Below are 243,793 nucleotides of genomic sequence, written 5' to 3'. Positions count from 1 at the left end.
ATGAATACTTCATCTTTGTTGAAAGCGACAAGCTGCTAATCCCCTATACTCTTCAGAAACTAAATGAGTGTAAATGGAGGACTTTAAATCATCAAGGTTTGTCACTCTCCACCCCCTTTCATGAGCACTAATTTCACATGATAGTGTTTAAAAAATAAAAACATTTTCAACATACAGTAAAAGTCTTCTAATCGGTCTTAAAACTGAAATAAGAACTAAATCAGCCTGATTAAAGATATTTCCTTTTAGTGACTGGAAGTTAGTCTGCCCCTGGAGCCTGAATGAAAAGCACCACATTTATTTCTTGTAGAACTTTAATCTGTGGTAATTTAAATAATTCACTAGTTTCCATTTATACTCACAATATTTGTATTACACTATTAAAAATAAAACCACCCAGGAATATAATCAAATAGCTATAATAACTCTCTCTCAGCACCCACAGCAGCCAGACATCCTGTCATCCCAACACTAACAACAGTCCAGCATAGCCAGCTGCCCCTATCACCATAATTCAGTTTCAGGGGCAGTACTTCAAACCAGAGATTTACGTTGTTTAATCCGGTACCAAAAACTAAGTGTGAAGGTGACCCAATACCTTTCTCTCCGACTCAAATCTTAGAAGGTATCAAAATGGGCCGTCAGTGGGTCAGTCATTCATTATCCCTATCACACCAAACACCATATCAATTTCACCCATCCTGTCTGCCACCACCCACACCATACCCCTCCAAAATTACAGTAACCACGCACTTGTCACACTCCTTGTTTTTTTGTGGGTGCCAATCTCCCCACTCCGACTCTCACAAGCGTCCCTCCTCATGCTCCCCAGCACCTCCATAGGCCTCTCAGACTTTCCATCCCCCACAACAGCGAGACTCACTAATGCTCTCCATAGCCATTGCCCCCTTTGGACTTGCCATCACCCTCTTTGAATTTGCCAGCACCTACGACAGCCAAGTGCCCCCGTCATCCTAGCACCCACAACAGCCATACGCCCCTCATCAGCCCAGCACCACAAGTCAGACATCCTGTCACCCCAGCACCCACAACAGCCATAGGCCTCCGTTATCCCAGCACGCCCAACAACCAAACGGGAACGTGCCTGTCGCCAGGGCCGTGGCGCTGTGCAGAGGCAGGCCCGGCTCTGTTTACCCGCCTCTCCTAGTAACCGGCGGCGGCCCGTCACCATAGCAACCGCGCTGGCAACTGCAGCCGGCAGAGAGGCCGCGGCCGGGGCCGGGGGCAGGTACCGGGCCGCAGAGCGCGTGGAGGGGACGCGGTGGTCCTGTCGCTGCTACCGCGAGCGGTGCGCAGGGTCATTCCCCACGGGAGTGAGGGGCCCGCCTGGCCCCAGAATGAGGCAGCCCCTGACTGGTGGTGAGTGAGGCAGCGCGGGCTGATCTCTGCCCCAGAATTTGGGGGTGGAGGTGGGGGGAGGGGAAGAGGCAGGGCGCGTGTACTCCCCCGTCCACAAGGAGTGGGACTCCGCCCCGTGAATGAGAAGTCTTGGAAACAGGCTGCTGTCCATGCCCCAGAAGGTAGGGGCCTTCCTCTCCCGTGAAGACACGTTGCCCTTTATTTACTCATATGGCTCCCTTCTCCAAGTAGGTGAGGGAGAGGGGATGCAGCTATTCTCTCAGTTCTACATTTAAATTAAATGAAGAGTTGAACTGGCTGTTTCACTGCCCAGTGCGATCCTTTCGTTTGCATATGTTTCCTAGTATTAGCTGTAAGTAGGGCGGTCACCTGCCTACATTTTCCCAGCATCATCCCTTTTTGAGGTGGCTGTCCTAGAAAATGTCTACTCACTACATGTTGTGAGCTGTCCAGTTTTATGGGCTCAGGCTCAGGCTCATTCTGGACGTTCTGTAGGGTTTTACACACACACACCCCTGTGATGTGGCAGCCCCAGTTGTAAAATCACTAAGCACCTTCATTTTCAATTTAAACTTCCTTCCCTCTGTCGTCCCCAAGATTCCTGACTTTTACAAAAAAAAAATTCCTTTTTTCTAGATTTTTCTCTCTACTTTTGTATCATTCTGATATATAGAAAATAATTTATTTTGTTAGGGAAATACAATATACTGTTGAAGTAAGGCTATGTATTAGTCAAGAAGACACACACAATAAACAGACGCCTGCACTCATTCTCTGAAATCTGTGCACATCTGAATGCAGTGATGAATCTCATGCCCACAACATACACATTTCAAGCTGTTATCTCATAACAGTAAAGATTTGACACGTAAAATGAGAAGAAAACAAATATATGTATCAGAATACATTTCAAAATACAAAGGCATGTTCAAACGTTATGAATAAAAACAGAAGAAAAGGCTGAAGTTGAGTGTATGATCTGCACATGGTATAGCCCAATTATTAAATGTAATGTGCCAGAGTTCTACCTGTGCTGCTTTTCTGTCAGATCGCATTCAGCCTCAGAGGCTCACTGTAACTCTCCACACAGCCTCTTCATTTTCCAGAGGCAAGGGCCACAGTTAACTGAGCCATACTGGGAAGGAGTACTAACCATGCTCTCACACAGGGCCGAAGACCATGTATCTGACATGATCTTTTCTATCCCGGGTGCCCCCCAAAAAGATGACTATGAGCAAGGCTTGATACAGCTTTCTGGTGCTTTTGAGGTACCATTAGCTGCTGTACATCTTCCCCAGTACTGTTGCAACTTGGTACAAGAGATCTTTATTGTGAAGTGGGGTCTGGACCCCTGGGTCTTCCCTTCCACTGGGATGCCATCTATTTCTGTCACTTCCTTCCTTATGTTGTCATACCTGGGGTTTTTGGCTGATCCTGTCTGAAATTTTCTTTCCCGGGGCTAATCTGCCTGAGCTCTGAGGTCTCTACATCTGTCCTTTCGGTTGATCCAATGGGATTGGAGTCAGCACTGGCTTCTGGACCTTCCAGCATCTCAAGGTCCTCTGTTTCTAGTGCCTCAGGGCCCTCTCCTACTCACGTTTGAGGATTTTCCCTTACTGTTGACTATGTTCATCTCCCTACACAGCTGGCCCTCTGTGCCTGCATCAAAATGTGTGTACCCAAGGCTTTTGCTACCTTTCTCTGTTTCTTGGTCTTGCTACTCCTCCCAGGGGTGGAGAACAGATCCTGGGGTATTTCTGCAAATGTGGAGGCCTCTCTCAACTCCAGGGGCCCCTCTTCCTCCTGCCCCTCTGGGGGGGAACAAGCTATCAAACTCAGGAAAGTCCTTTCCAATGAGCACAGGACACAGAAGATGAGGAACTACTCCTGCTTGTACCCAGGTGATGTTTCCATTTATTTCTATTTTAACTGCTATGCTGGGGTGGTAACTAACTGTCCCATGAACTCAGGTGATCCCTGTGCATTTAGCCAATCTTAGCTGGCTGGGCTTTACCAGCTTCCTTAAAATCAGGGTGACAGTGCTCCCTGAATCCACAAGTGCCATGGTGTCGAGCCCATCCACTTTCACCATCTTTGTATTGTTATGCGGGGTAATGGCAACTCCCACCAAGTTGAGTAGGGAGCATGGGTTGCCCCAAACCCTGAGGCTATGTCTACACTGCAGGCTTCTTGCACAAGAACTGTTTTGCACAAGAGTTCTTGCACAAGAGCGCATCCACACTGCCATGTGCTTTTGCGCAAGTGATGTGCTTTTGCGCAAGAGCGTCCATGGCAGCATGGACGCTCTCTTGCGCAAGAAAGTCTGATGGCCATTTTAGCCTGTTGCCTGTCCACACTGCCTTCTTGCGCAAGACCTCTTGCACAAGAGGGTTTATTCCTCGTGGGGAGAGGAATAACTCTTGCACAAGAAGCCCTCCGTTTCAACGTGTTACTGTGAATTTACTTGCGCAAGAACATGGGTGCAGTGTAGATAGTCTGCAAGTGTAGACGTAGCCTGAGAGTGCACTGCATGGGCTCTCGATGTTGCGGCATTGAGCGGTTATGTGTCCGCACTCCTAACACCTATAGTTTCCCTTTGGCTTCATGGAGAAAGGGGTTTTGCCCCAGAGACAGCCTCCCCTGAACAATTCCCATCTTTCCAAGAGCGCCCCCTCCCCTTTCTTCCATCGAGGACTTCCTGGGCATTTGAAGACTGGTATACCTGGGGCTGGCATTGACAGCCTACCTCACATGGGGCTTTCCCTAGGCAGATAGGTCAATACCCTAGCCATTAGCCATCTCTCCACTAACACAATCATCCCATTGTAAGTGGTTGGGTCATGCTGACCTACCCAAGCGCAAAGTCCCAGTGACAATTTTCTTATGAACTGGTCAATGACCAGTGTCTCCCAAACCTTCACTAAGCTGTGCGCTTCAGGATGCAGCCATTTCTGTGCAAGGTGAATCACATTGAATAGTTGGGACCTTGGTGACTTACCCTCTTGGTACTTCCATTTGTGATATGCCTGGGACTACACAGCTATTGTTACCCTTAAATGGTCCAGGATTTCTTCCTTCAGGCAGGGGTACTTGGCTCATTGCTTCTCTGGCCATGCCTCTCGCTGGGCAGTCCTCTCAAATGGAAGGAGATACAACTCTACGTCATCCTCAGATGCTATCTTTGGCAGATAGCCTGTGACCCTCAGGGTTTTCATCCCTTCAGGCTGGGGAGCCCCAGCAGTTAAGGTCTTCAGCTGGATCACCACCTCTTTAAGGAGGGCTCTATCAGAGGCCACTTGATTCATTAACAGCTGGTTGGTTTCCTGCTGTAGCTGTGTAGCCTCCTGTAATGCCAACCCCTGGGTGGCCTCCTATTGAGCTGCTATGGCCTGCACTAGTGCTTTCACTGAGTTCTCTATTATGGTGAGAGCCTCTAACCCAATTAAGCAAGAGAAGAGGAAAACAGCAGCTTGGTGCACATTTTTCCCCTCTATTTTTTCCCCTCATTTTCCCTTCTTCACCCTACTTCCATTGCTGTGGTGTGAATGACCCTACTCATGACCCCAATTGTGGCAGAACTCTGGCTGTGCCTGTGGGTCCTGCACTTCTGGCAGACAGCATTCAGCCTCAGAGGTTCACTATGACCCTCCACTCAGCTGCTTTTTTCCCCAGAGGCAAGGGTTACAGCCTACTGAGTCATAATCATCACAGGCTGGTCCATAGTATGGAGTGAAATCCCTTTATAGTCTTGGTCTCCCTATCCAGGGACAGACTCTGTAGTGGTATGGGAATGGTTGGGGGGAACCTGGGCACGCCCACTACTCTGGGTTCCAACCATAGGGACCCTAAAGCAGCAGCAACAGACATGGTTCGTTCTACTCTTTGTCTGGAAACTACTTTCTTGGGCCACTTCCCCAAAAGATCCCTCCTACTGCTTTTCCTCTGGTACCTGAGCATCCTATCCTGCTCCTCTACAGCACTCTGCCTTTCTTGCAGACCCCAACTCTCACTCTCAGATCTTTGGCACCTTCCCTCCTCCAATCTCTTTGGCTATGTCTACACTAGCGGGTTCTTGCACAGAAACAGTCGTTTTTCTGCAGAGCGTCCACACTGCCCGCCCACTCTAGTGCAAGAAGATTTACAGTAAAGCGTGGTAAGAGAGGGCTTCTTGCACAAGAGCTACGCTCTTTTCTAACGGGTGTAAGCCCTCTTGCGCAAGAGCTCTTGTGCAAAAAGGCAATGTGGACGCAGGGCAGGGGTTTCTTGTGCAAGAAAGCCCTATGGCTGAAATGACCATCAGAGCTTTCTTGCGTAAGAGATCATCCACACTGACATGGATGCTCTTGTGCAAAAGCACATGGCAGTGTGGATGTGTTCTTGCACAAGAACCCTTGCGCAAGATGTTCTTGTGCAAGAACCCGCCAGTGTAGACATAGCCTTTGCGTTTCTCTGAACTAACAGGAGCCCTTGTAAACCAGTCTCAACTGGTTCTTGATTGATTGTAGTTGATCTGATAAGCCTGACTCCCTTGCGTTTGGAAGGCTGCTAATTGACTCCAGCTGTTCCAACTGGCTTGATTGTCCAGCCTGATTCTGGAAAGTTCCTGCTGGTTCTAGGCCAGCCCCTTCCAGTTTTTCCAGGGAACAGAGATCTACTTAATCTAGAGCTAACATACTTCCAGCACTCTTCTGTCCCCCTCTGGCTTGAGCCTGTCACAAGAAAAATAGCTAATAGTGTTAAATTTATAACAGTAGAATTTATTCAAGTGAAAGATATTTAGGGATTAGAGATATATTGTTTTCTTCAACTCAGAAGTGGTATTTTGGTTTGAGTTCTGCTTTAGTTCTGCACAGACCAAACAGAATTCTGTTAATCAGAACATTAATCTACTGAATATTCTTTTCCTTCTGTTCTTCTATCTGCCAGTTATGGGTCAACCCAGCACTGCGGTGCCTCCTACTGGTAGCCCTGGGAAATTAGTCCTTCCCTCAGCTGGGCACCTCCTTCTGGCTGGTGTCTCACCTGTCACCCCACTCTGTCCCCATTCAGACTCTGGACCTGTTGTTTCCAGACCGCCCTGTCCTCTTTGGGACACTGCCCTCTAGCAATGCCTACTCCAGTAGTCTCTCATCCTCCTTCTGGGGGTTTATCAGCAGTCCTGTGGTTTTGCTGCCGCCCCTCTTTCATAGGGGCAAGCCACAGTTTGTATGGGCCACATCTTGGTAGCAAGGTGTGATGCAAGGTGAAAGGGAGGGACCCAGGTCCATCCACTACTCTGGGCCCCATCCCAGGGACCCTCTGGCAGAAGCCTGGACTCCCCTTCTCTGCCATCTGTTCCACAGGCCACTTACCCTGTGACCCTTTGCACCCTCCTGGCCCTTATAGCAAGGCCAACAACCTGTCAAGTATCAGGCAGGAGCCTCCCTTTCCAACACCCCTGAGCCTACCCAATGCTGCTCTATCAAAGGTGCTTCTCCAGGAACCAGGTCCTGCACTTAGGGCTGCCCCAGCAAGCCACACCCTAATTGGCTACTAAAAAACCTCTCCCCCATAGGTCAGGGCTCTGCGCAGGCTCCCTCCAACCTCTGTGGGGCAGTTGTCCCACCACACCATCATAATAAACTCCATCATTTACTCAGAAAATTATATTAATAGTTTTTGCATCAATTTTCACTTGTTTTTATTTTTGTAGTAATATAAAACAACAAATTCATAGGAAAAATAAAATAAAAACTGAGAACAAAGGGACCTAAAGATGGGAAAACATTTCTTAATCCCATTGCAGACAAAACACAATTTTGCTTTGCACTTTTTGACATGTTATTGGTATGGCTAATTAACAGAAATATAAATTGCATTTTCCCCAGGTAGCCTCATTGTTTTTAATATAATATTAGCAATTCTATTCCCCCTATTGCTGGTGTAATGCCACTGAATTAATTGAATCAGGCCCAACTATGCTTATTGTTAACTATTAAGTCTACAGATATAGTCTCTTAACAGTCTGGGATCATAAACATTTTTAAAGAATTAAACTATTCATTTCCTAAGGCATACATCGTTGATATTAGCTGAAACCATGGGAGTGGCACTGACAAGAGCAGCTCAATGGACCTCTGCTGGTTCTGGAACTGGCACACTAGAAATCACCCCTTTGAATGAATCTCTTCTAAATGACATAATTAAGTTTGTGGAGAGCTTCAGCTCTAGACATCCTCAAGAAGCAGCATTCGTCTTCAGAGACCCACTTGAATGGAAAACACAATTGGATTATTCAGTATTTGAATCAGGTTATGAAATTAGGTAGGTCTGAATGGGATTTGTTTTCTTCTAGTTTTTTACATTGGAAATTTTGTGTTCTGATTTCTAATTTTTCCCAAATATTTGTAGCTCCTGGATTGTAACTTCACAACTGTGTATTGAAACCCTCTGAAGTTTCTTACTAAAGTGGGGTGTGTATATTTTGCCCTTGTCTATTCTAGAGATTTTCACAGGCTATGTCTATGCTGCTGGGGTTTTTTTGGAAAAAGGCATGCAAATTGCAAACCAATTCTTTTTTCAGAACAGGCTTTTCTGACATTTGGCCCATCTACTTGGGCCAAATGTTGGAAAAACCTCTTCTTTCAGAAGAGCTCTTACTCCTCATAAAATGAGGAACACAGGGCTTCCGAAAGAGTGCATCTGCTCTTCCGAATTTTTTTTTGGAAGAGCAGACGTGTTCCCTGGAAGTGGCAGAGTTTTTCCTGGGATACCTATAGTATCCCAGAAAAACTCCATAGTGTAGACATAGCCTCACTGTATTGCTAGCATTGGTGCAGATCTGCTAGTGCCAGCAAGGAAGGAGTCATTAGGATTGGCCAAGCAAGGTATTTTTCCCATTGTGGGTATGTGTACACAGCAACTACAAATCTGCAACTGATACATCATTTCCATATTGGAGCACATAAAAAAATTCATTTTGCACATGTATGATCTGTGTTGGGGCTGGGAGTGAGGGGTTTGGAGTATGGGAGAGGACATAGGGTTGGGTAGCATCTGGGCTCTGGCAGGGGTGCTGCCTCTGGGGTAGATCCGGGGGTGTTGAGAGCCATTGAACCAAACTGTAAATCCTGGATATAATGGAAATCACTTCAAGCCAGAGGGTGCTGCAGGACTTCCTGCACCGCTAGTTCCAGCACTTATGGATGGGGCTGAGGAGGAGGTTTTTGGGGTTAAGGAGGAAGCTCCAGGCTAGGGTGAAAGTGTTTGGAGTGGGCTCATGGCAGGAGGTTGGAGTGGGGATGTAGGATTCAGGAGGAAGTTAGGGTGCAGGAAGGAGCTCAGGGCTTGGACAGAGGATTGGGATGCAGGGTGCTTAGCAGGAGTAGCTCCCTGTGTGGGAGGAATGAGTGGCTCCATGTGGCCTGTGCTCCCCACACTCATCTGCAGGCACTGCCTCCCACTGCTCCCATTGATTGAGATTGCCAGCCAATGGGAGCTGTGGGGGCAGAGCTTCCAGGTGAAGATAATGCAGGGACAGAGCTTTCCAGTGCTTGCACCAATGTGGTTCCAGCTGAAGGGGGAAGGAATAGCAGCACGTGGAGCCACTTCTCCCTGCTCAAGAACACAGGGTATGTCTACACTACAAAGTTAGTTCGAACTAACAGACGTTAGTTCGAACTAACTTTCATAGGCGCTACACTAGCACTCCGTTAGTTCGAATTTAATTCGAACTAATGGAGCGCTTAGTTCGAACTAGGTAATCCTCATTCCACGAGGATTAAGCCTAGTTCGAACTAGCTAGTTCGAATTAAGGGGTGTGTAGCCCCTTAATTCGAACTAGTGGGAGGCTAGCCCTCCCCAGGTTTCCCTGGTGGCCACTCTGGCCAACACCAGGGAAACTCTACTGCCCCCCTCCCGGCCCCGGACCCCTTAAAGGGGCACGGGCTGGCTACGGTGCCCGTGCCAGGTGCAAGCCTGCCAGCACCCAGCCAGCAGACCCTGCACCTGGCACGGATCGAGCCACCCACCCGATGTCCCCCAGCCCTCCCCCTCTTCCCAGGACCAGGCTGGCGGCTCCCGGGAGCTTGCCCGGGACCGCAAGAGGCGGGCACCCGCCTGGGCTAGTGCGGACATCGTGGACCTTGTCCACGATCTCCACACTAGGCACAGGAAAGTGGCTGGCTTGGGCAGGATAGCTGCCAGCCTGGCCACCCAGGAGCAGGTGTGCAAGAGAATCAAGGGGGTCCACTAAGACCCCCGACCCTGAGCCCTGAGCTTACAATGGCCGTCCTGGGTCAGACCAAAGGTCCATCTAGCCCAGTAGCCTGTCTGCCGACAGCGGCCAACCCTAGAGACCCTGGAGGGGATGGACCGAAGACAGTGACCAAGCCATTTGTCTCGTGCCATCCCTCTCCAGCCTTCCACAAACCTTGGGCAGGGACACCACTCCTACCCCCTGGCTAATACCACTCCATGGACCCAGCCTCCATGACTTGATCTCACTTCCCTTTAAACTCTGTTCCAGTTCTAACCTTCACAGCCTCCTGCAGCAAGGAGTTCCACAGGTTGACTCTTCGCTTTGTGAAGAACAACTTTCTGTTACAAGTTTGAAGCCTGCTACCCATTCCTTTCCTTTGGTGTCCTCTAGTCCTTCTTTATGGGAACTAATGAAGAACTTTTCTGTATGCACCCTCTCCACCCAACTCCTGCTTTTAGAGACCTCTATCCTGTCCCCCCTCCGTCTCCTCTTTTCTAAGCTGAAAAGTCCCAGTCTCTTTAGCCTCTCTTCATATGGGACCTGTTCCCAACCCCTGATCATTTTAGTTGCCCTCCCCTCTCCCAGCCTCTCTCTTCCCCTCTCCCACCTCCTTTTCCTAGTCTCCCCCAGTTTTGTTCAATAAAGACAGATTCCATTTTGGAAGACACGTTATCTTTATTTTGTACATCAAGAAGAGGGGCTAGGGAAGGGTAAGTGGAAGGAGGTGAGGGAGGAATGGGGCATGAGCCCCCGATGGGGAGGACTGGGCTGGCTCTGCGGGCTTCTGGGGGTGGAAGCTCTCCTGCAGCCCCCCAATTGCCTCCTCTCCCCAGATGGCAGCCTGCGGCAAGTGCAGCCGGGCTGATGGCCGAGTGCTGTGATGTGCCCAGTGTGGGCACTCAGGGCACTCCAAGCCAGGACTGCTTTGCAAGCAGGGCACCCCTGAGAACTGTCTGTCCGGGGTGGGGGTCGGGATCCTTTAAGCACAGCCCTCGGCTAGCCTGAGACAGCATCTCCACGCTCTAAGTCCTTCTCTGATGCCCTTCCGGCACTGCTTCCGGCCATCCTTAAGCCTGGTTCAGGATCCACTTAATGTGTACGCGCTAGTTCGAATTAGCAAAATGCTAATTCAAACTAGTTTTTAGTTCTAGATGCGTTAGTTCAAATTAGCTTAGTTCGAATTAACTAATTCAAACTAAGTTCGAATTAACGTTGTAGTGTAGACGTACCCACAGGGATTTTAGGGGCTATAGCCTAAAGCCCCTTTCTTAATCTGACTCTGCTGCTATGACCAGAGGAGCATACCTTGGCTGGGTCACAACAGCATCCTGCTGAGGCCAGATGAACATGCTGCTCTTTTGGCGTCAGCAGTTACCTTCTGGATAAAGACCCAGTGAGTCTTAGGTCCTTTTAACATTATAACTGTATTTGTGCATCCAGTTTCAACATAATTGAGGTAAGCCATATTAAGAGAATTACAGCTTTGAAAAGAGAAGGGCACTTTTTGGAATAAACTAACAAATTAAATAGTAATATGTCACCCGGACCAAATTATATTAATCCAAGATATCTGAAGGAACTTAAATATGAAATTGCAGAGCTATTATAAATCAGCCTCTGTACCAAATGACAAAAGGGTAGCTAATATGATTCCGATTTTTAGAAAAGGCTCTAGAAGTAATTCTGACAATTACAGACTGGCAAGCTTAACTTATGCATTAGGCTAATTAGTTGAAACTGTAGTAAAGAACAAAATTATCAAATACAGAGAAATTAAAATCATTCCCCACCAATCTGAGAATTTTCTGAGTGGGTCAACAAGCATGTGGAAAAGGGTGATGTAGTGGACTTGTACTTTCAGAAAGTTTTTGACGATGTTTCTCACCAAAAGCTCTTAAAAAAAACTAACCAGTCTATGGGCTAAATGGAAGTTCTTTTTATTGATCAGTAATTGGTTAAAAGATAGGAAACAAATGGGAGGAATAAATGTTCAGTTTCTACAACGGATAGAGGTGAGTAGTGTGATTCCCCCCAAAGAGCTATATTAGGACTTATGCTGTTCAATGTATTTATAAACAGTCTCAAAGGGGTAGCCCTGTTAATCTGTCACTTTAAAAACAACAAGCAGTCCTGTGGCACCTTAGAAACTAACATATATATATATATATATATATATATATATATATAATCATGAGCTTTTGTGAGTAAAACCCGCTTCATCACATCTATATTTGTTAGTCTCTAAGGGTATGTCTACACTACAAAGTTAATTCGAACTAACAGCTGTTAGTTCGAATTAACTTTGATAGGCGCTACACACACGAACCACTAGTTCGAACTTAATTTGAACTAGCGGAGCGCTTAAGTAAACCTCATTCCACGAGGACTAACGCCTAGTTCGAATTAAGTAGTTCGAATTAAGGGCTGTGTGCCACTTAATTCGAACTAGTGGGAGGCTAGCCCTTCCCAGCTTGCCCTGGTGGCCACTCTGGCCAACACCCAGGGAAACTCTTCTGCCCCCCTCCCGGCCCCGGAGCCCTTAAAGGACACGGTCTGGCTACAGTGTTTGTGCCAGTTGCAAGTCTGCCAGCAACCAGCCAACAGACCCTGCACCTGCCACCTGATGAGCCAGCCACCCGTTGCCACCCAGCCCTTCCCCTCTTCCCGGGACCAGGCTGGCGGCTCATAGGAGCCTGCCCGGGCCCGCTTGGTCAAGTGCGGAGATCGTGGACCTCATCGAGGTTTGGGGGAAAGCCTCCAATGTCCACGATCTCCGCACTAGCCACAGGAACATGGCCGTGTACAGCCGCATGGCTGACAGCCTGGCTGCCAGAGGCCACCAGCGGAGCCGGGATCAGGTCCGCTGTAAAATTAAGGACCTGCAGCAATCCTACTCACGGGCCTGCCAGCCAGGGGCCTACCTGGAGGCCTGCCCCCACTTTGAGGCCCTGGACTGTATCCTGGGGGCTCACGCTGTCCATGTCCCCTGGGTGGTGATCGACCCCGGGGCAGAGGGACCCGTCCCAGACACGGAGGAGGAGGAGCAGGAGGATGCCGAGAGCCAGGAGCCTGCTGGGAGCCTGCCCAGGACCCAGGACCCCCGAGGCACCCCACAGCACAACGCCTGTGTCGTCCGAGGCCGGGGAGGCCTCCACATGTGAGTACCATCATGCTCCCCTTATGTGTACCGGGAGTTGTGGGGGGAGAGGGAGCCCAGGGACCGTGCGCCTGGGCTTTGCCCGCCATGGCGCAGCAGCTGGGTGTCATGCAGGGGCCCTGGCCTTGCAGGGGGGGGGCTGGGTTTCACCCACCTTGTCCCCAGGGAGAATTGACCGCTGCTCTTGTTTCACCACAGCCGCAGCACCTGGGACTGCAGGGCGCACCACCCGCCTGCAACAGCCACCCGCACCCAGGCCAGCAGGCATGCCAGGAACGAGGAGGAGTACCAGCGGCGGCACCTGCGGTTCCTGGATCACCAGCTCCGCACCCAGGACCACTGGGTCCGGGAGGACCTTCGGCTGCGCCAGCGGAGCTTGGAGGTGCTGGAGGAGCAGGGCCGTGCCCTCAGAGGCCACGTCCAGACCCTGGTGGACAGGTTCCTGCCTCCTCCTGCTCCAGCTCCTGCGGCTGTCCCAGCTCTCGCTCCTCCTCCCATCCCTGCTCCCCCTGCTCCTGCTGCCCCAGCTCCTCCTGCCCCTGCTGTCCCTGTTCCCCCTCCCGCTTCCTCCGCACCCCCCATCCCTCCTGCCCCACCCTCCACACCCATTCCTCCCCAACGCCCCCACACCCGCAGTGCTGCAAGATGGGAGAGCCAGCCGGACCCCCAAGCCTGAGCTTTCCCTTCCCTTCCTCCCCTTCCAGCTCCCTCCTCCCAGGTTTCCCCCTCCCCTCTCCCACCCTCATTCCTCCCTCCCCCCCATCCCATTTATGTAAAATAAAAAGAGAATTTTGTTGGCAAAAAAGGTGTCTTTATTTGACATTAGGAAGGGGGGCTAGGGAGGGGAAGGGGGGGAGGGTGGAAGAAGGCCCCAGTGGGGCATGCAGGGAGAGTTCAGTTCAGTCCTCCTCCTCCACATGGAAGCTCTCCCGCAGGGCTTCCCGGATCCGGACAACCCCCCGCTGGGCTTCCTGGACGGCAGCGGTGCGGGGCTGAGCGTAGTGTCCAGCCATGCGCTCAGCCTCAGCTATCCAGGCTGGCAGGAAAGCCTCCCCCTTTCTTTCACACAAATTGTGCAGCACACAACATGCTGCCACCACGGGAGGGATATTGTGCTCTGCGAGGTCGAGACGGGTGAGGAGGCATCTAAATCGGGCTTTCAGTCACCCGAAGGCCCCCTCAATGATGATGCGGGCCCTGGTCAGCCTGGCATTGAAGGCCTGGCGGGATGGGTTGAGGTGCCCCGTGTAGGGCTTCATGAGCCAGGGCTGTAAGGGTTAGGCCGCATCCCCCACCAGGCACACGGGCATGTCCACGTCCCTGACCCTGATTTGGCGGTCGGGGAAGAAGGTCCTGGCCTGCAGCCTCTGGCACACGGAGGAGTTCCGGTACACCCTGGCGTGGTGTGCCTTGCCGGACCAGCCCACATTAATGTCCGTGAACTGTCTCTGGTGGTCACACATGGCCTGCAGGAGCATGGAGAAGTACCCCTTTCAGTTCACGTACTGGGAGGCCTGGTGTTCCAGGGCATGGATGGGGATGTGCGTCCCGTCGATGCCCCCCCCCCCCGCAGTTGGGGAAGCCGAGGGCGCCGAAGCCCCGGATGACGGCGTCCGGGTCGGCGAGGTGGACCACCCTGCGGAGCAGCATCCGGTTGATGGCCTTGACCACCTGTGGAAAGACACAGCAAAGCGCGAATCACGGGGGCGCCCGGGTGGCTGGGAGTGTTCGTGCCCTGGCAGTGCCCCGTGCCCCACTCCCGGAAGCAACCTCCCCGGGTGGCATATATTACGGCCGGGACAGACCAACCCCTCCGGAGCGGGGCACTTTTGCCTCCTCCCCCCTACTCTCCCCATTTTCCCTGGGGCGGCCCATCCCCTCCTTGCAACCCCCCTCCCTCCCGGCCCAGTGGCCGGCGAGTGCCGTACCTGCATGAGCACTGCTCCGACGGTGGATCTCCCCATGCCGAACTGGTTCCTGACGGATCGGTAGCTGTCCGGCGTGGAGAGCTTCCAGAGGGCGATGGCCACACGCTTCTGGAGGGGGATGGCGGGCCTCATGCGAGTGTCCCTTCTCCACAGAGCAGGGGCGAGCCACTCGCAGAGCTCCAGGAAGGTGTCCCTCTTCATCCTGAAGTTCTGGGTCCACTGCCTGTCTCCCCAGCTCTCCAGGATGATGCGGTCCCACTAGTCAGTGCTGGTGTCCAGACGCTAGATGTGGCGGCGCACGCCGGCGTCCGGGTGCCGTTGCGGCTCCTCCACAGCCCCCAGGGAGGCCAGGCGGAGAGGCAGGGGGCTGACGTGCACCAGGTGGTGCCAGGCAGCCTCCAGCCATTGCTGGCAGGCTTGCAGCAGCAAGTCCACAAACTGCACCCGAAACTGCAGGGCGGGCTCTGGCTCCATGTTGCCACTTGTGGCGGCATCCCCAAAGGGAACCACCGACACAGACGGGCGCAGAGAAAAATGCTTTGCTGTCCCTCGGCGAGGTAGGCAAGCAAGTGGAAAAGCTGAGAACCGGCTGTCCAGGGGGGTCCCTTTAAGCACGAGCCTCAGATAGCCTCAGACAGCAGCCACACAAAGCAACTACTGACCTGATGCCCTGCCAGAACCGGTTTCAGCTGCCCTTAAGTGCGCCCCAGCGTCCAATCAGTGTGGATGCGCTAGTTTGAATTAGCAAAACGCTAATTTGAACTAGTTTTTAAGTCTAGCTGCACTAATTCGAATTAGCTTAGTTTGAATTAACTAATTTGAACTAAGTTAGTTCGAATTAGCGCTGTAGTGTAGACATACCCTAAGGTGCCACAGGACTGCTTGTTATATTTATAAGCAGTCAGGAAAAGAGGGTGAACAATGAGGTAGCAAAATTTGCAGACGTTACAAAATTACCTAAGAGAGTTAAGTCTAAAGCTGACAGGGAAGAATTACAAAGGGATCTCACAAAACTGAGTGAGGAGACAACAAAATGGACAATGAAATTCAATGTTGCTAAATGCAAAGTTGTGCACACTGAAAAAAATAATCCCTACTATACATACATAATGATGGGACTAAAGCTGTTACCACTCAAGAAAGAGAGCTAGGAGTCATTATGGATTTTTTTTAAAACGTTCATTCAATATGTAGTGCCAGACAGAATTTTAGGAACTATTCGGAAGAGAATAGATAATAAAACAGAAAGTTTAATAATATCACTATATAAATCTGTGGTATGTCCATCCTTTGAATACTCATGCAGTTTGGGTTGCCTTGTCTGAAAAAGCGACAAGGAGTCCTGTAGCACCTTATAGACTAACAGATGTTTTAGAGCATAAGCTTTCGTGGGCAAAGACCCACTTTGTCAGATGCATGTAGTGGAAATATCTAGGGGCAGGTATAAATATGCAGGCCAGAATCAGGCTAGAGATAACAAGGTTAATTCAATCAGGGAGGATGAGGCCCACTTCTAGCAGCTGATCTGGGGGTGTGAATATCAAGAGAGGAGAAGCTGCTTTTATAGTTAGCTAGCCATTCACAGTCTTTGTTTAATCCTGAGCTGATGGTGTCAAACTTGCAGATGAACTGTAGCTCAGCAGTTTCTCTTTGAAGTCTGTTCTTGAAGTTTTTTTGCGGCAGGATGGCTACCTTTAGATCTGCTATTGTGTGTCCAGGGAGATTGAAGTATTCTCCTACAGGTTTTTGTATGTTGCCAATTCTAATATCTGATTTGTGTCCATTTATTCTTTTACGTAGGGACTGTCCAGTTTGGCTGATGTATATAGCAGAGGGGCATTGTTGGCACATGATGGCTATATTACTTTGGTAGAAGTGCAGGTGAATGAACCAGTGATGGTGTAGCTGATCTGGTTAGGTCCTGTGATGGTGTTGGTGGTGTAGATATGTGAACAGAGTTGGCACCGAGGTTTGTTGCATGGATTGGTTCCTGAGTTAGAATTACTATGGTGTGGTGTATAGTTGCTGGTGAGAATATGCTTCAGGTTGGTGGGTTGTTGGTGCACGAGGACTTGCCTGCCTCCCAAGGCCTGTGAAAGTGAGGGATCATTGTCCAGGATGGGTTGTAGATCACTGATGATGCATTGGAGAGGTTTTAGCTGAGGACTGTAGGTGATGGCCAGTGGTGTTCTGTTGGTTTCTTTCCTGGGCTTGTCCCACAGCAGGAGTATACGTCTGGCTCTGTTAATCTGTTTCCTTACTTTCTCGTGTGGGTATCACAGTTTCAAGAATGCGTGGTGAAGATCTTGTAGGTGTTGGTCTCTGTATGAGGGATTGGAGCAAATGCGGCTGTACCTCAGTGCTTGGCTGTAGACAATGGATCATGTGGTGTGTCCGGGATGGAAGCTGGAGGTATGAAGGTAGGCATAGCGGTCAGTAGGTTTTTGGTATAGGGTGGTGTTTATGTGACCCTCAATTATTTGCACTGTGGTGTCCAGGAAGTGGAACCTTACGCTCCATATGCCCAATCACCACTCGCTGGTTCCCTGTAGCCAGCTTCCCCTTAAAGGCACAGGCAGCCAGCGGAGCCGTGTGCCACGTGCAGCCCTTGGAGCTGCCAAAGGGAGCGATGGCCGCTGCTGAGCAACAGCCAGGTCCCTCAGACCCCACCCGGGAGCCACCCCAGAGCACCCAGCAGGCCCACAGGGGCGCAAAGCAGAGGGCTCCATGCTGGGGTAATGCCGAGGTCCAGGCCCTCCTGGACCTGTGGGAGGAGGAGGTGGCCCTCCATAATCCCAAATCCAGGAGGCGAAATGTGGATATATTTGCCCGCATGGCCCAGGTGCTGGCCACACAGGGACACTCTGGAACAGGTCCGGGCCAAGGTGAAAGACCTGCGGCTCAGCTACGTGCAGGCCAGTGAGAGTGGGGGTGGTGGAGCCACTGCTTGTCCCCACTACCACCGCCTGCACAGTATCCTGGCCAACCAGGGGGCTGAAACCCTGGAGGCCATGGTGGACTCAGCCCTGGCTACCTCAGTGGTCCGGCCAACAGATGCGGAGGAGGAGGAGGGCAAACGGTCCACCGAGGAGGTGGAGGAGAAGGAGGGCAGCCAGAGCCCACCAGCCCAACACAGCAACCACCATATGTTCCTGGCCTCCTCGGAGATTGGCAAGGGATCATCTGGTGAGTGTCGCAGCTGCCACTCACAAGTGTGCAGGAGTCAGGGGGGCCATGGGGTGGGGGAGAGGGTGCAGCACATGGCACAGCCTGGCCAGATGCTGCACAGCAGCACGCAGCATGTGCAACCTTGTGCAGCCAGACCAAGTGGCACATGAACACGGCTGCCAGCCCCAGCACATGCCTAGGACCCCAGGGGTCATGCACACCCAGCCTGGTGGCAGGGGGGAGGTCCAGCAGGGAGTAGGCCAGCTGCAAGGGCACAGGGTGGACACCACGCAGCCCAAGAGTACTGCACACAGCACTAATCCATGGCCACCTATGAGACACAGTAGCTGCCCCAAGGGAAGGCACAACAGGCTCCCCACTACCACGTGTGGCCCTCCCAGGATCCCCCGGCCCATCTCAGGCCCCCCTGCTGCCCCTAGGGGAATCCCCCCACACCAGTCTTACCTATCTCCAGGCGTTGTGCATGTGTGGTGGCATGAGGAGGGCATGGGGCGCCCGGAACACCATGGGGCGGTGGGTCACTGATGACCTTGCTCTCATCTGCTTCCTCTGCAGTGGGACCCCCTGCCAGTGAGAGACCTTCCAGCCCCATCCTGCTGGCACTGAGGAGCCAGGGCCCATCGCAGCACACCTGAGACCGCCACCACCTTCTCTGCTGCCACGTTTATGCCATCAAGCACATGGAGCGCTCACTCAGGAACAAAATCCATGCTGATGAGGAGTGGTGGGGAGTGGGTATGGGGCCAGTACATTGAGTGCTGTGACCGCATGTATGCCCTCCTGGGAACCATTGCAGAGCGCATGGGCTCTGTGCTGCAGCACAGCGTGGCCAAGCCCCCTCTTGTTGCCCCCCCGACTTGCCCAGCCTGCCCCCTGCTTCCCCCCCTGACATGCCCAGTCCTCCCCCCACTTTGCCCCCTGACGTGCCCGTGCCCTGTCGCCCCCCAACACCGGCACCTCCTGGTGCAGCCTGCCCCGACCCAGCACAAGGGGCAGAGGTGCCCCTGCACCCATGGGGGTGGGAGAGGCCTCCCTTCACACCCATGAGGCCCTCTCAGTTAAGGGCCCCCTCCCCCCTCCTCCTCCCAGTTCAGGGCCCCCTCCTCCCGCCTTCCCACAGTGCACCCCCTTCCCCGTGTAAATAAAAGTGCCTTATATAAAGCAAGTGCATTTTATTTATTGGGAGGTGAGGGAAGGGTGGCAGGAAGGGGTGGTGGTGGGAAGTGGGGGCACGGGGACGTCCCTACGGTCAGAGGTGTAAGGGTGGCCTATTGTGGGGCCTGGTCCAGCATCACCTGGAGGGCTTCCTGGACCTGCACCCCATGGCGGTTGGTCTGCCGGGTGGCGGCTGTTTGGGGCTGCTGGTAGGCCTGGCCCTCACCTGCCATCCACCCCCTTCCCCTCAATAATATTATGAAGCATGCAGCATGCCGAGATGACCTCCGGGATGTGCTGCACCCCCATGTTCAGGCGGGTCAGGAAGCACCTGAACCGTGCCTTCAGACACCCAAAGGCGCACTCCACGGGATTGCGGGCCCAGTCCAGGTGGGTGTTGAAGGTGGCCTGGCTGTGGTCCAGTTGGCCGGTGTATGGCTGCATCAGCCAGGCCACGGGGATGGCAGGGCGCAGGCAGATGTCCTGCCTCTGGAGCACAGGGGTGAGCCAGGTGCAGAGCTCATGAAATGTCCGCCCTGCGCATCTTAAAGTTCTGCACCCAGTGCTGGTCATCCCATTGTTCCAGCACCAGGCGCTCCCACCAGTCCCCAATGGTGTCGTGGCTCCACAGGTGCCTGTTGGTGGTAGGGTGGGGGTGCCCGAGTGCAGCTGTTGCATGCATCTGATCAATCGTGTTGCCCGGTCTCCAGTTCCTCAATTATGGACATGATGGGACATTGTTGAGTGGGGTCCTCCTCTGGCTCCATGTCTGTGAGCAAGGCAGCGATGATGCCCAGGGGCACTTGCTCAGAGGCTGAGTTGGAGTACACGGCTGTGTGTCTGGATGCCTCAATGAGGTGCCTCTGCACACAGCCGCAGGAAAAGGGCTGTCCAGGGGTCCTTTTAAGCACGATACCCAGCAGGGGTCTGGCATATGCCCACAGACGCCACTGGTGACCTTTTGACATGGCCGAAGTGGTTCCGGGGCCAAGTTATTGAGTAACGGCATCCTGCCAGTGTGTACACTTTCTTGCGCAAGAGTTCAGCATTCTTGCGCTGCGTTCTGGCCTGTGCGGACTGTCTCTTGCACAAGAGATCTTGCGCAATAACCTGCCAGTGTAGACATAGCCCTTGTCGCTTTCGCAGATCCAGACTAACACGGCTACCCCTCTGATACTTGTCTGAAAAAAGATATAGTAGAATTGGAAAAGTTGCAGGAGCAGTGAAAATAATTAGGGGTATGAAACAGTTTATATGAGATGTGATTTTAAAAAGACTGGAACTCTTCAGGGTAAGGAAAGAGGCTACGGGAAAATATGATAGTGGTCTATGAAATCATGAATAGTATGGGAAAGAATAGGGAAGTATAATTTACTCCTTCACATAATACCAAGATCTAGGGCACGGGTCGGCAATAATTTTTGACAGGGAGTCATGCCAAGATTTTGGAAAGTGGTCAAGGGCCTCACTTTTCTGTGGAGGAGGTGCGGGGTCTAGGGTGGAGGTTGGGTGCAGAAAGATGCATGGGGTAAAGGCCTGAGGTGCAGGAGATGGTGTGAGATCTGAGAGGGCATTTGGGTGAAGGAGAGGGTTGTGACCTGGGTCAGGGGATTGGGGTGTAGGCAGGGGCAGATGACTGTTTTGTGGGGCCCCGGGCAGCATAATTTCGCGGGGCCCCCCCCCTTTGCCACAGCACATGCGCCATGGCGCATGCGTGGGGCTTTTTGAAGCGCGGGGCCCTGCCTTATATCCGCCCCTGGGTGTAGGGTCAGAGAGGGAGTATGGGTGCAGGAGAGTATTCTGACCTGCTGGATGGGCTCTAGGAGGAGGTGCAAAGTCTGGGAAGGAGCTGTGACCTGGGAGAAGGAGAAAAGGGGATATAGACTGCAGACAATTTAGGTGGTGATTTGGGGCAGGGGAATGGGGTGCAGAGTCTGGGAGGGAGTATGGGTGCAGGAGAGGATCCTGGCCTGGTGGAGGGGAGTAGTAGAGTGTACAGAGTCTGGGAGAGAGTTGTGACCTTGGGCAAGAGGATACAGAGGGTTTGGATGGTGACCTGGGGGAGGGAGTTGTTGTTTCATAAAAGCTTTTGTCAGAGCTATTACTCGATTTTACACATGGATTTTTCTGGAAATACACTAAACTGTAAGGTCCTGCCAACACATGACTTAGAGACTGACAGAAACCTCCTGCTGACTGCCACTTAGGCAGTTGTCTAAGTCACTTCATTACTGATTATTTGTAAATGATTCACTGAAGCTTTGTAATTGTTTCAGCTGCATTGCCTTTTAAACTGTGCAACTCTGTAATCTTTGTAAAACCTTGCAACTTTGTAACTCAGCAACTTTGCTTTATAAGTTCAGAAACCTACTGTAAGCTTTGGTAATTGTTGAGCCTTGCAATTTTGTAATCTTTTTGTAATTTCCATCCACTCTGCTTGTAATTTGCTCTAAACTGCATTCTCCCCTGAGATATGAATGTGTGTGTGTGTGAGAGGAGACTTGAGTGTTTGGGATTAGAAATTGGAAGGCTGAGCAGGTGGAGCCAGGTGATGAGTCATCAGACCAATTAAGGAGACTGCTGCTCTGCTGGATCAAGAAGTCTGGGCGTGCTCACTGGTGATGAATGTGAATGAGTCACAGGGGTTCTACAGAGGCAATAAAAGGAGAGAGCAATGGTAGAAATCCTTTTTCTCTTTTTGAGAAGCTCCTTTTTCTGTAGCCAGTTTCTTTCCTGACCAGCTCCCCAGCCATGACCAGCAGACAGACCCTTCAGAATATCTTTGCTCCTTCTGCAACCAAATGTCTGTGTAAGTGTTGAGTGCCTGAGGGCAGAAGGTGAGAGAGAGTGAGAGAGATGGCTGGTTCCCCTTTAGTTTAAACCTTTATTGGCAGTTTTATCCTCTTTAGTTTAACCATGTAGTGGAGTGTTAATGCCTCAATCAATAAATCCATACTAGTGTACCCCTGGGTGGTCTCCAGTGGGATTTTTTGGGGGTAACAGACTCTACCTAAAAAAATAATAATAAAAGTTCTCTCTTTTTGTCATACCATTTTATTTTTCCAGTGCAACAACTGTTCAGTCAGATGAAAGAGATAAAGATGATCAACCATTGCTCCTACTCACTGCCTCAACTATCAGAGTACGCAGTTTTGGCCAGCTGTCTCGTTTGTTACATATAGCTATGGAAAAAAAGTTAAAGGAAGCACAGGCATGCCTTGAAGGTTGGGGGTTTTTTTTTTTTTTTTTTTTTTTGCTCTTGAATTTTAAGATTAAAAAAAATGAGAGAATGATATAGGTGACATTTCTTTTTGTACACATTTTGGCTTGTGAGGAATTGCTGGAAAACAATGATTTGATGAATCAACAAGTGTCTATTTTTATTTTTTATTGAAGTCAGTAATGTAGAAGTTGGGAATAATGTCAACATTGAATTTCATTCATATAAAGATACATGTATGCTGACTGGTACCTCAACAATTATAACACATATATTCAAATCTCGGCATACTGAATGTGTCCTCAGAAGTGCTGCTAATTTTTCTGTACTTTTAACTTGAACGTCCTTTTAGAATGTTAATTTATTAAAAACAACCAACCAAAATATGTTATGCTTAGGAAGTTCATGGCTAACCTTTCTGATGAAGACTTTTAGAAAACATGTACTAATACAGTTATTGGGTCATATGCAGTTCTTTGTGTCCAAACCTGTCAATAAAAACATAACTGGGCTAAATTAGACATCCACTGAGTGGAAGCTTTGAGAAACGTTCACTTACGACATTGGTAGAAAACGAGCTAGCTACAATACTGATGCAGCCACAAATGGATCAGACCTGATTTGTAAAATGCTCACACACTAAAGGCACACACAGTGATCATGAGCTAGCAACTGCTATGCACCTGTGTAAGAAAACTGTCACTCATTGGGACACTGGGAACAAGAGGAATCTCTAAAAATCAGCTGACACACAATTGTCACTGGTCATTGTAGAGGACAGCTGGCAATCCTGAGTAAATGATAGCTGGACCTTTTATGGAATCATTACGTTGGTTGCCAGCAAATCTTTTAAGACATTGTTTTATACTAAATCAGACTTCTGTAATGTTTGGGCCATTGTCCTATTTTATTATCCCTGAAGGTATACTGACTTAAAAGAGAGTTTGATATTTACTTCTTGATTCAATAAATATTTGTTTATTACACAAGAAGTCAGCTCATATTTATTATTTAAAGCTTGTTTTATCCAAAAGTGATATGAAATAATTTATTCCTATAAGATAAAACAGGAACATTTTAAGGAACAACAGCACCCATTATCTATCTTTTAAAGTTAAATATATATTCATATTATAAGTTAACATTGTTACACTATTTTGGCACTTAAGGATTTTAAAAATCCTTTAAGATAATTTTTGAAGCATCATTAGCTTTATATTTATAATGTTTCTCCTTTACAGCCAATAGAGATCCTATAGTGAAAATTCTTGGCCCTGGATATGGGACAATTGAAGGAGAAGACATGTCTATGCTACGCTTGCTAGACAGAGTGAGAAAAGGTGGTGATCCTGATACAGAAATTAAAATGAAGATTGCTCTTCTTCTTCAACAGCTGGATATGCAATTACTTAACAGTTCTTTAAAACATATTTCACAGTAAGTGCATTTCAAAATAAACTGTTCTTTTTTTGGTTTTCTCTCTACATATTAAAAAACCCTTTTCCTGCAGGACGACAGAGTGACATCATGTCATTCTGCATCCTGCCTTCCTCCACCCATCCACCCTTCCTTTTCCCCAGTGCTCAGCTTCCATGTGGGGCTTGGGGAGGTCCCAGAGTAGCTCTTCTACCCCCAGGTGCTGGGTGGGGTAGAAGCCACAAGCTGCGTGGCCTCTCACTTGCCCCCCCCTCCGGCGATCCAGAGGGCCTCCCCTTCTCTGAGGCTTTCCCCTCTCTGGTGATCCATGGGGGCGGGAGCCGTGTTCCTGCCTTGCATCCCATCCCCCTCACACATGCTGTAGATATGGGGGGAAACTAGGCCAGCCTTTCCTCTGCATCCGTCCATGGCAGCTGGGGGGGAGGTAAGAGTTAGGGGGCCAGTGTGTGTGTGGTGGGGGGGGGAGGAGCTGAGGGGGAGGCAGAGCCAGGGCTGGTAGGTGGGGGGGAAGAAGAGGCTAGGGGGAGCAAGACCTCAGACCCTAGAGAGTGGGAGGGAAGGGGGAGAACCTCGACCCGGGCAAACCCTCGGGTTGAGCCAAGGCTGGCCCATCTTTCTCTCCAGCCACCAACACCCCCGCAGCCGGAGGGAGAGAGCCAGGTCAGCCTGGCCTGGCCTGACAGTCTCCTCCCCCCCACCCCCAGCAGCTGGGAAGAGGGAAAGCTGGTGCTGGCCTGGCCTCAGGGGGCCCAGCGCCTGGGGGAAGAGAGCCAGGGTGGGCAACGGCTGCCCCTCCTCAGCCTGGCGGCTGGGGGGGAGCCAAGTCTGCCTACTCTCATGGGGGGGGGGGGGGGTTGGCGAGCATAGCAAGGAGGGGCACCTCTCCCTAGTGTTTTTAATTTAAATGAATTTGAATCCAAAATATGTACTTTTGGTGTGATATGAAGAAAGCACTCAGTAAAAGGTATGAAAGTAGTTATCTTTATTGATTTATGAAACCCAGAAAAAGTTGCTGAAATTAAAGATATTTTCTGGGGGTTTAACAGTATGGCTGTGTCTACATTGGCACCCCATTCCGGAAAAGGGATGCTAATGAGACCAGTCAGAATTGCAAATGCCGCGGGGGATTTAAATATCCCCCGCGACATTTGCATGAACATGGCTGCCGCTTTTTTCCGGCTCGGGGTTTTGCCGGAGAAAAGCGCCAGTCTAGACGGGATCTTGCGGAAAATAAGCCCTTTTCTGGAAGATCCCTTATTCTTCGAGTGGTTGCTCATGTCCATTCGAAGTAGGTGTGCGCGCCGCGTGCACCACGTCTTCCGGAGCGTTTTCCCTAGTGGTACCCGTAGCGCTGGCGGGGCGCCCCTTGGAGTGGTGCCGCCATGGTGAGGCATAAGTACCCCTGCCGGCGCTGCCCCACCTCAGTTCCTTCTTACAGCCGTGTCGGTCGTTGGAGCGTCTCTCTCTCTCTCTCTGTCTGTTTAGGCTTAGATAGTTAATGGTTCCCGTTTCTCACTTTGTAAATAGTTGTGTAGTTAGATAGTTAGGTTTTTTGTTTTGCTCCTTCCCCCCTTGGGAGTAAGGAATGCCAGGGCCGCAAGGCTTCAAGGCGTGCGCTGACTGCGGGAAGTTTATGCCCAGGGGCGACCCACATGACAGCTGCCTTAAGTGTCTGGGTGAGGCTCATCTGGCAATTGCCTGCAAAATCTGCAAGTCTTTCAAGCCCCGTATGAGGAAAGAAAGAGTTTCCCGCTTGAAGCTTCTCCTTATGGAGACGGCGCTTCAACCGGTGCCGCTGGACCAGCCTGCGGTGCGCAGCGCACCGGCCTCCACGCGCAAGACCGCACACCGGCACCAGGCATTGACGTCAAGATCCCGGCACCGGTCTCACTCTCCACCGCCTAAGAGGGTGAAGAAGTCCTGGGGCAGGTCACCGTCTAAAAAGCCTACGTCGACTGGGCACCGCAGCGGCAGTTCACCGGTGCGTGTTTCCCCTCCGGTGCACCGTCGGCACCGAGGGGACCTGGTTAGCCCTGGTCGCCTGCCCTCTCACCGCCCGTCCATGCTGGACACATTTGAAGCGGCCCAGGACCTAATTAGTCTCACGACCTCCCCGCCGTCGTCGGTCGACTCGGATGGGTCGAGGTCGCTCCCATTGGAGACTCGGAGGGCACCGTCGTCGCCCCTGCATGGCCCAGGTCGGCATGTTATCGTGGCTTATGCGTCGGGACCACCCCCGGTGGGGTTGGCTCTCACTACTACGGCACCCTTCACGACGCCGAACCGTCATTCTCAGGGAGCTTCGAGCCATGGCAGATCGCTGCTTTCCACTGTGCCAGAGCCCCGCTTGGCGGTACCGGTGCCGTACCCCCGTGGCCATGTGGCCTCCCAGGAGTCGGTGTCCGTCTCCCAGTGGTCTACCCCAGCACTGGGCCTGGGCACCTCTGTGCCGCAGATAGTGGCGTCACAAACGGCACCAGGCTTGGGTACCCCGGGGCCGCAGCTACTGATGACGCAACCGGCACCGGGCCTCGGCACCCCGATGCCACAGCTGGCTGTTTCGCACTCGACAGAATCTGCCGCACTGGGTCTGGGTCTTCCGCATCCTCGCCGTACTCATGCGGGCAAACCTGAGTCGATGGCCAAGTTTGCACCACACTCCTCGTCGGCTCCGCCTTGGCTGGAGTCCGATTACTCTTCGGACTCGGACGCGGTGTCAGTTTGGTCGGGGTCCTCGGGAGCATCCTCGAGTCACAGGTACAGATCCAGACACCGGAGGGACCACAACCAGCAGATGTGGCCACCTCACCCGCAGTGGCCTTTTTGGACTCCCTGGGCCTATCATCAGTGGAAGGGCCAGCCGCCACCATCTATGGGGTTGGAGGCTTCAGGGCACCGTTCCTGCCCATCGGCGTCCCTGTCTAGGGCGCCTCCCTCCCCCCTTTCAGTGCCACAACGGGATCCTGCGGCACCGCAACCACCGGTACCGGAGGCAGGCCCCCCGGAGGCTCAGGCAGTCCAACCGGCCCCAAAGTTGGTCACAACCGCTCCCGTGTTGCTTCAGGAGTCGTTGTCATTGTCCTCCCCCGATGAGGCACTGGCGGACCCAGCGCCTGGGCTGCCATCAATGGATGCCAGGGCACATCAGGACCTCCTGCGGCGCATGGCTTCCAACCTGGCTGTTCCGGTGGAGCCCATAATTGAGGACACCGATCCAATGGTAGACATCCTCAGGAGGACACTCCTACGCGGTTTGCTTTACCGCTCAATAAAACTGTTTCAAAAATTACTAATGCCCTGTGGCAAACGCCAGCAACTCTGACCCCTACCCAGCCCATCCAGGGATCCTTGGTCGTACAGGCTGTGGCCCAAAAAGAAAGGCTTCCCCAGCCCAGGCCTTCTCCAAAGGCAAGGGAGCCTAAAAAGCTGGACTTGTTGGGCCGTAAGGTATACGCTACAGGTGCTCTACAGCTCCGCATCGCTAACCAGCAGGCGATGCTGAGCAGGTATGCTTTTAACACCTGGCAGGTGGCTGAAAAATTTAGAGACCGGCTCCCGATGGAAGACCGCCAAGAGTTTGCGGCTATGTCTGCCGAAGGTAAAGTCATTACACGAACTGCCCTCCATGCGGCATTGGACACTGTGGACTCGGCAGCCCGTACCATGGCGACTGGTGTCGTTATGTGTCACGGGGCGTGGCTCCATGTCTCGGGGATTCCCTTGGATGTGCAGCACACCATTCAGGACTTGCCTTTTGAAGGAAAGGCTTTGGTCTCAGAGCACACCGATTCCAGGCTCCATACCCTAAAGGACACTAGGTCAACTCTGAAGTCCTTGGGCATACATTCGCCGGCCATGCAGCAGCAACAAGCTGCCATATAGGCAGCAGGGTAGAGTGCAGCCCCAGGTCCCCTGTGGGGATTTCTGGAGGCGCCTCTCCCGGGCCTCCGGTGGAGGTTCCGGGGCAGCTGCGCACCCTCAGGGGCCTAGGGGTCGATGTTGTTGCCCTAGGTCAGATCCCCAGCGGGCAGGTCCCCATGGCCCCCCCAATCAGGGCAAGCCCCAGTTTTGACACGGTATTCGAGAGTCCCGTACCAGTCTGCCACCCTGGCCCCCCGTTTGGGGTCCAGCTATCCCATTTTGCCCAGGCATGGGCCCTGATAACATCAGATGCCTGGATCCTGAACATTGTAAATATGGGCTATTCTATCCCGTTCCTGGGCCCACCGCCTTCAAAACCCCCTACCCTGTCCCTAATAAGGGACACCCCTCATGAACACATCCTGTTTCAGGAAGTGGTGGCGCTCCTCAAAAAAGGATCAATAGAAAGGGTCCCTCGGCATCTGCGGGGCAGGGGTTTTTACTCCCGTTATTTTGTTGTTCCGAAACCAAAAGGGGGAGTTCGTCCTATCCTGGACCTTCGATACTTAAACAAGGCGGTTGTAAAACACAAGTTCAGAATGGTGACTTTGGCCTCGGTCATCCCAGTGCTACAACTGGGCGACTGGTACACGACTCTAGACCTAAAGGACGCCTACTTCCATGTGGCTATCAGGCCCAGTCACAGGAGGTTCCTCCGGTTTATGGTGGGCCGTTACCATTTTCAGTTTACGGTACTCCCCTTTGGGTTATGTATTGCACCAAGGGTTTTTACAAAATGTATGGCTGTGGTTGCCACCTTTCTGCGCAATCGAGGGGTACATGTGTTCCCGTACCTCGACGATTGGCTAATCCGAGGTCGCTTGTACGAGCAGGTAGAAGCTCACGTAACACTCATAAGAGCTCTCTTCTTAAGGTTAGGGCTCATGATAAATGTCGAGAAGTCATCCCTGACCCCCTCCCAGAGGATAGAATTTGTGGGAGCCGTCCTCGATGCGAAGGTGGCAAGAGCGTTCCTGCCCCACAGCAGGTTCCTCTTCATAGTGGAGCTGATCTCAGGGCTAATTCGGTCCCCCATCATGACACTGCGGGTCTGCTCCAGGCTCCTGGGCCACGTGGCGGCATGCACTTACACGGTGCAACATGCCAGGATGAGGAAGAGTCCTCTGCAGGCGTGGTTGGCGAAGGTCTTCTGCCAGTGCAAGGGTCTATGGGACTCCATAGTCACAGTGCCCCCGGACATTCTGGACTCTCTACTCTGGTGGACCCAGGAATCCGTGGTGCGCAGCGGGGTTCCCTTCAATGCCCCTGCCCCCTCACTGACGCTGGTCACCGATGCATCCGACCTGGGATGGGGAGCACACCTTGGGTGCCACAGAACTCAGGGCCTCTGGTCCCTTTCCGAACGGACCCTGCACATCAACATCCGGGAATTACGGGCGGTGAGGAAGGCTTGCGAAGCATTCCTGCCGAAGCTTTCCCACCGCTCCATCCTGGTGCGTATGGACAACACTGCAACGGTTTTCTACCTCAGCAAGCAGGGTGGGTCGCGTTCGCCACCCCTATGCAAGGAGGCCCTGCGTCTCTGGCACCTGTGTGTCACGCACAATATCACATCTCAGGCGGAGTACCTCCCCGGGTGCAAAAACCTACTTGCAGACACACCGAGCAGATCCTTTGGAGCCCACGAGTGGTCGCTCAAGAACTCTGTCCTCAGTCAGATTTTCCGCAGGTGGGGCTATCCCCACCTAGACCTGTTCGCCTCGGCACACAATGCCAAGTGCAGGAACTACTGTTCCCTGCTGGGGCTGCGGAAATTCTCCAAGGGAGACGCCCTAACGACCACGTGGCCAAAGGGCGTTCTCTATGCTTTTCCCCCATTTCCCCTAATTTCCAGGGTGTTGACCAGAGCAAGAACTTTCAGGTCCTCGATCATCCTCATAGCCCCCAGGTGGCCCAGACAGTTCTGGTTCCCCATCCTGGTGGACATGCTGACCCAAGACCCTATAGCACTCCCTCCAGTTCGGGACCTGCTAACCCTACCTTGGGACGGGGGGGTAATGGTACACCCGGATATCCGGTCTCTTCACCTAACGGCATGGTTTATCCTTGGTTGAACCAACCAGAAAGGGAATGTTCCCAACAAGTACAGATGGTGCTCCTTAGCAGCAGGAAGCCCTCTACTAGACGGTCGTACGCTGCCAAGTGGCGGCGCTTCTCGTCTTGGGCGTCCCAGAGAGGAGTACACCCGTCTTCGGCCCCTATTCCAACTATTCTCAACTATCTCTTTCAACTCCGATCTAGTGGCCTGTCCTTTTCTTCTATTAAAGTCCATGTGGCCTCTCTCTCCGCCTTCCATGTTGGTACGGCAGGAGCCTCGCTTTTTTTTCTAACCAGGTGGTTAAAAGGTTTCTTACTGGTTTGGAGAAATTGTACCCCTTGGTGAGGGCTCCGCACCCTGCCTGGAACCTCAACCTAGTCCTACACAGGCTTATGTTCCCTCCTTTCGAGCCATTGGCTACATGTTCATTGAAGCACCTTTCATTGAAGGTTGCTTTCATAGTAGCCATTACGTCTGCTAGAAGGATATCAGAGCTAAGGGCGCTGACTATAGAACCGCCCTACCTTGTTTTTTCGCATGATAACGTAAGGCTACGGTCTCATCCGGACTTCCTCCCGAAGGTGGTTTTACCTTTTCACCTGTTCCAGGAGATTTATCTACCTGTGTTCTTCCCTAAACCACATGCCTCCCCTAAGGAGCGCGTTCTACACTCCCTGGATGCCAAGCGAGCGCTGGCATTCTATATTGATCGAACCAAGCCCTTCCGTAAATCCCAACAATTGTTCGTTGCGTTTGGGGATAAGGGGAAAGTTTCACCTATTTCTACGCAAAGGTTATCAAGATGGGTGTTGCAGTGTATAGCGGAGTGTTATCAACTGGCTGGTAAAACCCCTCCCAGGGTGAAGGCACACTCTACCAGGGCACAGGTGTCCTTGGTAGCCTTTGGTGCCCAGGTACCAATCACAGAAATTTGCAGGGCAGCCACCTGGTCTTCCCTTCACACGTTTGCAACACTCTATGCGCTACCTCAACAAGCCAGGGAGGATGCAAGGGTGGGCTCTGCAGTCCTCGAATCTGTGATGTAAATATATATATATATATATATATATATATATATATATATATATATATATATATATATATAATTTGGTTGTCTTTGTTCTTGGTTGGTGCCTCGTCAGTGTTGAATTGTTCAAATAAATCTGTTTATTGTTCACCTTCCTTTATGACTCTGGTGCTATGACTGTTCCGACCCCTCCTCCATGGGGTTAGTTTGGTAGTCACCTACTTCGAATGGACATGAGCAACCACTCGAAGAAGAAAAGAACTGTTACTTACCTGTAACTGTTGTTCTTCGAGATGTGTTGATTGTGTCCATTCAACTCCCACCCTACCTCCCCTTCGTCGGAGTATCCGGCAAGAAGGAACTGAGGTGGGGCGGCGCCGGCAGGGGTACTTATGCCCCGCCATGGCGGCGCCACTCCAGGGGGCGCCCTGCCAGCGCTACGGGTACCGCTAGGGAAAACGCTCCAGAAGACGTGGTGCACGCGGCGCGCACACCTACTTCAAATGGACATGAGCAACACATCTCGAAGAACAACAGTTACAGGTAAGTAACCATTCTTTTCCTACTTGAAGGTAGGAAAATAAGCCATTTTCCGCAAGATCCCTTATTCCTACTTGAAATTAGGAATAAGGAATCTTCCGGAAAAGGGCTTATTTTCCGCAAGATCCCGTCTAGACTGGCGCTTTTCTCCGGCAAAACCCCGAGCCGGAAAAAAGAGGCAGCCATGTCCATGCAAATGCCGCGGGGGATATTTAAATCCCTCACAGCATTTGCAATTCTGACTGGTCTCATTAGCATCCCTTTTCTGGAAAGGGGTGCCAATGCAGACAAAGCCTATGAGTATAAATGTGTGTGTGTGTGTGTGTATATATGCATGCGGTGTGTGTGTGTGTGTGTGTGTGTGTATATATGCATGCGGTGAATATGTTCTGTACTTTGAAAATAACTTAATATAATGTACACTATAATATAATACATTAGCAACTAAAACATTTAAGAGTTGTTCATTTAATCATTTAAAATTGAGTCATACAGAGATGTTGAGCTATTCTGATGTTAGTATTTAAATGTTAATAACAAAAATTATACTGAATTTGTCAGTTATAACAATTTTATTTTAGTTGTGAAACTAACATTTCACTCAGCCTTTTGCCTACTTGTTTTTCCCACTACTCTGAAACTAGTAGACAGAAAAGCAATATCCATTTATACAGTCTTCTGATTCTTTTTTGAAAATATATTTATTATTAGATTTTACATCCTTTTCTGTTAATTACAGAGAGGTGAGATTAACTCCAGCTGCAGTAAAAAATGAAGTGGATCTACTCAAACATTTCTCTGGAGAAGGAGAAAATACTGTGCTGGAATCTCTTGAATATACATCAGGTTAAAAGTTTACCTTTTATGTTTTTGTTTGATCATGTTTTACATTTACACATACACATTAAATATAATAATTTTTTTGAATTATTTCTTAATGATTTAAAACACTTATTTCTATTTTTAAATATTGAAATACAATAACATGCACCTACAAACATGGAGCTCAGTTCTTCAACTTTGAGATACGTGTGTTTGTGTGTGTAATCCCTATTTATGTCACATTGAGTTCTGTGGGGCTAATTAGGGGCTTGGTCCTGAGAAGTGCTGCACATATGTTTAAGAGGTTTATTGGATCAGGCTAGAATGCTCTGCGTCTTTCAGGATCAAGTTTTGAATTATTTTGGATTATTGATGTAAGTAAGAGTTGCAGGGTTAGGACCTTTATTTGTATGAATTTTATAATTTTAAAAAAATCTATTCACATCTTATTAGAAATGGCAATATATTTTTTTAAAAATGACAAAACTATTGTTTCAGATTATGAATTCTCCAATGGATGTCGAGCCCCACCTTGGAGACAAGTCCATGGGGAAATTTGTTATTTGATCGTTAAACCACATGATACTGATCCTTTGTACATCACTTGCAGCACAGCAGGAGTGTTTTTAAATGGTGTAAGTAATAATAAAAACACAAATTTGAGGTAATAGGAATTTGAGTATATAAAAATGTGTGAGTCCTGTCTAGGGATGTAAGTGACTAGTTGACTATCCGATAAGCATAGGCTTATCGAGTAGTCGAGTCACTATTCAACTAGTTGCTTCCCCCCTCCCACCTTGTATCAGAGGTAGCAAGGGCAGGAGCAGGAGCTTGTGCTGGGGGGAGCTGGCTTAAAAACCAGTTCCCCTCAGCACTGTTTCCATGGGGTGGTGGTGGTAGAGGTGCAGTGGGAAATGGCGCAAGTGGAGACTCAAGCAGTCTATTCTTGTGCCAGTCTGACTGCTGTGCCCCTGCCTTTTAAATGTAGCAAGAGTGCCGCGGGGCTCTTGCTACATTTAAAAGGTAGAGGCAGTGCAGTGGGGAACCCCGGGCAATCAAGGATTGCTTGAGTCCCCGCTTACCCAGGGTCCTGATTGCACCTCTGCCTTTTAAATGTAGTAAGAGCTGTGGATGGCCCTTACTACATTTATAAGGTGGAGGCACAGCTGGGATAGCAAGCACCCTGCCCTGCCCCTTATCGACTAATCAATGGAAATTCCATCAACTACTCGATTAGTTGATTGATCAAAATTTAACATCCCTAGTCCTGTCTGAGGAATTAAGATAGTTGTATTCAATCAATAGCTGAAGAGTTACTTTAATGGCACTCATAGAAAGAGCAAAAAAATCATGACACAATGCTTTATATTTTTTACATTTTGACCTAGCATATTATTTTTCTGCTTTTGCCTGAATAGTAAATCCAATGGTTTCTGCTCTACTTACACATTTTCTGTTACCACATGTGTGAAGCAGCACAGAATTTGCTTGTTTTGCACATTCCTTTCACTATATCTGGCTGAGTAAGCTTAGTATGAAACAGACTTGTTAATTAATGCTGAAGAAGAGCAAGATGAGTACCATTACTTTCTTTCTGGATTATATCATATTATCTGTAATCAACATTTTCATTTTTAAAAACCTTTGTGTTGTATATTGGGTTGTAGATATAGATCTTGTTGTTATGGTAACTGAGTAGGTCACTGGGGTCAGCCCAGCTAGTCTGGGCTTGTTCTAGTGAGTTCTGTGCTATGCAATAAAATGGACACTTGCACCTACTCCAGCTCTCTGCCTTTCCACTGATTTCTTCCTATGCTGTGAAACTCCCCACAACATAACAAGTGGCGACGAGGATGGGATACCTGTGCTGCCTCCAGCAACAAAAGAAGTAGAAGTCAATGTAAGAAAACAAACTTTTTGGCTGTTCTGGAAGGTGGGGGTAAGAACTGACTGCTACACTGTGCAAACTGAAACTAAGATCAAGGAGCCCAGAGACTGGAAAAGAAAAAAAAAGCGGGGGAGTGCAGCAGCCATGGCTACACTTACAGGGCCACTGGGACCTTTTGAGGAGACTTTAGAGCAATGGCAGGTATATACTGAGTGTTTTGAACTTTTTGTTATTGCAAATGACATTAAAGAAGAGAAGAAGGTGCCAATATTTTTAAGTGTTGTAGGGGCTAAGACCTATTCTCTGCTACGCAGCTTGCTGCTCCCTGTTAAGCCAGAGACCAAATCTTACAGTGACATTGTGGAAATCCTGGGGTCACATTATGCTCCAAAACCACTGGTAATTGCAGAAAGGTACAGGTTCCATAGCAGAGACCAAAAAGAAAGTGAAACAATTGTACAATTTGTAGCCAATTTGAAAAAGCTTGCTGAACACTGGAATTTAAGGAGATGTTAAATGATGCCATACGTGACAGGTTAGTGTGTGGCCTGCACAGTGAAGCTATACAGAGGCGTCTGTTAACAGAAGCTCAGCTCACCCTACAGAAGGCCATTGATATTGCGGTCTCCATGGAACTGGCCACACAGGAGGCACAATACCTTAGTGCACCCCCTGGGGTGCATAAAATGTCCCAAGAACCTACTCACAAAACAGTGGGGAGCCAGAAATGTTACCGCTGTGGTAAGACAGGTCACCATGCATCAGAATGCTGGTGTAAGAACCTAGTGTGTCGATAGTGTGGAAAAAAAGGACACATTGAGCGTGCCTGTAAACAAAAGAAAAAGAGGCCTGTGGTCTGGCGGAACAAAAACGAAAATCTGCATACCATCGAGCAGATAGATGCCTGATGATCAAAGTGACACCTTGTCTGAAGAAGTGCCATGCTATGTTTTGTCTTTGAAAGGGGGCTCCCATGAATACTGGGTAACCCCACTTTTGGATGGCAAATCAGTACGCATGGAAGTGGACACTGGTGCAGCAGTTTCATTGGTCTCAGACTCGGTGTATAAGGAAAAGTTGAAGCATCTTCCACTTAAGGCAACAAAGATCATTCTGAAGACACATACAGGAGAAGCAGTACCCCTATTGGGCACTACTGATGTTAAGGTGGAACTAAATGGACGGACTGCAGAATTACCACTGTTAGTGGTGAAAGGCCATTACTCAGCCTTAATGGGGAGATCATGGCTTAGGAAGATCCCACTGGACTGGGCAGAAGTGCACAGGATGACTCAAGAAGAAACAGGTCTGACTGATATATTAAAGAGACATGCTGCTGTTTTTGGAGAGGATCTGGGAAGTATGAGGGGAATCACCGTGAAACTGAACATTAAACCTGGTAGCCAACCAAAATATCTGAAGGCCAGAACTGTGCCGTATGTTATCAGGCCAAAAGTTGAAGCAGACCTGGAGCGCCTAGTCAAAAATGGAGTCCTAATACCAGTTACCCATAGTCCATGGGCAACTCCAATAGTTCCAATATTGAAGAAAGATGGTTCTATTCGGATTTGTGGGGATTTTAAGGTCACTGTTAACCCTGTTTTATGTGCAGAGCAATACCCCCTGCCTCGCATCGATGACATCTTTGCGGGCCTGGCTGGGGGACAAAAGTTCAGCAAGATTGATCTGAGTCAAGCATATTTACAGATACAAGTTGATGAGGAATCCCAAGAGCTGTTGACTACTGTGACTCATAAAGGGCTTTATCGTTACTGTCGCTTACCCTTCGGAATAACTTCTACCCCAGCCTTGTTCCAGAGAGCTATGGACCAGATCTTGTGTGGCTTGCCAGGAGTTCAGTGCTATCTTGACGACATCCTGGTCACAGGTGGGAATGAGGAGGATCACCTTAAGAACTTAGAGGCTACCCTACAAAGACTGGAAGAGTATGGCCTACGAGTCCGTAAAGATAAGTGTGCATTCTTTCAGCCCTCTGTTGAATATTTGGGACACATCATTGATGTTACTGGTCTTCATAAGTCCCTTTCAAAAGTTAAGGCTATTGTGGAAGCTCCACCCCTTCAAAATGTTAGTCAACTTCGTTCATTTCTAGGACTATTGAACTATTATGGAAGGTTTATTTCACAGCTAGCCACACTATTAAAACCACTTCACGAGCTCTTTGGCCAGAACAAGGTCTGGAAGTGGACTGACGCCTATGATGTTGCATTTAACCAGGCTAAATGTGCATTGCTAAATGCAGAGGTCCCGACGCATTTTGACCCATCCTTACCTTTACAGTTGGCTTGTGATGCCTTCCCATATGGAGTGGGAGAGGAGAAACCAATTGCTTTTGCTTCATGCACCTTAAGCACAGCTGAAACTAACTATGCGCAAATTGAACGTGAAGCATTGGGAATCGTTTTTGGAATTCAGAAATTTCACCAGTACCTGTTTGGACGGAAGTTTACACTTCTCACTGACCATCGACCTCTGACTGCAATTTTTGGTCCACACTCAGGTATTCCACCAATGGCTGCTAGTTGTATGCAACGATGGGCATTGTGGCTTTCAGGACACACATATGAGATCAGATATCGGAAAGCCACTCTACATGGCAATGCAGATGGTCTCTCTAGGCTGCCTTTGCCAGTCAAACATCAAGATAGTGGCCGGAAGGAAATCTTTTACTTTGAACAGGTAGAGAACAGGCTCATCACTGCTGCACAAGTTAAGAGAGCAACTCGTGTTGACCCAGTACTCTCCCAAGTAATGGAACTAGTGATGCGTGGAACATCTCTATGGAACTCTCAGGTCTCATCTGATCTTGTCCCTTACATGTCCAGGAGAATGGAGTTATCAACCCATTCGGGGTGCTTGTTGTGGGGAATGTGTGTCATTATTCCAAAAATACTGAGACCACAGATGTTAGAGCAACTGCATTCAGGTCACTGTGGAATGGTGCGCATGAAAGAAATTGCACAAAGCTATTTTTAGTGGCCTGGTTTGGACAGTGACATTGAAGAGAAGGCAAGAGCTTGTATTTCTTGCCAGGGTGTGAGGAATGCACCTCAGTTGGCACCTCTGCACCCATGGGACTGGCCTGAAAAACCATGGCAACGTATTCATGTTGATTTTGCTGGCCCATTTGAAGGTAGCATGTTTTTGGTGGTGGTGGATGCTCATTCCAAATGGCCAGAAGTCTGTATAATGCCTTCCACTACTGCTGAGAGTACTATCCAAAAATTACGGGGAATCTTCTTTCATTTGGGTATTCCTGAACAACTTGTGAGTGACAATGGTCCACAGTTTGTCTCTCAGGAGTTTGGAAATTTTATCAAAGCAAATGGGATCTATCACATTCCTACTTGAAAATAGGAATAAAAGATCCTCCGGAAAAGGGCTTATTTTCCGGAGAATCACGTCTAGACTGGCGCTTTTCTCCGGCTTATCCCCAAGCCGGAAAAAAGCGGCAGCCATGTTAATGCAAATACCGCGGGGGATATTTAAATCCCCCGCGGATTTTGCTATTCCAAAGTGTCTAATCTGCATCCCTTTTCTGGAAAAGGGGTGCAGTGTAGACACAGCCTTTGTGTTTGCTAAGAAAAACATTGTAATACAAATGGATATCTTGTTTAACCATTTCAATAATAATTTCAGAAACAATCTAATATACTTAACAATATGGTTAGGGTGTTACTCAACTTGAGTTCATCATTATCATCATAAATGAAAAATTAGAAGTGAAAGACCCAATACAATGTCAACTTTTGACTTTCCCCAAATTTTGTGTCTTCTGTCTTTTAGACCCAACCCTGCAAAAACACACATTTATAATGTGCATGTGAGTAGTCCCATTGCATTCAGTTCTGTGATATTTCTTACCTATGTAAACATCCCAATTAGCCATAAGTAAATATCACCCAAAATTATCTCAGCATCTCTGTATGACTCATTCTGATGTTAGTATTTAAATATGTTAATAACCTTTAAAAGAAGAGTCTAATCCAGGAGTGGGAACCTTTTTTAGGTTGGGCTGACTCACAGAAAAATCAGTTGGGGGGCTGATGACTTGGCCCCCGACTAAGAGAGAAAAAGACACTCCCCACATTCCCCTCACACACCAGAACTTGGGGGTGGGAAGGCTGGGCTAATAGATTTTGTGGGTTCCAGCCACCATGAGGGGATGTTGGGGGGGGGGGGAGGGGAGGGCCTTGAATGCCTCAAGCCTCAGGGGCCGGATCCAGGTCAGCCAGGGACTGCATCCGGGCCTTAGGCTCCCCACCCCTAGTCTAATCACTTTAAACTTGAAAAATGACTTTTATGGCCACTTAAACAATATGAATGTGCTTAAATTTAAGCATGCCAGCATTTCCATTGAAGTGACTGGGTGTGAAGTGTCTATAAGGTAGAAAAAAAGTCACTGATTCTTTGAACTCTGAGGAACAGTGCTATGTTTAAGGTGTCAACATTCAGGAATTCCTTGTACAAAATTATTTATCTCAGCCACAAACCTCACTGCTTTTGAGCCTGATATTCCTTTGTGGATTTTAGATAAGTGGCAAAGATGTGATTAAAAAAATTAATCTTGATTTAAGAAGTGGGTCTGCTCCACGAAAGCTCATCTCCTAATAAACTATCTTGTTAGTCTTTAAAGTGCTATATGGCTGCTTTTTTTGGTTTTAGTAGAATAACAAAGTAGTTGTGGCTGAAACAGAAAGGGGCATACCAATGTTGAGCATATCTAGCATGTAAATACCTTGTAAGTTTCATGGGGCTGGAGTCTGCCATTTCTGTAGAGGTACTGTAAATGTTATTAAACAATAGGAAAAAATCTTCCCAAAATATTTACCTTCAATAGTGGAAGAAATTTAGTCATTGGTGAGAACTTCAGTGACTCACACCAGAATCTTCCCTATTCTTGTTATCTTGAATTACATTTTTTTTCAGTTGCAGTAGGATTATCAGCTCAATCTAGGTTTACTTTGCCACCCTAACAGTCTTTCATTTTCCAGTGGAAATGTCTATTTGCTCATCAATCAACCTGAAAAATTTGGAGGATTAAGGAATATTTTCCCTCAGTTGAAAAACCCCATTTCTTCTTGGGATCTCAGTCAAGTTTTCAAGATGTTTTAAAGGACCTCTCTATGAACCAGTCTGTGATGACAGGCCTTTTTGATAGCACTTATATCAACCCAAAGAGTCAGCGACATTGGGGCCTTAATGGCAGACCCTCTTTTCATTGTGGTGTTCATGGACAAACTTTTCTTATATCAGTTCCCTAAATTCCTACCAAGGTGTCATCTTGGTGTCCTCTTAATCAGACCCCCAAAACCACATAATTCCTAATAGCAGGCTTCCTTCCATACTTTAGGTATCAGAAGAGCAATGGCCTTCTATCTAGACAGAACCAACCTATTTCAGAGGTCTCCTACGCTATTTATTTCCATTGCAGAGAGATCTAAAGGATCTAAAGTCTCCTCCCAAAGACAATCAAGATGGATCTTTGGGTATATTAATATGTGTGACTGTCACCAGGTTTCAGTCTCCTTTTACAGTACAGTATTAGCAGTCTCTATTAGATCACAACTAACATCTGTAGCATTACTTACAGATGTTCCATCTGTAGAAGCACTACATGGTCTTCAATACATACCTTCTCTAAGCACTATGCTTTGGTCTATGCCTCTAGATTTGGTGTGGCAGTTGGCTAAGTGGTTCCATCTTCATTTCTGGATCTGATTCTGTAGCTCCCTCCTTCCTGTGGGTGTACCGCTCTCTCGAGTCATCTGAAGTAGAGCAACCATAGGCACACTATTCAAAGAAGATATTACCAACCCTGTGCTGTACCTGTATTTCTCTGAGATGTATGTGTCTATGGATGTTCTACTATCTGCTCTTCTTCCCTTGCATTTCAGAGCTTCCTTATAGAACTTTGTGGTAGAGAAGGAACTGAGAATATAACCCTGTGCAGTCCCATATAGCCCTGATGTGTGGCACAGGGACATGTAGGACACATGCACAGGCTGAACAGCCATAGCTAATGAAAATCTATTTGAAGCCATGGGGGAGGGAGGCACACTATCTAAAGTAGTGCCCCGTAGGGGGATACATCTCGAAGAACAACAATTACTGCACAAGTTACTATACTCTCTCCTTCCCGTGTCCCAGTTCCAAACTATTTATATTTCTGCTTATGATGACTGCTTGTATACAAATATAAGTGTTTGGGACAAATAGAGCAAAGAATAACACCTGTATAAAATTTCACAGATTTTGAAGGAAAAAAATCATAATTTTTTTTTGCCCCTGGTTATAAATAAAGGCATGATCTTCTAAACACATTCAACTGAACAAAGTGCTTTATGAGTCCTATTGAAATAACAGATTAATAGATTTTTGAGACCAGAGGGGGCCATTACCCATCTAATCTGATCTGCATAACACAAATCATAAATATCACCTAGTAATGCCTTCAAGTCCATAATTTCTGGCTAAGCTACTGCAGATTTTTTTTGAAAGACTTTCATTCTTGATTTTAACTGATGTGAAGAATCAGTCATATCCCTATAATTAAGTTGTTTCAGTGGTTAATTATCCTTCCTGTCAAAAATGTGTGCCTTATTTCTAGTCTGAATTTTTCTATCTTTACCTTCCAGCCATTATCCCTTGTTATTCATATGGCTTCTAAATTAAAGAGCACTCTATTGTCAGAAATCTTCTCTCCATGTAGGAAGTTGCAGAGTATTGTTAAATTACCTCTTAATCTTGTTTTACAACTATTAATTGATTGAGCTTCTTTCTGTCGTGTCTCACTGTAAGGCAGGACTACTCAACTTTGGAAGCCCGAGGGGCCACAATGATGCTCACAGCACATGCCGAGGGCCGGAACTTAAGTCTGGTTGCGTATGCATGCAAATATATGCAAATAGCTTCTTTCACACTGAGGGGCATGAATACAAAGCAATTCCTACAATGCCCCAGCGCTCATGGCACCTTCTCCCTAGGGACTAGAAACGCCGGCACCCAGTACCCGTCTGTTCCAGCCAGCCTGTCTGCTTGTGCCTTTCAAATCTCACCCCGCCTGGGAGACACCTCACCGTTGTGGAGCGTCTTCCCAATGGAGGCCATCTTCAAAGCATCCCACCTGCAGGCCATGTGTTGAGCCCCACACAGGGCTGGCCTTAGGCCGATTTGACCAATTTGGTCAAATCGGGCCCCGCGCCTAAGGGGGCCCTGCGCCCCTGAACCCGGAAGTGCCGGCTGGTGAGTTACAGAGCCGGGGGCCCTGCTCCACCAATATGTGCGCGTCTTCCCATCCCATCCCTAGAACGTCCCCCTTGGCCCCTGCCATGCGCGGCTCCTTCTCGCTGCTTGCTGCTGCCCATGTGCGGCGCTGCACGTAGGCGGAGAGGAAGCACGGGCTATGATGTGGTGTCACGGCCTGGGATTTTAAAAGTCCTGGGAGGCCATGTTGCGGGGCCTCTCTGGTTCTGGCTTTGGCCTCTGGGGCCTGAGCACAGGCCCCGGCCCCGGCCCCGGCCCCGGCCCCGCAACCTGGAAGGCAGAAGGTGGGGAACGGACTTCTGCGGGGGGAAGGGAAGGGGCTTGGGCTTAGACGGAGGTGGGAGGCTTGGGCGGCGAAGGAGGGGAGGGGCGGGTGTGGGGTGAGGGTGGGGGGGAAGGGGCTTGGGCAGAGGCAGAGGGGTGGAGGGGGAGGGGTAGAAGAAGGGGCTTGGGTGGGGGGAGGGGAAGGCACCAAGAGTCACATCTAACTGAAAGTCACAAAAGATGGAAACAGGTTTTATTTCTGGTGGTGTAGAGTCTATTTGGGAGTCCTCAATTATATCTGACACTTTACATCCAGTGTTTAAAGGCAGAGCTGACTAGAATCAATTGAGAGTCTTTGTCTTGTCTCAGTGATCGCTTGAGCAAAAATCATTGATAAAATCTTGTCTAGACAGATCTTGGGCTCAACATGCAGGCAGTGTGTTGAAGAGCAGCGCAAAGGAGGCAATGGTGGTGAGGTATCATATTACCTAGTGAAATCATTGGTGCTGAAATCACTAAGGCCTGGAATTTGACCACGGAACTGACACTTTCTTAAGACTCAATTTTTGCTATTTAAAAAGTAAATCGATGTAACAGAAAAATGCAACGCTCTGTAGTAACTTTTTTAAAAAAAACTTTAAACTTTATTGAAAAAATTGGATAGTTTGCAATTGAAAATATTTGACCTACACTTAAGGCAACTGATTTAATTTTGTGTAAAATTTTGCATAATAAAGGATGGCATTTTTTTTTTGAAAATGTTCAACTACATTTTGACCAGATCTACTTCTGATGTGATATTTGTTGTGGGTATGTTTTTGTTTTGTTTTGTTTTTTTTGCTCAACAAAAAATCCCTGTGAGGGGGCCCTGCCAAAGTGGTTCGAATTGGGCCCCGCACTTCCTAAAGCCGGCCCTGGCCCCACATAAACCCAAACCACAGCATGGGCTGCAAACAAACATGCCATGGGCAGCATGTGGCCCATGGGCCGCATGTTGAGAGGCCCTATTGTAAGGAATTAGGGATGTTAAATTGTGAGTAATTTACTAATCGAATAGTTGATGAATTTTACATCGACTATTTGATTAGTCAGTAGGGTACCTCTGCCTTTGAAGTTCAAAGGTGAAAGTGTCACATGGAGCCTGGCGTCAGCTGGGGACTCCCCCACTGACCTTGCTCCCTGCAGTGCTGCCGCTTTGAAATGCCAACGGGGAGCCTAGAGTGAAGCTCCTTGCATCATTTCAAAGCAGCTGTGCCGTGTGTAGCCCAGAATCAGTTGGGGTCTTCCGTGCTGATACTAGGCTCCCTGTGGCACTGCTGCTTTGAAATGCCGCAAGGAGCCCGGAGTCAGGCTTCTTGTGGCATTTTAAAGCGGCAGCACCACATGGAGCATGGGATCAACTGGGGACTCCCGCGCTGACCTGGGGCTCCCTGCAGTGCTGCCACTTTGCAATGCTGTAGGGAGCCCGACATTAGGCACTTTGCAGCATTTCAAAGTGGCAGCGTGGCATGGAGCCCAGGGTTAATGGGGGAGTCCTCAGCTGATCCCAGGCTCTGTGTGGTGCTGCCACTTTGAAATGCCATGTGCAGCCTGGGGACACCCGAGGTGGCCCTGGATTGCATGTGGCGTTTCAAAGTGGCAGCACCGCATGGAGCCCAGAATCTGGCCCCAGGTACCACGCTGCGCTGCTGCTTTGAAGTACCCCCTTCTCTTCCTCTCCCCTTGCCTTTTTCTGATAGAGGCAGCAAGGGGGGAAAGCAACTAGTCAGCTCGACTATCTGATAAGCATTTGCTTATAGTTGACTAGTCCTTCACGTCCCTTGTAAGGCAGGCTTTCCAGATCTCAAATTAGTGTTGTCATACTTTTCTATATCCTTTCCAATTTGTCACCATCTCTTTGGAAATAGGAACACCAGAACTAGACACAGTTTTTCCAATAATGGTCTTGCTAATGCCATATACAGTTGTAATATCCTCTTCCTATTTCTAATTGCTATTCCCCTAAACATATATCTTAGCTTTCTTAGCCACTGTATCATACTAGAGGCTCATATTCATTTGATTTCCTCCCCATGACTTCTAAGTCTCTTTCCATGGGATTATTCTCCATGCATAATAGTAGTTACTTGCAGGACTGAATATAAGATGCTGATCTTGCAATGAGCTCCATGTGAGTGGACCCTGGGTCCATGTTAAATGCCATTGATATTCACTGGGGTCCTCTGCTGGCACAGTGGTCAGTTGTGTGGAGATCATTGCAAATTTGGGAACTATGTTCCTTAATGGTATTTACTTTAGAGATGGAAACCATTTTTAAAAGGAAATCGTAATAATTTAAAATTTTGTTTGTTGTTTTTTTTTCAGGGTAGAGGAAAGGAGAAAGATGATATTGATTATGAGAGAAAAAGTGATGTATATAAAGATCTTATCACGTTTTTAAGGGAAAGATCAGCAAAATTTGTCGAAAACATTGTTAAACAGGTATGTATATTGTGATGTTATTTTACATACTGTACTGTGATATAGTCTGCTCCCATAGTGGTAGTGGTATCTAGCAGTCAGCTTATCCTCATCATGTGACATGGCCTTTTAAGATTTTGAGAGGCTATGATGTATGCAATAGATCTAGGAAATAAGAGGTATTGGTGGAAATGAAGCAGTTTGTGGAACATGTAATGATAAGGAGAAAATCAGTTACATTTTGTTTAAGAGGCTGGGACCAAGAGTTTTGTAGAGTGAATGGGGCAAGTCTCCCCTGTCTTTCCAAAAAATAGGAATGAGCTAAAAGAAAAGGACTGTATAAATTCATCCTCTTCGCTCATAACAGAGAGATACACAAACAAGAGAAGGTTATTAGCTGAATCCTCTGAAGCTGGAGAATATTTGGAGCCAGCTGAATAAAACTGATTGAAAGCCACAACTGGCCTGAGGTAATGAGCACACCTGAGAAAGGAGAGCAAGTAATAGCTACAGTTGTATAGATTAAGCTATCATTTAAGTCATCACTAACTATAAGCTTCCTATCAGAAAAGCTATGGTATGGCACAATGTTTATTTCATGTATCTGACAAAGTAGGCTCTAGCTCACGAAAGCTTAGGTCCAAATAAATTTTAAAAAATGAGTGGTCCTGTGATACCTTAGAGACTAACCAAAATATATAGAATCATGAGCTTTCGTAGGCAAAACCCACTTCATCAAATGATTTGGAATGCAAATAACAGAAGCAGAAGTAGTACATATCAATTGTTAGTGAGGCTAATTAAGTGGGCTGGGCTAATACATAACATCTGCATTTCCACATTAAAAGCTATTGGCAGAAGAAATTGGCGTTGTAATGTGCTAATCAGTTAGTCATTGTTTAGGCCCAAGGTAACAGTGTCAAATCTGTAGATAAATTCCAGTTCTGCAAACTCTCTCTCTACTTGGTTAGTGAAATTCCTTTGTATATTGGCCAGTCCAGACAGTCCCTATGACAAAGGATAGATGGATACAAGTCAAACATCAGAAATGGTAACACACATACACCTCCAAGGGAATGTTTTAATCTGTCTGGTTACTCGGTCATGGATTTAAAAGTAGCCAGTCTTCTACAAAAGAATTTCACTAGCCAATTACAGAACTGCAGAATTGGAATTTATCTACAGATTTGATATTGTTTAGGCCCAGGGCAACCATAACTTTAACTGGTTACTGCATTAGAAAGCCAGTTTCTCCTTCCATTAACATCTGCATTTCCACATCAAAAACTATGTATGGGACACATCCAGCCCCACTTCTTCTGCATGATGTCTGACTGTTTGTAAAGAATGTCATCTACTGAATCACCAGTATCACTTCCTAAAGCACTTTGGTTTACCTTGCCATTTAAAAGTCTAACTCAAACCTGGCATCTTGAGGCAGGGAATATATTTCCATTACATTTTGCATACCATAAAGCACATTTATAGTGTTTAGTAAATAACTGTCAACCACATTTTGCTTATTGAGATGTGACTCTATATGAGAAAACCCTACACCACAAGTTTCATTCTTTCTTAGCTTTTCTTAGCAGACATTTAGCATTTGAACTAATAGAGACTAAGCTGTACACACCCAATAATAATTTCTCTATCTCTTGACTGAAATCATTTATGGAATAAGATAGAGAATCTTGCATTGTTACTGCCTTTGCTGTATCTGTTTTTTTGGTTAATGGCTACAATTTCCTGTGTAGTCAATCTGGCACATTTCACAAGCACTAACAAACTTAAAAAGCATATTGCATATGTAGGGGGAGAATTATTAGAAGGGAAAAGATTTTGGTGCAGTGAGTAACTGTTCTTTTTTGTAACTGATTTTAAGTGGTTAGAAAGAAATACATGGCATTTATCAATACAGAAACAGAATCTACAGTATATGAGGTCTGGAAAAAGTTTGCTTTGTGACAAACTGAAAGAACTGTCTCCAAATGTTCTCCTACTAATGTTCTTGAGGAGCAACGGGGGGAAAAAAGTGTGAGGGATATTTGCGTTAGTCTGATTCAGCAAAAATAACAGAGTCCTTTGGCACCTTAAAGACTTTGGGCATAAGCTTTCATGGGCTGGAATCCACTTCATCAGATACATGAAGAGGGAACTTCAGTTTGGTAAGTATATATACACATGAAAAAATTGGAGTGATACATTATTATGCAGAGAACCAGTGCTAACTAGATCCATTCAATCAGGGCGTATGTGGTCCATTTCCAACAGCAGACGAGAAGATGTGAATACCAAAAGAGGGAATATCACTTTTTGTAATGAGCTAGCTACTCCCAGTCCTTAGTCAGACCTAGTCTGATAGTGTCCAATTTGCATATGAATTCCAGCTCTGCAGTTTCACGCTGAAGTTTGGCAATTTTCTTACTGAGTCTCTAGGGAGACTGAAGTGCTCTCCTATTGATTTTTGAATGTCACCATTCTTGATGTCTGATTTGTGTCCATTCTTTCGTGTTGGGAGAGTTTGGTTTGGCCAATATGCATGGCAAAGGGTCATTGCTGGCATATGATGAAATATATCACATTAGTAGATGTGCAGCCGAACAAGCCCCTGATTGTGTCACCTTAGCCCCAGAAGAAGAGATACTACTTTTGGCCTAAAATCTCACCCTGACTAAATGTCATTAAGCTGCAGCTTAAGTTGTTATGATTGTTTTTCTGAGATAAAATAAATCATTCTTTAGAGGACATGATAGATTTAAAAAAGGAGGAATAGCTTCAAAGAGTTCATTACCTTACTTATATATTGCAAAGTTAATCAGCTTTTATATTGTCTGTCTAATTAACATTTAAAGGAATGATGTTAGTCTATGTGGATATGTCTACACTACAGCACTAATTCATAGAATCATAGGACTGGAAGGGACCTCAAGAGGTCATCGAGTCCAGCCCCCCGCCCTCAAGGCAGGACCAAGCTCCGTCTACACCATCCCTGACAGATGTCTATCTAACCTGTTCTTAAATATCTCCAGAGATGGAGATTCCACCACCTCCCTTGGCAATTTATTCCAATATTTGACCACCCTGACAGTTAGGAATTTTTTCCTAATGTCGAATCTAAACCTCCCCTGCTGCACTTTAAGCCCATTACTCCTTGTCCTGTCCTCAGAAACCAAGAGGAACAAATTTTCGCCTTCCTCCTTGTGGCACCCTTTTAGATATTTGAAAACCGCTATCATGTCCCCCCTTAATCTTCTTTTTTCCAAACTAAACAAGCCCAGTTCATGAAGCCTGGCTTCATAGGTCATGTTCTCTAAACCTTTAATCATTCTTGTCGCTCTTCTCGGTACCCTTTCCAATTTCTCCACATCTTTCTTGAAATGTGGCGCCCAGAACTGGACACAGTATTCCAGCTGAGGCCTAACTAGTGCAGAGTAGAGCGGCAGAATGACTTCACGAGTTTTGCTTACAACACACCTGTTGATACAACCTAGAATCATATTTGCTTTTTTTGCAACAGCATCACACTGTTGACTCATATTCAACTTGTGGTCCACTATGACCCCTAGATCCCTTTCCGCCATGCTCCTTCCTAGACAGTTGCTTCCCATCTTGTATGTATGGAACTGATTGTTCCTTCCTAAGTGGAGCACTTTGCATTTCTCTTTATTAAACCTCATCCTGTTTACCTCTGACCATTTCTCTAACTTGCTAAGGTCATTTTGAATTATGTCCCTATCCTCCAAAGAAGTTGCAACCCCACCCAGTTTGGTATCATCTGCAAACTTAATAAGAGTACTCTCTATCCCAATATCTACATCATTGATGAAGATATTGAACAGTACGGGTCCCAAAACAGACCCTTGAGGAACTCCACTTGTTATCCCTTTCCAGCAGGATTTAGCACCGTTAACAACAACTCTCTGACTACGGTTATCCAGCCAATTATGCACCCACCTTATCGTGGCCCTTTCTAAGTTATATTTGCCTAGTTTATCAATAAGAATATCATGCGAGACCGTATCAAATGCCTTACTAAAGTCTAGGTATATGACATCCACCGCTTCTCCCTTATCCACAAGGCTCGTTATCCTATCAAAGAAAGCTATCAGATTAGTTTGGCATGACTTGTTCTTCACAAACCCATGCTGGCTATTCCCTATCACTTTATTACCTTCCAAGTGTTTACATACGATTTCCTTAATTACCTGCTCCATTATCTTCCCTGGGACAGACGTTAAACTGACCGGTCTGTAGTTTCCTGGGTTGTTCTTATTCCCCTTTTTATAGATGGGCACAATATTTGCCCTTTTCCAGTCTTCTGGAATCTCCCCTGTCTGCCATGATTTTTCAAAAATCATAGCTAAAGTTTCAGATACTTCCTCTATCAGCTCCTTGAGTATCCTGGGATGCATTTCATCAGGACCTGGTGACTTGCTGACATCTAACTTTCCTAAGTGATTTTTAACTTGTTCTTTGTGTATCCTATCTTCTAAACTTACCCTCTCTCTGCTTGTATTCACTACGTTAGGCACACCTCCAGACTTCTCGGTGAAGACCGAAACAAAGAAGTCATTAAGCATCTCTGCCATTTCCAAGTTTCCTGTTACTGCTTCTCCCTCCTCACTAAGCAGTGGGCCTACCTTGTCCTTGGTCTTCCTCTTGCTTTTAATGTATTTATAAAAGGTCTTCTTGTTTCCCTTTATGCCTGTAGCTAGTTTGATCTCATGTTGTGCCTTTGCCTTTCTAATCTTGCCCCTGCATTCCCATGTTGCTTGCCTATATTCATCCTTTGTTGTTTGTCCTAGTTTCCATTTTTTATATGACTCCTTTTTTATTTTGAGATCATGCAAGATCTCCTTGTTAAGCCAAGCTGGTCTTTTGCCATATTTTCTATCTTTCCTACACAGCGTAATTGTTTGCTTTTGGGCCCTTAACAACGTCCCTTTGAAATACTTCCAACTCTCCTCAGTTGTTTTTCCCTTCCATTTTGCTTCCCATGGGACCTTACCTACAAGTTCTCTGAGCTTATCAAAATCTGCCTTCCTGAAATCCATTACCTCAATTGTGCTGGTCTCCCTTCTACCTTTCCTTAAGATCATGAACTCTATTATTTCATGATCACTGTCCCCTATACTGTCTTCCACTTTCAAGTTCTCAACTAGTTCCTCCCTATTTGTTAAAACCACATCCAGAACAGCTTCTCCTCTGGTAGCTTTTTCAACCTTCTGAAACAGAAAGTTGTCTCCAATGCAGTCCAGAAACGTATTGGATAGCCTGTGCCCCGCTGTGTTAGTTTCCCAACATATGTCTGGATAGCTGAAGTCCCCCATCACCACCAAATCTTGGGCTTTGGATAGTTTTGTTAATTGTTTAAAAAAGGCCTCATCCACCTCTTCCACCTTGCTAGGTGGCCTGTAGTAGACTCCTAGCATGATATCACCCTCGTTTTTTACCCCTTTTAGCTTAACCCAGAGACTCTCTACACAGCTATCTCCTACGTTCATCTCCACTTCAGTCCAAGTGCGTTCATTTTTAATATACAAGGCAACCCCTCCTCCCTTTTTTCCCTGTCTGTCCTTCCTGAGCAAGCCGTACCCTTCCATACCAACATTCCAATCATGCGTCCCCTCCCACCAGGTTTCTGTAATACCAATGATATCATAGTTGTATTTATTGGTTAGCAATTCCAGTTCTTCCTGCTTATTAGTTAATTCGAACTAAGCTAATTCGTACTAATGCATCTAGAAATAAAAACTAGTTTGAATTAGTGTTTTGCTAATTCGAACTAGCATGTCCACATTAAGTGGACCCTGAACTGGGGTTAAGGATGTCCGGAAGTAGTGCCGGCAGGGCATCAGATGAGAATTTAGAGCGTGGAGCTGCTGTCTCAGGCTAGCTGAGGGATGTGCTTAAAGGGACCCGACCCCCACCCCGGACAGACAGTTCTCAGGGGTGCCCCGCTTGCAAAGCAGTCCTGGCTTGGAGTGCCCTGAGTGCCCACACTGGGCACATTACAGCACTTGGCCATCAGACTGGCTGCACTTGCCGCAGGCTGCCATCTGGGGAGAGGGGGCAATTGGGGGGCTGCAGGAGAGCTTCCACCCCCAGAAGCCTGCAGAGCCAGCCCAGTCCTCCCCATCGGGGGCTCATGCCCCATTCCTCCCTCACCTTCTTCCACTTACCCTTCCCTAGCCCCCCTTCCTGATGTACAAAATAAAGAAAATGTGTGGTCAAAAATAGAATCTCTCTTTATTGAACAAAACTGGGGGAGACTGGGAAAAGGAGGTGGGAGAGGGGAAGAGAGAGGCTGGGAGAGGGGAGGGCAACTAAAATGATCAGAGATTTGGAAGAGGTCCCATATGAAGAGAGGCTAAAGAGACTGGGACTTTTCAGCTTAGAAAAGAGGAGATGGAGGGGGGATAGGATAGAGGTCTATAAAAGCATGAGTGGGGTGGAGAGGGTGCATAAAGAAAAGTTCTTCATTAGTTCCCATAAAGAAGGACTAGAGGACACCAAAGGAAATGCATGGGTAGCAGGCTTCAAACTAGTAACAGAAAGTTGTTCTTCACAAAGCAAAGAGTCAACCTGTGGAACTCCTTGCTGCAGGAGGCTGTGAAGGCTAGAACTAGAACAGAGTTTAAAGAGAAATGAGATAAAGTGATGGAGGTTGGGTCCATGGAGTGGTATTAGCCAGGGGGTAGGAGTGGTGTCCCTGCCCAAAGTTTGTGGAAGGCTGGAGAGGGATGGCACGAGACAAATGGCTTGGTCACTGTCATCGGTCCATCCCCTCCAGGGTCCCTAGGGTTGGCCGCTGTCGGCAGACAGGCTACTGGGCTAGATGGACCTTTGGTCTGACCCAGTACGGCCATTGTAAGCTCAGGGCTCAGGATCGGGGGTCTCAGTGGACCATCTTGATTTTCATGCAAACCTGCTCCTGGGTGGCCAGGCTGGCAGCTATCCTGCCCTAGACGGCCACTTTCCTGTGCCTAGTGCGGAGGTCGTGGACGAGGTCCACGATGTCCGCACTAGACCAGGCGTGTGCCCGCCACTTGCGGTCCCGGGCAAGCTCCCGGGAGCCGCCAGCCTGGTCCCGGGAAGAGGGGGAGGGCTGGGGGGCATCGGGTGGCTGGCTCGAGCCATGCCAGGTGCAGGGTCTGCTAGCTGGGTGCTGGCAGGCTTGCACCTGGCACGGGCATCGTAGCCAGCCCGTGCCCCTTTAAGGGGTCCGGGGCTGGGAGGGGGGCAGTAGAGTTTCCCTGGTGTTGGCCAGAGTGGCCACCAGGGAAAGCTGGGGAAGGCTAGCCTCCCACTAGTTCGAATTAAGGGGCTACACACCCCTTAATTCAAACTAGTAAGTTCGAACTAGGCTTAGATGCTCATTCCTTGTGGAATGAGGTTTACCTATTTCGAACTAAGCGCTCCGCTAGTTCGAATTAAGTTTGAAGTAGCGGAGCGCTAGTGTAGTGCCTATCAAAGTTAATTCGAACTAACATCCGTTAGTTCGAATCAACTTTGTAGTGAAGACATACCCTGTTAGTGTTGCTAGCACGGGTTTGCTGTAAGAAGTACTGCCTTTAACTTGCTAAAATAGTCAAATAATGGCCTAACTAGGATTTCCCCAGGGTTATCTTGACCATTTTAGCATATGTTAAAGGCAATCTACCCTGTCTAGACTACATTTTTAAAATGTATTAATTAACATGAGTTAGCTAAGTGTTAGACATTTGGGTAAGCATGCATGGGACAGTTAATTCCCCTTACAAACTAGTAAGAGGCAGGCCAAATTTTGACAGTCTCTTAAACTGTATTGAACCAGATACGTAAAAGAATGTCAGTGCTTGGATGCATGCTACTGACAGCTGGAATAATAATAATGAGGGATCATAAGTTATCTGTCCTGTCAACACTGAATAGTCCAGTAGGAAATAAGAGTTAACAAAAGGCAGTAGCTGTGCTGTACTTTCTGGATGCTTTGACAAACCATGGTACTAGACAGAGCTAGTTGTTGGTTTTGTAAGTTCAACTCCCTACATGAGATTGAAGGCATGTTGTTGGTACAAAGACAAAACCAGAAAAAAAAGTAGAGAGAAAATACTTACATTAATTTTACTTGTAAAAATTAGCATGTACATTTGAAACTAATCAGCACTTAGGTATAACATTAGTTTTGGGAGTCACATATTTTATAATGGCAATGAAAACTCTAGACCATGTGATTATAGTAGGATGTTGACTTCAGGTTTACTGGAGATAAGAGCCAGTGATTCAGGCCTCACTGCCCAAGTTGAGAAAGTGTTAATAAGGTCTCCTTCGCAGAGTGGATATTTTGCTGCAAATTAGAGATTAAAAACTAAGGACCTGATCCTGTAAACTCGTTACTTGTGAAAATAGCTCTTATACAAGTAGTCCATTGAAAGCAGAGTGGGAGAGTTTTCAGGATTGGACCATTAAAACGGGTATGAATTTGGATTCTGTAGTACTGCTGATGTGGCATATTAGAATAGGACAGAAATCACCTTTAGAGTAGCTTCAAGAATTTCCAAATAAGCTAATAACTTTGTTTTAAATGCATTTCAATTGACTGGACACACTGAAAGAAGGACAGGAGACACATCATGTGGATTTTAATCGGGCTACAAGTTTTATTTATAGATATGTGGAAGTACCTGGCAGATACAGTTGCAGGCAAATCCGTGTATCTTTAAATCATTATCCAGGCTTCGTCATCCCACTTTAATTTGCATTCAGTTCCCCAGCCAACCCATGGCTTGGACCTAACCATCCTCATAGGAGGAGGGTTATGGTGGGCTGTGAAATGAGGAGGAGGGTTGGCCCCTGCCATACCAATCAGAAGAGTCCCTGCATCCCCTTACCCCCTTCTGTTAATTTATCCACTATAGTACCTCCTTTTAAGTCCTTTACCAGGCCATTTATCTGGTTCCTGGATGCCTTCCCTATGGAGTACCTGCAATGGACATCTTCCCAACCTTACAAAATAGTTGCAACATATGGTCTATCACCATTTCTTCTTATCTGAAAAAGTGCTCCCTGACATTCACCGTGGGGAAGGTGAAAAAACCTCACTCCATCAATGCCAATTTGATTGTGTGGGAAAAATTCCTTCCTCAGCATGTCCTAAGCCAGTCTGATTTTTGCTGGCTTTGCTTGCCACATGGAACACAGAGTCTTCCTCCACCTAGAGCTTGTTTCTTTATATTCTTTTGGACCCCACATTCCTGAGGGAGTGAGTCAGTGCTCCAAAGCTTCCTAGTGCTCACCTTTTTGCAGCAGTCTTTGGCTTATGCCCTCTCCTTCCCTACCCTCCACCAACCATCAAGCAGAGCTATCCTTCTTTGGCAAACCCGGACAACCCCTCCCCCACTCTGTCATTTGTATATGGTGGCAAATGTGTTAATTGTAGGAATTTTTAAATTAATATGAATGCTGCATTCTTTTAAGGCAATTTAAATGCACATAATAAAATGCATTCCAAATTCTGCATATGCCACATATAATTGTTGAAGTAATGTACCTTGGAATGTCGTCTTATAATGTATTTTAATGTGTATTATTCATGTGGCAATATGATTGACAAACCATTTCTCCATCTTTATAGGATTATACGTTTTTTGAAGAACCAACGTATGAAAAGCATTATCGCCATATGGAAATAGTTGATGCTGAGGATTTAGGCCAATCTCAGAAGTTTCACGATTATTCAGAAAAGAATGCATTTGAGAGGACGAAGAGCCCTCCTGTAAAAAGCAAACCCATTGACAAGAAATTAGAACCGTCTCTGAAATGGAAGAATGTTGGGTTTGCTGATTCCCGGGAGTATGTAATTATTTGACAAACTGAGTTTTACAGTAGACTTTGCTAATTCAGAATAATGATTTGGAAACACATTGTCTTGTGACTTTCGTTAGTTGAAAAAAAAAATTAAACATATACAAAATAAAATTCAGGGTCCTGCTTCTATAAAACATTTTAGGGGAAGATTGCTCACTTTGTAATCCAGTTTCTTATAATCCTCTTCTGCTATCCTACCTGAAAAGAGTCTTGAACATCATCATGATGGAGCTCCATCTGTCAGGAAGGAGGCAGCAAGATCTTATAGTTATCAGCAATACTTAGGCCTCAATTCAACCATTTTCCTAAATTAAAAGTTCTTTCTAAGGTACAGAAAGAATAGGCAACCAATTCCAAGTAACACTTTCTGAGGGGAGAAGAGGAATACAATAAACTGGACTGCCAGTAAGTAATCTTCCTTTGTCATTATAACTCACTTCTCCTAACCTACATAGCAATTACCTTGGCTAACTGTACCTTGACAAGAAATAGAAAACACAGAAGAGAATTTACTTACAATGGAGATGGGCCTTCTTTTTCTGAAATTAGGATGTGCCAAAGGAGTCAAGTCCATGTGATACTGGAGGATGAATGTCTGAGGTGAGGCCTAGGATTAAGTGGTCATTTTGCAGAAGGAGGAAGTTGACGATAAGAACATATTAGAATGGGAGGTCCCATAGTAGATGCTTACCTGATTCCCTTCATTGGAGCCTTGGAAAATTGCTGCTTTGGGACTATCTGAAACAGTTGAGCAAGATGAAGAAGAGGCACCTGTCTGACAGTCCCTATAAAGTCAGTCAATAGAGGAGGTAACAAGTGGGTGTAAAAGCAGGGACTAAGTGACTGGAAGGCTACATCTACACTGACCCCTTCTTCGGAAGAGGCATGCTAATTTATAACTTTGGAATAGGGAAATGAGCGGGGGATTTAAATATCCCCCGCGGGATTTAAATAAACATGGCCGCCGCTTTTTTCCGGCTTGGGGAAAAGCCGGAAAAGAGCGTCCAGACTGGCGCGATCCTCCGGAATAAAGCCCTATTCCGGAGGATCTCTTATTCCAAGTAAGGAATAAGAGATCCTCCGGAATAGGGCTTTATTCCGGAGGATCCCGCCAGTCTGGACGCTCTTTTCTGGCTTTTCCCCAAGCCAGGAAAAAAAGCAGCGGCCATGTGTATTTAAATCCCGTGGGGAATATTTAAATCCCTCGCGCATTTCCTTATTCCAAAGTTATAAATTAGCATGCCTCTTCCGAAGAAGGGGCCAGTGTAGACATAGCCGAAGAGTCAGGAAAAGCACTCTGAAAGATGGCGTTATTAGTTGGCTAGTCAGTGACAGAAAGCCTGGAAATGGAGTTGTGCTGTTTCTGGAACTCAGGATGCTGGGATTATGAGAAATAGAAGAGGAATGGCATTCCTTTTTGCTTCTATCTTTATGAACTCTTTATTCTTTCTGCCCTCTTCCTTTTCAGTCTTCCTTCAGTCTTTTTTTTCCTACAAAGAAAGAGGAAAAGAAAAGAGCTCATAGAATCCTAGGGCTGGAAGAAATGTCAGGAGGTCATCAAGTCCAGCCCCCTGCCTGATGCAGGACCAATCCTAACTAAATCATCCCAACCAGGGCTTTGTCAAACCAGGACTTCAAAACCTGTAAGAATGGAGATTCCACCACCTCCCTAGTAACCCATTCCAGTACTCTTCCTCCTCCCCTCCATGAAATAGTTTTTTCCTAATATCCAACCTAGACCTCCCCCACTGTAACTTGAGACCATTGCTTCTTATTCTGCCATCTCTCACCACTGAGAACAGCCTTGTTCCATCTTTTCTGGAACCCCCCTTCAGGAAGTTGGAGGCTGCTATCAAATCCCTTCTCTCTCTTCTCTTCTGTAAACTAAATAAGCTCAAATCCCTCAGCCTCTCCTTGTAGATCATATGTTCCAAAGGAGATCATATGTTCCAGCCACCTAATCATTTTGGTTGCCCTCCGCTGGACCCTCTCCAAAGTGTCCACATCCTTTCTATAGTGGGGAGGCCCAGAACTGGACACAGTACTCCAGATATGGCCTCACCAGTGACGAATAAAGAAGAGTAATAACTTCTCTAGATCTTCTGGCAATGCTCCTCCGAATGCATTCCAATATGTCATTAGCCTTCTTGGCTGCAAGGGCACAATGTTGACTCATACCCTGTAATTCCCAGGTCCTTATCTGCAGAACTTCTGTTTAGCCAGTAAGTCCCGAGCCTGTAACAGTGCTTGGGATTCTTCCGTCCCAAGTGTAGGACACTACACTTGTCGTTGCTGAACCTCAGCAGATTTCTTTTGGCCTTCAATTTGCTTACGTCACTCTGCACCCTATCCCTACCCTCCAGCATATCTACCTCTTTCCCTAGCTTACTGTCATCCACAAACTTGCTGAGGGTGCAATCCATCTCCTCATCTGGGTCATTAATAAAGATGTTGAACAAAACTGGCCCTAGAATCTATCCTTGGGGCATTCCGCTTGAAATCAGTCGCGAGCCAGACATCAGGCTGTTGATCACTATCAGTTGGGCCTGAGAATCTAGCCAGCTTTCCAGACACCTTGCAGTCCATTTATCCAATCCATACTTCCTTAACTTGCTGGCAAGAATATTGTGGGAGACTGTATCAAAAGCTTTGCTAACATCAAGGAATATCCCATCCATCGACTTCCCCATGTCTACAGAGCCAGTTACCTTGTCATAGAAGCTAATCAGGTTGGTCAGGCATGACTTGTCCTTGGTGAATCTATGTTGACTATTCCTGATCACTTTTCCCTCTTCCAAGTGCTTCAAAATGGATTCTTTTGGGATCCCCTCCATGATTTTTCCCGGGATTGAGATGAAGCTGACCAGTCTATAGGGTCTAAAAGGATTGTCCTTCTTTCCTTTTTTAAAAAAATGGGCACAACATTTGCCTTTTCCCAATCATCTGGGACCTCTCCCAATTTCCATGAGTTTTCAAAGATAATGGCCAAAGTCTCTGCAATGACTGAGCTGTAATGCTGATGGTCAAGGCATTTGCTAGTTGGGATGGGAGAAGAACAACATACAACAGTTTTAACAGCTGTTTAGTTTTAATTATTTATTCTGATGCTGCATACTAAGAGCCTTACCCTGTAAAGGGGTCCACATTGGCAGAATCTAGAAACCTTTCAAGTACCTCCGCAGAATAGAGGCCTATGTTAAGGCATGTACATTTAGGCTGTGTCTAGACTACATGCCTCTGTCGTCAGAGGCATGTAGATTAGACACATAGGCAAAGGTAAATGAAGCCGCGATTTAAATGATCGCAGCTTCATTTACATTTACATGGCTGCCGCGCTGAGCCGACAAACAGCTGATCAGCTGTTTGTCCGCTCAGCGCACTAGTCTGGACGCTCCCCTGCCGACATCAAAGCCCTTTGTCGGCAGCCCCGTTATTCCTCGTGGGATGAGGTTTACCGGGGCTGCCGACAAAGGGCTTAGATGTCGGCAGGGGAGTGTCCAGACTAGTGTGCTGAGCGGACAAACAGCTGATCAGCTGTTTGTTGGCTCAGCGCGGCAGCCATTTAAATGTAAATGAAGCCACGATCATTTAAATCACGGCTTCATTTACCTTTGCCAAAACAACAAATCTACATGGCTCTGTCGATGGAGCCATGTAGTTTAGACGTACCCCTACTGTATTATATTTTGTGTAAGTACTGACATCTTACTAAAATGAGACTTTGCTTTAGCCCTCTGCTATAGTTTTAAAAGCAGTAGCCAAGGAGCTCACTGCACCATTAATGTTGCTTTTCAGGAAGTTTTGAAATGCTGGGAAAGGTAAGAAGGCTGTAAGAAAACTGATGTTGTGCCAATATTTGAAAATATTTATGGGCCTATCAATCTCATATGGATCCTGGGCAAGAAAATAGAGCAGCTGATATAGAATTAATTAATAAAGAATAAAAGGAGAATAATATAATTAATACCCATCTACATGGGCTTATGGAAAATGGAATATGCAAACTAACTCAATACCTTTTTTTGATTAGATTACTTGATAAAACTAATAGTGTTGCTGTAACTTCTGTAAAGCATTTGACTTGGTGTTGTATGTTATTTTAATTAAAAGCCTAGAACAATATAAAATTAACACTGTACACAATAACTTGATTAAAGATGACTGATAAGGCTCAAAATATAACTTCAAATGGGGAATTATCATTGAACATTAGTGTTTCTAATGAGATACCACAGGGATCTACTCTTGGCCCTAAGGTATTTAACATTTTTACCAAAGATTTGGAGGAAAGCATAAATCCATGATTGATAACATTTTCTGATCACACAAAAATGGGGGAACAAGTCACTGACATGGAGTGCTGTAGATTGCTTGGTAAAATGAGTGCAAGTGAAAAATATGCCTTTAATATGCCTATATGTAAATGTACATATCTATGAATAAACAACATAATCCATACTGATAGGGTGCACCTATCCTAGGAAGCAGTGTTTTAAAAAGGATTTGGAAGTCATGGTTGGTAATCAGCTGAACATAAGTTCCTAGTGTGACACTGCAACTAAGAAAGCTAATGTGATCCTGGGATTCATAAAGAGGGATATATCAAGTAGAAGTAGAGAGGTTATTTTACATGTATATTTGGCACTGGTGAAACTATTGCTGGAATACTATGTCCAGTTCTTGTGCCCACAATTCAAGAGGATGTCCATAAATTTAAGAGGGTTCAAAGAAGAACCATGCCTTCTACTGATGGGCAGAAGGAGCTCAATCTGTTTAACAAAGAGAAGGTTAATAGATGACTTGATTTACAGCTTGTAAATGCCTATATGGGAAACAAATATTTGATGATGATTTCTTCAGTGTAGCAGAGAAAGATATTGTGTGATACAATGACTGGAAATTGAAGCTAGATAAATTTAGACTGGAAATAAGGTGTGCATTTTTAACAGAGATGGTAATTCACCACTGGAACAATATACCAAGGGTTGTGAATTTTCCTCACTGGTAATTTTTAAATAGGATTTTTTTTAAAGATACGGTCTAGTTCAAATAGGATTATTTTGAGGAAGTTTGTAGCCAAAATTTTCAACTCTGGATGCCTGAATTTTAGGCACCTAAATCTTGATTTGCTTCCTCAAATGTAAGAAGCCTGATCTTTTGGAAGTGCTGAGCACCTGTGGAACTCCTTGCCAGAGGATACGGTGAAGGCTAGAACTTTAACAGGGTTCAAAAAAGAGCTAGATAGATTCATGGAGGTTAGGTCCATCAATGGCTATTAGCCAGGATGGGTGGGAATGGTATCCCTAGCCTCTGTTTCTCTCCAAGTGGGTGACGGAGGAGGATCACATGGGGATTACCTGTTGTGATCCCTCCCTCTGGGGCATCTGGTATTGGCCACTGTCTGCAGACAGGATACTGGGCTAGATGGACCTTTGGTCTGACCCAGTATGGCTGTTCTTATGTTCACCCACAAAAGCTGTCTGAATCAACTGGAACTGAAAGTCCTGGTCTATGTTATGGAGTTATTTCGAAATAGTAAGTTGAGCGTCCACATTACCAAGCCCTTTATTTCAAAATAATGGGCTGGTTATTTTGAAATCTGTACTCCTGTATTACTTGGGAAATAAGCTTATTTTGAAATAGTTATTTCAGGAGTTACTTCAAAATCATTTTCTAGTGTAGATATGCCTCATAGCTTCTTGAAAATGGGGCCATTTTATTTAGATGCCTAAATCTGGATGTAGAAGCCTAACAATAGAGAATTAGCAGGACAATGTAGCACTTTAAAGACTAACAAGATGGTTTATTAGATGATGAGCTTTCGTGGGCCAGACCCACTTCCTCAGATCAAATAGTGGAAGAAAGTAGTCACAACCATATATACCAAAGGATACAATTAAAAAAATGAACAAATATGAAAAGGACAAATCACATTGCAGAAGAGGAGGGGGATGCGGGGGGCGGGGGAGAGGAAGGAAGGTAAGTGTCTGTGAATTGATGATATTAGAGGTAGGGAGAGTGGGATGTTTGTGAATTAATGGTATTAGAGGTGATAATTGGGGAAACTGTCTTGGTAATGGGTGAGATAGTTCAAATGTTTGTTAAGTCCTTGTTGGCAAGTGTCGAATTTTAACATGAATGACAGTTAAAATTCGACACTTGCCAACAAGGACTTAACAAACATTTGAACTATCTCACCCATTACCAAGACAGTTTCCCCAATTATCACCTCTAATACCATTAACTCACAAACATCCCACTCTCCCTACCTCTAATATCATCAATTCACAGACACTTACCTTCCTTCCTCTCCCCCCCCCCGCATCCCCCTCCTCTTCTGCAATGTGATTTGTCCTTTTCATATTTGTTCATTTTTTTTAATTGTATCCTTTGGTATATATGGTTGTGACTACTTTCTTCCACTATTTGATCTGAGGAAGAGGGTCTGGCCCACGAAAGCTCATCATCTAATAAACCATCTTGTTAGTCTTTAAAGTGCTATATTGTCCTGCATTGTGCTTCAACTACCCCAGACTAACACGGCTACATTTCTATCAATAGAGAATTAGGTTTGAAAACATTGACATATACCTCCTTCCTACTGATTGTCTTCCTCCCCCTGTTTTTTATCAGGTAAACCTTTGGGGAGCAAGGACTGAGCCTTCAGTAAGGAATCAGTAATATAATGAACTCTAGTGAAAACAAACAAGTAATCAGTTGTGCTGTATATTTATTTAGACATTTCTTGGTATTGTACAAATCCTGGCAACTTCTGTTAATTTTTATAATACTCTCATTCTATTTCACCCCCACTGAAAATGCCCAGTGGAAAAATATACTCCAGGTATCATACGGTGCAGCAGAGTTGATCAATTTAAACAAAGTGTAACTTCTTAATGAAAATAATTACACAGATTAATTTATACACATAAGTATACTGATATTATGGTGCAGATATTGAAGAACAGATATAATATTTATAGAACTGCAAAATATGATGTTTAACAAAACTAAATATTTTCAGTGACAAAGCTGCAAACAAAGCTATCAAAGAAGAAAAAGAAAGTAGACCTATTGTTCCAGAAACCAAGAAAAAAGCCAATATCCTTTCTCCTGGACCTATTAAAAAACAATCAGTTTCAAAACGGTATATATTCATTTTTCTCCCTTTACTTCCATTCTTGTATTCTCTTCTAGCACATATAGTAATTGTAATCTTGATCAACGGCTGATAAATCTGATTATAATTTTTATTCTAATTAAATTTAAAATAAGAAAAATCTTGTCTAATCTGTTATATCTGTGTCTGTTTAAATCAATAACTACTTAAAGTAAATGATGACATCTTTTTGTTGCCAGTAAAGTGTCAGAAAAATCTGATGAAATTAGTGAAAGTTCCTCTGAGAGTGAGGAAGATGAAGAACAACCTGAACGTCACCAGGAAGGAAACACTGATCTGCCATCTGAATACTGGCAAATACAGAAACTAGTAAAATATATAAAGGTAAGAAAAATTTTAATAGTCGTTCTATTATAAAAATGCTGAAGGCTTAGGTATTGAAAAATGGCTAATCAGCTCATATATTGAGATTTTGAAACTCTTGACTTTCCTATCTCTCTCCCCTTTCTCAGACTTTTTTAGTTCTTTTTGGAATATATGTCCTCTGAGTTAGTCCATTAGTCTATTTGTTTGATGGTTTTTAAAACTTCAGTGATATCCGTTGAATATGGCTGGATAACCATACTCAGAGAGTAGTTATTAATGGTTCACAATCCTGATGGAAAGGTATAACAAATGGGGTTCCACTTTCTGTTTTGGGACCGGCTCTGTTCAATATCTTCATCAGCGATTTAGATATTGGTATAGAAAGTACGCTTATTAAGTTTGCAGATGATACCAAGCTGGGAGGGGTTGCAACTGCTCTGGAGGATAGGGTCATAATTCAAAATGATCTGGACAAATTGGAGAAATGGTCTGAGGTAAACAGGACGAAGTTTAATAAAGACAAATGCAAAGTGCTCCACTTAGGAAGGAACAATCAGTTTCACACATACATCATGGGAAGCGACTGTCTAGGAAGGAGTATGGCAGAAAGGGATCTAGGGGTTATAGTGGACCACAAGCTGAATATGAGTCAGCAGTGTGGTGCTATGGCAAAAAAAGCAAACATGATTCTGGGATGCATTAACAGGTGTGTTGTGGGCAAGACACGAGAAGTCATTCTTCCGCTCTACTTTGCACTGATTAGGCCTCAGTTGGAGTATTGTGTCCAGTTCTGAGCACCGCATTTCAAGAAAGATGTGGAGAAATTAGAGAGGGTCCAGAGAAGAGCAACAAGAATGATTAAAGGTCTAGAGAACATGACCTATGAAGGAAGGCTGAAAGAACTGGGTTTGTTTAGTTTAGAAAAGAGAAGATTGAGGGGGGACATGATAGCAGTTTTCAGATATCTAAAAAGGTGTCATAAGGAGGAGGGAGAAAACTTGTTCATCTTGGCCTCTGAGGATAGAACAAGAAGCAATGGGCTTAAACTGCAGCAAGGTAGGTTTAGGTTGGACATTAGAAAAAAGTTCCTAACTGTCAGGGTAGTCAAACACTGGAATAAATTGCCCAGGGAGGTTGTGGAATTTCCATCTCTGGAGATATTTAAGAGTAAGTTAGATAAATGTCTATCAGGGATGATCTAGACAGTATTTGATCCTGCCATGAGGGCAGGGGACTGGACTCGATGACCTCTCAAGGTCCCTTCCAGTCCTAGTATTCTATGATCTTCTTTAGGAATAGTTGTTTGTTTTGAATTTTGAGGTGCTGTATTTTGAGATTTATTTTCGTAGAGTGACAGAGTCAGACCAGAGTGACAGGAGAGTGATAGAAGGGAAATATGTTAGCCCTAGATTAAATAGGTCCCTGATCCTAGGGTAGACTAACAAGGGATGATTCAGAATCAGCAGAACCTTCTAGAATCAATCACTGTGATTAGGCCAATTAAAACATTTGGAACCAATTAGGAGGTTTCCAGACTCAAGGCAGTCAGACTAATCAGAACACCTGGGAGTGAATTAAGACCTAGTTGACACTGGTTTAAAAAGACTTCTCTTCTGTTAGTTCAGTGTGTGAGGAAGGAGCTGACAAGAGAAAATACTGTGGAGAGTCTGGGAAGAGAAAGTGCAAGCAGCTACCAGACAGCAGAAGATCCTGTAGTAAGGAAGGTGCTACGGCAGGCCATGGGGAAGTGGCCCAGGAGTTTGTAGGTGTCATGCAGCTGATACCAGAGATGTTACCAGAAGGTCCCTAGGTTGGAACCTGGGGTATGTGTAGAGACAGAGAGGCTATTTCCTACCCTGTGTCTTTTAAAAGCGCCTGTTGTTTTGAATTTTTTTTCAAAATAACAAGCGTGCTATTCCGGCATTCCTGTAACCCTCGAGGGATGTCTTGAAATAGCATGTTGTTTCAAAATTTGGCAATGTGTAGACATGCCAAATTTCAAAATAACCTATTTTGAAATACAATCAAAATAAGATACATAATTTGCGTAGTGCAAATTGAATATTTTATTTTGAGTTTAGGGTGCTATATAGACACACCCTGGAGTACAGGGCGGTCCCAGGTCTGCCTCCTCCCCCAACTCCCCATTTCTGTAGAGGAAAAATACTGGCTTTGGTAGAGGAGTTTATCCTGCCCTGTACCACTTGGAGGGACAACAGAGATTGTGAAGAGGTTTCCCCTCTTTTCCCCATGCTGGCCAATGATGAGTATAACTCTACAAACAGCAGACTGGTGTCTAAACTAAGGGCTACTGTGAGCCTCTGAGGCAAGTAATCCGTCTGAAAGCACGTGACCCACCAAGGTCGGGGAGGAGCTTTGTCACAGTAGATACTTTCAAAAGTTTTTATTAAATTAGAATACTTTGGCTAAAGTCATTCATCAGCTTTGCATTGCTGAAATAACCCTAATGTCATCCTGTATCTTGTCAAATGTTTAAAAAAAAAAGCCTGACAAATAGGAGTCTCCCAAATAATACATAAATAAATGAATGAATAAATAAAATGGATATGATTGTTGTTGAAAATATATATATATAATGCTGTTGATTTATTACATAATAAAAATAACCTCATTCAGTGGCACTTTTAAATCAACTTTTAAACATCAGGCTCATTCCTGTTATCACCAACTGAACCAAATCAAAATAGATACCTGTCTGTCTTGGCAGAATTCACACGTAGCCTGGATGTGGGCATTAATCAAACATGACAACTTTTTAAGGTGAAAAGTTAAAATTATTATAAGATAAGGTTTTATTTCATTTTATCTTTTGTATGCTTGTAATGCTGGCTGATCCCCCCGGTCATCTATGGGCAAAATCAAACCTGGGACTTCTGGAACACAGTGCATGAGCCTTTACCACATGAACTAAAAGCCAGTTGGCTCTGCACTAAGGCTGGAGAGCAGACTCAATATTCTTTCTAAGTAGTCTCGGTGTCACTAGATGAGACAGTACAGCACACCCCACAGGTGTTTGGGTTACATACTATCAAAAATACATGATTGAAAATTGCTGTTGTGCAAGAGACAGTAATTGTACATAATATCTTAAAGGCCTGCTGTTGCCAAGTATGTGCATATTGGGCATTACTATAGCTTTCTGCAAGTCCGTGCATAACAGGTAATCATGTCCCCACTGTTGCAGGTTCCTCACTCTGAAGTGTGCCTTGGTTCCTCCTGTTCTCTGCCTGTGGCACTGAAGGGTCTAGTGTCCTGTGGGCTGTAATTCTTTGGTCTTGTGTTGGTTGCTGGGTTTAGTGTACATTTGCTGAGTAGTGTTGGTGGTCTACAAAATATAAGATGCCAGATTAGATGATTTAGTGGTTCCTTCTGGTCTTAAGACTCTGAGTTGCTGCTAAAGATTGCTGTGTCTGTGCAAGGAAACTTCAAGGGAGAACCCAGGACTTTGAACCACCCCAAATATCTTTCCCATCATGGCAGAGCTGATCCCTGATTGGCAGGGTGCCTGAAGTGCACCAAAATTTAGATCCACTGGGATGAGGGGGAAGAGCATTGCTGAAGAGTAGGTGGTACAGTGGCAGAGGATCCAGAACAGAGAGAAGTTGGAGCTGGATCCCGCTAGAGATGGGGGTGAGTGTCAACATCTTGCTACCTCATGTTAGCAGGGGAGGGGCTCTGAGTATGAGACATGAGTGCAACCTCTTGTATGTATTGCTAGGCAAAATTCTCTGGTTCCAGTTTGCTGGGCACTCACCTAAATACACACATATGCATCACATCTCGAAGAACCACAGTTACAATAACTATCAGTTTTTCAATTTGTGAACTAGTCAAATAGTCACAGATAGTCATGTATGTATGAAGCATTTTGAGTTACCAGAATGCAGAAATGGTTTAAAAGTGAAGACAGTTTGTCCAGTTCACATATTGTTGCTTAGTATAACTGTGTTTATTTATACTTCTATTTTTTAGAATTCATCTGAACAGATCTTGTTCAACCTGTCAGCAGCCATCACTGCAGAATTTAGAATAAGCATGAGAAATTTCATCCTAAAGGAAAATATTTCAGAAAATTATTAATACTTGAAAAGTGGGATTTTAATATCCATTGTTATAAAGCAACCATATTATCAAAATACAGAATGCATACCTACTGTGCGTTTATATCGGTATACACATGCATATACATATACAAACACAGATTCTTAAAACTAATTATAAAATATTCTTAAACAAAACAATTTTCTAGAGGATGTTGGCTGTGTTGAACAACAAATCTCCAAAGGGTTAGATAAAGCTGAAAAAAGATGCTGTAATGCCATACCACAGACAGTGATGGAAACTTCTTATTGATGAAGTGCAACTTTAACTAGCACATGGAATTAATTTATAATTCAAGTGCAAATACTGTATTTCTGGCCAGACTGAATAGATTTTTTGGCATACATGTTGTTCATGTGGGCAAGTGTTCATGACATATCCAGCATAAGAGAAGGTATAGCTAGAGTTATATTTATATATTTTGAAATATTATATTTACATAGAAGCACAGGCATAGTTTTTTCAGGGCGTATGTGTATGGTGGATTAAATATGTATTTTGCACATCTTAAAGTGGAACTAACATACTCTTAAAAAAAACTGTTTGAGGTTCCCAAATTAGAAAATATAATAATGTGTATAGAATAAATGTTGGAAGAATAAAAATGTAAATAGTTGATAAAAAGATTACATGAAGGAAGGATGTCTGTACACAACCGCCCCCAACAAAACTTAAAAGATACTTAGTTTCACAACACTATTAGTTCCAATATAAACCTGAACAGCCATTCTGTAGGTCTTCCTAATAAGCTGTGGATATCCAGGCCTTTTTACTGGTTTCTGGAGAAAAACTCTATCCTACAAGGAAATCCTCCTATGATTGGCTGGTTGCCCTCCCCCATTTCCTTTGCCTCTTGGGGAAGAGCAGCCATATCAGAATTGCTTCATGTGCTGGGAGAAGGTCTGGTCCCATAGCACATGAAGCAAGAAAACTTTCTGCTTCCCAGCTGAGCAGCAAGGTATCCTCTGTGCATGTTTCAAAGGTATAGCTGTGTTTCAGCAAAAACAACAAGGAGTCCATTGGCACTTTTAGACTAAGAAATTTATTAGGGCATTAGGGTGTAAGTTTTATTGCGCTATAACTCACTTCTTCAGATGCTGAAAAGAAAAGAAAATAGAAAAGGCCACGAACACAGATAGCCAGTAACCAATTGTGTGGAGCAATTGGAATATACTGGCAGCAGTCGGGCCTATTGACAGAATGACACTGATTCTGGCCTCATGAGACACAGACTGGTGGGACCACATAGTTATGCAGCTATGGGATGAAGACCAGTGTCTGAAAAACTTTTGCATATGTAAGGCCACTTTCATGGAACTTTGTGAATTGCTTTCCCCCCACCCTGAAGCATAGCAATTCCAGAATGAGACCTGCACTGGCAACTGAGAAGTGAGTGGCAATAACCCCGTGGAACCCCCGACAGCTCATTTGGAAATCAGTTCAGAGTGGGTAAATCTACAGTGGGGGCTGCTGTGATCCAAGTAGTAAGGACAATCAATACCCTTCTGTTAGGAATGACAGTGACACATGGAACATGCAGGACATAGTGAATGGCTTTGCTATGATGGGGTTCCCTAGGTTTGGTGGGAAGATAAATGGAATTCATATCACTATTTTGACACTACACCGCCTTGCCAAAGAGTACATAAACTGCAAGGGTACTCAATGGTGTTTCAGGCACTAGTGGATTAAAAGGACTGTTTCACCGAAATCAGCATGGGACGGTTGGGAAAGGTGCATGCAGCAGTGGATTTAGGGCAGGGCGAGTGGGGTGGCTGTCCCAGGCCCCGCGCTTCCCGAGGCCCTGTGCATGCGCCGTGGCGCCACGGTGCATGCACCATGTGAAAGGGGGGGCTCCGCGGCGCTGCCCTGGGCCCCGCGGCACTCTCATCCGCCCCTGGGTGCATGACATGTACATCTTTAGTAACGTTGGCCTCTTCAGAAAGCTGCACGATTAAACTTTCTTCCCAGACTGGAAAGTTCCATTGGAGATGTTGAAATGCCAATAGTTACCTTGGAAACCTAGCCTACCCCTTGCTCCCATGGCTCATGAGGCTGAATACAGGCAGACAGCAATAAGGAGACATTCAACTTCAGGCTGAGTAAATGCAGAATGGTGGCAGAATGTGCTTTGGTCACGTAAAAGGACACTGGTGAAGTTTATTAACAAGGTTAGACATCAGAGAAAGAAATATTCCTATTGTAGCTGCTTGCTGTGTGCTGCACAATATCTGTGAAAGTAAGGGGGAAACATTTCTGGTGGAGTGAGAAATCGAAGCACATCACCTAGCGACTAATTATGGGCAGCTAGACACCAAGCAATAAGGAGAGCACACTCAGGTGCAGTATACATTAGAGTGGCTTTGAAAGCCAGTTTCATGAATGACCAGACAATGATGTGACAGTTATGTGTGTTGCTCATTACCAGGGCTTGCCAGCTGCGTTGTCCGGTGATCTGTGCATGCGCAGATCGTTCTGCGCATGCACAGATCGCCCAAACCCGGCTCTTCTGGTTTACACTCTACTCGCCACGGGCGAGTAGATTATATTATTTGTCGAGCCCTGCTCATTACTAAGCTGCCCCCCATTGTACAGGTACTACCCAGTAAATCAACCCTCTCCCCAACACAATTGGAACAATGAATAAAGCCCCTATTGTTCTGAAATAATGTATTTTTATTTAGGAAACACAGACATAACTGGATGGAAAAGGAGTTGCAGGTGTAGCCAGGCTGTGCTAATGCAAGGGGGAACACAAGGACAGGTGGATTATTACAATCACTCTGTGTAGCAATCAAAGCTGTGATAATATCCCTGGGAGCTGAGTTAAAGGCTTGCTGGGCCTTCAACTCCTCTCATTCTAGGAAGTCTGGGGGTATGTCTACACTACAAAGTTAGTTCGAACTAACAGACGTTAGTTCGAACTAACTTTCATAGGCGCTACACTAGCGCTCCGTTAGTTCGAATTTAATTCGAACTAACGGAGTGCTTAGTTCGAACTAGGAAAACCTCATTTTACGAGGATTAAGCCTAGTTCGAACTAGCTAGTTTGAATTAAGGGGTGTGTAGCCCCTTAATTCGAACTAGTGGGAGGCTAGCCCTCCCCAGGTTTCCCTGGTGGCCACTCTGGCCAACACCAGGGAAACTCTTCTGCCCCCCTCCCAGCCCCAGACCCCTTAAAGGGGCACAGGCTGGCTACGGTGCCCGTGCCAGGTGCAAGCCTGCCAGCACCCAGCTAGCAGACCCTGCACCTGGCACGGATCGAGCCACCCACCCGATGCCCCCCAGCCCTCCCCCTCTTCCCGGGACCAGGCTGGTGGCTCCCGGGAGCTTGCCCGGGACCGCAAGAGGCGGGCACCCACCTGGGCTAGTGCGGACATCGTGGACCTCGACCACGATCTCCGCACTAGGCGCAGGAAAGTGGCCGGCTAGGGCAGGAGAGCTGCCAGCCTGGCCACCCAGGAGCAGGTGTGCAAGAGAATCAAGGGGGTCCAGTGAGACCCCCGACCCTGAGCCCTGAGCTTACAATGGCCGTCCTGGGTCAGACCAAAGGTCCATCTAGCCCAGTAGCCTGTCTGCCAACAGCGGCCAACCCTAGGGACCCTGGAGGGGATGGACCGAAGACAATGACCAAGCCATTTGTCTCTTGCCATCCTTCTCCAGCCTTCCACAAACCTTGGGCAGGGACACCAGTCCTACCCCCTGGCTAATACCACTCCATGGACCCAGCCTCCATGACTTGATCGCACGTCCCTTTAAACTCTGTTCTAGTTCTAGCCTTCACAGCCTCCTGCAGCAAGGAGTTCCACAGGTTGACTCTTTGCTTTGTGAAGAACAACTTTCTGTTACTAGTTTGAAGCCTGCTACCCATTCCTTTCCTTTGGTGTCCTCTAGTCCTTCTTTATGGGAACTAATGAAGAACTTTTCTGTATGCACCCTCTCCACCCCACTCATGCTTTTAGAGACCTCTATCCTGTCCCCCCTCCGTCTCCTCTTTTCTAAGCTGAAAAGTCCCAGTCTCTTTAGCCTCTCTTCATATGGGACCTGTTCCCAACCCCTGATCATTTTAGTTGCCCTCCCCTCTCCCAGCCTCTCTCTTCCCCTCTCCCACCTCCTTTTCCCAGTCTCCCCCAGTTTTGTTCAATAAAGACAGATTCCATTTTGGAAGACACGTTATCTTTATTTTGTACATCAAGAAGAGGGGCTAGGGAAGGGTAAGTGGAAGGAGGTGAGGGAGGAATGGGGCATGAGCCCCCGATGGGGAGGACTGGTCTGGCTCTGCGGGCTTCTGGGGGTGGAAGCTCTCCTGCAGCCCCCCAATTGCCCCCTCTCCCCAGATGACAGCCTGCGGCAAGTGCAGCCGGGCTGATGGCTGAGTGGTGTGATGTGCCCAGTGTGGGTAGTCCGGGCAATTTAAGCCAGGACTGCTTTGCAAGCGGGGCATCCCTGAGAACTGTCTGTCCGGGGTGGGGGTCAGGTCCCTTTAAGCACAGCCCTCGGCTAGCCTGAGAAAGCATCTCCACGCTCTAAATTCTTCTCTGATGCCCTTCCGGCACTGCTTCCGGCCATCCTTAAGCCCGGTTCAGGGTCCACTTAATGTGGACATGCTAGTTCGAATTAGCAAAATGCTAATTCAAACTAGTTTTTTAGTCTGGATCCGTTAGTTAGAATTAGCTTAGTTCGAATTAACTAATTCGAACTAAGTTAGTTCAAATTAACGTTGTAGTGTAGACATACCCTGGGGGAGGTCGATATGAAACTTGGTGAGCAGGGCAAGTGGTTTATCAATGTGCTACAGCTGCTTTTCCGGCATCTCTATAAGGTGCCTCAGCAGTTCTGTTTGCTTTCCCAGGAGCCTCAACATCTCGTCCTGAGTCTTTACGTTTATGTTCCCTGCATCCTTTCCTATCTTTCTGTTCAATGCAGATGACCTCTAACAGTGTTCACCACCATACACTCGGTTGTGCCTGTTAGTAAGGGAAGATTACATGAGGCTGTTAAACATTTCATTCTGTGTACATTTTATTTGCCTTCTAATCTGTGAAAGCCTAACTGCTGGAGGAGCAAGGACAGGTGGCAGAATGATTGTTCCAGCTGCATTGGGAAAGAAAAACAAACAAACAAGTCTAGATGTTAGAGACAATACATTGTAAGAACCAGAAGGTTAACTCTTTTGATGCACTGTACGGTACAAAAGAGATTTGTTATATGCAAGGCTAAATATTGCATTTTAAATTGAGTACCTACCAGTAAGGTGTAATACTTGGCAGAGTGCTGGGCAGTTAAACTCAGTTTGTTGGCAGGCATGGTAAGCAACATGTTAGGAGAGCTCTTTTGCTGCTGCTTTGCAAACGTGTGGGAAAGGGTGCTTGCAAGCTACAGTCTTCATTATTGTTCACACATTTATCAAATGCAGCATGTGGGGGGAGGGGGGGAGCTGGCTTAAAAGCCGGCTCCTGCAGAACCATTTCCGCGGTGCCACCTGCCTCCCCCACACTGCTGCCTCTATCAGATAGAGACAGCAGTGCAGGGGAAGGGCAAGAGAGGCTACTGCAAAGCAGCCTCTGCCCGTGATGGATCCAGGCTCACTGCAAGCACAGGCTGCTCTGCATCCCACAGAGCAACCTCTGTCCATGGCCAGCCCTGGCCACTGTGGACAGGGCCTGCTGCCATGGCAGCCCAGGCTGGCTGGCTGAACACAGGCGGCTTCAGCAGCAGTCCCTGTCCGTTAGGGATCTCCGGAGGCTGCTGGATATGGTACAAGCTGGGACTGAGCAAGCCCAGCTCAGTCCTGGCTCGCTCTGGGTCCAGGAGCTATGCCCACTGCACTGTAAATGGAGCAGAGCAGAGCAGTGGTCCTGGAATGGAAGCTGGGCTTGCTCAGTTCTGGCTTGGACCTGGACCTACCCCTGCTGTGACTCTGCAGTGCAATGCAATGCAATGCAGAACCACAGTGAGAGTAGGTTTCAGGCCTGGCATGAGGTAGGACAGAGTGCCTTCTCTTATTGACTAATCAGGTAGTCAATACAAATTGTATCGACTACTCGATTAGCAAGTTACCTACCTCTTAACATACTTAGTGTAGACCAGACTCTCTGCGGGCTTTGAGAAGAACATCACTTATGAGACTCATGTTGAGTCATGAGAATTCGCACACAGCATCTTGTTGAGTAGGATCCCACTGATGTTACAATCACTTTGAACTGGAAATGAGGACTTTGTTTTCATTATACTCTGGCAGCACTAATCCATTTTAAAGTGGGTGTAAATTACATTCTACGTTGAGTTGTGAAGCAACTTTACATTGCCAGAGCAGTGTGTCAGTGGCCAGAGAGAATAGTGTGTTGATGTGTTGGAGTATCATGATGGTTGGTGCCCACTGCTTTTGAATTTGGGGACCATATAAGTTTATATTATGTTTTCACCATTCTTTTGATTGCCAGAAAGGAGTTTGAATATGCTGTAGTAATAAAACAGTATCTTGCTCTATACAGAACATTTTCTCTGTAGCTATAAAGATCATGAGAAAGATAAGTCAGTACCTTCAACCCCTGTAGTCAGTGAGTGTCAGAGTTAGGACCCTGGTCTCCTGACTCTCAGTCCGGTGTTCAGAGTCTTAAACCACAATGCCTCTTACTTTGAGGTGCATCCATTAAGGTTGTTGCAAAGTTATGCTCCCCTAGAGAGAGCTCTGGGTTGAATTCTGTCTGATCATGTGAGGAAAACAGAATTTCTTCTAGAACTCTTTGGGATGCAGGGAGAGTGGGCCTCTTGCTATGCTTTTAGAGGTGCCCCAGTGTGTTGGGCCTAATACATGGGCTGGTGTGGAGAGTGCAGTGCAATCCCAGAAAAGCATGCTGAGGGAAGTAAAGTTCTGTCAGTGCAAGGGAGACATTGTGATTCTTCTTTGCATGGAGTGTGTAAGGTGCAGAGCAAAACTTTGTCACAAAAAGTTACTGGTCCTTTACGAGAGGAGTGAGCAATGCACCTGTGAGACTCGTCTATCTTAAAAGAGGTGTTCTAGAGAGAAAAAAGATCTGGTAATTTAGCGCTGGAGTCTGCAGAAGGTGCCTAAAGAAAGCTGTAAGAAGTTCCTGGGGGAAGCATCAAGGAGGAGAGCAACAAGAAGGGTTTGCCTGCTGATTTTTCCCAAGTCAGAGAGCCAGGGCTAGAGAGGTTGAAGAGCAGAGAGCAGCAGGTGGTGTTGCCTTCTAACATGGAGATCCAAAGACAAGGACCAGCTAGGACTGCAGGCAGGGACATAGCAGAGTGGCTTACTTGCTGGCACCTTGCTGGAGAGTTAGACCTAGCAGAACAGTGAGGGGGAAGGGGAAGTGAGGGATGCTCCTGTACTGAAGTTGACCTCCCAGCAAAGAGGCTGTGAGGCAGTGGCAAAGTGGGCCATGGCCCATCCACTTAGGATCCAGGCCAGTGTTCCCTCTAACCTGCATGGCACAGCTTCACAGCCCCACATAGTCAGCTCCCTGCATAGAGCCCTGAGCCTCTGACTGGGTAAGGCTGATTCATTACTTGTGAAGCTATGCTGCCTGGCAATTTAGTGCGAGCACTGATCCAGGTCTACCCACACGTCATCTTGGCTCTTCCCCTCTGATATGGGGCAAGTTCCAATGCCCCAATGCCACTCCCCACTGGGAGCACCAGGCAGGCAAGCCTACAAACCCTTTCCCCAGCAAGAGTGACCTTCTTCATGGCCAGCTAGAGTGTGGGGGGAGGTGGCCCCATCATTGCCTACCCACCAGAAGTCAAGGCCCACCCACTTGTCCCATCCTGGCTCCACCACTGCTATGAGGTTTCCGGCAGGGAAGAGTGTGATTGCAGGTCAAATGGAAGGGCTGGGTGGCAGTCCTGGTAGAAAGATAGGAGAGGACTAAGGAAGACTCTGGATGTGGTGGAAGATGTGGGATCATCAAATGTGCTGTCGGTATGGGATTGTAAGGACTACTTACACTTCATTTCTCCCATCCAGTGTTATTTGAGATTTTTGTAATGGACTATTTATACAGTGTTTTGGTAATAAACCAGTCCCAAGGGCTATGTCTACACTGGCCCCTTCTTCGAAATAGCCATGCTAATTTAGAACTTTGGAATAGGGAAATGCACGGGGGATTTAAATATCCCCTGCGGGATTTAAATAAACATGACCGCCGCTTTTTTCCGGCTTGGGGAAATAAGTAGGAATAAGAGATCCTCCAGAATAGGGCTTTATTCCGGAGGATCACGCCAGTCTGGACGCTCTTTTCCGGCTTTTCCCCAAGCCGGAAAAAAAGCGGCGGCCATGTTTATTTAAATCCCGCGGGGGATATTTAAATCCCCGCGCATTTCCCTATTCCAAAGTTCTAAATTAGCATGGCTATTCCGAAGAAGGGGCCAGTGTAGAGACAGCCAAGGAGTATTACTGAAGCAAAAGAGCCTGACAGAGTTACTGGGGACTCATGGAGGGAAATGGAAGCAGATACTCCTGTTCTGCTGTTGCGTGACTTGGAAGGTGCTTATTAGTTAATCTTCTTGACTACTTACATCCCCCCCGCCCTCTACCTACTGCCTCTATATCAGGCAGCAAGGGGGAGAGCAGGAGCCAGTGCTAGGGGGGAGAGCCAGCTCTCAGAAGCAGCAGTACCGGGGTGGGGAGGGAGACAGAGGAGGCTGTCTGACCCCCCATGGACAGGGGCATCCTGCCCTGCTGCCTCTATATTAGAGGCAGCAACACGGGGCAGCAGGCATCTGGTTTTTAAACTGGCTTCCCTTACAGACTGGCTCCCATCTGGCACCTTTCACTGCTGCCTCTGATACTCAGGCAGCAGCACAGGGTGAGAGGGGGCTCCCTGGGAGTGGGGCTGCAGTGCATTGGCCGATAATATTTTGTGGTTCCTCAACTATTCTATTACCCAATATCTAACGTCCCTAGTATACAACAACTGTTTTAAATGAACCATTTTAAAATATCTGGCATGTGAGGATGACGTTGCCTATAGATGATACATTTAAAACTTGCTGTGAAACAAATGCGTTGAGGTTCCTGAGGTCTAGAATAGGTCAGAGGTCTCCCTTGGACTTTGGGATGAGGAAATACCAGGAGTAAAATCCCCTTCCCCTGAATCCCTCCAGGGCTGCCTCCAGTTGAACGAGTATGGACACCTCTCGTTATAAAAGGTGCTCAAGATAGGTCCCTGGAGAGGGACAGGGATGAGGGATAGAAGGGAGGCGAGAAAGGAAGGGAATAGCATATCCCACCTCATACAGCACTCAGAGATCCAAAGTGATGTAAGACTAGACATGGTAGAAGTGGTAGAGGTGGCACCCAAAGGATAGGATTAATTTGGAGACTCGAGAGCTGTCCTCGAGTGCATCTTCAAAATGAAGATTTCAGCTGCTGACTAGGAGGAAGTCCTGAACCCCTTTCGGAGTCCGTCTAGGACCTCCTGTGCCTATTGCACCTCTTCTTATTGTTGTTATTCCTGCCCCTTTGCCTGCCTTGGTCTGACCTGTCACCCTGATGGAAGGGCCTCGGCAGGGGTCTAGGGATACAGGGTTGTCTCTGAGGTGCTGGGATGTGAATACCCTGAGGCTTTAAAGTAGCCCTAGAGTCCTTCAGGCTGTGTAATTTAGAGTCCATTTGGTCTGAAAATAATCCAGACCCTTCAAACAGAAGGCCCTAAAAAGTGTTCTGTACCTCGGGGTGAAGCCAGGCATTGCGGCACATGACTATGCCCATAGCCACTGTATGTGCTGCTGAGTCCATGGTGTGCAAGGCCACTTGAAGTGTGGTGCAGAAGACTACCTTCCCCTCCTCAGATAGGGCTCTGAATTCTTGAAGGGATTCCTGTAGAAGCTGCTCCCTAAACCTGTCCACCGCTGACCAGGTGTTATACAGGTATCTGTTTAACATTGCCTGCTGATTGGCAATACACAGTTGCAAGCTCCTCATTGCATAGGCCTTCCTACTCAGCAAGTCAAGCTTTTTGGGGGCTTTACTTTTGGGTGTAGGCCCAGATTACCCTACCTCTCTTTATGATTGGCCTCCAATGAACCTAGGGAAGGATGGGCATAAAGATGCTCGTGCCCAGTCTCAGACATGAAGTAGCACCTATGAACACCCTTCTGAGTGGGTGGTATGTAGGTGAGCATCTGCCATAGATTTTTTTGAAATCTTTGCCACTGTTTTATTAAGAGGCAAGCCTAGCTGGCACATCTGCCATTAGAATGTTATCCATGGGGTTGGTATCCTCTAATCTCCTCCGCCTGCACTCCCAAGTTGGCCACAAGTCTGCAAAGCAGGTCATGATGAGCCTTGGCATTCATAGCCATAGGGTGGAGAAGCAGAGTCAGTGAGTGCTTTGTTGGAAGATGAGGACTCCCTGATGGGCTATTGTTTCTGGTGCACCTCTACTCTTTGAGATGGGGGTGCCATGGGAGGATGCCCCCACCCTCTACTGGCGGTCTCTCAGTGTTTGCATGTGGGCTCTGCCTGTCCTCTGATGTTGGGGCCCTTGGCAGGGGAGTAGCAGAGTAGCAAAGGGGCCAGGCCTTGGGCCTGATGATAGGCCTATGGAGTCCAGAAGGGCCACTGGACCTGCAGCTTCCATTGTGGAAGCCATGATTGCTGCATTGAAGTGCTTTGGTGCCTTGAGTGGTACCAAGAGTGAGATCGGTGCAGCAAAGTGGATCTGGTTGAGGAGGCCCTCGACTGCACCGAATCCACTTTTGACTTGGATAAATAGTCTAATGCGGACCACAGGGGTACTGATGACAGTGCTGGTGAATGGTGCCGCAGCTGATACCGCACCATAGCCTTTGGCTTTCCCCTGTGGATAGGTGCTGGTGGGGGCATGGCTTGCGTCCATGGTCCCTGTGCTGGTGGCAGCATAGCCGACACTGATGGCCCAGTGCCGTAGGCATTGGAACCGCTGGACATCAGTGCCGACTAGAGGGACCTTCGTGACTCTGGTCAGCGCCACTGATGGGGCCATTAAGACGTGGCATGGGGCTGGCTCCATGCAGCTCTGCAGAAACAGCAGCATGTTTCTCAGGTTCTAGGCAGAGAGATGGCTATGGAGGCACTGCAGTGAATGGGAGCTATGGGGGTGGGGCCTGCATGCAGAGGACATGCACAGAGCTGCCTGGCTGCGCCTCTTCCTAGGAGCTGAGGGACATGTCACCATTTGTGGAGAGCTGACTGAAGTGAATGCTACCTGGAATCCACACTCCAAAAATCCTCCTGAACTCCAACACCCTACCGTAGTCTTGAATCCCTTTCCACACTCTGACCTCTTTGGCCCCACACCCCAGCCTGGAGCTTCCTCCTGCATCCCAAATCCCATATCCATGGCCTTACACCAGAACCTGCACCCACAGCCAACACCCTTATCCCCTCCCAGTTTTGTAGCTCCACATACCAGAAAGTCACCAGACAAACCCTGAAAAGCTGCTAGTTATAGCTAGTTAAACACTTAATAGGAGTAAAACTTTTCCAGAGAATTCAACAGAGAAGTTTAAAAATTAAAAATGATTAAACATTAAAATTAAAAGTGATTAAAATAATAGACATTAATCACACATGGAAAAAATTAACCAGGATTAATCATCAGCATGGAAGTAGGTCCTCAGGAATGCTGGCTGAAGGGACATATGTGCGGTTAGTGTACTGGTATGTGGCACAAATACCAGTCAGTGCCACACAAATGCCTGTGCAACTCTCCTCTCTGGCTAGCTTGTATCTCCTACCCTGCCCACTTCGTTAGCCACTTTTCCCTGCATTACAGGGTGAGCTACCTACTACAGGTCAACGAGAGAGCTTGTTTTTACCGAAATGTGTTCTCTGGCTAATCTGAGGTGCTCTCCAAAGTGTGTCTGGCTTTAGCAAAGTATTTAATTAGCTGCCACAAACTTCTCATTTGCAGATTATAGTGTGTGGCTGAAAGCTGAGACCTCGGGTGTGGGACTGGCAGCTAAGACCCTAATTTCCCCTACCCTCGCCCTTAGTTCTCATGCCTATTGGGGTGGGTGTGTTAGAGAGAAAGAGAAAGAGATTTGAGTTAGAAGTAGTAGGTGAAAGCATGATAACTGACTGGAACAAACTTGGGGAGAGATTTTTTGGGTCAGGAATATATGCTGAAAGAGTGTTCTTGGTGTGAGCTAAACAAGCTGCTATTGATTCCTCCTTTGTTCATAGAGAAGAATCTGTACATTCTTTGTAAATAAACAAAGTTGTATAAAAGAAATACCTAACTGTCACCAATTTCTGCTCTTAGCTGGAACATTGACAGTGCCCCAATCTTTGACTAGCCATTTGGGTTGAAAGGGGCAACAATATTAATATATTCTTGAAACCATTCTCTAACAGTCTAAATACATTTATATTGATCCTCCAGAATACTGTGCCAGTGCCTTTTTCAGCACTCACAGCTGTGCAGCTAGTTTAACAGACAGTATTTGTGGTGTGCTTGGCAAGGAACATGATTTTTAGGGGGTGGAGAATGTAATTTAACTGAAATTGAAAATCCAAAATGATCAAGTGAATATTGCTGCTCTTCAGCTACCAGGGTGGACAGTTACTTGGCAGAAAGTAACACTTGTATGTGAGATGATTCCATGCCATATTCCAAGAAAAGTATTTGGCTAACTTTGCAGCTTTGGCTACTAAAATCTAATCTATTTATACCCACTCTTCCATGACATCTAAATGCCTTTTGAACTCCCATCTCCAGTATTTGATATGTATCTTCTTAGTTCTTTAGAGGATGTAAGCCATAAAAAAGGAAAGAATGAAAAATTAAAATGTTTTTTTTTTGTAGTTTACTTGCCTGTTTTATAACAACAATTATAGTGGTCATGATGAAAAAAATCACCGTTTTACAATAGATACTAGGGGTGGCAACTGTTGGCAAATGCTGATTTTATATAAGAATTAAGAAGTATTATTATTATTATAATTAGAAATGGGCAAAGTGTTTTGGACAAATTGTTAATTCACAGAAAAAAGCTGTTTCAGTTGACCTGAAACTATTTGCTAATTTGCGAAGATGTGGGACATTGAGCTTGTCAAAATAGTGCAGCAACATGCACTGTTGGGGTATGATTTCTAAAGCACAATCAAATGTTGGGCACTAATAGTTCCATATAGAGCTTGCTTATGTGCATTAAAAGTTCGCTGGTGGCCCTAGGGAACTTTTAGTGTGCATCCATGCAGTCTACATGAACCTATACAGATGCAGCACATTGGTGTACTTTAGAAATTTCATCTTTGTAGTGTGAATTGCTACACCATATACACTTTGGAAGCCATATGAGGGAGGGTCTCTTTCTTATAACTTTTAGTCCTGTGATTAGGGGATTTAACTGAAATATAGGACAAGGTTCAGTTCCCCCTTCTCTACCTCTGAACTACTTGTATAGCACTTTGTTTTCAAAATGCTTTGCAAACAAGTATTGATCTTCACAACAGCCTTGTGAAGTAGGTAACTTTCAGTTGATTTTTATCTGAATCTCTTGAGATCCGTCAGTGTTTTGCCATGTAACAAAACAGAGAAAAGGGCAAGGCAGAAGCTAGAAGGAGTGTAAAGAAGAACACTGGCCAGGAAAAGAAGTTCAATAAAAAGCAATATAGAGAAAACAGAGTTGGGAGAGAAAGAAGAGCTGTCAAAAATGAAAGACCCAGACAGGGGAGAAGACATGTCCTTCCGGTATAAAGGGAATGAAGAAAACAAGCCCACTAGATATGAAAATAAATTGATACCAATCATGTTGAATTGCATTCAGAACGTTTTGATGGTTGTAATTAGATAGTAATAGCTTCTAATCAGGATTCTAAAGCACATGACTAAATTTATTTTAAATTACCATCACTAAGTCAGGTGGATGGAGGAATTTATCAAATGGAGAGTTGAATTGTTTTTGCTTAAAGTATCAAAACTTGGTTGACTCTGTAACTTGCCATAAAATTTCAAAAATGCTAAAGATATTTTTAATATATGTTCATGGTTCTCTTTGGGAATCATAACTGAAAAATATATGCTATATTGTTGGATCAACTCAGCTACACAGATATCAGCTGAAAAATGAGTTGAAGAATACTTTCACTTAAGGGTTTTTTTGTGTGTTTCCGTGAGCACAATGGGACTATAAGTAAAGCAGTCCAGAAAACAAGAATTCCATTTCATTTTGTGAAAAACCTTGGCATTTCTTTTCATTCTAAATCAGAACGAAACAAGAGTTTTTGAATTTTTCATGAAAATGAGAATGAGCAACCCTATTTCAGAATAGCCAGGAGTCCAGTGGTTAGGGAATTCATCTGAGATGTGAGAGAGACAGGTTTAACTCTGCCTGTTTCAGAGCAGGCAGAACCTTGAACCTATCTCTTACATATTCCAAGTGAATGTCATAACTTCTGGCTATTCTGGGTGGATGTCTTTCTTTTTATGGACTGGAGAAACTTTCCAAGAAAAGTTTCATAGAAACCAATACATCCTGCAAAAATGTTCATGTGCAATGAATTGGCATTTTACAGGGGAAAAAAGTGTAGATAAAAAATTCCTGCTCAGCTATAAATGCTTTTGGAATAACATATAGAGAAGGAAAAGAAAGTGTCTCAGAAATAGCCTCCAAATGGAAACACCGGGATTGTGTCTACACTAGCGAGGGTTTTTTTTTTTTTGTTGGAAAAATGGCTTTTTTTCGGAAAACTTCACTTACATCCACACTGTAATCGTATTCTTTTGAAAAAAGTGAGGGGTTGCTTTCTACAAGGAAGAAGCCTTTTTCTGAAAGATCTCTTTTGGAAAAAGGTGAGTGTGGATGGGGAAGGGGAAGTTCTTTCGAAAGGAAAGAGGAAACAGCACAGATTCCCCAGTGGCCACTCTGTCCATAGTAATCACAACTTATATGCGAGACAGCATCCATTCAGCATGGATGCTATCTTTTGAAAAAGCAGATCACTTTTTCAGTGCACTTTGGCAGTGTGGACACTCTTTCAGAAGAAGTTTTTTCAGAAGATCTCTGAAAGAAGCCTGCAGTCTAGACATAGCAGTCTAGACGTAGCCTAGTTCACAGGTAGTTACTTTTATAGGAGAAAAAGTAATTAACATACAGGGGTTAATTTAAGAGGACAAAAGAAAAGGCATAAATAAAATGCACTCTAATAGCACAAGATCAAGGCCTTCCTGACTTTTTAATGTACAAATGTTTTCACCCAGTCTGGAAGGGGGCTGAGCCCCGTAGCAGCTGGGGGCCACTTGGGACCCGGGCTTGAGCCCTGTGGTGGCTGGAGGAATGCCCAACAACCGGGCGTGAGCCCCACGGTGGGTGGGGACCACCCAGGAACCAAGCTTGCGCACATAGTGAGTTGGGGCTGCCCGGGAACTGGGCTTGAGCCCCACAGCAACAAAAGGCTTCAGCCCTGCAGTGAGGACATCCTGGGAACAGGGCTGCAGACAGCGGTGGGTGGCCTTGAGAAGGGGTTTCAGCCCTGAGGTGGGCGGACTGGTGGTCTGGAGTTCATGTTCCTGAAAGGCTAGCCGACTTCCCCCCTTCTTTAGGGTGCACATGGAGGAAAGCTACTACTTGGTTTGTCCATCGGCTCCCTGCCTGACTCCACACACCACGTGCTGGTGCCTGCTTTACCGCCAGCCACAAATAAGAGGCTGCTGCTGTACAGGGAACTCAAGGACTAGCAGGGGCATGGAAATATTGGACATTTTGCCCCTTAAAAAAAAAAGTTGGGACACCTGGGAATCACAGTCTGTATGGGGCAGTCCTGGTAAAAACGGGATGGATGGTCACCCTGCCTTGAGGGGCAGAAAGGCTCAGCTATGCAGGAGCTCGGGGGATGGGGGGAATAGGAAGGAGAGGGGCAAGAGGGATCCAGAGCCCTGGGATGAGGGGCGGAAAGGGCACAGAAGTGATCTAGGGCCCTGGAAAGATGGAACAGGATGAATGGAGGCCCTATGTCCCCCCCACTGTCATTACCGCTCAGCAGGCAGCCCTGCCACATACCTCTCCTGCCTGCATGCCATGCGCTGCTGCTCCAGTTTCTAACCCCAGCACTAGCCCCACTCAGACTTCCCCTTATGAGGCCACTACCTGTGTCAAGAGGGGGCAGGAGGAATGGGGGAGAGGGGCAAGAAGGGGAGAAGTGCAGGCAGCTCCATTAACAGCAATTCCGGGCCCCAGGGCAGAATAGTCAATGGGCACTGAGGTCCGCCTGACATTTGGGCAGTGCTGCTGCTGGCATGTTCCTGATTTTTTTTATCATTCCATGAGCAAAGCAATAGACTTTATGTGCACCAAAGCATGTGCAGATGTGCACCATAGGGATAATTACTCCAGCCTAGATAGGTCAGGCATTTTAGAACTCACTACTTAATTAATTAAATTTAAAGTGTAAGAGAAATAAAAATTATGAAATGTGTAAGGGGTAAGTCTAGACTGGCAGGTTTTTCCAGATTACCAAAGGTCTAGACGGGGCCAAATGGCAGTAAAGCTTCTTCCAGAAAAGCAATAAGAAAAGCAATTTGTGTAGCTTTTTCTGATAAAAGAGTGTAGTCTACACCTGCCCAGAGAGAGAGACAGACAGATAAGCCAGACTGTTTTTTTGTGTCTATGTGTGAGATGCACAAAGACAGGACAGTGTGTGTGGGGGTGGTGGGAGAGAGACAAGACAGGACAGAGAGAATGTGAGCTGGCTGCTGGGTAAATCAAGCCAGGCAAGAAGACACTCACACAGCTCACCCTGGACTGCATGCAGTAAGCTCCATCCAACTTGAGTCCTCCTGAGTGGCTGTGTCTATACCTTCTCCCCTTGTAAGAGATGGGGTACACAGGCAGGGGGACACCCTGGCAACGCTACAACCCCCTTCTCTGCACAGCTAGGGTGAAGCCTGAACAATTTGTTGCCCACTAATCAGTCAGGAAGTACTTGAATTGTTCCTGCTTGGCTGGAGCACCCAGGTCCCTTTAAATGGCCCAGGCGTCTGAGCAATTGCCCCCCTTGCCTTTCCTGAGCACAGGAGGGATTCGGTGCCTTGGGAAGAGGGGAAGGAGGAATAGGGGCCTACCTCCTTCTGCCCCCTCTTACTGCTCAGCATCCATCCCTGCTGCACTGCTCTCCTACAGGCACTGTGCATGGCCCCAGTTTCCAGCCTCAGTCTTAGCCCCACCCAGACCTTCCTCCAGGAAGCAGTCTCTTGTCCGCAGGGCCAGAATACCCTTTTGGATGATACACTTTAGCCAAATACAAATTATTGGCTTATGTTATGTTTAATGTAAAATGTAATGGCTTATGTTATGTTTAATGGCTTTAATGTTATGTAGAGGAGGTCAGATCAGATGACCTAGCGTTCCCTTCAGGATTTAAACTCTATCAATCTAGGGCTAGGACGGGAAAGGTAATACAGCCACAGTCTGTATTACAAATCTATAGTCCTCTGTAATTCAGAACCCCTTTTGAGATATGCACAAAGGACATCAGAAGATACCAGCAACAAAATAAGCCCTAATGCCATTGAATGGTCTGGGGGAAGGTCTCTGGGTCCCCATTGCTGGCAGAGGCCTCAATGTTGATCTGTTTGGGTACTGAGGAATCTGCAGTGATGGTGCACAAGCCCCATGGACTGCCCTCAATATAACAATTGTGGAGAAATCTGTACAAAGAAAACCTCACAGAGATGCCCTTGCCATTATGATGCTCCCATCAGTTCTCTCACAGAAGGCACAATCAGGCCCAAATTTATATATGCTGGTCATACTATATTCCAATATAGTTGGCTTTGTATACATTTTAAGTTTTTAATAATATTTTCTTGTACATTGTCGAACTCTAAAAATTATTCCATTTAAACACTGTAAAAAGTAAAAACAAAGTAAAGATAAACTTTGAAGTGGATTTTATTTTAAATTAAGGGTTTTTGTGTGGCTATTTTTATGGTTTTGTAATTCTCAGCTGTGTGACATGTGCCTTAGTATGAACTTAAGCACTCTATTTACAACACTGGCGTTGGTTAGAAAATGCTTTATTAGCACAACACACTTCCTATTTTAGAATTTGTTTTATTTTCATCTAATTTGTGGATACTTCTACTGAATCATTATATGAGAGAGACGTATTTTAAATAAAATCTGCATTTAATCTAAAGCCTTAAACTTGATTGTTGAAGTGCCAGCAAAATTCAGTTTGCATCCAACACATGAGATTTCAAAGGATATAACAATGTGATTTTGTGTAAATTTAATGGGGAGCTAACTATTTCCATGTTTGTTAAAATCTATGCTGTATGACTTACTGTAATGATATCTACAAGAAAGAGAAATAATTATTGTGGCCACCAGAAGTATTAATTATGATGTAGAACTAATGTTTTGGGCCATATGAAAATATTTTATTGTGGTTTTGCTTAAAAAATGTATATTAAGCTGTGTAAGCAGTTTACAAGCAGAAAAACAAAATGCATTTATAGTTTTCATATTTTGTTTTGTTTTATTTAATAAGGGAGAATAAAAAGTGTTGGGTTTTTAGATACTTAGAGCTTATCAAATATAGAATCATAGAACCATAGATCTGGAAGAGACCTCAGAAGGTCATCAAGTCCAGCCCCCTGCTCTAAGCAGGACCAATCCCAACTAAATCAACCTGGCCAGGGCTTTGTCAAGACGAGACTTAAACACCTCTAGGGATGGAGACTCCACTACCTCCCTAGGTAACTTATTCCAGTGCTTCACTACCCTCCTAGTGAAATAGTTTTTCCTAATATCCAACCTGGACCTCTCCCACCTCAACTTGAGGCCATTGCTCCTTGTTCTGCCATCTGTCACTACTGAGAACAGCCTTTCTCCAAACTCTTTGGAACCTCCCTTCAGGAAGTTGAAGGCTGCTATCAAATCCCCCCTCACTCTTCGCTTCTGAAGACTAAACACACCCAACTCCCTCAGCCTCTCCTCATAGGTCATTTGCTCCAGCCCCCTAATCATTTTGGTTGCCCTCCGCTGGACCCTCTCCAATACATCCACATCCTTTTTGTAGTGGGGGGCCCAAAACTGGTCAAAATACTCCAGATGTGGCCTCACCAGAGCTGAATAAAGGGGAATAATGACATCTCTGGATCTGCTGGCAATGCTCCTCTTAATGCAACCTAATATGTCATTAGCCTTCTTGGCTACAAGGGCACACTGTTGACTCATATCCAGCTTCTCATCCACTGTAATCCCCAGATCCTTTTCTGCAGTACTACTTCTTAAATGGTTGGTCCCCAGCTTGTAACAATGCTTGGGATTCTTCCGTCCCAAGTGCAGGACTCTGCACTTGTCCTTGTTGACCCTCATCAGATTTCTTGTGGCTCAATCCTCCAATTTGTCTAAGTCACTCTGGACCCTATCTCTGCCCTCAAGCTTATCTTCCTGTCCCCCTAGCTTAGTGTCATCCGCAAACTTGCTGACGGTGCAATCCATCCCCTCATCAAGGTCATTAATAAAGATATTGAACAAAACCGGTCCTAGAACTGAACCTTGGGGCACTCTTCTAGAAACCGATCGCCATCCTGACATCGAGCCATTGATCACTACCCGCTGGTCCCATCCTTCTAGCCATCTTTCTATCCATCTTACCGTCCATTTATCCAATCCACATTCCCTTAATTTGCTGGCAAGAATATTGTGGGAGACCGTATCAAAAGCCTTGCTAAAGTCAAGGTATATCACATCCACTGACGTTCCCACGTCCACAGAGCCAGTTACCTCTTCATGGAAGCTAATCAGATTGGTCAGGCACAACTTTCCCTTTGTGAATCCATGCTGACTATTCCTCATCACTTTCCTCTCGTCCAAGTGCCTCAAAATGGATTCCTTAAGGATCCCTTCCGTGATTTTTCCAGGAACTGAGGTAAGACTGACCGGCCTATAGTTCTCTGGATCGTCCTTCTTTCCTTTTTTGAAGATGGGCACTACATTTGCCTTTTTCCAGTCATCCAGGATTTCTCCTGACCTCCACAACTTTTCAATGATAATGGCCAAAGGCTCCTCAATGACATTTGCCAACTCCCTCAGTACCCTCGGATGCATTAAATCCGGACACATGGATTTGTGTACGTTTAGCTTTTTTAAATAGTTCCTAACCTGTTCTTTCCCCACCAAGGGCTGTCCATCTTCATCCCATCTTGTGTCACTTAGCGCATTAGTCCAGCAGCCCACCTTGTCTGTGAATACAGAGGCAAAGAAAGCATTGGGTACTTCAGCTTTCCCCACATCATCTGTCACTAGGTTACCTCCTTCATCCAGTAGGGGCCGCACACCCTCTCTGATCACCTTCTTGTTAACATGCCTGTAGAAACCTTTTTTGTTATCCTTCGTATCCTTAGCCAGTCGCAATTCCATTTGCATTTGCCTTCCTGATAACCCTTTGGCATTCTTGGGCTATACATTTAAACCCCTCCCTGGTCATTTGTCCAAGTTTCCACTTTTTGTAAGCTTCCTTTTTGTGCTTAAGTTCACCAAGGATTTCCCCTATAAGCCAATCCGGTCTCCTACCATGTTTGTCTCTCTTGCTACGCATCGGGATGGGTATGTCATCTATTATATATGTAATACATAAGCATAATATGAATTATTTCATGGTGGATCAAAGTCTAATTACAGTTTAGTAAGTGTGTTCCTTAAAGGAAAAGATATCACTTGAGTTACATCTAGACTGCAGGCTTCTTGTGCAAGAAGCTTTTTGAGCAAGCGATCTTCCACAAAAAGTTCTTGTGCAAGAGCGTGTCCACACTACAAAAGTGCATCGCAAAAGTGATGTGCTTTTGCATAAGAGAGTGTCCAGACTGCATGGACGCACTCTCACAAGAAAGACTGGTTGTTTTTAAAGTTTTTCCTGTTAACATTTTTTTCCTCCTCCTCTCCCCCCTTCCCTCCTTCCCTTATTTATTCTTGGTTATGGACTTCCAACATTCTGGTCATCTGAAGAAGTGGGCTGTGCCCACGAAAGATCATGATACCATCTACATGTTTTGTTAGTCTTTAAAGTGAAACTAAACTATTTGTTGTTTTCTAATATTTAAAGTTAGGCGTGAACTTAATTACCTTGTGGAATCAGGACCATAGTGATGATTAAACAGACTTATTTTTAAATTATGAGGTGGGTGAGGTTGTTTCCTCGAAAAGCAAATTTTGGGATGCCCCTATAATAATCTGCCAATTGCCCCCTTAGTCATTACTTTCTGAGGTATAAATTCCTGGGGTTATTAAGGAAACAGTAAAGAACCAGTATCAGAGGGGTAGCTGTGTTAGTCTGAATCTGCAAAAGCGACGAGGAGTCCTGTGGCACCTTATAGACTAACTGAAGTGTAGGAGCATAAGCTTTCGTGGGCAAAGACCCACTTCGTCAGATGCATGTAGTGGAAATTTCCAGAGGCAGGTATAAATATGCAGGCCAGGATCAGGCTGGAGATGACGAGGTGGATCCAATCCGGGAGGATGAGGCCCACTTCCAGCAGCTGATCTGGAGGTGTGAATTCCAAGAGAGCAGAAGCTGCTTTTGTAGTTAGCGAGCCATTCACAGTCTTTGTTTAATCCAGAGTTGATTGTGTCAAACTTAAAGATGAACTGTAGCTCTGCAGTTTCTCTTAGAAGTCTGGTCCTGACGTTTTTTTTGCTGCAGGATGGCTACTTTTAGATCTGCAATTGTGTGTCCAGGAAGATTGAAGTGTTCCCCTACAGGTTTTTGTATGTTGCCATTCCTAATATCTGATTTGTGTCCATTGATTCTTTTAAGTAAGGACTGTCCAGTTTGGCCGATGTATATAGCAGTGGGGCATTGTTGGCACATGATGGCATATATTATGTTGGTAGATGTGCAGGAGAATGTACCAGTGACCGTATGGCTGATCTGGTTAGGTCCTGTGATGGTGTTGCTGGTGTATATATGTGGGCAGAGTTGGCACCGAGGTTTGTTGCATGGATTGGTTCCTGAGTTCGAGTTATTATGGTGCAGTGTGTAGTTGCTGGTGAGAATATGCTTCAGGTTGGTGGGTTGTCTGTGGGCAAGGACCGGCCTACCTCCCAAGGCCTGTGAAAGCGAGGGATCATTGTCCAGGATGGGTTGTAGATCACTAATGATGCGTTGGAGAGGTTTTAGCTGGGGACTGTAGGTGATGGCCAGTGGTGTTCTGTTGGTTTCTTTCTTGGGCTTGTCCCGTAGCAGGAGGCTTCTGGGTACACGTCTGGCTCTGTTGATCTTCCTCCTCACTTCCTCGTGTGGGTATCGCAGTTTACAGAATGCTTGTTGAAGATCTTGTAGGTGTAGGTCTCTGTCTGAGGGGTTGGGGCATATGCAGTTGTACCTCAGTGCTTGGCTGTAAACAATGGATCGTGTGGTGTGTCCGGGATGGAAACTGGAGGCATGCAGGTAAGTATAGCGGTCGGTAGGTTTTCGGTAAAGGGTGGTATTGATATGACCGTCACTTATTTGTATCGTGGTGTCCAGGAAATGGACCTCCCATGTAGATTGGTCCATGCTGAGGTTGATGGTGGGGTGGAAGCTGTTGAAATCATGGTGAAATTCTTCCAGAGTCTCCTTCCCATGGGTCCAGATGATGAAGATGTCATCGATGTAGCGTAGGTAGAGAAGGGGTGTAAGTGGACAAGAGCTGAGGAAGCGTTGTTCCAGGTCAGCCATAAAAATGTTGGCGTATTGTGGGGCCATGCGGGTGCCCATAGCAGTGCCACTGGTCTGGAGGTATATGTTGTCACCAAATCTGAAATAGTTGTGTGTGAGGATAAATTCACAGAATTCAGCCACCAGTTGTGCTGTGGCATCATCAGGAATACTGTTCCTGACAGCTTGTACTCCATCTGCATGTGGGATGTTTGTGTAGAGAGCCTCTACATCCATGGTGGCTAGGATGGTGTTTTCTGGAAGATCACCTATGCATTGTAGTTTTCTCAGGAAATCCGTAGTGTCACGAAGGTAACTGGGAGTGCTGGTGGCGTAGGGTCTGAGCAGAGAGTCCACATAGCCAGACAGTCCTTCAGTGAGAGTGCCAATGCCCGAGATGATGGGGCATCCGGAATTTCCAGGTTTGTGGATCTTGGGTAATAGATAGAACAACCCTGGTCGGGGCTCTAAGGGTATGTCGATTTGTTCCTGTGTTTGTTTAGGGAGTGTCCTGAGCAGATGGTGCAGTTTCTTAGTGTATTCCTTAGTGGGATCTGAGGAAAGAGGCCTGTAGAATTTGGTATTGGAGAGTTGTCTGGCAGCCTCCTTTAGATAGTCAGACCTGTTCATGATGACAACAGCACCTCCTTTGTCAGCCTCTTTGATTATAATGTCAGAGTTGTTCTGGAGGCTGTGGATGGCATTGCGTTCTGCACGACTGAGGTTACCATCAAGCGATGCTGTTTTTCCACAATTTCTGCCTGTGCACGTCGGCAGAAGTATTCTATGTAGAGGTCCAGACTGTCATTTCGGCCCTCAGGAGGAGTCCATGTGGAGTTCTTCTTGTGCTGTTGGTGGGAAGGTATCTGTGTGTCAGTGCACTGTTCAGTGTTGTGTTGGAAGTATTCCTTGAGACGGAGATGGCGAAAGTAGGCTTCCAGATCACCGCAGAACTGAATCATGCTAGTGGAGGTGGCGGGGCAAAAAGAGAGTCCCCGAGATAGAACAGATTCTTCTGCTGAGCTGAGTGTGTAGTTGGAGAGATTGACGATATTGCTGGGTGAGTTAGGGGTACTACTGTTGTGGCCCCATGTGGCAGGTAGGATTTTAGACAGCTTACAGTCCTTTTACCTCTGTAGAGAAGTGAAGTGTGTATGTAGATCTCCTGTCTTATTTTAGTAAAGTCCACTTGTGCAGAAGGTTGGTGTTTTATGAGAGACTCCAGATTGGAGAGCTCATTTTTTATGTTTTCCTGTTTGCTGTACAGGATGCTGATCAGTTGGTTCCTCAGTTTTTTGGATAGTATATGGCATAATCTCTCACTGTAGTCTGTGCAGTACGTAGATAGCAATGGATTTTTCACCTTCAGTCCATTTGGTATAATGTCCATCCGTTTGCATTTGGAGAGAAAGATGATATCTGTTTGTACTTGTGCAAGTTTCTTCATGAGGTTGATAGATTTCCACTCCATACGGCTAAATGCAGTGCCTTGCATGGTGTCAAGTATCAGAGGGGTAGCCGTGTTAGTCTGAATCTGCAAAAGTGACGAGGAGTCCTGTGGCACCTTATAGTTCCTAATACAGTTTAATCTAAAAACTCTAAACAAGGCACAATATCCCTCACACCAATTCCTTATTGCAAATTAAGGAGCATTCAAATTATAATAGCATATAGTAGAAATTATTCTGAGTGTAGTACTTTGTTACAAGTGGTCCGTTTATAATTAATCACTGACAGCACTTCTTAAACTATACTTTAAGTTTTATGTAGATAAAATACAATTAAAGTACACACAAACATTCCAAGCATACACGTTAAATACTATGCCAAACTTTATTAAAAATTATACCAACAATTGGTAAGCATACTTGGTATTGGGTTTATAGTGGTGCCTGGATACCCAGTACAAACTCAGAAGGTGCCCCAGTGCCCCGACCATGGCCCTGCCTCTTCCCCATTTGTGGCCCCACCCCTTGCTCCACCAAAGTCCCCATCCACCACTTGCTCCTCCCCTCTCCCTTCCTCTCCTTGATCTCTGCACACTCCTCTCTGCCACTCCTCACAATGCAAGCAGCATGTAGGGTTTCCAGGAGAAGAGACCAAGTCGAAGTGGAGCCATGGTGCAGAGCACCAGAAGAGTGAGGGGCAGGTCCACAAAAAATTAATACAGCCGTAATTTAGTTTATATTTCCATTGATATCCATTTAAAATCTCTGCTACTGCTTTGTAAATCTTTAATCACTGTTGCTGTTCAGCTGCTGTTTAGTCAGCTTTTCTCTGCTTCAGTTTTCTTCTTTCTCTGCACCAGCTTTTCTGATTTCTTTCCAACAGCTTTCTCTTTTCTGGCTTACAGTTTCCATCTTCTCCCAATTGAAAATCTCTCACTCTCTAATCCAGATCTTCTTCAAATCTGCTTTCTGTTAGCTAGCCTTTTATGTGGCACTCTAACATGTTCCTGATATACCTCTCTAAAAAGCAATTACTGCAGTCGCATATACCTAGCATTAATCATTGTGATCATCTAGTTTGACCTCTGATAAAACACAGGCCATGCAACTTCCCTAAATTAATTATTGCTTCCACCTAATAGAACAGAGTATATATTTTAGAAAAACATCCAATCTTGATTTTAAAATTTCCAGTGATGGAGAGTATACAAAAAATGTTAATAAATCGTTCCAATGGTTAATTACCCTCTCTTAAAGGATGTGCCTTATGTCTAGTCTGAATTTGTCTAGCTTCAAATTTCAGCCATTAGATTTTGTTCTATCTTTGTCTACTAGATTGAAGAGCCTTCTATTATCAAATTTTTGCTCTCCATAATAGGCACTGACTGCTAGATTGTGATCAAATCACCCCTTAACCTTCTCTTTAATAAACTAAATAGACTGAACTTCTGGACATATAATTTTTAATTCTTTAATGATTCTTATGGCTCTTCTCTGAATCCTCTTCAGTTTATCAAGAGTGTAGAGTGTACACCAGAACTGGATATGATATTCCAGTAATGGAAGCACCAGTGACCTATCCAGAGATAAAATAACCCCCCTATTCCTACTCAGTATTCCCCTGCATATACATTGAAGGATTTTTTTTAACCAGAGCATTCCAGTCTAAGCTCTTGTTAAGCTGATTATCTATCCTGATCCCTCAGACTTTTGGGAAACCACCATTCTTTGGCCTAGATACACGACCTTACATTTGACCTTATTTAAGCACACATTATCTGATTGCACCCATCTTACCAAGCAGTCCAGATTGTTCTATATTAGTGAACCGTTCTTCTCTTCTACTGGGGAAATACTTAAAAATACTGTCCTTTTCATTATTTACCACTTCCTCAATTTTTGTGTCATTCACACTCTATTAGTAATAATTTTATGTTTTCTTTATGGGTATGTCTAATTTGAACTAATTCGAACTAGGGAGACTAATGAGGGTGACCAAAATTGCTAATGAAGCGTGGGATTTAAATTTCCCGCACTTGATTAGCATATTCCCGGTCGGTCGCCATTTTGGAAACTGACTGATCCGAAGTAACTGCCCGCGTTTACATGTGGCAGAGTAGCGGGATTCCAAGATAAACCTCTTAGTTCGAATTAACTGTTAAACCTCATTCCATGAGGCGTAACAGTTAATTCGAACTAAGGGGTTTATCTCGGAATCCCGCTTCTCTGCTGTGTGTAGACGCGAGCAGTTACTTCGGGCTAGTCAGTTTCCAAAATGGCAACTGGCCGGGAATATGCTAATCAAGCGTGGGATATTTAAATCCCACGCTTCATTAGAAATTTCGATCACTCTCATTAGCCTACCTAATTTGAACTAGGGGGTGGTGTAGATGTACCCCATGTCTCTGAAACAAATGATAAATGGTATAGAGCCAAGAACTGATACACAGGGTCAATTTCAGTATGTTTATGTAATAATAAGGCTGTATTTTACCTGTAGCTATAATAATTTTTGTATTATTTTAGGGAGGTAACCAGACAGCTACAGTAATTGCATTATGTTCAATGAGAGATTTTAACTTGGCTCAAGAAACTTGTCAACTGGCCATCAGAGATGTTGGAGGTCTTGAAGTGCTAATTAATTTACTTGATACAGAAGATATTAAATGCAAGGTAAGTAAAATTGCCTGCATAAATTGAAGTGGGTATATACAGGCAATCCCCGACTTACGTGGATCCGACTTACGTCGGATCCCTAGATACGAATGGGGTGAGGCAACTCCCGCACATGCGCAGCAGCATTCCCGGGGCTCGCTCACCTGGGTCCTAGGATCCTCCTTCTCCTCGGGCTGGCTCCGACTGGGGTCCCGCAGAGCTGCCGGGCAGAAGAAAAGTGCCTCCCCACGCCCGCTGCCCCCCCCGCCAGCAACAGGCTGCTCCCTCCCCTGAGCAACAGGCTGCCGAACAGACAAAAGCAGCCTCTCTGCCCCTCCTCCCCTCTATACATGCCGGGCTCCCGGAGCGCAGCAGCGTCCCCGGGGCTCGCTCACCTGGGTCCTAGAATCCACCTCCTCCTCCTCTTCGGCCGGCTCCAACTGGCCTCTGCCTGCAGCAGCTGGCCACAGGGACAGGGATCCCGCAGAGCTGCCGGGCAGAGGAAAAGTACCTCCCCACGCCCGCTGCCCCCCCCCCCCGCGGCCTGGCATCCTGCACGCCTCCCCCCTCCCCCCCTGCCAGCAACAGGCTGCCCCCTCCCCTGAGCAACAGGCTGCCGAACAGCAGACAAAAGCAGCCTCTCCGCCCCTCCTCCCCCTATGTTTGCCCAGGGAGCCCAGCATGTAAAGACTCCACCAAAACAAACAAAGTGCTGGCCTCATTGTGTTAGCAAAAAAAGGACCCTCCTCCTAGAACCCTGGGTGGTGTGTGGAAATAAAGCTATTAGCTCAAAGCATGGTGCAGAGCTGTTTGGTATTTGATGAGTTACTCCTTTAGTCCTGAGTTTGTCACAGGGACAGAAATAGATGTGAAATCTTCTGAACAGGGGAACAGACAGCAAAACAAACATTAGAGGGGAGTTAACCTTTCCCTATGCTATCCAAAACTAAAAAAAATGTTTGGCTAGAGTTTCCCCTACAATATGTACCAGTTCCGACTTACATACAAATTCAACTTAAGAACAAACCTACAGTCCCTATCTTGTACGTAACCCAGGGACTGCCTGTACTACGTAAGGACTGTATCATAGGACAAGTGTTAGAATGGAATCCAGAGGAAAAGGGGACGTCCCAAACAAACATGGCGACAAAGCTTCTTGGATGAAGTAAAAGTAGCTGGCTTAATGTGGGATCAAATCAAGACTATCACTAAGGATCACAAGAGATGGAGAATGACTGTAGAGGCCCTATGCTCCATTAGGACCCCCAAGGACAAATAAATATACTGGCTAAGAAGAATGCTCCCCCTCAATATATTGTGTAAAGAAGTGTTGTTTAATGGTTCTATATAAAAGAGAGAATATGTTAAATAATCCATTATTTTAAATGATTGTTCGCTGAAATGATTATATATTCTTATATAATGCTTCATATTTAATGTCATCTTCTGTTTAGATTGGCTCTTTAAAAATCCTGAAGGAAATTAGTCAGAATTCACAGATCAGACGTACAATTGCTGATTTCGGGGGCTTACAAATTATGGTAAAAATACTAGACTCCCCAGATAAGGATCTGAAATGTTTGGCAGCTGAAACAATTGCTAATGTTGCCAGATTTAAACGAGCACGAAGGACAGTAAGACAGCATGGAGGAATCAATAGACTAGTAAGTAGATACTAAAATCAGCACATTTACTGTATTTGTATTTTTTCCACTTGATAAGTCATTTGTAAGTCAGGTAAAAATATTTGTTGAGCCTCATTAAAATGCAGTATAATAACATTCTTCCTGATTACCATTAAATACACTACAACTTTTTTGTTTTTTGTCAGGTTGGGCTACTGGACTGTGTTCCAATGGGATCAGCCAATCTAACTCCACATCAGGAAAAAGATATTGAAGTAGCACGCTGTGGGGCTTTGGCACTCTGGAGCTGTAGCAAAAGCACCAAAAATAAGGAAGCAATTCGTAGGGCTGGGGGCATTCCACTGCTGGCTCAGTTGCTGAAGTCCCCACATGCAAACATGTTAACACCTGTGGTGGGGACATTACAAGAGTGTGCATCTGAGGTAAGCTGTATAACCAGTTAGACTATTTGTGCACTCACAGCAGCATGTAGAGTGCAAGCGTTACATGTGCAGCAACATACCAAAATGAAAGGCTATGGCAGTGCGGACAGATTCTGTCAGAGGTAGGATGATCACATCTCCCAAAAGAAAAAACAGGATGATATTTGGGACTAGCCTGAGGTCCCCTCCCCCACACAGGGCTGACCATGCTCTTTACCCCCCTTAGTTTATGCCACTCATGCCTTGGCCCACACGAAGCTGGCCCAAGCCACTAGACTGTATGTGGCCAGTTTTCTGAAAACTAGACACTCAGGAGAGACAGAACCTTCCCCTTCCCTATTGCTTTACTTTCTCCCCCTTGCTCCACCTCCCCATTCTGAATCAGCTGGGCTTCTGCTCTAGTGCTAGGTCAGGAGCCTGCTTGCCCACGAGATGCAGATAGAAGACTGCCCTAGCTGAGCAGGGGCTGATATGAATTGACAACCCAGCACCTCTTCCCTTCACTCTCTCTTATGGTAATGGGATTTTTTGGCATCTGGTCAGTACATGTGACCAAACACTATTTCAGTTCCTTTTCAACAGGATTTTCTGGTTGAAAACTAGACAGCTGGCAACCTTAAGCCAGCCCAAACTGCTCAACCCCCTCCATCCCACATGTTCAGGATTTGTTTGTCGTGAGCCCTTCTCTCCTTTTGCCCAGGTCTGGTTTCCCCCACACACACACATGTTCCACCACACCTCACTTTTTTGTTGTAGCCAAAATAGGACATTTGATCACACTAGACCGGGGGGTTACAGCAGGAAAAAGTATTGGTCCTGTGCCTCTCTGTCACTGCTATTTACACCTCCTGGGTATGTGCAGTGTAAACACACCCACACTTTACCACTAACCTTTTTAAACTGATGGATTGGACTATGATTTAAAATAAATCAAACTGGGTAACTTGCCCATTGAAAGAATGCACTCGGATTCCTTCTATGCCATTAAGTAGTATGGTCCCATTGAAGAGCAACAGACCAAGGAGAGTACATATTGTGTGTGTGTCTTACAGAAGACTAGGCAGGCTGGCTTAAGGTATGACATCCAGTTTTGCAAAATGCATACCTGGATTTGGCTTACCTTACGATGAGCTGCTGCAGTGTCTACACTACAGGAGGCCGACAGGAGCATACAAGCCCATTGGCTTCCCTTTCTTCTTGCAGAATGAGGAGTACAGGATGCTGGCAGGGGCTGCCCTCAGTGTTCAATTTGGGGGTCTACACTAGATCCACTAATTTGAATGCTAAGATCAAGGGGGGGAGGGGGACAAATTAAGAAACATCCCTGAAAAAAGCTATCCCTCAGCCACATTTCAAATTCCTGTTCCACAGCACGAAAGCACTAGATCTTTTCAAAGAAAAGGTCACAAGAATATTTTAGCATGGGCAAAACAGCATTTTTTCCTTTAGCCTTGCTCTTGAGAATAGCTGAATCACTGGTTGAAATTTTTAAAAAAGCCAGAGGCCTCTTGCATCTAAACAATTAAAGTCTGGCAAAGTTATAAGCAACTGAAAACGGGCTTATTATGGCAAATTTCACAATAGTTAGGGCAACCAGCCTGACTTACAAGTAGGGAAATAAGTGTCCCTATTCTTATGCAATTTTGTTACATAAAAATGATGAGGAAGAGAGCCTTGAAAAATATTTAATGCAAACAAGAATAAGCTATTTTAAAGTAAATCTTTTTAATATCTATTTAATTCCATGCACAATGGAAGTTTGACAACATGTATTTATGACACACAGTGACAGAGATTAAGACCATAATCCTGCAGAGCACCATGACTAACTTTGAACACATCAGTTGTCTCTTTCAGGACAAGGCAATGGGGCAACTCATATGCTTAAAGCTAGTCTCATGCACAAATCTTTGCAGGATTAGGAGTTACACTAATAGTGAAGTAGTTTTAGCATAATGTCATTTGTTTACTGATATATGTAACTAAAAATTTACCTTGCATTTATAGGCTAGTTACAGACTGGCAATCAAGACAGAGAAGATGATTGAGAATCTTGTGAAAAATCTGAGTAGTGAAAATGAAGAACTTCAGATGCATTGTGCCAGTGCTATCTTTAAGGTAAATGTGTAATTTTAATTATCAGATCATTTAACACAAGCGTTTCTGTTTGTTTTCATACGGTGCACACGATAAAGTTATCTTATTCAGTTTGGACCTCCCTGGTCCTGCACCCTCCAGACCTGGATGAGGGATTTTGCCAAACCAAGAGAGGTCATATCTGGCTCTCCTGCTACCCACTCCTCCCAGCTCTGGACCAGCTGCCAGTCTCCTGGCCAGCTCCCCCTTGCTGCCAGTCTCACTGCCCTGCCAGTTCTCCCATCTCCTTCCCTGCAATGCTGGGAAGCCCAGCTCCCTATGCACTGGGCTCTCAGCCCTGCGGGGCAGCCCTGCTGTGGAGTGCTGAGCTCCTGGCCCCACCGAGCAACCCCACTGTGGGGCACTGGGCTCCTGGCCCCACCAGGCAGCCTCACTGGTTATGCCTGGCTGCCTAGTTGTGGCGCACTGGGCAGCCCAGCAGCGAGGAGCCCAGCCGCCAGCCTGGATGTTGCCAGACCAGGGAGTCCTGGATTACAAAGGTTCACCTGTATTTGTGGTATCATAAAGTTCTACATGAAGAAAATATGCCTGGTTGTGTGATTTAAATTTTATATTTTTTCTATTGTACATCTAAAGAGATTTATCCATAATGTAATTATTAAAAAGCTTCAGAGAGGTAGCCAAGTTAGTCTGTAACAGGAAAAACTTAAAAAAACAACAAATAGTCTGGTAGCACTTTAAAGACTAACCTTCTACATGTTTTGTTAGTCTTTAAAGTGCTACCAGACTATTTATTGTAATTATTAAAGTTATTTTATCCCTAAAAACAATCCTAGCATGCTGATGTGTCAATTCTTTCTGACAGAAGAAGAAACCTAAAAAAAATATGTTTTTAGTATATCCCTAAAAATACCTTCACACTTTTATACTCTGTGATGCCGCTTATAGTTCTCGAACATTTGAGATTATGATTTCATGACCTATTTGCATTTCAAAATTGTCATTGTGTAAAATAGTTGGATCATCTAACAGCTGGCTATTATATTGTAATATTAAGTAGGATTGTGACATAGTAGGAAACTAAGACCCAAATTCTGTAACTGGTTCAGTATGTGTTGACCCCTATGCTCCTGTACAGCTCCCTGAGATCAATGGAGGTATGTGTGAGTGCTGGTGTAAGTCTGCAGAGCTAGTTGCAATTTTGAAGGCAAAACAGATGTATCTTAATAATATCTGTGTAGTGTTATCTCCAGGTTTTATGAATATCAGATACAAAACCATCAACCAGAAACCGAGTCCTCAGTATTGGTGAATTCAGTGAGAATTGTGTGTGTTCAATGCCCTGTATGATCAGATTGCTGGAAAGCGAGATAGTCGTAGCATTGTGCTAGCAATATTGTATTTATGCCTGAGAAGTTAATTTTCATTCTACGATTCTATTTTATAGAATAGTTTATATCTTTCCTGATAATTATTTTCCGGGGTGAAAGATTTTCTATTTGTCTTAAGATCAGTATTAATTTTGGGGAAAGAGAGTAAATTAAAAAATACCCATTTATCATTTCTGAAAATTTTTCATATTTTAAGCCTAAAATGGTTTAATAGTTTAGAATTAAAATTTCAAACTTTGCCTATACTGTAATAAAAATGTGTGATATGTATTAATGAGGAATACATGCTTTTAAGTATGAAACATTGATGAATGAAAAATAGCATCTCTTCAATGTTTTATTTTTGTTTCACAATTTAAGGGCCGATTTTTTAGAAATGAAAGTGTGAAATCCACAAAAATGTACATAACAATGTGCATCCATTATCACACATACAGTAGTTCACTGCACTAGTTTTTTGAGTGCACATATACCCATTTGCAATTTGTACAGTTATGTTAATTGCATGCATGTTTTCTGTGTATGTGTTTTGTGCAAGGACCTGTGACTTTTTTTTCTGAGCATTTCTCTGAACAGTGCTCTGTTGTTATGTACAGTTCTTTACCCTCATCTTTGTATTAATTTTAAACATGATTTAAATTAGAAAATATATTTTGAAAATATTTTAGTAAATAAAGTAATTATACAAAGTTCTCTATCAGTTCGTAGCAGTCACCTGGTAATACACTAGACTTCCTGGGGCATTGTTTTATACATTTTAAATATTGTATATTTGATTTGCTGTTTAGTGTGCAGAAGATGAGGAGACACGTGACCTAGTTAGGCATCATGGAGGCCTACAACCACTTGCTAGTCTGCTCAATAACTCTGAAAATAAAGAACTATTAGCAGCAGTGACAGGAGCAATCTGGAAGTGTGCAATCAGCAGAGAAAATGTGACAAAGTATGGGTAACAGTTTGATTTTATTAAATATATGTATTTATTGGTATTTTTCAATTTTATGAGCTCATTTTGTCTTAAAAATGGGTGCATAGTAACAACAAAAAAGCAATCTTTATTTGCCTCCATATTCTGTCTGGTGTTGGCCCAACTGCAACCATCTAGACAGGTTATTATTATTTATAGCTGTGATTTTCAAACTACGGGTCGTGAATCAGTACTGGGTCTCATTGCTGCAAGGGGATCAGGTGACTGTGGAAGTGCTAAGACAGGCTACCTGCCTGTCCTGGCTGCAAATTGTGCAGCAGGCCTAGCTCCTAGATGTGGGGGGAAGAGAGCACATAGACCTCCATGCACTGCCCCTGTCCTGAGCACTACTCCATACTCCTATTAGCTGGGAACTGCTGCTGGCTGCTTCTGGGGCACAGCATGGTCTGTGGTGCTAGGAGAGGCAGGAAGCCTGCGTTAGTACTAAGGATGTTAGACTAGTTGACTATCTGATACGCATTTGCTTATCAGATAGTTTTTTGACTAGTCACCTAGTCCAGGGGTTCCCAAACTTTTTGACATGGGGACCAGTAAATCCATTCATGAACTTTTGGAGGACCTGTAACGTCCATTGCATATATGCATATTCATTAATCAAATGATGAATATTCAAATACGTTGTTTCTGGTCCTCCCAAAACCCCCAGTGCCAGCTTTAGCAAAGCTTTTGATATGGTCACCCACAATATTCTTGCCAGCAAGTTAAGGAATATGGATTGGATAAATGGACTGTAAGACAGACAGACAAAGCTGGTTAGACCAGGGTTTCCCAAAGTTTTTACTTAGTTGGAACCCTTTTTTTCAGTACTGTTTTTTGCAACCCGAAAATATAAACACACAAAACAAACTGAGAAAATACCAGACATATAACATATCTGGTATTTTCTCATTAGGTAAGTTTTATTATTACTAGCTGTATCAGTTTGTAGTTTCGAATTGCCTGGCTGGTAAATGTGCTCAGGCTGCACGAGTGTGTCTATCAGCCAGACAGTTCACAACTACTCAAGGGTGTGTGTGGGGGGACAATAGAATCCCCGGGCCAAACTAACTCGTGCTTTGTGGGGGGGGGGGGAGAGCGCCCCGAGATCTATATATGGCCGGGTCAGTCCCACTCCCCACAGGCTGATTCATTCCTCCCGCCTGCTCCCCCACTGCGCCTCTGGCCAGCCCCACTTCCTCCAACCCCCTCCCGGGCAGCCAGTTCTCCCCCGCTTCTCCTCCCAATTTCCCTTGGCCAGCCTCACTGCCCGCGTCCAGCCCTCCTTCCAGTGGCCGCTTCTCCCCCCCACACACACACACATCATCCCTGGCCAGCTCCCTGCCCCCAACCTCACGCCCCCGAGCAGCCCTGCTTCCACCGGCCCCCCAATCTCCCCAGCCCGCCCCGATTCCCCCATCTAGTGCTGCTTCCGGTGGCCAGCTCTCCCCTCCTCCTTGTGCCCCCCCCCCCCCACACACGTCCCCTAGCTAGGACTCTGCCAGGAGCCGGAACATCCGGCTGCAGACTCCACCCAGGCTGGCAGAGGGCTCGAGGGACCCGGCACCACACGGGCACTCCGGGAGCGCAGAACACCCCGGCAACCACTCTGAGGCCTGGTAGTTTTTTCCTGCGGCCCGGTACCGGGTCGTGGCCCATAGTTTGGGAAACGCTGGCCTAGTCGATAGGCGCGTCTGCATTCCTCCTTTGAAATGTACAAGAGCCCCCACTGGGGACTCTTGTGCATTTCAAAGAAGGCACCGCATGCAGCCCAGAGTCAGTGGGGGCTCTTGTACATTTCAATGGAGGAATGTGGAAGTGCTGTGTGACGGGGCAGAGGCACCCTGCACTCTGGTCCCCCTGGAGGCCGCATACATGGCTCGGGAGCAAGCCGGGCGCCCCAGAGCCGGCCGCTTTGTGATCGGTGGGCAGAGTGGCCCTAGCGCCCGTCGGCCGGCGATGCGCTGGATGCTCCTGGGCGGCCGCTGCGGCGAGGCACTCGGCCAGACGGGGATCCCGGGTGACGTCACCAAGGGGCGACGTCACCACGCGCCCTTGCCGCCCAGCCAGAAGCGGACCCACGCCCGGGGGGTGGAGCCCCCATCGGCGCCAAGCGGCGTGGGAATTTAAACCCCCCAAGCAGCACCGGTAAGGGGGGGAGCTCGGAGAGAGCCCTCCCGCAATGCAGCGCAGCGGATGGGACCCAAACTGAGGAGGTAAGCCGCCGGTGCAGACATAGTGGACCGGCGGGGAGAGGAAGTAGCCTAGGGTGGGCTGAGGGAGCCTGCGGGCTGGCGCGTTACGGCAGACACCCCGCCAGCCGGACCGGACGATGCAAGCGTCTGAGTCCTTAGGGCCCTGGGCTGGGGTCCGTGAGGGGGGGGGCCCGAACTCCCCTCTCCCCGCTACGGGAGATCAGGTGGCCTCTGACCGCGAAGAGGTCCCCTGGGCCAAGAGTGAAACTGACAAGGACGCCAGACGGCGATTCACAGGGTGACGGGAGAACGGGACTGGGGTCGGAGAGCTAGGGGTGCCATTGGGGCCCCCGATAGACTCATTTACATGCTTATTGAGTAGTTGATGGAAATACCATCGACTAGTCAATTAACTGCATTTTAACATCCTTAGTTAGTAACCCTGCTGTACCCCTGACCGGGAGCCAGTCAAGATATGCCCCTCCTGCCCCAACCCCGAGACACCCCCCTTCAAAGCCCGAGCTCTCTCCTACATCCCAAAGCTCTCGTCCTCAGCCCCATCACAGAGTCCACACTCTAGTCAAATTATGTTGAATCACAGGCATGAACAGTTTGCTTCAACTGGGTCATGAGAAAAAAAGTTTGAAAATCACTGATTTATAGCATAGCATTTGTGGGTGATATGCAGATGCCATTGTCATATCAGAATGGCCTGCACGCAAATACATAGGCCTATGCTGACTTCTAATGCATCTTCTTCCACCCACTGTCTACCAGCAACAGTTCTTGTCACAGAGGATCTGTGAAGTGACTTATCCAGAGGCTTTGTGATAGTTCCCCATATTCCACCAATGCCTTTTGATTTTCTGTTATGCTTCATTTATATCTTCCTTTTTTGTTGACACTTTTGAAAGTGTATGGCTGTTTCTTTACTAACTGTTATTATTAATATGTTTTCTCTTGGATAAACATTAACCTGTTGAAAAGGTGCAGGAACTGGAAAGATTTCCCTCGGAGGCTTGCTATGGTAATTGCATTTTCATAATACATACGAAGTGCTAAAGTTCTTTCAATAAACTACTTCTAGCCCTTCTTTCTGAACTTCAAAGACTCTGCTATTTAGCTATTTAATTTAGAAATGTGCATCTGTCCATCTGTTCAAGAACTGTTCCTAAACAGTAAAAGCTAGCACCACCAAATTTGATATGCAGCTTCCTCTTCTCTTAACTTAAAGCAAGGTCGGAATTTGGTTGTGCCAGGAAAACCAGAAATGCTGGAAATGGAACTATTTTACAGAACATGGAAAGAGAGGGGCTGTTTGGAGGGACGCTATACTTACAGTGGCACTGGGGGCAACGAGCCTGCAGGGGAGAGCTATACTGCAGAGTGTCCACTGGGGGCAGCTGTGCTACCAAGGGAGTGGCCAGCAGGGCTGGAGCTCTGCCATTCTTCCTGCCACCAGATCAGGTAAGTGGGGTCCTCTGCCCAGGAGAAAGCCCTCTCTAACCATAACCCACCCTGGGAAGGGGCAGAAGAAAAGGAGACAGCAGCTGCTAGACCCCCCCCCCCACTCACTCTGAGAGAGGCCAAGGGGGAGGGAGATAGTCCCCCTTGCCCTGGGAGGGACCAGAGGGGAGGGAGAGAGCAACCCCCCCACGCCTCCTCTCCCTCACCCCAAGATGGTCTGGGTGGAGGGAGACAGACTCCATTGGTCATCCTCCTGCCCTGGGAGGGGCCACAGGGAACGGGGAGAGCCCCTGCCGCCCCTAGGGACAAGACAACGGGCATCCCCACTGCCTTGGCTAACTATCTAGAGAGACACCAGCGGCCACCCCAACCCTCTGCCCTAAGTCCTTCCTCACCCCCTGCTCTGGCTCCTGCATCCCTCCCCCCGCCCCTCCGCTCTGAGCCCCTACATGGTCTGGAAACCTCACTCTAACCTCCCACACATCCCCAGCTCCCTCTCCTGAGCCCCTCCTCAACTCCTCACCCTGACACCTGCATCCCCCATGCCCCTGGCCTCCTGCCCTGAAGAACCTGGGCAATGCTGGATAAGTCTTCTAGTTTTTCCTAAAGAAACCAACAATCCAGAGACCAGGTATATAAAGAATTTTGTAAAGTGCTCAGCACCGTCATGCATATGGACTTCAGTGGAAACTAAGGGCTATAGGAAGGCAGAGAGAAAGACTCTCTACCTCCAGAGAAGGAAAATAGACTAAGAATTGATATGAACAAATACATAACTACAATGTCAACCAAAGTAAGAACTATAGAATAATTATTAGATAAGACACAATTGAGATCACCTTGATATATCTTGTTCTTCTTGTCATGCTGGATTCTGGAAAGTTATAAAAAATATGGTTCTTTAAGTGACTGCACATAGTGGCTATGTGAGTGATATGTGTGTGCGTGCCTCATGCACTGCTATTGACAACTTTTCCTATAAGTACAGTGAGTGCCCTCTGGTACTCTGCACCACAGCACACACATATGAAGGGTCATGCTGCTAGAGGTGATGTGTAACTCTTGTGGGGGGCACAATTTAAAGGTTTGGGGGCATGCAACTGCCCCAATGTCTCCTCTGGTCCCTTTCCTACTCCCTCTGTGCCTCCTGCACCCACTCTAAGCTGGCACCACTTGCCTCCACTCCTCTCGCAGCTCCTTTGCCACTTCTTCCACTGGCTCACCACTGCAGGCATGTCATGGTTTGAAGCAGGTTCTGCACACCTATTGTTGAGCAGGTAACTGTGGTTGTGGGGGAGGAAGGGATGGGACTCATCAGGCTTTCCTGTGCCCCTCTAGCAGAGGTCCACTGATAGCCCGATTGGTCTTCCCTACTCCAGGCACCTCCTGCCAGGGTTCATAAGAGTGCTAGATGCCAGTGGTTTTCCTAGGCACATTATCCTCAGCCGTACTCAGCTTGACTTCCATGCTGGCAGAAATCAGAGGAGGCACTTACCACTCCATGACCCCCATGTATTGCCTCTTCACACTGCTCCCAGTGACCTCAGTTCCTTTTTATACCAGTGATAGTTACCGGAGCTGTGATCTGTGCTTTTGTAAATTGTCTGCTCCTTCTTGTGTATGCAATACCTGTCATGCTAGTTAAGTCTCAAGTAGCATATTTTGTAAATAGTGACCAAAAGAAATTTAGTTTAATTTAGTTTAGTTCTTAGTGAAGCTTCATCCCTGGTGCTACTAGGGTAACAGGTCCGATACCAGACTTGTGTTGCATTCTCTCAAGTTCAAAGCCTGTCAGTCCTATTGCAAATCTATGCTAGTGAGTGACCTTCTTCACTTGCTTTAAATGTCTGTGGGAAGTGCACTTAAGTGACAAATATTACATATGTAGAGGTTCTTCTTCGAGTGGTCCCCGTGGGTGCTCCACTTTAGGTGTCGGGCTCGTCCCGGCGCCGCTGATTGGAGGCTTTCCGTAGCTGTAGTCAGCCGGACCGCGCATGCGCAGCAGGCGCCACGCGCCTTTTCTCCCGTCACGCGGTCCGGCCCCTCCGCCAATTCCTTTCAACCATCCTAGGTTGCTGATGGAGCTCCGTGTCTCTTCTCAGAGGCAGCTCCTTTCAATTGAAAAGTTAAAAATTTTCATTAGTTTTCCTCAGGTTATTGTTAGTTAGTTATTTGTTTGTTAGAACAACAACAAAAACAAGTTAAAGTTAGACGTAGTTAGTCAGTGTTACGGTTATTATTGCTAGTTTCTTACTACTATTTTAATCCGGTAGAATCAAAATGCCTGGTTCACCGGGGTTTAAGAAATGTTCCCTATATAAAGACTCCATGCCGGCGTCCGATGGCCACGACGCATGTATATGCTGCTTGGGGGAATCCCATATACCAAGCAAGTGTACTCACTGTTCCAAATTAACGGCCATGGCACGTAGAGACAGAGACATGAGGCTCAAGCTCATCCTCTTTGATAAGGCTCTGCAGCCTTCTGAAGTGGCTCAAGGGGATCCCTCTATGGAGCACAAGTGGAGGTCATCACCGCCGAGGGGGTTGACTGAGAAGAAAGGGAAGAAACCCTCCCTGGCGCGATCCCTGGCCGCGGCCCCTCTGTCTAAACTCAGTGAGGGTGACCAACCGGGTACCTCCGGAATGGGTTGTCAGCCCGCGAAACAAAAATCGGAGAGGCATAAGTCTTTGGTACGCTCCTCTTTGGTGCAGGCGCCTTTGAGCGCTATTAAGGCTGCGGGGAAGAAAACGGCTCTTCTGACTCATAGGCAGCCGCCTACGCAGGCACCAGATCTGAGGACCTCGGCACCAACGGTACAACGGCATGGGAGGCATGATATGGCACCGCGGCCGGCACCGCTTCAATCGATGGCACCGACAGAGCAGGCGGTACCGGAGCACCAAACGCCCACGGCACCGGATATGGTGCCGAGTGGCAGTCACACTGCGGTACCGGAGGCATCACCACATATTCTTAAGAAACCAAGCATGGCACCGACGGATCACCGCAGTTCGGTTCCGCATAAGGCACCGGTAGGAGACTTAGCCTACCCAGCTTCATTGGTACGGCACTCCCCAATACTGGTCTTGGACGATGAGGATCAAGCCTCGAAACATTCCTCTGTCGATGAGCCCCGCGCCACGCCTTCAGCCATTCCTACAAAGGCGCAAAGGAAATTGGTTCCGAGAAAGGTGTCCCCTTCTCCCTCACCGATGTTTTCCCCGGCACCGTCTCCATCCCCTCCACGGTACCATTCTCCGCGAGAGTCTCATTATCACCATAGCCCGCGTTCTCCGCGCTGGCACTCGAGGCCTCACTATACTTATGTATACAGGCACCCCCTACCGCATTATGGGATGCATACTAGTAGATCTCGTTCACCAACTCGTTCACCTTTGAGGTCTTACTGCAGTAGATACAGCAGTGCCCATTTATCCAGGAGGCCGTCTCCTGACTGCTCCTATCACCATGGAGGGAGAGATTATTCTTCTCATTATTACACAAGATCTCATTCTCCTTCCCATTCTTAGTGTTGCCATGTCGCTGGATAGATGCCAGTCCCCGGTGGGTTCACTACAACAGACAGCCCCATCCCCCAAGATTCCGGCGGCTCCCCCTCCTCCTCCTCTTCAGATGTCTGAACCAGAGGAGGGTCAAATTTCAGATGAGGATGTCCCTCCGCACACAGCATCTCCAGCTGACATTTCCTCATCCTCCCCGGATGAGGCTGTATTTCAAGGAGACACTTCACCCCCGGATGACGGTCGAGAATTCTAGCATCTCTTTAAACGGGTGGTGCAGACACAGAATGTTCAGCTGGCGGACGTGCAGACCAAACAATATAAGCTGCTGAAAAATTTACACCCGAGACAACAGTCGAGAGCAGCACTTCCGATTGATGAGGCCATTCTTGAACCAGCCTTGGAGATCTGGCACACCCCAGCTTCTGCCCCACCTACATCAAAGCGGGCAGAAAAGAGATATTTCGTTCCTTCCAAGGGTTTGGAGTTTCTCTTTACCCACCCCCAGCCAAACTCCCTGGTAGTGGATGCAGCCCTTAATCATGCCAAGAATCCGCAGATTAAAAATGCAGCAGTGGAGAAAGAGGCCAAAAAACTAGACATATGCGGTCGAAAAGTTTATTCTTCGTCCACCCTCCTTCTTTGCATTGCCAGTTACGTGGCACTTCTGTCCAACCATGGGTTCGATAACATCGCCAAGTTGGCAGGACTTGCCCAGAACGCCTCCGAAGAGGACAAGGCCATACTCCGCACTGTGGTACAGGAGGGGTACGCTTGCTTTAGAGCTAGCCTACAGATAGCTATGGATATTGCAGATACTGCCGCAAGATCAATAGCCACCGCGATATCCATGCGCAGAGCATCATAGTTGGCTGCTGCTGGGGCCCCTAGGGATTTGCAGGTGAAAGTTGAAGACCTCCCGTTCGACAAATTAAAGTTATTTGCGGACAAAACTGATGAGGTGTTGCACACTGGAAAAGACTCACGTATGACCCTATGTACGCTTGGCATGTACGTACCACCTCTCCGTCGCCGAAGGTACTTCCCATATCAAAGGCGATATGACTTTCAGTTCCAAAGACAACAACCTCGTCCTTTTGATCAGACTCGATCCAAACAAAGACCGCAGCGTAGACGTCTGCAACCATCTAGGGCGACCAACGTACCGCACACAAAACAACAGGTTTGACTTGCCTGTCGAGGGCGCAAACTCACCAGTTGTCATTGCCATCACTGCCGATACCATACCCATCTTTCATCATCACCTTCGGCCTTATTACAATCATTGGGCCCGTAACCACCGACAAATGGGTATTGGAAATAATAAGATCAGGTTTCACCATCCCCTTTGCTTCTAGACCCCCTACCCATCCACCAACCCTGTTCCTTTTCAGGGACCCCTCTCACGACGCTCTTTTGCAACAGGAGGCTCTATGCCTACTGGCCATCGGAGCCATAGAGAGAGTCCCGGAAGAGTTCAGAGGGAAAGGTTTTTATTCCCGCTACTTCCTGATGCAAAAGAAGACAGGAGGATGGAGACCGATTCTCGATCTGTGTCGGCTCAACCGTTATCTGCAGAAAAGACGTTTCAAGATGGTGACTCTGGCCACAATAATCCCATCTCTGAATCACAACGACTGGTTTGCGGCCCTCGACTTGCAGGACGCATATTTTCACATTACTATCCATCCAGTGCACAGACGCTTCTTGCGCTTCGTGATAAACAACGACCATTTCTAATACAGGGTCCTCCCCTTTGGCCTGGCCTCATCTCCCAGAGTTTTCTCAAAGACTCTAGCGATCGTCGCGGAATATCTCCGTCGCCAGCACGTTCTCGTATTCCCCTATTTGGACAATTCTTCATAAAGGCGCCAATGCATCAGAAGACCATGCGGATGATCTCGTTGACCAGAAACACGTTCGATTCTCTCGGCCTTATAATAAACGAACAGAAGTTGATCATTGCTCCAACACAAAATATAAAGTTCATAGGGGCAGTCCTAGATTCTATCACGGCAAGGGCATACTTACCTCTAGACAGGTTTCAATCGATACAAGAGCTAGTAAAGGTCCTCGACATCGTTCCAACTGTATCCGTCCATACATGCCTTCGTCTTCTGGGCCACATGACATCCACCACCTTCGTGGTCCCTCATACCAGACTTCATTTCAGGGATCTTCAGCACTGGTTAGGGAGGGTATACTTACCGCAAAAGCACAGCATTCACAAGACGGTCACTGTGCCGCCACATGTCCGCGATTCCCTGCGTTGGTGGGAACACACAGGAAACCTCCTTTCGGGAGTCCCATTCCATCGTCCTCAGCCCTCCGTGCTTATAACAACAGATGCCTCTCTCATAGGCTGGGGTGCACATATGGACAACGATCGTAGCTGTAGTCAGAGAAGACTTATCACATCAACCTCTTGGAGTTATGTGCCATTTTCCTGGCATGCAAGTACTTTCTCCCATGCATACGGCACACCACGGTCAGGATATTCACAGACAACGTGGCAGCGATGTACTATGTGAACAGACAGGGAGGTGCCAGATCTCGTTCCCTTTGCGCCGAAGCAATACGGTTTTGGAACTGGTGCATAAAGAACGACATAACCATCACGGCGTCTTACTTACCTGGCATCAGCAATGTCATTGCAGACTCGTTGAGCAGACGATTCCCTGTGGATCACGAGTGGGAAATAAGTTCAGACGTACTACATTACATCTTTCGCAAGTGTGGTACGCCGACGGTGAACCTCTTTGCCACAGCGCAGAATGTCAAGTGTCCCCAGTTCTGTTACAGAGCAGGGATGGGAAGGGGATCTCTGGGCTACGCTCTTCTGACCACTTGGCACAGATCGCTCCTTTACGCATTTTCCCCCCGACAGTCCTAGTCACGAGGACTCTCGAGAAAATAAAGTTCGAGGAGGCGACAGTCATCCTGATAGCCCCAGCATGACCGAGGCAGCCGTGGTACCTACTCTTGCACAGGATGTCGATATGCCCACCATGGACATTCCCTCTTCACCCAGACCTGTTATCACAGGAGGAAGGAGCTCTCTTGCATCCCAGACTCGATTCACTCCACCTCACAGCGTGGCTGATAACTGGCTCAAATACGACAAGCACCTTTGTTCACAACGAGTCAAGACAATTTTGATGAGAAGTAGGAAAGCTTCTACTCGGAAAACTGACCTGGCGAAGTGGCCTAGTTTGCTCAATGGTGTCGAACTCAAAACGTGCAACCCCTTGTTTCTCCTTTGCGGCAGGTCCTGGATTACATCCTCCAGTTTCACGATTCTGGCCTCTATGTGTCAACTCTGAAAGTTCACTTAGCAGCGATCAGTGCCTACCATGAACCACTGCAAGGTTCCTCGATTTTTTCCCATCAAACCACGAAAAGATTTTTGAAAGGTCTGATGAACTTACATTCATCCCGCAGACCGCCTCCACCAGCCTGGAGTCTGGATTTGGTTCTGCACACAATTGTTCGCCCTCCCTTTGAGCCTTTGGCATCCATATCGCTGCGAATGTTAACAATGAAAGTCATGTTCCTATTAGCGATTACCTCGGCACGCAGAGTCAGCGAGCTAGAGACGTTAATGGCAAGTTCTCCCTGTACATCGTTTTCAAAGGACACAGTGACATTGCGCCTACATCCGGCATTTATCCCCAAAGTCAATACGTCTTTTCATATCAACGAGCCTATAGTTTTAAACACCTTTTATCCCAAGCCACATGCTTCTCCCTCAGAGACCTTGTTGCACATACTCAACGTGCAACAAGCTCTCGCCTTTTACATAGAAAGAACCTGCTCATGGAGACGTACGGACAGGTTGCTCGTGTCATAGAATCATAGAATCATGGGACTGGAAGGGACCTCGAGAGGTCATCGAGTCCAGCCCCCCGCCCTCAAGGCAGGACCAAGCTCCGTCTACACCATCCCTGACAGATGTCTATCTAACCTGTTCTTAAATATCTCCAGAGAGGGAGATTCCACCACCTCCCTTGGCAATTTATTCCAATATTTGACCACCCTGACAGTTAGGAATTTTTTCCTAATGTCGAATCTAAACCTCCCCTGCTGCACTTTAAGCCCATTACTCCTTGTCCTGTCCTCAGAAACCAAGAGGAACAAATTTTCGCCTTCCTCCTTGTGACACCCTTTTAGATATTTGAAAACCGCTATCATGTCCCCCCTTAATCTTCTTTTTTCCAAACTAAACAAGCCCAGTTCATGAAGCCTGGCTTCATAGGTCATGTTCTCTAAACCTTTAATCATTCTTGTCGCTCTTCTCTGTACCCTTTCCAATTTCTCCACATCTTTCTTGAAATGTGGCGCCCAGAACTGGACACAGTACTCCAATTGAGGCCTACCTAGTGCAGAGTAGAGCGGCAGAATGACTTCACGAGTTTTGCTTACAACACACCTGTTGATACAATCTAGAATCATATTTGCTTTTTTTGCAACAGCATCACACTGTTGACTCATATTCAACTTGTGGTCCTCTATGACCCCTAGATCCCTTTCCACCATGCTCCTTCCTAGACAGTCGCTTCCCATCTTGTATGTATGGAACTGATTGTTCCTTCCTAAGTGGAGTACTTTGCATTTCTCTTTATTAAACTTCATCCTGTTTACCTCAGACCATTTCTCTAACTTGCTAAGGTCATTTTGAATTATGTCCCTATCCTCCAAAGAAGTTGCAACCCCACCCAGTTTGGTATCATCTGCAAACTTAATAAGCGTACTCTCTATCCCAATATCAACATCATTGATGAAGATATTGAACAGTATGGGTCCCAAAACAGACCCTTGCGGAACTCCACTTGTTATCCCTTTCCAGCAGGATTTAGCACCGTTAACAACAACTCTCTGACTACGGTTATCCAGCCAATTATGCACCCACCTTATCGTGGCCCTATCTAAGTTATATTTGCCTAGTTTATCAATAAGAATATCATGCGAGACCGTATCAAATGCCTTACTAAAGTCTAGGTATATGACATCCACCGCTTCTCCCTTATCCACAAGGCTCGTTATCCTATCAAAGAAAGCTATCAGATTAGTTTGGCATGACTTGTTCTTCACAAACCCATGCTGGCTATTCCCTATCACTTTATTACCTTCCAAGTGTTTGCATACGATTTCCTTAATTACCTGCTCCATTATCTTCCCTGGGACAGACGTTAAACTGACCGGTCTGTAGTTTCCTGGGTTGTTCTTATTCCCCTTTTTATAGATGGGCACAATATTTGCCCTTTTCCAGTCTTCTGGTATCTCCCCTGTCTTCCATGATTTTTCAAAGATCATAGCTAAAGGCTCAGATACCTCCTCTATCAGCTCCTTGAGTATCCTGGGATGCATTTCATCAGGACCTGGTGACTTGCTGACATCTAACTTTCCTAAGTGATTTTTAACTTGGTCTTTGTGTATACTATCTTCTAAACTTACTCTCTCTTTGCTTGTATTCACTACGTTAGGCACACCTCCAGACTTCTCGGTGAAGACCGAAACAAAGAAGTCATTGAGCATCTCCGCCATTTCCAAGTTTCCTGTTACTGCTTCTCCCTCCTCACTGAGCAGTGGGCCTACCCTGTCCTTGGTCTTCCTCTTGCTTTTAATGTATTTATAAAAGGTCTTCTTGTTTCCCTTTATGCCTGTAGCTAGTTTTATCTCATTTTGTGCCTTTGCCTTTCTAATCTTGCCCCTGCATTCCCGTGTTGCTTGCCTATATTCATCTTTTGTTATTTGTCCTAGTTTCCATTTTTTATAGGACTCCTTTTTTATTTTGAGATCATGCAAGATCTCCTTGTTAAGCCAAGCTGGTCTTTTGCCATATTTTCTATCTTTCCTACACAGCGGAATTGTTTGCTTTTGGGCCTTAAACAACGTCCCTTTGAATACTTCCAACTCTCCTCAGTTGTTTTTCCCTTCAGTCTTGCTTCCCATGGGACCTTACCTACAAGTTCTCTGAGCTTATCAAAATCTGCCTTCCTGAAATCCATTACCTCAGTTGTGCTGGTCTCCCTTCTACCTTTCCTTAAGATCATGAACTCTATTATTTCATGATCACTGTCCCCCATACTGTCTTCCACTTTCAAGTTCTCAACTAGTTCCTCCCTATTTGTTAAAATCAAATCCAGAACAGCTTCTCCTCTGGTAGCTTTTTCAACCTTCTGAAACAGAAAGTTGTCTCCAATGCAGTCCAATGCCCCACTGTGTTAGTTTCCCAACATATGTCTGGATAGTTGAAGTCCCCCATCACCACCAAATCTTGGGCTTTGGATAGTTTTGTTAATTGTTTAAAAAAGGCCTCATCCACCTCTTCCACCTGGCTAGGTGGCCTGTAGTAGACTCCTAGCATGACATCACCCTCATTTTTTACCCCTTTTAGCTTAACCCAGAGACTCTCTACACAGCTATCTCCTACGTTCATCTCCACTTCAGTCCAAGTGTGTACATTTTTAATATACAAGGCAACCCCTCCTCCCTTTTTTCCCTGTCTGTCCTTCCTGAGCAAGCCGTACCCTTCCATACCAACATTCCAATCATGCGTCCCATCCCACCAGGTTTCTGTAATACCAATGATATCATAGTTGTATTTATTTGTTAGCAATTCCAGTTCTTCCTGCTTATTACCCATACTTCTTGCATTTGTATATAGGCATCTAAGATACTGATTTGATCTTGCCTCCCTGTTGTGCCCTGACCCTCCTTTCTCCTTGCCATTATAGGCCGTAGTCGCCCCCATTTCCAACCCATTTCCCAGTCCCGCACATTCAGCACTTACCTGTGGGCTTTGCTCACCTGTCCCCGTCGAACCTAGTTTAAAGCCCTCCTCACAAGGTTAGCCAGTCTATCCAAAGAAGGCCTTCCTGCTCCTGGAAAGGTGAACTCCATCTCTGCCAAGCAGTCCTTCCTGGAAGAGCACCCCGTGGTCAAGGAAGCCGTGTTCCAAAGGCAATCCTTTTTCGAGTCAACGTATAGCTAGACTTATTACTACTTGCATCACGACATGTCATTCACTCAAAAGAAGGCCACTCGCTTCTCAGCCTATTGCTCATTCCACTACAGCGGTTGCCACCTCCACCGCCTTTGTGCGAGGCGTCCCTCTCAGCGACATTTGCCAGGCAGCCACCTCATCCTCTAGCACTTCTTTCGTACATCATTATGCTATAGTGCGGCACTGGGCCCCAGACGCGGCAGTAGCGTCTGTGGTTCTAGCGTCTGCAGACAATCATTGACCCGGTGCGCATCTTGACTCCTGCTTTGTAGTCACCTAGAGTGGAGCACCCGTGGGGACCACTCGAAGAAGAAGGGGAAGTTACTCACCTTGTGTAGTAACGATCGTTCTTTGAGATGTGTCCCCGAGGGTGCTCCACATCCCGCCCGCCTCCCCACTCCGGGTCTGTCTTCCTGTCTTATTACAGATTCCGGACGGTGAGAGGAACTGGCGGAGGGGCCGGACCACGCGACGGGCGAAATGGCACGCGGTGCCTGCTGCACATGCATGGTCCGGCTGACTACAGCTACGAAAAGCCTCCAATCAGCGGTGCTGGGACGAGCCCGTCACCTAGAGTGGAGCACCCACTGTGACACATCTCGAAGAACGATCATTACTACACAAGATGAGTAACTTCCCCATTCAAACTTTGTTTGAAAAAGAACCGAGCTGCCAGGCTCAAGAACTTACTCCTGGAGTCTGCACTCTGCCCTCCATGGGAACCTTGCCACTTGGAACAGATACTGAATATGCCTGGGTCTGTCAGGAGTGCTCTGACCTTTCTAGCTGAGTCTAAAGATAAATGGTTCTCACTAGTACCAAAGAAAAGTCGTCATAAGTCCTCAAAGGACTGGGTTTTATGGCTCTGTGGGCAAGGCATCAAGTGGAGGCAGGGATACCAAGGGTATGTGAAGAATAGGCACCCCTCCAGATGAAGCCTCAGCCTGACGGCAAAGAGGGATTGTTGAATCTGGAGCCCAGGAAGGTTCCAGTAAGGCCAATTCCAGGACTAGCTGAGCTTGTGGTACCAGGGTCAGGAGCCTTAGCTGGCGCTGTCTACATGTGAAGCATTCAAGGCAGCTCAGGAACTAATAAACTTGTCAGTACTAGATTGTGCAAGATTCCTGGGCACCTACAACAGATGAAGCCACACACTTAATCGTTACACTGATTGTTTCGGGGGGGGGGGGGGGGGAGGAGGAGAAATTTTGAAATTCTTTAAAAAAAATGATGATTTTGAAATTCTTTAAAAAAAAAAATCATGTCAACTGCAATCTCTGAGAGTTCAGCTATCCAGTTCCTGAAATGCAACTAACTTAATGGATATTGATCAAACCAGCAAAGAGGCACAGTCATAGTACTCAACTATGAAGACTGTTTTAATGAGGCCCACTATCAGGTTTCCAACACCACCTAATACTATTGAGGGGATGCCTCAAGGTTGCATCGTTATTAGCTACAGATTAAATACACAGAGGTACCGTTATCTGTATAGTCACAATGGAAAAAAAATGTTAAGATTCAGAACTCCCTTCTCTTGGACTCTTAAACAAGACATACTTATTGACACTTCTGCTTCAGTGAGCTTGTGCATAGTGCAACTCACAGCTCCATCCATGGTGGGTATAGCCTGGTAGAGATGAGGGAAGCACTTGGTTGTATGAAATTATGAATATAGGGTAATGACATTCATTTTTCATAGATTGTGATGATTTTAGTTGATAGCTCAAACCTGATGGTAGCAAACGTACAGAAGTACTGGTGCTACTGGCATCCCAAAGCTGCCTGGGCCCATAATTTCAGAATTCTCATCCCTGTAGTGGGAAAAACACCACAGCAGCCCAACACTGTGGCATTTCATTTCAGAAAGGGAAACTACACAAAAATGAGGAGGTTAGTTAAACAGAAATTAAAAGGTACAGTGACAAAAGTAAAAAGCTGCATGGAAACTTTTCAAAGACACCATAATAGAGGCCCAACTTAAATGTATACCCCAAATTAAAAAAACACAGTAAGAGAACCAAAAAAGTGCCACAGTGGCTTTATAACCAAGTAAAAGAAGCAGTCACAGATAAAAAGACATCTTTTAAAAAGTGGAAGTCAGATTCTAGTGAAGAAAATAGAAAGGAGCATAAACTTTGTCAAATTAAGTGTAAAAATATAATAAGAAAAGCACAACGTCTGTGACTCTGTAACGCTGAAACACTGGCTGTTCCCTCTGGGCGGCACTGTTGCCTCCCGCCGTGGTGCTCGGCTGACTTCTGCGCTGCTCAGCTGGGCCGCTGCATGGGAGCAAGCGGCGCAAGCAGCGCAAGCAGCTGTTTGGGGTCCACACTCCCCGTGCAGCACTGTGCAGCATTGCTTTACATTTATCAACATTACATTTCATTTCCCATTTTGTTGCCCAGTCACTTACTTTGGTGAGATCTTTTTGAAGCTCTTCACACTCTGCTTCAGTCTTAACTGTCTTGAGCAGTTTGGTATCATCTGCAAATTTTACCACTTCACTGTTTACCCCTTTCTCTAGATCATTTATAAATAAATTGAATAGGATTGGTCCCAGGACAGACCCTTGGGGGACCCCACTAGTGATTTCTCTCCACTCTGAAAACTTACCAATTATTCCTACTCTTTGTTTCCTGTCTTTTGACCAGTTATCAATCCATGAAAGGACCTTCCCTCTTATCCCATGAGAACTTACTTTACTTGAGAGCATTTGATGAGGGACTGTGTCAAAGACTTTCTAGAAATCGAAGTATACCATATCTACTGGATCCCCCTACTCCACATATTTGTTGACCCCCCTCAAAGAACTCCAGCAGATGAGTAAGGCGTGATTTCCCTTTACAGAAACCAACCTTTTCCCCAACCAGACTTTTCCCCAACAAATTATGTTCACCTATGTGTCTGACAATTTTATTCTTTACTATAGTTTCAACTAATTTGCTCAGTACTGACTTTAGACTTACCCGTCTACCAGATTACTTCTAAATCTCTTTTTAAATTTTGACATCGTGGTAGCTATCTTCCAGTCATTAGGTACGAAAGCTGATTTAAAGAATAGATTACAAACCATAATTAATAGTTCCACAATTTCACATTTGAGTTCTTTCAGAATGCTTGGGTGAATGCCATTTAGTCCCGGTGACTTGTTACTGTTAAATTTATCAATTTGTTTCAAAACATTCTCTAATGACACCTCAGTCTGGGACAATTCCTCAGATTTGTCACCTAAAAAGAATGGCTCAGGTTTAGGAATCTCCACAATATTCTCAGCTGTGAAAACTAAAATAAAGAATTCATTTAGCTTCTCCACAATGGCTTTATCACCTTTGAGTGCTCCTTTAGCATCTCCATTGTCCAAGGGCCCCACTGGTTGTTTAGCAAGCTCCCTGCTTCTGATGTACTTAAACATTTTGCTATTACTTTTTGAGTTTTCGGCTAGCTGTTCTTCAAACTCCTGTATTTCTTATTATACTAGCCAATTAGCCCCTCATAAGACGGGATTTTCAGGTCTCTCCTCCATGTTGGTCTTCTCTCCTGAGCCTCCGGTGTCTCACTCCATGTCTCTTTCTCTCTCTCTCCATTACCTACTGTCTCCCCGTCTCTCTCTCAGCTCTCCTCTGCCTTCTGCCTCTCTCTCTGTCTCTCTCTTCTCCCCCTCCTGCCTCTCTCTGCTCTCTTCTGTCTCCGTCGGGGATGCACCCCATGGGCGTGTACATTTAACAACTATCCCAACTATCCCAACTATCTCAAATATCCCAACTATATATACAATATGATGGGGACTAATTTAGCTACAGCTACTCAAGATCTTGAAGTCATTGTGAACACTTCTCTGAAAACATCCACTCAGGGTGCAGATGCAGTCAAAAAAGCAAATAGAATGTTAGGAATCATTTAAAAAGGGATAGAGAGTAAGACAGTTAGTATCTTATTGCCACTATATAAAACCTTGGTATGATCACATCTTGAATACTGCCTACAGATGTGGTTGCCTCATCTCAAAAAAGATATCGTGGCATTGGAAAAGGTTCAGAAAAGGGCAACAAAAATTATTAGGGGTTTAGAATGGGTCCCATATGAAGAGAGAGTAAAAAGACTTGGACTTTTCATCTTAGAAAAGAGGAGACAAAAGAGGGATATGATAGAGGTCTATAAAATCATGACTTATATGGAAAAAGTGAATAAGGAAAAATTATTTACTTGTTCCCACAATATAAGAACTAGGTGTCACCAAATGAAATTAATAGGCAGCAGGTTTAAAACCAACAAAAGTAAGTTTTTCTTCACTCAGCACACAGTCAACCTCTGGAACTCCTTGTCAGAGGCTGTGGTGAAGATTAGGACTTTAACAGGGTTCAAAAAAGTGCTAGATAGATTCATGGAGGTTAGGTCCATCAATGGCTATTAGCTAGGATGGATAGGAATGGTGTCCCTGGCCTCTGTTTGCCTGGAGATGAGTGACAGAAGAGGAATCACATGAGGATTACCTGTTGTGTTCCTGCTGTCTGGAGCAGCTGGTATTGGCCACTGTTGGAAGACAGGATACTGGGCTAGATGGACCTTTGGTCTGACCCAGTATGGCTATTCTTATGTTCTCATAAGCTGCTAGTTTATTTACTGCAGTGGTGACTGCTCAAGTTGCCATCGCCTACTGTGGGAAATTGACTCACCTCAGAGGAAGAAATTAGGCTACAATCCCTGCAAATATTTGGAAGAGGATTACAAAATATCTCCACAAAATTTTATCAAAACCTCTCAGGAGGATTCAAGGCACATGCTTAGGTATATAAACACTCCTGCATCACGCTACAAGAGAACAAAATTCAGATGACAACTCTACCCTCTCTGACATCATGTAGAAAGGATAAATTAATGAAAAGTCTATAGCTATGTCCTGCTAAGTTGGGAGTGCCATCCCTTTAATGGGAAATCACTTCCTCGAGGTTCCTTTCCCTATGTTGGGCTTGCCTATGCTCCACTCCATCTAGAGACTGACTGGATTTTGGTGGATTCCCCAGTAGCATGTCTGGCACCCTTCTCTACTTCCTTCTCCAATTCCTCCTTGTCTTTGCTATTATTGGCAGGGGCGTGTGATTCAGGCTTCTCGGAGGTATCAATGGTGTTGTGAAGAGTGGTGATTGGGTGTCCACTAAGTATGACATACATCTCTTTGTAAAAGCAGCAAGTATGCAGTTGGGCTCTGGATTGTTAGCTTCCCTGGCCTTCTGGTATGCCAGCCACAGTTCCTTTACTTTTCCATGGCACTGCTGCTGATCCCTGTTATATCCATCCTCCTGCATTCACCATGCAATCTGTTTATAGATGTACACATTTCTGTACCTAGTCCATAGCTGTACTTTCACAGCCACTTCTCCCCACAGACCCAGGAGATCCAGTATCTTCTGTCTACTCCCAGCCAGAGCATGTGTGGAGCATGTAGCCAGCCTGGCCATCTTGTCAGTTTGCACAGTGGAGAGCTGCTAGGTGTGCTAACCAAGCTGGACAATCTGGAAAAATCATTTGAAAACTTTATGGGCCTTTAAAGAGAGAAAAAAGTGAAGCTTCTAGTCTCCATGACCCCTGGGCAGAGGAGTTCACAAATGTGACCAGAGTGGTCATTGTCAGGCATTGTGGTACAGCTGCCATAGCTGTGGGACTGTTAGGATCAATATAGCTAACTCAGTGCTTACATTCATGCTGTGTTGACCTCATTCTATTGACCATGGCTCAGTGCCAGTCTAGGAGGTAGTGTTAATATTGTCAACATAATGAAGACCTTATACTGGGGGGAGACAACTTTGTGTAGAAACATGCACAACTAGGTCAATGCAAGGTGTTTTATGTCAATCAAACTTTGTAGAGTAGACTAGGCCAACAGTGTTCTTGGACTTTCAAAAAGCCTTTAGCAAAGTCCCTCACCAATGGCTCATAAGGAAACTTAAGTAGTCGTGGAATAAGATGAAAGGTTTTCACATGGATCAGTAAATGATTAAAACAGGAAAGAATGATCAGTTTTCACAATGGAGAAAGGAAAATTGTTGGGTCCCTGAAGGATTTCTGCTGGGACTTGTGCTGTTCAACATATCCATATATGATTTGGAAACGAGGGTGAAGAGAGAAGAGGCAAAATTTGCAGAAGATACAAAATTATTCAAGATAGTTAAGTCTAAAGCTGTCTGTGAAGAGTTAAAAAGGGATCTCACTAAACTAGGTGACTAGGCAACAAAATTAGTGATGAACTTCAGCACTGATAAATGCAAAATGACATCCGTTGAAAAAATAATTCCAACTATATATATACAACATTATGAGTCTTAAATTAGCAATTCAACTCAAGAAAGTGATATTGGAGTCATTGTGCTGAAAATGTCTGCTAAATGTGCCCCAGAAGTCAAAAAAGGTAACAATGTTAGGAACCATTAGAAAGGGATAGATAGTAAAACAAAATATCATAATGCCACTATATAAATCCATGGTACTCTCATACCCTGAATACTATGTGCAATTGTGGTTGCCCCATCTCAAATATGCACACACACACACAGACACACACACACACACACACACACAAAAAGATTTATTCACCATTACTCAGGTTCTTCAGAGCAGGGGACTGCAAGTGTGGGGGATGTAGGAGTTAGGTCAGGAGGCTGGTAGATGTGGGGGGACTGATGGCAGGGGGTGGGAACAGGAGTCAGAGCAGGGGATGGGGGACACAGAAGATGGGGTGAGAATTGTGGGGAGACTTGAGACAAGGGTGCACAGGATTCAGGGAGGGGGGGAATCAGACCAGAGGTCTCAGAGCAGGGTGTTTGGAGGTTGGGGGGGGGGCATTACTGATGCTTCCCATGGTGGTGTGGGTAGCACTGCTCTGACCGTGGCTCCTCCCAGGGGGCCAGGTCTGTGCAGCCCTTGTGGTTCTGGCAGGGATGTGCTGGCTGGCCCCTCCTGGCCAGCAGCTCCTTGGTGGGGGATTACCCAGGCCCCCACAGCTGACCAAGTGGGCAGCTCCTCACAGGGGGGAGCTGTGTCTGTGCTGCCCATCAGCTCCTCATAGGAAGAGGATGGAGGATGGGGCTGTTTGCCTGTGGGGCTGCTTTTGTGTCTGGTGCTGCAGTTGAGGGCGGGGGAGGAAGGAGTTTGGGGGCAGAGGGGCCACTTACCTGAGATGGTGGCCAGCAACATAATCCCAACTGGCCACTTTCTTCCAGGTGCTGCTTCTAGTGTTATGTTAGTGAAGGAATAAATAACATTTCCTTATTCTATTTTTCCCCACCATTATGATTTTCTAAACCTCGAACATATCCCTCCCCCTGTCCATTAGTCTTCCTTTTTGAAGTGGAAAAATCCCAGTCTTGTTAATCTCTCCTCATATGGAAGCTGTTTCTTACTCCTAATCATTTCTATTCCCCTTTCTGTATCTTTCTGTAGGTGGGGTGACCAGATCTTCATAAAGTATTCAAAATGTGGGCATACCATGACTTCTTATAGAGGCAATATGGTATTTTCTTTCTTATTATCGATTCCTTTTCTAATGTTTCCCAATATTATATTAATTTTTTTTGCTTTTAGACTGCCACTGCACATTAAGCAGATGTTTTCAGTGAACTATCCACAATGGTTCCTAGATCTCTTTCTTGAGTGGTAACAGCTAATTTAGACCTCGTTATTGTCGTATGTATAGTTGAGATTCTATTTTTCTATGTGTATTACTTTGTATTTATCAATGCTAAATTCCATCTGACCTTGTGTTGCCTAATCACCCAGATTTGTGAGATCCCTTTGTAACTCTTTGCAGTCAGTTTTGGACTTAACTATTATGCGTAATTTTGCCACCTCACTGTTTACCACTTTTTCAAGAACATTTATTTGTTTAGTAATACTAGTCCAAATGCAAATCCCAGCAGCACAATAGCACAACACTCATTCCTTTTTCACCCTATCTTGTAAGTGGAGTACCCAGAAATGTTTTCATGATGATTTCACGATTCTTCAGTTATTGAATGTCCAGTCTTTTTGTCGTTCTTAATCATCTGCCTCCCTCTTTTTATAACAAACTCCCTACTATAAAGGCAAAGCTGCAAGCAACTCAGACTCTATTGCATTTAAGAACTGCCTTTGGAGCCAGGGAATGCAGCTTTCAGAAGATCTCAAGTATGAAATCCCGGGGTTCAGTCTTTGAGGAGGCTACTGCCTTCTAACCACCCCTTAAATGTCACCTTTGAGGAAGCTGCATACCAAATTTGGTGGTCCTAGTTCTTACCATTTAGGAGGCGTTCTTGAGAACAAACAGACTCACACACAGCTGGACAGACGGACTGACAGAGAGACAAACAGACATATAAACTCTTTAAAATACACACACACACACACACACACACACATACATTAGGGATGTCAATGTGTAGATGACTGCATGATTAACTGATAAACCTTGGTTTAACAGTTAATCCTGTTCACTATACGCATTCCTCCCCCACCCTGACTGCCTCTGTATTAGAGGTAGCAAGGGGTCTAAGGTGGGAACTGGTGCCCCCCACTACCGCTGCGTGGCTGCCTCTGATACAGAGGCAGCAGCACAGAGGGTGAGGGGGCAGGCAGGAGCCAATTCACATGGGGAGCTGGCTTTTAAGCCGAGTTTCTGCATGTGCCAGCTTCACAGACCCACCTGCCCCCCTTGCTGCCTCTTACAGAGGCAATGGGGGAGAAGCGGGACAGGCAAGAACAGCCTGTCCTCCTCCCACATTTCTGTCTCTAAAAGAGGCAGCAGTGTGGGGGGATGGACTAGAGCAGGCTGTCGTGAAGCAGCCTTTGTCCTCTGCAGCCCTGGGCTCATCATGGACAGCAGCTGCTCCGCAGCAGCAGCCCCTATCCACGGGGTGGTCTGAGATCCTTGAAGACAGAGGTTGCTCTGGCATCCCAAGAAGCAGCCTCTGTCCATTGTGAGTCTGGGCCTTCCGCGGATGCAGCCGCTTCTTTCTGTAGACGGGGCTGAGCTCCCCATGCTGGAGCTTCCTCTGTCTGCAAGGAGTTTAGGCCCCCCCTCCTGCTCCCATGGACACGGGGGCAGTAGCTTAGTGTGGCAGGCAGGAGTTGGTCTGCACAGGGAACTGTTTTTTTAACTGGATCGCTTTGTGGACCAGCTTTCGCCTGCCACCCCTCGTTGCTGCACCTGATAAAGAGGCAGCAGTATGAGGTGGCAGGGGGGTCCCCAGGAGTGGGTCTGGGAGTGCACTGGCTGCTTGTCCCACCTCTGAGGACTATTGAATAGTCATGTAATCACTAAAATTTGTTGAGGTTACATGACTATTCAACTACACACTATCTAACATCCGATATATATTAAAATTGGAAAATGATTAGTGGAATGGAACAGGTACAAAGACCTATAAAGATCTATAAATCATGAATTGCGTGGAGAAAGAATATATGGAAGAGTTATTTACTCTCACATAATGCAAGATCCAAGGGTCACACAATGAAATTAACAGATGGTTGGTTTAAAACAAACAGAAGGAAATATTTCTGATACTATCCACAGTCTACTCGTTACCATGTGATGCTGTGAATTCCAAAAGCATAGCTGGGTTCAAAAAAGAATTAGATAAGTTTTGGGAGGATAGGTCTATCAATTATTATTAGCCAAGATAATCAGAGTTACAGCACCATCCTCTGGGTGTCCCTAAATTTCTAATTGATATAATCATCTGGCCCAGATTGCTGTCCAATGTAGGATAGTAGGTTACATTGATCATTGGTCTGACACAGTATGGTCATTCTTATGTTCATACATAGGGAAATATACAGGTAAGCTCTTACAAGGCCAAACAGTATCTATATTCAGAGAATGTAGAACCTGGACCTGAACTAAAATAATGACATTCATCTCAATGTAAATGAGATACTTTGGATGTGTGGAGCTGACATAAGGTATTTCTGGTACAGGTTGGACCTCTCTGGTCCAGCACCCTTGGGACCTAACTGGTTCCGGACAAGGGTCCCTCCCCTAATGGCCTGTGCTAAACTGCTCCCTCCTCACTCCTCCCTCTCTCCACCTCTCTCTGCTGCCTGCTCTACTGTAGCCTGGCCAGTCATCGCTTCCTATTGGACCACAGTTGTTGCCAGACCAGAGAGTCCCAGTTAAGAGAGGTACATCCCATACTTGCCTTTTTTGGTGCTTGCCGGAAAAAAAAGAAATTTTCAGCCTCATGTGGCCATTGCAACTCACTGTAAGTTAGAGTAAGACCAGGAATACCAGTCTGCAAGAGTATTATGGCAGTAAACTGTAAGCCACTTTTCTTCTTTGAGTAGTGTCCCCATGGGTGCTCCACTATGGGTGCTGGTGCGTCCTTGCGCCAGCAACCAGAGATTTTTCTAGCAGTGTCCACCATGCCACACACACATGCATTGTGGTGCCCCCTCATGCCGCTGGTGCCCATTAGGAGCATGCGCCATGCGGCTCCCTCAGTTACTTCTCTACCGTCCTTGGCAACAGATGGAACTTCGTTCCTTCCTGATACTCTACAGAGAAATGACAAAAAAACTTGTTAATTCTCCTTAGTTTTCTCGTATTTTCAAGTTTTAAGCCCTCCACCCCCTACCCTATAGGGAAAAAAAATTCATCAGCCCGCTGTTTTTCATCATGCCTAATGCCGGGATCTCCCAGCTTCAAGAGGTGTGAGTTGTGCTGGGATGCTGTGCCTGTATCTGATAGGCATTCAGCGTGTACAAAGTGCCTTAGGGAATTGCACTAAACACAAAAGTGCTCTCATTGCTCCAAATTGACAGCCAGGGCACACCATGACTGCATAGACGTTAAGACCTTCCTCTATAAAAGGTCTCTCTAGCTGCCTTCAGAGGACTCACCAACTGCCTCAAAACCACCATCCAAGCCAAAAGGTATGGACAAATCACGTCCCTCTACCTCTTCTGGCAAGTCTGTCTCTCAAACAAGACTATCTCCAGCTCAATCCTTGCCCTCGGCACCAATTACTTCAAAGGTCAGCACCGCGGACAGACCTGGCACATCAGGCATGGCACCACCCAAGATGCCAGCACCACACAAGAGGGCGCACTTGGAGCCCAAACAAAAACAAGCGGCACTGACGGCACTGGCTGCACCATCCAGCCAACACAGACACTGCTCAGCACCAAAACAGCCAACTCACTCAGCACCAACATTGGCACCAAAGAGACACCATGCCAATATGCCTCCTCCAGACCAATCGGCACTACCTACTCCCATGGCACCGAGTAATACAAGAATCTCGGCACCGTCCCAAGACCAATGATGACACGATGCTCCTGTCAGGAGCCGCCCTTCACCAGCACCAATATCCCCAGGGCTCCTCCATACAATCTGTTCACTCTCGCAGGTCGCTGAATCTGTCTCGCTCCCCAAGAGAAGCTGGCACCGAACCACGGAACCATTTTTCTTCCCAGCACTCCAGTCCAGCACACAGAGTCCCATCTTGGGATACTGGGCATGCTACATATGCATACCCTCCTTCACCACTACGCTGGTATGCACCTCATTACACATATCCACTATCCCCTTACTCAGGGTAATGGTAATCATGGGAGCCACATCCTCATGTAAAGAGTCATCATCTCGCACCTTCTATAACATCCAGGGAACCACCTCATTCTCTCCAACCTTCTACCTCGATGACTATGCCGAACTCCCCGGTACACATTGAGATGGAGGACTCTTTGTCGGAAGGCAAAAAGAAGTCCCATGTCCATAATTCATCATCCTCACCAGATGAGGGGGTAATATCCACCACCCCACCACCAACAGATGACTCGAAGAAATGTCAAGAGCTTTTTAAGAGGGTAGTTTTGGCACAAGAGCGAGACTTGCAAGTTCAAGAAAAGCAGTATCACCTCTTGCGAACCTTGCAGCCTCCTACCTCCTCCAGAATTGCCCTCCCCATGGACGAGGCAATTATGAACCCAGCAGATAACATCTGGCAGACCCCAGCATCCATCACTCCAACCAATAAAAGAGCAGATTGGACATACTTCGTCACACCAAAGGGAATGGATTTTCTTTTTACCCACCCTCCACCAAACTGCCTGGTAGTCAATTCGGTTAGACACAAAGCCAGGCAACCAAATATGAGGTCAATGCCACATGACAAGTACCACAAAATAAGGGACATAATGGGCCACAGAGTATATTCTTCAGCCACTCTACTCTTCAGAGCAGCAAATTATACTGCCTTGTTAGTGGATTATGACTATTCCAATTACTCTAAACTCCAAGAACTTACATGATACTTACCTGAACATAAGAAGCCTATCCTCCTCAACATTATGCAGGAGGGCCATACAATTTCTCACACTGCTCTACAGTCTGCAATGGATGAGGCAGACACGGCTGCACGCGTCATCGCCTCTGCAATCATGTTGCAGAGAATAGCTTGTCTCCAAGCGTCAAGAGTGCCTAGGGATTTGCAGGAGAAAGTCAAAGACCCTTCAATAAGCCCAACCTTTTTGCTGCAAAAACCGACAAAGTACTTCACTTGATGAAGGACTCCCACACCACTCTCCAGACCTGAGATATACGCGCCTCCATTCAAGAGAGCCAGATACACCAATTACAAAAGACCTGGGGAGCCATAAAGACAGCAACCAAGATATGACTTACGACAAAAGCAAAGACCCCCAACAACGTAGGCCTCAATGTCAACAGCAAACCAAACAGCGGCAGCTCAACCTTCCACCAAACAGCAAATGTGAAGGCTCAGCCGGGAGCCAGAAAGAAACTCTCCTTGTGGTTATACCATCAATCAACCATCCGCAATTTAATCATCGCCTCCGCACCTTCTTTCAACAATAGGCTCAAATCACATCGGACAAATGCGTCCTAGAGCTCATCCACTATCGTTACTCTATCCCTTTCATTTCTCTTCCTCCACCCCTCTTTCCACCCCGTCCCTCTTCAGGGACCCCTCTCACGAGACCCTCCTCAAGCAAGAGGTGCTTCACCGCTTCCGCCTAGGTACCATAGAAACAGTACCAACAGAGTTCCAGGGCCAAGGGTTTTACTCAACTGACACAGAAAAAGAATGGAGGATGGAGGCCCATTCTAGATTTACGAAAGCTCAACAATTCAAGATGGTGACCCTAGCAACAATAATCCCAGCATTAGATCAAGGAGACTGGCTTTTGGATCTCAACCTTCAAGATGCATACTTCCACATAACAATCCATCCCGCCCACAGACATTTTCTATGATTCTGTTGGCAGTCATCATTATCAATACCAACGGCTCCCTTTTGGCCTTTCAACGGGGTGTTTTCCAAAACACTAGCCATTGTAGCAGCATGTCTGCATTGTCAAGGGGTCATAATATTTCCACACTTAGATGACTGTCTCATAAAAGGCACATCCCTCCAAGAGACAAAACACATGACTGAGATTACCATGAACATTTTACTCCATCTTGGCTTCCATATAAATTATGAAAATTCCATGCTCCATCCCACACAGGTGTTAGAATTTATAGGAGCATACATTGATACCATTGCAGCCAAAGCGACTTTACCTATGCACAGATTCAACACCCTACGCAACCTCATAGCAGGAGTACAAGCAACCCCTACCACAACAGTTCGAGAATGCCTGAAAATTTGGGGCAATATGGCCGTCTCAGCCTACGTCATCAGGATGGCAAGTCTTCACATGAAATGCCTTCAGTCTTGGCTCACCACACTTTATACCCCATCCAGAGACCCACTCTCCAAGTCAGTTACCATTCCATCACAGGTCCTCAACTCCTTGCACTGGTGGACAAATCCACACAACATCTTAACTGGCATTCCATTCCATCCCATCAATCAACTCCTACACTTACCATTACAACCGATGCATCACTCATGGGATGGGGTGCTCACAGCCCAGGGAAAATGGTGTTTTGCAGAGCAAACCCTCCATATCAACCTTTTGGAACTGAGAGCAGTGAGATATGCATGCCAACATTTCCTACACTACATAGGTTGTAAGTCTGTCAGCATCATGACAGATAATACCACTTGCATGTGTTATATAAATTGGCAAGGTGGTAAACGATCCCCACCCCTATGTATAGAGGCTTTCAAGGTATGGAATTGATGCCAGATTACCCCCATTGCTACGTACCTCCCAGGGTGTTAAATGTGGCACCAGATGCCCTCAGTTGCCACTTTTACAACCATCACGAGTGGGAGATGGATATGAACACCCTCACTTATGTGTTTCGCCGATGGGGTCAACCAGACATAGACCTTTTTGCGACCAGGAACAATCACAAATGCCACCTTTATTGCTCCAGAGCAGCCTTAGGAAAGCACTCTTTGGGGGATACTTTCTCCATCAAATGCACCACTACTCTGTGCATTCCCACCCCTTCCCATTCTCCACAAGATCATCATCAAAATCAGAACAGATTGAGCTCAAGTGATTCTCATCGCACCAGTGTGGTCGAGATAAACATGGTTGGTATCTGTATCTCCTCAGAATGACAGTCATGGATCCATATGCTTTTTCACTTCAATTCAACCTTCTTGCCCAGAATCACAGCACAATTCTCCACCCGAAGCTGCACAAACTCCACCTCCACACTTGGCTCCTTCATAGCTCCAGGATGCCGAGAACACCTGCTCTGAAAGAATAAAAGAAATATTGATCAACAGCAGAAGAGAGTCCACCAGGAAAACTTACCTCTACAAATGGAACAGGTTCTCCCACTGGCTTAAACATTCTCATACTATATCTCCTGAGACCGCCCCTTCTTATTGGACTACTTCTTGCACCTTAAGGAGTTGGGCCTGGTGCTAAGTACTATCAGAGTTCACATAGCTGCAATAGCAGCCTTCTAGCACACTACTCAGGATGATGCTTTCCTTTCGAACCCAATCATCAAAAGATTCCTCATGGGTCTGCAAAACACCTTTCCATCAGTCCACCCACTAGTTCCTATCTGGGACCTAAACCACGTACTCAAGGGCTTGGCAAAGCCACCTTTCGAGCCCTTGGCAACTGGCGCTTGGTCATACCAATCTATGAAGGTCTCATTCCTAGTTGCAATAACCTCCAGTAGGAGAGTGGGGGAACTTGCCACCCTAATGGCGGACCCTCCTTATACATTTTCACCAAGGGCAGGGTGACACTTTGACCCCGCCCCAAAAGTTCCCTCTGCCTTCCACATAAATGAACCAATACACTTACCTGCATTTTTTCCCAAGCCGCACACTGATCCCACACACGCTGCTTGGCACACCCTTTATGTCTGTGAAGCGCTCACGTTCTACATTGATTGCACAAGAGCCTGGCAAATATCTCCTAGACTCTTCCTATCCTTTGCAGAACGATCTAAAGGGCAGGCTGTCTCTTCTCAGAGGATCTCCAAGTAGATTTCTTCATGCATCCACACATGCTACACCATCCATAACAAAGAAGCACCAGGCACCATCACAGCTCATTCCTCCAGAGCCATGTCCTCTACAACTGCTTTCCTCAGAAATGTACCTCTACAGGACATTTGCAACACAGGCACTTGGTCATCAGACCATACATTTGTGCAACATTACACTTTCGCATCCTCCATAGTGTCATCTATGGCTGTTGGACATGCAATATTATCTTCCGTGACAACAACAGGGCTTCATGCCCGCCTCCGTGAGCTGATTACTGCTCTATAAAAAAAACAACAAATGGTCTGGTAGCACTTTATAGACTAACAAAACATGTAGATGGTATCGTGAGCTTTCGTGGGCACAGCTCACTTCTTCAGATGACCGGAGTTATAAGTTTAGGATGTGTAGACCCAAAATAAATAGGAGAGGAGAAGGGGGAGAAGAAAAAGGAGGGGGTGGGAGACAGGGAGCTAGAGGGAATCGGTGAGTATCTGAAGATTGGGTAGCTAAAACAAAGCAGATAAGAATCAAAGTCAATTGATAGTATCCTTCCTGACATAGGAGTGTACACAAAGAGCTGTTTGCACCTTCATTGGCTGTTAAGTGGAGCATCTAAGGGGACACTACTTTCAAAGCAGGGGAAGAAGAAGAAAGAGTTACTCACCTTGTGCAGTAACGTTGGTTCTTCAAGATGTGTGTTCCTGTGGGTGCTCCACTACCCTCCCTTCTTCCCCTCCTTTAGAGCCCCGTGCGCTACTAGCATGGGTAGAGAAGGAACAGAGGGAGCCGTGTCACATGTGCACCCAATGGACACCAACGGCACGAGGGGGCACCACGGCGTGTGTGCAACGCAGCGGACACTGCTAGAAAAATCTCCGGTCACCAGCACAAGGATGCACTGGCACCCAGAGTGGAGCATCCATGGGGGGGGATACATCTTGTAGAAGCACTGTTACTGCACAAAGTGAGTAACTCTTTCTTACATACTTGCCCCGATCTGTGATTAGTGCAGTTTTATCTGTATGCCTGTATCTAGCCCTAGGCTACGTCTAGACTGGCCCCTAATTCCGGAAAAGTCATGCAAAGCAGGTAAGTCAGAATAGGGAAATCCATGGGGGATTTAAATATCCCCTGCGGGATTTAAACAAACATATCCGCCGCTTTTTTTCCGGCTTGGGGAAAAGCCGGAAAAAAGCATCTAGACTGGCGCGATCCTCCGGAATAAAGCCCTTTTCCGGAGGATCTCTTATTCTTGAAAGTAGGAATAAGAGATCCTCCAGAAAAGGGCTTTATTCCGGAGGATCGCGCCAGTCTAGACGCTTTTTTCCGGCTTTTCCCCAAGCCAGAAAAAAAGCGGCGGACATGTTTATTTAAATCCCGCGGGGGATATTTAAATCCCCCGCGGATTTCCCTATTCTGACTTACCTGCTTTGCATGACTTTTCCGGAATTAGGGGCCAGTCTAGACGTAGCCTAAGTGAATGATAGTAATATTTTGAGTCAACTAGCTGTGTAAAATTCCCAGTCCATTGGTACATTTTCAGATTTTGCTAAATCACGTTTTAACTGTTAATTAACTTAATATCATTAGGAATGAGGTTGCACCTTTGGAATAAAACACCAGTGCTAGTAGTAGAGGATTTAGGATTGTTGATGGTGAGTGATTAATTTGGGTATATACGGTTATTGTTTTTCCTTTTAAAAAACTATTAATTGAAATAAAAGAAACCTATTTAAAAAATCAAAATAAGAGTAATTGTTTTACTGTACATTACATTTCCAAACTATTTTTGAATGAATAACACATGCAGTTGTTTGTTTAGTAAAGCAATTTCTTTATAAAAATGAAAACATTATCTTGTAACCTTAATACACTTGACATGATGTTTCTTGTTTTTTATTGTTAACATTTAGATTTCGGGAGTACAGAGCCATAGAAACTTTAGTAGTACTGCTGACTGATCAACCTGAAGAAGTCCTTGTGAATGTGGTTGGAGCATTAGGGGAATGTTGCCAGGAACCAGCAAACAGAGCTATTATCCGGAAATGTGGTGGCATTCCACCCTTAGTTAATTTACTTACTGGAACCAATAAGGCTCTTCTTGTGAATGTCACCAAAGCCGTAGGCGCTTGTGCAACCGAACCTGAAAATATGATGTAAGTTTTCATCTTCATTCTAAATGTTTTATGTAAAAGAAAAATCTTGGCAGTTGTGTTGGCTACAGGTTCAGCATTCAAACATGAATATAGTTAAGGTTGTTAAAGCAGAATAAAAAGGAGAGATTTATTTGCCATAGATGCTGCATTTAAGTCACAGAATAATTATTTGGTATAATGGAACAATATGAAAGTTATGTGAATTTGGAATTAACATGTTAATAACCAGCACAGAATATTATTTATGAACTTCTCTGCATTAAAACTCCATATAATTTCTCATTTGTTTCACATTTGTAAGCACATTTATTGGTTTTGCTTTTGTCAAGATAGTGTTGGCTTTATTTAGTAATTGTTTTGAATATGCGTATTTTTGTTTTTCTGCAGAATGTGGTTTTTATGTGTTCCTGTAGATTATCCTATGCTATGTTATGCTAAGACAAACATTTTGCAGAAAAATAATATATAGGAAGAATAAACTTTTGTGCTCTTGAGAGATTTGGATAAACATTTAAAGTTATTGATTTAAAGCTGATTTAAAGTTCCAGAAATAGGTTTATAAATTCCTATTTTCAAGTGCTCACCGTTGAGGACATATTTTTCCTTATTTTCCTGCACTTTGAGGCTCAATGTATAGAAAAGTTATAGTAACAGAAATGTATTCAGTTAGAACCATGAAAAAGTTTTTTTGAAACTCTTATGTTAGGACTGTTATTAATGTTTTAACTTGGGAAAAAAAAATCCATGTTAATTCTCTTTATAAATTAACGTGCCTCCCCTCTTTTTGTACAAATATACATATCCACCTCCTCCCACACAACCACACACAGGACCAAATTAAAAGCTTGGTGTTTTGTTCAGTGTTACTACTCATTGACTTGTTTTCTAATATTAGATTTGTATAGCATGTGAAAATCAAACTTTTAATTTTGCGAGAAACACTAAAATGTTTTAATGTTCCACTAAAATGTTTAGGTCAGCATTTATTGTGTTTCCTGTGTTTAGGACAGGGACATTTTCCCTGTCCTAAATAGATAATTCTTTCCTTACACATTAGCATGGTCAGAAAGAGATGGTTGTCCTACTCTCCTGCTGATCTGATTTGCATAATTCACTTGATATTCATATAGCACTGCAAGGGTTCCCTTTGCTGAATAGGGCTTTTGTTTTCATGCTTTGGCTGTCACCCAGTGGCAAAAGCCTAGATAGTACACAACTGTAAATATGGCATATATGAACAGTGCTAGTCATGTAGCATAAAAGTATGCATAAATGAAATAAACTGCACAGCTTATTTCATATGAAGAATCGTAAGCATCAACCTTATACACTAATATATTAACCCAACAGAATGAACATCATAAATCAACAGAGAAATTTAAACACCAATAAATATAAATTGGCACTCATAAAACCTCAGACATACTCCAGTACACAGGGCTATCACTTCAAATACCCAGTATGGATAGCTTCATTCTGAAGTGTGGTCAGTCTAAGCACCAAAAATAACATAAGTTATTGCTAAAATTGTGGTCAGACAAAGTCCATCTTGTGTTTGAGAAGGAGAGTGTACAGGTTGTTTAGGAGGAAATTTTTAAAAGATTGCCAAGATTGGGTGAAGGAATCAAATCTCAAATTAGAATCATATGAAAATTTTTCTCCATTGAAATTATTCTCAACATTAGATAACTAAGAAAGCAAGTTTGTAGTACAAGACTAAAATGTATTTTTATTACTAGAAAAAAACCAGGCATAGCTAGCTACTTATTACAAGCTAGATGGTGCAATTCACATATAACTCTTTGCAAACGAGACTGTGCTACAATCTTTCCTAGGATTCAATCCTGTAAGATGCAGAGCACTCTGGTCCTGATCTAGGAAAGCAATTAAGTACATATTTAAGTGATTTAACCCAACTGACTTCAATTAAACTAATCATATACTTAAAATACAGCATATGCTTAAGTAATTTAAGTTGGTTTTAGTGCTCCACATCTTAAAAGAATGAGATACTAGAGTTCCCCAAAATACAGGACTATGTAGCACTTTAAAGACTAACAAGATGGTTTATTAGATGATGAGCTTTCGTGGGCCATCATCATCTAATAAACCATCTTGTTAGTCTTTAAAGTGCTACATAGTCCTGTATTTTGTTTCAGCTACACCAGACTAACACGGCTACATTTCTATCATTAGAGTTCCCCAGTATGCATAGGGGGCTTCACTCTCTGAGTCATCTGTTGTTTTCCATGGTGTACCATTTCTGCTTCACAGACCAGCCAGTGAAGAGATAACTGAAGCCATTGCCCCTCCTCTGCTCCACACTACCCATTTTCGAGCAGTTTGTCTGGCAAGCGAGATGAGGAGAAACAGTCACTGCCATATCACTCAATGCCAAACACTAAATATGGGACATAATATGTGACAAAACCAAAGTATGAGACACACAAAAATATGTTTGCAAGAAACTTAAAATGCTGTGGGCTTCTTTCCTTTAGAAATGTTTTCTGTAAGTTTCAGCAAAAAGTGAGGGGATTCCTAAAATGTGTGGAAAGTAGGTAGTTTTGGACTAAAATGAGTGACGTTCCTTGTAATGATGGATAGCTGAGAGCGATGGCCCCCATTCACAAAGTCTTCTGTTTTGATTGGCTCATTGACTTTATTAGAGCCAGGATTTCATCCCATCTCTCAAAATGCTTTATAGAGCTAATTAATTTAAAAGGTGCCTCAGGGGGTCATCTAATCCAGTGTTTCCCAAACTGGGTCATACCACTAGATGGGTTGCAGGCCTGGAGCTGAGAGGAGATTTTGGTGTAAAGGATGCTGGAGAAGAAGCCCACCCTGCAACAGCAGCTCCCTGTTCTGCCTCCCCATCCTGAACATTGCCATCTGGTGCACAGGATCACAGCTCTTCTCAGGTTTGTCCTGGCTGCCTCTCTGTTATGAGAGATGGGCAGCTGGACCAAATTTTAGTGAACAGTGTTGTGATCTGGCACACTGAAGGGCACTGGCCCAAACCTGAATGATGCTACAACTCTGTATGCCATGTCATAATATTCAGAGCAGGGAGCCAGGCCTGCCCTGTGGCACAGGAGTCATCATTGCAAGTTGAGTGTGGGTAAGATAATTTTCCAACCCCTGCTGCCACCCAGACTTCCCCTCCAGGCTACAGAGCAAGGAGGAGGAAGTGGTGGAGAAAGAGAAAGACACTGGTCTGTGATTTTGGGGGCCCTCCCCAATTTAGAGCCTTGATAGGCCACACCAAAAAAAAAAAAAAGACAAAAATGAGTCGGCTCTCCTTACTTAAAAGTTTGGAAACCACTGATCTAGTCCAATCTGAGGCAGGACCCAATATACATAGATCATCCCTGACAGATGTTTAACCAGTTTTTAAAAATCTCTAATGACTGAGATTCCATAGCCACCTAGGTAACTTGTTTTTGTTTATAGTTTATGCTTATAGTTTGGTGCTTTGTTTATGCTTATAGTTAGACATTTTTCACTGAAATCTCCCTTGCTGCTGATTAAACCTATACTTTCTGTCCTGTCTTCAGTGCACATAAAGAACAATATGATTTCCATCTATGATCTAACGGCCCTTAACATATTTAAAGAGTATTATCAGATGCATGTTCAGTCTGCTTTTCTCTAGATTAAACATACTCTTTTTTTACTCTTTCCTCATAGATCAGATTTTCTAAAGCTTTTATCATTTTTGTTGCTCTCCTCTGGAATGTTTCTAATTTGTCCATATCTTTCTTAAGGCGTGGCTTCCAAAACTGGGCATAGTACTACATCTGTAGCCTAACAATTGCCAAGTAGAGCAGAATAACCGTCTTTCATATTTTAATATACCCTGAATGATACTTGTCTTTTTCAAAACTGCATAACTTTGTAGTTTGTTATTCAATTTGTGTTCCACTATATATCCCAGTTCTTTTTCAGCAGTGTTGCTGCCTAATCAGTTATCTGTCATTTTGTATTTATTTATTTGATTTTTCATTATTAATGTAATACTTGGCATTTATCTTTATTGAATTTCATCATGTAGATTTCAGAGCAATTCTCCAAACTGTCAAGGTTGGTTTGAATTCTAATCCTGTCTTCCAAAGTGCTTTAGGCTCTCCCAGATTGGTATCATCAGCAAATTCTATAATCCCCTCCATTATCCAGAAAAAAGCAGTCATGTAGCACTTTAAAGACTAACAAGTTGGTTTATTAGGCGATGAGCTTTCGTGGGTCTACCTCAGTTCACCTCATGGTAAGGCCAGCCCTGACCATCTTGTTAGTCTTTAAAGTGCTACATGACTGCTTTTTTTGTTTTACCAAGATCAGACTAATACGGCTACCTCTCTGTTACTTTCCATTATCCAAGTCATATATTAATATATTGAATAGTATTGGTACCAGAACAGACCCCTGAAGTATCCCACTTGATATGACCTCCCAGTTTGACAGCAAACCATTCTAACAACTGTTTTTTCAATCAGTTGTTCACCTATCTTATAGTACTTTCATCTAGACCCATGGTGTTCAGTATGCTAGCCACTAACCACTTGTGCCTATTTGGCTGGTTGAGTGTGATTAGTTGTCTTGAACAACGTGACTACTGCTTAAGAACTGGTTGGACATCACTGATCTAGACCACATTTTCCTAGTTTACTTATCAGAGTGTCTTATGGTACGGTGTCAAAGGCCTTACTAAAATCAAGAGGACAGTGCACTTCAAAAAAATATATACTTTAACAAATACAGAGAATTGGTAAGTAAGGTCCATGGGAAGAAAATCTGTGAGGGGAAAAAGAACTCAGCACAGCAGGTAGTTTTCTCTCAAAGAGACAGTATTAAAGGCCCAACAGTAAACTATCCCAATGTGAAGACAAGAAATATGGAAATATGGATGATTGCTTTTGTATTTCTTAGCAATTTGTCTACGTTTCCAGATTTTCTAGGATTACTCTATAATGTGCAGGTTATTAAAGAGTCCCTGATTCAGCCATATTGGCATCTTCTTATTTTTCTTATATTTCCTTTGCAGTTCGATAGTTTACCATTGGGCATTTTTCATACAGATTTTCTTCCTATGGGTTCTTATCTACCAATAATCTGAGTTTGTAAATCTCAAGGTGTAAGGTAACTTTGGGAAAAATGATCATAAAATTACAGATTCGTGACTGTCAGGAGAGTAAAGGGGGAGAACAGTAAGGATGCAAAGTCAGTAATTTTATGATTACTTTCACCCAAGTTGCTTTCAGTTTTCAGATTGACAATACCTTCTCAAGTCTAAACAATCTAAAATGGCTGCCACCTCGGTTACTTCTTCCACTTGTAAGATGTCCCCAACACATTTCAAGAATTTATCAAAGATTTCCAACAGATGTCATGGTAGTTAAAGTACCCTATTTCTACCAGCTTTTGTGTTTTGAGTATTTCTGTTATTTGTTCTAGAAATGCCTCATTCGCCTCCTCCTCCTGAGTTGGAGGTCTATAGTAGACTCCAACCATCACACTGCTCACTTTTTTTCCCTTTTGTCTTTATCAAGACACTTTCAGTTGCTCTGCCTTTCACTTTTTTTTGTACTTTAGAACCAAGACTGGATTAAAGAACGTGGGGTCCTGAGCATTATGGCAGTTAAGGCTTGCTGCCCTCTGTATCTCTGGGGGAGGAGCTTTCCCATATTGTCAGATGCCCCTCGGGGGGTCAGGTCCTGCCTTTGGCTGGGGGGGGGGGGGTGAGTCCTGTGCTAAGGCATAGAAGGCACTGGGGAGGGTTGGGTCCTGCTCTTGTTGGGTAGGAGGCCCTGGGAGGTTCTATTTTGAGGGTTGGGAGGCCCTGTGGGGAGTGTAAGATCTGCCCCAGGGTGGATGGGAGGCCTAAATAGGGGTTGGAGTGTGAGCCTGCTCCTCACTCAGTTCACAGAGTCTCCTTTCTCATGGGATTTAATTGGCTCCCCACTCTAGCTTGTTGGTTCTCACCTCAGAATGCAGGCATTTCCCTTCTCTGGTGATGCCCAGCCCTGCTCTCTTGCTGGTCCTGGGTTGATTTTTGTGTACTCAGCAGTGTTGCCTGTAAGCTGTATGCTTGTGTGGCCACTCAGGGGAGTTTCCAATATCTCCCAGCTGATTAGCACCCACAGCTAGTTTTGTATTTCTCCTGGTGGTATACATTCGCATATGCTTTGGTGCACATGACAAAATGTATTTTGAACACAGATAGGAAAAGATCCACACAAGGATGGAAAAGATTAGAGGGAACATTGGTGTGTAGACTGATTTTCATTTTCCAGTGATTGTTGGCAAGGGCACTGAATGTGCAGTGGTTAATCTCAGCCTGCTTAGAACAACTGTATATATTTGTGATATACAATGTAGCACCTTCTCCCTTTTTTCCTGCCTCTCCTTCTGAGCAAAGTATTCCCCTCCATGACTATAGTGATAGAAACTGATAGAAAGGGAGAAAAATATGGTTTTGGATATGGTCTGAAAAGAAAGGGCCAATTCATGAGGTGGGGCTCTATTGACGAGTTTGCACCAATAGTGGTAAGATTGTGAGAATGGACAGAGAAAGCTAGACGGATAGGAAGAATGAGTGAAGAGAGCCATTGTAAGAATCTTAGTTCCATGTGGTTGTATCATGTTTGGTGTATTCTTTGTTTTATTTAGGAAAAATGATTAATATTTATATGGGACCAGTAGCATGTCTACTATAAAGTTTCTAATGAAGTTGTTCATTAATAAAATGCAAAATAAACCTTCAATTAAAAATTAGCACCTTATAATCCCTCTTTTGTGTGTTTTCCCCATATAAGGACTGGGAAATTCTTCCCTTGGTGGGGAAAAAGACAAGTTGGTTTCCTTGCTCATTTAGAACCAGTCTGGAATTTGGGCACCAGACTTCTATATATCTCCTGTGGGCCAATGAAAGCAAAGAAAGTTTATTTGGAAGCTGACTGCTTCTAGTGCACATCTGCTACCTCAGAGTCCTTTGCCAACTGTTGCCCCCTGAAAAAATCCCTGTCCAAGGAACAGAGGATATAGGCCAGTTAAATCTGATTTGGTCAGCATTAATTTTTTTCTTTATTGGCTTCTTGATTTGGAAGGGGAGAAAGACTTCTCTTTGCAACATCAGTCTCCAGGTAGCTGGAGTCGGCTTACCTTAAGACGAGCTGTGGCAGTATCCACACAGCGGGAAGCCAATGGGAACACATGCTCCCTTTGGCTTCCTACTCCTTGCAGAAATAGGAGTACTGGAGGCCAGAGGGGGCTGCCCTCAGCATTCAATTTACAATTCTACATTAGACCTGCTAAATTGAATGTCAGAAGATCAAACTCCGGAGGAACTTAAAAAACAACAAATAGTCTGGTAGCACTTTAAAGACTAACAAAACATGTAGATGGTATCATGAGCTTTTGTGAGCACAGTCCACTCTTTCAGATGACCAACTCTTTAGTGGAATCAGAGAGAGGCTTGTAAAATCTGGTATTGGTCAGTTCTCTGGTTGCCTCTTTTTCATAGTCTGTCCTGTTCATGATGACTACAGCACCTCCTTTGTCAGTGTCTTTGAATATGATGTTAGGATTGTTTTTGAGGCTGTATATAGCATTGCATTCAGCATTACTGAGGTTATATGTTATATGTTGTTTTTTGCTGACAATGTCAGCTCGAGCACGTTTGCAGAAGCAGTTGATATAGAAATCAAGACTCTCGTTACGACTGTTAGTGGGGGTCCACATAGTAGCTATCCTCTTATGGGATCGGTGGGGGGGGGGGGGGAGCAGCAAGGTCAGTGTGTTGTACATTGATGTGCTGGAAGTATTCCTTCAGACAGAGGCAGTAAAAATAGGTTTCCAGATCTCCACAGAACTGTATCATATTCATAGGGGTAGTGGGGCAAAAGGAGAGTCCTTGAAATAGGACAGATTCCTCTGCTGGGCTAGGAGAGTAGTTGGATAGTCTGACAATGATGTTGTGTGAGTTGAAAGTATCTGGAATGAGAGATCCTGAGGCATGTAGCAGTTTGGATAGTTTATTGTCCTTTATCTTCTGAAAGGAATTGAAGTGGTCCTTGTAGGTGGTTTGTTGAATTGTAATAAAGTCTGTACAAGATGAAGTGTGTGTGGAGGCTTGGTTTTTTATGATAGTTTCTAATGTTGAGAGCTCCTCCTTGATTTTTTTCTGTTTGTTGTATAAAATACTGATAAGGTGATTCCTCATTGTGGTGTGTGGGTTTTTTTGTTTTTTTGTTTGTTTTTTGCAAGAGTGTGGCATAATCTCTGGCTGTATTCCATGAGATATAGATTGTAGTGGTTTTTCACCCTTAGGTATGATGTTCATCTGTTTGCACTTGGAAAGGAAGATAATATCAGTTTGGGTCTGTGCAAGTTGGTCATCTGAAGAAGTGGGCTGTGCCCACAAAAGGTCATGATACCAGCTACATGTTTTGTTAGTCTTTAAGGTACTACCAGACTACTTGTTGTTTTTTAAGTTTATCCTGTACAAGCTAACACGGCTACCCTCTGAAGCTTTTAAACTCTGGAGGGTTGATCTTGCTAGTGTAGACATACCCTTATTGTGTGTCATCTCTGTTTTTGCTGGAACCAGACTCATGCATTAATGAAGTCATCATGTTAACATAAATAGTTACTACCAGCTATCTGAATCCATACAAAGTTTGACAGAGGAACTTACCTAATACTTTGTGTAATAAGTTTAAAAAATAAATACTCAAGTTCCTAAATTGAATATTGCAAATAATGAGGATGGAGAAAAATCATTTAGAGTTGTTCAAGAGGGTATAATTAGGAGGACAGGATTAAAAAAGTGAAAACTGAGGTTGAATATCAGGAAAAGTTTCAACAGTGAAATCCATTCAGTGAAGACTGTGGAATAATCTCTTAAGGGAAATGCTGCAATCCCCATAAGATGGAATGAGTAAGTGCTAAACTGCCCAAAGCACTAGAAAATACACCAGAGAGAGCAACCCTACATTGACAAGGGAGTAGGATTAGATAACAATACATGAATCCAGTTCCATCTCTTATAAAGCGAGGTCTTATGTAGGTCTTTTTATTTTCTCTTTGGTTCTTTTAGACTAGACCATGTCTTAGTTGTGACTGAGATGCACTCAGTACAGCTGAGACATGTAGCTGGGGGAAAAGTAGTTGTATGCTACCTTTTCAGTCACAGAGTTCTGGTGTTGGCTGGAGACTGGTCAGGCTTGCTCAGTGGCACAATTTGGAGCTGCTTGTAGGTTTTCCATGGCCTTAAACAGCTATTTTGGCAACTGGGAATGACCAGAGTGCAAAGGCATCCCATCTGTGCCCTTTTCCATTAGCCATGACCCCTTACACTAGGAACCAAGAGTGAGGGTGGCATAGAGCTGCTATCAGCTCTGCATTATTTGAAGATTCCCCTTGAAAAATGAAATTCCCAGTAGGCCAAGCAAACCAAGCACACTCAAAACAGCTGACCAACTGTATGCATCCAGAATATATGCCTATTGGGCAGTAAAATTCAGAGCAGTTCAGGTAATTTCCTAGGTTGAGGTGTTGCTGTTTCTATGACCAATTCTATGCAGACTTTGGTCATTCTGAATAGGCAGTCACTTAATATAGATAATTTAATATCATCAAATGCTTAGGAAGACTTGAGGCTTCTGCTTAGGTTCACTACTTACTTAATAACATAGAATTCACTGTATTTATTTTAAAAACCTCCAAGGTCATGATAGCTAAATATGTTTAACTGCCAGGATAACGGTTTTAGAAATTCAAATCAATATTTTGATCATATATTTTAATAAAAATGTAACTTATACAAACCAATTTACATTCCAATAATTTGATATTGAATATTTCCAGCATAAACTTTAACATGGATTGCTCAAACAAACATGCATGCCCTTCAGACATCTGTTTGTTATATCTATCATCTTCTTTTAAACACTATTTGCCAGCACTTTTGAGAAATCTGGGAGTATATCCTGCCAACTCAGACCACGTACACAAACATAAACAAACACCGTTATACTGACTCTGTTTTGTGTTCACTGGTAAAATTATAGGGTTTACTTCTGGAAGAGTGTAATCTCATCTTTTTTCAAACCACAGTTTAATATGTGACTTAAAACTTTCACAGTATTTCTTGTAAATTACTTTGATAAATTGTATATCAGTGACTCTAAATCCATCTGGCTAAAATAATCCACCGGAATCTGAGTCCCGCACCATGCGGCTGCCAACAGCGGGGCCTAGCCATGCGGGTGATGGTAGAAAAAAGATTGCGCCCCATTGCCCTATATTGCTGATGTTTGCTCAAATAGCCATGCTATGGGAAAAGATAAATGATCTGTTGCTATACAAGTGCCTACCATATCCTTATGAAGAAGCTTGCATGTTCACCTAGCTTTCAATGGCTTCATTTTAGTCCATAAAAATCTAATACCTCAGCACTGAAAACTAGATTTAAAATCTATAGATTTTCAAGGCAAAAAGACTAATGAAAATGTAGTTAAATTCAAAATGGGATAAGAAATAAATACATGTAAACTCATTAATAGAAAAATAATAACTGGAAAATAATTTCCTTTGCAGTGGGTGGGGGACACATCACTACATCAGGCTGTGTAGGAGAAGAGATTTGGAGAATAATTTGAAATCTTTTGTACCCTAGATCAGTGGTGAACAACCCGTGGGGGTTGCGGATGTCTTCCTGGGGGGGTCGCCTTGCTGCGCAGCCACCAACGACCAGGCCCAGCCCCCGGCCACCCGAATCTGAGCCCCGCACCATACAGTTGCCAACAGCTGGGCCCAGCCATGGGGGTGATGGTAGAAAAAAGATTGCTTCCCATTGCCCTAGATTGTTGATGTTTGCTCAAGTAGCCATGCTTTGGGAAAAGATAAATGATCTGTTGCTATACAAGTGTCTACAATATCCCTATGAAGAAGCTTGCATGTTCACCTAGCCTTCAATGGCTTCATCCTGTGATAAAATTGCATTAATATGGGGATGAAGGAATGGACTAATTTGGAAAAAAATATAATTCCTGAATGAAGAGGCAGATCAGTGCTATTGTACATGATCCAACTCTCCCTTCCCCATATGTACATGATCCAACTCTCCCTTCCCCATATATACATGCTTAGATCAACTTAATTTCTATACATTGTCCTACACTATGCAGACCAATATCAATATAACTGTGGGTTTTGCCTGTCAACATAACTACTGCCAGTGCCAATGGGAGAAGCTCTCTTGCTGGCGTAGATAGCATCTTCACTTAGTGCTTCAGCAGAACTACTGCACCAGTGCACTGCTGTGGTGCTATAAGTATAAACAAACCCAAAGAATGGGGGCATAGTTTTTGCACTGTACATAATTCTGTGTACTGTAAAGATTTTATATAGAAACATGAGACAGCAGTTAAATGTAATCAACTTTATATTTTTATTTCATCTCTTATCTAGGATATCTGGCAAAAAGATCAGAATTTTGGCTCTGAATGGCCTTTCATATAATAAAAAATCTACTTAATTGTTTATATTTTACATACGATATAAAATAAAAGCATTTAAATATATGTATTTTTAAAAAGTTATACGTAAGATTTTTGCTGTCAATTATATAGTATATGATTTAATCTTTTATTCGAGTCCCTTCAGCTTTTCAAATAAAATGTTCAATTATCTTTATAAAATAATATCCTTTAAAAATCCTTTGAGTTGTTCCTTAATACGAGAGATGTCAATGAGTAGCTGACTAGACGACTAACCAATAAGCCTAGGCGTATCAGTTTATCTAGTTGACTACTTGCATTCTCCCTCCCTTGCTGCCCCTGTATCACATCCCATGGAGCAGCCTTTGTCCATGGCAAGCTTGAACCCCCCGTGGACAGTGGCTGCTGCCAGAGCAGCCTCTGTCCACAGCCAGCCTGGGCCACCGCAGACAGAGGGTGCTTCGCGGCAACCTCCCCCGGCCTTCCCGCCCTCAGCAGCCTCTGTCCACAAGGAGCTCAGACCCCCTGCAGACAGGGGCTGGGCTGCCACCCCATGCTGCTGCCTCTGTATCAGAGGGGGTAGCACAGGGTGGCAGGCAGCCAGTTTCTGAGGGGAGCTGGTTTTTAAACTGGCTCCCCTTGTGAGCTGGCTCCTGCTTTGCACACTGTGCTGCTGCCTCTGATACAGAGGCAGCAGTGTGGGGTGGCAAGAGGCTCCCCAGGAGTGGAGCCAGAGTGTACTGCCATCCTCACACCTAAGGACTATGGAATAGTTGACTAACTTCTACGAATTCAAGCAGACTTTGACACCCTGAGGGAACTGATGGACAGGATCCCCTGGGATGCTAACATGAACGGGAAAGGAGTCCAGGAGAGCTGGCAATATTTTAAAGAAGGCTTAATGAAGGCACAGGACAAACCATCCCCATGAGCAATAAGAAAAGCAAATATGGGAGGCGACCAGATTGGCTTACTAAGGAAATCCTTGGCAAGCTTAAACACAAAAAGGAAGCTTATAAGAAGTGGAAACTAGGTCAGATGACTAGGGAGGAGTATAAATATATTGCTCAAGAATGCAGGGGAGTAATCAGGAAGGCAAAAGCACCATTGGAATTGCAGCTAGCAAGGGATGTGAAGGGTAACAAGAAGGATTCTACAGGTATGTTAGCAATAAGGCTATGTCTAAACCAGTGTTTCTCAAACTGTGCTCCGCGGAGCTCCAGGGCTCCGCAAGACATCTCCAGGAGCTCCGTGAGGTTGACAAACTGGAAACATCGATAGGTACAACACATACAATCAGTGGACTACTGGAGCTCCGCGTAAATTTATACACATGTAAAGGGCTCCGGAGTCCAAAAAGTTTGAGAACCACTGGTCTAAACTACATTCCTCTTTTGAAAGAGGAATGTAAATGAGGCCAATCGAAAATTCAAATGAAGTGCAGATTTACAAATCTCATGCTTCATTTGCATAATCATGTGACTGGTTTTTCAAAAAAGGGTTTTTCGAAAAAAAAAACCCGCAGTCTAGATGGGTTTTTTTTTAAAAAAAAAACCCCTTTTTCGAAAGAACCCATACGCTTCATTTTTTCAGGAGTATGGGTTCTTTCAAAAAAGGGGGTGTTTTTTTTTAAATAACCCTGTCTAGACTGTGGTTTCTTTTTCGAAAAACCCTTTTTTGAAAAAGCGCTCTCACGCGATTATGCAAATGAAGCATGAGATTTGTAAATCCGCACTTCATTTGAATTTTCGATCATCTTCATTTACATTCCTCTTTCAAAAGAGGGTGATCAGAGAGGGTGTGGGGCCCTGTCAAGGGGCCGGACACCTCGAAGGTCAGGATGTCCCAAAGTCGGGGTCAATGTCCCTTTTTCACAGGGCAAATACGGCCCTATGGGCTTAGTCTCAAAGTATAGTTCCCTCTAACCAGGATAAATACAGCCCTGCGGGCCTAGTCCCAAACACAGTTCTCCTTATCAGGGTAAATACAGCCCTGCAGGTTAGGCTATGTCTAGTTTTTTTCCAAAGATGATGGAGAGAGGCTGTTCTCAGTAGCGATGGATGGCAGAACAAGGAGCAATGATTTCAAGTTACAGTGAGGGAGGTCTAGGCTGGATATTAGGAAAAACTATTTCACTAGGGAGGTGGTGGAATCTCCATCTCTAGGGGTTTTTAAGTCCCAGTTTGACAAAGACCTGGTTGGGATGATTTAGTTAGGATTGGTCCTGCTTTGGACAGGGGGCTGGACTTGATGATGTCCTGAGGTCCTTTTCAGCCCTAGGATTCCATGATGCTAACATCTCTGCTTAATACAGGTTCTGCTGTAGTTTAATTTTGTCTTCATAATGCCAACAAATTATTGTAAAATGCATTATTTAAGTGACAGCAGCCACAAGGGTGACTAATCTGCATGCTATGAATGAGTACAGAATTGGATGCTGTCAAGGCTGTTCCCCAGTCTGGCACGATGAATGCAGAAGTGGGGGGCCCACAAAAGCAACCCAAAACCTGATCTCTACAGGGTTCTATACAAAAACTCCTCCCCACAAATCCTAATACCTGGATTTTGGGGAATCCGCTGCTACAATCAAGTGCTTTTGAACCCACAAACAGGGGTGGACACTTGAAACCAACCCCAGGGCACCCCAAGCTCTTTTATCCAAAGAGCTTGAAAAGAAGAGAAAATACAAGTTGGAATCTGTGAGGCATGCAGATCCCACAGACAGATTTTCCAGGACACAAAAATGAACCAATACCAGGTAAATTTAAAAAAGAAAGAACTTTCATTATTAAAACAATACTCCAGTTACAAGCATAGTTGGAATGGCTAGATGGTAAGAGCCACCAATTAATATACTCATGGAGGATTCCGCCATGGGCCAACACTTAGTTTTTCCTCTCTTTTGCAACTATTTCTAACAGCACAGACATCAGATCCAAATTCCCAAACCAGAAAACAATAAAACCTGATGGATTTATCTAGACTTTACCCTACTTACACATTATGACTAGTCTTTTTCTTGGAGAGAGACATGTCTTCTGATTCCCTTAGTGTCTAGCAAGCAAAACTGGCTCAGAGACAAAGGAGGGAAAATATAAACATTCCTTTGTCTCAGTTTGAAATCCTTACCTGCATTACTATTAGCTGAGCAGATACCTGGCTAGTTAACCCCTTAGTTCCCAGGCTGCTGGCCAACCCTCATGGTTATGACAGATGCCTACCAAAGTAAATGTTCAAGTATTCAAGGCTATTTTGGTTATGATAAGTAACTTTATTACAGCATCCTGCTAGTAATATTAAAGGTGAGAAGAAACTTTTGTATTTCTAGGCATTTTTAAAATGTATTTTTATCCTAGAAGAAGCTAGAAATTGGGAAATATTTACAGAAATAAATGTTCCTAGCCATTTATATTCAGTGTCCTTCTACTGTTATTACAAATATCTGAGTTTGAAAATAAGCTGTCTGTCTCATACATCCCAGTTTCTTGATCTGCTTAATAGAAATTGGCAAGTATCATAGAAAAAAAATACGTAAAATGGTTTATGCTTAAATTGTGATTAAATACAATTTAAAGCCCCTCCCAGCACAAAAATATTTCCTTAAGAGCACTGCTGAAACCACAAACTGTTCTTTTCATTTTGAATGATCAAAGAGAAAGAGACAGAGGTTGTGAATATGGTGAGTGAAGTAAATGTATTTGTTTTAGGCCATGTAGCACCTCTGCCCATTCTTTCTTATGATGCATTTTGAGACCATTTTGAACCCAGTACTATTCCCATTATTGAAGAATGGGAGCAGAAGTGGGTCCATTGACTTACATGCAAATTGTAGGTGCTTTCTACTTCACAGGATCTGACCACCAGAGTTTTTTGTTCTGGTTATTCCCTCATGAGTGGACTTTGTGAACCAGAATCCGAGCGTAGCTACATACAGGTTGGAGCTCTCTGATCTGGCACCCTCAGGACCTGACTGGTACCGGACAAGGGAAATTGCCAGACCGGGGAGGTCCCTCCCCTAATGATCTGTGCTAAACCACTGCCCTCCTTCCCTTGCTGCCTTCCCTGCTGCAGCTTGGCCAGCCATTGCTTCCTGGGCCAGAGCTCTCCTGCTCCCACTGGCCACACTGCTGCCAGAGTCAGAGCTGCACCGCAGGGGTTGAAGCTTCCTGTTTGCTGTCAGGGTCAGAGCTGTATGGTTGGGACAGGAGCTGCGTGGTCACTGCCAGCCCCTGCTACTGCCCAATTGCTGGGGCCAGATCTCCCCGCTGTGGTGCCTCCCCCAATGGGGCTCCTGGGTGAGTCCCCGCCCTACCCCCCGTGTTACTGCCCCATGGCCAGACCTCCCCATACCTGGACTCTGTGGTCCAGGAACATCTGTGGTCCTGCCGGACTACAGATGTTGCCGGACCAGAAAGTCCTGGTTAAGGGAGGTACAATCTGTGCTCGTAATTTTGACTTCACGGGGAATTTTGTGTGAGGGCCAATAGGTCATTTCCATGTGAATCTACATACATTGGCTAAATTCGTCAACAGATACATGATGAGGAAATATAATACATTTAATATTTGCCCCTATTTTCCGTTACACATTTTTCAATGTATTATTCTGAAATAGTATATAGTTTATTGATACTCATTAGACTTTGCAACTATTAATGTGATATCCCTTCCTGTGAAGTTGAAAGGCACAAACTGTAGTGAAAATAAGGAGGGACATGATGTGAGAAGAAAAGAAATACAGATGTGGAAGGAACGGTGACAGGAACAGGAGCAGCAAAATAAGAATATAATACAAGTTGGAATTAAGAATCGAAGATGCAGGGGCCAAGGAAAGGCAGATGAGGATGTGAAATACAGTGAGAAAATGGTGTTTAAAGGAAATAAATAATGGGGAGCATGTGAGAGAGCTGGAAAAGAGAAAAGAAAAACAGAGACCATAACAAAAACAGATGGAGAAAAAGCCATCTTACCAAAAATAGGGCTTTGTTAACATATATATATTTGTTAGATATAGTAAACATCCTTTAATAAGTATTATGTGCATGATAGTATTATAATATTCATTATATATGTGGATGTTAGGAAGTTATATTAACTGAATACATTATGCTCCTCCCACAAGTCTATTCCCCCATGTTAAGTATCCCACAAAGCTTTATAAAGTTAAAATAAACTTTGGCATTAGAAAATAGTAAACTTATCAAATTAATTATGCATTAATACTCTATATTAGGGCTGTCAAGTGATTAAAAATTAATGGATTTGTCATGTAATTAAAAATTAATTGTGATTAATCATGCAGTTAAACAAAATGCCATTTAAATAAATATTGTTGATGTTTTCTACATTTTTAAATCTATTGATTTCAATTACAACACAATCTACACCGCTCACTCTGTGTATTTTGATTACAAATATTTGCACAGCAAAAAGCAAAAACAAAAAAAAAATTTATTTTTCAATTCTCCTGGGCTGGTACATTTTCATTACAGTTTTGGAAAACTGCTGTACATCTTCAGATCACTTTGAGCTTTCTTGTGCTCTCACACCAGTTATGTTAACTACACTGGCTTCCCTCAAGTAAACTCCAGATCTACACTGGGCCTTTTATCAAATCCAATAGCAAAAAGTTTCCTGTTCGTGTTTGTGTTTTCTGAAATGACAGGAAAGCAGTATTGAAGTTACTGAAAAAAGCACTATATGAGATTTTGAAAATTGTCAGTCTTTGTTACTATGTGGACCAAACATTTACGTATTTATACATAGTTATGTTCTGTGTCATTTTGCTGTTATGGTTTGTTGTGCTACTGCCGATGTGAACTCTGATTACTTACTTTCTCAGTTGACTTTTCTTCTGGCAGTTGGTATATTTGGCACTGATACTGCCTTTAATTTAGCAGGCCTTACATTAAATAGGGCTTTTAAAATCAGGTTCTCCTCAGTTCGGGGGTGGAGGGTGGAGGCGGATCTATATTTTGAAAACAAAATTACATAACCAGGTTGTCTCAATTTGTTGTAAGTAATGCCCTAAGTTACTTTAGATGGAGTTCATGTCTTAAGTCATTTCTTCTGCAACAAAAAAATTGTATGATTTTGTACAGAACTGATTTTATACTTAAATCCTGGCATACTTTTACATAGTGAACATAAATTATATGTTTTTATGTGATTTTTATAAGATTTTCAATTAAGATGTGGGCTATCAGTGTATAATTAAACTTTTACTTTTGTGATCAGAAATCAAAGAGTGCCTGATTTTATCTTCATCTCATCTGCTTTGAGTTTAATGTATCTTTCTGAACAAAGACATGTTTGTAAAGAATATTAAGTTTTGTTTGGCCTGCCTTTCCTTTTAAAGTACTCAGTGGACCCTAATGGGAAGTTATGATCCCCTGACTGATTGATATATAAACATAAGACAGATGGTGTAGAGATGACTTTGATGATAATTCACTTTTCAGTTAGTCATGAAGATACTTTGATTACTGTGTGTTTAAGTAATTATAACACAGTGTTCAATGTTAGTCTTGTTAGTAGGGAACACACGGGAAACAAGTTACACGTTATTCATGTCCAACAAAGGATGCACTGTGGTGTGACCATTTTAATTCCTAATGCTAGATTAGAAACATAGGATTTTAAAATATATCATACTGTAAAGCAAATAAATTAAACATAGACTGTAAAAAAAGTTAAGTGCATAGTTTTTTTTGACATAAATATTAGTTTTGGAAAATATTTGTTACCATATGAAAGGAACTAGTATGTTTGAATTAGGGTTTCACTCATTAAAATGTCACGTGGCTTGTTTCTAGGTTTACATGAGTTCTAGATATAATGCAGTTTGTTTCATTCTTTGAATAAGGCATTTTACATGTAAATACTGAGAAAAAGATAAATAACACCCATAAGCTTTAGTTAAAAAATGTGTGCACAACCATCTAGTGAGAGTGAGTAACATTTATAGAAAATGTTGATAATATTTACTTGACAGTAAACCACTAACACTTAGATAACAAGACAGTTTATTAAAAAAATCATACCACTGTTTCTTGTGTGTTTCTATAATAGGATAATTGACCGCTTAGATGGAGTTCGTTTGTTGTGGTCTTTGTTGAAAAATCCTCATCCAGATGTTCAAGCAAGTGCAGCGTGGGCTATCTGTCCTTGTATTGAAAATGCTAAGGTGAGAATATATTCAGTAAAATGCAAATGCTTATAGATAAGACTAAGATTTAGTTATGGGAAATTTAGGAAAAGTCACAGACAAGTCACAATTAATAAAAAAAAAAAATCATGTCCGCATGACCTGCCTATGACTTGCCCATGACTTTTACTATAAAAATATCCCTGACTAAAACTTAGTAGTTCCTAGGGTCCTGGATGCTGTTGGTGGGCATCAGTAGTGGACGGCTACCCCCAGACTGGCCATTGGGGTTGGCTGACCGTAGCTATCCACTGCTCTTATGCCCTGGGGACTGTTGCATGGGTGATTCCTAGGGTCAGCGTCCTGCCTCTTTGAGTTCCCATGACTGCCCGAGCAGTGGCCAGTGCAGCTGGCCCCAGAGCAGTCTTCAGGGCTGCTGCTTGAGTGCTCCCTGAGGACAGCTGCCCTGGACTATCTGAGCATGAGCCTGTGCAGCTGATCTGCAGGGCGCCCCATCAACTGCCCCTACGGACAGCTGTCCTGGCAGTCCTAAGATCAGCTGCACCAGCCACTGCAGCTGTGAAAGTCATGGAGGTTGTGGAAAGTCACAGAATTCATGACTTCCACAACCTCCATGTCAGAATCACAGCCTTATTGATAAATCATAATTACATATCCTTCTTCAAGTAATGTCCCCATAGGTGCTCCACTGTTGGTGTCGGGCTCATCCCGGCACTGCAGATCAGAGTTTTTCTAAAAGTATCGGGTTGGGCCACAAATGTGTGGGCAGGAAGCGAATGCCATTCACACCCAAGTTATAAACCCATCCCTTTTCCCCTCTGCTACCATGTCTCCCATCCTCCCCTCGTCCCGTGGTGCCTGCTACTGCCTCCACACCCACCCCTCACCTTTCTCTGCTGTCCTGGCTCCTGCCCTTCTCACTCCCCTCAGCACTCTTGGGACTTGCCCCACCTCCCCATTCTCTTTGACCCTTCCACCTGCCCTTCCTTTCCCCTCTGTGCCCACCCCACCTCCAGTTCCCCTCCCCATCCCTTCTTCTAACACCTCCCTTCTACCCAGCTGCCTTGCCTCTCTCCTCTGCCCTCTGGTGCCCGTCTCTCCCCTCCATTCCCCTCCCCATGTCTGTCGTTCTGCTTCACCCCCACAATCTCCCTGGCATCTGGACTTTCCCTTACCCCCTGCACTCTTCTGGTGCCCCTCACTGCCCCTGCCCTCCCAACACCTGCCCCCTCTTGCCCCTTCTTCCTCCCTGGTGCCCACCCCATCACTATCCTCTGCCCCAGTTCTCCTTATGCCCCTCTGTACCCTCATACATGACTTGCTCCCACCCCTCCTTTCAACCCCTCTTTTTCTGGGACCAACTCCTCCCCTCTCCTCTTCCTTCCCGTTGCTCCCATTGCCCCTCCTCTTCCAGCATCACCCTGTCTCCTCCCCTCTCCCACCTCCAACTGGCACCTTCCAATTTCCCCTACCCCCGCTCCTCCTGCCCTTTCCCCTCATTGTCTCCTCTTGGCCCTGACATTTATCTTTCCTCCATCCTGCCCCTTGGTGCCTTACCCTTTCTTCTCCTGCCCTGGCCTCCTCCTCTCCCCTCAGCACAAGTCCTTTCCTCTCCTCACTCCCACCTTCCTCTTAGTTATCCCCTGCCCCTCCTTTTACCTTCTGCTTTCCTGACACCTGCACCTGCTGAGTGGGGCAGGATGGTGGGTGGCTGCCCTGTGTGCCAAGGCTGGAGCCAGGGCCGCAGTGCTATTTTTAGTGATGTGACCTTGGCCCAGGAGCAGCTCCACCATGGCCAGGCTCTAGTCCCAGCACACGGGGCAGCATGCCTCGTCTGTTTGGACTGGACACAAGCCATGGTGCTATTTTTAGTACTGTGGCCCAGGCTCCAGCTCTGGCAGCTGGCACGTAGGACTTGTGCTGGCTGCTCAGCTGCTCCTGGGATGGGCAGTCACCCACCATGCACCCCTGCCCCCGGTGCATGGTGGGTGACTGCTGAGGGGGTGGGCAGCAATTAAATTATTGGTGCACACCCATGCAGGTACGCACCTTACAGGGAACCCTGACCTCAGCCCTTCCTACCGTCAAGTGGACTGACAGAAAATATTTTGTTCCCTTAAAGGGCGTAGACTTTTTATTCCTGCATCCACAACCAAATTCTTTAGTGGTGGATGCAGCACACCATAGGTCCAAAACCGCCCTGTGTAAGTCCTCTACTAATGAAAAGAAGCATAAGCACTTGGACTTATTCAGTGCTTATGTAAAGGAACATCCTTGACACTGCAGCTTAGGATAATGAATTACACTGCGTTACTTACCAACCACAACTTTGATAATTATGCTAAACTGACCAAATTCATGTAGCACCTTCCAGATGAAATATGATCTATCCTGAAATTCATAGTACAGGAAAGTTACACCACATCCCTCACAACATTGCAGATGGTGCTGTATGCTGCGGATAGTGCAACAAGAGCAATGGTGACATCCATAGTGATGAGACAGACCTTGTGGTTACAAGCAGCAGGGGTTCCAAAAAAGCTGCAACCCAAAGTCAAGGACCCCCCTGTTTAACAAGGACGAGCTCTTTGCAGCAAAGATAGATGAGGTCCTTCATTCTAGTAAAGATTCTTGCACCGCCCTACATACTCTAGGGATGTACACACCTCCTTACCATAGGAGGCATTATGCTCCCTATCAGAGGCAGAGAGATTTCTCTTACTCCAAACAACAAAGAGCCTTTGACCAGAATCATTCCAGGGCAAGAAATCTACGTAGACGAGCTCCCAACAACCGTTTGGCCGCTCAACAGTCCTCCAACCAGCAGATCTGAGGTTTTGGTTGAGGGCCTCAACAACCTCACCTCTCCACCAGTGCCTTGCAAACATGTGATCTTTCACCACCATTTGTGCCACTGGGCAGCAATTAACATGGACCGTTGGGTCCTAGAGATTGTGAAATGTGTATATACCATTCCCTTCATCTCTGTCCCTCCAACCTCCCCACCCTCCCATCCCTCTTCAAGGACCCCTCTCATGAAATGTTCCTATGCCAAGAAATGAAGCATCACCTGCACATCAGGGCCATAGAGAGGGTTCCCAATAAATATTGGGGCAGGGGATTTTACTCAAACTATTTCCTGACAGAGAAAAAAACAGGCAGTTGGAGACCCATGCTCGATCTCTGTTATTTAAACAAACACCTCCACAAGCAATGGTTGAAGATGATTACACTCACATCAATCATCCTGGCAGCACTGAATGTGGGAGACTGGTTTGCAGCCCCCGGCCTCCAGGATGCTTATTTCCATGTGACTATACACCCATCACACAGACATTTTCTCTGCTTTATGGTCACTTCAGAGTATTTCCAATACCGAGTCCTTCCTTTCAGACTTCCTTCTGTTCCCAGAGTCTTTCAAAGACCTTGGCCATAGTTGCGGCATATCTACGTTGTGAAGGTATTATGATTTTTACTTACTTAGACGATTACCTCATACAAAATCCTTCCGAACAAGCCACAAAGGACATGCTTCTTTTAGCAAGAGGCTCTTCAAATCTCTCAGCCTCACCATAAACAAACAGAAGTCCATCCTATGCCCCACCCAATCTTTAGAATGCATAGGAGATCATCTGGATTCCACGACAGCACAGGCATATCTTCTGAACCAGTGCTCTGACGCCATAAGAAACCTGGTTTCTGTCATGATGTCCAGTCCCACTGTGACAGAACTAACCTTCCTCTGGCTCATGGGCCATATAGCCACATGGCCACCCCAACATATGTGGTCCAGCATACACGTTTGCTCTTTTGTTGCTTTCAGCACTGGCTTTCCTCAGTATATACCCCATCCTAACACCACATGCACAAATAGCTTTTGATTCCCCCAAAGATCCTGGCTTTGTTGTGATGGTAAACCAATCCAGAGAACCTCCTTGCCAGTTCCCATTTCACCAGACACAGCTATCCACCCAGATTACCACAGATACTTCCCTTCTTAGTTGGGACACACACATGCAGCACCACTTTGCTTAGGGCAGATGGTCCACTCACGAATCCTGGCTGCATATCAACTTGTTAGAGCGCCGCACTGTGCGCAATGCTTGCCAATACTTTCTTCAGCATATTTGGGGCTCTACAGTCTGCATCCTCACCAACAACGTGACCATGATGTTTTATATCAATTGTCAGGGAAGTGCTCGTTCTCAATCCCTCCATGCAGAGGCAGTACATCTTTGGTACTGATGTATCCACAACAGCATCAACCTCATTGCATTGTACCTCCCTGGGGTCAAGTATACAACTGCGGACACTCTCAGCCAACATTTTGCAATAGACCATGAATGGGAAATTCATACATGGATCCTACACAACCTGTTCTGCAGTTGGGGTTTTCCACCTGTAGATCTTTTCACAACATACCAAAATACCAAGTGTCCCCAGTATTGTTCCAGGGCAGAGCTAGCACCCAGATTGCTGGGTGATGCCGTCCTCATCACATGGAACGCTCTCCTCTACCGTGCATTTCCTCCAATCCCCCTCATTTCCAGGGTCCTCCAAAAGTTCAAGTCAGATGGTGCCTGAATCATCCTGATAGCCCCAATATGGTCCAGATAGACTTGATTTCCCTATCTTTATTAGATGTCTCTTCAACCTCCTCTCTCAGAATGGAGAGACCTTTCTCCAGAAACTCTGCATCTGACGGTGTGTTTGATCTCTGATTCTCTGAAATGGAGAGAATTTGCTCACAACAAGTAAAGGGTATCTTACTCCACAATAGATGCCAGACCACTCGTAGTACTTATCTCCACAAGTGGAAGCATTTTACAGCCTGGTGTATGAGTAAGCCAAACAAACCATCTGCTGTACCTCTCCATTTGATTCTTGACTACATCCTACATCTGAAACAACAAGGACTATACATATCCTCTCTCAGAGTGAACTTAACTGCGCTGGCAGCATTCCACCATGACTGACAGATTCTTGGTTTTTGCACAGCTTATCTCTAGAAGGTTCCTTAAAGGTCTGTATAACCATAATCTTCCACACAGGTCTCTCACTCTGATGTGGGAGTTGGAGTTAGTACTCGACACACTAACCAGACCATCATTTGAACCCTTGGCCAAGTGCTCACTTTTATTATTAACTACAAAGACAGTGTTCTTAATAACAATCACGTCAGCAAGACGAGTCAGTGAGATTGCCACTGTCCCAGCAACTCTTCCCTTCATGGTATTTCATAAAGACAAGTTCGTACTCTGACCTCACCCCTCCTTCTTGCCTAAAGTCTGCTCCAACTTCCAAATTAATGAGTCTATCATCCTCCTTACCTTTTATCCAAAGCCTCATGCTTCATAAGAGGAGGCTATTCTATATACCCTGCATGTCGAAAGGGCACTATCCTTTTATATTGACTGGACATGGTCCTTCCACAAACCATAGACGTTGTCTGTTTCAGTTGCTGAGCACTCTCGGGGAATGCCACTTTCATGCAATGTATTTCCAAGTTGATAATATCCTGCATCATCTAATGCTACTCCCTCTAAAGTAGACCACTCCCTATGCCTCCTCCCCAGGCACACACTACATGGGCTGTAGCTACATCAATGGCCTTCCTGAAGGGAGTTCCACTAAAGGACATCTGCTGTGCAGCCACATGGTCATCCAACTATACTTACATGAGACACTGCGCAATCTCCACACGAATGGAGATGACTTCATGTTGCAAATGCAGTATTTTCCTCTGCTCATAAATGTAAATATGAAGCCGACCTACCATTTATTGAGTATCACTATGTAGTCACCAACAGTGGAGCGCCCATGGGGACATCACTCAAAGAAAGAAAGAGAAGTTACGCACCTTGTGCCCTAACAATGGTTCTTCAAGATGTGTGTTCCCAAAGGTGCTCCATAACCCACCCTTACACCCCTCTTCTTCAGATTAACATTCATGCAATAGGGTGTACATGAAGAAACTGAGGGGGATCAGGCCATGTGCACAAATTGCAAAGACACAAATGGCATGCGCTTCCTGCTGCGCATGCATGGCCTGACCAGATACAGATAGAAAAACTCCAGTCTCTGGCACCAGGACAAGCCTGACACCAACAGTGGATCACCCACTGAGATACACATCTCAAAGAGCCATCATTACTGCATATGGTGAGTTACTTCCCTTATATTTTTCTATGGTTTTCCATAATTAATTTTTAAAGTCTTGCTAATTAATTGCCATTTTATTCATATTATTTTAACTGCCCTAAATTATGTATTTGTTTGAATATTTTTAACACAACTACAGAAACCCATTTACTGCTCATAGCAATCTGGTTGTTCTTAACTGTACTTTCTCTTTTAATAAAATGTTGTCTTTATAATACTGTAACCCTCCCAGAACTCTGCACACTGTTTCCAGTAAAGCACCCTGGAAGGTGCTAATCTAACAATAATAGAAATAAAAATAATCTATTAACAGCCTGTGAACAGCACAGGTAGTGGCTCTCCTCAACCTTGCATACCTTAATCTGGATCTCAAGGGAGCACCTTTTGGCTTGAGAACTTATTTCAGTCTCCATGCCAATGAAATCTTTAGCTTCTCTGCTCAGACTGCCAACAAAAAGTGCCAGTTGTGAATAGTGGTTCTTGTGCTGTAGTCAGCTGTGCACAAAGAACTGGACTATTAATTTATTTCATATAAACTGCCAAACAGAGATAAAAAGGTGGCTATTTTCCTTTTACTGATCTAGAATGGATTAGAAGCAATGATCCATGGTACAGTGAATATAAAAGTTTTTGTTTCTCCTAAGCATGTTCCTTAAATATCTAGAAAGTCTTACATCACAAACTCTTATACAAGGCTGGAATTATTTCTTCCAATTTTTAATGAATTTCCCACTAACACAAATTTTTGTTTTCCTTTCTACTCTATCTTTGATATAAATCATTCTTTGCAATGTTTAAAGGCTTGATCCTGTGAGGTACTGGAACCTCCTTGAAAGTACTGCATCAGTGATACTTTGAGGTTCACAAGCCACAAGTGGCTCTTTAATGTGATCTCTAACCATGCAATCGCTGGAGTCTGAGTATCACTGTATTAAGTGCTCAGCACTTCCTGGGATCAACAGTTTTTGTGTATCTTCCTTTCTTTGTAGTGTTTTATAAACATCATGAAACAGTTGAAGGGACATCCTCCTGATTTTGAGTCTTAGCTTCAGCATCTTACAGTTTTTCACACTGATTTCTATAGACGATTTACTAAACTAATCAAGTCATTCTGAATTGTATTCCCCTATCTTTTTTATTGACACATTCTCCTCTAAGGTTTTATATCAATAAGTGGTGAGTCGCATGTATTTCCTTTTTTTCAAGAAACAGATGTTCCTGTCTGTATCTTGGGGTATGTCTACACTAGCCCCCTAGTTCTAACTAGGGTGGCTAATGTAGGAGATTCGAACTTGCAAATGAAGCCCGGGATTTAAATATCCCGGGCTTCATTTGCATGTCACGGGGTGGGTACCATTTTAAAATCCCCTTAGTTCCCCTAAGTCCTTAGTTCGGATTAACTTCTGACTGCCACGTGTAGCCACGGGCAGTCAGTTCAAACTAAGGGGATTTAAAAATGGCGCCCACCCGGGAACATGCAAATGAAGCCCGGGATATTTAAATCCCGGGCTTCATTTGCAAGTTTTAATGCCTACATTAGCCACCCTAGTTCAAACAAGGGGGCTAGTGTAGACGTACCTTTGGACAGTTACTACCTCTACATGTCACCTGTATTTGATAGCCAAGACTTTTCATTGTACCACTGAGTAGGTCCCTCATCACCTGTGCTTCGGGACTATACTGGATAATTAGTTCACCTAGCTTCATCAGTTGTATTGCCTGAGACCCCCTCCATCTCCTGAAATTCCTTTCAAAGGTATTTTTCATGGAGTATAGAGGGCAATGGATCAGATATTGTAATCTTAGGCTGCATTAACTTTGTTAGCTTTCTCACTGGTTTTGTGAAGAAAGGGAAGCTATATACATTAACATGCCAGTCCTCTTCCCACCTCTCTGCCTCCTACCCAATTTCAGATCTCTCATGCCATAAAAATATCTGTGTGGGGCCTCTGAAGTGGTACAAAAAAGGAGGTTTATGTGGCTTTTAGACAAGGGGGGGGTCGCCAAAAAAGCCTCATCTTAACTATTTTCACTTTCGAAAGCTCCGCTCCTGCGGAATTCGCATATCCTCTTTTGACCATTCCGTGTAGTCTAGATACGCCCGTAATGTGCCTGGATCTTAAAGGTTATGTTCTCTAAAATTCATAATTATGTTTTGTGCTACACCTGTGTGTTAAGTGTCCCCTGTACCATGGTAGTTCTTTCTATACTGAAATAAAATAAGCTTCTGTAACTTTTACAGAAACTAATTTAAAAAACACTAGATGTTGTAACAGAGTTACTGTGCTGGATCTAATTGAGCTATCTGTATATTTCATTGATATACCCTCTATTACCATAGTATCTAAGCACCTAACAATCTTCAATGTATTTATCCTCACAACTCCCCTGTGAGATAGGAAAATGCTGTTATTTCCATTTGACAAATTGGGAGCAGAAAGTGCAGAGAAACTAAAGGCTTGTTTCTACTACATCGAGAATTGATGCTGCAGAGATCAATCCACCAACTATCAATTTATCATGTCTGCTTAGACATAATAAATTGATCTCTGAGCACTCTCCCATCAATGCCAGTACTCCACCAGAATGAGAAGAGTAGCTGGCATAGACAGGAGAGCAGCCTCCACTGGCCTTATTGCACACAAAACACCACAGTAAATGCATCAACTTCAGCTACTCTATTTGCACAGCTGAAGTTATGATCAACTATGGGGATTGGTGTAAACAAGGCCTGCATAACTTACTCAAGGTCACATAGGAAGTCTATAGCACCTCAGTCAACTGAACCCTCATGCCATGAGTTTTGGGCTACAAGAGGCCACATGTACACCATAGTGCCTGATTTGGGTCACTGTGCTGTAGAAATTATATTGAATTAAAGTTAATTAACTTCTAATTGTGAATACCAATAAAATTATTTGGTTAATGTTATTTTGTGTATGATAGTCTTAAGACATTTTTAAATGAGTTGATGATGGTACTGCCTAATACATAAACCATTCCACCTCTGGAAACTACAAATGATAGTTTCATAGTCTAAAGTCAGTTACTGTTTTTGAATAACACTAAATCACTAACTACATCCAATGGATTCCAGAGTGACCTAAGAAGGACTTATGAGCAAATAGTAGGGAGTTGGCATTGATTGAGATAGTAGAACTGTGCGTGAAAATTTGCAAAACAACTTCCAGTGATATTAGTCATCCACTTTCATGAACATAAATTTCCAAAGTTTATATATAAACTATACATACATGAATTCATGTTTGACTTAGAAAGCAAGAATAGAGGAGCTGTGTGGGTCATTAATTCAAAAGATTGATTATAACAGATTTAGATTAATTAGTTTCTTAATTCAAAATATAAAAAAAAGCAGCAATGTTGGTACAGAGAGGAAAAAATGCAAGAAATGCAAATAATTATGAAAAAGTAAAAAGAAAAGTATACTTAACTCTGTTGATACTGAAATGTTAAATTACCTGTTACGAATCATACTACCTCAAGAACATTATTTATACCTTTATTCCAAACCATAACAATTCAAACAGAAAAATGTGGCAAACTCTACAAGTTTTATTAATGATATTGTGAAATTTGCCTGTAAAGCAGCAGAGAATAGCTTGTTCATACTACTGAAAGTGACACTGTCAATATACATTTTTAACTGATGAATTAAAAACAAAATTGATTTCCTGGGTAAGCAGCCTTTAAATAGTAAATCTCTGAAATTAAAAAAAAAATGTTGTAAGGGTTTTCTACTCCTTTCTTTATGTTTAGAGGAGTCTTTGGAGTAGTCCTGATAGTAGAACACGAAACATGCTGAGGCTCACCCATCCTCTCCCTGTCTTTTCTCTTTAGGCACACACCTGCTTGCTGCCTGTTCATATTTAATTTCAATTTTAGTGCTGCCGCTGGTGTAACCGGTACATATTCCTTTAAAGGGATTGGGGAAGGGTGAGCAACATCAAGAAAACACTGAAACTGATTCTCTCTTAAGCTGTCAAGTTAGTAAAGTAATAAAATTGAAAAAAAAGAAAGGACTCCCTAATCTTTTAACATATGTCTACACAGTAGCGTTATTTTGGAATAACTGACATTATTTCGAAATAACATAGCATGTGTCTACACAGCAAGCCATTATTTTGAGATAATGTTGAGATGGTAGACTTCTTACTCCGACTCCTGTAATCTTCATTTCACGAGGTGTAAGGGAAGTCGAAGGAAGAGTGTTTTTCTTTTGATTTCCTGCTGTGTAGACAGTGCCAAAGCCGAATTAAGCTATTTTGACTTCAGCTATGCAATTGACATAGCTGAAGTTACATGTCTTAATTCGACTTTTGCCCTGCTGTGTACACATGCCCTCAGGGATTACCTGTAACAAAATAATTCAGCGTTTTCAGATGGAAGTGTGATTTTCAAATTGATGGCTCTCTTTGAAGCCCATCATTCATGGGGAAGCTTCATGATGAGCAGCCATGCAGAAAGTGTATCCCCTGTGTGCCATGAAAGGAGATCTCTATGTTGGCTCCACATAGGTAATCACAGAAGACTAGTGTGAAGTGGATGGGTGGGGCCATGAGATTGGCATTTATGCAGATCCAGTGGCCTCTACACTCACAGAAGTGGTATGCAGGACATGTGACTTTTACTGCAGCCCATATCTAGAGAAGGGCCATTGGTGAAGAATGTGCTACTTTCTTCTTCATGGCACATGATTACTCAAGCTTTATGCAGAAGTGCATTTCACCTGCTACAGAATCAATTTAACATTACCATATGTGTAACCTATAGAGAACCTTGGTAACAAAGTTTGTTGAGTTTGTAAAGATTTTTGATGTTTATAAAATAAATATATTGCCAGTTACTGTTTTAGATTAGTGAGAATGATTGGTTTCCACATGTCAGTAATAAAAAATGTTAGAATAACAATTTCAGTAGTTCCAAAACTTTTCTGAATATTATACATAAACGTATGCTTTTTGTTCTAGCAGTTGATTGGACCAGGACTCCATTCCTCTTCTGGGTCAGAGGGGATCCAACCACCTCACTACAGTATGGGTGGCCCTAACGTTGCAATCGATGCTATAAAATGGCCTGAGAAAGGGAAGGTTCTTTCCCTCACTCCCACTGGCTCTCACAGAATGCCTAGGGTTGCCAACTGTCTGTTTTTCTACTGGAAAGTCTGGTTGAAAGGGGACTTGTTCAGTACTGCTGATCAGACACCAAAAGTCTGGTTGCTGCAGTAACTGCAATTGGCTTCTGCGGCTGAAAGGCAAGGAAGAGCAGTTACTGCTGGAAGAACTGCCTCCCAGCTCTGACAGAGAGACAGATACTGATGCCATCCTGGGGAAGGGATCTGAACAGCATGAGGCTTTTGAGGAGTGGGGCCAGTGGCTGAGCTTGGTGTCCATGGTGGTCAGTTCCACTTGCTGAGCCTGTCGGGGCCTCAGCTCTTCCTAGCCTGTCACTTTGGGGACCAACTAGCCACTCTACTGTGCCCCAGTTGAATTGAGACCCTCTATTGGGGAACCAACCTTTCTTGCACCCCATTGTGCCCCACTTACCCTCAGCTCCTTGCTCAAGGGACTGATCCCCTCTGCCCTGTTGTGCCCCAAGCAGTAAGCAGACTCCACATCAGCTTCTCCCAGCCCAACTTTTCAGGTTGCTAGTGAGCCCTGAGGGGTGGGAGAAGAAAGTGAGGAGGTGCCTGTAGTATCTGGTTCTGAACAGTTGGAAAGTTGGCAATCCTATGCTCCATAGAATAGCATGCTTATTGGTTAAGGCTTTTGCCTTAATGCTTAAACATGGGCAGCAACACACAGCCCAAGTATTTGATTGTCTGATGATTGCTCCAAGAAGAGTCATGGGGAAGGAGTCTGTCCTCTCAGGTCAAAGAGCAGTAGTAAAGCCATTTCACAGCTATTATTGCAACTCTGGGGCTGCAGTAGTTTTTGCCACTTCAATGAGGTGAGAAGGACAGGAAAATTCATGTAGAATTATTACCTCTGCCCAGCCCTGTGCCACTCAGTACCTTGTGCACAGCAGAGCTGGGCAATCTACTGTAAATCTGTCTCACCTTGTGCGATGGAAACTCATCAGTTCTGCAGTCACAAGAACCTTCACAACTTCTGAAGCAGGGACAGGATTTGCCTTACCAATTCTGTAATGGTGGGAATATTCTTAGCTTTGGACAAAGGTCAAGATTTGCTTGTAAGTGCAGAAGAATTTGAATGAATAGTAGCAGTTAAGTGTGTAATATGAATAATGAATAGATATTTCCTTATGTAAATACCATGCTCCCTCTTTTCACTAAACAATTGAAGTAGAGTACTGTACCTGTTTTGTTAAGTTACCTAAGAACATTCATAGAAGGGAAACAGTATATATTGTATTTTTTAAAATGAAGGTCAGAATTTTTGAAGTTTATAAATTGCATTGTGCTTTAATACGCTAAATTATGGAATTGGCAATGGAGAGTAAAAATGGACAGTTTCCATTAGCGGAAAGGTAGTCTAAAGATGACTTGATAATTACAGTTTATTTGCACAACCATACCATCACATTTTTGGGCAAAAGCAATGCGGGTTGACAAATTAGCTTTGACATCTTAAGCTTTGTAAGATGTTCTAAATGTAAAATACTACTGATTTTAGCGGAGAAACTTTTATCTGTAAAATGAAGTATTTTTTAAAGATAAACACAATGGCTATGTCTAGACTGGCATGATTTTCCGCAAATGCTTTTAACGGAAAAGTTTTCCGTTAAAAGCATTTTCGGAACAGAGCGTCTAGATTGGCACGGACGCTTTTCCGCAAAAGCACTTTTTGTGGAAAAGCGTCCATGGCCAATCTAGACACGCTTTTCCACAAAAAAGCCCCGATCGCCATTTTCGCGATCGGGGCTTTTTTGCAGAAAACAAATCTCGGCTGTCTACACTGGCCCTTTTGCTCAAAATGGACTTTTGCCCGAACGGGAGTAGCACAGTATTTCCACAAAAAGCACTGATTTCTTACAGTAGGAAGTCAGTGCTTTTGCGGAAATTCAAGCGGCCAGTGTAGACAGCTGGCAAGTTTTTCCGGAAAAGCAGTTGATTTTCCGGAAAAACTGGCCAGTCTAGACACAGCCAATGTGTTTTTGAAGTGTAGTATTTAGTTTTCAAATAAGAAGAGCAATGGATTCTTCAGAAGAAATCAGAGAGGAATTTGGTTTCAGAATATTTTTTGTATTAATGCCTGGACAAGCACTTTGTCTTTTATGTCTCAACTAGAGGATTTACTCAGGGTTGCCCAAGTTGCTGTGAAGGCTCAGGTAGGGAGTGTATGTGTGTGGGTAATGGGGTGCAGCAGTCAGGGCAGGGGGATGGAAGGTGTATGAGGGGGCTGAGGGCAGGAGATGAGGGGTGTAGGGCAGAGGACTCAGGCAGGGGGTGGGAGGTGTGGGGAGGCTGAGAACAGGGTGGGGGTTCAGGAGTCAGGGAAGGGGTGAGAGCTCTGGGCAGTGGAATGTTCAGGAATCAGGATGGGGAGGAGGGGGGCTCAGACCAGGGTGCTTAAGGCAGGGGGCTGGGAGGAGGGGGCATTCTGAGTCACCCGTGGTGGTGAGAGTGGTGGCTCCAGCTATGGCTCCTCCCAGGGGGCAGGGGTTGCTCTGCCCCACTGGCTTCTGCCATGAAGGAAGGGGCGGGAGGAGCTGGTGGTTCTTCCCATAGGGTGGGGGTTGTGCTAGTCAGCCTCTCCAGCTGGCTGCTCTGTGGAGAGGGGGAGTTGTCTGGCTCCCCCCCTGCCAGACCAGACCCAGTCTCTGCCTTTCCCCACAAGTAGAGTTGGGCTGTGGTTTCTGGGCCTCCCTGGCATCTACTCATGGGGTGGGGAGGTCGGGATCATGATGCAGTTCCCACTGGGGCCACCTGTGGTTCCCAAATCAGTTCCCGCTAAGGTGCATGCCTGCATGATGGAGAACAAAAAATTCTTCCCTCCATCCACCTCTGGAGAGCCATGCAGCAGCACTCATATGGCAGGCAGCTACTCCAGCGGGTGGGGCTGGCTGAGATGGCATAGTGAGGAAGCCACTGGGGAGGGGACATAGTGAGGGTGTCTTCTCTGGCAGCCAGGAATGGGATATGCATCATGGCTGGCGGGGGCAGGGACTGCTCCAGCCACTGGGAACAGGACATGCTACATGGCGGGGGGAGGGATGGTTCTGCTCCAGTGGCCGGGAATGTGTATGTTAATAAATTGGGTGCCATGGTGATACACATCCAAACCAGCACGCATGACCTTAATATTGGTATATATGCCAACACTCACTCCACTCATGGTTGGAAATTCTTAGAGGGAACACTGGTTCCTGACCTCTCCTGGCATCTCCTTAGAGGTGGGGACTGGGGCCAGGCTGAGCTTTCTGCCATCTCAGCATCTCCTGGGGGCAGGGCTGCACTGGCCAACCCCGGGAGTGGTTCCAGGGATGCTGAGGAAAGGCAAGTGGCTGGCAGGGCTCCTCCCCGGCCAGTGCCGCGGCTGAGGGATGGGCATGGGGGGAGGATGGAGGACTACTTACCCTGTTCGATGGCTGGCAAGATGACGAATGCCGGCCCCACCTAGCTACTGTCTTTCTGGTGCAGCTGCCCCCCAGTGTGATCACTCTGCAGTATAACAGTCCCTCTGACCAGCCATTTCCATGTGGTAGAAAATAATTGGATTCCAGGCACGTCCCATTTTCCTGGCACAACCAAACCCTGACCTTGCTTTAAATTAGGATAAGAGGTAGCTGCATAGCAGATTTGGTGAGCCTAGCTCTTATTATTTAGAAAGAGTTATTGAACAAACAGCCTCAGAGACAGACAGACAGATATTTCTAAAATATATATAGAGAGAGATGATGAGCTTTGTTTTCTCAATAGAAATCACTACCCCCAAGTTAGGTATAATCTGGTAATGGGCAAACCTCATAAGAGGCCAGAGAACTTGGCATAAGAACATCAACATTCATATGTTTTCCAAATCTGTATTTTTTTAAAATTAAGCTAGAAATATTGCAAGACTTTTGTAGTTGGTATTTCCAATTAGGCAATATATTCTTCAGGATGAGGCTTTCTGACAGTATTTCTGCTCCTGTCAGGAGCTAGATGTTTAGGAGTGTCTGGAAAAAAAAATGAATGTAAGAAAAATTCACTACATTTTGCTGAGTTGGTGTTTGAGAGGATCAGTAAGATTTATCAATCAAATGTGTAATTAGAAGGCAACAGGCTGCAACTTCTATTAACATAATAAACAGGGGTCTTGTCTTCTGAAAACCTGCCAGACTTTTGTTTTCACTGTTCATGATTGTAAGCCCTTTGCTATTCTGAGGACACAAGTTTTTCTCCTTTGTAGCTAGGGGGGAAATATATATAAGAATGTAACATCATAAAAATTGGCCTTCTAGTCTGCTTCTTACAATTTTTTTAAAGTAGTTTAACAGCCTATCCTGCTTTTATAGGTTTTCTTGTGTTTTTAATTTAAGATATAAATATTACATTTCAAATGTCAGTGTAATAATAATTTGAAGGTACTTCTTGTTAACTTTTTGATTTCTGCCATAAATACCTCAGCATTTGGCCCCTCCACTTATTCAGTCTAATACACAATTACTACCTTATAACAGGAAGCATGCACAATTAATCAAAAGGCACCTGTATGACTTTACAGGGAAAATATGATTATTTTATTTATTATGAGAATAGCTATTCATATTTTAAGCTATGAAGTGTGTTGCTTAGTTATTCTTACAAGACAGTATTTTTTCTGCCTTACAATGAATAGTTCTTACTACATGAGGACTGTTTAAGAAATGAAGTACCACTTGATGAGTAAAAGTGACTGAATGAGTATCAGAATTAATGTGATAAATTCACTCAAATACATTTTCTTCTGAATCCAAATGCTGGCATTGTTTTTGTTGTCTATACAGTAAGATGCTTCCTAAACTTTTCAAAACAACCCTAAAAGTTTATATTTTATATGTAATTTATCAAAAAAAAAATAACGAGTCTAAATAGTGAACTTAAATGTGTTTAATACATTAGAATTTTATAGTATAAAAAGGCTTATTATATCTCACATGTACCAAGTTAGTAGTTTAGCCTTAGGCTTGAAAAATGACACTCTTCTCTTCATGTTTAATGTCAGAATCTTATTATTCCCCAATAGCAAGCTGACCATTGAGCCAAGATTTAAAAACAATATCGTTTACATTTCTGTAGTAAGATTTTAAGATTACTAGTATATATTAAAGCCTCACACACTAGCTTTTGGCAATGACAAACCTTTTGGGTTTGACTCACAAAAAGGTCATGTGTTGATTAATTTAAAAGGTGTGCTTTTGTTATGTAGCAGGAAGGTTGTATGTTTTATTCCTAATTCAGAAAGAAAACTGAGTACAAAGGAGATCTCTGAAGCCATTTATGATTGTTTTATATTTTATAAAATTAATTTGTAGACATAACTGCCCTAAGTTACTTGAAAATTAAATGAGTCTGAGAAGAACACAAACAACTGAAGACTTTGTTTAATAAAAGAAATACTAATAGTATGAAGATATATCTTATTTACACAAATATACTAATTATATCAAAACATCTAAAATAAATGGGGCATTTGTATACAGTGGATACCTACATGGTTCAATAAATACAAATTCTAATTGAAACTGAATATGGTAAGCAAGGTATATGGTTTTGTTAAATAATGCTGAAAGATTTAATTTGAATTTAAATATATTTGCAAAACATCTTTTCAAAAGATCTTGTAAAGAGCACAGAATGACATATCAGTTCCACAAACTCTCAATTCTACTTCTTTCTGCTCATTATTATCCTGATTTCCTGTTTCTCTGCTTTTCTTTTATTTCCTTCCATACACCAGCAGACTACGCCCACAGTCACATATGGGAAAAGTTCCTGACGTGCTTTCTGCAGTTTCATTCTGCTTTTCATTACTGATAGAAGATTCTGTCCCTGTGTTTAGCTGGTGAATACCCAAGACTAAGTTATCTTCCTTGATACTTGGCTGTTTATATGCTAGCATATTAGTAGTCTAAATTCACCTTACTCCTTTACAAAAAGCAGAAAGTATATTATTTTCCATAGTAGATATTGGACATGTAGGGCTATCGTTACCATGTATGGACCTGAAAAATCTGAATTTTAACTTTTTAAAGATTTTTATAGATCTTTACATTAATGAATGGCTTTGGAGCAGGTTACCCCCATCTTCATAAAAGAGCCTAGCCCTTCAGAAGTATGCAGGGAAATCCCTTAGAATTTGAACCATCCATAGAGATAGAGGCATTTGCAGGGAGGACCAGTCCTTCAACTTTAAGGGGATAGAACTATAGCAGGCAGAGCAAGAAGCAAAGTAGGATAATGCAAACATGTTCAGCATTAAATTTTGGAGAAATATCTTTGTAAGTTGAGGTGAGATAGTTGCCATCCATCATTTTTCTGCTTCTCCACCTAGCTATGTCCCCTTTCAACTTGGACTCCTCACACTACAGTATACTTTTTAAGAGGACACATTTCACAGAGCTATCACTCCTCCTTTCCATGACCTACCCTAGATCTGTCCATTCATACTAGTGGGGAACATCATAATCTTAGAGGATGAATTTCCACATTGAAGTATTCCATTGTGACTAGTCAATTGATGTCTTTGAGCAGTAGTTTTAAAGTTTAGGAAGGATTTTCTATTAAGAAATCTTGCTACTTCAAGTGACAGTCCCTATGCAGGTCTACCGACAGGGGGAAGCAAAGGGGGCAGTTGCCCTTGGGACTGGCGATTCAAAGGAACCTGGGACTCCTGGCTGCCATTGAATGCTCATTTACACTGTGTGAGTGAGTGGATAATAATGTCCCTTGTCTTGAGCTGTCAGGTCTAATGTGAAATACAAAAGTATTTTAGACTGCCTGTAAAATAACCTAGTCTTAATATGCCAACTAGGAGACTATGGATTCTGAATTAGCTATAACTCCCAGGAAAAGCAAACCAGTGATGGTTGCAGTGTTTGGAATATTTAGGTCATAATGCCAATTTTAGTATTTTTAAAATTTTGTATCAAATGCAGGTTGGTCATTTAAAAATAACTTCTATTTTGGTTTTCATGTAGGATGCTGGAGAAATGGTTCGCTCCTTTGTTGGTGGCTTGGAACTGATAGTCAATTTGCTAAAATCAGAGAATAAAGAAGTTTTAGCAAGTGTATGTGCTGCTATTACAAACATAGCCAAAGATGAAGAGAATTTAGCTGTTATAACAGATCATGGAGTCGTCCCTCTGTTATCCAAACTAGCAAACACAGTAAGTGAAATCTTTCTGTAATATCCAAGCAGCCATACAAATTTAATTAGCCACTCAATTCCAGCTTGTGTATCAAACCAAAAGTGAATGATTATTGCATGAGTGGTGAGTTTTACAGCATTTGTGGAAAAGGGATATAGAATCTTTTCCCCCTTCAGAATGTAGACTGTCTGTGAAGTCACGGTGACTAATAATACAGCTGCTTTGGAGTATAAACCCCTTTTTAGTATTCCTTGCAAGTAGTACAAAAGGGATAAGGGTGCCTCTCTATGTAGCAGCTGTCCTCTGGAAGGAACAGGGAGGAAGAAGGAGGAAGGGAATGAGCAATATATCTGACTCACACAGAGAAATCCCTTTCAGAATCTCAGTGATGGAGCCACATTTCAAGCTGTGTTTTTTCGTACAGACTTTAAGACCATTTTTCCTGATTACTAACCAGCCAATATGCACACCTGAATCTTTGAAAATATACAGCATCTGTTAAGCACTGAACAGTATAAACCTGCCAGCTCCACTGTCCTCATGCAAGAATCTTCTTCATAAACTAACTAACTAACTAACTAACTAAACTAACTAACTAACTAACTAACTAACTATCTTTCTTTCTTTCTTTCTTTCTTTCTTTCTTTCTTTCTTTCTTTCTTTCTTTCTTTCTTTCTTTCTTTCTTTCTTTCTTTCTTTCTTTCTTTCTTTCTTTCTTTCTTTCTTTCTTTCTTTCTTTCTTTCTTTCTTTCTTTCTTTCTTTCTTTCTTTCTTTCTAAAATTATGGCTGCCTTTAAGCTACTTGGAAATACAGTTCTCCTACTTATGTAAGAATGGATTCTTTTTTCTTTGCCTAGAACAATGACAAATTAAGGCATCATTTAGCAGAGGCCATTTCTCGCTGTTGTATGTGGGGAAGTAACAGAATTGCCTTTGGAGAAACCAAAGCTGTGGCCCCATTAGTACGTTACTTGAAATCAAATGACACATCTGTTCATCGAGCTACTGCTCAAGCCTTGTACCAACTTTCAGAGGATCCCAATAACTGCATCACCATGCATGAAAATGGAGTGGTGAAGGTAAGGTGAAAGATTTTTGTAACTCTGGGTTCAAATTGTTAAATAGCATTGGTATGATAAGAAGAAGAGTTCTGTCACATGAGGAAATTTCTGAATATATTTGTCCACCTGATATCAGCTCAGGTTTTATTAGAGAACTGTGGGTAAACATTATGTTACTGTTTGTCTACACTGCAAAGTTAATTCAAAATAACAGCCGTTATTTTGAATTAACTTTAATAACGTCTATACATGCAAACCACTATTTTGAATTTAATTCAAAATAGCGGAGCCCTTAATTCGAATTTGGTAAACCTCATTCTACAAGGAGTAACACCAAATTCGAAATAGCTATTTTGAATTAAGTGCTGAGTAGACACTTAATTTGAAATAGGGGGCCTCCAGCCCTTCCCAGGGAGCCCTGGTGGCCACTTTGGGCACAACCAGGAAAACTTACTCTCCTCTCCTCCAGCCCCAGAGCCTTAAAGGGGTAGACCCCTAAACATGAGCCAGCAAGCCACTGGCAGCTAGCCCTCCACTGCTCCCCAGGAGCACTCTGCCAGCTTCCAGGAGCCTGCCAGGGGCTAGAGAAGGCGAGTGCCTTCCTGGTCCAAGGTGGAGATCATGGACCTTATTCAGGTTTGGGGGGGATGCCCCCAACATCCATGATCTCTGCACTAGACAGAGGAACGTGGCCGTCTATGGCAGGATAGCTGCCAGCCTGGCCACCAAAGGCCACATGTGAACCGAGGAGCAGGTTTGCATGAAAGTCAAGTTGATCTGGCGAGACCCCCAGCCCTGAGCTTCCCCTTCCCCTTGCTTCCCCCTTTCAGCTCCCTCCTCCCAGGTTTCCCCCTCCCCTCTCCCACTCTCTCTCTTCCCCTCTCCCACCTCCTTTTCCCAGTCTCCCCAGAGGTTCATCCCTCCCCCCTCAGTTTTGTTCAATAAACCCAGTTTCTATTTTTGAACATATATGTCTTTTATTTGACATCAGGAAGGGAGGCTAGGGAGGGGTAAGTGGAAGGATGTGAGGGAGGAATGAGGCCTGAGCCCCCGGTGGGGAGGACTGGGGAGTCTCTGAGGGCTCCTCGGGGTGGATGCTCTCCCTCAGGGCCTCCTGGATTCTGACAGCCCCCTGATGGACCCCCCGGATGGCAGCCTGCAGCAAATGTAGCCGAGCTGATCGCAGCAACCCCACGAGATGCACCAGCATGCCCTGGGGCAGCTCTGGCTCCATGTGGCCGAGTGCTGTGGTGTCCCGAGTTCAGGCACTCAGGGCACTCCAAGACAGGACTGCTTTGCTGTCCCTCATCGAGGTAGACAAGCAAGCGGGGAACACTGAGAACTGTCTGTCCGGGATGGGGGTAGGGTTCCTTTAAGCACGGAGCTCAGTTAGCCTCAGGCAGCAGCCCCACACACTAAGTTCTAACCTGATGCCCTGCCGGCACTGATTCTGGCCAGCCTTAACTTTGGTTCAGGGTCCACTCAGTGTGGACATGCTATTTTGAAATAGCAAAACACTATTTCGAAATAGTTTTTGTGTATAGATGCGTTATTTCGAATTAGCTTAATTTGAATTAACTATTTCGAATTAAGTTAATTCAAGATAGCGCTGTAGTGTAGACATACCTGAAGAGAGTATTTATATTCTAAAAAGAAGTCATCTGGGTGGTTAACAGAAATGGTAATATGACAGAACCCATTCACCTCTAGGTTATTCACTCAACTCAAATCCAAGTTGATTGTGATACAGAATCATTATTGTTCTGCTGTTTCAACTGGGGTGTTCTGTTTTTTGTTTGCTTATTTTGTTGGTTTGTTTTGCAAAATGAATTATATCAACTAAGTGGATGGTTGAATACTGTGGCACAGTAGCCACCTCATAGAGAATCTGAAAGCAGCTGGATCCACTTACATTATTGATCTTGTTGGGCCAAATTAAAATAGAGCAGTATAAGCCAAAGAGATTTTTGAGCTCTGCATTCACTTATAAAAAGCCTCATTTTAGAAGTTAAGTGACAGCATCCTACCCAAAGTTTTTATTATCCATTAGGAGAATGTCTTCTTAGCAGAAGCTTTTTCTAGAAAAGCTTTTGACTCCAGAGGTTAAAGCCAAAGCAACTGGACATAATAGGATTATGGCCTTTGAGTGGGAGAGGGGGTATTAGGGAACTGTGTCAAGCTATTTATGGAAAATTTCATAAAAGGTTTAGTATTTAGAATTCCTCTTTTCACTTTAGCATCCAGATTAAGTGTTCTGGAAGCAAAAGGGATACGTTATGGTGCAATATTATTGCGAGTTTTAAATTCATATTTTGTATTTGTGTTAATGATGGTGCATTTATTGCATTAAATGGTTGAGAGGCCAAGATTTGAACCGAGGTGACCAGACACCCCATTTTTAAAGGAATGGTTCTATATTTAAGTCCTCCTGCAGGCATCCCAGCTTTTTCTTAAAAACAGGCAAATTGTCCCATATTTTCAGTCTCCCTCTCCCATCAGTTTTGGCAGGTGCTACTGCTGGTTGGATCCCTGCTGCCAGCCACCTATGGTGAGTGGGGGGATCCAGTATCCAGTAATGCAGATGGGTGACTGCTTCTCCTGCAAATCCATCAGTGCAGCCCCCTCTGTATGCTGGCTTTCAGCAAGCAGCAGGGCCTCACCCCATTTCCTCCAGCACTGATTGTGTGCTGTGAGCTGCAGTGGCTAAGAGTGGAGGCAGGCACCAGGCAGTGGCTGATTTCATGTCACCTCTGTTGCCCAATCATCAGCCCTTTATGTACTCCCTGTCTCACTGTCCTCTCCTTGCTTTGCTCCTCCCCAGCCCCATTACTCCAGGTGGGGTACATCGCACACCCAGCAATATGCAGAGAAACCAGCCCCTGGTTGGAGTGCTCAGCTCACCAACAGCCTGCAAGCTCCTTCCTTCCCCCACTGCCTGTGGCTGGGTTAGCACCCTAGGAAAGCCCAGTAGGAGCTAAGCCCTGCAGGTGCCAAAACCTCTCACAGCACTAGCATGGGGAAGCCTCTCCATTCCTCAGTTAAGCTGCGGTGTGGCAGAGGGTGAGTTCTTTCCAGCCTGTTTGTGCCCCAATCCTGCAGGCTCCACGGCAGCCACCTGGACAAGGCTTAGCACCCTTTTCACCTGCTCCCCTTGGTTCAGGGAGTGTGGGACTGCTCTGTCTGCTAGATACTCTCCCCTGCTGAGCTACCTTTCTGGCTGAGTTTGCTGAAGTCCCTGGACCCTAGTGCACAGTTCATCCTTAGGGATTAACCCCTTCCTGCCAATGCTATAGCTGGGTGACCAGGAGCAGCATGGACATGTTAGCTACCTTTCAACACTGTAGAGTCAGGAAGGCACTAGTCTCTTGCAGCCACATGGAGGTGGGGGGAGACATGCTCTGCAAAGACACAGGCCACATCAACCCTTCCCTAGCTCATCTTTTCCTGTGGCTGGAAGCAACTGCCATTCCTTCCCTTCCACGCAGTGCTGAAAGGCTGCTGGTGGGAACTGTGGCAGAAATCTGGATTGTGCCCCAACCCTGCACAGCACCCCTGCAATGACTTTCTTCTGGAAGATGCTGTGCCAACTACCAGGAGAGGCAGGTCCATTCTGGGGCCCAGCATGGCAAGGAGGGTAGAGAGTGCCAGGCAAGGAGAGTCAGGTCAGTTGGTCGGTCACCTCCCCCACCCATGTGAGAGAGGTGTACAGGAGTGTATGTGAATTCTTAAGCAGGGGTAGGCAATAAGCAGCCCACAGGTGGGACACGGCTCTCTAGGGTTAGCCCCTAGTGAGCTGCGAGATTCTTTATCTGCGTGTCCACAGGTTTGGCGTCTTGCAACTCCCGTTGGCTGCAGTTCACCATTCCCAGCCAATGGAAGCAGCCCACGCTGGGCAATCTGCCTGTGGGCCACTTATTGCCCAACCTTGTTCTAAAGCATTAAAGATAAGAAGGTAAATAAAAAGAATCCAAAAGCATGGAGGTGTATTCTGTATTTCTTTTTAACAGGGGCTTAGTCAGCTTGATGTTAATTTGAATATTTCTATTGCACAGTTCTGATTGATTGCCATTGAACTTGCTTGAATGTGAGTAATTTTATCAGGTGTCTTCTATTCAGCATAGGGAAATACGGTCACTCTAAAGCTGACTGAAGTTTGAACTATCCTCTTGCTTCTCATATATAGTCCCGATAGGTCATAAATAAGGTATACTGGTAATGTGGTGTGGAGAAGCTTGACACTACCATCACAGCCCATCTTGAATTCAAGGTTGTCTCTTCATTTTTGCTGCCTTCCATTGCTGCTTATCCTCCCTTTCTAGTCTGGCCCCCTTACCTGATTCCTAACATCCTTTTCCTGTTTATTTCCCAACTGCCATTTGTTGTTCTCACTCGTATCATGTCTAAAATTTAATTGCAAATTTCCCAGAAGGGTGCTTTCTTTTTTTTAAAGATCTATAAAGCTTCTAGCACACTTTAAGCTACATAGGATACTGATAAAGTATTTTTTTATTTAAGATTTCACCGAATTGAGGTTAATTTTTTGACTTTAAATTCTAGCTATAAGAGCTTCTACCTTGACTAGGAAATTTGCCCAACATTTCCCATTATAAGATCCTATTTTCAGTAGCCTATAACTTTGCCAAAATTTAGCTATTTGGGCTGAAATATTCCATGTCATGTGTTTGCTTCAGGAAGATTTTTTTTAATCATCACCAAAAAGGTTCAGCCATTTATGAGAATATGGCTATGGAAAATGCATTGTTTTTTGGTGTTAAAAATTGTGGTGACTTTTTTGAAAGCTCTAGCATCCCTATGCAATGAAGGAAGCACTTGAAATGTGGCAGAGGAATGGATTTTGGGTAAGCATGTGCCTTTTGTCATCCTCGTGAAAATCCACTGAATTTTGGCAAGCTATAAGCCTTTGAAAAATTGCACATACTCAGTAGAGACTTGATAGAGTTCACATGCTAAAATCTCTGAAAACTCTATCCTCGTTTATCATGCTTGAGCCTCCCATATCGCCTAAATGCTGACTACAGTAACTGAGCATGGTCCATCTCTTTACACCTCATACACGTGATTGGACTGCACATGTCCTATCCCCACAGAGCAACTGAGCAGGTTTTCTTTACTCCAGAGCTGCTTGGGCAATGCAAGACTTTTTCTGTAATCACTACACTTGACTGCTGCAGGTCAGGATGGGAAACTAAAAGCATAAATTCTGTCTTTACTATGGTCTCATGCACTGCGGAAGTTGTCTGATTCAAATGCAAGTGGGCAAGAGTGGATCTACGGTGCTGTGAGGAAAAGCAGGGAGAGTGAATTGGAGCAAGGGTATGTCTACACAGCAAAGTTATTTCAAAATAACTGTACTAGCATCTACACAAGCCAACCGCTATTTCAAAATTAATTTGAAATAGCTGAGGGCTTATTTCAGACTTGGTAAACCTCATTCCACGAGGAATAGCACCTATTTCGAAATAGGGGGCCTCCAGCCCTTCCCAGGGTGCCCTGCTGGCCACTCTGGCCCCAACCAGGAAAACTCCTCTCCTTTCCCCCCTCCCCCCAGAGCCCTTAAAGGTGTAGAATCTGGCCACAGTGTCTGTGCCAGCTCCAGGCCTACCAGCCCAGAGCCAGTATTGGCTGCCCTGACCCAGTGGCCCCAGCATGAGCCAGGAAGCCAGTGGCAGCCAGCCCTCCACTGCACTGCTCCCTGGGCCCAGTCCCCCAGCTCCCAGGAGCCTACTAGGGGCCAGAGAATGCAGGCGCCTTCCTGGTCCAGTGAGGAGATCATGGACCTGATTGAGGTTTGGGGGGATGCCTCTAACGTCTATGAGCTCCACATTAGATGGAGGAACACGTCCATCACAGCAGGATGGCTGCCAGCCTGGCCACCAAAGGCCACATCCGAACCCAGGAGCAGGTTCAGATGAAAATTAAGGAGCTGCAGCAGGCTTATGCCAGGGCCACAGGGGGCAGCTACCAAACAGGGCAGACCCAGAGAGCTGCCTCTATTTTGATGCCCTGGACTGCATCCTGGGGGGCAGGATGGTCTGTGCGCCATGCTGCGGAGTGCTGTGGTGTCCCTTATTTTAAGAGGGATAAGGGATCTTTCGGAAAAGGTTTTATTTTCTAAAAGATCCGCAACTAGACTGGTGCTTTTTTCCGGCAAAGCTCCAAGCTGGAAAAAAGCGGCAGCCATTTTTATGCTATTGAAGCGGGGGGTGGGGGTTAAATCCCCGCTTCATTTGCAATTGCGATATGTCTAATTTGAATCCCTTTTACGAAAAAGGGGTGCAGTCTAGACTCAGACCAAGAGTCTTAGTTGGGCAAGGAGACTAAGGGTATGTCTAGACCACATGCCTCTGCCGACAGAGGCCTGTAAATTAGACTACCTGACATAGTCAATGAAGCGGGGATTTAAATATCCCCCACTTCATTAAAATAAAAATGGCTGCTGCGCTGTGCCGGCTCAGCTGATCATCGGCACAGCGTGGCAGTCAAGACGCAGATCGGTCAACAGGGAACGCCTTTGTCGTCTGCTCCCTTATGCCTCGTGAAAGAAGGTTTACAGGAGCGGTCGACAAAGGCGTTCCCTGTTGACCTGTCCATGTCCTGACTGCTGTGCTATGCCGACAATTAGCTGAGCTGGCACAGCGCAGTGGCCATTTTTATTTTAATGAAGTGGGGGATATTTAAATCCCCGCTTCACTGACTATGTCGGGTAGTCTAATTTACATGCCTCTGTCGGCAAAGGCATGTAGTCTAGACATACCATAAGACTGTTTCCTGGGGTATGTCTAAACAACATGGCTCCGTCGATGGAGCCATGTAGATTTGTTGTTTTGGCAAAGTCAAATGAAGCCGCGATTTAAATGATCGCGGCTTCATTTAAATTTACATGGCTGCCGCGCTGAGCCGACAAACAGCTGATCGGCTATTTTTCCGCTCAGCGCACTAGTCTGGATGCTCCCCTGCCGACATCAAAGCCCTTTGTCAGCAGCCCCGGTAAACCTCATCCCACGAGGAATAACGGGGCTGCCGAAAAAGGGCTTTGATGTCGGCAGGGGAGCGTCCAGACTAGCGCGCTGAGCAGACAAACAGCTGATCAGCTGTTTGTTGGCTCAGTGCGGCAGCCATGTAAATGTAAATGAAGCCGCGATCATTTAAATCGTGGTTTCATTTGACTTTGCCTATGTGTCTAATCTACATGCCTCTGACAACAGAGGCATGTAGTCTAGACACAGCCCTGGAGAAGGAAACAGAAGAAACCACAAGACAATGGATTGGGGGGCAAGGGGACTGAGATTGGCTGCGGAGTCTAAGGGAGCCTACGTCTAGACTGCAGGGTTCTTTCGGAAGAAGCTTTTCTAGGAGACATCTTCCAAAAAATCTTCCTCCAAAAAAGAGCATCCACACTGCCAAAGCACATTGAAAAAGTGATCTGCTTTTTCAAAAGATAGTGTCCACATTGAATGGGTGCTATCTCGCATTTAAGCTGTGATTACTATGGATGGAGTGGCCAACAGGGCACCTGTGCTTTTCCCTCTTTCCTCCCCTTTCGAAAGAACTCCCCCTCCCCCGTCCACACACACCTTTTTCCGAAAGACCTCTAATAGAAAGAGGTTTTCTTATGTCGGAAAAACCCCACTGCTCTTTCTATTTATTTTTTGAAAGAATGCAATGGCAAATGAAATTTAATGTAGATAAATGTAAAATAATGCACATTGGAAAAAATAACCCCAACTATACATATAATATGATGGGGGCTAATTTAGCTACAACTAATCAGGAAAGAGATCTTGGAGTCGTCGTGGATTGTTCTCTGAAGACATCCATGCAGTGTGCAGTGGCAGTCAAAAAAGCAAACAGGATGTTAGGAATCATTAAAAAAGGGAATAGAGAATAAGACAGAGAATATCTTATTGCCCTTATATAAATCTATGGTACTCCCACATCTTGGATACTGCGTACAGATGTGATCTCCCCATCTCAAAAAAGATATACTGGCATTAGAAAAGGTTCAGAGAAGGGTAACTAAAATAATTAGGTGTTTGGAACGGGTCCCGTATGAGGAGAGATTAAAGAGACTGGGACTTTTCAGCTTGGGAAAGAAGAGACTAAGGGGGGATATGATAGAGGTATATAAAATCATGAGTGGGGTGGAGAAAGTGAATAAGGAAAAGTTATTTACTTGTTCCCATAATATAAGAACTAGGGGCCACCAAATGAAACTAATGGGCAGCAGGTTTAAAACAAATAAAAGGAAGTTCTTTTTCGAGTGGTTGCTCATGTCCATTCGAAGTAGGTGTGCGCGCCGCGTGCACCACGTCTTCCGGAGCGTTTTCCCTAGCAGTACCTGTAGCGCCGGTGGGGCGCCCTCTGGAGTGGCGCCGCCATGGCGGGGCATAAGTACCCCTACTGGCGCTGCCCCACCTCAGTTCCTTCTTACCGCCGTGTCAGTTGTTGGAGCGTCTCTCTCTCTCTCTCTCTCTCTATCTGTTAGGCTTAGATAGTTAATGGTTCCCGTTTCTCACATTGTAAATGGTTTGTGTAGTTAGATAGTTAGGTTTTTTGTTTTTTATTCCTCCCCCCCCCCTTGGGGGTAAGGAATGCCAGGGCCGCAAGGCTTCAAGATGTGCGCTGACTGTGGGAAGTTTATGCCCAGGGGCGACCCACACGACAGCTGCCTTAAGTGTCTGGGTGAGGATCATTTGGCAATTGCCTGCAAAATCTGCAAGTCTTTCAAGCCCCGTACGAGGAAAGAAAGAGTTTCCCGCTTGAAGCTTCTCCTCATGGAGACGGCGCTTCAACCGGTACCGCCGGACCAGCCTGCGGTGCACAGCACACCGGCCTCCACGCGCGAGGCTGCACACCGGCACCAGGCATCGACGTCAAAATCCCGGCACCAGTCTCACTCTCCATCTAAGAGGGTGAAGAAGTCCCGGGGCAGGTCTCTGTCTAAGAAGCCAATGTCGGCTGGACACCTCACCAGCAGTTCACCGGGGCGTGTTCCCCCTCTGGTGCACCGTCGGCACCGAAGGGGTCTAGTGAGCCCTGGTCGCCTGCCCTCTCATCGTCCGTCTACGCTGGACAGTTCTGAAGCGGCGCAGGACCTAATAAGTCTTACAACCTCCCCACCGTTGTCGGTCGACTCGGATGGGTCAAGGTTGCCCCCATTGGAAGCTCGGAGGGCACCGCCATCGCCCGTGCACGGCCCGGGTCGGCATGCTATGGTGGCTTATGTGTCAGGACCAACCCCGGTGGGGTCAGCTCCCGCTACTACTACGGCACCCTTCATGATGCCGAACCGTCATTCTCAGGGAGCTTCGAGCCATGGCAGGTCGTTGCTCTCCACGTTGCCAGAGCCCCGCTTGGCCATACCGGTGCCATACCCCATGGCCATGTGGCCTCCCAGGAGTCGGCGTCCATCTCCGTGCCATCATCAGCACCGGCATCGACCCAGTGGTCTACCCCAGCACCGGGTCTGGGCACCCCGGTACCGTTTCAGTCGGGCACGACTCAGTCGGCATCGACCCTGAGCACCTCGGTGCCACAGCTGCTGGCCACACAATCGGCACTGGGCCGGAGCACCCCGGTGCCGCAGCTCCAGTCGATGCAATCGGCACCAGGCATGGGCACCCCGGTACCGCAGCTTATCACGTCGCACTCGCCACCGGGCCTAGGCACCCTGGTGCCGCAACTTCACGCGACCCACTCAGCACTGGGCCTACGCACCCCGGTGCCACAAACGTTGCAGCCGGCACCGACCCTGAGCACCTTGGTGCCGCAGATGGTGGCGTCGCAAATGGCACCGGGCTAGGGTACCCCGGTGCCGCAGTTACTGATGGTGCAACCGGCACCAGGCCTGGGCACCCCAGTGCCACAGTTGACTGCTTCACACTCGGCGGAGTTCGCCGCACTGGGTCTGGGTCCCCTGGTGCCGCAGCTATCAGCAGCCCTTATGGCACTGGGCATGGGTCCGCCGGTACCGCAGACGGCATGTCCTCACCGCACCCATGCGGGCAAACCGGAGTCGATGGCCAAGTTTGCACCGCACTCCTCGTTGGCTCCCCCTTGGCCGGAATCTGATTACTCTTCGGACTCGGACGCGGTGTCGGTGCGGTTGGGGTCTTCGGGAGCATCCTCGACCCACAGGTCCAGATCAGGCACCGGAGGGACCACAACCAGCAGATGTGGCCCCCTCATCCGCAGTGGCCCTTTTGGACTCCCTGGGCCTATCATCAGTGGCAGGGCCAACCACCACCATCTATGGGGTCGGAGGCTTCAGGGCACCGTTCCCGCCCCTCTGCGGCCCTGTGTAGGGCGCCACCCCCCCTTTCGAGTGCCGCAACAAGATTCTGTGGCACCGCAACCACCAGTACCGGAGACAGGCCCTCCGGAAGCTCAGACCATCCAACCGGCCCCGCAGTTGGTCACGACCGATCCCCTGTTGATTCAGGAGTCGGCGGCGGCGTCCTCCCCCGATGAGGCACTGGCAGACCCAGCGCCTGTGCTACCGTCAATGGACACCAGAGCACATCAGGACCTCCTGCGGCGCATGGCTTCCAACCTGGCTGTTCCGGTTGAGCCCATAATTGAGGATACCAATCCAATGGTAGACATCCTCACTGAGGACACCCCTGTGCATTTCGCTCTACCGCTCAATAAAACTGTTTCAAAGATTACTAATGCCCTGTGGCAAACGTCAGCAACTCTGACTCCTACCCAAAAAGGGGTAGAAAGGTGTTATTTCGTCCCACAGTCGGGTCACAAATTTCTTTACTCCCAGCCCATCCCGGGATCATTGGTCGTACAGGCCGCGGCCCAATAAGAAAGGCTTCCCCAGCCCGGGCCTTCTCCAAAGGCAAGGGAGCCTAAGAAGCTGGACTTGTTGGGCCACAGGGTCTACGCTACAGGTGCTCTGCAGCTCCGTATCGCTAACCAACAGGCGATGCGGAGCAGGTATGCTTTCAACACCTGGCAGGCAGTCGAAAAATTTAGAGACCGACTCCCGATGGAGGACCGCCAGGAGTTTGCAGCTATGGCTTCCTAGGGTAAAGTCATTACATGAACTGCCCTCCAAGCGGCATTGGACACCATGGACTCGGCAGCCCATACCATGGCGACTGGTGTCGTTATGCGCCGTGGGGCGTGGCTCCACGTCTCGGGGATTCCCTCGGACGTACAGCATACCATCCAGGACTTGCCCTTTGAAGGGAAGGCCTTGTTCTCGGAGCACACCGGTTCCAGGCTCCATACCCTAAAGGACGCTAGGTCAACTTTGAAGTCCTTAGGCATACATACGCCAGCCATGCAGCGGCGACAACTGCCGTATAGGCAGCAGGGTAGAGCGCAGACCCAGATCCCCCGTGGGGATTTCTGGAGGCGCCGTTCCCGGGCCTCCGGTGGAGGTTCCGGGGCGGCTGCGCACCCTCAAGGGCCTAGGGGTCAATGTCATCGCCCCAGGTCAGATTCCCAGCGGGCAGGTCCCCATGGCCCTTCCAATCAGGGCAAGCCTCAGTTTTGACATGATAATCGAGAATCCCGTACCAGTCTGCCATCCTGGCCCCCTGTTTGGGGCCCGGCTTTTCCGTTTTGCCCAGGCATGGGCCCGGATAACATCAGATGCCTGGGTCCTGAACATTGTACATACGGGCTATTCTATCCCGTTCCTGGGCCCACCGCCTTCAAAACCCCCTACCCTGTCCCTAATAAGGGACACCCCTCACGAACACATCCTGTTTCAGGAAGTGGGGGCACTCCTCGAAAAAGGAGCAATAGAAAGGGTCCCCCCGCATCTGCGGGGCAAGAGGTTCTACTCCCTTTATTTTGTCGTCCCAAAACCAAAAGGGGGAGTTCGTCCTATCCTGGACCTTCGATACTTAAACAAGGCAGTTGTAAAACACAAGTTCAGAATGGTGACTTTAGCCTCGGTCATCCCAGTGCTACAACTGGGCAACTGGTACTCAACTCTCGATCTAAAGGACGCCTATTTCCATGTGGATATCAGGCCCGGTCACAGGAGGTTCCTCCGGTTTATGGTGGGCCATTACCATTTTCAGTTTACGGTACTCCCCTTTGGGTTATGTACTGCACCAAGGGTATTCACAAAATGTATGGCTGTGGTTGCCGCCTTTCTGCGCAATTGAGGGGTACATGTGTTCCCATACCTCGACGATTGGTTAATCCGAGGTCGTTCGTATGAGCAGGTAGAAGCTCACATATCACTCATAAGAGCTCTCTTCCTAAGGTTAGGGCTCATGCTAAATATCAAAAAGTCAGCCCTGACCCCCTCCCAGAGCATAGAGTTTGTGGGAGCCCTCCTCGATGCGAAGGTGGCAAGAGCATTCCTGCCCCACAGCAGGTTCCTCTCCATAGTGGAGCTGATCTCAGAGCTAACTCGGTCCCCCATCACGACACCTCGGGTCTGCTCCAGGCTCCTGGGCCATATGGCAGCATGCACTTACACGGTGCGACATGCCAGGATGAGGATGAGACCTCTGCAGGCGAGGTTGGCGAAGGCCTTCTGCCAGTCCAAGGGTCTATGGGACTCCATAGTATCAGTGCCCCCGGACATTCTGGACTCCCTACTCTGGTAGACCCAGGAATCCGTGGTGCGCAGCGGGGTTCCCTTCAATGCCCCTCCCCCCTCGCTGACGCTGGTCACCGATGCGTCTGACCTGGAATGGGGTGCACACCTCGGGTGCCACAGAACTCAGGGCCTCTGGTCCATTTCCGAATGGTCCCTGCACATCAACGTCCGGGAACTGCGGGTGGTGAGGAGGGCCTGCGAAGCATTCCTGCTGAGGCTCTCCCACCACTCCATCCTGGTATGTATGGACAACACTGCAGCGGTTTTCTACCTCAACAAGCAGGGTGCGGCGCATTCGCCACCCCTATGCAAGGAGGCCCTGCCTCTATGGCATCTGTATGCCATGCACAATGTCACGCCTCAGGCGGAGTACCTCCCCAGGTGCAAAAACCTACTTGCAGACACACTGAGCAGATCCTTTGGAGCCCATGAGTGGTCGCTCAAGGACTCTGTCCTCAGCCAGGTTTTCCGCAGGTGGGGCTATCCCCACCCAGATCTGTTTGCCTCGGCACACAATGCCAAGTGCAGGAACTACTGTTCCCTGCTGGGGCTGGGGAAATATTCCCTGGGGAATGCCCTGACGACTGTGTGGCCAAAGGGCATTCTCTATGCTTTTTCCCCATTTCCACTAATTTCCAGGGTTTTGACCAGAGCGAGAACTTTCAGGTCCTCGATCATCCTCATAGCCCCGAGGTGGCCCAGGCAGTTTTGGTTCCCCATCCTGGTGGACATGCTGACCCAAGACCCTATAGCACTCCCTCCAGTTCGGGATCTGCTAACCCAACCTTGGGATGGGGTGGTAATGGTTCACCCGGATCTCCGGTCTCTTCCCCTAACGGCCTGGTTTATCCATGGTTGAACCAACCAGAAAGGGAATGTTCCCGACAAGTACAGATGGTGCTCCTTAGCAGCAGGAAGCCCTCTACTAGACAGTTGTACGCTGCCAAGTGGCGGCGCTTCTCATCTTGGGCGTCCCGGAGAGGAGTACAACCGTCTTCGGCCCCTATTTCATCTATTCTCGACTATCTCTTTCAACTCCGTTCTACTGGCCTGTCCTTTTCTTCTATTAAAGTCCATGTGCCATCTCTCTCCGCCTTCCATGTTGGTACGGCAGGAACCTCTCTTTTTTCTAACCAGGTGGTTAAAAGGTTTCTTACTGGTTTGGAGAAATTGTACCCCTCGGTGAGGGCTCCATACCCTGAATGGAACCTCAACCTGGTCCTTCACAGGCTTATGTCCCCTCCTTTCGAGCCTTTGGCTACATGCTCACTGAAGCACCTTTCTTTGAAGGTTGCTTTCATAGTAGCCATTACGTCTGCTAGAAGGGTATCAGAGCTAAGGGCGCTGACTATAGAGCCGCCCTACCTTGTTTTTTCACATGATAACATGAGGCTATGGCCTCATCCGACCTTCCTTCCGAAGGTGGTTTCTCCTTTTCTCGGATTTATCTACCGGTGTTCTTCCCTGAACCACACGCCTCCCCTAAGGAGCATGTTCTACACTCCCTGGATGCCAAGTGAGCGCTGGCATTTTATATTGACCGAACCAAGCCCTTCCGTAAATCCCAACAATTGTTCGTTGCATTTGGGGATAAGGGGAAAGGTTCACCTATTACTACGCAAAGGTTATCAAGATGGGTGGTACAATGTATAGCGGAGTGTTATCAACTGGCTGGTAAAACCCCACCCAGGGTGAAGGCACACTCTACCAGGGCGCAGGCGTCCTCGGTAGCCTTTGGTGCCCAGGTACCTATCACAGAAATTTGCAGGGCAGCCACCTGGTCTTCCCTTCACACGTTTGCAACACATTATGCGCTACCTCAACAGGCCAGGGAGGATGCAAGGTTGGGCTCTGCAGTCCTCGAATCTGTGATGTAAATATGTAAATATAGAGATATGGTTGTCTTTGTTCTGGGTTGGTGACTTGTCACTGTATAATTGTTCAAATAAATCTGTTTATTGTTCACCTTCCTTTATGACTCTGGTGCTATGACTGTTCCGACCCCTCCTCTATGGGGTTAGCTTGGTAGTCACCTACTTCGAATGGACATGAGCAACCACTCGAAGAAAAAAAGAACAGTTACTTACCTGTAACTGTTGTTCTTCGAGATGTGTTGCTCATGTCCATTCGACTCCCACCCTACCTCCCCTTCGTCGGAGTATCCGGCAAGAAGGAACTGAGGTGGGGCAGCGCCGGCAGGGGTACTTATGCCCCGCCATGGAGGCGCCACTCCAGAGGGCGCCCCGCTGGCGCTACGGGTACCGCTAGGGAAAACGCTCCGGAAGACATGGTACACGTGGCGCGCACACCTACTTCGAATGGACATGAGCAACACATCTCGAAGAACAACAGTTACAGGTAAGTAACCGTTCTTTTCTTCTTCACACAGCGCATAATCAATCTGTGGAACTCCTTGCCTGAGAAGGTTGTGAAGGTTAGGACTATAACAGGGTTTAGAAGAGAACTAGATAAATTCATGGAGGTTAAGTCCATAAATGGCTATTAGCAGGGCTCGACAAATTATGGAAAACCCTACTCGCCACCCTCCTCCCCCCAAAAAGTGTTTTTTTTAATGGCATAAATTCCTAATAAGAATAAGAACAGTAATTACTAATACGTTCTTAATAAATATCACCCACGTTATTAATAAATATCTTATAAACTTCTACCTTTTCCCTCTGCTGCCATGTCTCCTCCCCTTGCTCCATCAGCTCCCCTGGTGCCTGCTGCCCCCCAACTCCACACCCTCCTCTGCTGTCCTGACTCCTGCCCTTTTCGCTGCCCTCAGCCTTCCTGAGACCTGCCCCCCCTCCACCAGCCCTTCTCTCCCCCCTGTGCCCACTCCTCCAGTAGCCTCACTCTGATCAAGTGAGCTACCTCTCCTCATCCCCTCTCCTAACACCTCCCTCTATACACCTGCCTTGCCTCTCTCCTCTGATCCTGGTCCCTCCTCTGCAGGTGTCTGCCCTTCTGCTTCACCCCCAGAATCTCCTGGCACCTGCACCCTCCTGGTTCCTCCCCCTTCTCTCACTGCCCCTGCCCCCTTTACCCTCTTTTCCCTGATACCCACCCCTCAGCACCCTCTGCCCCCATTCACCTCATGCCCCTGTGCCCTCACACATGCCTTGCTCCATCCCCACCTTCCTCATGCCCACCCCTTCTTTCAAGCCTTCTCCCAGCATCTCTCCCTCCTCCCTCTAGCCCCCAGTGCCCTTACCCTCTCCTCTCCCAGCATCACCCTGTTTCCCCCTCCCACTGACACCTCCCCTCCTGCCCTTTTCCTCATTGTCTGCACTTGCCCCCCAGGGATTTGTCTCTCCTGCACCCCTGTCCCTTGGTGCCTTACCCTTTCTTCTTCTTCTTCTGACCTCCTTTCCCCTCCCCTCAGCACAAGCCCCTTCCCCATATTTTCCCCCTCCCCTCCCCACAGCCCAGCCCATCCACTTCCCCTCCCCCAGGGCCAAGCAAAACATTCCCCCTCCCTTTTTTGTTGTCTTTTACACGTTTGCATTTTGCAATTTTTTTCGTTTGTTTTCATTTTTGTCCCAGCATTTTAGCCCTATAAATAGCATTTTCATTCATTTTTTTCCATAAAGGCAAAGGCGCTTCAAGTGAACTCCCCCTTTCACTCGCTGCTGGGTCACAGTAGCCTTTTCCCTGCCCTGTCCAGCCCCTCCCTGTGGACAAGCACCCCTCACTCCCAACTGACAGGGGAAACAGGGTGCAGGGAACAGTGGGGAGGAGGGGACAGGGTGGCTCGGAGAACAGGAGGCACAGAGGCAGAGGGATGCAGGGATCGGGGGGAGCAGTGTGTGGGGTGCGGTGGAGACACGGGGAATGGGATGCGGGGAACAGGAGGGGCAGAGGGATTGGGGTCTAGGGGCAGTGCAGGGAACGGGCAGCACAGAGCTGGGGCGGGGGGAGAGCAGGGATCGGGGGGAGCAGGGTGCGGGGTGCAAGGGCGGTGCGGGGTGCAAGGGCAGTGCAGAGCCAAAGGGAGAGCAGGGGATCCGGAGTGCAGGGGCGGCGTGGGGAATGGGCGGCGGGAGCCAGATGGGGGGCGGGGCAGGCGCAGCAAGCCGGCTGGTTGGCTGGGAGTGGTCTCTCGCCGGCGAGGGGCTGGGGCCGTGGCAGGACTGGAGCCAATGGAGCAGGGCCTGGCTCCGCCGTGCGCCACAGCCAGAGCCGAGCTGCCGTGGCCCTTTAAGGTCAGTGGGGCCACATCACGCCAGCGTCCTGGTGTCTGCCAGCGCTCCGCCTCCTCACGCCGCAGGCAGCCCGGCACTGAGAATCGCCGCCGTTCCCCCTCCCTGGCAGTACCCTGCTCCTCCCCCGGCTGGCAGATTGGATGGGGCCACGCCACCCATAGTGCGGGCTTCAGCCAGCCCATTACAATGGCCCACTGGGCCAGTCCGCTTCTGCACTCGCTAGCTGGCAAAATCTACTCACCATGGGCGGTGGTAGATTTTAAGAGGGATAAGGGATCTTTCGGAAAAGGCTTTATTTTCTGAAAGATCCACGTCTAGACTGGTGCTTTTTTCCAGCAAAGCTCCGAGCTGGAAAAAAGCGGCAGCCATTTTTATGCTAATGAAGCGGGGGAGATTTAAATCCCCGTTTCATTTGCAATTGCGATATGTCTAATTTGCAAAAAAGGGATGCAGTCTAGACACAGCCCTGTAGTGTAGACATAGCCAGAGACTGGGAATGGCAGAGCAGAGAGACTTGGACTCTGAAGCAGAGGGATGTGGGAATGGAAGAGAGACATCTGACAAGGATCTGAGGTGCAAGAGAAATGGAATTGGTGAGCAAAGAAACTGGGGCAAGGCAGGCAAACCTGTTGACATGCTTGGGGAGAGAGACTGGTCTTGGAACCATTGCGGGTGGGGAATGTGGGCAGAAAGTCAGGTAGCTGCAGGCTGGAGAGTAGAAAGACAGACTGGGGAGCATTGAAGAGAACTGGGATGGGCTGGACAAAAAGACTAGGGCAAGGTGCTGGGGAACTACAGTGGAAAAAACTAGGAATAGCTTTTCAAAGAAACAGGGAATAGTAAGGGGAGACCTGTAGTAACAATAAAGAGACTGGGATAGGGAGTCTGGAAGGGTGTGAGGCTTTAGCCCTTAAACAACAATGTAAAATTAAACATTTAAACAGCATTGTAGTTTAATGTCTGAAGTTTGAGTTATTGTTATTCTTACCGTATGCCTGGCTGGAACCTTTGAGCTGAAAATGGTAATCACAGTTTGAATAAAAAACCATTCCAAACCATTGTCCCAGATTCTAAAAATAGTATAAGAACCAGGGTTTCTTACTTAGTTTTGAGGGCGAGAGATGAGCTTATTGTAAGTGAAGTCCTAGGGAACAATTCCAATTAATATTTTAAAATTCAAAGAAGCAATTTTAATATAATTTTGTCTAGCATCAAATTTATGTGTGACTGAGTTAGATGCTTTCCATGGTTAGTTTTAAAAGCTACAAATTAACTAGTGAAGCTAAATTGATTAATCTTATTCAACACCTGCATAAAATACAATATTTAAATTATGTGTTCATTTTCATTTACGTTCAAGCGAGTAATCATAGCAGTGTTTAATTAGAGACATTTATTCTGAAGAATATAAACATAATTATATATGTCTAAACATACTGGAACACTTCTTCACAAGCAATTATTTCTGTGTTTTAATTAATCTGATATTTTAATACAGTATTTTGATAGTTTATAAGTTATGAACTGAGCTATTCTTAAAGGCCTCTTCCTTGAAATCTTGAGCCTTGATGAAGCATTAAAATGAGGCCAGCTGATAGAATAGAGAATCCATGGTGTCAATTGTTTTAATGTCTGGCTCAATTAAGGATATTGAAAAATGGAGAGAAACCTATTTCTTATCTAAACAAATAGTTAATGTTTGGCAAGCTGGGTTGCAAACCTTTCCCCAATGTAGGCGTGCTATCTCAGTTTAGAGGCCCAGAAGGCAGTGGGGAGGAATAACTTACAATGGCCCTGGTGAGGAGCTATTTCACAATAGCACAAGTGGAGGATCTACACATGCCTTATTTTGAAATAGCTATTTTGGAATAGGTGTTATTCCTTGTAGAATGAGGTTTACAGATTTTGGAATAAGTCATGTTATTTCAGAATTATTTCAAAATAACAGAATGGCTGTGTGGACACTTGCATTGTTATTTCAAAATAATGCTAGTTATTTCAAAATAATGGTGTGGTGTAGTGTAGATGTTGGCTGTTCCCGGGGGTGGGGAGGACCTCAGGTTCCCAGCTCAGCCCTCCCCGGGTAAATGCCTTATCATCTAGGCCACTATGGAACCCATGCTACATCCCTTTCTTCAGGAAGTACTTTATCCTGCCTTCCTAATGTGGGAAGCCTGTGTTGGCTCGTGGCTATCTAGCTGCTCCCAGGCTGGGAGGTGGGGGCAGGACTGAGGTCCCAAGCCCTCCCCTACCTTCCCCAGGTGAATGCCCTATTCCCTAGGCCATTCCACAATCCACCCCACCTTTGTACCTTCTGGGCATCCCTTATCCTGCCTTCCTAATTCGGTTGTCAGCTCCAGCCCTGGGGCAACCTATCTACCCTTAGTGAGGGCTCTGTGGCTGGGACCTTTGGGTTCTTGATTAGCTCCAACATTTGATCAATCCTAAAGGTTGATGCCTTCATGTTAATGAGGGAATGGTGCAGAACAGCAAGGTCAAGTATACAAGTCATTTGCCAAGCTAACTCCTGGATAGGAAAACAGGAGCAGAAATCTGAGTGACATATGCTGGAGGTTTCATGCTGCTGGTATGCCTCAGAATTTCTAAACATTATAGATGATAATTTCCTAACTCAGAAAGTATTGCATGCAACATGGAGGAATTCTGTAAGAACCTCACCTAGACTGGTAAAAAGGAATTGACTCCAGAAATAAAAATTAGTGGTTGCATAGGTGCAGGTGATCATGATTTTATTACATTTGTTATGTTCAAACAGAATAAATTCCAAATCAGTAAAATATACTTGGTCCCTGTAATGGGTCTGGGACAGCAACATGGCCGCTTGCTGACTCGGAAGAGGAAGCGTCCTCTAAGACCCCTTGGTGGGTGGGTCCAGTCTCACCTAGCCCTACCCACAGGAAGCCAGAAGGAGGGACTAGGACTATAAGAGCTGCGAGCCCAGTCAGAGCCCAGCAGCCAACCAGGGTAGATGCTTGGCTCGCAGCAAAGGGCTCAGCTGTGCTGCCCCCAACCGGAGGACTGGGTTGGGCTTCCAGGACCCCTACCAACCCTCTATCCCTGGTCCAGACTGCTGAGACCCCGGCTGCCAGCTGAAGACATGCCAAGGTCTCCGGGACTCTCGCTGGGCCCAGATGACTGGTCTGGCCCTCCTGGGCCCCTGCCTGAGCCAGAACTCATGGATACCCTGCCAGCCCCTCCATCGCCTGCAGACCCCCAGGAACAGCACTAAAGCTTGGTAGGCCCCCACAGGGAACTGGGAAGCGGCCCAGGGATAGCCAACCCCGCGGCAGCTGAGGAGATGGAGGTTGGGTGGGCAGCATGTTGTGGCCTGGGTCCCTACTGACCCTTGACCTAGTTGGTGTTTAATGGCCTGGATCCCTGCCGACCCAGTGGCTGCAATGCAGGGCCCTGGGTTGGGATGCAGTGGAGTAGGTGGGCCTGCATCCCCCCTGCCACCGCTACTCTTGAGTGGCAGGTTCCCCCTGTACTTGTCAGCTCTCTGGGAGTGAGGACACCCGACCCCTGCCCAGCTGGAACAACAAAGAGTATTAAAGTATATTAAGAATAAAAAAGAATACAATAATAATATTGGTCCACTATTAGATGGAAAATGTAGAATTTCTATAAATATTCCTGTTCTCTATTTGAGAAAACGGTGGATGATATATTCAAATCATATACAGGCAGTCCCCGGGTTTCGTACAAGATAGGGACTGTAGGTTTGTTCTTAAGTTGAATTTGTAGGTTTGTTCTTAAGTTGAATTTCTCTGCCCCGGGCTTCCTGGAATCAGCCGCTGATCAGTTTCAACAGTGGCTGAATCTGGACGCCTGGGACAGAGCAGCTGGGGCGCTGCCGGGTAGGTCCCCGCAGCGCCACACCTTGGCGCTGCGGGGACCAACCCGGCAGCACCCCAGCTGTTCTGCCCCAGGCATCCTGATTCAGCTGCTGCTGAAACTGACCAGCAGTGGCTGAATCAGGACGCCTGGGGCAGAGCAGCTGGGGTGCTGCCGGGTTGGTCCAGTAGCGCCGAGGAGCGGCGCTGCGGGACCAACCCGGCAGCACCCCAGCTGGTTTACCACAGGCGTCCGCGAGAAAAGCCTGGTCTGCTGGGGGGGGGGGGGGGGCGCAGACGCGCCGCGGTCCCGCTGCCCGTGTCCTCCGCAGCTTTGCTCTGCGTCTCCTCGATCTGCGTAACTCGGGGACTGCCTGTAATCAAATACTTTCCATTCCATCACTAACTTCGGAGGATATTTAACAGCAGTCACTAAAGTTAGGCATTTTTAATTCAGCAGATAGATCAAAGTAACTTATTATCAGTAGTTTTAAAAGAGCTGGCTAAGGAGGTCTGTGGAGGTTTACTGTTGATATTTTTTCAATAAAACCTAGAACTGTGAGAGATAGACTTTGTAACGCAGAGAGAGGAGAGTGTGTGTGTGTCAGTGTGTGTGTGTGTGTGATAGTGATTCTGTGTGTGTGGCACAGACTAGGTGTTTGTGACAGTGATACAGTGTGTATTGGCTACCGCTGGGCAAGTTTCTGATAGAAGCCACAGTGTCTCTTTAAGACAGGAAAAGTTGTCCTGCTCTGTTGCCTTTTTCTTACCCCACTCTGCAAGGATTGTTATGGGAGACAGGGGGGAATGAAACAGTGCACTGCCTAGTATCACAGGCATTTCTCTGAGTCACTTACAAATCCATGCTTTAGCTTGGAGCAGTTCTGCTGTGTGTCTCCCTCACCCAGACCCCTGCTCTGCAGAGATGGGTTACAGGGGAAAGGACACACCCTGACTTTATCACTCCCCTAACTCCTCCCCTCTGATAGCTAGAAGGAGACTCCTGGGAGCAGCTCAGCTGCAGGACAGAGCAAAATGGAGGGAGGGGCAACTGAACACATGCTGCCAGCTATAAGTATTTTATACTTATAAAATATATAAGGCGGGGGACTAGACTCGATGACCTCTCGAGGTCCCTTCCAGTCCTAGTATTCTATGATTCTATGAAGTATGCATGCTCTGCTAATCAGCTGGATGGGCCAGAGAGAAATGCTCGGCAGGCCAATTCATCCCATGGGCCTTATTTTGCCCACCCTGATTTATGGGGTACGTCTACATTGCAATGCTATTTCAAAATAACTAGCTCTATTCTGAAATAACATAGTCCGCGTCTACACAGCAGGCAGTTATTTTGAAATAGTCTCAAAATATTGTCAAGCTGGAGGATTTCTTACCTCGACTCCTGAAACCCTCATTGTATGAGGAGTAAGGGAAGTCGGAGGAAGAGTGCTCTATTCTGACATAAGTGCTGTGTAGACACTCCTATATTGAAATAAGCTATACAATTGACATAGCTCAATTTGGGTAGCTTATTTCAAGTTAACCCCTGCAATGTAGACACACCCACTAGTGTGTGCCATATTGATTCTGTATTGTTCTAGTTTCTTAACCCAAATATTGTGCAGTACCAAATCAAATGCCCCACAGATATCTAAATATAGTACATTAATGTTATTACCTTTTTCAGTCTAATTTGTAATCTCATCATAAGCAAGACAAGAAGTAGATCAAGTTAGACAAGATCTATTTTCCACAAATCTCAGTGTTGATTGTCATTAATTATATTATCCTCTTTTAATATTTTATTTATTGAGTCTCATATACAGTCCATATTTACTGGATGGAGGGTGCTGTTTTAAGAAACAGTGACTGAAAAATATGTGGGGGTGATGATGTATAATTAACTGAATATGAGCCCCTAGTGCAATGCTGTGGCCAAAAGGGCTATTGTGTTATTTGGATGTATAAAATGAGGAACATTAAGTAAGTGTAGAGAGGTTATATTACCTCTGTATTTGGCATTGTATCATTGCTGCTGGAATACTCTATCCAGTTCTGGTGTTCACAATCCAGGAAGGATATTGAAAAATTGAATAAGGTTCAGAGAAGTGTCACAAGAATAATTAAAGGATCAGACAACTTGCTTTATAAAAAAAGCTCAATCTGTGTAATTCAACTGAGCTCAAGAAGCTCAATCTGTGTAGAGAAGGTTAAGAGTGATTTGATGAGAGTTTAGAAGTACCTACATGGGAAACATACTGGATAATAGATGTCTCCAATCTAGCAGATTAAGGTGCTGATGGCTGAAAACTGAAGCCAGATAGATAGAGATTAGCAATAAAACACACATTTTAAACAGTGCCGGTAATTAACTATTGAAATAATTTTTGTATGATGGATTTTCCATCACTGGAAATGTTTAAAGCAAGACTGGATGTTTCTAAAAATTCTGCTCGGGTTTGAATGGAAATTGGGACAATGAAGTCCAATGGCTTGTGCTATACAGGAGGTCAGAATAGAAGATCACAGTGGTTTCTTCTGGCCTTAGAATCTAGTAAAAAGCCTTTGTTCTGTCTAGGAAAGATTTATCAAATGCAGATACTGTGGGGCAACCATTAGTCTGCCTTCTGAGAATCTTCTTGCAATCCTTTTGTACAGGGCTTGCAGGGTGATGGCTGTGTCAGTGGCTGGGCCTCAGCAATCAGTGATGCACAGATTTCAGGTAGAACTCTGACCCATAAAGTAGACCTGGATGGATTATGTAGTTTAGATGGCTTCAGGGCTGTCTAAATTATGCTGGAGATTTTTTCACCCTCCAGAACAGCCCAGGACCAGGAGGGTGTAAAATGAACATAAAGGCACTTTAGTTTCCTCCTACTGGTCTATACATTCTGTGTTAGTGCTCTTAGAGATTCAGTATGGAATCTCCTTCTGTTATGTGCTAGTGTCCAAAGGCCTCAGTTAGGATCTGAGCCCCATTATGCTAGCACTGTACAAATACATGCAAAGATATGATCTGCTCCTGAAAAGTTTGTAGTGTAATCTGAAGCAAGATTCAACAATGGGTTTAGCAAACAATAGGAAGAAAAATGGGAGGGAGTACAAGAATAAAAATTAGATCAAATAGTTACTTAGGTTAGCTACTGAATAACTAGCTGATTCTAAATCATTTAAAGCTTTTTAAAATTATTTTTATCTACTATATATTTGAGAGAGTTTGTCTCTTCATTTGTTCAAGAACTCCTTCTAAACAGTAAGAGCTAGACCACCAAATTTAGTGTACAGCTTCCTCTTATCATAATTTAAAGTAGCACAAGGGCTTGGTTGTGCCAAAAAATAGGAAGTGCCTGGAATGGGATTGTGACTCATAAAACCATACAGAAAAGAGACAGAATCACCAGGCAGGTGAAAGGGTTTGGCTGGGCATCCCCCATCTGTGTCTGCCTCAGCCCCAAGCCTCTCACTCCCCAGGCACCCTTTAGGGAGCATGTGAAGGGGGGCTGAAGCTCCCGCACCCAAATTCATACAGGGACATTGCTGGCTGTTCCCCTTCACTAGGGAGTGAGGGGAAAATGCATCATTTGTGGCATTTCTTACTCTGGCTGGGGAACGCAGGGGGCAGATGAGCTGTGCACTTTGCTCTCACTCCCTGTTTTTGAAAAATACAGTAATTTAAATGAAGCATGTATATATTCATTTTATTTTCCCCAAAAAAACCTCAAAACATAACAGGTATGTCTAGACTGCATCCCTCTGTCGGCAGAGGGATTCAGATTAGGCAGGTTGACATTACAAATGAGGCAGGGATTTAAATTTGCATAAAAATGGCCACTGCGTTTTGCCGATTCAGCACTTTGTCAGCAAAAAGCAGCAGTCTAGAGGGGGATCTGTTAAGAAAGAAAGCCTTTTTCAACAGATCACTTATGCCTTCTGCAAAGAGGTTTACAGGATCTGTCGAAAAAGGCTTTCTTTCTCGACAGATCCCCCTCTAGACTGCCGCTTTTTGCTGACAACGTGCTGAGTCGGCAAAATGCTGTGGCCGTTTTTATGCAAATGGGGCACTGGATATTTAAATTCCTGCCTCATTTGTAATGTCAACCTGCCTAGTCTGCATCCCTTTGCTGACAGAGGGATGCAGTCTAGACATATCCTACTTGTATTAAGAACCAGAGCAATGCAGAGTAAATGTGCTAATGAATAAATAAGTAAAACTAGCTGTCCCTGATTTTTCAAGCTAACTCTGACTCCAATCGGAGTGTATGCATATTAACTAATTAATTGCATAATTACTAACTTAGGACCAGATAGTGGTGCCATAATTCATGATACTTTTCGGGTTTTTTCCCTGACTTCAGTGGGGCTATTTATGGTGTAAATAATGGTGTAAATAAATGAAATTCTCACTGTCTGGTCCTAATGATTCCTAATTTAGCACTAGCATAGAACTCATATCTGTGGGAAAAGGGGGATTACTTTCCCCATAACTGCCTGCTACTAGGGTTGGTCCTGGTGAATCATCAACAGATTAAATAGCCCTAAAAAGATAGGTCAACCTCCTTTCCTTAGGACCAAAACATAAACCCCTCCTTTAACATATGAAGTCCCTACTATTAATGTCAGTAGAAAATAAGCATCCACAGGGGAAACTATCGTCTTTTACCTTTTTCCAAAATAAATATATTTTGTTCTTTCTTTTTCATTGCTTAGTCCTCCCTTCAATGCCACTATAATCAAAATACTCTGCCTCACTCCAGATAGGAGTGATCTAAAGTGTTAATCCTTTCTTCTCACCCTGAATGCTGATGTCCCAAGCAAAGAGAGGTCTGGTTGGGCTGCACTGGAATTTATATGTGTCATTGCACTGGTTTCTTTTTTTTTCTTTTCTTTTTGTTTTTTTCTGTTTCTTTTGCCAGAAACTACATATAAAAGATTGCTGAAATAATTTTTAAGTCCCCGGTAATATAGACCTCTCATTAGGTAAGGATCCCTCACAACCTAACAGCTTTAACTGTATCCAGGTATTTTTGTAGAAAATAAAATATTTATTAAGAGATAAAAATACTGAATCTCCCTGTACAGTCTTTGAAAGTGAAATATTCCATTATTGCAGTTGGAGATGACAGTTTTGGCAGCAGTATGATATGTTAGAAAACATGATGCTCATTGGTTGAAAATATGATAATGATTTGTGAATTATAGGAACACACTGATGATGGATTCCCTTTATGATAAGAATACAAGCAGCTTGGATAAGAAAACTGTAAAGCTGCAAATAAGATGATGATGTTCTCACATAAAAATATCTCTCTGGTTTGTAAGCAGCTGATCAGCTGGCACATAAAAACATGCTAATAAGGTCAGGGATATCTATCCAATCAAATTGCCTTTACTGTCAGTTCTACCATGTTGTGGAAGGTATGAGGCACCTCTTGATGCTCCCAAAGGGTGCCATTTGACCATAAGTCAGTCGTGTGCTAAAATTGTCAACTAAATGGTAATAAGTTAATAATTAATTTGCCATTTACTTACATATTTAATTGTATTGTGATAGTAATTAGAGGCCCCAATCAAGGATCAAGGACTCATTTTGGTAATCATTGGATAGGTTTTTTATATTAAAGAATTTCTTTCATAAAATAACTTTGAAGTAATTTGAGGTAAATTACAAAATATGGAACATAATTATTTGCAATTTCTACTGCAAATATTTCAAAAATGGCTGTTGCCAGCTGCTGATATGGGTTTGAAATGTTTTAGTATTCAGTTTAGTATCTGAACACTAAAACATTTGGCTCTTATTTATGTGTATGGTTTTTAGCATGTTTTTGGTGAGAACATCACAGCACAGAAGCTAGTGTTTGACATCATTAGCTTTACTTTAAGAAAAGGTATTTCTTAAATTGATGCAAAGTATTTCCACTTAAATATATATAACTACACAGAACATATTTTTCTACAAATTATTTTATCTTTAGAATTTTATTCTCAACTAAAATATGAAAGAACCTACTTTTGTAACTGTCATAGTTGGCTCCATATTGGTTCTGCAGTACTTTGACATAAAAAATAAGGCACTAGATGGCAAAATTGCTGCATATTTGTCATCTACAGAAAGTCTGCCCAATATCTTTGCTGTTTACAAGCCAGTGAACATATCAATCAAACTGCACTTGTGAATTTTAGAGGAAGGTGGCTCCATAGACCATACTTACATATTTTGTTTTGTTTAGGTAGGACTACTGAAATTTGACAACCATAAATCACTGCAATCTGCATTCAGTTTAAAAGTTGCCAGATTGAAACATTTTCCTTAAAGATCCAACTCCATTAAAGGAAACAGCAGCCTCCACCTTCAGATCAAGCATTGCTTCACCACAGTTTGCTATTGCATCCTTGCCAGATATCATAAAGGTTTTGCTTCAGTGTAAATTAGACCTTGGCTGGAGTTAATTTCTCAAAATTATCACATTACTGACTTTTGGGATACCTAGAAAGTCTCTATTAAAGTTTGTCTGACCCCAGATGGGGAAAACAGCAGCAGTGACAAGGGAGATCATCTTATCTTTGCCTGAATCGTGTGATTCAGGAGACCACTAATTTAGTAACGTTTGGATAACAAACCGTGAGGCTGGCATAAAGCTTCTTTTGGCACATTCTAAACAACTTTTAGTCTTATAAAAAGAAGCTTGTCCCACTAAGTTGTAGGTTTGTTGGAGCTGTTCAACAGTAGCCGTGCCCTGCAGCTCTTTTAGTGATAAATGAGCCGTTTCAAATAAGTGGAGCTAAAGCCAACTGTGCAGAAGGAATCATTAAAAAAAATTAAATAGACATTTTTGAAGGTTAAAAATGCACAAACAAAGTATGTTAGACCAAAATATATGCTGCTTCTTTTAATGGAAAAGATTGCTATTGGCTGTATCTGCCAGCTTCAATAGGTGTGCCAAAAAGCCAAGGAATCTGGCAGAGTCCATAGATAGCAGTTCCATCTTTCATTTATATTTCTTTTCTGTATTTATCTTGCTTTAGAAAATGCAGGGAATGTCTTTTCCTTCCGACTTGGCACTTTTTCCAAACCACAGAAATACACAGAGCAGCTTCTTGCAATTGTTCAGTTCCCTGCACAGTCTGATCTTTGTGACTGTGTGAAATGTTTCTTTTTAATTTGGCAGTAATAAAAAAGAGAGGCACTATTAGAATACTTTTGCTAAATAATATTATATAAAATTTAATATTAAAAGGAGTAAAATTAATTTTATTAATTAGTAGATATTGGGGCTTAATACATAATGGCAAATGCCAGATAATTATTTTGGCATTCAACTGACCAAAAATAGTTTATTTGTATCAGAAGCTATTCATAGAAGCTGGACATAAGAAATAATAACAACAACAATGATGGTATTTCAGACTTCATGAATAACTCTTTTTTGGAAGTCAGTGAAAATATGATTGTGTGCATCAGTAAATAGTCCTTGAAGTAGCATTCAGGAGTCTTACTGTACTGAAATATGCATTTATTAAAATCATCTTCTGAAACTCCTTTTTTCTCTCTGAAGGATCAATCAGTTTTTAGTCAAAAACAGCTTTCAAATACTTAGTCACCATTGTCTTTAAATGTCTTTGGATATGTCTACCTGAGACAATCTCCAAGCAATATTTTTATTTTATTTTTATAGTAACAGGTTCACATGTAATATGAAGGTGGTGAATAAAGGTACTTGTACATGTAGACTATCAAAAGATGAGTTCTTGTTTAAAAAATCTGCCTCCTAAAAGACTTCTCAGTCCTGCCACGTATTTTAGGTAAAATAAGGCATAAAGGCCTAATCAAGCTCTCATTGAAGTCAGTGAGATTTTTGGTTTTTGACTTCAATAGGCACTGCATTCGGCTCTGAATCCTGGTTGTAATACTCATTCTGTAACAATAAATATTAAAAGGTATGCGAATATTTTCTAACACTTTGTTTCTTTGAATATATAAAGTCTTGTCAAATTTATTTTCTTTCATTGTGTTTTTTCTGAGGATAATGATTTGGTCATACTTACTTACTAATAACTAATCGGTGTAAGAATTCAAAGTTTGTGTTGGATCTATTTGTAAAGTGGGAGTGAGGTCATTTAAAGAAAAATGAATGTTAAATGAATATAATAGGGGCCAGTGTTGTGTCCTCTTATGTTAACTTCTGAATGCAGGATCCAATACAGCAAAAAAAAAAAAAAAAAAAAAAATCCAGTCCAAAACTTTGGAAAACCAGCAGTCTTTATCGGGAAACCATTCTATCCATGGGAAAAGCCTAAAATCAGGGAGGTAGGAAATCTGCATGGAAAGAACTTGCAAATCATCTTGGGGAACACAACTCACATAAATGTGCTCCCATCCTGACTTGCAGGTACTGCAGCTCAATAAACTGGACGTATCACTGTCTTCTTCTGTCCTATGTACTGCACTTGTACAGCCTACAGCAGTTTCTGCAACCAGAAGGTTGGAATAACTCATTTGTATGAACCCCAGGAAAAGAAAAGAAATGGGTCCCAGGTTTCAGGGGCTGCATAATCTAATGGAACATAGACAGACCTGGAAACCAGGCATACTTGACTTCTAATATTGACTCTGCCCACGGACAGGTTAATGTGTTTCTGTTAATGACTTGTAGACCTGTGCTCAGGCTTGTGAAGAAACCGTTAGAGGTCCTTCTTTTGCCCAGGCCCAGAGTAAAAGGCAGCAAAGGTACACAAAAGCTGTTTAACAGTCTGTAGGCCCAGCCCCGAGCCCAGGCTTCAGAGCAAGGCAGACACGCAAACAGTAGTTCACTGGTCCTGGTAGGACCAGGCCCTGATGCAGGGCAGTGCAATACACAGTTTACAGGCTCAGCTCTAGCTGCAGACTGAGTAAATAGTTTCTAAAGCCACGGCCCTTTCCAGGGCAGGGCAAGAAGCAAACAATCTAGCTAAGGCCCACACCTGGTTGCAGGCCCAGCAGTAGTTTTAGAAGGACCAGCCCTTAGTCAGGGCAGAGCAACAAGTAGTAAAAATAAGGTGCAGACCTGGCTGCAGGCCAAGCAGCAGTTTACAAGGTCCAGCCCTGACTCAGGGTGGGGCAACAAACAGAACAATTAGTTCACCAGTTTAAGGCTCAGGCCTGTTCACAGGTGGAGTGGGACTCAGGTCTCCTCGCTGGCGGAGAGCTGACAAGCACAGAGGGTTTCACCCCTACCAGGGGAGAATCTGAGACCCAAGGTGAGGGGTAATGGGGGGGGATGCTGGCCACCCACTCCACTTCGTCCCAACCCAGGGCCCCAACAGTGGCAGCAGATGATGCTGCTGAGTCAGTGGGGATCCTTACTGCAACACACTGCCCAACTGACCTCCATTTCCTCTTCTGGCCTGAGGTCAGCTACCCCTGGGTGCTTCCCAGTTCCCCCCAGGGGCCTACCTGGCTCCAAAATTACGGCCACAGACAGAGGTACTGGTAGTGTATCCATGGGATCCAGGTCGGGCTTGGGCAGGGGTCCAAGTGGACCAGCCCAGTCCTCAGGTAACAGTGAGGGTTCTGGGGGTCCTGGCAAATCTTCAGGCCCTGGCAGCACTCTCTGCAGCCCTGACCAGTTGTTGAGCCCCAGCAGCAGCCGTGGTGGCCTTGGCCAGTCTTCAAGGGCCAGCAGCAGCCCTGGCAGCCCAATCCAGTCCTCCCACTGAGGGCAGCACAGCTGGATCTTCATCCGCTGGAGCTTGGGCCAAGTGTCTAGTCTGCTCGGCAGCCAGGCTCTAACTAAGCTCTGAGTTCAGCCTTTTACACTTCTGCCCCCGCCTTTCTGCTTCCTGTGGGTGGGGCTGGATTGCTCTGGCACTGTCCGCCAAACGGCTTTAGGGAGAGTTTTCTTTTCTAGGTCAGCAGGGGGCCAGGCTGACTCACTACACTGCTCTGGTCCCGAATTTCTTCATCTGAGAAACAACCTCTCTTTACTTTCTGTTCTCACAAAGAATTAATATGAACAAACATTGTCTTACTATCCCTTTGTCCTCAATGGGTCTTAGGGAGAAAAACCTGGTATTCTATTCAGTTCTCTGATAAGCTAGAGAACAAGAACAATCAATCCTGACAGATGCTTCAGTTCAGAAACCCCCCTGAGTATATGCTTAAGTCCCATAGATTTCACTAGGGCCTGGTCTACAATATGAGTTTAGGTCAAATTTAGCCACATTAGGTCAATTTTCTAAAGAAAGAGTTCACACCCTCACACCCATTCCACCAACTTTATGGGCTGCTAGTCAATTTCTGTACTTCTGCTTGTCAAGAGGAGTAATGGTAAATTTGGCCTTGCATGATTGACTTTAGGGTAGTGCAGATGCAGCACTGTAAAAGTCAATGTTCTTGGATTCTGGGAGGTGTCCCACAGTGCCCCAATGTGACCACTCTGGCCAGGACTTTCAACTCTACTGCTCTGCAGGTGTACAGAGAAAGGACCAGGAAAGTATGGATTTCATTTCCTGTTTGGAAATCTGCCTCAGCCCCACATCTTGGCATAAAATTTCCCCGTTACTTTCACAGATACTATGGAGCACACAACAGATTGCCACAACAATAGGAATGTTGCTTTCACTGAGGGATAGCCGGGTCAATAAACTGTGAAACCTTCCCTTTCAACTTCCAAAAGTACATTCTACCATCATTCTACGCTTTCTCAGACTAGTTGAACTGCTCTTTACTGCTGTCCAACCTGCTTCATAAGCCATGGGAGCAAGGACTAAGCTGGTTCTCCAAGGATCACTGTTAGCACTTCAATGCCTCCCATGGTTGTTTTCCAGTCTGGAAAGAAAGTTCTATCTTGCAGCTTTCTGAAGAGACCAGAGTTCCTAAAGATGTGCAGGTCATGAACCTTTCCTGACCATCCCACATTGATGTTGGTAAAACGGGCCTTGTGATCTACCAACACCTGCAACACTGTTGAGAAGTACCCCTTAGAGTTTGTGTAATTTGGCATGGTAGTCAGGTGCCAAGACAGGGATATGTATGCCATCTATTGCCCTGACACAGTTAGGGAACCCTATTGTGGCAAAGTCATTCACTTATGTCCTGTTTCATAGGGCTATTGCCATTTGCTTCTCAGCTGTCAGAGTGAGTCTCATTTGGTATTACTGTGCTTCAAGGTGGGTAAAATCAATCTGCAAAGTTCCATGAAACCGGCCTTACACATGCAAAAGTTTTGCAGCCACTGCCCATCATCCCATAGCTGCATAACGTCGCAGTCCCGCTAGTCTGAACTTGTTTCATGGCACCAGAACCAGCATTCCACTGCGTCCACAGGATTGACTGCTGCCAGCATCTCAAGTGTTTCATATATGTCTGCTGTTTGTGGCCTCCTCACATTCTTCCTCATTCTGGTAGCTCTTGACTAGGCTCTGGACATACCATAGCATAAGATGTGAGGTGTTTGCAATGCTTACCACAGCACTTTGCAGCTGGACGGGGTCCATGCTATGGCATCTGCACCGATAACCAGAGAAAAAGGGGGCATAGTAAGATTTCTGTGGCTTTCAAGCAGGAGGAGAGGCAGCAGATAAGTAAGTGCATCATGGGAGGCTGACGACATGTACCCATAAGCCACCTGCTGCACTGTTTTTGTTCCATCAGGCACTGGGAGCCTAACCCAGAATGCAAAGGGGAGGCAAGAACAGTGGGATAGCTACCAACAGTGCATCACTGTCCAAGTTTATGGTAGCCACCTACTGGGGATGCACTACAATGAACTCTTGCGCACAGAGTTGACATGCTCCTTCAACTTTACAAAATTGGATGCTAAAAAAATCTACCTTAATAAATTTTACCTAATCTTCTAGTATAGATATGGCGTAAAGCTTAAATGTGTCCTTGAATGTTTTCCTCACAAGAGCTGCTTCATTAAGCCAGAATGAAAAAGCAATTGTATTCACACTTCAGAGAATTGCTCTGTCTTTGGCCTTGTTTTCCTCATTGCACTAGTTAAACAATCTGAAAATGCCCACTATACTAGCAACAATGCCACTACACCAGCTAAAGAGCTTCACTGTGAAAACATAATTTTCAAGTAGCCATTTAAGCAAGATTCCCAGCTGTTGTGAGCTGTTGGAATGATTTCACTGGGTAATGGCAAACCTCTCTGCTACTGTCTTTTCTGCATTTTCTTTTCACCACAATACTGTCTCTGAACCAGGTCTAAGGGTCAGCACTCTTAGCTCAGCTGATTCATGAATTCATTTCTACTGATCACTGATAAAGAATCAGGACTCTCAAATAAGTCTACTAATTTCTCTCTTCAAACTCTGGAGAAGGGGAATAGCCATGTAGCTTCCTAGTCCCTTTAAATAGGTCCATACCACCAAGAAGGAATACCTGTGTCCACCCTCTTAGACTCTTACTTAAATTAGTCTTCTGCTTAGTGAATGAAGTTAAATTAGGGTGATTCCCTCAGAGCATGCTAAGTACAGTCTGCTTCCCTTTCCTCATACAATAAGAATATTTTTTCATTACCTCTGCACTCAATACTTAACCCAAAATACCAAAATTGATTACTTGGCAGAGCTATGCTAAACATCTAGGCAGAGTAGGTAAATAGACACATGACTCCTGAAGTCTTTTCCCCGTTCATCACTAGATGTCAGGGGTGAGCTCATTCAGACTCTGCTTTCATATCTTTTGTTATCTTGTTTAGAATGAATACTTAGGTAGCTCTCTTAGAATAGGTATAAAGAGCAGTAGTGAGATGCAGATTAAGTGGTTAAAGACACACCAGAAGAGATTGGTTATGCACTTAGATCTATACCCTACAAGGCTCTCTACTCGCTGAAGCTATGCCTTCTCCTCTACACTGCTTCTTTTCAGCAATGTATGTCTCACTGCTGGAGCCTTTCTCTACTGCAGGGAATGACCTCCACAGCCTCAAAAGGCTCCAGCAGCAGTGAGGCAGTGGGGAAAGTCTCCATTGGCTCTTTGTTTCTAGAGACCTTCTCCACAGCAGGACAAGATTCCAGCAGTGAGGAAAAGCTCTGAAGGTGGAACCTTTCCTCACAACTTCTCCCTTGCCAGAGCCTTTTCTCCCCAATGTGAAAGGCTTCAGCAGAAGGAAGCTGCTGAAACCTTTTCTTGCTGCCTCATCTCTGCCTGAGCCTTTCACTGACATAGCTATACATTGCAGTGTGGACACAGCTTGCCGTTCAGGCTAGGTCTACACTATAGGTTTTTTTCAGAAAAAGCTACGCAAATTGCACAGCGCAATTTGTGTAGTTTTTTTCCGATTGCTTTTCTGGAAGAGGCTTTTCTGCCATTTGGCTGTGTCTAAATGGGGCCAAATGGTGGAAAAGCTTCCTTTTTCAGCAGAGCCCTTATTCCTTGTAGAATGAGGTATACAGGGCTCCCCAAAAGAGCGCATTTGCTCTTCCACAAAAAAAAGTGGAAGAGCAAATGCATTCCCTGGACGCGGCAGAGTTTTTCTGGGATACCTCCGGTAAACACCCTGCAGTGTAGATGTACCCTCAATGTGGTGTGTATCTACACATATGCTATATGCCACCAAAAGTAATGTGTAGTGTTGATGTAGTTTCTGCATGACATATAAAGATTATATGATTCCATGTCTTGTTTCTCAGAAGTTCATACTTTCATTGTGTTACTAAGGACTGGTCTACATACAGATTTTGTGCTGCTTTACCATAAGTGTTACAACTTCCTGATATACATGCCACTATAAAGGTGTTTCTAATGTATAGTTTATTTCTATAACTAAGCTAAAGCAAGGAGACAGCTGCCCCGGGTCCTGGTGATTTTAGCAGCAGCAGCAGCTGGAGCTCTGGGCCCTTTAAATTGCTGCCAGAGTGCTATGCTGCATGCTCCGGGCAATGCTAAGGGCCATGCTTCAGCTGCCCTCAGTACCACCCCTTTTGCCCTCGGCCCTGTCTCTTCTGGGAGCAAAGAGCCATGTCCCTCTCCCATTTTGCCCAGGGACCTGCAGAGGCTGTCAGCTCCACTGCATGGCTATGCCACTGTGGATGAGGTAGCATAGATGTACATGGACATTTGGATTGAGTTGGAAAGTGTTGAATCACCAATAATGAGAAAATTTATTTCTAATGCTGTGGTTAAATAGATACTAACTTAAACATACAGGTTACGTCTACACTGTAGGCTTCTTGTGCAAGAAGGTCTTCCACAATAGCGTGTCCACGCTGCCATGTGCTTTTGCGCAAGAGCGTCCATGGCAGTGCGGACGCTCTCTTGTTACAAGAAAGCTCTGATGTCCATTGCACAAGAAATTCATGTTGCCGATCTACACTGCCTTCTTGTGGAAGAGCTCTTGCACAAGAGGGCTTATTCATCATGAGGAGAGGAATAACACTTCCGGAAGAAGCCCTGTTTTCCGACGCTGTACTGTAAATTTACTTGCGCAAGAACGCACTGGCAATGTAGATGTAGCCACAGAGTTTCAGATAGTATGACATAAATCACATGCCCTCTCAGTTCTGGATACACTGTGTGTGCGCGTGTGCACATACGTGCACATGCAGGGCATGTATGTTTCGCTGCCATCATAAACTTAGTTCTCCAGCCATCCATGAACACTTTCAGAGTAGGTGTAATCTGAATTGCTAATGTTCAAACAAACAAACAATAAATAAATACAGTAAAATCAAATTTCACTTTTCAAGTATGAGTTTATGGATCAGAAGGAAGCAAAAAGTCTGTAAATCCCTTTTGTTTTCCTTTAGAGGCCACCTTTGAAAGAGAAACATGTTGTATGACCTTTCATTCAATCTGACCTTCAAAAATGTCAAAAGAGTTGTATATTTAATTTTTCTTTTGTTCTTCTTTTTCTTGGCATATTGATCTCTTTGGTATTATAAGATTGTAATGTACTCTAAACTGTGTATTTTACCAAATGAATTCCAATTACTGGATGTCTAACTTTTATTTATCCATAAAGGTTACAAACAAAAAAACAAACAAACAAAAATAACAATTTCAACAAAAATCCTTCAGCCAAAATGTGGACTGTGAATGAGCAGTTTTTGATTGATATATTTTGAAAAGTTCCAGTATAACTGTATTTTTAATAAAAGTTCACTGAGCAATTGTCAGTTTCTTAAATCAAAATATTTTAGTTTCAAATTCTATTTATTTTTAATCATTTGATAGCAACAAAATGTTGTAGTAAGTAAACATAAACAACTGGGGCTACAATCTTTTCTGGTGCAACTCTGTTGATCTCAGTGGAGGTAAATTAAAAATGAATTGGTCCCATGGACTTTGAATTTACATTTTTTAAAACAAATGCCTCATTTTTCATATGTGAAAAGGAGATCATTAATATATGCCAGTCAGTACAACATGGAAAAGTTTAACTCTGATCACTGGATCACTTAGAATTATTGGACTGGAAGGGGCCTCAAGAGGTCATCTAGTCCAGTGTTTCTCAAAGTGTTCCGTGAAAGCACTCTGAGAAAGCTGCTACCTGACCGCTCCGGTATGTTTATTTACCAGTTCCACAGCCACAGAGCCTTGTGGTTCCCATTGGCTCTTGTTTGTCATTTGCATGAGGGGAGCCGTGGAAAGTGGTGGCCTGGCCCACGCCACTTCCCGCAGCTCCCCTTGGCTGCCAATGGCAAACTGCTGCCAACGGGAGCTGCAAGTCACCGTGACTGTGGAGCCGGTAAATAAACACACCAGGTGGCAGCTTTCCCAGGTATGTCTACATAGCAACATTATTTTGAAATAACTAGCATTATTTCAAAATAATGTCAAAATACTGTCAGACTTGAGGACTTCTTACACTGACTCCTGTAACCCTCATTGTATGAGGACTAAGGGAAGTTGGAGAAAGAGTCTTCTATTTCAAAATAAGTGCTGTGTAGACACTCCCAATTTCAAAATAAGCTATTTCGAAATAAGCTATGCAATTGACATAGCTCAATTTGCGTAGTTTATTTCGAGTTAAGATGTGCTGTGCAGATGCACGTTCAGGGTTGTTTCACGGACCATTTTGAGAAACATTGATCTAATCCAATTCCCTGCATTGATGGCAAGGACTAAATAGTAACTTCATAATCCCTGACAAGCGTTTGTTAAACCTGCTCTTAAAAAATTCCAGTGATAAAATTTCTATGACTTCCCTAAACAAGTTATTCAGGTGCTTAACCAGCCTAACAGTTACAAAGATTTTCCTAATTTCCAACCTCCAGCTGCAATTTAAACCCAATGCTGCTGCTTCTGTCTTCAGAGGTTAAAGAGAACATTTTCTCCCTCTTCGGGTACTTCTAGACTACGGGCTTTTGTTGATAGAGGCTTTGTCGACAGATACTTTGTTGACAAAGCCTCTGTCGAAAAAGAGCATCTAGACTATAGCCAGTTCTGTCGACAAAGCAAGCCATTTTTTTGACAGAGAGTCTATACGCTCTCTTTTGAAAAAGCACAGTGTGGATTGCAATAGCACCTTTTTTCGACATAACTCTGTCGAAAAAAGGCATTATTCTTCTTTGAGCAGTGTCCCGTGGGTGCTCCACTGTAGGTGTCGGGCTTGTCCTGGCGCTGCAGATCAGAGATTTTTCCAGCTGTAGTCTGCTGGACCGCACGTGCGTGAAACGCGGTGTGCCTTTTTGCGCCGTTTGTGTGCGCGCGCGGTCCTGCTCCCGGCAGTTCCTCCTGACCGTCCTTGGCTGTGGATGGAGTCAACATTCTCTCCTGTCAGGATCGAGTGAGAGGAAAACTCTTTAATAGTTAATAGTTCAAAGTTATTAGTTAGTTAGAGTTAGTTAGATAGTCCTAGTTCAAAAAAATATGTTTTCCCTGTTTTTTCTGTACATAGTTAGGATGCCGGGATCACCTGGGTTTAAAAAATGTGGTGCTTGCCTCGAGGCAATGCCTGCCTCTGATGGCCATTCCCTGGCTACATCTAGATTGCATCCCTTTTTCGTAAAAGGGATGCAAATTCGACGTATCACAATTGCTAATGAAGCGGGGATTTAAATCTCCCCCGCTTCATTAGCATAAAAATGGCTGCCACTTTTTTTTCAGCTCGGAGCTTCTGAAAGATCCCTTATCCCTTATTTTAAGAGGGTTAAGGGATCTTTCGGAAAAGGCTTTATTTTCTGAAAGTTCCGCATCTAGACTGGCACTTTTTTCCGGCAAAGCTCCGAGCTGAAAAAAAGCGGCAGCCATTTTTATGCTAATGAAGCGGGGGAGATTTAAATCCCCGCTTCATTAGCAATTGCGATACGTCTAATTTGCATCCCTTTTACGAAAAAGGGATGCAATCTAGACGTAGCCCCTCTGTATAAGATGTCTGGGAGAAGACCACATTCCACAGAAATGTCCCCACTGCTCTAAGTTAACAGCCCGAGCCAGAAGAGACAGGGACATGCGCTTGAAAATGCTCCTTTTTGACAAAGCATTACAACCTCAAGGTACTGATCCCCAACCGCCTCAACCCTTGAGGTCCACAGACCAACTCAGGAAAACCAAGACTCTGACTCCTGTAAAGAGTCTGTTCCCAGTCTCTACCTCCCTAGCGAATGAGTGTTGGCGATAAGCCGGACACCTCATGCACGTCTGTTGCATGTGGCCCTGAGAAACCCAAGCAAAGCCGAAGCAAGTCGGCACCTAGCCCCTCTGTATCGGGCTCCGCTATCTCGGCCCCGCCATTGGTGTCTCATTCAACACCGGCACCAGCTAAGGCCTCAAGAAATTCGCCCATATTAAGATGCTCTCCAGCACCGGAGCACTCCCCAGCACTGACGCGCTCTTCAGCACCGAGCCGGTCGCCGGCACCAAGATGTCGTCTGGCACTGAGGTGTTCTCCTGTACCGAGACACTCACCAGCTCCGATTCATCCTCCAACACCGAGGCACTCTCCATACCCAAGTCGCTTGCTGGCACCGAGGCACTCGCTGGCACCAAGACACCCACCGGTGCCAAGGTGTTCACCAGTTCCACCCACAGCAGTCGCAGTGGAACCCACTCCACACACTGTTACATCGATCCGGGAAGCTGACCTTCGCGGACCACCTCCAGCACAGATGACAATTTCTACTCTGGCTTCATCTCCACCAGATCAGTTTATGACCCATGCTAGTCACCATAGAGCTCGGAAACTGCCAACTCTGTCACCCAGTCCTCAGTTTTCACCGTACCTACCTTCACCATCTCCACCCTACTTAAGACACTCACCGGGGTATTCACACAGGGACTATCGTTCCCCACAACTCCGGCATTACTACCAACATGACCGTCGATCACCCACGTATTCCACGCATTCCAGAGGAAGGTTGCAATCTCCCAGGTCACCCACCTTATCAACCCATTTGGGCTATTACAGACGATCGCATAATCTAGATCACCATACGAATCTCACTTCCATCGCCGGTCTCCACCTCATCACCATCGTGCATATTCACCTCACCGGCATGTGGCATCACCACTTTCACCACACCACTCCCATTCCTCAGTTGTCAAGGACTGTTCACCACTTCACCCTTCTTCGAGACCACCAACTCCTTCGGGGGTCCCATCGTCCATCCCAGCACATCCTTGGGATGTACAACGATCTCCTTCCATGCAGGAGGGTATACAGGGTCACTCTCCTACCAATCAATCTTCATCGTTCCCAGACGATGCAGTCTTACAGGGTGACACTTCCCCTTCAGATGATTTACACGAATTTCAGGAACTTTTCAAAAGAGTTGCTGACAGCCAGCGGGTGCAGCTTGGAGAGGTACCGCAAAAACAATGTCATCTGCTACACAACATCAAACAATCCCACCAAGTCAGGATTGCCCTACCACTGGATGATGCCATCCTCAAAATAGCAAATGACATATGGCAATTACCAGCTTCCACTCTGCCTACCAACAAAAAAAGTGGACAAAAAGTATTTTGTTCCCTCAGAAGGGATGGAGTTTCTCTTTACTCATCCACAACCTAACTCTTTGGTTGTGGATGTAATACAACAGAAGGCAAAAGCTCCCCAACATAAACTCTCCACTGCTGACAAGGATTTGTTTGGCCAAAAAGTGTATTCTTCAGCGACACTGACACTACAAATGGCTAATTATTTGGCATTATTGGCTAATCATAATTTTGATAACTACGCCAAACTTGTGCTGCTTCTGGATCATTTGCCCAAAGTCAAACAAGACATTCTAAAGGCAGTAGTCCAGGAGGGGTATGCAGCCTCAAGAATGGCTCTACATATAGCCCTGGATACTGCCGACACCACAACGTGTATGACAGCCACCTCAATTGTTATGCGCAGGGCGTCCTAGCTACAACAGTCATCTGCCCCCAAAGACCTCCTGTCGAAGGTTGAAGACCTTCCCTTCAACAGGCAGAATCTATTTTCCAACAAGACGGACCAACTGCTCCATTCGGGGAAAGTTTCCAGAACGACCCTTAAGACTCTTGGAATGTACACGCCACCTTACCGTCAAAAGAGATACACTCCATATCAGAGGCAGAGAACCTTCACTCATCAACCACCGGCATACAGACAGCATGACCAACAATGAGGCAGATAACACCAGCAGAGGAGACGACCCCCACCAAAAGCGTCCACCCAGCAAAACACCAGGCAACAGGTTTGACGCTTCCGTTGAGGGACTGAGAACCATCCCCATCAACAATTCCGCCTGTGCTACGGATGCGGTATTTCCAATACAAGGTCCTGCCTTTTGGTCTATCATCAGCTCCAAGGGTTTTCTCCAAAACCCTAGCTATAGTGATGGCATATCTTCGTCGTCTTAGTATAATGATATTCCCCTATCTTGACAATTGCTTAATCAGAGCTCCCTCCTTGACAGAGGCTTTTTACGCCACAAATACCATGAGAGAGGTCTTTGAGGCTCTGGGTCTCATTTTCAACATTCCAAAGTCAACCATGATGCCCCAGCAATCAATACAGTTCATCGGTGCCCAGCTTGACTCCACCAACACATGAGCTTTCTTACCAATAACCAGATTTCAGGCAATCCAGGATTTGGTTCAGGTGCTTCTCACCAGTCCAAAAGTTTCCATACTATAATGCCTACAACTCATGGGGCACATGGCCTCCACGACTTATGTCATTGAACACACAAAATTACATTTTTGGTGCCTTCAGCATTGGATGGCAAAGATGTATGCTCCAAACACTCACGACATATGCAGCACGGTAGGAATTCCTTCCCACGTGAGGACATCATTAGCCTGGTGGACTGTCCCCGACAATCTGATGTTCGGCATACCTTTCCACTGTCCTCAGCAAACGATGCAGCTCACTATCGACGCATCACTACTCGGATGGGGTGCCCACCTGAGATGCAAGCAGGTGCAGGGCCTATGGTCCCCTGAAGAATCATTGATGCACATCAACTTTCTGGAACTCAGGGCGGTGTACAATGCCTACCAATACTTCCTCCCTTTTATCCAAGGTCAAGTCATACAAGTCCTCACAGACAATATGACTATGGTATATTACATAAACAGGCAGAGGGAAGCCCGATCCCATTTGCTGTACGCAGAAGCAATACGTTTGTGGAATTGGTGCAACAGCCACAAAATCTCCCTCACTGCAGAATATCTCCCCGGCTAACAGAATTGCACAGCCAATGCCCTGAGCAGACACTTTTCGCTCAACCATGAATAGGAATTGCACCTCGAGGAACTCTCCACAATATTTCAACAGTGGGGTTTCCGACAACGGACCTCTTTGCCACATATCTCAATGCGAAATGCCCTCAATACTGCTCGAGGGCGGGGATTGGACACAATTCCAAAGGGGATGCTTTCCTTTGCAGTTGGAGTTGCCATCTTTTATATGCATTCCCTCCCACACCTCTAATCCCCAGAGTCCTAGAGAGAAAATTCTCACGGACGACAGAGCCACGGTAATTCTAATAGCTCCCTTCTGGCTGCGACAAACATGGTTCCCTTACCTGCATCGTATGTCGGCTCGTCCACCATATCCACGCAGATGCCATGACCTGCTCATGCAGAACCACTTCTCTCTGCTTCACCTTCAGATCGACCATCTGGCACTGATGGCATGGTACCTGGTTGGTTCCAACAGACAGAGATGACCTGCTCGCAGTCTGTTAAACATGTCCTGTTACATGGTAGGAAATCAACTACTTTACTATTGTAGAGCAATATGAGTTCTAAATAGACTTACCTGCGATTAACCAGATGTATACACTACTTTTATCCATAAAAACAAAAGCCTGAGAACATATACAAGTCTTTTATTCTGCTCTGATGGCCAAAAGACTTAAGATTTCTTGGACCAACAAAGAAAAAAAATCAAAGATCTCGGGCTCTCTAATAAGAACGCCCTTCTTCTTGTCCCCAGGCATTCAGATCTGAGAACTATTAGCAAAAGCATGCTATTGGTTTCAGCTATTGTGATTGAGTATATACAGACAGATGTATCCGTAGCCTAAGAGAGCTTTAGAGATCAAAATTATCAGATTGAATTAAACTCAAAGAAAATGTGAATCCAATTAATATATTCCTTAAAGCTAGTTCTCCTAAGTAACAGTCAGATTTGACCACCTGGAAACAATGGGAATCCTCACTGTTACTACCTGCTGGAAGTATGGCAGAATCTGACCCTAATCTGGAAGTTGTATAGTGTTTGCTAGTTGTAGTTCAAAGTAGTATTCAAGGACCATGCTATATTGAGCGAATTTTCAAGGATTCAGGAACAACTGAGAATCCCTAACAACACATCTTACTGACAGGTCATGAATAACCCATCAGTAATGAGAACAGACACTACCAGTATTTTTTTCTACAATCAATGAGGGTATGTCTACACTACAGCACTAATTCGAAATAACTTAATTCAAATTAGTTAATTCGAACTAAGCTAATTCGAACTAGTGCATCTAGACCTAAAAACTAGTTCGAATTAGCGTTTTGCATGTCCACATTGAGTGGACCCTGAACCAAAGTTAAGGCTGGCCGGAAGCAGTGCCGGCAGGGCATCAGGTTAGGACTTAGAGTGTGGAGCTGCTGGCTCAGGCTAGCCGAAGGCTGTGCTTAAAGGGACCCGACCCCCACCCCGGACAGACAGTTCTCAGGGTTCCCTGCTTGCTTGTCTACCTCAATGAGGGACAGCAAAGCAGTCCTGACTTGGAGTGCCCTGAGTGCCCACACTCGGCACATCACAGCACTCGGCCATCAGCCCGGCTGCACTTGCCACAAGCTACCATCCGGGGGGGGGGGTCAATCGGGGGGCTGTCAGGATCCAGGCAGCCCTGCAGGAGAGCTTCCACCCTGAGGAGCCCGCAGAGCCACCCCAGTCCTCCCCATCGGGGGCTCATACCCCATTCCTCCCTCACCTCCTTCCACTTACCCCTCCCTAGCCCTCCTTCCTGATGTACAAAATAAATGACACAAAAATAGAAATTCTCTTTATTTAACAAAACGGGGGTGGGCGGGATTAGCCTCTGGGGAGACTGGGAAAAGGAGGTGGGAGAGAGGAAGAGAGAGCGTGGGAGAGGGGAGGGGGAAACCTGGGAGGAGGGAGCTGGAAGGGGGAAGCCGGGGAAGAAGGAGGAGGGGAAGTATGAAACTATGGTACACCATATCTTCAGTACAGTGTACAGACGTGGTCTCCTCACCTCAAAAAAGATGTTTTGGCCTTGGAAAGGGTTTTGAAAAGGGCAACTAAAATGATGAGGGGTTTGGAACAGGTCCCATATGAAGAGAGGCTAAAGAGACTGGGACTTCTCAGCTTAGAAAAGAGGAGACTGAGGGGGGATATGATAGAGGTATATAAAAGCATGAGTGTTGTGGAGAGGGTGCATAAAGAAAAGTTCTTCATTAGATCCCATAATAGAAGGACTAGAGAACACGAAATGAAATGAATGGGTAGCAGGCTTCAAACTAATAAGCGAAAGTTCTTCTTCACAAAGCAAATGGTCAACCTGTGGAACTCCTTGCCACAGGAGGCTGTGAAGGCTAGAACTATAACAGAGTTTAAAGAGAAGTTAGATAAAGTCATGGAGGTTGGGTCCATGGAGTGCTATTAGCTAGGGGGTAGGAATGGTGTCCCTGGCCTCTGTTTGTGGAAGGCTGGAGATGGATGGCACGAAACAAATGGCTTGGTCATTGTCTTCAGTCCATCCCCTCTGGGGTAGCTGGTGTTGGCCGCTGTCGGCAGACAGGCTACTGGGCTAGATGGACCTTTGGTCTGATCCAATACGGCCATTCTTATGTTCTAAGCTCAGGGCTCAGGGTTGGGGGGGTCTCACTGGACCACCATGATTTTCATGCAAACCTGCTCCTGGGTTCGCATGTGGCCTTTGGTGGCCAAGCTGGCAGCTATCCTGCCCCAGACTGCCACTTTCCTGTGCCTAGTGCGGAGGTCGTGGACGTTGGAGGCCTCCCCCCAACCCTGCATGAGGTTCCCTTGCGGCCCCGGGCAGGCTCCTGGGAGCCGCCACCTGGTCCCGGGAAGAGGCGGAGGTCTGGGTGGCAGCAGGTGGCTGGCTCGTGCCGTGCCAGGTGCAGGGTCTGCTGGCTGGGTGCTGGCAGGCTTGCACCTGGCACGGGCACCATAGCCAGACCGTGTCATGCCCCTTTAAGGGCTCCGGGGCCGGGAGGGGGGCAGATGAGTTTCCCTGGTTGTGCCCAGAGTGGCCACCAGGGCAAGCTGGGGAGGGCTAGCCTCCCACTAGTTCGAATTAAGTGGCTACACAGCCCTTAATTCGAACTACTTAATTCGAACTAGGCATTGGTCCTCGTAGAATGAGGTTTACCTAGTTCGAATTAAGCGCTCCACTAGTTCGAATTAAGTTCGAACTAGCGGTTTGCCTGTGTAGCGCCTATGAAAGTTAATTCGAACTAATGGCTGTTAGTTTGAATTAACTTTGTAGTGTAGACATACCCAGAGTTATTTGTCACCAAGGTATACAGTACTTTATTCTTCAGAGGTTTTTATTTGTGACCCCAAAAAGAGTAAGAACTCTGTGAATCACAGCAACTAATTATTTATTTCCAGTTGTCCTGTTTTGTACTCTGCAATCTTTAGATAACAATCATAGATAAAATGGCTGCTAAAACATTTCAAATGATTTTCAAGTTAACAAACATTTGGAGAAATGGGAGGCCTCTTGGCAATCCTCCCCAGATTTCCTACTCCCACAGTAATCCAAATACAGGGAGGGTAAGGAAAAAATCATGTTCTTAACAGTAGAAAGAAATAGACATTTTTAAAAAAGTATAACAAAATGTGAAATAACAAAAAGAAGAAATGTGGATGAGAAGCAGCAATAAATGGAAAATAAGATCCTCAGGATGTCACAGAAGCAAATCTAAATTAAAAAAAAAACATTTCTGGCAAAGGGCTGTCTGTTATAAATGTGTAGTACATACAGTAACTAATTCAGCTCCTATTTTAATCTTAATAATATGGATTTCCAATCAATTTTGAAACTCTTTTAGTGTCTTTCTTTAGCTATTAGGAAATAGGTCTGTGTTCTCTCTCTTTCTCCAAGTGCCTCCTTTATATGTTAATCTTCACTAGAAAACTACAGTGAAATAAAAATAAAATTAAGATTATAGTCCCATACAAAATATGTTTTAAGACCTTTGGCTTCAACATTTCTGAATTATCAGCTCTCCCTATTGCTTTTTGTGGGATGCATTTCAAATCCTATAAGACTCGTAGTACATTGGAATGTTCTTGATAGAATTCTTTCTAAACATTGCACCAAACCTCTAACAGACAAATATAGTATGACATTATCTGACAAGTAAGAGTCTAGACTTGTTTCATGTATTCTTATATGATTAACAAAGATTAAAAATCAAATCTGTTTTAGTATTAGTTTTATGAAGGTAGGGTACATACCTGTGTGCTATATGAGTATACCCAATAAGGTCCTGTGATGGGATGTGCATATCCCGCACTGAATCAGGTGGGGTTAAAACCCTGTGGGCAGAGGAAGTCTTGTCCCTTCACCCAGACTGGGCATACTCCAAATGCTGGGGCAGCATAAAAGACAGTAACCCAGCTCAGTCTAGGCTGGGCACAGAAGGAGAAGGCTCTTCACCAGGAGCTCCAGAACCACTCCAGCCAAAGACTCAGACAGCAGGACCCAGAGACCGCCATGAGCTACCAACACTGGAGGAGCCCCAGGGAGAGGTGGCTGCAGGGGATCCAGAGGATCCAGAAACCTCCTGGATCAGACCTGCACCACTGTTGGTAGAAACAGACCCAGGGAGGCTGTCAGAGTGGTATCCCCCACCCAGGTGAGCTCGGTGTGTTTGGTCTGACTTCCTTCTGAGCGAGTGGCAGAATCATAGAACCATAGAGCTGGAAGAGACCTCAGGAGGTCATCAAGTCCAGCCCCCTGCCCAAGGCAGGAACAATCCTGACTAAATCAACCCAGCCAGGGCCCTGTCAAGCTGAGACTTAAAAACCTCTAGAGATGGAGATTCCACCACATCCCTAGGTAACCCATTCCAGTACTTCGCCACCCTCCTAGTGAAATAGTTTTTCCTAATGTCCAACCTAGACCTCTCCCGCTGTAACTTGAGACCATTGCTCCTTGTACTGCCATCCATCACTACTGTAAACAGCCTCTCTTGATCCTCTTTGGAACCTCCCTTCAGGAAATTGAAGGCTGCTATTAAATCCCCCCTCACTCTTCTCTTCTGCAGACTAAACAAACCCAAATCCCTCAGTCTCTCCTCATACGTCATGCGCTCCAGCCCCCTAATCATTTTGGTCGCCCTCCACTTGACCCCCTCCAATGCATCCACATCCTTTCTATAGTGAGGGGGCCCAGAACTGGACACAGTACTCCAGGTGTGGCATCACCAGTGTTGAATAAAGGGGAATAATCACTTCTCTAGATCGGCTGGCAATGCCCTTCCTAATGCAACCTATTATGCCATTAGCCTTCTTGGCTACAAGGGCACACTGTTGAATATTGTGGGAGACAATATCAAAAGCTTTGCTGAAGTCAAGTCCACTAACTTTCCCATATCCACAGAGCCACTTACCTCATCATAGAAGCTAATCAGATTGGTCCGGCACGACTTGCCCTTCATGAATCCATGTTGACTATTCCTGATCACTTTCCCCTCTTCCAAGTATTTCAAAATAGACTCCTTGAGGATCCCCTCCATGATTTTTCTGGGGACTGAGGTAAGCCTGATGGGTCAGTAGTTCCCTGGATTGTCCTTCTTCCCTTTTTTAAAGATGGGCACTACATTTGCCTTTTCCCAATCATCCGGGATCTCTCCCGATCTCCACGAGTTTTCAAAGATAATGGCCAAAGGCAATGACATTTGCCAACTCCCTCTGTACCCTCAGATGCATTAAATCTGGACCCATGGATTTTTTTATATCTAGCTTTTCTAAATAGTTCCTAACTTGTTCTTTCCCCACCAAGGGCTGTCCACCTTCTTTCCCTACTGCATTGTCTGGTGCATTTGTCTGGGAGCTGACCTTGTCAGTGAAGACAGAGGCAAAGAAAGCATTGAGTACTTCAGCTTTTTCCACATCATCTGTCACTAGGTTACCTCCCTCATCCAATAAGGGCTCCACACCCTCTCTGATCACCCTCTTATTGCTAACATGCCTGTAGAAACCTTTCTTGTTACCCTTCACATTCCTTTCTAGCTGCCATTCCAATTGTGCTTTCACCTTCCTGATAATTCCCCTGCATTTTCGAGCAATATATTTATACTTATCCCTAGTCATCTGTCCAATTTTCCACTTCTTGTAAGCTTCCTTTTTCTGTTTAATCTCACCAAGGATGTCCCAGGTAAGCCAATCTGGTCACCTACCATACAGGAAGTCCCTGATTTACGAATGGGTTACGTTCCGAACACCTGGTCGTAATTCGATTTGGTCATAAGTCGGAAATACCCTTAAATGTGATGCCTGTGCTGTTTGAAAAACTTGACGTACATGGTTCTCAATTTGAAAATATTATAATGGGGTTAATGGGGGGTTGGTCATAAGTATGGATGGTCGTAAGTCAGTGTGTTTGTAAATTGGGGAGTGGCTGTATTTGCTTTTCTTGAAGCGCATCGGGTTGGTTTCTTCCTGTGCCTTCAATAAGGCTTCTTTAAAATACTGCCAGCTCTCCTGGACTCCTTTCCCCCTCATGTAAGCATCCCAGGGAATCCTGCCCATCATTTCTCTCAGAGAGTCAAAGTCTGCTTTTCTGAAGTCCAGGGTGTGTATTTTGCTATTCTCCTTTCTTTCTTTGGTCAAGATCCTGAAATCTACCGTCTCATGATCGCTGCTTCCCAGGTTGTCACCCATTTCTACTTCCCCTACTTAGTTCCTCCCTGTTTGTGAGCAGCAGCTCAAGCTGCACATGGCCCCTGGATGGTTCCTTCAGCACTTGTACCAAGAAGTTATCCCCAACATTCTTTAAAAACTTCCTGGATTGTCCGTGTACTGCTGTATTGGTCTCCCAACAGATGTCAGGGTGATTCAAGTCCCTTATGAGAACCAGGGCCTGTGATCTGGAAGCTTCTCTCAGTTGTCCGAAGAAAGCCTCGTCTACCTCATCCATCTGATCTGGTGGTCTATAGCAGACACCAATCACAACATCACCCCTGTTGCTTCCACCTCTAAACTTTACCATAGACTCTCAACAGACTTTTCACCCTCTGTATCTTGGAGCTCCGAGCAATCATACTGCTCTCTTATATACGATGCAACACCTCCTCCTTTTCTCCCCTTCCTGTTCTTCCTGAACAGTTTATACCCTTCCATGACAGTACTCCAGTCATGCGAGTCATCCCACCAAGTCTCCATTATTCCAAACAAATCATAGTTCTTTGACTGGGCCAGGGCTTCTAATTCTTCCTGATTGTTTCCCAGGCTTCTCGCATTTGTGTACAAACACCTTAGATAACCAGTTGATCGCCCTGCCTTTTCTATTTGAGTCAGGGGTCCTCCTTTGTTGCTCATTCCTCCTTGTGTTTCTTCCCGGTAGCCGACTTCCTCACTTCAGGGCTTTGGTCACCATCCCCCAAACAACCTAGTTTAAAGCCCTCCTCACTAGGTTTGCAAGCCTGCTTGCAAAGATGCTCTTTCCTCTCTTTGTTATGTGGATCCCATCTCTTCCTAACATTCCTTGAGCCCAGAACAGGGTTCCATGGTCACAGAAACCAAAGCCCTTTCTCTGACACCACCTGTGCAACCATGCATTTACTTCCTCAATTCAACGATTCCTACCCGGACCTTTTCCTTCAACCGGAAGGATGGACGAGAACACCACTTGCGCTTCAAATTCCTTGATCCTTCTTCCCAGCGCTACATAATCTGCAGACACCCACTCAATATTGACTTTTGCTGTGAGGCTGCACTTGCCCTGAGTTAAAGGGCCATTCCCCTTTATTGACTTTGTCCTGAGCCCAGGGCTTCCCCGTTATTAACTCCAGCCATTAGACTGTGTTGCCCTGCATTAAAGGGCCACTCCCTATTGACTCCCTATTGACTCTGGCTGGTAGCCCACACTGCCCTGAACAAAGTAACATTCCCCTTTATTGACTCTGAGCTAAGGGCTCCACCATCATTTACTCTAGCTGTTAGGCTAGACTGCCCTGAGATAAGGGCTAACTTCATTGACTCTGGATATTGGGCTGTATGGCCCTGAGATGAGGGTTAACCTTATTGACTTTGGCCATTAGGCTATACTACACCCAGCCCGAGGGCTGTTTCTCACAGACTAAAAGAGCCTGCCAATGATCCAGCAACTGACTAGGTGGTGTCCACACACGTGGGTCCTCTCAAGCCCAAAGATGGGGTGTGTATACACCGCAACAGTCCCTATCTTACATTTGTGGAAATGTTCCTTGAAAACATAAGAATTACAACCTAAAATGGGAAATCTTAAAAGTTCCTATATTTTAAAATTTTCAAAAAGTTTACAAATGTTTAGTGTTTTGTATTTGTTTTACATTAGGCCCCTCTCATCCACCCCACCACACTGTCAACGATTTTCCAGCTTCATTTGCCCATTTGTCAGTTCTGAAACAAGTATGTTTCACCCTCCCCATTGTCCCTGATCTGTCCCATAAAGCCATAAGAAATTAGCCAGTTGATAATGGCTGTGGAGCGTAGAGGATAGGTTACTCCTACTAGTGCTAGATATGATATGATATGATTTTTAGTTTATATTTGATTGTGTCCTTCCCATATACTGTTGGTACAGTACTTATTTTCTTTGACTGTAAGCTTGTCAGGTCAGGCAGTATTGATTATTATTAATTTATTTATGGCATTTCCTAGAGGAACTCCAGTCCCATTAGACTAGACATGGTGCCGACAAATAACAAAGAAAATAATCCTTGTCCCAGAGATCTTACAACTAAGGTATCAGACAGGATGCAAGAGCTGGATGAAAGAAATAAGGATGAATGTGGGGAGATGAGGAAAATAATAATGATGACATTTCACAAAACAAAAAGTTCTAAACTAAAAAAAATCTATTTTAACAGAAAATCAATTAAAATGTAATGAAAATGTGTATTGAAATTAAACAGATTACATCTTATTGCCAGATACAATCAGCTACAGCTTTCCTAAGGAAACCAACACTGTATGTCAAGTATGTAATTTCTTTTTCTTCTCCCTTGTGTCCTGTCATTTCTCTCTCGCTCTCTCTCTCATTTTCCCTTCTTCTCTCCCATTTGCAGGCTCCTTTGTCTCCAGTTTTCTCTTGGTTTAATCTTTCCTTGTTTCTTTCTTTCTTGTTTTTAACTATCCATTTAGAACCTAACATTAGAAATCCCTAACTCAACCTAGCACTTATCTGGCCAGTGAATTAATTAGAGCCCCCTCTGACTCAGGGCTGCTGTAATTTACACCACTACATAAGATCCCAAAGAGAATGAACCTCATGTCAGTTGAAAATCATCATTATGAAGCTCCATTCTGCCCATCTCCTGACATTCCGCCTGCCTTCCCTGGCACATCCTCTGTTCAGGTTGGGGACGGTGGCTTGAGCAAGAACTGCTTTTTCTAATTTGCCAGATTTACACCAGCAGGGAATCTTTTACAGCTGGAACCCATCCACTTTGTGCTGCCTGAGCAAAGCAAAATGAGCATATAGTAGCTGCCTTTTTCAGCAGTATGGATGTAGCCAACAACGTCTTATCCTTTTGCTCAGTTGGAGATGGAAATCAGCTTGGATTTTAGTAAAATTGAAACAGTGACTGAGCTTAACCTCATGTTTTGATTGTACAGTATGTTGTATTATTTATAATTTAATTGTATGAGAAATATTTTCATAAGGATAAATTATATGTGTAACATAACACTCAAAGCTAGGTGCTTTAAAATTTTCCAGTGTGCAGTATATTGTTGAAAGTTACAAAATGTTGGCTGGATCCAGATTGATACATTTTTGGATACGTTTCTTCCATATGCTTTTATTTAAAGTATTTTTTTTTTAGGTTAGAATTAGAAAAACCATGTAAAATGTCTCTTTTTTTATTATTATTATTATTATTTTTGAATGGGAGTGATTTACAAGTAGAAGATCATAGCTATAGCATCTTCTAGAAACTGCAGCATATGAAAAAAATGAAAAACTAAATCTGAAAAAAACTGTAAGTCCTAACAGTACTTGGTGATACTGTGTCAATGTAAAATATGTCATCACCAAAGTGATAGGAAGAAACAGCAATCCTACTGAAGCAAACGTTTTTTGGTCTCAAAGGCTCTAAGATCCATCTGATATATCTCTAACTTTCAAGCATTTCTTTGTCTAGTAAAAGATTTACTTGAAAATGCTGAAATTCTCCATGAAAATGCTGCCTCCTGTATCTTCCACTGCCCACATGAGACTTTGGTAGCTGAGATGGCCATGGCCAGAGCAGTGAAGGTGAATATACACTACTGTGCTCAGACCCTTGATCTTAGACACCAAGATATTTTTGAATGAATGGTTTACTAGTGCATCAGTGCTTGTTTGCTTTTTTAAATTTCTTTTCATCCCCGAACTACTTAGACTCTAACAGCAAGAATCCTGACAAGATGGTATCTTCAGAAAATGCAGAATTACTTGCCTTAGTAACTCTGCTTCACTGAAAATATCGCCTCTGCAGAGTTCTCATTCACAAAACATCTCTCCTCAGAGTTTGGAGGGCAATCTTGAGAAGTAGTGTATATGTTTGCAGTTTTATGTTCATATTGTTCTTTGCAAGGAAATACTTTCTCAAGCAGTTTGTGATTGGCTAAGATTTTCTTTGGGAAGCCTTTGCTTCTCATTTGAGGGCAGTTGTAGTCCTTCAGCTACCTACAACTGGAATCTTACAACTACCAATGGATATGCTTACACCATGACCCATTACTGCACTAGGGACCAGAAACCTCAGTGCTTTATGCCTGTCTTGTACTAAGGTGCACAAGACTCAGCAATCAGAATCCTGTAAGATTATCTATCAGAATTACAAGGTAAACTAATCTTCCATTATGCAGCCTTTGAATCTTGTATTATTTTAAAGATGAGCTAGCAGTAGCAACATGATCTCTATTGACCATCTGAATAATTGAGGCTGTGAATTATTCTTGCTTTTAGAGCCCATAAATGATGTGCACACTCTGTATAATCTTCAGACATCCTGGCTGTGTCTAGACTGGCCAGTTTTTCTGGAAAATCAGCCGCTTTTCCGGAAAAACTTGCCAGCTGTCTACACTGGCCGCTTGAATTTCTGCAAAAGCACTGACAATCTCATGTAAGATTGTCAGTGTTTTTGCGGAAATACTATGCTGCTCCCGTTCGGGCAAAAGTCTTTTTCCGAAAAACTTTTGCGCAAAAGGGCCAGTGTAGACAGCAGAGATTTATTTTCTGCAAAAAAAAACCCTATCGCGAAAATGGCGATCGGGGCTTTTTTGTGGAAAAGCACATCTAGATTGGCCACGTACGCTTTTCCGCAAAAAGTGCTTTTGCAGAAAAGTGTCCTGACAATCTAGACGCACTTTTCCGAAAATGCTTTTAACGGAAAACTTTTCCGTTAAAAGCATTTCCGGAAAATCATGCCAATCTAGATGTAGCCCCTATGTTTATGCTTATTTGCTGTTATGATATTCTACCTGTGCCAAATTTGCTTGGACCTTTGCCTTAGAATATAAATACCAGCCAACAAAAACAAAGTCTAAATAATACTGCAATTGCCTTCTCTTTTTGTGGAAAATGTCTCTTATATGCCAGACTGATACATTTATACCACCTGCTTCTTTGCTGCCTCTGACATCTGTTAACATTTGCATGTGACAGAAAACAATACCTGAACAGTAAAGAGAAAGGATAAGTGAAGTTCAAGAGCATTGCATCTGAGAGAAAAAAAGACAAGTTATAATGCATTAGTGCTTTGGAAGCCCCAAAAGTCTTCTTGGACATGTCAAAATGTGTGTAATGTGACTGAACACCCCAAATCACAAGTGAATTGAATTGAACCTGTGAAACAATTTACTTTTTCATTGAAAAATAGCATGCAGGACAACAATAACCTATGCTCTTGTTACCTTGCAACAAAGGGATACTTTTTTCACATAAGGCAAAGATAATAACAACAAAGTTTAGCTAAAGTCCTCAAACTTAAGTGCCAAATTATATCATTAAATACCTAAACTGAAATATTCTGGGTTCTGTGCTGATTACCTCTTCAGTGACTCTGTGAGAGTAGGGTAAGTGAGAGAGCGAGCTAGAGGTTCTGCTGCTATGTGTCCTCCACCCTGACAGAGGGCTACTATCATGGCCTATGGTGGGAGGATTACTTCATCCTATAGACACTATGAAGATACACAGCGAACACCCTGGTATGTAGGATTTTTCTATATAGTGGCAGTTCTGTGCATATATTATGATTTCTTGATTATTTGGAACAGCAAATTGGGTAGTGACTGCTCCCGCCCTGGCAAAGTCAAAATTAAAATTCCTATTAACTTCAGTATAACACACAAATATTTTATGATGGACTATATCACTGAATAGGTTTATAAAAATTCCTGTTTATATTTTTATAACTGATGTTCTAATCAAGTAACAAAATAGAGTGCCTTTTTAAAAAATCATATGTACTCAGAAACAAGTAAATATCTGAAGGAAAAAATAAATAGCATGGAGCTGAGGGCAATAAGCAGAGAGTGGAGACAAACATTTTTGCATAATTGTTACTAAATAATGTACCTCCAAAAACACTAATTCCATCAAAACATCTGGTGACATAAACTAATCACAATTCCAACAGTGGAATCATTATGAAACATTGGGGTTCATAATTCATTAAAATAAAAAGGTCTTGCTCTAGGTCTGTGAACTTATAGACTGTAATTATATAATGTATATGGTTTCCTTTACCAAAATCACCGTATGTACAGTGATGCATATCTATTTTTGGATTTTGAATCAGACACACAAAATACATATACCCTTCCTCTATAAGTTTCACAAGAAAATTGTGACATGCTCAAGGGAACCCATTTTTATTTTTACAATTAAAATTGATCAGAATTATGACTTACTGAAGAAACAAAATTAATAGGTGACACATTATATAATTAGTAAGAAAGACAGTTTTTATTAATACCACTTTTTTTAAAAAATCATTCATTTAAGCTGCCTTTTAAGATATGCATTCTGCTTTTCTGTACTACATAATGCAGTTTTATCAGCACACACACATAGGGTACGTCTACACAGCAGAGCTAAAGTCGAATTAAACTACACAACTTCAACTACATCAATTGCATAGTTTAAGTCAAAATAGGTTAATTTGGCTTTTGACACTGTCTACGCAGCAGGAAGTCAAAGAAAGAATACTCTTCCTTTGACTTCCCTTCATCCTCATTAAATGAGGGTTACCGTGAGTCAGAGTAAGAAGTCCTCCAGCTCGACATTATTTCAAAATACAGGTTTGCTGTGTGAATGCGCACTGTGTTATTTTGAAATAATGTTAGTTATTCTGAAACAATGCTGCTGTGTAGATGTACCCATACTGACCCTGTTCTTACTCCCATTGAAAAAAATGGCAAATCTTCTGTTGACTTTACTTTTACCTGTATGCTGTGGGCCTGAGCCAGCTATCAGTGAAGTTATGATATAGATAAAAAGCCATCATACCATTCACCATCAATTTTAACTGTTTTGGAGCAAATAAACATGTATATTTTTCTGAAGTGTTCAGACTTTCAGAATTCTGATCTATTGTTCATACATATGTAAATTGCATTAACATTAATAGTAGTTATGTGAAAACTTTAACACAAGACTTGATCTCCCACTGACATTTAATTTACATAAGGCCTTTTTTGACATAATTCAGGCATACTCACGGCAGCCTTTCATAAGTTACTGATGGGGTCAAGGGGTGAAAAGTGACTGGCAAGAAGCTTATTTTGTACATTAGTCTAACACAAATACTTCCTTAAGTATAAAATGCTTTGATCTTCATAAGCAAATGCCATATGTGTGCAGCTGTGACCCATTCCTCACAACTGCTGGAAGGTTAGAAAAAGGTAGCATATGAATTCAATATCTGCGTTCAATTTATGCTTTTATATTTAGCAGTTCATAATTTTATGTAATATTTTAGCTGTATGAAAAATATGCACTGAAGTTGAGTGATAACAGATTTCTTTGTGGTTTGACTCTACATTGTTTGGGTGAATACAGAATCCTAAGTATTGCAGACTGAAAGCAGGGGTTTTAATTAGAGCTGTCTGTGCTTCAAAATACCTGAACTCATATTAAGATTGGCAGATTTCCCAAAATCTGAAGATTATGTGGAGCTAATTTGAGCTAAACAAGAGTTTTCTGCTTTCTAGTGTATATGGCTTATTCAGTTTCATCGCTGACTTTCAATATATTAAAAATAAGGAAATAGCACTATGATTAGTCATTTGCTGATTGTAAACAATATTTATCTGTAAAGATCCATCCTTATTTTGAGTGGTGCCTTATTCAAGGAGAATTCCCATTGAAAACAATGGGACTACACACAAAGTAAATTTCTGCTCAACTTGAGCAAAGGACAGAATGTGCCACTAAATTGTTTTCTTATTGACATATAAGTGTCTAAAGAATTATATCTTAAGGTTTGGATCCCTCAAATAAATTAATGAGGGTGGACTGTGAGGGTATGTCTAGACTGCACCCCTCTGCCATCAAGGGATGAAGATTAGGCTGGATATTTATTTAAATATCCCACGCTTCATTAGCATAAAAATGGCCACCGCTTTTTTCGGCATGGAGCTTTGTCGGAGAAAAGTGGCAGTCTAGACACTGATCTATCGCTAAAGATAGCCTTTTCCGATAGATCCTGTATACCTTGTTTTATGAGGTATTCACATGGATCCAATCCTAGGATGAAGGTCTAAAGCAGAGTACACGACTGCTTTCATAAAAAATCTTGAATATGACTTGTCATACTTTAGTAAAGAAAATTTTGTAGCTTATATGAGGGAAAATATCCAAGAGAGAATCCAACAGGATAAATACATAAAATAAACAAGTATAAGATGAGGAGAAGCAGTATCACTGTCACAAATGTGACAGAAAATATGAGTCAAGATTCCTTATATGAATTGAACTAACAAGAATTGTATTATTTCTTAATTTAAAATTCAAAAAGTCTTTTGTTATTTGTGTATATAAGTGCATACGCATATGAGGGTGCGTATTCATATAAATATGTGTACATATATTATTTTAAATTAATTCAATAATTTAATTTCAGTGTATTTATTTTTTTCTGTCTGATTTTATTTTACTAGCTTCTGCTGGGTATGGTAGGCTCAACAGATGAAACTCTACAAGAAGCAGCAGCTGGTTGCATAGCAAATATCCGCAGATTGGCTCTTGCTACAGAGAAAGCAAAATATGGTTGAAGTCTCAGCTATCTTTTATTGTCTCCCATGTATTACACACTGCAAGATGTTTGAATATGTTGAACTACATGGGCTATCTAAGTTAGAGAAACATCTGTTTGAGGATATATTTAAAGCTTACTATCTAATTAAAATATATGTGTTTAAAATTTATGTGATAGTATAGTCATACTGTATACTTTTAAAAATGTTTTTCAGTTATTGTTTCATCTAAATTAAGGTACTTAAAACACATGAAAATAATTGTCTGAGTTCCAGGTTAACAACATTAATTCTTAAATGTAAGCTATGTCTTTCCATTTGATGAAATTGTAATAAATACATTTTTCTTCACTGTGTGTGGCTTACAGTAATTCATGAATGAACAATTCCCTTACTTCTAAACCTGTCTAATCATCCTGTCATTATGGTTTTGCCTGTTTGATCACTTTCAATCCACAAGAGGACTAACTACAGATGCACCAATTTCACATCTGGTATTATATAAGTACTGCAAATGGCTAGAGTTCTAGACATCATTCCAAGATTATCCCAAATTTCCTCTTACTAGCACCAACATAAAAAAAACAATTATAGATGAAAATAAAATAAAACATGTTAAATTTAAGTATATATTAGATGAAAATAAAATAAAAACATGTTAAATAGTCAAAATTCACAGCCATAAATTAAGAAAAAATAAAGATGAGTGAGTATTTTATACTAATATTCTTATATTTGTATATTAGAAATATAATCTCATGGGGAGTCACCTATTCTTTTAAATTTAGAACAATATTTGAAGCATTTAGTTTGTTATTTAACATAAAAGTACTTACAGAATTTACTTTAATTTTAGTAATCACGGTCTTTATTTTAATGAATTGTCACTGATATTGTAGATTATAGAACAACTGAAACACATTCAAGCAATTAATTAACCCATGAGTAGTCCAGGTTTATGCCGGTACTGTGGACAGCAACCTTTGTAAGTAGAATACAAGTGCAAATAATTCTGTTATACATGAAAAAGAAATCTTAAAATACTTGCCATTCACTTTTAAATGTTTATTTCTGAATGAATTGTATTACTTTACTTTTCAATCCTGGTTATTTAAAGTACAATACACCTAGTCTAAAAGCTGCCATGTCTATTACATTTTATTAATTTCCCCTGTTCCTTGTGAGATAAAACTGCAGCTACTGAATAAGGTTGGGTTCTAATGGACACATTCAGATACAAAGCTCAACTTTTTCATATGTATTACTTTGTATCCACAGACTCATTAGCTATAGCTAAAGAGGTGTAATACAATTATTTCTCATTTTATTAATTAAAAGAAACAATCAACATACATGGACTGAAACAATTTTTTTGGCTCTTGTGCTAATTTTACATTTTTGAAGGCCTCTGTGAGTTTAACCAACAAACCATGGTTTAGGCAAGTATTAAGTATGTGCTTATATCGAGATAGCTCTTAAACAAGTGCTCAAACTTTAAACATCAAATACTTTCCTGACTTGAGGTCTAAAAATCTCCTTATAACGATATTCTTGTTCACATTTTAATTTAGGCACCACTAAACTTGTCAACAAACTCATACATGAACTAGAAACTCCCTTATGATAATTCACTGAAATCCAACAACCCAAACCTGCTTCTCTATAGTCTCATACCCTAACCTAGAGATATAGTGGGAAGCATCTGAGCAGTTGCGCTACTTTCCCCTCTACAGCCAAATTTAATCTAGTAGCAGTTGTGGTCCCTACACGTCTCCTGAGTAGATGGTTTGCATCTGTGGATTTGCATAGTGGAGGACCCATTGTCTGTTCCTCCACAACACATGTAGAACTCTATGGTGCATTGGGAGGAAAAGGGGTACAGAGGCCCTTGCACATAAGTCCATGCTCTTTCCAATTCACAGGATCCAGTATTTCCAGCAGTCAGAGCAGGGGACAGAATTTTCCCTTTAGTTAAGTATAAGGAGTTTTTTTGGGTTTTTTTAAATCTGCAGACAGATTCTGAGCTCCATGATAGTGGTCTAAGTCTGCAGTAATTCCACTAGTAATAAAGGAGATCAAAATGTGAGTCCAGCTAATCAACAATTGTACATAAATGTAAACCTTTGTATGGGAACATGAATGTTTCAAATTCAGTTGGTGATTCTTTCTAATTGTAAATAGACATCTCTATATCTTGCGTCTGATATCACAATAAAGTATTTATTATACACAGAACACAGCTATCCAATAAATAGTTTTGATAAATGCAAATATGTTTTAGTAGTCTGAGGAGGAGGTTGAGAATAGTTTCACTTTCTTGCTTACGAAAAGCAGAACACAAGTTAATATTTTATTATATAAAGAGAAACAAACCTTTCAGTCAAAAATAATTGGCCTAAATATGACACATTTTTTCAGTTTTTAATATTTTATGTAGAGTTTTGAAGAGGATAAAACGTACACTTAATTTTATGATCTAGTTATTTGAAAAGTATATGTAATTCTCATGGTGGGGACAGAGCTTGAACCTGAAATTCTTACTCACCTGAGTAACCCTTACACATGGAAGTAATTCCATTGAAGTCATTGGTTTAAATCACAGTCTTGTAATCCCAGCCTTGTGCTGTATTAGTTGTGATGTTTCCTTTTCCTTTATCATTCCTGCAGCTGTTCGGTTTTATAAAAGGAAAAGAAGCCCTTTGAAATTGAGGCAGAACAACTGCATAGTCACAGTCTGTATTAAAAACACAGCTCTTGTTTGTATAAAATTGCAGGATTCTACATCATTAATTTAAACAGAATAGGTTTTTAAGAACAATTGCATTCTGTGTTCTCTGACATAAGGCACGTCTACTCAGCAGTGTTATTTTGGAATAACTACCATTATTCCAAAATAACATAGTCCACGTCTACACTACAAGCAGTTATTTCAATATAATGTGAAAATAACATCAAACTGGAGGACTTCTTACTCTGACTCCTGGAACCTTCATTTTATGAGGAATAAGGGAAGTCAGAGGAAGAGTGCTCTTTCTCAAACTTCCTGCTGTATAGACAGCGCCAAAAGCCAAAATACGTTATTTCAACTTAAGCTATGCAATTGACATAACTCAAGTTGTGTAGATTATTTCAGCTTTAACCCTGCTGTGTAGATGTGCCCATACTGTGCAATGTAGGCACATGCATTTTCAAAGACTTCCACTTCCTTCATTGAACCAACAGGTATCACAACAGAGCTGATCTTTGAAAAGGACCTAGACAAAGATGGGTCCCAATCACTTTAACTTCCCTTAAGCATGGGAGCACGTGAGGGTGAGAATAGCTCCAGTACAAATTAGAGCAGCCACAAGGACCTAGCATTTATTTACAATTGTTTTTCTGTAAAATCTGAGGTTATCCCAATCCACCTTTTTTAATTATTTGGGGTCCAGTCCTCAGTTAGTGTCAATTAATGTAATTAGTGTCCTTGAAGGTAATAAAGCTGTGACTAATTTACACCATTTGAAGGTCACTTTTGCACTTAATTTTCATTAAAATGTTCAGAAAATTTGAAATTCCAAAAAGGCAATATGGACAGGAAGACAGTAGCAATTCTAATACAGATATACTATGGCTGACCAGCAAGACCACGGAAAAAAGCATCTGTCACCTTTATGTAATTCCTCTTGAATCTTAAAAGAATATTAAGTCTTTCATTTCAAACATCTGTCAGCAGACAAGAAAGGGTTTTTTTAATCACTCTATAGCTGTGTGAGTTATTGCTTGGTGACAATCATGATCAATTATTGAATTGTCCCAGGATGGCTACCTGCACATTTAAATGTAAGATTTATGTTCATTTCCCATTAAAGTTCATGCTTATGAAAAATGCATATGTAGTGACACAAAGTTTCATCTCTAAGTTATTAAGGAAACATAAATTGTGAGTTCTGAGTGCAACACATTTCATATTGCACTAGCTGCTTCTTTATGGTAGTCTGTCACCAGAAATATTGTCTAAAGATCACAATGCTCTGGTCTGAGATTTAAATTTGTTGGAAACCAGCTGTTCACTTCTTCTGAGAGTGGTTTATTTGCTCTTTTGTTTCACATTTTATAAAATACCTGAGATGAGCTGCTGACTCTGGGTGTCAAAGAAATGAGTCTTTCCAATGGGATGTACTGTTAACAATTTCTTCTCATAATAAATTAAGTGGCTGCTCCTTTTACATTTATTTCTACAGAAGTTATCTTTGCTTTATAAACAACAGCAGAAAAATGCAAATGAAAATAAGTTATGTGTCTCTCTAATGATAATATTCACCATCCCATATAGGCTATCTTCTAACAGTTTATTTCTGAATTCTTTAGCAAACTCTTCCCCAGCTGTAAGCTGTGGTTTTCCTCTTTGTAGCCTCTTAAGCTTTGCCACATACTTCTTGGGCTGCACAAAAATAGTGAGAGGCAATCTTGTGTGACTCAGCCACACTTAAACAAACTAGTCCTCTGAGTTTCAGTGACATATTTACTTTTTACAAGGCCATAGTCTCTGGTGGTGTAATACCACTGAGGTCGCTGGAGCTATGTTAGCAGAGGATGTGGGCCAAAAGCCTGCATTCTAAAGGGAACCATTATGTTATGGTGACTATTAGACGATAAGGCGTTTCTCACAAAGAAAAAGATAAGACATACCAATTATGCTTCACTACCTAGTATAAACGATAATATGCCACACTACTCAGTACTTTGCTCTCCTGACCAAGATGCAGAAACTAACAAAGTACTGCTCCCATTTTATTAATCCATTTTACTCATTAGTCCTGATGTGCTGTTTTGTAGTTCTGTAATGGGACTTTAAACATTATCTTCTAGATAAAAATTCAGTGGTGTTTGCTATTTTATATGAAGGATTTTTATGGACATGATTGCTTTGCTTTGTGTTAGTTTTCTAGTCTTGTTTCTGTGGTGTATGCAAGGCACTCTTTGGCTGGCAAATTCTCCTATTCCTGCTATTTTTATTGGCATGTTACATGTTTTATCCACATTTATATAACAAATTTATAGTGTCATTCATCAGTTTCATAGACTCATAGAACTGGAAGGTACCTCAAGAATTCATCAAGTCCAGTCCCCTGACCTCATGGCAGGACCAAGAGTAATCCACATATTTTCGGGGTGTGGTACACTGTCCCATCTAGTGGCACCTGGACCACCTACCAAGAAAAAGAATGTGTGTGTTCTACAGCCTTAGTGGAGCACCAGCTAGCTTTTAGCTTAAGCAATCGAGGCTCATGCACTAAACTCCACAGATCCCAGGTTTGGTTCTGCTTGTCAGCATTACACAAGCACCATCTAGATCATCCCTGATAGATGTTTGTCTAAACTCTCTTAAATATCTCCAGTGATGGAAATTCCACAACCTCCTTAGTCAATTTATTCCAATGCTTAGCCACCCTGACTCTCCCTGTAATATTCTTTTAGGTACTTGAAAGTAGGAATAAGGGATCTTCCGGGAAAGGGCTTATTTTCCGCAAGATCCCATCTAGACTGGTACTTTTCTCCGGCAAAACCCCGAGCTGGAAAAAAGCGGCAGCCATGTTCATGCAAATGCCACGGGGGATATTTAAATCCCTCGCGGCATGTGCAATTCCGACTGGTCTCATTAGCATCCCTTTTCCAGAAAGGGGTGCCAACATAGACACAGACCTGCTCTTCTCCTTTTTTTGCGGAAGAGCAAATGTGCTCTTTCAGAAGCTCTGTCTTCCTCCTCCCACAAAAAGAAGGGCTCTTCTGAAAGAGGAGGCTTTTCCAATATTTGGCCCAGTGTAGACGTGCCACATTTCAGAAAAGCCTCTTCCGAAAAAACTATTGGAAAAAGGTACACAAATTGTAGAGTGCAGTTTGTGTACCTTTCTCCAATAGATCATTCTAGTGTAGACATAGCCTCAGTCTTCTCTTTTTCAAATTAAACAAACTCAGTTCTTTCCATCTTCCCTCCCCTTCTGTTCTCTTCTTCTTTGGACCATCTCTGGTTTCTCCAAATCTTGCCTGAAATTTGATGCCCAGAACTGACATAAAAATCCAGCTGAGGCGTTATCAGCGCAGAGTAGAGGGGAAGAGTTATTTGTCATGCCTTTCTCACAACACTCCTATTAATGCATCCCAGAATCATGTTTGCTTTTTTTTGTAACAGTGTCACACTGTTGATTCATATTTACCTTAGCTTTCCACTATGACCCTCAGATCCGTTTCTGCAGTACTCCTTCCTAGATAGTCACTTCCCATTCTGTATGGGTGTTCCTGAAGTGAAGTACTTTGCATTTGTCCTTATTGAACTACATCCTGTTTACCTCAGACCATTTCTCCAATTTGTCCAGATTATTTTTGAATTATGTCGTTAGCTAGATTGAGCTCATTTTGTGACTTTGCCTTTCTAATTTTGCCCCTGCATACTTGTCAATTGTATTATGGTTACAGATCTGATTCCCCTTCAACAGATTCATAAACCCATGTATGGGAAGCGCTGCACTGGATATAAATGACACTCTATGGGCCTGATCCTGTCACCCATTAAGGATTATTAGTATTTCTCTAATCACAGAAAGACATCTTACATTGTCCCCATTTGCAGAGCATTGCATGTTCATCTAATGCCTTTGCTTTATTCCTGCTATTGATGTACTGTAAGGAGATTTCCCAGATCTTGTTCAAAGAGTATTCATGATTTTTGTACACATCATGAAACCTTCCAATGAACGGAGGGGAAAAAACACGTGTTGGGACAAACTGTTAAAAATAATTGGACAGGGAGAATAAAGATTGAAAATAGATGGTCATCAGTTTGATAAGGGATATTCGTGCATTCAAGCACTATGTGATAGTTGTTTGATAACCCATATGAAATTACCAGGGGTTTTCCAGCCAGTTCCTAGAGAACATTAGCATTCTTAGGCCAGTGATTGCCTGGGTTTGGTAACTATAGTAACACTCCAAACAGAATTGGAGTGAATTACTGTGACTCTGTGTGGGAATTTGCACTGCCATTACCTGTGCAGATTTTCCAACCCAAATGTTTATCATAGTTTATATTATTTCTGCCAGAGCGCTCAGTGAAGTGCAAGTTCAGCAAGAGACCAGTCACTATATAGTTTTTGTTAGGATAAATGGTACTGCTTTTCCTTTGGAAGGACCATTTGAATTTCTTCATGGCAAAGCCAAATATAAATGAAATTGTCATTATATGACGTGAAATATTTTCCACCTTAACACAGAAGAAAACTTCAAAGTAATTTGACGTACTTGCAATATAATGAGCCATGGTAAGACAACCTCCTTTTTGCTCATTGTGTTGCTGAGGTACATGGATGGAACTCTAAAGAGACTGATATGTCTTTAAATCATAGTTATTGTACCCATGCCAGCCAATCCCCAATCCCAACATTTAGTGGGAAAACACATAGGCAGGCAATTATCAGAATGCTACCACAGTCAGATGTTCCATAAGACCCAATAGATAACAGACAAAAAAAGAAGGCTTGTTATTAAGCTGCCATTCTTGTAGCTCATGTAGCTCACAAGCATTTGGTGTTATAAAAGATGAAATTGGAGTGTAAAAGACTTTCATTTAAAGTCTGTAGTCAGTGATACCATGTTCTGGCACTTTGCCTCCTGCTTTTAAGAGAGTTCTAAATTCCCAGAGTGGGCACATGTTGGGATTTGGCCTAAAGTTCTGGAGGGAGGTGGGAAAGTGGCCTCGGGAATGGTTGAGGTGCCTCATTTTATTGAGTTCTTGCATGGGACAACTACTTTGAGATCACAAAAGGAACTCATAAGGACTCCCTAGCTGTTCAGGATGATCCTACATTTAGGAACCTGCAGTTCCTATTTTCACCAATTTTCACTGCTGTTTCTATGATTTTGCATCCTTCATAATACACATACATGATCTCTAACCCAAGGGCTAGATGATGTGATCATTCCAGCTTGTTGGGTACCATTCCATGAAGAATATGTCCTTAACACTGGCAATAGCATTTTGTATCTCTGCATTTATCGGGAATGATGCATGTGGCTGGGCAACTGTTTGAATGGGACGATGCAACGAGTAACACAACACATTAATTAGCTAGGCCTGTCATTTCATTTAATTGAATAGCTATTTCTATTAAGCTCGCAAATGCCAAGAAATCATCTGCTTCAACTGAAGATTTTAAATAATCATGATCTCTGGGCTGCTAAGGTACATGCTGTGGCCCCACGCCACTCCCGGAAACAGCTGGCTGCTGGCACATCTCTGCAGCTCCTGGTGTGTGTGTGGGTGGGGGGGAGGCATGTCAGTGTTCTGCCCTTGCCCACAGCACCAGTTCCTAGTGAATGGAAGCTGTGGGGCAGTGCTTGTGGGCACAGACAATGAAGGAGACATGCTGTTTCCCTCTCTCCGGTGGCATGCAGAGACATGCCAGCAGCCAGCTACTTCTGAAGCAGCATGAGCACATGGCATGCAGGCAACCTGCCTCAGCCTTGCTGTGCCACTGGCCAGGAGCCACCTGTACTAAGCATTGCCTGGCCAGAGCCTGTACCTTGCACACCCTCCTGCACTCCAGCCCTGAGCCGCACTCAGAATCTCTTCCTGAATCAAACTGCCTCACAGAGTCTGCACCCCTCACCCTCTTCTGCACCCCAACACTCTGCCCCAGTCTGGCACTCCCTCCTGCACCCTCCCTCCCAGAAAGAAATTAATATAACAGCTGTTCTAAGGTAAGAAGTAGGCTATTTTGAATGTACTGTATTCTACGTGTTTTAAGACTGAAATGTAACCACAGAATGGGTTTGTGTTAATTAAAAGACAAGTTTAGTATAGCATTCATAGCTTCAATGCCATAATTGTAATAATTTTGTTTAAAATTAGGAAAAAGACTTGTATGTAGGAGCCCCACAACATCTATTAGCCCCAGGTCCACAAGAGTGTTAATCCTGCCCTGAAGGTAGGGCTACCTAGGACAGGTCTTCTATAATTGCCAGTCACAGGAAAGAGGCTCTTCACACATGTGCCCAGTGGTTTTCATAGTTAGAGACATTTAGAAAAAGCTTACCATAAACCTGCACAATTTCAGCACTATCAGGATTGGTCTGCCTATACTGGAAAAAGCTCTGATTTCAAGATCAGCCCTGAGAAAATGGGGTCTTGATGCTCCCCATGATTCTAAACAATCCATATTAGCCATCCCAAAAGAAGTTTTACAGCACCTGGAAATAATTTGGGATTCTTTTTTTAGGTCACGAAACTGTAATACAGCATGGTATGTTATGCAGCACAGTAAAAGCATAGGAAACAGCTATTATCTCATAGTAGCAGATGAAGAGCTAAGGCATAGAGATTGCAACTTTTCCAAGGTCAAACACAAGTTCGTGGTAGAGTTGGCAATTGTGCCAAAACCTCATGAATCCCACTCCCATAGCTTCACCACAAGCCTGTGAGTTCTCTTGTAAACCACACACCTATTACAGGTTTTGGTTGGGTTCTATTATATATATGGCAGCTATTTAAAGATACTGAGGAGCATGGAATGGTAGTGTAGCCCTTCTGCCGGGTAGGCCTGGCAGGAACCAGGGCTGGGTTCAATATCTTGGGGTCAATCTCACAAAGAACCGGCTCGAGCCCCCACCCAGTGATCTGGGAAATTCACGCACCCCTGGGCGCCTCTGAGAGGCAATGCTTCCCCACTCGCAAGCACTGAGTCTGAGTGTAGGAAAAGAACATTTAATGAAACAGAGGAAGAATTCATACGGCATTAGCTTGGGGAAAACACCACAAACAGAGTTCATAACCCAAACATGAGCCCCCACCCCGGCCAAGATTCGCCCGAAGTCCACCGACTCCTCACAAGTCTCTGTCCCCACAAGTCTCTGTGCCACCCAGAGTCCCAAGGTTCACCCGCAGGGTTTCACCTCCCAACCTGGGTAGAGATGGGGGTGGGGAGATAGATAGGGGGCACCTTATACGAAACTCCGCTATGCTTCACCAGCTGTCTCGTCCCACACCTCTGGACGCTCCGCTGGGCACCTGTCGCCGCTCCTCGCCTGCCGCCGCTCCATGCCACACCGCTAATGGCCGCTCCTCGCCTGCCGCCGCTCCATGCCACGCCGCTAATGGCCGCTCCTCGTCCACCGTCGCACCACACCACACCGCTGATGGCCGCTCTTCGCCTGCCGCCGCGCCACGCAACGCCGCTAGTCGCCGCTCCTCGCCTGCTGCCACTCTACTGGCTGCAGTAGGTCTGGCTCTCAGCCAAACCAGTGATTTCAGCTCACAAATGAATCCAGCTTTCACTGGACTAGCAAACAAAAAGACTCCTCAGGGAGTCTGCTTTAGGTCTGTCCTTAAAACAAAGGGGGAAAGGTGCAGGCTGGGCCAGTCTTACAGCTCACACCTGGTAGGTGTGAAGCAGGCTGACTCAAGTCCTTTAACCCTTTCCCCCAGCTCTGTTCACTCAACTCTGGAAGGGGGAGGCTTGTTCTTCCGAGACCTCTTACCATGATGGTGGTGTCTCTCCTGCAAGCACTGGTGGCATGTTTGACAGTTCCCACATTTAGGGGTAGCATGATTAGTGACCCCCACAACAGTCCCAAATTATATACAATTCTCCACATTCCATTCCAACACTGACCCTCCATCAGCCCTGGCTGAATGGGATTTACATAGCCACACCTTGGATTCTCTCCTGAGCAGTATTTACATGTCAACAGTTAACAGTTAATTACCTTGTAGAGCTAAACAACTGTAGTGGGCACACCCACCCCTCCTTTCAGCTGGCTGACAGTAAGCAGCAGTTCAGCCCCTGCTTACATCCTCCCCCCAGTCAAAAATTTGCCGTCCCGGCAAAATATGTTCCTGATTATACCAGCAACGTGAGTTCTCTTCAAAGGGTCTAAGGAACCCCACTATGGCCTCTACCAGCCTGTGTGCCAGGTGTATCACATCCTCACTAACCACTCCTGGTGCATTGTAAGTTAGCCTGTTCACTGGTTTTATAACCCTATCACGCCTATCGAGCACAGGCACAGCAGGAACTGTGGGGACTTCTTCTGGGGGTAGGGCTGACAAGGGGTTATGTGTAGGTACCCTCTCTTCAGATACATGCCGTTGCACCTCTTGTTGAGATGCTGGGATGTCCAGGGCACTGGGGACACCCTCCCCTGGAACATACTCTCTGTCCACTGACACAGGTGTGTCATCACAAGCCTGTTCCTCTCCCAGAAGTTCTGAAGATGTAGATGGGACAAACTCATCCTCCGAGGTTTGTCTAGGTGAGTACACCGAACCTCCTTCCACAGGCCTAAATGCCTCAGCCATAGGATTCAGAGCCAAAGAAGTGGAGCTCTCTCCATGTCTCATTGATGGAGTCCGGAATCTGGTCTGCATCCCAGTATACTCAATGGGATCATCTTCCTCTTCAGATTCACTCTCAAAGGTGCTGGGTAGAGGCAGATTAGCTTCACAGGACTCACCACACATGATGGGTGGTTGACTTGGCCGGACACTTCTTTTTCGCTGAGGCCCCATGTCATGGTCCATTTCGTAAGGAGCGCCTACCAATTCTCCCACAGGCAGCAGAAGGTTCCGATGTACTGTTTTTACTTGCCCTGGCCCAGTTTCTGGTTTAATCTTGTAGACCGGTAGATCTCTAAGTTTTTCCACCACCCGGTAAGGCATTGCCTTCCATCTGTCGGCAATCTTGTGTTTGCCAGCAATACCCATATTTCGTAGCAGAACTCTGTCCCCAGGTTGGAGCTCTTGTGGGCGCACTCGCGCATCATATCGGTGTTTATTACGGTCTGCATTTTTCCGGGCAGCTGCAGTAGCCAAGCGATAGGCATTCTGCAGTTTTTCTCGTAATCGGGAGACATATTGCAGGTGTGTCTCATAACTCTCGCCATCTCCTGATACTCCAAAGCATATGTCTATAGGCAGCATCGGCTCTCGTCCAAACATCATGAAGAATGGGGTGACCCCTATAGCATCATTTCTTGTAGCATTGTAGGCATGCACCAAAAATGCGACATGCTGGCTCCAGGATGCTTTCTGGTCTGGGCGTAAAGTCCCCAGCATATTTAGTAGAGTCCGATTGAACCGCTCAGGCTGAGGGTCACCTTGGGGGTGGTAAGGTGTTGTTCTGGACTTCTTAACTCCGGACAATCGTAGCACCTCCTTCAAGAGGTGACTCTCAAAGTCCCTCCCCTGGTCAGAATGTATCCGAGTTGGGAGACCATACACTGAAAAATATCTTTCCCACAAAACTCGTGCCACAGTAGTGGCTCGCTGGTCACGTGTGGGATATGCCTGTGCATATCTGGTATAATGGTCAGTCACTACTAAAATGTTCCCCATATTTTTCCTGTCCACTTCTAAAGACAAGAAATCGATACACACCAGCTCCAAAGGCCTGCTGGTGGTGATATTCTCCAGATAAGCAGCTCTGGTAGGCAGAGTTTTCCTATGAACACATCGGGCGCAGGTCTCACATTTTTTTCGTACATCTTCAGCCATTCGAGGCCAGTAAAACCTACTACGGATAAGTTCCAGGGTTTTCTCCATTCCCAAATGCCCAAAATCATCATGCAGGGCTCTCATGGCCAAGGCTCTGTACTCTTTTGGTAGCACTAGTTGCGTTCGTCGATTTTGCAAAGGATCTACGGTGATCCGGTGCAGCACCCCCTGTATTAGTTCCAGTTTGCACCACTCCCGCAACAGTAGCTTACCCTCAGGGGTGGATGTGGCAACTGCACTAGGGCTTTTCCCTTCTCTTTTTGCAAGTAGTGTGTTACGGATGTCGACATCTTGCAGCTGTGCTCTCTGCCAGTCAGAAGCATTGAGCCTGGGCAAGGGGGACTGGTCCAACATAATGTAGTTCACGGAGACAGAGGGTACACTCTCAGGGGGTAGGCCCAGTGTTTCTGCAACACACCCATGAGGACTCTCATGTGCCTTGGATTTCTGATAACTACCGTTGCAGATAGCTCTCACTCCGTCTACAGGAATCTCACCAATTTCTGTTGGCTGTGGATGCCGAGACAACGCATCTGCATCTACATTGTTTCTCCCTGATCAGTACTGTATGCTGAACTCATAGCTGGCCAGGGCGGCCACCCATCGTTGTCCAGTAGCATCCAGCTTAGCACTTGTCAGTACATAAGTCAGTGGGTTGTTGTCTGTCCATACCTGGAAATTAGCACCGTACAAATAGTCCCGAAATTTCTCAGTGATGGCCCACTTCAAGGCCAGGAACTCCAACTTGTGGATGGGGTAACGACTTTCACTGTCAGACAGCCCTCGGCTGGCAAAGGCCACAGGTTTACGGTTGCCGTTCACATCTTGGTACAAGACTGCTCCCAAACCATCCAAACTGGCGTCTGTATGTAGGAGGAATGGCTTGTTTGGGTCAGCAAAAACTAAGACTGGAGCATGAGTTAGACAGCTAATGATCTCTCGGAAAGCCCTTTCACATCCCTCATCCCATCGTGGTCCAAAAGGCTCTAGGGGGCCATATTGTCTTGGATCGGGAGGTCGTGGGGGTCTCCCCTTATTCTTGGCCTTAGCTTTCCTCTTGATGGCCGGGTATCCCCTGGTAAGATCATTCAGAGGCTTTACAATGGTGGCATAATTCTTCACAAACCTCCGATAGTAGCCACTAAATCCAAGGAAAGTCTTAAGCTCTCTGTAGTTTCTGGGGCGCGGCCAGGTAGTGAGTGCTTCTACTTTATCCGGATCGGTACTCACACCTTCTTGGGACACAATATGACCAACATACTTCACTGATGTTCGGCAGAATTGACACTTATCAATGGAAAGTTTCAGCCCATGGGCCTCCAACCTGTCAAGTACTTTAAGAAGTCTCTCTTCATGCTCTTCCAAGGTCCTTCCAAATACAATCAGATCATCCAAATAGACCAAGACTTGCAGTAAGTTCATATCCCCTACAACTTTCTCCATGAGGCGCTGGAATGTGGCGGGGGCCCCAGAGATCCCTTGAGGCATGCGTTCAAACTGATAAAACCCCAACGGGCAGATGAAGGCGGTCTTCTCCTTGTCCTCTGCTCCCAAGGGGATCTGGTAGTATCCACTTCGAAGATCCAATACTGAGAACCACTGGCTTCCCAATAAACAATCTAATGCATCTTCTACTCGGGGCATTGTGTACTGGTCAACCACAGTACGGCGGTTCAGGGTGCGGTAGTCAATACACATCCGAATTTTCCCATTCTTTTTTCGGACTACCACAATGGGTGAAGCATAGGGGCTGTGGGACTCAGAAATGATGCCAGTTGCAGCCAGTTCCTGAAGGTGATGTCGCACATCATCCATCTCTGAAAGTGCAATTTTTCTAGATCTCTCCCTGAAAGGTCGGGGATCATGTAGTCTGATGTTATGCTCAACCCCTTTGGCACACCCCACATCCCACTCATGCAGTGAGAATACCTTGGGTCTTTCAGAGAGCTTCTTCCTCAGGCGATCCTTCCACTCTTCGTCCAAGGGTGAATCTCCAAAGTCAGACCTTGATGGATCTATAGTCTGAACGTGCGGTTCACACTGGGGACTCACAATCGATTCAGTCTCGAAAAGATCTGCTATCTTTTGCCCTTGATTCACAATAATATCACGACTTGTTTCATTCGCAATCAGTACTGTGACTGTGTCCTGGGATGCTGCTGGTAAAGTTATAACTCCACAGGGGACCAGGACCCCATCAGGAAGCTCTCCCTCAGTTGGTTGTTCTACAATGGCGAACACTCGTTTATTGCCTTTCAGCCAGGTGCTCATGACGAGCACTTCCTGCTCTGTTCTTGCAGGCACTACTAAAGGGTTTGCGCCTGCATACCTTAGAGTACCCATTGGTAGCTCAGACATCTCCTGTTTAGCATCTTCAATCTTCCTATAGGCTTCAGCACAAAGGGTATGGATCATCAGGGTATCCAGATATTGGTCCCCAGCCTGTCGTCTGCAGTATTCTGCGAGCACCTTGAAGAGACTGGAGTTGGTCCCTATCAGTACTGACACATCAGGGACCCCTTTAGGGTCAGGGCATATCAAGGCTACTGTGTCCACCTCTTCTCTTACCCCTGCCACCTCCTCAGGGAATTCCAAATGCACTATGACATACCCTTTGTAGGGATATTCGTTCATGCTGAGACCACACAGGCCAAGGCCAGTCAATGGCTGGATAGGCAGGTGCCTGAGCACCTGTTGGTAGAATGACTGGAATATAATTGTCACCTGAGATCCGGTATCAAGCACTGCTTTGCACTCCGCCCCTTCAATCCTTACAGTGACCTCTGCTCGAGGCCCTATCAGTCCTGAAGGGATCCTAGCTGAGTGGTCTTTTCTGGGGAATCCGTCAAATCCTGGGGGTCTGGGTGGTCCCTGTCCCCCGACCGTCTCATGACTGATTCTCAGCTTTCCATAAACTAAACTGGGGTTTTCCTCATTTGGGCAATGTGCAGCCCTGTGCCCATCTTGACCACACCGGTAGCAGAAGAATGATCCTCTCCTCTTTTGGCTGGGTGGGATGGCAGCTCCAGGCGCTGACTTATCCATCACCACAGCCTGAGGTTCCTCATCCCTGCAAATCCGCGCTTGGTCAATGGCTCTCTGCAACTCAGCAATCCGTTCTGTCAGGACCTGAACTTGCTGGGCAATGTCTCCTCTGGTGTTCACCATGAGCACACCAGCTGTTTGTCGGGGTGCAGCGCTGGTTGGCTTAGGCCTCTGGGCCTCCCAAAGCCCACTGGTAGCCTGCCTTTCTTCCTCCTCTCTGACCTCCTTTATCAGTTGGGAGTACGCAGGGGGGTGTTCCAGTCGTTCTCTTAGCCGGAGGTGTAGTAGAATCGGGCTGTAATATGGAGTTCCTCTTACAATTTGAGCCAATCTGGTCTGGTCCATCTGCTCAGCAGTCACGGCTCCCCTAATGACAGCTCTCTGCAGCAACTTCTCCAACCTCTGTACATAGGCTGAGAGCTTCTCTCCTCGGTGCTGCTTAGCATTGAGAAAGTTACAAAAACTGTCTTCAGGACCCTCCATGCTCCCAAAGGTGTGAGTGAGGGCCTCTAGGCAGTCCTTTACACTGACCTCAGGGTTAGTGAGCTTCAAGGTGCGAATCACATCTAAAGCTGGGCCCCGGAGACTGTCTACTAAACATCTTCGTTTTTCTCTGTCTGGCACAGCCCAATGCTCTAGCATTTCAGTGGTGTGTTCCAGCCAGGGTTCAAACTCCTCTTCCCCAGGGAATAATCTTAACTTACAATAGGAGCTTGCCATAGCATGGGATAGCACACATTTCTCCAAGATTTGCCCCAGAGCTTTTGCCCAATCATCTGCTGAGGTTGCTGCCTCTGAGCTAGAGGCTTCTGGGCCAGGGCCCAACAAACCTGACAGACAAGCCATGATACAAACAGTAATGCCCTCAAATACAAATCACAATTATTTCCCACAACAGCAACTCACTCAACATGTGCTTGCGAGGGGTACTGACCCAGTAAATCCCGGACGAGCCCCCAAAATGTAGCCCTTCTGCCGGGTAGGCCTGGCAGGAACCAGGGCTGGGTTCAATATCTTGGGGTCAATCTCACAAAGAACCGGCTCGAGCCCCCACCCAGTGATCTGGGAAATTCACGCACCCCTGGGCGCCTCTGAGAGGCAATGCTTCCCCACTCGCAAGCACTGAGTCTGAGTGTAGGAAAAGAACATTTAATGAAACAGAGGAAGAATTCATACAGCATTAGCTTGGGGAAAACACCACAAACAGAGTTCATAACCCAAACATGAGCCCCCACCCCGGCCAAGATTCGCCCGAAGTCCACCGACTCCCCACAAGTCTCTGTCCCCACAAGTCTCTGTGCCACCCAGAGTCCCAAGGTTCACCCGCAGGGTTTCACCTCCCAACCTGGGTAGAGATGGGGGTGGGGAGATAGATAGGGGGCACCTTATACGAAACTCCGCTATGCTTCACCAGCTGTCTCGTCCCACACCTCTGGACGCTCCGCTGGGCACCTGTCGCCGCTCCTCGCCTGCCGCCGCTCCATGCCACACCGCTAATGGCCGCTCCTCGCCTACCGCCGCTCCATGCCACGCCGCTAATGGCCGCTCCTCGTCCACCGTCGCACCACACCACACCGCTGATGGCCGCTCTTCGCCTGCCGCCGCGCCACGCAACGCCGCTAGTCGCCGCTCCTCGCCTGCTGCCACTCTACTGGCTGCAGTAGGTCTGGCTCTCAGCCAAACCAGTGATTTCAGCTCACAAATGAATCCAGCTTTCACTGGACTAGCAAACAAAAAGACTCCTCAGGGAGTCTGCTTTAGGTCTGTCCTTAAAACAAAGGGGGAAAGGTGCAGGCTGGGCCAGTCTTACAGCTCACACCTGGTAGGTGTGAAGCAGGCTGACTCAAGTCCTTTAACCCTTTCCCCCAGCTCTGTTCACTCAACTCTGGAAGGGGGAGGCTTGTTCTTCCGAGACCTCTTACCATGATGGTGGTGTCTCTCCTGCAAGCACTGGTGGCATGTTTGACAGTTCCCACATTTAGGGGTAGCATGATTAGTGACCCCCACAACAGTCCCAAATTATATACAATTCTCCACATTCCATTCCAACACTGACCCTCCATCAGCCCTGGCTGAATGGGATTTACATAGCCACACCTTGGATTCTCTCCTGAGCAGTATTTACATGTCAACAGTTAACAGTTAATTACCTTGTAGAGCTAAACAACTGTAGTGGGCACACCCACCCCTCCTTTCAGCTGGCTGACAGCAAGCAGCAGTTCAGCCCCTGCTTACAGTAGCATACATCCCACAAAGATGGAACAGAGGACAGATGAGATGTCAAGCATCTTGACTAAAATTTTTATATCAAGAGCTATAAAGGCCATCTCAGAAGAGCCAGGTGATTGGCGCTCATCCCTTGGATATGGGAAGTGAGGATCAGAAAGAGCAGAAATTTAGACTTGCAGATCCCGTACCCCAGGCTCAGGTCTTAACAAGTCTATTGTCTTTGTGTGCTTCTGTTTTCACAACATTTTCCAAAATGTCCCATTCCACAATGGAATGAAAAATACTGAAATCTTGATTTTTTATCAAAGTGGAATTGCTATTTTCTGGCCAGTCCTAACATGTACATCTCTCCCTGTCTATAAAAGATAGACTTGAACGAAAGTCCCTCACAACTTGAAACATATTATAATGCTTTTGATTATTTAAAATGTTAGCTTGGCAAACTGTATTTATTATATTGGTGAAGTAATGCCAGTGGTATTGGTTACCCTACAAATATCTGACTTTATCCCTTTCAGTAAAACAAGATTGGGAACCAGAATAAATATTAGTGAATTTAACAAAATGATGTGTGATGTTTATTTTTTGCACAGATGCCTGAAATTAGGCAAATACATTTTTATTGTTATAGACTGTTAAACATTTAGCCTTAAGTTTTCAAAGTAGCAGTAGGTATCGTAAACATTGTGGCACATATCCATTAATGGTGAATCCCCAGTAAGTCCTCAATCGCTTTGGAAATGTCTGGCAGTAATCTTCCATTTGAGATGCTGGATTAGGTGGAACTGAATTATTTTCTAACTTGTCAAATATAACAGTGCAGTGA

General features: G+C 45.0%; 2 protein-coding genes across 8 annotated transcripts; both read left to right on the top strand.

The window, feature by feature from the left end:
- The first annotated feature begins 1,189 nt into the window (after positions 1 to 1,189).
- ODAD2 (outer dynein arm docking complex subunit 2) lies at positions 1,190 to 225,518 on the top strand. Of its 7 annotated transcripts, none has more exons than XM_075922570.2 (20): positions 1,190 to 1,380; positions 7,432 to 7,683; positions 22,115 to 22,272; positions 23,510 to 23,705; positions 31,992 to 32,098; positions 32,573 to 32,709; positions 43,878 to 43,994; positions 53,590 to 53,807; positions 60,847 to 60,969; positions 61,182 to 61,326; positions 92,056 to 92,202; positions 93,639 to 93,848; positions 94,016 to 94,252; positions 96,260 to 96,370; positions 98,529 to 98,683; positions 130,218 to 130,460; positions 149,027 to 149,141; positions 167,427 to 167,615; positions 168,455 to 168,676; positions 195,546 to 195,697. In XM_075922570.2, exons 2-20 carry the CDS (start codon positions 7,460 to 7,462, stop codon positions 195,627 to 195,629), a joined length of 3,138 nt encoding a protein of 1,045 aa, XP_075778685.1. In that variant the 5' UTR covers positions 1,190 to 1,380; positions 7,432 to 7,459; the 3' UTR covers positions 195,630 to 195,697. The 7 variants fall into 7 exon arrangements, with proteins under 7 accessions (XP_075778685.1, XP_075778689.1, XP_089632884.1 ...); XM_089776758.1 differs by lacking the exon at positions 195,546 to 195,697 and adding an exon at positions 220,067 to 220,187 and having other exon boundaries at positions 1,191 to 1,380; XM_006124782.5 differs by lacking the exon at positions 195,546 to 195,697 and adding an exon at positions 225,072 to 225,518 and having other exon boundaries at positions 1,192 to 1,380.
- On the top strand, positions 11,947 to 13,529 carry LOC142827426 (uncharacterized). The gene is made up of 2 exons (XM_075923070.2): positions 11,947 to 12,776; positions 12,975 to 13,529. Exons 1-2 carry the CDS (start codon positions 12,412 to 12,414, stop codon positions 13,450 to 13,452), a joined length of 843 nt encoding a protein of 280 aa, XP_075779185.2. The 5' UTR covers positions 11,947 to 12,411; the 3' UTR covers positions 13,453 to 13,529.
- Positions 225,519 to 243,793: the final 18,275 nt, after the last annotated feature.

This window comes from Pelodiscus sinensis, chromosome 2 (assembly GCF_052426305.1).
Source record: "Pelodiscus sinensis isolate ZL-2025 chromosome 2, ASM5242630v1, whole genome shotgun sequence".
NCBI lineage: Eukaryota > Metazoa > Chordata > Testudines > Trionychidae > Pelodiscus > Pelodiscus sinensis.
This window is presented reverse-complemented; position numbering and strand designations above follow the sequence as displayed.

Bases quoted from the DNA above. Each gene is read 5' to 3' on its own strand.
- ODAD2 (XM_006124782.5), top strand. From the start codon at position 7,460: ATGGGAGTGGCACTGACAAGAGCAGCTCAATGGACCTCTGCTGGTTCT. The intron at 22,273-23,509 runs GTTGGGGGTTTT...TCTCCTTTACAG, and splicing joins AGCACAGGCATGCCTTGAAG to CCAATAGAGATCCTATAGTG. The intron at 93,849-94,015 runs GTAAGTAGATAC...GTTTTTTGTCAG, and splicing joins ATGGAGGAATCAATAGACTA to GTTGGGCTACTGGACTGTGT.
- LOC142827426 (XM_075923070.2), top strand. From the start codon at position 12,412: ATGGCCGTGTACAGCCGCATGGCTGACAGCCTGGCTGCCAGAGGCCAC. The intron at 12,777-12,974 runs GTGAGTACCATC...GTTTCACCACAG, and splicing joins GGCCGGGGAGGCCTCCACAT to CCGCAGCACCTGGGACTGCA.